The sequence below is a fragment of the Aquarana catesbeiana genome, linkage group LG03 (assembly GCF_042186555.1).
Source record: "Aquarana catesbeiana isolate 2022-GZ linkage group LG03, ASM4218655v1, whole genome shotgun sequence".
Classification (NCBI taxonomy): domain Eukaryota; kingdom Metazoa; phylum Chordata; class Amphibia; order Anura; family Ranidae; genus Aquarana; species Aquarana catesbeiana.
This window is the reverse complement of record NC_133326.1, coordinates 718808637-719081026: the sequence shown is the minus strand read 5'-3', so window position 1 is coordinate 719081026 and position 272390 is coordinate 718808637. Positions and strand designations below refer to the sequence as shown.

The 272390-nt window shown below is 46.1% G+C and overlaps 1 protein-coding gene across 4 annotated transcripts; it reads right to left on the bottom strand.

Annotated features, from left to right (window-relative positions):
• Positions 1–135031: 135031 nt before the first annotated feature.
• On the bottom strand, positions 135032–259019 carry LOC141133712 (CD209 antigen-like protein C). Of its 4 annotated transcripts, none has more exons than XM_073623228.1 (14): positions 258831–259019; positions 207905–207985; positions 176308–176418; positions 174000–174041; positions 172318–172359; positions 168692–168733; positions 165914–165955; positions 162565–162606; positions 158264–158305; positions 157638–157679; positions 156889–156930; positions 150481–150641; positions 138657–138766; positions 135032–135990 (listed from the first exon to the last, which is right to left on the bottom strand). In XM_073623228.1, the coding sequence occupies exons 1-14, from the start codon at positions 258862–258864 to the stop codon at positions 135852–135854; spliced, it is 972 nt and encodes a 323-aa protein (XP_073479329.1). In that variant the 5' UTR covers positions 258865–259019; the 3' UTR covers positions 135032–135851. The 4 variants fall into 4 exon arrangements, with proteins under 4 accessions (XP_073479329.1, XP_073479333.1, XP_073479330.1 ...); XM_073623232.1 differs by having other exon boundaries at positions 258835–259017; XM_073623229.1 differs by lacking the exon at positions 165914–165955 and having other exon boundaries at positions 258831–259018.
• Positions 259020–272390: the final 13371 nt, after the last annotated feature.

The following is a 272390-nucleotide window of genomic DNA, read 5'->3' as shown; positions in this document are numbered from 1 at the left end:
TACAAAAAAAGTAAAAAGAATCAGAGAATAGAAGTAGAAATGCAGAGAATGCAATATACATCACATTGATAAGACACTTCCAGGTCACCAAAGATCGATCGTCCCATACTGACCACGGAAGCCTATACAGAGGCATATGGGGAATGCAGATGGAGCTAAGAGGAAAAACAGAAGGAAATATTCTGATGTGCTCAACCAATCATCCGCCCGTAGTCCAGACCATGGGAGACAATCCCAGCATTGGACCACAGATCTCCCAAAGGGGGCACGAGGCTGGGCCAGCCGACCTCTAGTTGGGAGTGTTGGAAAAGATGGCGGTAATAGGGGGAGCTGGAAGTGTATAAAGATATATATTTGTTTACTAGAAATCCTTCATAGAGATGCAGAATGTAGAATTCCACTAGCTACATTTCTTCTAATAGGAACAAAAGTCATCAAAAACATCTTTTTTACAGGGAAAGTGTAAAAATATATATTTTTTAAAATAAAATAAACAATAAAAAATAAGTAAACAAAGAGCCCCGCCCCCGCGAGCTCACATCGCAGAAGCAAACGCATACGTAGGTCACGCCCGCATATGTAAACAACGATCAAACCACACAGGGGCAGTTTTGATGGGGGCAGTTTGATGGGGCAATTTTGATGATGGCATTATTATGGGGCAATTTTGATTGGTGTAATTTTTATGGGGCAATTTTGATGGTGGCAGTATGATAGGGAAAATTGATGGGGCAATTTTGATGGGGCAGTATGATAGGGCAATTTGATGGGGCAGTATGATGGGGCAATTTTGATGGGGCAATTTTAATGGGGGCAGTATGATGGGGCAATTTGATGGGGCAGTTTTGATTGGGGCAAGTTGATGGGGGCAGTATGATTGTGCAGTTTTGATGGGGCAATTTTGATGGGGGCAATTTGGGACAGCTCCTGCAAAAAGTAATTACTTTTTTAAAAAGATGCTAATTGTAAATGATATCCCTTGTTTCTGTGCAGATTATATATATATATATATATATATATATATATATATATATATATATATATATATAATCTGCACAGAAACAAGGGATATCATTTAAAATTAGCATCTTTAAAAAAAAGTAATTACCTTTTGCAGGAACTTTTTGTATTTCTAGATTTATAATCTTTGTAAATGTAGATAAACTTCCTGCTTCCTGGAGGGGGAGGGGAGCGGCGGCAACTTCCTCTGACACTGCTGTTGCTATGGAAACCTGACCTACACTCTATTACACGGCTCGTGCTGCTCTGAGCATGTGCGGGATCTGGAGGTGCATGCTGGGTAACCATGGAATACAGGAAGAGATACAGTCTGGCTTCAGATGCCCACACATGAGATGCTGCTGGGACTTACAAAAGTAAAAAAAAAATGCTGCAAAAATACAAAACGGACCTTCGATTACAGCATACCTTTACTAGAATACATTAATCATGAGAATTATAGGGGGAGTAACATTTCTCCCGGAGCACCGCTTTAAAGTGTGACCTCATATTATATGGTTTTGGTAAATCTGAAGACCGAAATCTGCAGAAAATCTAATAGTGTGTATGGGGGCTTTATATATCGATCAGAGCTAAGAATAGGCCACTGATTAGTGTATAAATGTCACTGGTAGGGAAGGGGTTTGGGGTGATCCAGGGGTTAAGTGTTCCCTGGGAGGTGTTTCTAACTGTGGGGGGAGGGGATTGACTGGAGGAGGACAGAGATCACTGTTCCTGATCACTAGGAACAGACAATCGCTCTGAACTCCCCTGTGAGAACATCGATCTGTTTGTTTACATTGACAGATCCCCACTCTGACTCTCTGTAGATCAATCGCGGGGGGGCCTGCTGAGCCTGCTGTAGCTGGTAAAGGGACTGCTGTACAGCTATGGCGATTGGTGGGAAACGATCCGTATGATGGTGGCTGGTCGGAAAGTGGTTAAGCTGGCCTATGGATGGCCAGGTTACTCTTTATTGGCTGTGAACCAAGCCGTCATCAAAGCAATCTAATTGGCTGTGTGCTTTGTGAGGACCAATCACATTCAGTAATACTGGAGCACTCTGCAATCACCACATATGTTTTTGTGTGCTGCAAATGCTTCTACTAGCTCCGCTCCCTGCTCTGCGGGGGAGGGGCATTTATGAATCTTCACCTTGAGCACTGAATTACCTTGTCCTGCCACTGGGGGTGGGAGTGGGGGTGGGGAGCAGGCAGAGCAGCTCTCCCGGAAAAGCTGCAGGAGCACCCGCCACTGGCAGCACTGCTGAGTGGGCGTTCCCATCCGGATCACAGTAGGGATTACATGATGTGTACTTCTTGTCTCCACTAAATAAAGCCCACTATCAGCAGTATAATGGGCGGGACTAGATTTACTCCGGACAAGTCTCTCTTATCAAGTGATGATCATTGGCTGAAGTGAACGGCCCCTCCAGACCACCCAAAAGTAATGGAGCTGATGTGCAAAAACTGAGATTTACCTGAAGCTGCTTCCCATGGAAACACACGAGGTCTGCTTTACATCTAAGCAGTTCTGTGGGCGTCATTTCTTTGCCTGGACAGAGCAGTCCATATATTAGAACAGACTACTGCGCCTATGTTTCCTGATCCCTTTCTTAAATGTGTCTGCCCAGAAATGGCACGGTTCTTTTGTGTTTATGTGTGCGGGAAATGACACTGTATTGTTCAGTGCATGGGGGTGTCACTAAGAGTCAATGACACACCCACGTGTTTTCTATACGGGTGTGGAAACATGTACAATTCAAACGCACCAACTCCTGCACGGACTCCCTCCCCCGACTCCCACTCCCGCCCTCAACTCCCTCCCCTGACTCCCTCCCCCGACTCCCACCCCCGACTCCCTCCCCCGACTCCCACCCCCGACTCCTTCCCCCGACTCCCTCACCGACTCCCTCCCCTGACTCCCACCCCCGACTCCCTCACTGACTCCCCCCCCAGACTCCCTCACCGACTCCCACACCCGACTCCCTCCCCCGACTCCTTCACTGACTCCCACACCCGACTCCCTCACCAACTCCCTCCCCCGACTAATGCAGAATCAATGGGAGCCCTGAGTGTGTCACTTGTCACTGTCGCCTGCCACCAGATGCCACTTGGTGCCCCCCAGCAGAGTCCCTGCTTACATCAGGCGCCCCCAGCGGAGTCCCTCCTTACATCAGGCACCCCCAGCAGAGTCCCTCCTTACATCAGGTGCCCCCAGCGGAGTCCCTCCTTTCATCATGCACCCCCAGCAGAGTCCCTCCTTACATCAGGCGCCCCAGCGGAGTCCCTCCTTACATCAGGTGCCCCCAGCAAAGTCCCTCCTTACATCCGGCACCCCCAGCGAAGTCCCTTCTTACATCAGGCGCCCCCAGCGGAGTCCCTCCTTACATCAGGTGCCTCAGCGGAGTCCCTCCTTACATCAGGTGCCCCCAGCGGAGTCCCTCCTTACATCAGGCGCCCCCAGCGAAGTCCCTCCTTACATCAGGAGCCCCCAGCAAAGTCCCTCCTTACATCAGGCGCCCCTAGCAGAGTCCCTCCTTACATCAGGTGCCCCCAGCGAAGTCCCTCCTTACATCAGGCGCCCCCAGCGAAGTCCCTTCTTACATCAGGCGCCCCAGCGGAGTCCCTCCTTACATCAGGTGTCCCCAGTGCAGTAGAATCCCTTGGCTCCGCCTCTCATAGACCGGTTTTGTACCAAAATCCGTTTCCCCAAAAATCTGCCTTCCCTGGCTCTCGGCTGAGATCAGAACTCCACCCCTCCAGCCTCCAGTCCAGCTCCTCCTAATATCCGCCCCTCCAGCCCTCTGCACTGCAGCTCCTCCCACTCTCCTTCGCAATGTTATTCATCCATCTACCACCCCCGCCCCCAGTTTTCAGGGGGGGAAACTGTTTCAGGACAACACCATGAAAACTGGGGGCACGCATGGGGCAGGGGCGTCTGAATAACATTGCAAGGGAGAGTGGGAAGAGCTGCAGTGCAGAGGTCTGGAGGGGTGGAGTTTGGATCTGAGCTGAGAGCCAGGGGAAGCAGGAAAGGACAAAATCCCGGGATTTTAATCGGGATGGCCTCCGATTGGGATGAGGGTCCCAGAATCGGGATTGTCCCGGGAAAATCGGGACTGTTGGCAAGTCTGCAATAACCATCCAACAAACATTTGAAGCAACAAAGTAATACTTTGACGAGTGACAGAAACACACATGATGCACCAGATCATCACAAGAAAATAAAAAGAGAGGGGAGTAATGACAAACACGACACAGGGGATGGTGACATCATCACCAGTGGCCCCCAGAGCAAGAAGTCATTATTTCACCTGTGCACCACATATGAAAAACACACCACACATTACTAATCAAGGAATATACAAAGTTCCAGACATGTTAGGAGCATAGAAATACAGTGCACATGAGGGGATAGACAGAAAAAAGAGTGCCATAAAGATTACGAGTGTCTGAGTAGTAATAGAGCCATGGAAAGCTACAGGATAGTAACACAAGTGGGGGGCACTAACATGGATTGGGGTGTCAGTGCAAATAGAGTTCTCTATTACCGGGACAATATGCAGATGGCACAGAGACAATGCACCAAAAACAATTATGCCCTGTACACACGATCGGACATTGATCGGACATTCCAACAACAAAATGCATCAGATTTTTTCCGACGGATTTTGGGCCAAACTTGTATTGCATACACACGGTCGCACAAAGTTGTCGGAAAATCCGATCTTTCTGAACGCCGTGACGTAAAACACGTACGTCGGGACTATAAATGGGGCAGTAGCCAATAGCTTTCCTCTCTTAATTTATTCTGAGCATGCGTGGCACTTTGTGCGTCGGATTTGTGTACACACGATCGGAATTTAAACGATCGTATTTTGTTGTCGGAAAATTTTATATCCTGCTCTCAAACTTTGTGTGTCGGAAATTCCGACAGAAAAAGTCCGACACGATCAGAATTTCCGACAACACAATCCAATCGCACTTTTTCCATCGGAAAATCCGACCGTGTGTACAGGGCATAAGTTCCAATGTCACCAGTGGTGATTTCACGCATTTCAGTGCACGGCGTAGAATTACCAGCAGTAAAGAGTCCATAAGAAGCCACAAATCCAGAGGTGACAATATCCCGGGTGATAGCGCAACATCAAGAGGGACCTTACTGGTAACAAGTGTAAGGAATACGTCTAATATCACCAGTGGGCTAAAACTGCCACCAATAACTGACTACAACTATTCACTGGTGGGAAGATGTTGGGACAGGTTATGGGGAAACTATCACTGGTGGGAAGATGTTAGGACAGGTTATGGGGAACTATCACTGGTGGGAAGATGTTAGGACAGGTTATGGGGAAACTATCACCGGTGGGAAGATGTTAGGACAGGTTATGGGGAAACTGATGATGTATGCAGTGTATGTGATTATGGAATGATTGGATGATATATATGTTATTTCTCACACTTCTTCCATGAGATAAAAAAAGAAACGTCTTAGAATTTTTTGGGATATGACTACCAAATGTTAAGATGATAAAATAGAGAAAAAAACTTGGAGGGAAAATTTTAATCCAATCCGGGCAGGGGGGCTCCAGACAATTTTTTGGGGGGTGCTATGGTGGTGATTGAGGAAAAAGTGAGGGTGCTAATGCGGTATGCTACCTGTGGGCGTGGCCAAAAGTGGGTGTGGTCAGCAAGTTGGCGTGGTCAGAAAGTGGAGGTTTCTTCTTGGCGTACAAGGGTGATCAGTATGTCCTGGCCTCTATATACCAATAAAAAGACAAAAAAATGTTGCACAACTCTACACTTCCTTTATACAATTCTATAAATGGACTTATAAGAGCAATTGTAACACCTAGAAAATAATATCTAGTGCAGATCAACCAATGTATTGCAATATAGTAGTGATTGTGTCACCCCCTCTGTAAATATATTTGGAGAAATTGCAGAGCTTCAATGTGGAAAGAGTGGTGAAACATACTGTAGTGATGGGTTGCTATGGGTTACAACATCCACACATATCACCCTGTTGCCAGACCTCCATTAGACACTCCTTTAGTCAATGAACTGTCTCTGGCTTGTTGTTTTTATTAGGGGATTGAACTTGGTTGGGGAAAAGGGACATGGGATGCCCAAAGGATAAATTAGTTCTTTGTAGAATATACAACCCCTGGCCAAATTAAAAAAAAAACTTTTGTCATTGGGACAAAAAGTGAGGTGAAATCTTTTGAAGAGGAGCACAGACAGCAAAACAAATGTCACAGGGGTGATAACCCTTCCCTATGTTTTCCAAAAAGCTTAAAAACAGATTTTTTGGCTGGAGCTACACTTAAAAAATGTACCAGTTCAAAATTACAAACAGATTCTACTTAACAACAAACCTACAGTCCCTGTCTTGTTTGCACCGCCTGTATACTGCTGTTCAGAGTATATAGGGCCTGGTGGCCCCACACCTTTCCTTACTTTAATTTGGGTGCGGGGTTCCCCTTAATATCCATACAGGACCCAAAGGGCCTGGTAATGGACTGGGGGGTACCCATGCCATTTGTCTCACTGATTTTCATCCATATTGCCAGGACCCGACATTACATTAAACCCGCAAGCAGTTTTTAAATTACTTTTTTTCCTTTAAAAATGTCATTTTGTGCAGGGACCGTTCTAAGCACGGGAAACACGCGCCACTTTACAGGCATACTATAGACACCCCCCAGGTACAATATTTAAAGGAATATTTCACTTTTTTTTTTTACTTTAAGCATCATTAAAATCACTGCTCCTGAAAAACCGGCCCTTTTTAAAAGTTTTTTTTGCATTGATACATGTCCCCTGGGGCAGGACCCGGGTCCCCAAACCCTTTTTAGGACAATATCATGCAAATTAGTCTTTAAAATGAGCACTTTTGATTTCGAACGTTTGAGTTCCATAAACGTCAATGGGGTTCTAACGTTTGTGTGTGAATTTTCGGTCTGTTCGCAGGTTCTGGTGCGAACCGAACCGGGGGGTGTTCGGCTCATCCCTAATTGTGTCTGCTCAGTCTTTTGTTAGACAGGGAGATTTAAAAGCACAGTTTGTACAACCTATACTTTCAGCATGGTCTGACATGGTGCAATCAGCCCCAGCCAAACAAACCACCTCTGCCGCCAAACACCAGCCTACCCAAATGTATTTTTCCCCATCACCCATGTCAACCTCAGTTGCAGCTCAGTATACGCTGCTTCCAACCCAATACCCATATCTGGTCTCTGCTCCCTGTACCTATCCTGCATTCAACCCACCTGCCTCTTCTCAGCTGCCTACAAACCCACAGGAACTTTCCCCAGCTACTGTTACCTCTTCTCTGCCATATCCCAATCCTCCTTTCCAGTCTGCTGCACCCCCCACCTACAGAGCTTCAGAGGCTAAACCAAAAAACAAAACAAAAGTTTTTTCCAACCAAGATGATCCTGCCAGTAACCCAACCTGCCTCTGCACCAGTCTGACGTCCCAGTGCTTGCTACCCAGTCTGACGTCCCAGTGCTTGCTACCCAATCTGACGTCCCAGTGCTTGCTACCCAGTCTGACATCCCAGTGCTTGCTACCCAGTCTGACATCCCAGTGCCTGTTATCCAGTCTGACATCCCGGTGCCTGTTACACGGTCTGACATCCCAGTGCCTGTTATCCAGTCCAATGTCCTGATGTCCTCTTTCTAGCCTGAGGGGCCAGTGTTCCAGCCTGAGGGGCCAGTGTTCCAGCCTGAGGGGCCAGTGTTCCAGCCGGAGGTGCCAGTGTTCAAGCCGGAGGTGCCAGTGCTCCAGCCTGAGGGGCCAGTGTTCCAGCCAGAGGTGTTCCAGCCTGAGGGGCCAGTGTTCCAGCCTGAGGTGCCAGTGTTCCAGCCTGAGGTGCCAGTGTTCCAGCCGGTGGTGCCAGTGCCTACTTTCTAGCCTGATGTGCCCGCTCTCCAGCTTGAAGTGCCCGTGCCTGCTGCCCAGCTTGAAGTGCCTGCTGCCCAGCTTAATGTGCCTGTTGCCCAGCTTGAAGTGCCTGCTGCCCAGCTTGAAGTGCTTGCTGCCCAGCTTGAAGTGCCCGTGCCTGCTGCCCAGCTTGAAGTGCCCGTGTCCGCTGCCCAGCCTGGTGTGTTCCTGTCCGTTGCCCAGCCTGGTGTGTTCCTGTCCGCTGCCCAGACTGGTGTGTCCCTGTCTGCTGCCCAGCCTGATGTGTTCTGTCCGCTACCTAGCCTGATGTGCCACTGCTTGCTGCCCGGCTGGATACCATGGACTTTCCCCAGCAATGGCTAGTTGGAGCGTCCGGAGGTCGCTCCTTCGAGGCAGGGTACTGTCAGGAAAGGTCTCCTCCACTGGTAATATCGATCATTTGGCGTGCAGTACTGAGGTCCACCAGCAGGTGTCTCCTGGCAGTTTGGAGCTGTCAGAAGAGCTTTTTCCTGCTGATATTGTGTCACCTTTGGGCCGCAGTACTGGCGTCCACCAGTGGAGGAATCCTGGCAGTGTGGAGCAGGTATTCCCCTCTGCAGACAGGTGTCACCTGACCTTAATTAGCAGCTGCAGTATAAATACCCGGCAAGTGCATACTCATGTTGCCCTGGTATTGTCCTTGAGCCCTGACCTGAAACCTGAAACCTGCAACCTGAAACTGATTACTGATTACTGATTACTGATTCCTGAACCTGAAACCTGATTCCTGGAACCTGTTGATCCTGTTTCCTGTCTGTTACCTGAACCCTGGACCCTGAGCCTTGTACCTGACCCGTCCCTCCTGTGATCCATCCATCCTCTCTTGTCCTGTTTGTTTCCTTTCCCACCTACTGATCTCCTGTTTATGACCCTGGCCTGGCTTGACTACGATTCTGGTACTCCCTTTTGCTACATATACTGGTTGGTTTTTTATCACTGTTTGGTTGTTTGGTTTGTTCACTCTGTATTGGTGGTGTGTTCACGTGTATATGCATTTACCTTAATAAACTTACTTTCACCTATTTATGTCTGGTTCACTCTGTCGCAGTCACACAGTTCTGGTCACATCTGGTTTATGACACACCTGCCCACAATTGATGGGTTGCCAAATCCAGGATTAAGGTGTGCCCAGGCACACCTGTCACACCCCTTGAGCATGCCTATGCCCCTGCCCCAACCTCTCACAAATAAAGAAATAAAATTGGCACTGTTTAGCGCTCCTCTTACCTTAACTATGGGTACTGTAGCTGGCTCCCGCGTCCTCTGTGGGTGGCTGGCTGGCTGCTGCGTCCTCTGTGGCTGGCTCCTGTGGGTGGCTGGCTGGCACCTGTTGGTGGCTGGCTGGCACCCTGCTGTGGCTGGCTGGCTCCCTGGTGTGGGTGGGTCACCATGGGTGGCTGGCTGGCATCCTGCAGTGGATGGTCACCATGGCCGGTTGGCTCCTGTGGGTGTCTGGCTGGCTCCCTGATGTGGGTGAGTCACCCTGACTGGCTGGCTCCTGTGGGTGGCTGGCTGACACCCTGTTGTGGCTGCCTGGTTTCCTGGTGTGGGTGGGTCACCGTGGGTGACTGACTGGCACCCTGGCCCTGCTGTGGGTGGGTCACCGTGGGTAGCTGGCTTCTGTGGGTGGCTGCCTGGCTCCCTGCTGTGGGCCAGTGGGTGAGTGGCTGGCTGGCATGGTGCACTCTGCTGTGGGTAGCTGGCCTGGCTCCCTGCTGTGGCTGGGTGGCTGGCAGGCACTGTGCATCCTGCTGCAGATGGCTTGTCTGGCTCCCTGCAGTGGGTCAGTGGGTGGCTGACACCCTGTTGTGGCTGGCTGGTTTCCTGGTGTGGGTGGGTCAATGTGGGTGGCTGGCTGGCACCCTGGCCCTGCTGTGGGTAGGTCACCATGGGTGGCTGGCACCCTGGCCCTGCTGTGGGTGGGTCACCGTGGGTAGCTGACTTCTGTGGGTGGCTGCCTGGCTCCCCACTGTGGGCCAGTGGGTGGGTGGGTGGCTGGCATGGTGCACCCTGCTGTGAGTAACTGGCCTGGCTCCCTGCTGTGGGTGGGTGGGTAGCTGGCTGGCAGGCACTGTGCATCCTGTTGCAGGTGGCTGGCCTGGCTCCCTGCAGTGGGTGGGTGGCTGGCTGACATCTTGTTGTGGCTGGCTGGTTTCCTGGTCTGGGTGGGTCAACGTGGGTGGCTGGCTGGAACCCTTGCCCTGCTGTGGGTGGGTCACCATGGGTGGCTGGCACTCTGGCCCTGCTGTGGGTGGGTCACCATGTGTAGCTGGCTTCTGTGGGTGGCTGGCTGGCATGGTGCACCCTGCTGTGGGTAGTTGGCCTGGCTCCCTGCTGTGGTCGAGTGGCTGGCTGGCTGGCAGGCACAGTGCATCCTGCTGCAGGTGGCTGTCCTGGCTCCCTGCAGTGGGCCAGTGGGTGGGTGGCTGGCATGGTGCACTCTGCTGCAGGTGGTTGGCCTGGCTCCCTGCTGTGGGTGGGTGGGTGGCTAGCATAGTGCATCCTGCTGTTACTGACAGATAGGGGGACTGACAGAGAGGGGTGGGTTGACAGAGGGATGGGCTGACAGAGAGGGGGGCTGACAGAGAGAGGGGCCAGAGAGGGGGGCTGACAGAGAGGTGTGGACTGACAGAGAGGGGGGCTGACAGAGGGGGAGGGGGGCTAACAGAGAGGGGTGGGCTGACAGAGAGGGGGTCTGAAAGAGGGGAAGGGATTTTAACAGAGAGGGGTGGACCGACAGAGGAGGAGAGTCTGACAGAGAGGGGTGGACTGACAGAGGAGGGGAGGTGGACAGAGAGAGTAGGGGGGCTGACAGAGAGAGGTAGGTTGACAGATGGGGGGGCTGACAGAGGAGGGGGGCTGACAGAGGGGGTGGACTGACAGAGGGGGATGGGTTGACAGAGAGGAGGTGGGCTGACAGAGGGGAGGTGGCCTGACAGAGAGGAGGTGGGCTGACAGAGGGGGGTGGGCTGACAGAGGAGGGGGGCTGACAGAGAAGGAGTGGGATGACAGAGGAGGGTGGGCTGACAGAGAGGGGGTGGGCTGACAGAAATGGGGGTGGGCTGACAGAGGGGGGTGGGTTGACATAGGGGGATGGGCTGACAGAGGGGGATGGGCTGACAGAGGGGGGGGTGGGCTGACAGAGGGGGTAGATGAGAGATATCGCAGAAAACACACAGCGCGCCAGAAAGAGAGGCGGGACTCTGGCAGCAAGTGGTCATAGACCAGCCCCGCCTGGCCGCATCCACACGTGATCAGCTCAGAAGAGCCAATTGTAGGGCGCTCGTGTGGACTACAAGTCCCAGAATGCCACAGTGTGCGGCCACACATGACCCTGTCCGGCCAATCACATGATGTTTGCGTGGACTACAAGTCCCAGAATGCCACCACATGCACCCAGTCGCCGCGGCCATGCCCCTGGCCAACTTCCTTAAAGAAGAAAAAATCAGCAGCGGGCTGACTGAGCTGCTCATGGGGCCCCTGACTACGGGACCTCGGTCGTTGCCTAAGTGACCAAATGGTCAGTCCACCCCTGGGTCTGACCACCTTTTCCTTAGTTGGTCCTTGGAACGTTGTACACCATGCTTGCTGTACAGGGACTCCACCACCTTCTGCATAATTCTGTCTTTCCTGGTATTTGGCTTTGGATAATTCCCCAAACTGCCATCATAATCCCTTCTTTCCAATATCTTCACCATGGTGACCATCTCTTCAAAAGCCATTGCTGTAACCCTTTCTTTTATTGTGCGCTGGTGAAGATTGCACCAGAAGTAGAAGGGTGGAGTCATCTCTGAAACCACGTGAGTTCACGTGGCTACGTCATAACGATCCTACGACAAACAATTTATCGGGTTGAGGATTGTTTCCAGGTAAGTTTTCCTCTATGTTTTTAATATACATTTTCCTGTATGTTTTTTTTTTAAAAGTCTGTTGCAGCTCTGCATAGCCATTGCTGTATGTTGTACTTGTGTGTACATGAAGCAATCTGAAATATGTGAAGCAAGCTGCAGTAGTTTATGCACAGTTGTGACAGACTTTATGTTATAACTTTGTTGTATTTGAAGAGTTCATGATTTGTTTTCTTTTTTTTAGGCAGAATGGTAGAAAAGTTTACCTCTCCTGAATTTTTACCTCAGTTTATAGACATGTATAGGGATATGCCCTGCTTATGGAAAGTTTGGTCAAAGGAATATAGTGACTGGATGAAGCAGAATGAGGCCTATACTAAATTGCAAGAGCTATGCACTATTGTATATGCAAAAGCAGATATGTTAAAGGCAAAATAGCAAGTTTGAGCAACACATTTTAAAAGGAAATGAATACAATCCTAGAATCCAGAAAATCTGGAGCAGGTGCAGATGAAATCTATGTTCCACTCTTGTGGTATTTTGAAAGCTTGCATTTCCTCTCTGATCAAGATGATGCAAGACCCTCAGTGTCCAGTTTGATGCCAACTGAATCCATGTCACCTGAGCTTGAGGATGTGAGCACAGAGTAAAACACAGACAGTCAGGTAAACTAATTTATTTTATTATAATGTTTTTTTCCCCTCATGTTTTTAGGAATATGCAGTACTTTAAATTCACATGAAACAATGAATGTCAAACAGAAATAATATATGTATAATTAATGGTTACATCATGTAAAAATTAATTTTATTTCTTTTGCAACTACATAACCTTTATATATGCTCAGCGGTTTTATAACGACAGCAGTACACATTTACATAAAACAATTAAATATTGTTCTGCCATTCAACAGCACCACGTCCCATAAAGTAGTCCATGTAGTCTAGACGGATTTGGCATGCAAGTTGAGTAGGAAGCTGGGGTTGTACACAAGCTATATTCATGAGTCCCTCCGTGTCATTTCTCCACTCTCCAAGTATGACATTTCCTGCAACAGTATCTTCCCTGTCAAGATGAGACTGTGGCATGTAATGCCGCGTACACACGGGCGGACTTTTCGACCGGGCTGGTCCGACAAACTTTCCAGCGGACTTTTGACTGACTTTTGATGGACTTCTGATGGACTTTCTAACAAACGGACTTGCCTACACATGATCACACCAAAATCAGACGGATTCGTACGTGATGACGTACACCGGACTAAAATAAGAAAAGTTGATAGCCAGTAGCCAATAGCTGCTCTAGCGTCGGACTAGCATACAGACGAGCGGATTTCTGGGTCCGGCGGAGTTACGACGTAAAGATTTGAAGCCTGTTCCAAATCTAAAGTCCGTCAGATTTGCGACTGTAAAGGTCCGCTGAAGGTCAGGTGAAGCCCACACACGATCGGATTGTTCGCCGGATTTTGTCCGTCAGACCAGTCCGGTCAAAAAGTCCGACCGTGTGTACGCCCCATAAGAGGCACTAGTATGGCACAAATAGTTATGTAATACACAACAACAATGTACAATCATCTCAATTTTGTGAATGCTAAGGTTGATTGCCATGTGAAAAATTCTAAATCGATTAGACATGATTCCAAAAGCATTCTCAACCACACTCCTTGCCCTGGATAGTCTGTAATTATAGATTGTTTGCTCCCTTGAGAGGTTCTTCAGGGGAAAAGGTTTCAAAATATGCTCCCCCAGAGCAAATGCATCATCTACCACGAAAACAAAGCTCAAACCTTTGACTATCTCCTCTGTTGTGGGTAGATGTAATGTTCCATTTCTCAAACCGGTGTGGAATTTTGCTTTTTCAATTACTCCTCCATCAGAATTTCTTCCATTTTTGCCAATATCAATGAATAGGAATTCATATTTGGCATTGACTAGAGCCATTAGAATTATGCGGAAGAATCCTTTATAGTTGTAGTCATAAGCATCGTTAAGGTGGGGCTATTGAGGCTGGACCCCCGAATGTGGGGCCAATAGCCCCGAGTGTCTAAGTGCCGGGTCCTGCAGTGAAGAGAAAGGGAGATAAAATAAGTCAGACAGCAGTGGCTGTGTGATTCGGCCGTTGCAGCGCCACCCACTGCACTGCCTGACAGGAGGAGTGATATGCCACCCAGGTTGAGGAAAGCAGCAGGAGATCAGAAGAACGCCAGCACGGCAACGCCCCCTTCTCCCTCAACCTCCAGAGTCACGCTGAATAACAGCCATGGTGGCTGTGACTGGGACAGAACGAAGATTAAAAAAAAGGTCTCTCTCCTCTCTCTCTTTTGACAGGAACAGTGGCTGCATTTGATGGCAGAGTGGCTGCATTTGATGGCAGAGTGGCTAAATTTGATGGGCACAGTGGCTGCATTTGACGGGCACATTGGCTTCATTTGATGGGCACAGTGGCGGCATTTGACGTGGCACAGTGGCAGCATTTGATGGGCACAGTGGCTGAATTTGACTGGCACAGTGGCTGCAATTGATTTCACAGTTGGCTGCATTTGACGGGGCACAGTAGCTTCATTTGATGGGGCTCAGTGGTTGCATTTGACGGGGCGCAGGGGCTACATTTGATGGGGCACAGTGGCTGCATTTGACGGGGCGCAGTGGCTGCATTTGACGGGGTGCAGTGGCTGCATTTAATGGGGCACAGTGGCTGCATTTGATGGGCACAGTGGCTGCATTTAATGGGCACAGTGGCTGCATTTGATGGGAAAGTGGCTTCATTTATTTGCCCCTTGGCTAATTTTAAATAAACTTAGGCTTTAAGGAGGCAAGGGCAGGTAGGTCAGTGCATGTCAAGTGGATCAGTGCATGTCAGGTAGGTCAGTGTGTGTCAGTGTATGTCAGATAGGTAGGTCAGTGTGTGTCAGGTAGGTCAGTGTGTGTCAGGTAGGTCAGTGTGTGTCAAGTAGGTCAGTGTATGTCAGGTAGGTCAGTGTATGTCAGGTAGGTCAGTGTTTGTCAGCCAGGTAGGTCAGTGTGGGTCAGGTAGGTCAGTGTGTGTCAGGTAGGTCAGTATGTGTCAGCCAGATAGGTCAGTGTATGTCAGGTAAGTCAGTGTGTGTCAGGTAGGTCAGTGTATGTCAGGTAGGTCAGTGCGTGCCAGGTAGGTTAGTACGTGTTTAGGTGTGTCATGTAGGTCAGTGTATGTCAGCCAGGTAGGTCAGTGCATGTCAGGTCAGTACATGTCAGGTAGGTCAGTGTATGTCAGCCAGGTAGGTCAGTGGGTGTCAGGTAGGTCAGTGGGTGTCAGGTAGGTCAGCAGCTGTCAGGTAGGTCAGTGTATGTCAGGTAGGTCAGTGCATGTCAGGTAGGTTAGTATGCATTTGGTATGTCATGTAGGTCAGTGTATGTCAGCCAGGTAGGTCAGTGCATGTCAGGTCAGTATGTGTCAGGTAGGTCAGTGTATGTCAGCCAGGTAGGTCAGTGCATGTCAGGTGAGTATGTGTCAGGTAGGTTAGTGTATGTCAGCCAGGTAGGTCAGTGTGTGTCAGGTAGGTCAGTGTATGCCCCTGGTCTTTTTGCCACTTAGCAATGCCCCTGGTTGTAGTAATAAGATCCCGAATTTGAAGGAGACAGGATGCTTACATGTTTGCCATCTAGGGCTCCTCCACAGTTTGGGATATTCCAGTAATCCTGGAATTGCTTGGCTATAATTTTCCATTCACTGGATGATGATGGGAACTGTAAAAGTAAAAGAAATATTATGTAAAAGATGTTATGTAAAGAAAATTAAGCAATGAATGAAGGGCAGGCATTACGGAGTTAATATGGTGGCAACTGCAGGCAAAGTTAATGATAAAATGACAGTAATTGGATGGGGGAGAAAAGGGGGGTGGAGCGGAGTTAACTGAGCAGAAGGAGGTTTCCTCCCCAGCTCAGTTTTTGCAGGAGGAGCGAGCTTGTGAGAATGGCCACGGTGGAGGAGCTATTTGCTAGGCTGAAGGCGGAGGCGGCATCCAAGGGGCCTGGATGGCTAGAGGAGAGGCTGACGGCGGCGCTGGGTGAGGGGTCCACAGCGGCCAATCCTGCAGGATGGGAGTCTGCACGAGCCCGGCGGTCTCCTCCCTCCCGGAGTGCAGTGGCAGCACAGCAGACTAGACTGAACACTTTTAGGCCCCCCAGTGAAGTGTGCGGCGGAGCCCATGGCTCCGGGCAGATGCTGGACCGAGCACGAGGCGGGAGAGAGAGAGAGAGTGGGCCTGGCCTCTGGCTTGGATGCAGCGAGGCTTCGTCGGGGGAAGACCATGGCATCGGCCACCAGGAATTCCAGATCCACAGCCAGCACCCCCCCCACGGATGGAGGGACAGAGGACAGCAGAGGGCAGTGGCCTGGGGCGGCACTGTGGAAGGGAGGACAGAGGCTCAAGAAAAGTGACCCACAAATCAGTGGGTGGATCTGGCATGCAGAGGAGGGGCTTGGAGCACCACAGATCCTTGGCATCCGTTAACGCATCCACTGGAGGGCTGTCGGCGAGTGAGGAAGAGATGGCGGTCGACCATTCGGAGGGTTAGTTGTCGCAGTGTGAGGACGAGGGGCAGCAAGGATGGCCAGCGGTGATGAAGGCGGGACCTTCGGCTGGTGGGACCCCTTCCAGGCATCCCGGTAAGTCAGTATTTTCTTCTTCACATGTTTTGGGTACTGATGTGGGGATGGGGGGTTAGTGTAGCGAGTCTGGTCTCAGGAGGGCAGTCGGCTATGACTGTGCCCCCCTCTCTGGCTGTGATGGTTTCAGACTGCGCCACAGCGGACTCAGGGTTACAGGGTTTTTTAGCAGGCTTGAAAGCATTGGTACACAAGTTTGAGCCAGGGCCTGGCAGCATACCATCACTGGCGGTGGCGTGGGTGGCTCCCGGAGGTGTGGGGGTGATTAGTGGGGGGACCCCCGGGGCCGGGGACCCCCCGGACCTTCTACGGTGTGGGCGGCACCTTGAGGTGGGAACACAAGGATATCAGTTTATGGATGCGCCTGATGACTTTGGCAAGGACGGCGAGTCAGTTTTATCGGGGGGGGGGGGGGGGGCGGTGGCTCATCCAACCCCAGACAATCGTCCACAAGAAAGAGAGGGGTGTGTTGGCAATTCAATGAGGGTTCCTGCAGATTCGGGGGGTCGTGCAGGTACAAGCACAAATGCTCCGGTTGTGGAGGTGCGCACCCCGCGTCCCGTTGTTTTAAGCAGGGAAAAGGCCACGCAGGCGAATCTGTCAGTAAAGGGGACAACGCCGGTGAAAGTGGAAAGGATGCAGCCTTTCTTCGATAGGTACCCAGATAGGGGGCAGCGCAGTTGTTGGGCCTGGGGTTTTTAGAGGGATTTCGGATTCCGTCACGGCTGGTTGATACTCCCCCATTGTCATGCAACTTGCGGTCAGCCTTACAACATGCAGACGTGGTTTCAGAGAAACTGCGGAAGGAAGTTGCGTTGGGCTGCATGGGTGGCCCTTTTCCTTCTTTACCGATACCAGATTTGGTGGTGTCACTGTTAGGGGTCGTGCCAAAGAAGGTGAATGATACCATCGACCCAGAGATATGAGCTGTATCATATACGTCCTTTGATGCAGCGGTGTTTTGGGTTCGGAAGTACAGGTGGGGGGTGCAGATGGCTAAAGCCTACATGGAGACATAGCTTTCGTTTGTTAGGTTGTCACTGGCAAGAGGAGTTCTACGTGGATTGCTGCCTGCCCATGGGGTGTTCTATATCCTGTGCATTGTTTGAACAGTTTAGTTAATTTGTGGAATGGGTGGTGCGTGACGTCGCAGGAGTGAATTTGATCATACATTATGTGGACGATTTCCTTTGCGCGGGCCCAGCCTCGTCAGAAGTTTGCGTAGTCCTGTTGGCTATGCTGGAACATGTTGCTGACAAGCTCGGCATCCCTTTGGCCCCGGAGAAGACGGAGGGTCCCACAACGGTACTGAGTTTTCTGGGTATTGTCCTGGACTCGGATGCAATGAGTGTCGACTTCCGGAGGATAAGTTGACGGCACTGAAAGCGGAAATTCGGGGGGTCATGGGATTACGCAAGGTGCAACTTTGAACCTTACAATCAATGCTGGGTAAGTTGAATTTTGCTTGTTGCATATTGCCTATGGGGAGGGTATTTTGCAGACGGCTGCCGGCAAGTACCGTGGGGGTTAAGTCCCCCAAGCACTATGTGCGCTTGGTGAGGGCGCAAAGGGAGGACCTGATGATATGGCACGCGTTCCTGGCTAATTTCAATGACAGGGCGCTGTGGATGTCAGGACCAGTTAGCAAATTCGATCTGGAACTGTACATGGATGCAACGGCTTAGGCAGGTTTTGGAGCCTTTTTTCAAGGTAAGTGGAGTGCGGGGCCTTGGCCGGAGTCGTGGAGGGAGGCAGGGCTCGTGAGGAATATGTTGCTGCTGGAATTGTTTCCCGTGGTTCTGGCTGTGGAGTTATGGGGGGAATCCTTCAGATACTTGAAAGTACGATTCCATGGGGACAACCTGGGGGTGGTACAGGTAATCAACAAGGTGTCAGCAGCATCCCCGCCGGTGGTCAGGTTGCTCAGACACCTCGTATTGCGCTGTCTGCAGCTGAACAAGTTCATTTATGCTGTTCACCTCCCGGGAGTGGAAAACGTCATTGCTGACGCTTTGTCTCGCTTTCAGTGGGACATATTCCGGGAGTTGGCATGGGGGGAAGAGCAGTGCGGGGTCCCTTGTCCCGAGTGGCTGTTGAGGATTGCCTTGGATGAGCATCTAGATGGATCAGGCAGTTGGTAAGCACTGCGACATGGCCAGCATATAACAGGGTATGGCGTGAATGGGGATCCTTGGTGCAGCAGGTCACTGAGGGGCAGGAAGAACAGGATCTCCAGTTGCTAGTTCTGTATTTTGTTTCGTGGAATTTGGAAGCTGGGGTGTCAGTGTCTGGGTTGGAGAAGAAGTGGGGCAGGGTTGGCGTTTTGGTTGAAATTTCAGGGGTTACCTGACTTCACCAAGGATTTTTGGGTGTGACAAGCATTGAAGGGTTATCAGCGTTCTAAGCCGGGCAGGGACTCCAGGTGCCCGGTTTCGTTTGAGCTTTTGGGTAGGATAGTGGCCCAGTTAGGTAGTACATGTTCATCAGAGTACGAGGTGGTGTTGTTCAAAGCGGCGTTCGCTTTGGCATTCTTTGGGGCTTTTCGGATTAGCGAGTTAGTTAGTCCTTCTAAGAAGTTGAAAGGGGGCATAGGTGTGACGGAGATTAACTGTGGTGTGGATAGGTTGTCCATACTGGTGCGCAGATCTAAAACAGACCAGCGGGGCAGGGGAAGGACAGTGCAGGTTTTTTCACTGCCCGGTTCGCCCTTGTGCCCAGTTGAATTGGTGCGGGGGTTCCTCGCAATACGCCCGGAAGGGGCGGGGTCCTTCCTGGTGCACCGGGATGGGCATTCTTGTTTCAATTTATTGCAGTATTTCTTAAAAATGTTTGGAGGCTTTGGGTTTGGGGTATCAAAATTTTTCTTCCCATTCATTTCGCATAGGGGTGGCTACGGAAGCAGTTAGATGGGGGTTGGATGAGGCCGCGGTAAAACGGATTGGGAGATGGGAATCGCAGAGGTTTAAATCGCATGTTTGAACCCATTTGTTGACTGTTTAACAGGGTACGGGCTAGGTAAGATTGGTGGTACATTGATCTATCATGTTCTGGGTGAATATTTACAGTTTTGGGGGTTGTTTCTTTCTTTTCGTTCAGAAAGAACACAGCGCCTGGTCTGGATAGTAGGCCATTCATTTGTTTGCTGGGGGGCACAGAGAGGAGATACACGGCATGATGGGAGACAATTGGGATTTTCCAGACAGGAAGCCTGTATCAGGTGGTTGGGGGTGCCTGGGATGCTTTGGGGTTGGACAGTTCCGGAAGTGCACATATTTGCACATTTGGATAGGCCGCCTGATCTTTTAGTGTTACACGTGGGCGGCAACGATTTGGGGATCAGGTCAATGTTGGACTTGGTGCGAGATATCAAGTTTGATTTCTGGCGACACCGCATGGCCTTTCCAAACATACTAATAGTATGGTCGGACATTGTAGCACGGACCACTTGGCGGTTGGTTAGATCAGTGGAGAAGATTAATAGGGTCAGGATGAAGGTGAATAGGGAGGTTAGTAGATTTGTGGTCAGGAATGGGAGGTTGGCGATTAGACACCTGGAACTGGAAGTGGATACCTGGCGTTATCTGTGAAGGGACGGAGTACACCTTAATGATGTGGGGATAGACCTGTGGGATTTGCAGGATGGGATCCAGAGAGCGTTGAGGGTGTGGCAGGGCACACAAGGGTAAGGTTTTCCCCTGGTGTGTGCTGTGGCGTGGTGTTGGTCTTTGCGGGTGAAGGACGAAACCCCAGATATGGAAGAGTTCGGGACCCATCGGTGGTATGGGGCCCATTGGTGGTATTCCAGCTAACAGTGTTTTAGCTGGAATTTGGTTATTGGGTGTACTGCAGTCAGTGGTGGTTTGATGTCTCTGAGCTAGTATGTCAGCTGGAGGCCTAGTTCAGTTTAAGGTACTGCAGTGCCGGAATGGATCGAGTGGTAAGATTGGGTTTTTTTTCCTGCAAAGACCCAGATATGGAAGAGTTCGGGACCCATCGGTGGTATGGGGCCCGTTGGTGATTCTAGCTAACGGTGTTTTAGCTGGAATTTGGTTATCATCACCTCCATCAGTATTTAACTGATGGGGTGGTTCTTACAGATGTTATACAGTTTATGTTAATTTTATTTGAGTGTTAATAAAGAAAATGGCTGCTACGGCCAATATTTACTCCAGCTTGGTGTGGTCTCAGTTTCTGGGGAAAAAGTTGGGGGGGGGGGGGGCATAGCAGCTGGAGGGTTGGTATGGCAGTAGAGAGTGAGCAGAATACATCTGTTATACAATAGTCATGGAAAATACTACTTCACAAAGCTTCCTTCCTGCATCAGCAACAATACCAAATAATAGGAAAAAGAGGTCATACCAAGACTCAACAAACAATTTTTCCTGTCGCATCATGGCAGCATACACCTATGGGTTGTGGCTCCGCCCCCGCAACCTGATAGGACCGCGTAGCTATTAAAGTCTGAGAGAGCCCCTGCCCCAGCATTCTCCTTTTTTTCCTCACCTGTCAAGGACCGAAAACATGCATCCCTTACCTAAAACATTCGCCCCAGCCAGGTTCTAGCCTCTCCTGGGTGGAAGTCCTATCCTGTACAGCCTCTAAATGAGCTCAATGGAAGGAACCCCACTCTGATGGTCTCAGGGGTATGTTACAATACATTACAAACCTTAAACAGGTTTATGGATCGCAGCGGTCTCCAGCTCCTTTCTGTGCACCTGTGGGTAACTTCCCCTCCTGTCTGTCTCCATAGCTCCAGCTTGTCAGGACATCCCACTTTCCAGCTTCCAAAATGGCGTCGGAGGCCTCAGAGCGCATCTGAGCATGCTCGAGCGTGACGTCATCACCCCGGGACGGCGGCAAGTTTAAAAATGCTGTAATGTCAGCATTTTCTTGTCTTTTCTCTCCTGAGCCTGTAAGGGGGAATTTTGACCGGATTTCTTTTGCTAAATCTACCCTGTCTCTTTCTTGCTATCTCCACGCCCAGGTAAGATCTATGATGGCTTTTTTCTTTGCTTGTTTACTATCTGCTATCCTATGCATGCTAAGCCACCTATATAATTATAGGTTGATTCATCACCTTTCATGGAGACCGTTGCCCAGGTAGACCATCGCCAGCCTACTAGGTAAGAGGGGATGATGGGTAAGTATGAAGAGAAGGAAAAAGAGAGCCCTCACTAATGCTGTTTAAATTGAACAGCCCCACCAGGTCTTCCAGATCGTCACATTCAAGAAGAGGGGAGCCTTCAAGAAGGAGCCGCTCAAGCCACAGGCAGAGTCGCTCAGAGCGCGGCAGAAGTCGCTCAAATCGCAGAAGCCGCTCAAGTCGCAGGAGGAGCAGATCAAGTCGCAGGAGAAGCCGATCAAGATCAAGGCATAGTCGCTCCCACCACAAAAAATCCCCTGCGCGCAGGAAATCTCCTGTCACCCAGCCTTCCCGTCCACCCGGGAACTCCTGCTGGATTTGCGGTGCTACAGCACTTCCAGACAAACTGGCCTGTCGCACATGCTTCATTGAGGCAACTAAAGACAGAGAAACAGAGGCAAGAGAACCAATTGATCCATCACCACAAGTCGCAGAGCCAGAAGCCAGCAGACCTATACAAAGTACCTCATCCACTGCCCCATCATCATCAAAGACGTCAGACCCTCTCTCTGACACTGATGATCGAGAGGCATCCACCGGCTTCGACTTCTCATTGATCGACCCATTCGTGAAGTCAGTAAAAGAGGCGATCGACTGGGTGGAAGAAAAAGAAACTCCTCAAAAAGTGAGGAAATACTTTCCAAATCTTAAAAAAGACCCAGAGAACTTCCCGTTCATTGAGGAACTTGAGGATCTAATTAAGGATGAGTGGCAAAAGCCAGAGAAAAAAACTGGCCTCAGCAACAGATTATCAAAACTCTATCCACTTAAAGAGCCTAACGTCAACCCACTAATATCTCCTCCAGTGGTCGACTCCTCCCTAATGCGCCTCGCCAGGCACGTAACACTTCCGATAGAGGATGCAGTCACATTCAAAGACGTCCTGGATAGAAAGATCGATCTGGATCTTAAGAGAACCTACCTCTCGGCAGGTGGCGCTTGCAGGCCAGCAATAGCATTGGCTGCCGTCGGTAAGGCTATCTCAAGCTGGTCCACGATGGCCGAGAAGCTGGTATCGGAAGGAATAGAGCAGGAGAAAGTTATCTCAGCACTCCAAGAACTTAGTCTTGCAGGCGACTTTGTCGCAGAAGCCTCTGTGGATATAATTAAAACCACTTCAAGAGCAATGTTAAGCTCAGTAATGGCCAGAATGGCGCTTTGGTTAAAACCCTGGTCGGCAGATCCCTCCTCAAAATCCAATTGGTGCAAAATACCCTTTGATGGCGTAAACCTTTTTGGAGAAAAACTGGACGTGGCTATTTCTAAAGTCACGGGGGGAAAATCGGGACTCATCCCTTCAGATAGGAGGCCCAGGCAGCAGAGACCACCGGTTTCTAGAAGAAATCTGCCAGATAAATACAGAGAGGCAAGATCCTACAGGCCCGGAAAAGAGTATAGGAGGAACTGGAAGAATCCCCAGTCATCATTCCTCAAGCTCCAAAAGTCTAAGACCCCTGCGTCAGGGGAACAAAAGTCTTTTTGAAGGTGCGTCCGCCCAACCAGCTTTAGTGGGGGCCAGACTCATGAGTTTCAAGCAGGTCTGGGCGGATACAATAAAGGACCCATGGACGATAGACACTGTCCAGTTCGGCCACAAATGGAAATTCAAGACACGGGCTCCAAGAGACCAATTCTCTGTAACCAGATTACCTGCATCTCGGGAAAAAAGGATGCTACTGACAAAGTACGTCCAAGACCTGTTACAAAAGGAAGCCATAGTGGAAGTTCCAATATCCCAAAGGTCAACGGGATTCTACTCCCCGTTGTTTCTGGTGAAGAAGAAATCGGGGGATCTACGCCCTGTCTTAGATCTAAAGAATCTCAATCGCTCAATCTTAGTCGAGACATTCAAAATGGAGAGCCTCCAGTCAATTCTTCGGGCCATGAATATCGGGGATTGGATGCTTTCCGTCGATTTACAAGACGCCTATCTGCACGTCCTCATTCACATCTCATTCCAAAAATTTCTCCGCTTTGCGGTAGGTCTACATCATTTTCAATTCCGAAGCCTCCCGTTCGGGATCTCCACCGCTCCAAGGACATTCACAAAAATCTTACTGCCAGTAATAGCCTTACTAAGAGAACAAGGATTGAGGGTCCATCATTACCTGGACGACATCCTTTTGCTAGCAGACAATCAGGATTCCCTTCTACTGCATCGATCCAGTCTGATTACCACCCTACAAAACTTCGGCTGGATCATAAACTGGGGGAAAAGCAATCTGCAGCCCACTCAGAGAATGATATTCCTGGGGGCGGAACTAGACACCCGTCTCAATACGGTGGAACTTCCGCAGGAAAAAATTCCCAGCCTCATTCAGAAGGCAAGAAAGTTATTAGCCTCTACCACACTACCAGCCCGGGAGTACCTCAGCATACTGGGGTCATTCTCAGCAACCATCCCAATGGTACAATGGGCCCAATGGAACACCAGACCTCTGCAAGCATCATTGTTAAAACAATGGAACGGGGTATCATTGTCTCAGCCGATCGTAGTCCAGAAAGAAATAAAACAATCACTCTGGTGGTGGACCAGATTGAACAATCTGAAGAGATGCAGGCATATAGTCCCTCTTCCTCAGGAAATAATCACTTCAGACGCCAGCCTGAAGGGCTGGGGGGCACACTACCGCCATCACGCAGTCCAGGGCCTTTGGACATTCAGAACACAGAACGTGGTTTCAAATATATTGGAGATGAAAGCAGCTTTCCAAGCTCTGTTAGCCTTCAGCCCCCTCCTCAGGGGGAAAGAGGTCCTGCTAAAATTGGACAACAGAGTGGCAGTTGCCTATATCAACAGGCAGGGGGGCACCAGGAGTCGCTCCATGATGCGGGAAGTCCGTCCAGTCTTCGAGTGGGCACAGCTGAACCTGTCGGGATTAACGGCAGCGTATGTCCCAGGAGTCCAAAATCAACTAGCCGACTCCCTAAGTCGGACCTTTGTATCAAACAACGAGTGGGCCTTAAGTCACCAAGCCTTTACCCTCATAACCCAGACCTGGGGGATACCAGATATAGACCTGGCGGCAACACCGGTCAACACGAAATGCCAGAGATATCTAGCCAGAATTCCTTTCCCATCGGCAGAAGGCACGGATTGCCTACAACACGACTGGAACTTCCGTTTGGGGTACATATTTCCGCCAACACCACTCATTCCGAGATTCTTACTCAGACTCAAGAGGTCGAAAGCCACAGTGCTAGCAGTCCTCCCATTTTGGCCGAGACGACCATGGTTTACGACGCTCCTCCAATTGAGCACAGCAGAACCACTGACACTCCCAATGACAGCGGATATACTGTCGCAGGGGCAACTCCTTCACCCATTTCCGGAGAGGCTGCATCTAACAGCATGGAGATTGAAAGGACTAGGTTCTTAGTCCAAGGTTGCTCCCAGAAAGTGATAGACACTCTCCTCCAGGCCAGAAAATCCACGACCAATAAAACCTATAAAAGGGTCTGGGAGAGTTTTCTCTTAGTCGCACAACAGCAATCCTGGAACCCGGCATCTCCATCAGTTCCTCAGATCCTCGAGTTTCTCCAGTTAGGTCTAGATAAAGGTCTTAGGTCTAGTACCCTGAAGGTACATGTATCAGCCCTATCCGCTATGACAGGAGTGAAATGGGCTCAAGAACCTCTCATCATCCAATTTCAGAAGGCTTGCCTAAAGCTGAGACCACCTAGGAAACCTTCCTTCCCGACATGGGATCTTTCAGTAGTGTTGGAAGCCTTATCCCATGAGCCATTTTTCCGTTAGAGAATGTTTCCCTGTGGGACCTAACTCTCAAAGTCAACCAAGGAACCATACTTGATGTTCTATCCAGACAAAGTAGTCTTAAAACCATCGGATCGCTTCATCCCGAAAGTGTCATCATCTTTCCACTTTAACCAAGAACTATGTCTCCCCACCCTATCCACAGAACAGGGTGATCCACATCCGCTTGACATAAAGTCGAATATCCAGGCCTACCTCCTGGCAACCAGCAATTTAAGGAAGACAGAGGACCTACTGGTCATTCCTCATGGGTTTAGAAGAGGACAAGCAGCAATCTCTCGCACCATCGCAGCATGGTTGGTGAAGATCATTAAGAGAGCTTACGCATCTAACAATGCACGAGTACCTGAGGGCTTAAGGGCACACTCCACAAGGGCAATGGCGACCTCCTGGGCGGCCTACTGCAGGGTATCAGCCGAAACCATCTGCAAAGCAGCCACTTGGTCTTCGAAAACCACTTTTATCTCTCATTATAAAGTGGACTCCGCTAGATTGTCCACGGTAGAATTTGGGAGAGCAATTATTCAGGCTAACTCCTCAATACCTTCTAAATAAAAAACTTATCTTTTGCTCATACCCACCCAGTTTGCGAGTTATTCCCCATAGGTGTATGCTGCCATGATGCGACAGGAAAACGGAAAATTGTATACTCACCTTTCCGTAATTTTCCTTTCCTGTCGCATCTCATGGCAGCATACAAATGCCCACCCATCTGAGGTGAGGTATATATACACGGAGAATGCTGGGGCAGGGGCTCTCTCAGACTTTAATAGCTACGCGGTCCTATCAGGTTGCGGGGGCGGAGCCACAACCCATAGGTGTATGCTGCCATGAGATGCGACAGGAAAGGAAAATTACGGAAAGGTGAGTATACAATTTTCCGTTATTTTTACAAGCAACTGCTGCTCTTAATCAGAAGAGAGATGAATGCAATAATTTGGGTGGCCTAACCACTAAAATAAAGTGCAGGATGTCAGATGACCAGAAACAACTTCTTGAGACAATATTAATTTAGCTCCTTAATAAGGGACTGAGAGGTGAGTTAACCAAGAATACACATTTGTCTGAATACAACCCCTCATATGGCAATCCTCCAGTACAAAATCAATGGCATGCTCCATTATTACAACAAGAACGGTGGATGCCAGAATATCATTACACATCCTTGTAATATATGTTTGGGTATTGAGGTTTGTTTTTACAATAAAATTTGTCACGTTTCTTTTTCTTGCTCACATTTTCACTATGTCATGTTAGACATATTTTATTATTGAGATTAGTCTGTCCATGATGACATATGACAAACTGTTCTGGTTTTATTAAACCGATTGCCGACCGCCGCACATAAATGTACATTGGCAGAATGGCACAGGCAGGCAAATGGGCTTACCTGTATGTCCCTTTAAATTTCCCCACGGGTTCCGGGAACTCGATGTTTGCCGGTGGCCCACAATTGCGGTATGGAGAGGAAGAACAGGGAGATGCAAGATAAACAAGACATTTCCCCGTTCTGCCTTGTGACATGACAGGGATCTACTGTTTCCTGTCATCGGGAGCAGTGATCGCTGTCATGTCAGTGGTAGCCCATCCCCCCCACAGTTATGCCCCGTACACACGGTCGGATTTTCCGATGGAAAATGTCCGATCGGAGCGTGTTGTCGGAAATTCCGACCGTGTGTGGGCTCCATCGGACATTTTCCATTGGATATTCCGACACACAAAGTTGGACAGCAGGAGATAAAATTTTCCGACAACAAAATCCATTGTCGAAAATTCTGATCGTGTGTACACAAATCCGACGGACAAAATGCCACGCATGCTCAGAATAAATAAAGAGATGAAAGCTATTGGCCACTGCCCCGTTTATAGTCCCGACGTACGTGTTTTACGTCACCGCGTTCAGAACGATCGGATTTTCCGACAACTTTGTGTGACCGTGTGTATGCAAGACAAGTTTGAGCCAACATCCGTCGGAAAAAATCCTAGGATTTTGTTGTCGGAATGTCCGAACAAAGTCCGACCGTGTGTACGCCCTATTAGAATTACTCCCTAGGACACACTTAACCGCTTCATCGCCCCCCTGGTGTTTAACCCCTTCCCTGCCAGTAATCACTGCATTTTTATAGCACTGATTGATGTATAGATGACAATGGTCCCAAAATGGTGTCAAAAGTATCCAATGTGTCCGCCATAATGTCGCAGTCACAATAAAAATTGCAGATCGCCACCATTACTAATAAAAAAAAAAATAAAATGCCATAAATCTATCCCCTATTTTGTAGACGCTATAACCTTTGCGCAAACCTATCAATATACGCTTATTGCGATTTTTTTACCAAAAATATGTCGAAGAATACATATTGGCCTAAACTAAGAAAAAAATTTGTTTTTTTATATATTTTTGGGGATATTTATTATAGCAAAAAGTAAAAAATATTGCTTTTTTTTTAAATTGTCATTATTTTTGTTTATAGCGCAATAATTAAAAACAGCAGAGATTATCAAATACCACCAAAAGAAAGCTTTATTTGTGGGAATAAATGGACGTCAATTTTGTTTGGGTTAAATGTCGCACGACCACGCAATTGTCAGTTAAAGAGAGGCAGTGCCGAATCGCAAAAAGTGCTCTGGTCAGGAAAGGGGTAAATCCTTCTGGGGCTGAAGTGATTAACATCTTATTGAATTTATGTGCACAGTTGAACTATTGCATTACGTGGTTCAAAATATAACTATCTATATACTGTTGTCAGGCTGTGGTGGGACCTAAACCACATTTGTTGTGTCTTGTTTTATTTACAATAAACAAATAACAAAAAAAAAAAAAAATTGCTTCAAATATTCATTGTGTCCCAATGACTGTGCAGAGATCCCTGTGTTGAACTTTAGGTCCTTCAAACTCCTACCAGTGACTTATGCCACGTACACACGGTCAGACTTTTCAGCTACAAAAGTCAGACAGCCCGTCCGACAGACTTTTGACAGACTTTCAACGGACTTGCGGCGGACTTTCAACAGACTTTCTAACGACCGGACTTGCCTACACACGATCACACAAAAGTCGGATGGATTTTTGCGTGATGACGTACGACCGGACTAAAATAAGGAAGTTGATAGCCAGTAGCCAATAGCTGCCCTAGCGTCGGTTTTTGTCTGTCGGACTAGCATACAGACGAGCAGATTTCTGGGTCCGGCGGAGTTACGACATAAAGATTTGAAGCATGTTTCAAATCTAAAGTCCGTCAGAGTTGCGGCTGGAAAAGTCCGCTGAAAGTCCGGGGAAGCCCACACACGATCGGATTGTCTGCCGGACTTGGTCCGTTGGCGTCCGTCGGACTTTTGTAGCTGAAAAGTCCGACCGTGTGTATGCGGCATAAGAAACAGGTGATGAGTCTCTGGTCTGGAGTTATGGAGCGTCTCCAAACTGTGTCTTGTTTGGTTATTAGTGGTGACACCAATCCCAATAGATGTTGAAAGCAGTCATCTGGCAATCATAGATAGTTCCTAAAGTCATCAGGATTATTCTCCTTCAATTCCTTTAGTAATTTCATGTGGAAAAAACACTCTCTGTTCCTCAGCCAATCCTTGCTCATATTCTTCTCCTTTTATTTTGCTCTTTCTCCATTTCTTGTATGGCCAGCACTCCCAGCATTGCTATAGCAATGTTTTTTTGTGTTTCATCTACACATTCCATAGTGAATAACACTGAACCACCTCTCAGCCAATCAGGTGCTCGGGTCTGTTACCTGTCACCTGATTGGCTGAAACGTCAGGCGCTGTAATTGGATGCCTGATAGAGAGGACAGAAGAAGACATTGAGGAGCGCGCATGACACCGCCGCTAACCCGCTGCGAGACAGGTAAGTGTCGGGCGATGCACACTGGCAGCATTTGATGGGGCACAGTAGTGGCAATTGATGGGCACTCTAGAAGCATTTGATGGGGCACAGTAGTGGCAAATGCTGGGCACACTAGCAGCAATTGATGGGTACAGTGGCTGCACTTGATGGGCACAGTGGCTGCGTTTGATGGGCACATTGGCTGCACTTGATGGGCAGGGTGGCAGCTCTTGATGGGCACAGTGGCTGCGCTTGATGGCACAGTGGCTGCGTTTGATAGTACAGTGGCGGCAATTGATGGGTACAGTAGCTGCGTTTGATGGCAGAGTGGCTGCAATTAATGTCTTTTTTTTCAGTTGGTTTGCGCCCCCCCAAACATTTTGAGCACCAGCCACCAAAAAAGGTCAAAGATTGCGTCACTTCCCCAAACAGATTTCTTGAATGTTAAATCGTGACATAGAATGGGAAGGTTTATCGGTTCAAATTTTGAAAATGCATGATGGTAAAGTTGTTAGCTCTAAACAACCGATTTGTCATTTACAATGAACTTAACAATTTTTTGTTTAGTCTATGGCCAGCATAAGGAAAGGAAGGAGGGAGAAGCTCTCAGCCGAGCCATGGAGGAAGGAATTTGTCTCTCTCTCTGCATGAAAGCCACACCCACCCCTCCTCCTCGTCACCACCAGGCAGACGGGAGCTGCGTGTTCTTCTATGGAGTTTCTATGGAGCTGTGTGTTCTTCTATGGAGCTTCTATGGAGCTGTGTGTGCTTCTATGGAGCTTCTATGAAGCTGCTGTTGGCTGAGCCAGGATCAGGACAAGAGGGGAGTTTTCTATCCCAGCCCCCAAGGAAGAAGGATTTCATCTGGAAAAGTAAGTAGGCTGCACCCGCCACCTCACCATCACATTATTACCTGCCCCTCAACATCACATTCTCACCCGCCCCTCATCATCACATTATCACCCGCCCCTCATCATCACATTATCACCCGCCCCCTCATCATCACATTATCACCCGCCCCCTCACCATCACATCATCACCCGCCCCCTCACCGTCACATTATCACCCATCCCTCACCATCACATCATCACCCGCCCCCTCACCATCACATCATCACCCTCACCATTACATTATCACCCGCCCCCTCACCATCACATTATCACGCATCCCTAAACATCACATCATCACCCGCCCCCTCGCCATCACATCATCACCCGCCCCCTCACCATCACATTATCACCCTCACCATTACATTATCACCCGCCCCCTCACCATCACATTATCACGCATCCCTAAACATCACATCATCACCCGCCCCCTCGCCATCACATTATCACTCGCCCCCTCGCCATCACATTATCACCCATCCCTCACCATCACATCATCACCCGCCCCCTCACCATCACATCATCACCCGCCCCCTCACCATCACATTATCACCCATCCCTCACCATCACATCATCACCCGCCCCCTCACCATCACATTATCACCCGCCCCCTCACCATCACATTATCACCCGCCCCCTCTACATCACATTATCACTCGCCCCCTCACCATCACATTATCACTCGCCCCCTCACCATCACATTATCACCCATCCCTAACCATCACATTATCAACTGCCCCCTCACTATCACAACATCACCCGCCCCTTCACCATCACTTTATCACCCGCCCCCTCACCATCACAACATCACCAGCCCCCTCACCATCACATCATCACCCTCCCCTCACCATCACATTATCACCCGCCCCCTCACCATCACATTATCACCTGCCCCGCACCATCACATTATCACCCATCCCCTCACTGTCACATAATCACCCGCCCCCTCACCATCACCCGCCCCCTCACCATCACATCATCACCCGCCCCCTCACCATCACATTATCACCCGCCCCCTCTACATCACATTATCACCCGCCCCCTCACCATCACATTATCACCCGCCCCCTCACCATCACATTATCACCTGCCCCCTCACCATTACATTATCACCCACCCCCTCACCATTACATTATCACCTGCCCACTCACATCACATTATCACCCTCCATCTCACCATTACATCATCACCCACCCCCTCACCATCACATCATCACCCGCCCCCTCACCATCACATCATCACCCGCCCCCTCACCATCACCCGCCCCCTCACCATTACATTATCACCTGCCCCCTCACCATCACATCATCACCCGCCCCCTCACTATCACATCATCACATTATCACCTGCCCCCTCAGTATCAAAATTATCACCCGCCCCCTCACTATCACATCACGCGCCCCCTCACCACCACATTATCACCTGCCCCCTCACCATCACATTATCACCCGCCCCCTCACCATCACATTATCACCCGCTCCCTCACCATCACATTATCACCCGCCCCCTCACCATCACATTATCACCCGCCCCCTCACCATCACATTATCACCCGCCCCCTCACCATCACATTATCACCCGCCCCCTCACCATCACATTATCACCCGCCCCCTCACCATCACATTATCACCCGCCCCCTCACCATCACATTATCACCCGCCCCCTCACCATCACATTATCACCCACCCCCTCACCATCACATCATCACCCGCCCCCTCTACATCACATCATAACCCGCCCCATCACCCACCCCCTCACATCACATTATCACCCTCACCATCACATTATCACCTGCCCTCTCACCAGGGCCGTCTTTAGTGCAGGGCAAACGGGGCACTTGCCCTGGGCCCAATCTTTGTTGGGGGGCCCGCACTAGCCGTGAATTGGGGCCCCGATGACAGCTTTGCAGAATGCACAGAAGACACTGGAGGATGTATTCCACGCTAGCCAGCTGAGAGGGGCAGGGCGGGGAGCTCCACTGATGCTCTGACCCCGCCCACGTGCAGCCTGTATACTGGGAAAAGAGCATCTGTAGTGAGAGCCAGTGATCGGAGTGGGAGTGTCATTGGAGCTCCTGGCCCCGCCCCCTCTATACTGGCTGGTGAATACAGAGGTCCGGGGGTGGGGGCATAGTACATAGGCTGCACATGGGCGGGATCAGAGCGTCAGTGGAGCTCCCGGCCCCCCTCAGCTGGCTAGCACGGGAATACATCCTCCCGTGTCTTCTGTGCACTCTGAAAAGCTGTCATCCGGGCCCCAATTCACGAGTGACGTGGGCCCCCCAACAAAGCATCAGTGGAGCTACCGGCTGTTGTAGTGAGAGCAGAGAGTGGAAGCCCCGCCCACACACCTGAATGTATGTAGTTAGTTTGGCTGGCCAGGTATGTCCTTACACCCATAAAATGCCTGAATGTTTAAACCCTGAGCTGTGTTATTTAACTGTAAAGCTGTGCGTTGCTGAAAGTTCTCTGACCATCTCCTGTATAATGTCTGCAGTCTCTGATTGTCTCCCGCAGTATGTCCGTAGTCTCTGGTAATCTCCCGCAGTATGTCCGCAGTCTCTGGTAATCTCCCTCAGTATGTTCGCAGTCTCTGATTGTCTCCTGCAGTATGTCTGCAGCCTCTGATTGTCTCCTGCAGTATGTCCGCAGTCTCTGATTGTCTCCTGCAGTATGTCCGCAGCCTCTGATTGTCTCCTGCAGTATGTCCGCAGTCTCTGATTGTCTCCTGCAGTATGTCTGCAGTCTCTTATTGTCTCCTGCAGTATGTCCGCAGTCTCTGAACCTCTCTTGTAGTATGTCTGCACTCTCTGACACTTTCCTATAGTATGTGTATTAATGTGCCCCTTTACTTGCTCAATTATTTGGGATTGCTCCACTGCTCAGTGGAGGTAATGATGTGCATTAACTTCTAGCAACCAATCAGCGAACAGTAGTGATCCGCTTTAATCTCTAGCAACCAATCAGTAAGTGGTAATGATGTGCTGTAACCCCTAGCAACCAATTAGTGAGCGCTAATAATGTACATTAACCTCTAGCAACCAATCGGTAAGCAGAAATTATGTGTTGTAACCTGTAGAAACCAGCCAGTGAGCAGTAAGGATTGGCTGTACCATCTGGCAAACAATTGCAATTGTTGTGTGATCTGCTGCAGTAAACTGATTTTGAGTCTACCTGCTATTTTTTGTATGTCTCTGAATGGAGGGGGGGGGGGCCCAAGAAAATGTTTGCCCAGGGCCCAATCAAAATTAAAGACGGCCCTGATCAGCATAGGCAGTCTTTGAAGGGATCTGAGATTTCAAAAAAAATTATTCGGTTACATCAGCATCAGGTGCTTGGTAGCTGGTGGTTATCCAAGACTGATTCATTTTTATGAAGGTCAGCTGATCGACCGAGTCGGTGGACAGACGCACCCTGTGATTGGTTACAAAGCCTCCAGCAGCACTGAATGTGCGTTCCGAAAGAACGCTGGATGCAGGACAGGCCAGTAGCTCAATTGCATACTGTGCAAGCTCTGGCCAGTGATCCATACTCAAGACCCAGTAACCCAGAGGATTTTCGGTGGGAAAGGTGTCCAAGTCAGATCTTGCCCCTAGGTATTCCTGCACCATGTAAAACAGACGCTGGCGATGGTTGCTGGAACCGATCATACCTTGGGGCTGCGGACTAAAAAATTGTCTGAATGCATCGGTCAGACGACCACCTTCTCCACCGCTCCTTCTTTGACTGACCGAAGCCTCAGCAACACGTTGTCCAGAAACAGGAGTTTGTAACCTCCCAGTCTCTGGGAACGCATTGCACAGACCTTTCTGCAAGGCCTCCAGAAGATGTTTCATCCTCTGCTCCCTCTGCGACGGCAAGATAAGGTCCGCAACCTTACCCTTGTAACATGGATCAAGGAGTGTTGCCAACCAGTATTGGTCCTTCTCCTTGATTCCACGAATATGAGGATCCTTACACAGGCTTTGCAGGATCAGGGAGGCCATGCAGAGTAGGTTTGCTGAGGCATTCGGTCCAGGGTCCTATGGGTCACTAAGGACGACATAGTCCACAACCACCTCCTCCCAGCCACGTACAAGTCCATGTGTTTCTTGGGACTGATCCCTTAAAGACTGCTGCTGATGCTGAGTGCCAGGCTCCACCTCCATACTGACACAATCCTCCTCCTCCTCCTCTTCCTATGTGATCGGCGAGCACGCAGGAACACTGTCTGGATAAAGGGGGCCTTGAGAGCTAAGGAAGTCCTCCTCTTCCTGCCTCTGTTCTGCCTCAAGTGCCCTATCCATTATTCCATGCAGCGTGTGCTCCAACAGGTGGACAAGGGAGACAGTGTCACTGATGCATGCACTGTCACTGCTCACCATCCTCATGGCCTCCTCAAATGGTGACAGGACAGTGCATGCATCCCTGATCATGGCCCACTGGCGTGGGGAAAAATGCCAGCTCCCCTGACCCTGTCCTGGTGTCATAGTCGCACAGGTACTCATTGATGACCTTCTGCTGCGTGTGCAGCTGCTGAAGCATGGCCAACGTTAAGTTCCACCTGGTGGGCATGTCACAGATTAGGCGGTTCTTGGGCAGGTTAAGCTCTGTTTGGAGGTCTGCCAGCCGAGCACTGGCATTATATGACCGGCGGAAATGCACACAGACTTTCCTGGCCTGCCTCAGGATATCCTGTAAGCCCGGGTACCTGCCCAAGAACCACTGCATCACCAAGTTAAGGACGTGAGCCAAACAGGGCACATGGGCCATTTGTCCCTGTCGGAGGGCAGAGAGGAGGTTGGTGCCATTGTCGCAAACCACCATTCCTGCCTTAAGTTGGCGTGGCGTCAACCACCTCTGAACCTGCCCCTGCAGAGCTGACAGAACCTTTGCCCTAGTGTGGCTCCTGTCCCCCAAGCACACCAGCTCAAGCACTGCATGGCATATTTTGGCCTGTGTACTTGCGTAGCACCTTGAACGCCTACGGAGTACCGCTGGTTCCGAGGACAAAGCACAGGAAGAGGCCATGGAGGATGAAGAAGAGGGGTGGAGGAGAGAGGTGTGTCACAATCATTAATAGTGGCATTTTGGATGTGTGGTGGTAGAACAACCTCCAACACTACTGCACCTTGTCCTGCATCCTTCCCAGCTGCCAGAAGAGTCACCCAATGCGCGTTGAAACTTAGGTAATGTCCCTGTCCATGCCTGCTGGACCATGAGTCAGCGGTAATATGCACCTTACCGCTGACCACCCTGTCTAGCGAGGCCAAGACGTTGCCTTCCACATGCCGGTAGAGAGCCGGAATTGCCTTCCATGAGAAAAAGTGGCATTTGGGTAGCTGCCACTGAGGAACCGCACATTCCACAAACTCACGGAAGGGGACAGAGTCTACCAACTGAAAAGGCAGCAGTTGAAGTGCTAGCAATTTTGCCAAGCTAGCATTCAACCGCTGGGCATGTGGATGGCTGGGAGTGAACTTCTTTCGGCGGTGCAGCAGCTGGGGCAGGAAAATTTGTCTAGTACAATCTGACGTCGGTGTACCGAAAGCAGATTGCCCACAAGTACTTGGCTGTGACACACCTAATTCTACACCTTCATTCCTCTCAGTGCAGGTCTCAGAGAGGACTGAAGGTATAGTGGGGTTGGAGATCTCAGCTGATGAGGAGGAAGGAGAGGTCCTCTTTGTTCTTTGGTGTGGGTCTTTTAGATACGCTTGCCAACGAACTGCATGGCAGGTCAACATATGTCTGGTCAAGCATGTGGTGCCCAAGCGGGAGATGTTTTGGCCACACGAGATATGCTTGAGACATATGTTGCAAATAGCAGCGGTGTGATCTGATGCACTCGTCTCAAAAAAGGCTCACACCAAAGAACTTTTGGAATAACACGCAGAGACAGCAGCGCCCTGCACATGCGGATCTTTGGGGTGTGATGCAGTCAGTGTGCTGCCCTTAGGCTGTCCCATGGAGGGCATCCTGCCTCGTTGGTGATGTGCCTCCTCCTCCTCTCTCCTATCAGGCACCCACGTTGAGTCAGTGACCTCATCATCCCCTCCCTCCTCATCACTGGAGCAAACCTGGCAGTATGCTGCAGCAGGGGAAGCATGACTGCCAGATTGCTTTTCTTCTTGGGCACCCCCTCTGTCCGTGCTCATGTTACTGCCTTCATCGAGCTCAGTATCATCATCAGAGCTTTCCAAACGCTGGGCATCCTCCTGGAGCATGTACCCAACACTGTGGTCAAACAGTTCGAGGGACTCCTCAGGAGGGTGGGGCTAGGGAAGGAGTCACTGATGCCAATGAGCCGAGGGAAGAGGCCGCGTTGGCAGCTGCTTTGCCAGACAAAGTACCCTGAGCATGGGTGAGAGAGGATGAGGAGGATGAGGACGGCTTGGTCATCCACTCGACCAAGTCTTCCGCATGTTGCGGGTCAACATGGCCAGCTGCCGAAAAAAAGGCCAAGCGTGTCCCACGGCCACGTGCTGATGAAAATGCACCGTCTCCACAACTAGCACTGTTGCCTCTAGACACAGAGCCTGCTTGCCCTCTTTTATTGGCTTGTGACTGTCTGCCTCTCCTTGTTGGCCTTCCAGACATACTAATGGCCTGTAGCTGCACTAAGCTGGGATATTTATATATATATATATATATATATATATACTGATAATGCAGCTAGCAAAATCAACTGCCTGCCTGTAGTATGAGAACACCACCAACCTTCTACAGGTAGCTTTAGGTGAACACTGTGCAGAGCTCGCAAAAAACTAACTTGTAGCTTATTTAGCTGCCTGCGGTAGTGATAGGATCAGGAAAACACCACCAACCTTCTACAGGTAGCTTTAGCTGAACACTGTGCAGAGCTCGCAAAAAACTAACTTGTAGTTTTAGCTGAACACTGTTAGGAGGACACATTACACTAACTTGTAGCTTTAGCTGAACACTGTGCAAAGGTCGCACTACACTAACTTGTAGTTTTAGCTGAACACTGTTCAGAGGATGCACTACACTAACTTGTAGCTTTAGCTGAAAACTGTGAGGAGGACGCACTACACTAACTTGTAGTTTTAGCTAAACACTGTGCAGAGGTCACACTAAACTAACTTGTAGCTTTAACTGAACACTGTTCAGAGGACGCACTACAGTAACTTGTAGCATTAGCTGAACACTGTGCAGAGGTCGCACTACACTAACTTGTAGTTTTAGCTGATCACTGTGAGGAGGACGCATTACCCTAACTTGTAGCTTTAGCTGAACACTGTGCAGAGGTCACACTAAACTAACTTGTAGCTTTAACTGAACACTGTGAGGAGGACGCACTACACTAACATGTAGCTTTAGCTGAACACTGTGCAGAGGTCGCACTACACTAACTTGTAGTTTTATCTGAACACTGTGAGGAGGACGCACTACACCAACTTGTAGCTTTAGCTGAACACTGTGAGCAGGGCGCACTACCCTAACTTGTAGCTTTAGCTGAACACTGTGCAGAGGTCACATCAAACCAACTTGTAGCTTTAGCTGAACACTGTGAGGAAGACGCACTACCCTAACTTGTAGCTTTAGCTGAACACTGTGCAGAGGTCTCACTAAACTAACTTGTAGCTTTAGCTGAACACTGTGAGGAGGACACACTACACTAACTTGTAGCTTTAACTGAACACTGAGAGGAGAACGCACTACACTAACTGTAAATAGTCTAGCTGCCTGACTGTGGTACTAATAGTATCAAAAGAACACCAGCAATTTTCTTCAGGTAGCTGTAAATACTGTAACAAGACAAGCCTGCCTGTCAGTAGAAAGATAACAGGAACAGATCTAGCTAAACTGAATAGTGTGTGTATGTATATGTGTATACATATATATATATATATATATATATACATACATACACACACTGTAAGTGCAGCTAACTCACTGACTGTCCTGCCTAATCTAGCTAACTCAAATGAAATGACACTGTCTTTCTCTCTCTCTCAGGCGGCCCTATATAGTGTGGGGCGTGTTCTAAACTCCCTGAGCCATAATTGGCCAAAGCCACCCTGGCTTTGGCCAATTACAGCTCTCTCTACTGATGGCGCTGTGATTGGCCAAGCATGCGGGTCATAGTGCATGCTTGGCAATCATCAGCCAGCAATGCACTGCGATGCCGCAGTGAATTATGGGCCGTGACGCGCCACACAAATTTGGCGCAAACAGCCCATATCGTTCATGTGGATGTCATATGACAATAAGGAGGAATCAATAAAGTAGGGATCACTATGCAATTCACTCAGCCCTGACACCGATCCTTATCTAACCACAGACTGTTCACTATTCCAGCGAGTCCATTCACTAAACTCCTGGAGAGCAATATTCCAAGAATGCACAGAATTAGGGGACAGCGATTCAGGTGATCCATTCACTCTACTCCCGGAGAGGAATAGTCCAAGACTGTACAGAATTAGGGGACAGTGATTCAGGTGATCCATTCACTTTACTCCTGGAGAGGAATAGTCCAAGACTGTACAGAATTAGGGGACAGGATTCAGGTGATCCATTCACTTTACTCCTGGAGAGGAATAGTCCAAGACTGTACAGAATTAGGGGACAGCGATTCAGGTGATCCATTCACTTTACTCCTGGAGAGGAATAGTCCAAGACTGCACAGAATTAGGGGACAGTCTTTCAGGCAATCTATCCAGCTGTTACCCCCTATATCCAATCTGTCAATATGCAGTGCGGGTTCCTTCCATATGTATCTCTATGCCTGAGGACACAAAGGTCAGGTCTATGATATGGGGTGAATGACACAAATAACAAATTTTGCTTTGTACCTGATTACCCCACACCTAGACCACCTAGGCTCAGATACCTGGAAGTCTCTACTTGCACATATGAGCGACCTCCTGTGTGTTTGTTGAAGTGACAACATTGTCTATTTCCTTTTAACCAATTTTAACAGTGTTCAGAGGGGCGGGCCATTGTGCCCCTGTTTAAATTATTCATTTTTGTATCAATAAAGTTTACATCATCAATCATAAATACCGTGGCTGGTCCTCCTTTAGTGCCGGTTCACACAGCAGAGATGTCCGAGATCGGATGTGATCGGAGTGCAAGTGACATGCGATGTCTGTGCGATGCGACCTCAGCCATACAGATAGTATACAGATAGTATGGCTGAATTTGCATTGTATTTGGACCAAACTCGCACAGGACCCTTTTTTTGGTCCGCAGCGGAATCGTATCGGTGTTCACACTTATGCAATCCGATTCCTGTCCGAATTTACAGATCGCACCGCTGATCTTGATAACAGGAATCCTGTGATCTAGGCACTCTGAGGGGGTCACGCTACTGCTTTGGTTAAAATAAGGGGGTCACTCTCTTGCTCTGAGTACACTTAGGGGGTCACTCTCCTGCTCTGGGTACACTCAGGGGGTCACTCTCCTGCTCTGGGTACACTCAGGGGGTCACTTTCCTGCTTTGGGTACACTTAGGGGGTCACTCTCCTGCTTCGGGTACACTTAGGGGGTCACTCTCCTGCTCTGGGTACATTTAGGGGGTTACTCTCCTACTCTGGGTACACTCAGGGGTCACTCTCCTGCACTGGGTACACTTAGGGGGTCACTCTCCTGCTCTGGGTACACTCAGGGGGTTAGTTTCCTGCTTTGGGTACACTTAGGGGTTTACTCTCCTGCTCTGGGTACATTTAGGGAGTCACTCTCCTGCTCTGGGTACACTTAGGGGGTCACTCTTCTGCTTTGGGTACACTTAGGGGATCACTCTTCTGCTTTGGGTACACTTAGGGGTCACTCTCCTGCTCTGGGTACACTTAGGGGGTCACTCTCCTGCTCTGGGTACACTTAGGGGGTCACTCTCCTGCTCTGGGTACACTTAGGGGGTCACTCTCCTGCACTGGGTACACTTAGGGGGTCACTCTCCTGCTCTGGGTACACTTAGGGGGTCACTCTTATACTCTGGGTACACTTAGGGGGTCACTCTCATGCTCTGGGTACATTTGGGTGGTCATTCTCCTGCTCTGGGTACACTCAGGGGGTCATTCTCCTGCTCAAGGTACACTCAGGGGGTCACTCTCCTGCTCTGGGCATTCTAATGCGCAAGAATGATCTATATGGGCACTGTGATCTAAGGGATCACTCCTGCTCTGGGCACTCTAATCTGGGCACTTTATGGGGGAATCTCTAAAGGGGCACTCCTAATTGTGGCACTTTTAAGGGGGAAGTCTGGTCTATGGCCACTGATCTAAGGAGTCACTCCTGCTTTAGGAACTCTGATGGGACACTCCTGTTCTGGGCACTTTAAGTGGGCATTCTGATGTGAAAAAGGGGACTCTGATGTGTTTCTCATGTGAACAAGGTATTCTGATATGAAAGGAGTGACTCATGATGATATAAAGGGGGGGGGGTCTTATGATATGAAGGGAGGGACTCGTGATGTGAAGGGAGGGACTCGTGATGTGAAGGGAGGGACTCGTGATGTGAAGGGAGGGACTCGTGATGTGAAGGGAGGGACTCGTGATGTGGAGGGAGGGACTCGTGATGTGGAGGGAGGGACTCGTGGTATGGAGGGAGGGACTCATAAAGTGAAGGAAGGGACTCATGATATGAAGGGGGGACTCATGATATGAAGGGGGGACTCATGATGATATGAAGGGGGGACTCATGATGATATGAAGGGGGGACTCATGATGATATGAAGGGGGGACTCAGGATATGGAGGGGGGGACTCAGGATATGGAGGGGGGGACTCAGGATATGAAGGGAGGGACTCATGATGATATGAAGGGGGGGACTCATGATGATATGAAGGGGGGACTCAGGATATGAAGGGGGGACTCAGGATATGAAGGGGGGATTCAGGATATGAAGGGGGGATTCAGGATATGAAGGGGGACTCATGATATGAATTTTTGGATTTTAGAATTTTAGAATTTTGTATTTTTCAGAATTATCAAAATAACAAATACCACATCTAAATGAATGGAGCATAAAGAATTCAAATTTTTATGAATCTACGATTTGGCACCTTGTCCCCATAACGAATGACCTGAAAAAAAAACCGAATGAAATAAAAACGAACACATTTTTTCGGCACTGCACATTTCTAAAGAATATGCTGCAGCCCTTTCCAACCTTCTGGCAGGTGATTCCCCTTAGGGGCTCATACACACTGCAGCTGAATAATATAAGAGCTGCTTTTTACAGGCATTTAAGCTTTTATTTCTGTCTATAAAAGCTTTAAGAAGCTTGTTCTTTTTTGTGATCTCTCACATTTTTATTTAGCTCTTTCGAGCTTTTTTGAGCATGGCTTAAATGGGGTGTGGTTTAATAGAGTCTGAGATGACTTCCATAGTGTAGAATGCAGTAATGTTAAATAGGGAATATAGAGTGCAGAGTGTATGGAGGGGGTACAATGTCCATGTGAGGAGTGTGGAGTGTACAGCGCTGAGTAGTATGTGCAGGACGGTGTCAGTAGAGCAGTGGACGGTGTCAGTAGAGCAGTGGATGCTGTCAGTAGAGCAGTGGACGGTGTCAGTAGAGCAGTGGACGGTGTCAGTAGAGCAGTGGACGGTGTCAGTAGAGCAGTGGACGCTGTCAGTAGAGCAGTGGACGGTGTCAGTAGAGCAGTGGACGGTGTCAGTAGAGCAGTGGACGGTGTCAGTAGAGCAGTGGACGGTGTCAGTAGAGCAGTGGACGGTGTCAGTAGGGCAGTGGACGGTGTCAGTAAGGCAGTGGTTGGTGTCAGTAGAGCAGTGGACGGTGTCAGTAGAGCAGTGGACGGTGTCAGTAGAGCAGTGGACGGTGTGAGTAGAGCAGAGTGGACCGTGTCAGTAGAGCAGTGGACCGTGTCAGTAGAGCAGTGGACGGTGTCAGTAGGGCAGTGGACGGTGTCAGTAAGGCAGTGGTTGGTGTCAGTAGAGCAGTGAACGGTGTGAGTAGAGCAGTGGACGGTGTCAGTAGAGCAGTGGACGGTGTGAGTAGAGCAGTGGACGGTGTGAGTAGAGCAGTGGACGGTGTGAGTAGAGCAGTGGACGGTGTGAGTAGAGCAGTGGACGGTGTCAGTAGAGCAGTGGACGGTGTCAGTAGAGCAGTGGACGGTGTGAGTAGAGCAGAGTGAACGGTGTCTGTAGAGCAGTGGACCGTGTCAGTAGAGCAGTGGATGGTGTCAATACAGCAGTGGGCGGTGTCTGTACAGCAGTGAACGGTGTCAGTAGGGCAGTGGACGGTGTCAGTAGGGCAGTGGACGGTGTCAGTAGAGCAGGGGACGGTGTCGGTAGGGCAGGGGACGGTGTCGGTAGGGCAGGGGACGGTGTCGGTAGAGCAGCGGACGGTGTCAGTAGAGCAGCGGACGGTGTCAGTAGAGCAGTGGACGGTGTCAGTAGAGCAGTGGACACTGTCAGTAGGGCAGTGGACGGTGTCAATAGAGCAGTGGATGGTGTCAGTAGAGCAGTGGATGGTGTCAGTAGAGCAGCGGGCGGTGTCAGTAGAGCAGTGGACACTGTCAGTAGGGCAGTGGATGGTGTCAATAGGGCAGTGGATGGTGTCAGTAAGGCAGCGGACGGTGTCAGTAGAGCAGCGGACGGTGTCAGTAGAGCAGCGGACGGTGTCAGTAGAGCAGCGGACGGTGTCAGTAGGGCAGTGGACACTGTCAGTAGGGCAGTGGACACTGTCAGTAGGGCAGTGGATGGTGTCAATAGAGCAGTGGATGGTGTCAGTAGAGCAGTGGAGAGTTTCAGTAGGGCAGTGGACGGTGTCAGTAGAGCAGTGGATGGTGTCAGTAGAGCAGTGGACGGTCAGTAGAGCAGTGGACGGTGTCAGTAGAGCATGGAATGGTGTTAGTAGGGCAGTGGATGGTGTCAGTAGGGCAGTGGATGGTGTCGGTAGGGCAGTGGACGGTGTCGGTAGGGCAGTGGACGGTGTCGGTAGGGCAGGGGACGGTGTCGGTAGGGCAGCGGACGGTGTCGGTAGAGCAGCGGACGGTGTCGGTAGAGCAGCGGACGGTGTCGGTAGAGCAGCGGACGGTGTCGGTAGAGCAGCGGACGGTGTCAGTAGAGCAGCGGACGGTGTCAGTAGAGCAGCGGACGGTGTCAGTAGAGCAGCGGACGGTGTCAGTAGAGCAGTGGACACTGTCAGTAGGGCAGTGGACGGTGTCAATAGAGCAGTGGATGGTGTCAGTAGAGCAGTGGATGGTGTCAGTAGAGCAGCGGGCGGTGTCAGTAGAGCAGTGGACACTGTCAATAGGGCAGTGGATGGTGTCAGTAAGGCAGCGGACGGTGTCAGTAGAGCAGCGGACGGTGTCAGTAGAGCAGCGGACGGTGTCAGTAGAGCAGCGGACGGTGTCAGTAGGGCAGTGGACACTGTCAGTAGGGCAGTGGACACTGTCAGTAGGGCAGTGGATGGTGTCAATAGAGCAGTGGATGGTGTCAATAGAGCAGTGGAGAGTTTCAGTAGGGCAGTGGACGGTGTCAGTAGAGCAGTGGATGGTGTCAGTAGAGCAGTGGATGGTGTCAGTAGAGCAGTGGACGGTCAGTAGAGCAGTGGACGGTGTCAGTAGAGCATGGAATGGTGTCGGTAGGGCAGTGGATGGTGTCAGTAGGGCAGTGGATGGTGTCAGTAGGGCAGTGGATGGTGTCAGTAGGGCAGTGGACACTGTCAGTAGGGCAGTGGATGGTGTCAATAGAGCAGTGGATGGTGTCAGTAGAGCAGTGGACCGTGTCAGTAGGGCAGTGGAGAGTTTCAGTAGGGCAGCGGACGGTGTCAGTAGAGCAGTGGATGGTGTCAGTAGAGCAGTGGATGGTGTCAGTAGAGCAGTGGACGGTCAGTAGAGCAGTGGACGGTGTCAGTAGAGCATGGAATGGTGTTAGTAGGGCAGTGGATGGTGTCAGTAGGGCAGTGGATGGTGTCGGTAGGGCAGTGGATGGTGTCAGTAGGGCAGTGGATGGTGTCGGTAGGGCAGTGGATGGTGTCGGTAGGGCAGGGGACGGTGTCGGTAGGGCAGCGGACGGTGTCGGTAGAGCAGCGGACGGTGTCGGTAGAGCAGCGGACGGTGTCAGTAGAGCAGCGGACGGTGTCAGTAGAGCAGCGGACGGTGTCAGTAGAGCAGCGGACACTGTCAGTAGGGCAGTGGACGGTGTCAATAGAGCAGTGGATGGTGTCAGTAGAGCAGTGGATGGTGTCAGTAGAGCAGCGGGCGGTGTCAGTAGGGCAGTGGATGGTGTCAATAGAGCAGCGGACGGTGTCAGTAGAGCATGGAATGGTGTTAGTAGGGCAGTGGATGGTGTCGGTAGGGCAGTGGACGGTGTCAGTAGGGCAGAGGACGCTGTCAGTAGGGCAGTGGACGGTTTCAGTAGGGCAGCGGACGGTTTCAGTAGGGCAGCGGACGGTGTCAGTAGAGCAGCGGACGGTGTCAGTAGAGCAGCGGACGGTGTCAGTAGAGCAGTGGATGGTGTCAGTAGAGCAGTGGATGGTGTCAGTAGAGCAGTGGACACTGTCAGTAGGGCAGTCCATGGTGTCAATAGAGCAGTGGACGGTTTCAGTAGAGCAGTGGACGGTGTCAATAGAGCAGTGGACGGTGTCAGTAGAGCAGTGGACGGTGTCAGTAGGGCAGCGGACGGTTTCAGTAGGGCAGCGGACGGTGTCAGTAGAGCAGCGGACGGTGTCAGTAGAGCAGCGGACGGTGTCAGTAGAGCAGCGGACGGTGTCAGTAGAGCATGGAATGGTGTTAGTAGGGCAGTGGACGGTGTCGGTAGGGCAGGGGATGGTGTCAGTAGGGCAGCGGACGGTGTCGGTAGGGCAGCGGATGGTGTAGGTAGGGCAGTGGACGGTGTCGGTAGGGCAGCGGACGGTGTCGGTAGGGCAGCGGACGTTGTCGGTAGAGCAGCGGACGGTGTCAATAGGGCAGCGGACGGTGTCAGTAGGGCAGCGGACGGTGTCAGTAGGGCAGCGGACGGTGTCAGTAGGGCAGCGGACGGTGGGGGGCGTGTCTAGCCGGTGCTGAAGATGGGCGCTTAGCCCTGTAGCTTCACTGTGAGGGAGAACACCGGAACGTCACAGGCCCGCCAGAAGCCACATAAACCGGCCATATCCTCTCCATCGTATTCCCCAGCACCAGCGGCAATGTCTCGCAAGAGGATAGGAGACTTTAAGCCGCGGAAACTAACGTCTTTCATGTTTCCCCCGGAGGACAAGGTCAGTAATCCACAAGATGGCGGCGCCGCGAGAAGCCTATACAGACCTACCTGACGAATCCCAAGATGAAATAGGCTTCTCACCTTATCCTCCTTCCCCTACACTTGATTCAGGGACAGATCCCCTCACGAGCAGCCCCGCCAAAGCCCGGATGCAGATGGATGCTCCTCACCCGCGGCCGCCATTACCGCTACCAGAGACCCAGGCCATCAACCCATTCAGCTCCAATCAGGCCCTGCACAGCTCAATGGCATCATTCCCCACCTCAGGGCAGCCAGTGATTGACACTACACTTAAAGACATGCTCAGTCATTGTTAATGTCAGACTTGTCCTCTTTATTCCATAAAATCTCCACTGACATGCAGTATATGGAAGGAAGGGTCACTAAAATTGAGTCAGGCATGACTGAGTGCACCACTACAGTAAACAACCTCATCGACACCTATAGGGAAGTCGGAGGTATACAAGAATGGATGTGGGCCAAGCTGGCCGACTTAAAAGACCGCTCGAGAGGCAATAACATCAAGCTGCGAGGGGTCCCAGAGTCAGTCCCCTCAACAGATCTCCCTAAATATGCAAGGGACCTCATACACACTATCCTACCTGACACATCACCCAGAGACATCATCATCGACAGGATTCACAGAATCGCTAAACCTTCTCATCTAGCTGCTTCTGTCCTAAGACATGTACTCATGTGAGTACATTTCTTCCATATCAAGGAAAAAATGATATCAGAAGCTAGGTCCAAGGCACCCCTTCCCCGTCCATAGGAGGGAATCCAGATTTTTCCAGACCTCTCAAAATATACACTGCAGCTCCGGAGAAACCTTAACCCCATCACGTAAGGGCTTCAAAACCACAGGATCCAATATAAATGGAGATATCCTGCTACACTTCTCATTGCCAAGAATGGCACCACGCACACTGTCAGCGTGCTACAAAAAGGCATTCAACTACTGCATGAATGGGGCATCATCCTGGAACCTCCTAAGGCAACAGATCCACTCCTGCAGCAACGCAGATCCTCCAAGTCCCGTCGCTCTCAAGGACCTAAGAATCCATGAGTACACTTGATATATGCGTGGCCGGGCCTAATGTCACTACTCACCTTTCTGCCTCACAGTTTCAGGCTCTATCAATAGCCCTCTTCAGTTATTAACTGTTTCCCCCCCACAGCGGCTTTGCTGATATCAGCTTCTAGTTTTCTAACGCCTCCCGCAACCCAAATTACTTCAGTTCCAATCCATTCCTGCATAATCCCAGCATCAAACAGGACTGTTTTTTTTTTAATTTTATTTCTGTATTCATGTTTTCTGTTTTAGTCTAACCTGACTTATTGTTTACGCAGCTGCTTTAGCAACCCATCATATTACCACGTTCCTCAACTCCACCGGAACCACACCTCTGACGCCAGTACCAGCCCAAGATATTGTGCTGCTGGTACCAAGAATGAAATGCTGCCCCCCCCCCCAAAAAAAAAATCACGCCCACCAAAATGCCCCCACATCCATTATTTTATATCATGGTAACAAAAGTGGACCGGTCATGGCTCTATACATGTATATCGAAGTATAAAGAGGACCTGTCATGGCTCTATACATGTAAAGGATTATAAAGAGGACCTGTAAAAATACAAACCGCGGAGGTGATCAAATACCACCAAAAGAAAGCTCTATTTGTGGGAAAAAAGGACGTAAATTTTGTTTGGGTGTAACGTCGCACGACTGCGCAATTGTCAATTAAAGCGATGCAGTGCCATATCACAAAAAAAATGATTGAAGTTCAGTATTTCTATTATTACATTGTTATATAAAATAAAATAGTTCAACTAACCATAATGCAGAATCAGTGGGAGCCCTGAGCGTGTCACTTGCCAACGTCATCTGCCTTCAGATGCGGATTGTCACTTGCCATGACGCCACCCACCACACATTGCGGCATGCCACAACGCCACCTGCCACACATTGCGGATTGTCACTTGCCACGACTCCACCTGCCACACATTGCAGATTGTCACTTGCCACAACGCCACCCGCTACACATTGCGGATTGCCACAACGCCACCTGCCACACATTGCGGATTGTCACTTGCCACGACTCCACCTGCCACACATTGCGGATTGTCACTTGCTACGACACCACCCACCACACATTGCGGATTGCCACAATGCCACCTGCCACACATTGCGGATTGTCACTTGCCACAACTCCACCTGCCACACATTGCGGATTGTCACTTGCCATGACTCCACCTGCCACATATTGCGGATTGTCATTGCCACGATGCCACCCACCACACATTGCGGATTGCCATGACGCCACCTGCCACACATTGCCGTTTGTCACTTGCCACACATACCGGATTGTCGATTGCCACGTCACCTGCCACACGTACCAGATTGTCGCTTGCCACGTCACCTGCCACACATACTGGATTGTCGCTTGCCACGTCACCAGGCACACATTGTGGATTGTCACTTGCCACTGCTGCTGATCCCACTGTGAGGAGCCCAGTGTTCTGCCGAAAAAGGTCCCCCATCGCATAGTGTCTGCCCTGTGCGCTTGTGCAGTATGGAGGACAAAGGAGACGCCAAAAGTCTCCGAACATCAACAGCGGGAGCGTGTGGCACAATGTACTCTGAAGCGCAGGCGCCGTGTAGAGCTCATGAACAGCTGTTCATGTTCAGAGAATTTCGGTGTCTCCTTTGTCCTCCGTACTGCGCAAGCGCTGCGCCTGCGCAGTACAGGGTGGACAGTATCCGATGGGGGACCTTTCGCGGCGGATCCTCACAGTGGGATCCGCAGCGGAGCGGGCTGGCTGGTGGGCGGCAATTTGCCGCCCCCCCTGAATGTGCCGCCTGGAACCATGGCTCCATCGGGTCCCATGGTAGGGCCAGCCCTGTCTGACGCCACTCATCCGGCCCACCCAGAGACCCTAATCATCTAACCGTAAGTGTTTACCTCTACTTACGCAACCTACTACACACCTGAAAACTGAATATGCCCATCACAGTTCTATCCCTCAACGCTAAGGGCTTAAACCATCCAGCCAAACGCCACTCCCTATGGCAGACGGCTGAGAAACTCCACAGTGACATCCTTTGTGTTCAGGAAACACACCTTCTACCCTCCTCCTCAGCTCTCTGCTCCAACAACAAATATCCCTATATCTTCCATGCCATGTTCCACTCCAAAAAGAGAGGCGTACTAATTGCCATAAAAAAGATGTGGACTTCCACCTGATACAGGTCATAATTGACCCAAATAGGCGCTACATCATCTTGATCTGCACAATTAACAATCTTACATATACATTGTTAAATGTATATGCCCCCAACAGATGAGCTTCTTCAAGAAATTCCTCAGTAAAACTCAAGATGTTCGCAAAGGACACCTACTGATCTGTGGAGATTTTAATTTAGTGGTAGACATACATATGGACACCACTCCGGCAGCCAAGCGCAGAGAATCCCCCTTGAAACACCTCATCACATCACAAGATCTCTATGATGTGTGGAGATGTCATCATGGCTCAGAAAGAGACTTTACTTCTCACCACATCACAAGTCATACTCAAAAATAGATATGTTCCTCTCTGACAAATGGTTATTACAAAAAATTAGCGCATCTGTAATCCACACCATGACGTGGTCCGACCATGCCCCCATCACAATTTCAATTGAAGACACAGGTCACCAGAGGAATACGTTCCTCTGGAAAGCCAATAATTAGGTACTACAACACCCAAATTATTCCCAAGAAATTAAAGACAATCTAACTGAATACTTTACTCTCAACACGGGAACGGTGACTGACCCCACCATGGTGTGGAACGCGCACAAAGCCATTATAAGAGGTACAATAATGAAATTAAGCTCTGTCTGTAAAAAGAAGAGGACGCAGCGGATTAACGATCTCACCTCACAAATAGCTAGTTGTGAAGCCCAACACAAAACTGACCCAACCCCTACACTAGCATCACAATTGTTGACTTTGAGGCAAGAATTGAGATCACATCTCTTACACTCTTTTGAACATATTCAACACAAATTTAAGGCTACCTCATACTCCACCTCCAATAAAGCGGGGAAAAAAACTGGCACAGCGACTTAAAGGACGAAAGGACCAAAGCCAAAATAAACCACCTAACTCATCCACACACCAAAACACGCCTGACTAACCCACAAGATATAGCAAACGCATTTAGCGACTACTATAGCAACTTATATAATATCCGCAATGACCCTTCCACATTTCATCCCACGAACGAAGATATCCACACCTTCTTACAACATCACACTCCTGACCCTGACAGAAACACAACTACAACAACTAAACAAACCTTTCTCAGACCTAGAAATTCTCGCCACAATACAATCCCTGCTCCTAAGGAAAGCACCGGGCCCCGATGGGCTGACGGGAGAATACAACAAAACTTATGCTACTCAGCTGACACCTAACTTAAACCAACTGTTCAACTAAGCTGCCTCCTCTTCTAGTTTCCCTAGAGAATCCTTAACTGCTAGAATTATAACTCTTCCGAAACCAGGCAGAGAACCTTCCTCTCCCCAAAATTTTCGCCCTATATCCTTGCTAAATTTGGATGTTAAACTCTATGCCAAAACCATTGCTAGATGCCTACTAGATATAATGCCAGATCTCATCCATCTAGATCAGTCAGGATTTACCAAAGGGAGACAAGCTCCTGATGCAACTAGACGGATGAAAAACCTAATCCACCATGCAGAATCCAGAGGAACGCCTTCTCTGCTACTCTCTTTAGATGCAGAGAAGGCGTTTGATAGGGTACACTGGAACTACCTACAAATAGTTCTCCAAAAATTTGGCTTCAAAGATCATATATACAGGGCTATTATGGCACTTTACTCCACACCATCGGCTCATGTTTACTCAGCAGACATGCTCTCACACTCATTCAACATCACGAACGGTATCCGCCAAGGGTGCTCTCTGTAACCACTCATCTTCAACTTATTGATGGAACCCTTGGCGGAGCATATACATGCAAAACCTCAAATTTCTGGTCTACATGTAGGCAAATTTACACAAAATCAGTCTCTTTGTGGACGATGTGTTTCTGATTCTCATAAACCCAACCTCCTCTCTAGCAGAAGTCCAAAAAACTTTACACTGGTTTAGCAAAGTGTCGTACTATCGATTAAATACAAATAAGTCACAAATACTAGACCTTAAACTAGACGCCACAACAACAAAACTTACTACAGCCTCAGTTCCCATTCGCATGGGCAGATCAAAGCGTATCCTACCTAGGGGTCCACCTCACCAGATCAACTAAACAGCTTTTCTCTGCCAACTTTAAACCTCTTCTCACCAAATTACAATCCGACACACAAACCTTAACACAACACGAGCTTTCCTGGTCTGGCAGACTAGTAGCATTTAAAATGATTTATCTCCCACAAATTCTCTACCTATTCAGAACTCTGCCCATCCCCATACCAAAATACTTCTTCAAATCTCTGCAATCATTTCTCAACAAATGCATTTGGAAAGGTACCAAGCCTAGATGCGCACATGCGATACTTAGGAAACATAAATTGGCAGGAGGAGCAGGATCCATTGATTTTGAAGATTACTACCTGGCATCTGTACTGGTCCAAGTAGTGGACTGGTTCCAATTTGAACCACGAAAACTGTGGAGCAGACTTAAAGGATCGTGACTAGGGATGAGCTTCGTGTTCGAGTCGAACCCATGTTCCACTTGAACATCGTCTGTGCGATCGTTCGCCGAATTGCGAATGATATGGTCAGTTCGCGCCAAATTCGTGTGGCGCGTCAGGGCCCATAATTCACTGCGGCATCGCAGTGCATTGCTGGCTGATGATTGGCCAAGCATGCACTATGACCCGCATGCTTGGCCAATCACAGTGCCGTCAGTAGAGAGAGCTGTAATTGGCCAAAGCCAGGGTGGCTTTGGCCAATTATGGCTCAGGGGGTTTAGAACACGCCCCACACTATATAAGGCCGCCTGCACGGCGGCCCCGTGTAGTGTATTCCGGCGTGCTTAGAGAGAGAGAGAGACAGTGTAATTTCATTTGCGTTAGCTAGATTAGGCAGGAAAGTCAGTGAGTTAGCTACACTTACAGTGTATTGTGTATATATATGCATCCCAGGTGTTGTGTGTATATATATATATATATATATACACTGTATTCAGTTTAGCTAGATCCGTTCCTGTTATCTTCCTACTGACAGGCAGGCTTGTCTTGTTACAGTATTTACAGCTACCTGAAGAAAATTGCTGGTGTTCTTTTGATCCTATTAGTACCACAGTCAGGCAGCTACACTATTTACAGTTAGTGTAGTGTCCTCCTCACAGTGTTCAGTTAAAACTACAAGTTAGTGGGGTGCGTCCTCCTCACAGTGTTAAGTTAAACCTACAAGTTAGTGCGGTGCGTCCTGCTCACAGTGTTCAGCTAAAACTACAAGTTAGTGCTGTGCGTCCTGCTCACAGTGTTCAGCTAAACCTACAAGTTAGTGTAGTGAGACCTCAGCACAGTGTTCATCTAAAGCTACAAGTTAGTGCAGTGCGTCCTGCTCACAGTGTTCAGCTAGATCCGTTCCTGTTATCTTCTTACTGACAGGCAGGCTTGTCTTGTTACAGTATTTAAAGCTACCTGAAGAAAATTGCTGGTGTTCTTTTGATCCTATTAGTACCACAGTCAGGCAGATAGACTATTTACAGTTAGTGCAGTGTGTCTTGCTCACAGTGTTCAGCTAAACCTACAAGTTAGTGCGGTGCGTCCTGCTCACAGTGTTCAGCTAAAACTACAAGTTAGTGCTGTGCATCCTGCTCACAGTGTTCAGCTAAACCTACAAGTTAGTGTGGTGCGTCCACCTCACAGTGTTCAGCTAAACCTACAAGTTAGTGCGGTGCGTCCTGCTCACAGTGTTCAGCTAAACCTACAAGTTAGTGCTGTGCGTCCTGCTCACAGTGTTCAGCTAAACCTACAAGTTAGTGTAGCGAGACCTCAGCACAGTGTTCATCTAAAGCTACAAGTTAGTGCAGTGCGTCCTGCTCACAGTGTTCAGCTAAAACTACAAGTTAGTGCTGTGCGTCCTGCTCACAGTGTTCAGCTGAAACTACAAGTTAGTGTGGTGCGTCCACCTCACAGTGTTCAGCTAAACCTACAAGTTATTTTTTAGCGAGCTCTGCACAGTGTTCACCTAAAGCTACCTGTAGAAGGTTGGTGGTGTTTTCCTGATCCTATCACTACCGCAGGCAGCTAAAAAAGCTACAAGTTAGTTTTTTGCGAGCTCTGCACAGTGTTCAGCTAAAGCTACCTGTAGAAGGTTGGTGGTGTTCTCATACTACAGGCAGGCAGTTGATTTTGCTAGCTGCATTATCAGTACATATATATATATATATATATATATATATATATATCCCAGCTTAGTGCAGCTACAGGCCATTAGTATGTCTGGAAAGCCAAGAAGGAGAGGCAGACAGTCACAAGCCAATAAGAGAGGGCAAGCAGGCTCTGTGTCTAGTGCTGGTCGTGGAGACGGTGCATCCTCATCAGCACGTGGCCGTGGGACACGCTTGGCCTTTTTTTCGGCAGCTGGCCGTGTTGAGCCGCAGCGGAAGACTTGGTCGAGTGGATGACCAAGCCGTCCTCATCCTCCTCATCCTCTCTCACCCATGCCCAGGGTACTTTATCTGGCAAAGCAGCGGCCTCTTCCCTCGGCTCAATGTCATCAGTGACTCCTTCCCTGGCCCCACCATGTCCTCCTGAGGAGTCCCTTGAACTGTTTGACCACAGTGTTGGGTACATGCTCCAGGAGGATGCCCAGCGTTTGGAAAGCTCTGATGATGATACTGAGCTCGATGAAGGCAGTAACATGAGCACGGACAGAGGGGGTGCCCAAGAAGGAAAGCAATCTGGCAGTCATGCTCCCCCTGCTGCAGCATACTGCCAGGTTTGCTCCAGTGATGAGGAGGGAGGGGATGATGAGGTCACTGACTCAACGTGGGTGCCTGATAGGAGAGAGGAGGAGGAGGCGGCACATCACCAACGAGGCAGGATGCCCTGCAGGGGCCAGCCTAAGGGCAGCACATTGACTGCATCACACCCCAAAGCTCCACATGTGCAGGGCGCTGCAGTCTCTGCGCGTTATTCAAAAAGTTCTTTGGTGTGGGCTTTTTTTGAGACAAGTGCATCAGATCGCACCGCTGCTATTTGCAACATATGTCTCAAGCGTATCTTGCATGGCCAAAACATCTCCCGCTTGGGTACCACATGCTTGACCAGACATATGTTGACCTGCCATGCAGTTCGTTGGCAAGCGTATCTAAAAGACCCACACCAAAGAACAAAGAGGACCTCTCCTTGCTCCTCATCAGCTGAGATCTCCAACCCCACTATACCTTCAGTCCTCTCTGAGACCTGCACTGAGAGGAATGAAGGTGTAGAATTAGGTTTGTCACAGCCAAGTACTTGTGGGCAATCTGCTTTTGGTACACCGACGTCAGATTGTACCAGGCAAATTTCCCTGCCCCAGCTGCTGCACCGCCGAAAGAAGTTTGCTCCCAGCCATCCACATGCCCAGCGGTTGAATGCTAGCTTGGCAAAATTGCTAGCACTTCAACTGCTGCCTTTTCAGTTGGTAGACTCTGCCCCCTTCCGTGAGTTTGTGGAATATGCGGTTCCTCAGTGGCAGGTACCCACTTTTTCTCACGGAAGGCGATTCCGGCTCTCTACCGGCATGTGGAAGACAATGTCCATGCCTCTCTGGACAGGGCGGTCAGCGGTAAGGTGTATATTACCGCTGACTCATGGTCCAGCAGGCATGGACATGGACGTTACCTAAGTTTCACGGCGCATTGGGTGACTCTGCTGGCAGCTGGGAAGGATGCAGGACAAGGTGCAGTAGTGTTGGAGGTTGTTCCGCCACCACGCCTCCAAAATGCTAATGATTGTGACACACCTCTCTCCTCCACCCCCTCCTCTTCTTCTTCCTCCATGGCCTCTTCCTGTGCTTTGTCCTCGGAACCAGCAGTGCTCCGTAGCCGTTCAAGGGGCTACGCAAGTACGCAGGCCAAAAGATGCCATGCGGTGCTTGAGCTGGTGTGCTTGGGGGACAGGAGCCACATTGGGGCAGAGGTTCTGTCAGCTCTGCAGGGCAGGTTCAGAGGTGGTTGACGCCACGCCAACTTAAGGCAGGAATGGTGGTTTGCGACAATGGCACCAACCTCCTCTCTGCCCTCCGACAGGGACAAATGACCCATGTGCCCTGTTTGGCTCAAGTCCCTAACTTGGTGGTGCAGCAGTTCTTGGGCAGGTACCCGGGCTTACAGGATGTCCTGAGGCAGGCCAGGAAAGTCTGTGTGCATTTCCGCCAGTCATATAATGCCAGTGCTCGGCTGACAGACCTCCAAAAGGAGTTTAACCTGCCCAAGAACCGCCTAATCTGTGACATGCCCACCAGGTGGAACTCAACGTTGGCCATGCTGCAGCGGCTGCACACACAGCAGAGGGCCATCAATGAGTACCTGTGCGACTATGGCACCAGGACAGGATCAGGGGAGCTTGTTTTTTTTTCCCCACGCCAGTGGGCCATGATCAGGGATGCATGCACTGTCCTGTCACCATTTGAGGAGGCCACGAGGATGGTGAGCAGTGACAGTGCATGCATCAGTGACACTGTCCCCCTTGTCCACCTGTTGGAGCACACGCTGCGTGGAATAATGGACAGGGCACTTGAGGCAGAACAGAGGCAGGAAGAGGAGGACTTCCTTAGCTCTCAAGGCCCCCTTTATCCAGACAGTGTTCCTGCGTGCCCGCCGATCACACAGGAAGAGGAGGAGGAGGAGAAGGAAGATTGTGTCAGTATGGAGGTGGAGCCTGGCACTCAGCATCAGCAGCAGTCTTTAAGGGATCAGTCCCAAGAAACACATGGACTTGTACATGGCTGGGAGGAGGTGGCTGCGTACCATGTCGTCCTTAGTGACCCAGAGGACTCCGGACCGAATGCCTCAGCAAACCTACGCTGCATGGCCTCCCTGATCCTGCAAAGCCTGCGTAAGGATCCTCGTATTCGTGGTATCAAGGAGAAGGACCAATACTGGCTGGCAACCCTCCTTGATCCACGTTACAAGGGTAAGGTTGCGGACCTTATCTTGCCATCGCAGAGGGAGAAGAGGATGAAACCTCTTCGGGAGGCCTTGCAGAAAGGTCTGTGCAACGCGTTCCCAGAGACTGGGAGGTTACAAACTCCTGTTTCTGGACAACGTGTTGCTGAGGCTTCGGTCAGTCAAAGAAGGAGCGGTGGAGAAGGTGGCCGTCTGACCGATGCGTTCAGACAATTTTTTGGTCCGCAGCCCCAAGGTATGATCGGTTCCAGCAACCATCGCCAGTGTCTGTTTTACATGGTGCAGGAAAACCTAGGGGCAAGATCAGATTTGGACACCTTTCCCACCGAAAATCCTCTGCGTTACTGGGTCTTGAGGATGGATCACTGGCCAGAGCTTGCACAGTATGCAATTGAGCTACTGGCCTGTCCTGCATCCAGCGTTCTTTCGGAACGCACATTCAGTGCTGCTGGAGGCGTGGTAACCGATCACAGGGTGCGTCTGTCCACCGACTCGGTCGATCGACTGACCTTCATAAAAATGAATCAGTCTTGGATCACCACCAGCTACCAAGCACCTGATGCTGATGTAACCGAATAATTTTTTTTGAAATCTCAGATCCCTTCAAAGACTGCCTATGCTGATGCTGAGTGACTATCCCTGAGTAATTATCCTCTTCCTCCTCAATGATCACGCTGATAGCTTGTAAGAACATTTTTGGTTCTGGGCGCCACCACCAGTGCCTAAGGCACAATTTTTCAGCCCCTGTTTAACAGGGGCGTGTAATTACAATTTTTGATGCAATACTTTGCAGCAGGGCTCGTTCCAACTAGAGTGTCTGTGAGGGGTTGCAGTGTTGTGGCACCAGCACCAGTGCCTAAGGCCCAATTTTTCTGCCCCTGTTTAACAGGGGCGTGTAATTACAATTTTTGATGCAATACTTTGCAGCAGGGCTCGTTCCTGCGTTCCAACTAGAGTGTCTGTGAGGGGTTGGTAATGGAAGGGCCTGGTAATGGACTGGGGGGTACCCATGCCGTTTGTCTCACTGATTTTCATCCATATTGCCAGGACCCGACATTACATTAAACCCGCAAGCAGTTTTAAATGAGATTTTTTTCCTTTAAAAATGACATATGGTGCAGGGACTGTTCTAAACACGGGAAACACGCGCCACTTTACAGGCATACTATAGACACACCCCAGGTACGATATTTAAAGGAATATTTCACTTTTTTTTTTTACTTTAAGCATCATTAAAATCACTACTCCTGAAAAAACGGCCGTTTTTAAAAGTTTTTTTGCATTGATACATGTCCCTTGGGGTAGGACCCGGGTCCCCAAACCCTTTTTAGGACAATACCATGCAAATTAGCCTTTAAAATGAGCACTTTTGATTTCGAAGGTTCGAGTCCCATAGACGTCAATGGGGTTCTAACGTTCCTGCGAATTTTCGGTCCGTTCGCAGGTTCTGGTGCGAACCGAACCGGGGGGTGTTCGGCTCATCCCTAGTGGAAGGCAATGTCCATGCCTCGCTGGACAGGGCGGTCAGCGGTAAGGTGCATATTACTGCTGACTCATGGTCCAGCAGGCATGGACATGGACGTTACCTAAGTTTCACTGCGCATTGGATGACTCTGCTGGCAGCTGAGAAGGATGCAGGACAAGGTGCAGTAGTGTTGGAGGTTGTTCCGCCACCACGCCTCCAAAATGCCACTACTAATGATTGTGACACACCTCTCTCCTCCACCCCCTCCTCTTCTTCTTCCTCCATGGCCTCTTCCTGTGCTTTGTCCTCGGAACCAGCCGTGCTCTGTAGGCGTTTAAGGGGCTACGCAAGTACGCAGGCCAAAAGATGCCATGCGGTGCTTGAGCTGGTGTGCTTGGGGAACAGGAGCCACACTGGGGCAGAGGTTCTGTCAGCTCTGCAGGGGCAGGTTCAGAGGTGGTTGATGCCACGCCAACTTAAGGCAGGAATGGTGGTTTGCGACAATAGCACCAACCTCCTCTCTGCCCTCCGACAGGGACAAATGACCCATGTGCCCTGTTTGGCTCATGTCCTTAACTTGGTGGTGCAGCGGTTCTTGGGCAGGTACCCGGGTTTACAGGATGTCCTGAGGCAGGCCAGGAAAGTCTGTGTGCATTTCCGCCAGTCATATAATGCCAGTCCTCGGCTGGCGGACCTCCAAAAGGAGTTTAACCTGCCCAAGAACCGCCTAATCTGTGACATGCCCACCAGGTGGAACTCAATGTTGGCCATGCTGCAGCGGCTGCACACGCAGGAGAGGGCCATCAATGAGTACCTGTGCGACTATGGCACCAGGACAGGGTCAGGGGAGCTTGTTTTTTTTTTCCCACGGCAGTGGGCCATGATCAGGGATGCATGCACTGTCCTGTCACCATTTGAGGAGGCCACGAGGATGGTGAGCAGTGACAGTGCATGCATCAGTGACACTGTCCCCCTTGTCCACCTGTTGGAGCACACGCTGCATGGATTAAATGGACAGGGCACTTGAGGCAGAACAGAGGCAGGAAGAGGAGGACTTCCTTAGCTCTCAAGGCCCCCTTTATCCAGACTGTGTTCCTGCGTGCCCGCCGATCACACAGGAAGAGGACGAGGAGGAGGAGGATTGTGTCAGTATGGAGGTGGAGCCTGGTACTCAGCATCAGCAGCAGTCTTTAAGGGATCAGTCCCAAGAAACACATGGACTTGTACGTGGCTGGGAGGAGGTGGCTGCGGACCATGTCGTCCTTAGTGACCCAGAGGACTCCGGACCGAATGCCTCAGCAAACCTACGCTGCATGGCCTCCCTGATCCTGCAAAGCCTGCGTAAGGATCCTCGTAATTGTGGTATCAAGGAGAAGGACCAATACTGGCTGGCAACCCTCCTTGATCCACGTTACAAGGGTAAGGTTGCGAACCTTATCTTGCCATCGCAGAGGGAGCAGAGGATGAAACATCTTCGGGAGGCCTTGCAGAAAGGTCTGTGCAACGCGTTCCCAGAGACTGGGAGGTTACAAACTCCTGTTTCTGGACAACGTGTTGCTGAGGCTACGGTCAGTCAAAGAAGAAGCGGTGGAGAAGGTGGCCGTCTGACTGATGCGTTAAGACAATTTTTTAGTCCGCAGCCCCAAGGTATGATCGGTTCCAGCAACCATCGCCAGCGTCTGTTTTACATGGTGCAGGAATACCTAGGGGCAAGATCTGACTTGGACACCTTTCCCACCGAAAATCCTCTGGGTTACTGGGTCTCGAGGATGGATCACTGGCCAGAGCTTGCACAGTATGCAATTAAGCTACTGGCCTGTCCTGCATCCAGCGTTCTTTCGGAACGCACATTCAGTGCTGCTGGAGGCTATGTAACCAATCACAGGGTGCGTATGTCCACCGACTCAGTCGATCAACTGACCTTCATAAAAATGAAGCAGTCTTGGATCACCACCAGCTACCAAGCACCTGATGCTGATGTAACCGAATAAATTTTTTTGAAATGTCAGATCGCTTCAAAGACTGCCTATGCTGATGCTGAGTGACTATCCTGAGTAATTATCCTCTTCCTCCTCAATGATCACGCTGATAGCTTGTAAGAACATTTTTGGTTCTGGGCGCTGCCACCAGTGCCTAAGGCCCAATTTTTCAGCCCCTGTTTAACAGGGGCGTGTAATTATAATTTTTGATGCAATACTTTGCAGCAGGGCTCGTTCCTGCATTCCAAATTGAGTATCTGTGAGGGGTTGCAGTGTTGTGGCACCAGCACCAGTGCCTAAGGCCCAATTTTTCAGCCCCTGTTTAACAGGGGCGTGTAATTACAATTTTTGATGCAATACTTTACAGCAGGGCTCGTTCCTGCATTCCAAATAGAGTATCTGTGAGGGGTTGCAGTGTTGTGGCACCAGCACCAGTGCCTAAGGCCCAATTTTTCAGCCTCCATTTAACAGGGGCGTGTAATTAAAATTTTTGATGCAATACTTTGCAGCAGGGCTCGTTCCTGCATTCCAACTAGAGTATCTGTGAGAGGTTGCACTGTTGTGGCACCAGCACCAGTGCCTAAGGCCTAATTTTTCAGCCCCTGTTTAACAGGGGCATGTAATTACAATTTTTGATGCAATACTTTGCAGCAGGGCTCGTTTCTGCATTCCAACTAGAGTATCTGTGAGGGGTTGCAGTGTTGTGGCACCAGTGCCTAAGGCCCAATTTTTCAGCCTCTGTTTAACAGGGGCAATTTTCGATGCAATACTTTGCAGCAGGGCTCGTTCCTGCGTTCCAACTAGAGTATCTGTGAGGGGTTGCAGTGTTGTGGCACCAGCACTAGTGCCTAAGGCCTAATTTTTCAGCCCCTGTTTAACAGGGGCGTGTAATTACAATTTCTGATGCAAAACTTTGCAGCAGGGCTCATTTCTGCATTCCAACTAGAGTATCTGTGAGGGGTTGCAGTGTTGTGGCACCAGCACCAGTGCCTAAGGCCCAATTTTTCAGCCCCTGTTCAACAGGGGCATGTAATTACAATACTTGATCTAATATTTCACAGCAGGGCCCGTCTCTACGCCCACCAAGAGCGGGTGAGGACTTACAGTGTTGTGGCATCAGCACCACCACCACCACCAAAGGCCCAATTTTTCTGCCCCTGTTCAACAGGGGCATGTAATTACAATTCTTGATCTAATATTTCACAGCAGGGCCCTGTGAGGGCTTACAGTGTTGTGGCCACAACAACACCTAAGGCCCAAATTTCTGCTGAGTATATAGGGCAGGCCCCTACTTTCAAACATCCAACTTACAAACGACTCCTATTTGCAAACGGAAGGAGACAACAGGAAGTGAGATGAAATCTACCCCTAGGAAGGGAAATTCTCTCCTGTAAGAGTTAATATGGGAAAAACTTTTCTCCTTTCCACTGATGCTTTATCAACAATCCTTGTTTCACAATAAACCCCAAATCTTCAAAAAACATTTGTCATTGGGGACAAAAAGTGAGGTGAAATCTTCTGAAGAGGAGTACAGACAGCAAAACAAATGTCACAGGGGTGATAACCCTTCCCTATGTTTTCCAAAAAGCTTAAAATAGATTTTTTGGCTGGAGCTACACTTTAAAAATGTACCAGTTCAAAATTACAAACAGATTCTAATTAACAACAAACCTACAGTCCCTGTCTTGTTTGCACCGCCTGTATACTGCTGTTCAGAGTACAGAGCGTGTATACTGCTGTTTCCTTTTTTAATTTGGGTGCGGGGTTCCACTTAATATCCATACAAGACCCAAAGGGCCTGGTAATGGACTGGGGGGTACCCATGCCGTTTGTCTCTTTTCATCCATATTGCCAGGACCCGACATTACATTAAAGCCGCAAGCAGTTTTACATGACTTTTTTTCCTTTAAAAATTAAAAATTAAAAATTTTGTGCAGGGACTATTGTAAGCATGGGAAACACGCGCCACTTTACAGGCATACTATAGACACCCCCCCAGGTACGATCTTTAAAGGAATATTTCACTTTAAACATCAATAAAATCACTGCTCCCAAAAAAACGGCTGTTTTTAAAAGTTTTTTTTGCATTGATACATGTCCCCTGGAGCAGGACCCGGGTCCCCAAACCCTTTTTAGGACAATACCATGAAAATTAGCCTTTAAAATGAGCACTTTTGATTTTGAACGTTCGAGTCCCATAGACGTCAATGGGGTTCTAACGTTCGTGCAAATTTTCGGTCCATTCGCAGGTTCTGGTGCGAACCGAACCGGGGGGTGTTTGGCTCATCCCTAATCGTGACTACTTTGCCCTAATCTGAAGTGGTGGCTAATGAGCACCCCACTAGGTCATCCAATACCGACATCACTACCCCCTGCCATCAAAGCAACAGCCCACACATGGAAATCTCTTACCCATCCCACCCATAACTCACCCACCACCCCCTCGATACTTATACCGATTGAAACACTAAACCACCTTTCACCTGATTTATCCTTATCCACTTGGGCACGCATGGGGATTCAATCCATTCAAGACTTATTTCAGGGCCCCCAGCCGAAACCCTTCCCTCGCCTACAACAGGTATTTAAGCTTCACCCTACGGAACTATTCACTTACATCAGGGTCAAACACTGCCTGGCTTCACTGCGCCTCCCTCTATACTCAATTCCTCCAAAAGCCTGGGAACTATTTTCTGGATCCTCCCCTAAAACTAAAGGAATATCAATTTTCTATAACCTATTACACCACAAACTTACCTTCACAAAAACGTCATCCCACTTACATTGGGAAAAAGATCTATGCCATTCTTATGCCCCGTACACACGGTCGGACATTGATCGGACATTCCGACAACAAAATCCTAGGATTTTTTTCGACGGATGTTGGCTCAAACTTGTCTTGCATACACACGGTCATACAAAGTTGTCGGAAAATCCAATCATTCTGAACGCGGTGACGTAAAACACGTACGTCGGGACTATAAACGGGGCAGTAGCCAATAGCTTTCATCTCTTTATTTATTCTGAGCATGCGTGGCACTTTGTGCGTCGGATTTGTGTACACACGATCGGAAATTCCGACAACGATTTTGTTGTCGGAAAATTTTATAGCAAGCTCTCAAACTTTGTGTGTCGGAAAATCCGATGGAAAATGTGTGATGGAGCCTACACACGGTTGGAATTTCCGACAACAAGGTCCTATCACACATTTTCCGTCAGAAAATCCGACCGTGTGTACGGGGCATTACACTGAAAACCAATGGCTAAGAGCTCTTCAATCTATCTACAAAGCAACTAAATGCTCCACTCTGTGGGAACTCACTCAAAAAGTTTCCCTTAGATGGTATCTAACCCCTGCAAAACTTGCGCATTTTAGTGCAGCAACACCAGACAAATGTTGGAGATGTCGTTCAACCAAAGGTGACATATTCCACATTTTTTGGCAATGCAGAAATCTTAGCAAATATTGGGATATTATTTTCCAAATCATATCAGACATAGTCAATACACAGGTTCCACCTTCACCTGAACCCTAATATAGTGTCTATACCACATCCCACCAGACATGTTATTACTCACATCCTGTTAGCCGCAAGACTGAGAATCGCTAGACTGTGGAAAACTGAAAAAGCCCCGACTATAGAACACACACTTGAACTGATAAATCTACATTACAACTATGAGCTAGCGATGGCCTCCAGTGAAGGCAATCTCAGTAAAATGATGAAGGCATGGTTGCCGTGATCAATATGGTCTAGAGCTGCGAATTTCTTATGATGATTTTTTTTTGTTATCTTTTGGCTTGATACTACAATGAGTTAGGTTTAGATAATTCTATTTTTGAGAGTACGTGGCCCACTAGTAACACCTACTTTAGATTCCCCCCAAGTAAAAGTGGTCCCATTAGGGGTTCTTGGGGGAGGAACAACATCAGAATCTGAAGGACCATGTTTCCCAGTTAACGCCGATCTTTAAGTTATGCGAATACTTCACAAGGAAGTTGCTGTTTGTTTCATATGTAATTATTGAAACCTGTCTGTATATGTAATCAATACTTTATACGATTATATATTGAAGTATAATGCTTAAATTGTGTACTACTGTTTTATCATAAACAATAAAAAATTATTGAAAAGAGGGCAGTGGATGGTGTCAGTAGAGCAGTGGATGGTGTCAGTAGAGCAGTGGACGGTGTCAGTAGAGCAGTGGACGGTGTCAGTAGAGCAGTGGACGGTGTCAGTAGAGCAGTGGACGGTGTCAGTAGAGCAGTGGACGGTGTCAGTAGAGCAGTGGACGGTGTCAGTAGAGCAGTGGATGGTGTCTGTAGGGCAGCGGACGGTGTCAGTAGAGCAGTGGACGGTGTCAGTAGAGCAGTGGATGGTGTCAGTAGAGCAGTGGATGGTGTCTGTAGGGCAGTGGACGGTGTCAGTAGAGCAGTGGATGATGTTAATAGGGCAGTGGTTGATGTCAGAAGAGCAGTGGACGATGTCAGTAGGGCAGTGGACGGTGTCAGTAGGGTAGTGGATGGTGTCAGTAGAGCAGTGGATGGTGTCAATATGGCAGTGGATGATGTCAGTAGAGCAGTGGATGATGTCAGTAGGGCAGTGGACGGTGTCAGTAGAGCAGTGGATGGTGTCAGTAGGGCAGTGGATGATGTCAGTAGGGCAGTGAATGGTGTCAGTAAGGCAGTGGATGGTGTCAGTAGGGCAGTGGATGGTGTCAGTAGAGCAGTAGATGATGTCAGTAGGGCAGTGGACGGTGTCAGTAGGGCAGTGGACGGTGTCAGTAGGGCAGTGGACGATGTCAGTAGGCAGTGGACGGTGTCAGTAGAGCAGTGGACGGTATCAATAGAGCAGTGGATGGTGTCAGTAGAGCAGTGGATGGTGTCAGTAGAGCAGTGGATGGTGTCAGTAGGGCAGAGGACGCTGTCAGTAGGGCAGAGGACGCTGTCAGTAGGGCAGTGGACGGTGTCAGTAGAGCAGTGGACGGTGTCAGTAGAGCAGTGGACGGTGTCAGTAGAGCAGTGGATGGTGACAGTAGGGCAGTAGACGGTGTCAGTAGAGCAGTGGACAGTGTCAGTAGGGCAGTGGACAGTGTCAGTAGGGTAGTGAACGGTGTCAGTAGGACAGTGGACGGTGTCAGTAGAACAGTGGACGGTGTCAGTAGAGCAGTAAACGGTGTTAGTAGAGCAGTGGACGGTGTTAGTAGAGCAGTGGATGCTGTCAGTAGAGCAGTGGACGGTGTCAGTAGAGCAGTGGACGGTGTCAGTAGAGCAGTGGACGGTGTCAGTAGAGCAGCGGACGGTGTCAGTAGAGCAGCGGACGGTGTCAGTAGAGCAGTGGACGGTGTCAGTAGAGCAGCGGACGGTGTCAGTAGAGCAGTGGACAGTGTCAGTGGGGCAGTGGAATGTCAGTAGGGAAGTGGACGGTATTTTTTAAATTATTTTACAATTTACTGTTTTATTTTTTTGTTTTTCACAATGATTGGGGGTGGGGGGTGGGGGGTAGTGGACAGTGTCAGTAGAGCAGTGTGTCAGTAGTTTTTTGTTTTTATTATTTTCTCTATTTTTTACAATTTTGATGTTTATTATGTTCTTTAAGACACCTTTCACACTGAGGCACTTTGCAGGCGCTACAGTGCTAAAAAAAGTCCTGCTAGCAGCATCTTTGGAGCGGTGAAGGAGCCGTGTGTATACATCGCTCCTTCACCGCTCCTGCCAATTGAAATCAATGGGGCAGCACGGCTATACCACCGGCTAAGCGCTGCTGCAGCAGCGCTTTGCGGATGTTTTTAACCCTCTCTTGGATGCTAGCAGGGGGTAAAACCACCCCGCTAGCGGCAGAATACCGCCACTAAAACGACGGTAAAGGATGCCGCCCCCGCCCCATTGTGAAAGGGGCCTGAATCATTTTTTTAAAAATATTTTTTTCACAGTGCTTCTGGGGAAGGGGTGGGGAGAATGTGGTGGTGATGGTGGACAGTAGGGCAGTGGATGGTGTCAGTAGTTTTTATTTTTACATATTGTTTGGGGCTGTGGATAGTGTTGGTAGGGCAGGGGAGTGGTGTCAGTAGTTTTTTATTTTATATATATTTATTTTTAATTTTTGTTTACAATTTCATTTTTTTTTATATTTTTTGCATTATTTTAATCAACCCTGTTGGGGGGTTTGGTGAGATATCAGGGGTCTAAACAGACCCCTGACATCTCCTCTTTGAGACAGGGAAAGGGAATGAGGACATTGATTCCCCAGTCCCTTTCTCAGCATTGAAGATGAATGGACAGAAGACAGTGGCTCCTCTCCATTCATAAACTGAGCAGAATAAACACACACAGAGGTCACTCTGCTCAGTTATCACAGGAGACAGGAGCGATCTCACTTACTGTGTCCAAATCAGAAAAGGCCAGGGCCGGTAAATGACTGGTCCCTTCCCCCGCTCGCCATCCTGACAGATCCCTACAGCTGGCGGGAGAGGAGAGGAGGGAAGCCGGCTACACTTGTGGGTGTCCGGGAGCCACCCCCAAAATGCGGGAGACTCCCGTACCTCACGGGAGACTTGGGAGGTCTGACTAGGCATGATGGGATTTGTAGTTCCTGAAGAACTGGAGGGCCATAGTTTGAAGACCCCTGTGTTAGACACTCCAGAATTGGGAGTGTGGCATCTACCCAAATTCTCTCTGCTGGTGGACACAAGAACCTAAATCTATAGATATATATTTGGGCAGCACAGTGGTGTAGTGGTTAGCATTTTCACCTAGCAGCAAAAAGGCTTGCTGGTTCGAATCCCACCCGTGACACCATCTGCCTGGAGTTTGCATGTTCTCCCTGTGCCTGCGTGGGTTTCCTCCAGGTACTCCGGTTTCAATGTCTGTTAGGGACCCACCCAAATACCCCCCCCAATGTTAAAGAAATAATAATAATTTTCTTAATTTGCAAACAAGGATCATCTATTCCTCAGAGAACAGCGAGTGGGGCATGGTGGTGGGAAGAAATCAGCAACAGTACAAGCAACTTCCTGTAGGGGCGTGATGTCATTCCTGTGTGCTGGCCACCACTTCCGGGAACCAGATATGTGCCACGGGTACATACCTCCGCGCACACAGCACTTACGCATCTCACATACACAGCGGTCACACATTTAGATGCATTTGGCGCATTTATCTGCAGGAACCCAATTTTTAGGGAAATTAATAGTAAAGCAGATGCAGATTTCCAGGACTTGACTAACAAATGTTTCTAGTGAAAGGCAACTGGTGTTTTCTATAAAACAAGGTCTAAATGGGCCGTTGCCATGCATCACAGTTGAACTTAGGAATGTAATGGACAGGAATAGATTCTGGACAGCCTCACTCTTGAAAAAATAGCTTTGTTTATTGGAAATGATTCACATCAAAACCAGAGATAACAGCAGACAAAAAGAGCTGACGTTTTGCACTAACATTAGTGCTTACTCATAGCTTATGTCTGCTGTTATCTCTTTGACGTGAAACATTTCCAATAAACAAAGCTATTTTTTCAAGAGTGCGGATGTTCAGAATCTATTCCTGTCCATTGCTATCAAGCAATTGCCAGCACTTACGGCTTCCGAACCGAGGGGTACTTTACTTCCTGTCTGTCTAAATACTCCTGGAGCGGTGATATCTCTTCTCTGAACTTAGGAATGTGTCTTTACAAAGTTAAACTAAATGAAATCCTTTCTTATTTTTGCTTGGGGATAGAGTGTAGAGGGATCAGAAGTCTTGTCAGTTTTTGGGGATGTCTGCACCCCTGATAAGGTGAAGACACCTCCCAAATGTTGCTAGTTTCTCCTTCAGATTTATTCACTTCCTGACATATAGCCAAACAGGAAGTGAGGGTAAAACCCTGCCAATGTCTTTCCTTGGGAAACACAGATCTAAATAGCTTCCCCATTAGGTAAATTGCACTCTAGCATTTTGCTGTATACACCCCAAATTATTAGGTATCTTGGACATTGAGGTTTATTTCCTAAAGGCAAATCCACTTTGCACTACAAGTGCACTTGGAAGTGCAGTTGCTGATAAACCGAGGGGGACATGCAAGGAAATAAAAAATCTGCATCTTTGCTTCTACATGATTGGATGATAAAATCACCAGTGCTTCCCCTCAGATTTACAGCGAGTACACTTGTATTGCATAGTAAATTTGCCTTTAATAAACCCCAAAATACCTAATAATTAGGGATGAGCTTTCTGTTCGGGTCGAACATGAGTTCAACTCGAACGTTGGCTGTTCACCCATTTGTCGAAAACCAAAAACATTGGGCCGTTCGTGCTAAATTTGAGCGGTGCGTAATGGCCCAAAATGCACTGCAGAGGCGCAGTGCATTGCCGTATGATGATTGGCCAGAGCATGTGTAAGGAAAATGGTTGACCTGCATGCTTTGGCCAATCACAGCACCCTCAGCTAAGAGAGCCATAATTGGCCAAAGGCAGGGTGCCTTTCACCAATCATGGCTCAGGGGGACTAAGTCTACGCCCCACACTATATAAGGCTGACTGCACGTCGGCCTCGTGTAGTGTGTCGTTGCCGGTGTGGACAGAGAGAGAGTGTCATTTAGATTAGGCAGGCTATTCAGTTAGCTGCAGTGTACTACATATATATATATATATATATATGTAGCGCTGGTAGATTTGTGATCTACTCACTGATAGGTAAATTTAGTAACTTGTTCGTTAGGGAAGTTAGGGAAGTTTGCCTCTGTTCCAGCTTGGCTGACATTGCATGTGTTTCCATACTGAGCCGGTGGGTGTCACTGTTACCACTGGTTAGTGTTGGAAAGGCAACGTATCTAAGTGTATGGGTGCTCCTCTGTCCCGGAGACAACTCGGTGGAGGTGGTCCTCTGAGTTGCATTCTGGGAGAGGGTATTTATGGGACAGACGCCATATTTTGGGGTTCGTTTTACAGCCACCTGCTGGCCCTCCTGGCCGACAGGTATGCGTTAGTGCTACCTCGTGGTCCTCCGTTCCGGAGGCCCGCGCTGCTGCGGCGCGTGGTTGGGCCCAGAAGCATGTCCGGGGCCTACCACAGCAGCCGAGGAATGGTCCTGAGCTGTCTATCCAGAGTGAAGAAGCTGGACAACCGAGGAGATCCCAGGGGAGGACCCATCATGGAAGGATCACGCAGAATGCTGGTCTGGAGAGGGGCCTGGTGACTCGGTTGGAGGACGTATCCTAAAACAGTTCCACAGCATAGTACTGCCGGGTTGGCTTAGAGGTCCAAGTACTGTGTCTGACATTTACCGCAAAGTTTAACATATCCTGTGGCAGAGGATTGTACAGATTTATTTCAAGCAAGTCTGTGGCAGAGACTTTTGTTCTTGCTACGTACTGGCTGCTAGGCAAGTGAGAGAGGCCTATCCAGGCAAGCAAAGATTGTGTCCCACAAGGGGATTGCATCGGATTACATTATTCAACTTTAAAGGACGTTCTCAAGAATCTTAAAGAAAGGTATTTGAGCTTTCCTCCTGCCTCTTTCCTGCTACTTCCTTCGTTACTTGGTTTAATAAAGCATTGAAAACGTACTCAAGTGTTGGTGCTTTCATCGTCCAGAGGTAAACTCAACGGAACCCTAGACCCGGTGCCGGTGAAACAGAGGTGTCAAGAGTGAAGGTAACAGTCCCGTTTAAATCAGCAGCTCCACCGAGATTTAGTGCTATATATATATATATATATATATATATATATATATATATCCACTGCCTACAGTTTAGCTAGATCTCACTGCAGTCCGTTCGTGGTGTACTGCTTCTACTATACTTCTGGCAGGCAGGTGATTCCATGAGCTCCAGTGCATAAAATATATACAGTCTCATATAAATATATATATATATATATATATATATATATATATATATATATATATATATATATATATATACACAGTCAGTCTAGTATATATAAATATATATAACCAGTATAGTAGAAACAGTGAGTACACCAAGAATGGACCGCAGTGAGATTTAGCTAAACTGTATGCAGTGAATATATATATATATTCACTGCATACAGTTTAGCTAAATCTCACTGCGGTCCATTCCTGGTGTACTCACTGTTTCTACTATACTTCTGGCAGGCAGGTGATTCCGTTACAGTGTACTTATGTAGCAATAACTCTCGGTGGAGCTGCTGGTTTAAAGCGGGCCTGTCCTTTTTGCTCTTTACCCTTCTTAAATTGTTCAATCCCCTTGACACAACTGTAGTGCAGTGTTGTAATAATATGAATATCAACTTTAATCCACAATACACACTTATAGTTATATTTACCTCTACCTGGGTGCTGGTAGCTCCACCTACAGGAGAAATAACAACACTGCACACAAACTTCAGTAATAACCAGAAATAACTTCTTTCTTTGAGTAAATAATATATTTATGTCAAAAGTTATTACAATGACTATACTATCACACCAACGTAGTGCAACTGTATAGGAAATGGTTATGACAATAGTAACATACACAAATATACCTAATTATATATATTTGTACCAGGGAGCTCCCCCTGCTCTAAACCGTAAAGTCACTATTCTTTGTAACTAAATGCAGGGCCCTGCAATGAAAAAGATAGTCTTGATGTCTTCAGTCTTCGCTAGCTAAGAATTTGCAATTGTAATCCACAAGGGGTTCCTCTTGGGTGTTGCGCAGTGTAAGGTAATACACTAAGGCAGTTATAATCCGGCAGACTGATTAAGTGTTCTTATATGAAGAAGACAAACATCTAGCATCCACTCTTGAATACTGAAGTCTATGCAGATGTAATGTTTTCCAACTTAACTTGTTCCATGGGACTATCAGTCCCAGCAACACTCTGTAACAGTTCTAAGTGTGTGTGTAGTATTAAACAAACTTCCGAGTGTTAACCCTCTCACCACACCACACGGGATCCAGGCAAATGGATGTCTCCGTTTCAGCAGTTCTCAGTCCGTATGGAGCCACCACCACGCCGTCACACTGTTCCGTTCACCAACGACCAGGAGTCCTTGGTTACCTCCTCCACGGGTCTCCGGAACGATCACTTCTGCTGTTCCAGCACACTGTGATACGATGGCAGGGTCCTTGCAGCTGCTCTGCTCCTTCACAAGGTAGGCCACAACCCTGTGGGACACACATACCCACAGAGTTCTGCTGGCAAGCCACATGTGCCCGGGAACAAGAGACCTAAGATGGCCGCTCCAAAACCTTTTATACCCTCCCACAATGCAGTTCAGTTTTCCTCTTGTCCAGGAGCATTGTGGGTAGGTCATAGTTAAAGCTCAGAAGTAAACAATCACTCACTTCCATGTCACTTCTCTTAATCATGAAACGTAAAAGTATTGTACATTTTTAATTGTCCACAAGATGGCACTATAACAACTTATATACTGTATAACACACATATGGCTAGAAACAAAAGTTGTCAGCGCTACATACTTCCCCTGCTTTAAATCTTTGGTCCCCAAAGATATGTAAGACCTTGTTCCTGCTACACATCTTAGCCTCTAAACGAGTGCACAGGACCGACAGAGGAGCCTCCCACCAATTCTCAGGTGTTGGAAAGCTATTCGGTGTACCCACAACTGTCACTTTAGTATCAGATACAGATGTGTCAAGGGGTGAAACAGGGTTCTCATTGTCCAGATTGACTGAGGAGGAACTAGGCTCATCAACATTCCTTTTGCTGGTAACCTTTGTTGTCTGAGAACACTCACCCAATGTATCGTATATTAGTCTCTTGGGTGGGTGAATGTTCCTTTTTCCCCTTTGTTTTTTTGGTGTGTCCTCTATTTCTCAATGGACACTTTTTTCTTCTACTTCAGTGAGAGATAAACACATCTCAGTTTTTCCGGACAATGACACAAACTCTGGAGCTTCTGGCCTGAGGGCCTCACTACCTTCCTCGGCTGTTGGAGATGAAACACTTTTTTCAGCTTCGGGCATATTAGATGACCACAGCCAGCTAATGTCCATCTCTCTCTCCTCACTATCTCCAGTTGTCAAAGTCCCAGACTGAGACCTGGTTACAGGCAGTTGTGCAACCTCTGATGTAGATGATAACTCCTCCTCTGGGATTATCCTGACTGCATCAGTAAGGGGCAAAAGGTGATTCCAATGCCAAGTCTTCATTGGTCCAGCACTCCCTTCTGGCCTAATTTCAAATACTGGAAGTCCTGGGAGCTGTTTACACACAATGTATGGCTGTGACCTTGAGCGATTTGCCAGCTTGTGTTTGCCAAGAATACCCAAATTCCTTAACAGAACTCGGCCACCAGGTTGAAGATCTTGAACCCTCACTTTGAGGTCAAAATTTCTTTTATTTCTACTTCCTCTGCTGTCTGACATAGTCCGGGCCATCTCATAAGCAATCTTCAGACTCTTCCTCAGCCTACTTATATATCCTAGATGAGAAGCCTCTGAGGTGTGGTCCAGAGAAGTTCCGAAAGCCAGGTCCACTGGTAATCTAGCCTCTCGCCCAAACATTAACCGATAAGGTGAATATCCTGTGACGTCACTCTTGGTGCTGTTATATGCATGCACTAAAGCAGTGATATGCTTACTCCAATTGGGCTTCTGCTCAGAGGTCAGTGTCCCTAGCATATTAAGAAGGGTTCTATTAAACCTCTCCGGCTGAGGATCTCCTTGCGGGTGGTAGGGTGTAGTTCTGGACTTTTGAATTACCAATAGATCCAGCAATCTCCTGATGAGTGTACTCTCAAAGTCCCTTCCCTGATCTGAGTGGATCCTCTGTGGTAAGCCATAATGGACAAAAACTTCTCCACCAGCGTCTTTGCCACTGTGATTGCCTTCCGATCTTTGGTGGAGAAAGCTTGAGCGTATCTGGTAAAATGGTCTGTAACTACCAAGATATTTCCTTGCCCACGCAAGTCAAATTCTAGACACAGGAAATCAATGCAAACTAAATCCATGGGACCTTGGCTTGACAAAAGACCCATCGGGGCTGCCCGTTGTGGCAGGGTCTTTCTCTGGATACACCTATAGCAAGAGTGACAATAGTTCTCCACTTCTTTCCTCATGTAAGGAGAGTAAAATCTATCCCTTATCATTTGAAGAGTTCTTTCTGATCCCAGATGCCCATGACAATCATTTATTTATTTATTCATTAACACTGTCTTTATGTGTTTTTCTGGCAGAAACAGTTGTCACTTCTCCTCCTGGTCTTCAGAGGGGCCCCTTCGGTAGACCACCCCTTGTAGCAACTGCAAATGACCCCACTCTTTATGCAACAACAGAGCTTCTTTCCGTCCACTTTTCAAAAGTAAATCCGGGTGCTGATTCTCCAGAGCTTCCAATACAAAGCTGCAGAGCGAATCCTCCTGTTTGTCTTTCCTAAGGTCTTTTCTTGATAACTTAGGTAGACCCTCTGTGGCAACCTGAGAGACATGACAGTAATACCTGGGTACTCCTGCTGTAGTCACTCCAATCTCTTCAGCTCTGGCCCCACCTTTCTCCTGCTTTTCGGCTCCTTCACAAAGGGCTCTTACCCCTTCGGGGGCAAGTTGAGTCCAATCCTCTTGAGAGCTCAGGGGACTGTGGGGTCATCTTGACAGCGCATCGGCATCTCTGTTGCCCACTCCCGGTCTGTATTTCAGGCTGAAGGAGAAGGTTGAGAGAGCAGCCAACCACCTATGGCCTGTGGCATCCAATTTTGCGGTGGTGAGCAAGTATGTGAGGGGGTTGTTATTGGTTTTGACTACAAATTGTAAACAATCACTCACTTCCACATCACTTCTCTTAATCATGAAACGTAAAAGTATTGTACCTTTTCAATTGTCCACAAGATGGCACTATAACAACTTATGTACTGTATAACACACATATGGCTAGAAACAAAAGTTGTCAGAGCTACATTTAATATATATATATATATATATTTATATATATATATATATATATATATATATATATATATATATATATATATATATGCAGTCAGTCTAGTATGTGTGTATATATATATATATATATATATATATATATATATATATATATACACACACATACACACTGCCTCCAGTTTAGCTAGATCTCACTGCAGTCTGTTCCTGGTGTACTGTTTCTACTATACTTCTGGCAGGCAGGTGATTCAGTGAGCTCCAGTGCATAAAATATATATACAGTCTCATATATTATATATATATATATATATATATATATATATATATATATATATATATATACACAGTGGGGACGGAAAGTATTCAGACCCCTTAAACTTTTGTTTCATTGCAGCAATTTGCTAAAATCATTTAAGTTAATTTTTTTCCTCATTAATGTACACACAGCACCCCATATTGACAGAAAAACACAGAATTGTTGACATTTTTGCAGATTTATTAAAAAAGAAAAACTGAAATATCACATGGTCCTAAGTATTCAGACCCTTTGCTGTGACACTCATATATTTAACTCAGGTGCTGTCCATTTCTTCTGATCATCCTTGAGATGGTTCTACACCTTCATTTGAGTCCAGCTGTGTTTGATTATACTGATTGGACTTGATTAGGAAAGCCACACACCTGTCTATATAAGACCTTACAGCTCACAGTGCATGTCAGAGCAAATGAGAATCATGAGGTCAAAGGAACTGCCTGAAGAGCTCAGAGATAGAATTGTGGCAAGGCACAGATATGGCCAAGGTTACAAAAAAATTCTGCGGCACTTAAGGTTAATAAGAGCACAGTGGCCTCCATAATCCTTAAATGGAAGACGTTTGGGACGACCAAAACCCTTCCTAGAGCTGGCCGTCCGGCCAAACTGAGCTATCAGGGGAGAAGAGCCTTGGTGAGAGGTAAAGAAAAACCCAAAGATCACTGTGGCTGAGCTCCAGAGATGCAGTCGGGAGATGGGAGAAAGTTGTAGAAAGTCAACCATCACTGCAGCCCTCCACCAGTCGGGGCAGAGTGGCCTGACGGAAGCCTCTCCTCAGTGCAAAACACATGAAAGCCGAATGGAGTTTGCTAAAAAACACCTGAAGGACTCCAAGATGGTGAGAAATAAGATTCTCTGGTCTGATGAGACCAAGATAGAACTTTTTGGCCTTAATTCTAAGCGGTATGTGTGGAGAAAACCAGGCACTGCTCATCACCTGTCCAATACAGTCCCAACAGTAAAGCATGGTGGTGGCAGCATCATGCTGTGGGGGTGTTTTTCAGCTGCAGGGACAGGACGACTGGTTGCTATCGAGGGAAAGATGAATGCCAAGTACAGGGATATCCTGGACGAAAACCTTCTCCAGAGTGCTCAGGACCTCAGACTGGGCCAAAGGTTTACCTTCCAACAAGACATGACCCTAAGCACACAGCTAAAATAACTAAGGAGTGGCTTCACAACAACTCCGTGACTGTTCTTGAATGGCCCAGCCAGAGCCCTGACTTAAACCCAATTGAGCATCTCCGGAGAGACCTAAAAATGGCTGTCCACCAACGTTTACCATCCAACCTGACCGAACTGGAGAGGATCTGCAAGGAGGAATGGCAGAGGATCCCCAAAACCAGGTGTGAAAAATTAAAGTTACGTACTGGTAACATCTTTTCCAGTAGTCTTTCAGGACAGCCACCATGAGAGATAGTCTCCTCTTCTTCCTGTAGGAAACACTGCTCCAGCCCATAAATTCTTACTTCCCCCTGCCTGACCTCAGTATATTATAAGATCACCTCCGGCCAGCTGGGGAGACACAAGAACACATTAATAACATACTATCCCATATCATTATCATGCTGCGTTCTGGTCTTTTATAAGACACCCCAAACTTTCGGGTGGGTAACTAGGGCTGTGCTGAAAGACTACTGGAAAAGACGTTACCGGTACGTAACTTTAATTTTCCCCTTTAGTTTTTCAGGACAGCCACCATGAGAGGATGAACGAGCACTTACCAGTTAGGGTGGGACTATAGCTTGCAACACCTTTCTCCCAAAGGCTTGCTCACTAGCCGACACCAGGTTCACTCTGTAGTGCTTTACGAAAGTGGAATAGCTGCATATCTGTTCTGGCGTTGCTCCAGCCCTTTCTGCCTGAGAAGCTGCCACAGCTCTGGTAGAGTGTGCCTTTATACCCATTGGGATTTCTTTCCCTGCTAATGCATAGGCCTGACCAATGGTTGCTCTAAGCCATCTGGCAATAGTGAGTCGAGACGCTTTGTATCCCCTTCTGGTCCCAGAAAATAAAACAAATAAAGAGTCTGACCGTCTTAATGTTTTGGTCAGATCTAGGTACTGAAGGATACATCTCCTTACGTCCAAAGAATGAAATTTTAATTCCCTTTCCCCTGAAGGGTTGGGACAAAATGAGGGTAAAACTACCTCCTGACTTCTGTGGAAACCTGAAGCCACCTTAGGCAAAAATGCCGGATCGGTCTTGAAAACGATCCGATCTGAGAAAATAACGCAAAAAGGAGGTCTGACAGATAATGCCTCAATCTCACTGACTCTCCTGCTACTAGAAAAACTGTTTTTAACGTAAGATCCTTTAGTAGACACTCGTCTAAAGGTTCAAAGGGGGTTCCCGTTAGGCTTTGTAAGACTAAAGATAGGTCCCACTTGGGAAAAGGAGGGCCTTGAACCAGTCTCTGTCTAGACAAAGCCTTAAAGAATCTGACCACCCATGGATTGGTGGCCAGATGCTTTTCTAAATAAGCACTGAGTGCTGACACCTGACCTTTAAGGGTACTTATGGATAAACCCCTGTCTGCCCCTCACTGAAGAAATTCCAACACAGCTGTGGGACTGTGTACCGCAAAAGATCATTTTATGCACCATTCATTGAAACGTACCCAGACCTTCTTATAGATCTGGTGTGTTTCCTTCTTCCTGCTGTTGAGGAGGGTGGAGATTAAATTCTCAGAAAAACCTTTGGATCTTAACATACCCTCCTCAGTAGCCAGGCCCCTAACTTCCATTGGTGTACCCATGGACAGAGGACTGGGCCCTGTGAGAGGAGATCCTCTCGAGGTGGTAGGAATAAGGGAGGTTCGACTGCTAGCTGCTTGAGTACTGAGAACCATGCCCTCTTTGGCCAATGTGGTGGCACTAGAATCAGGGATGTGTTTTTCATCTGAAACTTCCTGAGAACTGCCAGAAATAACACCGGAGGTGGGAAGGCATAGCAGGTTTTGAATTGCCAGTTCTGGATCAATGTGTCTACCCCCCGTGCTCCTTCCCCTCTGTTTAGAGAGAAAAAACATGGGGCTTTTGCGTTGTTTTTGATGCAAACAGATCCACTTCCGGAGGACCCCACTTCTCTGAAATGAGATTGAAAACCTCCTGGTTGAGGATTCAATCGCCCTCTCTCAGCCTTGTTCGGCTGAGAAAGTCCGCTATCACATTCTTCTTTCCTCTCAGGAAGACTGCTGAGAGTGAGAGAGTGTTGGTCTCGGCCCAGTTTAGAATGCCTGATGCTAAGGCCAGAAGGACTCCGCTTCTCGTTCCGCCCTGTTTACATAAGCCACGGCAGATGAGTTGTCCGACCACACCTGCACATGGTGGCCCTGTAGCTGCTTTCTGAAACACCTGAGAGCTAGCCCAATTGCCCTTAGCTCTTTCCAATTGGACGACCTTCTTGGTTCGTCGTTCTCCCAGGTACCCTGTGCTAAAAGGGAACCTAGATGAGCCCCCCATCCTTTGCCACTTGTGTCTGTGGTTACCACCCGAGAAACTGGGATGAACCACAGACGACCCTGCGACAGGTTTGCAACCTTCCTCCACCACCAGAGAGATCTCTTTACTTGGTGTGGAACCTGCACTAGGGTGTCTAGATCCTTCTGACTGTGATCCCACACCCTTAGGACGAAGGACTGCAAGGGTCGAAATTGCAGACCTGCCCACTGCACTGCTGGGAGGGTAGAGGTTAACAGACCCAGTGTTGACATCAGAACTCTTATGGAGACCTGACTGCTGCACTGGAGAGAGGCTACCGCTCTGTCCAGCTTTAGTACCTTTTCTGTCGGAAGAAACACTCTCAATAGTGTTGAGTCCAGCAGAAAACCTAGGTACATGATGCGTTGTGAGGGAATCAAGCTGGACTTCTCTAAGTTCAGCAGCCACCCTAGTCCTGTGAGGACCTTCTTTGTTAGCTCGAGATCTTTGGCTAACTGTACTGGGCACGCTGCAAATAGGAGCAGGTCATCCAGGTAGGCTATTATTGATATTCCCTGGAGTCGGAGAAAGGCCATAGCCTCCGCCAAGACCTTGGTAAAAATGCGGGGCGAGGAGGATAGCCCGAATGGCAGTGCTTGAAACTGTAGGTGTACCGTTGTTCCACCTAAGTCTACTGCTATCCGAAGAAACCTCTGCAAGGCCTCTGCTATAGGGACGTGTAGATACGCGTCCCTTAGGTCCAGTGATACCATAAAGTAATTGTGGGGTAGCAGGGCTCTGACTTTGAAAATTGTCTCCATACGGAATCTTTTGTATGTCACTGACCTGTTCAGGGGTTTTAAATTTAGAATCAATCTGAATTTTCCTGTGGGTTTTTTCACTACGAAGATGTGTAAATAGAATCCCTCCTCTGCTTTTGGTACTCTGTGAACCACATTGTGATTTTCTAGATCTCTCAGTGCTCCCAACAGATCCTCGGCCTTTGTCGTGCACCTGGGTAGGTGCGTGACAAGGAATCTCCGCGAGGGAGGACTTGTGAATTCAAGGAGGTACCCCCTCCTTATAACCCCTAGGATAAACTGGTTGGGGGATATTGTCTTCCAATGTGGGAGGAAGGCCCCCAGTCTTCCCCCCACTGTGGTTGGGAAGTCATTGGCTTTTACGGGACTGCTCAGGAGGGCGAAAAATCGCCCCTCCTCTGCCCTTGCCTTTTTGACCCCAAGATCTCTTTTGCCCTTCCGGCTTTGGAGTTTCTTTATGTTTTTGCAGACGAAACCCCTTCTTTGTTTGTGCTGGGGTTTTCCGCTTAAGTGGGAAGGATTTCTTCCTGTCTGCTGTGCGGTCCAAGACGGTCTCTAAACCTGGGCCGAAGAGAAGGTCTCCCGTTAAAGTTATCCCACACAACTTGACCTTAGAAGCGCTATCGCCTGGCCAAGTTTTTAGCCAGAGGGCTCTCCTGGCAGAATTGGCTAGAGCCGCTGATCTGGCTGACATTCGGACTGATTCTGCCGAGGCATCCGCTATGTAGGCGATACCTCGCAGAATCGTAGGGAAAGAAGATAGAATGGTTTCTTTGGGCGTTCCAGCTTCAATATGCTCTTGGATCTGGGAGAGCCAGTGCTCCAGATTGTGAGCCACAACAGTGACAGCCAATTCAGGCTTTAGATTGCCAATTGCTGAGTCCCAAGTTTTTTTAAGGAGAGAGTCTATTCTCTTATCCATGACATCTGCCAAAGCCCCCATGTCCTCAAACGAGGAACTGTCTGGTTGTCTCTGTTCCACTCCGGAAGGGCCTGGAGCTTCCTCTGCCCTAACTGAAGTTGCAGGTTGGGCAGGAGCAGAACCCTGAGCCTGAGGCGGGGTTGTATCCTGGGGAGCTGGATTCATGGGAGGCTGAAACCTTTCAAATAAGGCTTTAAATGAAGAAAAGGTGAACGAGAGCTCTTTTACTGAGGCTGCTAGTCCTGACTCCTGTTCAGAGTCCCTCTGTTTAACAAGGGAGTCTATGCAGTCCCTACACAAGACCTTTGTCCATGACTCCCCTAATGTGTCCCTGCAGGAGGCACACTTCCTTTTAGAGCTATGTGTAGATTTAGACTTCTCTGTAGCTTTCTGAAATACATGAAAAAATACAAAAACATTTTGTCACTATAAAAACTAGGATACAACCCTGGGAGAGCACTAGACCCTCCTTACTATGTGGGGATCTGAGCCTCCCTCCCCCTGACCACCCAGGGTGTCTGCCCCCCCATGACAGGAACTATACATGGAGGGGCAATCCTAGATAGAGAGTACCCTTCCCCAGTGCGCTCTTACCTTAGGAAGGTAGGAGGTAGTGTCTGTTGGCTGGTTGCTACTACCGAGTCCCACCGCTGCCTGTGCGCGTTCCAGACTTGTCTCCAGCTTGTGCCTGGCTTCCCTATCAGCTCCGCGACCCGGAACTGGAAGTCACGGGTCAAAGGTAAGCACTCGCCCTTTCGCCAGAAATGACGTCGCCCATCGTCCGGCCTGCCTAGTTCCAAAAAAGAGCGGCCTGTACAGTGTACAGGGTAAGGCAAACGCCTGCTTGCTGTGGCCCTGTGGACGCGATAGGGGTCCCCCGCAACCTGAAGCCGCGCTCGACTAGGGTGGGGTGGCAACTAAATGAAGGGTAAGTACCCTCCTTGCTCCTAGGAAGCCCCTGCTCCCCTTTACAGGATCAGAAAAAAATCACTAGCCACAGTCGCCCTGACTGACTGGCCTTGCTCCTTGCACAGTGTCTCCCCGCTGGAGGAAACACTAATACTGAGGTCCGGCAGGGGGAAGTAAGAATTTATGGGCTGGCGCAGTGTTTCCTACAGGAAGAGGAGGAGACTATCTCTCATGGTGGCTGTCCTGAAAGATGAAAGGGGAAAACTTGTTGCATCTTTCCCAAAAAGACTCATGGCTGTATTAGATCAAAAGGGTGCTTCTACTAAATACTGAGCAAAGGGTCTAAATACTTAGGACCATGTGATATTTCAGTTTTTCTTTTTTAATAAATCTGCAAAAATGTCAACAATTCTGTGTTTTTCTGTCAATATGGGGTGCTGTGTGTACAATATGGGGTGCTGTGTGTACATTAATGAGGAAAAAAAATTAACTTAAATGATTTTAGCAAATGGCTGCAATATAACAAAGAGTGAAAATTTTAAGGGGGTCTGAATACTTTCCGTCCCCACTGTATATATCTCCATTGCCTACAGTTTAGCTAGATCTCACTGCAGCCAGTCCTGGTGTACTGTTTCTACTGTACTTCCGGCAGGCAGGTTCAGTGAGCTCCAGTGCATAAAATATATATACAGTCTCATATATATATATATATATATATATATATATATATATATATATATATATCCACTGCATTCAGTTTAGCTATATCTCACTGCAGGCTGTTCATGGTGTACTTTTTGTAATATACTTCAGGCAGGTGATTCAGTTAGCTGCAGTGTATTTAATATACATGTAGCGCTGAAGTTTTTGCCACCTAATGCAATGTGATGCTGTAATGTGGTTAGAATAGTGTTGGTTCCCCCTAGTGGTTAATCTAGTTAAATGTGAATAAGACTTTGTGTTGTTTCACATTAAAGCAAAGACTATGCAGGAAGTGACTTCAATGTTTTTATGGAAAAGACTCACTTACCCACAGTGCTTACTTGTCTACCCATGAAGCTAAGTCACAGAACTGCATGCTGGGTAGCAAATAAAAGGCCCAGTGTGGCCATTTTATTTCTCTTCTGCCCGGGACATGAGACCTGCCTGCAGGGACCTGTGTGTGTGTGTGTTCGGAGAAGCCGTGGCCTGCTTGGCGCGGAACAGAACATAAAGCCACCAGAGAAGTTTACACCATAGCGCGCTGGATCAGCAGTGTGATCGGATCGGTCGGAACGGTCTCATTTAAATAGACGGTGTTTAACCAGGCCTCGAAGTCTGTACTCCATTAGACACTGAACTACGGTCCAGTCGCATTCTCACAAGAGGGAGGTTACAAGTGTGTTGCCTAATCAAGTTTATAGTTTATCTACCACTTCATGTTACTTTATCATCTGCTCACTCACTGGAATACAAATACTGCAGTATAATATGGCTAGCTGAAGAAAGAAGACAAGAGACTATACCATTCATTATAAGGCCTTCTGATTCTGTTATTCTAAGATCTACATTGCACATGAGGGGGAGCTCTTGAGCATATGTACTGTATGGTATTGTTCTTTTTAGTGTTTGCTAGTGTATTGCAAGTTCGGTGGGTGTTTGTGCAGCTGTACTGGAAGTGGGAAGGTGCCCAGTGTTAAGGTGTTATCACTCTGAGCATTAGTCCCACTTGGAGACACGCCTGCATTCATCGCTCAGGGAAGTTTTGAGTGACATTTATTTGCATACATTAAAGTTTAACTTTGTTCTAAATCTGTGCATTCTGAATTGTTATTGTGATTATTGTCTTAGACCAGCCTTCAGTAAATTTACGGCCTGTTTTTTTTTTAAATCAAAAAAGGTTTCATTGAACATTCACATATTATCCAACAATCAACATCACTGGTTTTGCAATTACATAAGATTTGTTATAGCAGAGTCTGTTCATGTACATACATACAGTGTTTATTTCAACTTTGCTCTCCATTCCACTGCGCTTCTCCTGCCAACCAAAATTCACCTTTTCTCATCTCTACCCCCTCGCCCGCACAGCTTATAATATATATACTATCCTGCATCCCCTCGTTTTGTTTACAGAGATTGTAGGAGTCTGGACATCACTAGCTCTCTCGGGCTTAGCCCCGGTGTGTCCAGCCATTTGGACCAGATTCGTTCAAACCTGGTAGGGCACCCTCTGTGTTGATATATATACTTTTCCCTTATGAGGGTTTGTCCCATGTGTTCCACCCATGTGCGACTAGTAGGTGGCCCCACAGACTTCCAACCCATGAGTATAAGTTTCCTGGCCTGGAATAAAGCTCTGGAGAACGCGACCCTGACCAATTCTTCAGGGATCTCGTCCTCCAGGACCCCCAGTATACAGCACATGGGGTCCATGGGGACCTTCGTTTGAAATACCTCATTGAGCGTACCCATCACCTCCCTCCAATATCGGTGGAGCTTCGGGCATCTCCACAGGAGGTGGATAAGGTCCCCATCATGCTGACGACAACGGGAACATAGAGGGTCTACCGTCCTGTCCATTTTAAATAGCTTTTTTGGGGTATAGTGCACTCTTAATGCTATGAACAATTGGGAAACCTTTTGTGCAACGTTAAGGGAGCACGTGGATACAGACTGCAAGGCCTCCTCCCATTGCTCCTCTGTAATCTGACCAAGGTCCCTTTCCCAAGCCAACATTGCATTGCACGGGTATGCTCGTAGGTGCCTTACTAATAACATCTGGTAGCATTGAGATATAATTCCCTTGGTCTCACTACTGGACTGTAACACATGAAACACCGGCGTGGGCGACAATGTCCAACCACCCGCGTCCCCCTGCGCACGAATCGCATGTCGCAGCTGAAGGTAGGAATATAACATGCTATCTGGCAGGTTAAATTTATCCTGCAGTTCTGTAAAAGAGAGTAGTTTACCGTTTGCGAATATATGTGGTAGCAGTTTAACCCCATGTTTACGCCATCTTGGCCCTTGTAGTAATTTATCCAGCTCAGTATAAGAGCGGTTGCCCCATAGTGGGCTAAAATCAGTGAAGCCTTGCACCCCTTGAAGCTGTCTGACCTTATTCCAAATTTTTTGTACCAGTGACAGTGTTGGGGTTTGTTTGTTGGATTTTGCAAATAACTGTGCCTCAAGGCCCATGGGAATGGTCTCTGCCCCCGCCGCCATCAACATCAGCTGTGCCGATGAGCTTTTTTGGCTCTGACGCCATAGAGCCGACCAGCTGTTGCAATTGGGACGCTATATAGTACAACCAGGGGTTGGGAACTGCCAACCCCCCGTTGTCCTTTGATTGCTGCAGCTACTCCAGCTTAATTCTGGGGTTTTTGTTATTCCATAGTAACCGACGGAAGAGTGTATTTACTATTCTGAAGATTTTTAGTGGGACCACTACCGGAGTATTATGTAAGAAGTATAGCAACTGTGGCATTAGGATCATTTTAATTAAGTTGGCTTTGCCCGCTAAGGACATCTTCAGGTTGTTCCAGGTATTTATTTTGTCTCGAAAACGAGATAGCAAGGGGTAGATGTTTAGGGCGCAGTAGTCTCCAATCCTGGGCGCCACTTGTATGCCCAGGTATTTGAAAACACTGACCAGGGGGATGGGGCAGCTAACTGGGAGTACAACCCCGTGATCTCCTTCCAACAACATCAGGGCCGACTTGGACCAGTTGATGGTTAGCCCGGAGTAGTGACCGAACGTTTTTATTATAGACATCACCTCCACTAACGAGTGACTAGTGTCCCCTAAAAAGAGTAATATGACGTCAGCATACAACATTATTTTTTCATGTAGATTTCCGTATTGGAACCCCTGTATCTGGGCACTATCTCTTATCAGGGCTGCTAGGGGCTCTATCGCGATCGCAAAGAGCAGGGGGGACAGAGGGCAGCCCTGCCTTGTCCCCCTGCCCAGAGCGAAAGCGTGCGAAACCCTGTCCGTCACTCTAATATTGGCCTGAGGGGACGCATACAGCAACTTGACCCACGCTATAAACCGTGCACCAAAACCAAACTTTTCCAGTACTGCCCATAAATATCTCCAGCTAACGCTGTCAAAGGCCTTGTTGGCGTCTAGAGACAACAGCGCCCTTTGACCCCCGTTATCCGCTTGCATCTGCATATTCAGGAACAGTCTCCTAAGATTTGTAGCCGTTGACTTTTGCGGCATAAAGCCTGCCTGATCCTGGTGTATAATGGAGGAGATGATCCCATTGACCCGGAGCGCCAGGACCTTAGCTAGGATCTTCACCTCACTCTGGAGTAACGATATAGGTCTGTAGGAGCCGGGGTCAACCGGATCCTTCCCCTGTTTGAATAATAGGATTACGTTGGCTCTTGTCATGGATTCAGGAAGTCTACCCGCATCCAGGCAAGCATCAAAAACCTTTAACAGTTCAGGGAGTATCTGTTCGCCATATTGACTGAACACCTCCATAAGGAGGCCATCCTCTCCCGGTGCCTTACATGTGGGAAAAGAGCAGGCCGCTGTCTGTAGCTCCTCCAAAGTTATAGGAGCATCTAACTGATTTCGAGCTGCCACCGACAACGAGGGTAAATCTATTTTTGTCATATACACAGTTAGGTCTGCATCCAAGTAGGCATCCCTCGATCTATACAAGTTGCCATAGAAAGACGCCAGCTCGGAAATAACGACCTCCGGAGAATTAACTATTTTCCCATTGGCTGCCCTAATAGCCCCAATGGCTGGTGACTGCTGTTGGGATCGTGCGATTTTAGCAAGTAAACGACCTGTCTTTTCCCCCTCTTCATAGAACGCCAGTTTCGAGAAAAATCTCTTTCTCTCCGCTGTGGAGGATCTCAGCCGGTCCAGGAAATCCTGGGCCGACATCCATGCCTCCCTGGCGGAGTCGGTGGGGCTGGTGACATAAGTTAGTTCCAGTTGTCGCACCAAGTCCCCCGCCTGTTCTAACAGGACCGAGGAGTTGTGTTTGACCTTCTGTATTTCCTGAATAAAAGTCCCTCTCAAGTGTGCTTTAAAGGTCTCCCATTTCAAATGAGCATTAGTTAAATGTCGATGCATTTTAAAGAAAGCCTGAATCTGGGCGGCTATTCTTTCTTGAGAAGTGAAAAGTTTTAACCAGAAAGCATTTAACTTCCAAGGGGCTCTAGGTAGGTTACTAGGGGGCCGAGTAGTTAGCCATATGGCTAATGGGGAGTGGTCCGAGACACCTCGCGGGAAATATTCTATTTTAGATATACTACCAACCAGGTTTGGGGTGCCTATGCATAAATCAATACGGGATAGTGACCCATGGGTCTTAGAGAAACAAGAGAATTGCTTGTTATTTGGATTTCTGTTACGCCACATATCCATCCATCCTATCTCTGTAAGTAGGCGGCTCAGAGCTGTGCCTCATCCACCCCCAGGAGGCTGTACAGGAGGGTGTCTGTCTAATTTTGGATCCAGGTAACAATTAAAGTCACCCATTATCAGTACCGGTATATCCGGTTTGTTAACTAAGTATGAGATTAATAGCTGCAGAACCTCTCTGGAGAACGGAGGTGGCACAAATACAAAGGCTAATATCAATGTGAATGTGTACAGTTTACAGTGCAAAAACAAACCTTCCAGATATATCTATTAATGAGTCTAGTTCCTGGTACACTAGGGCTTTATGTATCAAAACACTTACTCCACGTGCAAAAGCAGAGTAAGTGGAGTGATAAGCTTTACCTACCCAGGCGTATTGCAAAAAATTGACTGTGTCGCTCTTCAAGTGGGTTTCCTGCAGGCCGATTATGGCCGGGTGAAACTTCCGCAACCCATCAGAAATCATGGATCTTTTTAATGGGTCATTTACGCCTCGCACGTTCCAGGACACTATAGGTGTATCAGACATAGCGAGAGTTTGAACCATTTTTCATGGGCATGTCCCTGTCCTGTATCATTTGATGTTGCACCCGGTGTCTTCCAAGTCGCAGTCCGTGTGCAGGCAAAGTGTCCATCCGACTGTGCAGGTCGTGGGGCAGGTCGATGGGGCATAATATGCAGTGGAGAAGCAACAGATCTTTGCAGAAGATAAACAAACTCAGTTGCGTGGTGACACAGACCACGTGGTGGATCCATGGATAAAGTAGATCCTGCAAAACAACTCTCGCTGGTAATGCCAAGCGGGAAGGCATCAAAAACTGTGAGGCTCTGTGGGCCCAAACCGTGCCAACATGGCACAAAAACTCAAGCCATAGCAACAATGGCAACTTGTATTGTGCGGGAGTGAGGCACATTCACAGCCCACCCAGTTGGTTAGACAACAACTGTACCGAGCTCTGAAAGATTTAGTGTTCAATCGCCGTCACTTGATGATAGGGAAACGTCCTCTGTGTAAGGAGCAATATAGAAAGTGGAATGTAGGCGCCTTTTATGCATGGAGTAAGTGGGTTAGTTGAAATCAGCCTTCCTCATTTTCACGTCTGCGGCGGTGTAGATCTTGTTCATTCTGGTCCAGCCATCCTGCAGCATCCTGTGCGGTTTCAAAAAAGTGATTCTGGTCTCCGGCCGTGGCTCTCAGCTTAGCGGGGAACAGCATCGCATACTTGAGTTGCAGTCGTTGTAGCCTTTTTTTAACGTCAGCAAACTTAGATCTTCTGCACTTCAGCTGAGAAGTCAGGATAGAAGGATATTTTGGTACCGTTAAACTGCACAGTCCCCTTTTCTCTGGCTAACCTTAGCACCACTTCACGGTCCCTATAGTTGAGGAGCCTGGCCAGCATCGCTCTGGGGGGGTTGCCAGGTAGGAGAGGTCTTGGTGGTACTCGATGCACCCGTTCCACCGCATACAGGGGCGAGAAGGCCTCTTTGCCAAATATATTCTGTAACCATTCCTCAACGAACACCGTGGGGTCTCTGCCCTCAACCTTCTCTGGTAACCCCACTATGCGAACGTTGTTACGTCGCAGGCGGTTCTCGATGTCGTCGGTCTTTTCAAAGGCCTGGTGTGCATGCTGTGCGGCTCCCCTCACATCTCTGTTCAAGTGGGGCATCTGGTCTTCTATATCACTGACCCTCCCCTCCACTGCCGTGGTTCTCTCTCTAATTTTTTGGATGTCCTGACGGAGGAGGGAGACAGTCTCCTTCAGCCCCCCAAACTTTTCCTTAAGGTCATCCACTGAGGCAGTACATCTGTGGACTGCATGGAGTATTTCACTCAGCGTGGGCTGGGGAGTGTCCTCCACCTGCATATCAAACAGGCCTGGCATAGGATCTGGTACAGACTCCATGGAGTCAGTGTCTTCTGGCCTGTCTGTCCCCCCCCTGCCTGCCTGTTCCATGGAAGCTGCAGGAAGCTGTGTGCTGCTCTGTGTGGAATCTGCTGAGCCCGCTAACTTCTGGGCATAATAAAGCATGTCCCTGGTCTGGTCTTTAGTCTTAGGGGGCTTCTGTAACTTACCCCCCTGCTCCGTTTTCTTCTCTTGGCCTCGTGGTGTTCTCTGAGCCTGAGATGACCGGGCGCCATCTTGGAAGTCTGCAGCGGCCAAGGCCGCTTGTTCTCCGCGGTTCCCTCGGGTCATCATGCCCCAGTCTGGTGCTGTTACGGCGGCCTGGGATGACAGGGAGGCTGTAGGTGCCGGTACCGTGACTTTTGGGCGTCTGGATAAGCGAGGAAAGGATCGGTCTCAGGATCAACAGCGGGAGCTCCGGTGAACAGGTCTGTTCACGTGCCGTGCTAGGCCACGCCCCCCACGGCCTAGTTAAAGTATATTTGGTGTGAGGTGTTGTTTATTTGCATAGCAGGTGGAGCAACGTATACCCAGGTAATGATAGAGGTACAATATATATTGCTATTGGTGGGTTGTTCCTTGTTATTGGGTTTCACACCAACACTGTTCCACAGCTGTGTCAAGTGGGTAGAGCAAATTCATTGGGGGTGAAAGGCAGAGTACAGGCCCAATTAATTACCAGAAGCTCCTTCGGGGGTAAGTACTACACGTGGGGGCTCGTCCGGGACTCTGCAATCAAACCCACTCCTTGGCAACAGTATGAACCCCATTACTGTAGTCCAGTGGTGTGAAGCAGGAGGTGCCCGCTCAGAAGCGAGCGTGGCAATTGAGCTCCCAGGAGAAGACTTGGAGGCAAAACGGGTCAGCCAAGTTGTGAAGGCATTGTCCCCGGATAGGAAGGCCTGGGTGATCTCTGTCAGACCAGATTATGGGACCTCTCGCACTTATGCACTATTAGAGTGGAGAAAGGGAGTTCCTGAAAACTTCAAAGGCACCAGTGTGAAACTATCTGACAAAACCAAACTTTACCTGACACACCCAGAGGGACCAGGTGGAAGTTTTTCCAGCTCTAGACAAGTAGAGCCAACAATGCGGGAAGTCAGTTTTCAGTCAACACCGACCAATAGTGGCAGAACAGATGCATGGCCTCACATAACAATGTAAAAGATATTGAAATTGATAAAATGTACCATCATCCGAACTTGATTGGAATAGAAGTTTGGGGGTAAGGGCCCCAACCCCAGACTCAGCAGTGAAGATGCAAGCGGATTATCTCGGTACATGTAAGAGGAAATATACAGTGATAGGCAAAATATATATATATATATATATATATATATATATATATATATATATATATATATATATATATATATATATATAAGTAACAAAATTTATTGATACAACAAGCAAAAACAATACAAAATATACTAAAAAATATGCACAGATGACATGGAGTTTTGACTAGTTTTGCGGAATAACCGCTTCATCAGGAACTATATCGGTGAATGAAATATAATACGATAAAATAAACATATATTCATGTGGGAGGTATACAAAAACATATAATAGGGGGAAGATGGAAAAATGTTATAAACAATTCTATAGGGCTGCTTACCCATGTTGCGGTGCATGCAAGGCATAGGATATCCCGGCAAAGCCTCCCGCGGCGATTGGGAAGGACATGTATGAGAAGTCACCAGGAACCTAACGTCTGGATGAAGTAATATAATGTAAAGTGATGCCCATAGGCAAGAAGGTGAGGACAAGTGTGTGGAACACCGGTGGAAGGTGAATAAGGAAAAATAAGTTGTGATGAGGGAACAAGATCAAAAAAGAGAAAGGAAAGTAAGGTGAGTGGACAAGGGTAAATCCTTATACCAGGAGAAAGACCATAAAGGATGGCCATAAAGTAAGAAAATTATTGTGCACAACACAGATTGTGGGAACAAAAATGATATATATAAATATATAATTGTGATAATGAAGAAGGTGTAACCAATCACAGAGAGACCACAGAGTGAACCCAAAAGTGTCCCCCGCCAATTAAAAGATAGGAAAGGAGGACAGAGACCAATGAGTGTAGAGCGGAGATTGTTTGGGGCGCATCTCTTGCGCCCTGAACATTCCCTAAACACGGGCAAATCAGCTTCCCAGCTTTCAATCAGCTGATTGAAAGCTGGAAAGCTTCCCATAGATTGCAGTGTGTCTGGTGCCTGGTCACTCTTAAAGTGACCTTTTTTTTGTAAATAGCTTGGGGGGCAGCGCCCATGCGCCCCCTACGGGCGGGCCGCCACTGATTGTGGCCACGCTTGATCCGCTTCAGACATAGGTTGCAAACATCGATGCAATCTGCTGCACATGTGTCCAAAAAGGCCCACACCAAGGAACTTTTCAAAATCAGCGGGGAGTCAGCAGCACCCTACACCTGCAGAGCTCTGCGGTGTTATGCAGTAGGGTGGCCTTGTTGAAGTTGTGCCTCCTCCTCTATTCTATCAGGCACCCAAGTAGAGTCAGTGACCTCATCATCCCCTCCCTCCTCGTCACTGGAGCAAACTTGGCACTATGCTGCAGCTGGGGGAACATGACTGCTAGTTTCTTGGCCTTCTTGGGCATCCCCTCTCTCTAGGCTCACGTTACTGCCTTCCTCAACCTGGGAACCATCATCGGAGCCTTCAAATGCCTGCGCATCCTCCAGCAGCATGTACCTGGCACTGTGGTCGAATAGTTTGTGGGACTCCTCCATGCATGATGGTGGGGCTACGGAAGGTGTGACTGTAGACAAGGAGCTGGTGGAATAGGTCGCTTTGGCAGCTGCATAGGAAGGAAAACTACTCTGAGCCTGGGTGACAGAGGATGAGGATGAGGAGGATGACGGCTTTGTTATCCACTCCACCAACTCTTCCAACTCAACTCATGTTCTGGCTCAATAATACGGCCAGCAGCAGAAAAAAAGGACAAGTGTGCCCCACGGCCACCGGCAGAAGATGCACCATGTCCATGACCAGCACTGTTGACTGTAGACACAGGGCCTGCTTGCCCTCTTTTAGTTGCATGTGAGCATCTGCCTCTCCTTGGTGGCCTTGTGGACATGATGTATATTTTGTTTTGCAACACCACACTACACTGTATTGTGTACACCACCAGAAAAGTAGTAGCAACTGCACTACGGCTGCACTGTATTGTAATTACAATATTTGATCTAATATTTCACAGCAGGGCCCGTTCCTGTGCCCAACAAGTGTATCTCTGAGGGGTTACAGTGTTGTGCCACCACCACCACTGCTTAAGACCCAATTTTTCTGCCCCTGATTAACGGGGGCGTGTAATTACAATTCTCGATATAATATTTCACAGCAGGGTCCGTTTTAGCGCCCACAAAGTTAACTGTGAAGGCTTACAGTGTTCTGGTACCACCAACACCTAAGGCCCAATTTTACGCAGAGTGTATAGGGCAGGCCGTATAGTATACACAGGCGGTCCTCTATTTTCAAACATCTGACTTACAAATGACTCCTACTTACAAACAGAGGGAGACAACAGGAAGTGAGAGGAAATCTACCCCTAGGAAGGGAAATTCTCTCCTGTAAGAGTTAATATGGAAAAAAAAGGTGTCTCCACTGATGTTTTATCACTAATCCTTGTTTCCCCAATAACCCGAAATTTTCAAAATCCAATTGTCATTGGGACAGGAAGTGAGGTGAAATCTTCTGAACAGGGGCACAGACAGCAAAAAAAAAATGTTACAATATTTTTACAACCCTGCCCTATATTATCCAAAAAGCTTAAACATAGATTTTGGGGCTGGAGCTACACCTAAAAAATGTACCTGTTCCAAATTACAAAAAGATTCAATTTAAGAACAAACCTACAGTCCATATCTTGTTTGTAACCCAGGGACCGCCTGTATACTGCTGTTCAGAGTATATAGAGCCTGGGGGCCCCAAGCCTTTTTTTTTATTTGGGTGCAGGGTTCCCCTTAATATCCATACCAGACCCAAAGGGCCAATTAATGGGCTGGGGGGGCAACATTACATTACAGCCGCAAGCAGTTTTAAATGACTTTTATTCCTTTAGAAATGTCATTTTGTGCAGGGACTGTTCTAAACACGGGAAACACGCGCCACTTTACAGGCATACTATAGACACCCCCCGGGTACAATATTTAAAGGAATATTTCACTTTTATTTTTTTACTTTAAGCATTATAAAAATCACTGCTCTCAAAAAAACATCAGTTTTTAAAACTTTTTTTGCATTGATACATGTCCCCTGGGGCAGGACCCGGGTCCCCAAACACTTTTTAGGACAATAACTTGCATATTAGCTTTTAAAATTCGCACTTTTTAGTTTTCACGAGTCCCAAAGACTTTTTAAACGGGGTTCGTGTATTCGCAAATTTTTGGTCTGTTTGCATGTTCTGCCGCGAACCAAACCAGGGGGTGTTCGGCTCATCCCTACTATTAATGTGCAGTGTACACAACAAAGTGCTAGAGTGCAATTTGCCTAATGGGGACACTAGTTAGATTGACCTGTGTGTCTCCAAGGAAAGACATTGGTAGGGTTTTACCCTCACTTCCTGTTTGGCTATGTGACAGGAAGTGAAGCCAATTTTAAGAAAAGGGACACAAAGCTCAACCTAAAAAAGACAAGCAGGGGTTCTAACACTCACTTGGTTTCCCTCAAATGCCCACAATTAGAATAGGATTGTCTTAAGCTCGATTTTAGCTCAGTGCTCTAAATAGGGTTGCCATGTCATCCCTTTAAACCTGAACACATATTAATTACACGGGTTCTGAGGCTAATTCAATGCAGATAATGTACTAAGTGAGTTTAATTACCATCTTAATCAGCCATAGAACCTGTGTAATTAATATGTGTTTGGGTTTAAAGGGATGAGTGACAACCCTAGCACTAATTCAGTGCTTTTCTGGGGGCGTGGCCTGGCAAGCAATGGAGTGAGACATGGGTAGAGAGAGCTCCCTGCATTAAAACTCCTGATAGAGATCCTGCAGCTGAAATTCAGGAAAGGAAATATTCCAAATAATCTCCTACACCCTGGGATCACAGAGAGAATGTCTCCTCCGAAACGGGCGACCGGGACAGCCGACAAACTGGCACAATATCGCCATCAGGATAAAGACGTGCAGCAGGAAGATGGCGCTGACACGTGTTCGGATCCCGAGCCGCAAGCGTCTGACATGGCTAAGGTGCTGGACGCTATTGCGGCTCTGCAAGGCACCCTGACCGCCAAGATCGATGAAGTGAAAATCGACATCTCTCTCATGCGGCAAGACTTCTCAAAATTAAAAGACAGGGTTACAGAGGCTGAAACCAGAATAGGCAATGCAGAAGATATCCTACACCCTATGAGGAACACTATAGAGGATTTACAGCGGCAGATACAGCAATTACACTCCCATCAAGACGACATGGAGAACTGCTTAAGGCGATGTAACCTCCGGTTTATAGGCCTGCCAGAAAAGGAGGAAGGCACGGATCCAATAGCTTATCTGGAATCTCTCCTGCTTAAAAACTACGGAAGGGAAGCCTTCTCCATGATGTTTGCTGTGGAGAGGGCGCACCGCATCCCTGCGAGGCCCCCACCACCCGGAGCACCCCCTCGCACCTTCATAGCGAAGTTCTTAAATTTCCGGGATAGAGATAAAATACTGAAGCTTACTCGTGAGAAAGGGAACATCCAGCTGGGGAACAGCCAGATCGCGGTATTCCTGGATTTTTCTAACGAAGTGCAGAGGAAAAGATCGCAATTTCAAGAGGTGAAGTGTCGCCTGAGAGCCCAACATCTCAAATATGCAATGCTTTTTCCTGCTAGACTGCGGGTAGAGGAGGATGGCCGAGCTCAGTTTTTTAGGATCCAGCGGCGGTTACAGCATTACTGGATCAGAGAGGCCGTCCTGCCTAATGCCTGCAATGTCTTTCAATCCCAGTGAGTAAGTACTGTGACTAAGTTTGGATACCGATATTCGTTCTACTATGGGGAATTGTGAATTTGTTTCCCTAGCTTTGCCCTATCCATACAGGGGAGAGTGCTTCTGTGCGGGGAGGGGATGGAATGGGGGCTAAAGTGACTATTCGTGTATACCATAATGGGATTTCCAGGGATGGTTCAAGACTACTTATCCCCCAAGTGTTGATCCATAGTCCTCGATACGTCACAAGCTTAACACAGTATGGACTGTGTTTTAAATCACTTGCCGTAAGTTACACTCCTATTCTATGTTATGTAGGAAACCTGCAAATAATATACTCCATACAAACATTGGAATGTTTTTTATAGCACTCTACAGACTTGGACTTTGACTATAATTGTTGCACAGCTATATATAAGAAGTGCAGGGAGCTCTGTGGTGGTCTTGTACCCCCTCTTTTCACCTCGCTCCACAATTGACAGTGGATTTGTCGCTCCCCTAGCAATGGTTATTCAACATATTGTAATGATGTTACTCATGATAAGAAGTGAGCCTCCAGCGGGTCGGAAGCGCTGGATGTTAAATCCCATGTTGATAGTTAGGGAATATATGCTCGCATCAAGTTGGGGGGATGCGCAGCTGGGTGGGACGGGTTATGCTCATTGGGTTTTTTCATTTTGTTCTGGGAAATACAGCACTGATGTAGATGACACAAGTACAGACATGCAAAGTATAAATACTATTGGGATATACAGTTTACAGCAGCACAGGAATGGGGAAGCTAGATGGGTATTAGTTCTCTCTTGCCTTGCTGGTTCGACTGCAGTGTTAAAAATCTGGGGGTAACATGACTGATCTTAAATTTCTAACGTGGAATGTGCGAGGCTTGCATGACACTGCTGCCCTAGCATTTCTTAAGTCACAAAAAGCTGACATTATCGCACTAGTGGAAACCCACATCACAGGTTACTTACAGGTGGCATTAAAAAGACCATGGGTGGGCTAGGTGTATCATAGCACGCACACAAATCAGTCTAGGGGCGTATCGCTACTAATAGCTAAAAAAGTTCCCTTTGAGTTGGTGGCACTGGAGTCGGACCAGCAGGGAAGATATTTGTTTCTAAATGCTCTCATTGGAGGAAACCCATTACTAGTACTGCCAAGTTATGTCCCTCCCCCATTTACGTCGGAAGTAGTCTTGAAAGGGTTGGCATTTATGGCTGAGAACCTGACGATCCAGGCGGTGTGGATGGGAGATTTTAACTTGACCATGAATCTGACACTGGATAGACCAGTGCAATCTGGTTCTTCCAGCGGCTCATCACAACATACCAGACTAAGCAGAATGCTGACAGAGTTTGCTATGACATTCTGCCAGCTACAACACGATGTCAAGAATTGATTTTGTGTTTGTGTCAAACTCCCTGCTACCTAAGATTACAGGATCAGGTATAGCCCCAAGAGCTTTATCGGATCACTCACCGTGCTGAATAACAGTATCTTTATTAAGAGTAGCACCCACCCTTATCTGGAGGCTCAACCCATTCTGGCTCTCAGTTATACCGGACCTTGGAGGGATAACCAAGGAATTACAATATATATATTAAATAATCAAAATACTACAGAATCAGTTCCTTTGGCATGGGATGTATTTAAAAATCAAGCCCGCAGAATACTCTCATCTAGAATAAATAGATTTAAACACTCTTCTAAACTTATTTTACAACTGACGACTGACAAACTGCAGGAACTTGAGACAGCTTATGCTCTAGACCCCAGTCCTGACAATCTTCATAAAGTAAAACTGCAAACCAGAGTAGTATCTCAAATGCATATTGAGAAAGCCAAACAACAAGTATTTTTCAGCAAACAACGGGTATTCGAACATGGGGAGCAAGCAGGAAAACTGCTGGCGTACCTAGTACATTTAAATGATAAACCCCCGGTTGTGGTGTCCCTGGCCACACCTCAAGGGGACCTCATAAAAGACCCACCTCAGGTAGCCACCCAATTTCAATCTTTTTATAGTGAACTATATAAAACTCGGAGTACACATTCCACAAGACATTAAAAATCACTTACATAGTATTCAATTGCCTAGACTTACCCCAGAGCAGGTTAGGATGCTTGAAGCCCCTATAATTCAAGATGATATCTCAGAAGCTTTGTCCCAGTTATCTAAATCCAAAGCTCCCGGCCTAGATGGCCTACCATTAGAATTCTATGCTACATTCTCAGAAATTCTTATCCCTAAATTAAAACAGCTCTATCAAAACATATTTGATAATGGAAGACTCCCCCCTCCATGCAGGAGGCAAAAATAATAGTTTTACCCAAACCAGGGAAGGACCCCCGTTTTCCCGAATCGTACCGTCCCATATCTTTACTTCAAGTAGATATCAAGCTATTGGCTAAGATTCTTGCCTCTCGCCTTAATAAAGTTATACTTTCATTAATACACCCTGATCAAACTGGATTTATGCCCGGGAAAAACACGGCCATGAATATTAGGAGGTTATTTTTAAATCTTCAAGCACACCATGATAACCATGGTACTAGAGTGGTAGTGGCTTTGGATACCGCCAAGGCCTTCGACTCGGTGGAATGGTCATTTTTATGGGAATGTTTACAAGAATTCGGATTTGGGCCAAATTTTATTAAGTGGGTGCAAATACTATATCAATCGCCAAAAGCACGAGTCTTTGTTAATGGTTGGTTATCTGGGCAATTTCCCCTTGAAAGATGCACGCGGCAGGGGTGTCCTCTCTCCCCACTACTATATGCATTGGCGGCTGAACCTTTGGCTATAGCCATCAGGGCAGCAACAGAGATAGTTGGTCTATGGGTAGATAATTTTACAGAAAAAATAGGTTTATACGCGGACGACACTACATTATATCTAGCTGATCAAGGCCCGTCGCTTCAGGCAGCGCTGGGGATTGACAGAATGGGAAGTTTCTCAGGGCTACGCATAAACTGGGATAAATCCCAGATACTCCCCATAGATCATTTCCCCCCCACATACACCCGGACTTACCATTAGCTAGGGTAAACATCATTAAATACCTCGGGGTGCTAGTCTCAAGGGAACTAAAGGATTATGTTATTAACAATGTGGAACCGCTGTTTGCCATGCTAAAAGCTAAAACACAAGCCTGGTTCAAACTGCCCCTAGGGGTAATGGGACGAATAAATATCATTAAAATGATTATTTTACCCAAGCTCCTTTATATGGTGTGGCATGCTCCCCTATACATCCCCCTTAAGTTTGAACTGAATTCATTTGTTTGGGGACATCAACGACACAAATTGGCCTGGCATATTCTTAAAAATCCCTCAAATATGGGAGGAACCTCACTTCCAGACCTACAAGAATACTATATAGCGGCACAGTTATCCCATATGTACTATTACCATAAGAACAAAATGCAATGCTATAGCATGTTAGTGTGTAGCAGTCCTGGGAGCTCATTAACGTCACCTCTCCAGGCTATATTTCGGGGAGGACAAATTAGTAAAAGACCTTCACACTACAATGATGGCGTGCTTTTACACCATCAACAAATATGGGAAATAGCTCTAAAGAAGCTCAAAATGGGGCATATACACTCCCACACTCCCTTGTGGCTTAATAATCATCTGTCAGAACTTAAACAAATACCAGATCCTACTATATGGGCTAAGTATGGGATACTTTACCTCCATCAAGTAATAACTGATTCTCGACCTAAAACATTTCAATCCCTCAAAGAAGAATACTCTATTCCCCACCAATTAGTGTTTAGGTACTTACAGCTCCGCCATGCACTATGCTCTCGATTTAGGGACATCACTATTACTCTGGAACGCCCCCAAATTTTGGTTATAATTATGGGCTCAGAATCTCAAAAACTGATATCAAACCTATACTATACCATTAGACTACCAAGAATAACGTCAGTAGTACAAAAGGCCAAATCAAGATGCGAAAAAGATATGGGAGCTATCAGTGACTCTGACTGGTATGAAATATTAGAAAACGTTAGAACAACATCACCTAAACTATCGGATAGATTGACACAGCTGTATATTGTTCATCAGGCTTACCTGACATCCAAAAAGTTGGCCAAGTTCCAACTTGCATATAGGTCAACATGCCCCATGTGTGATGAAGAGTCAGGCCAATTTTATTACTTAATTTGGGAATGCTCTACCCTTCAGGTATATTGGATCCAAGTGATTAAATTCCTACATGACAACATGGGATCCCCAGTTGTACGTACTGGAACCAAAATTATGTATTCTGGGCCTTCTCCTGGATACAGATATAGATAAATTTCAAGCCACTTTTATCTATGAAGTTCTCTTTATGGCTAGAAAAGTGATAGCTAAAATCTGGTTGCAGAATACAATTCCTACTTTATCAAGTTGGAAAAGGGATGTTTATAATTCTTCTTCCATACAAACAAATGATCTATAAGCATAGAGGATGTACACAAAAGTACTCAAGGATATGGGACAGGTGGTTGGAAGATGGGGAGACAGAGATACAAGGCTATTGTTAACAGTATCTTGATTACCCTATTGTATATATATATGGTATATAAATAAAGAAATTTAAGATGTGCGGGCAGGGAAGAAGAGGAGAGGAAAAGCAGCCTAAGACGCCTGTGACAACCTTACTGAAAGATTCATTTATTAGGGTTAGCAATTCAGAACTGTAGAATGGAACAGTTTACAGGTGTACTGTTTGTGGTTGTGCTTACATCATATGTACATGTCAAAGATTTGATGTTTAATTGTCTGTCTTTAATTGATAAAGTCTGATTTCCCAATTTAAAAAAAATCAGTGCTTCTCAACCCTGTCCTCAAGTACCCCCAACAGGCCAAGTTTGCAGGTTTTCCTTCATCTTGCCCAGGTGCTTTAAATCAGAGTCAATGCCTTGGGATTTTGGACAGCTATTTTAGATAAGATAAATTCCCAAAACATGTCCTGTTGGGGGTACTTGAGGACTAAGGCTGAGAACTACTGCAATAAAATGGAAAATTGAATACTTACCTCTGTAATTTTTCTTTCCTGGCGACTATCCATGGCAGCATAGGCACAATCCATGAATATGCTACCATGAAGGCACTAGGAAAGTAGATTTTAGACAAATCACACCTTTTTTGTTTTGCCATGCCAATCAGCCTAGTTAAGCTGCAGCTGGGAAATCTGTTGCATGAAAATGAACAAAAACATAAAACATTTCTAGAAATGTTATTGGTCAACAAAACAGGACTTGGAAAAGAGCAAGAAAAGCAAAAAACACATGTATGTTAATTTTAGACACTAACAGAATATGATTTTGAGGTCTGATCATTTTGCAGAGGAAATTAACAGCAGTGTGCCCACAAACGGACATCTATTAAGGATTTAAACATTAATTAGTCACAACAACTTGAGTAAGATTTTGCAAAATAATGCAGCACAGACAATTAAATCAAAGTGAAACAACCTCCAAACTACACATATTAACAACATCAAAAAAATTTCAGGGGAAAATACCCCCCCCCCAAAAAATTTACACTCACACACCTACCTTCAAAATGGGTACACCTGTTAAGGATGTCCTTAAATTACTAACCCAAAAAACACACTCTCTAAGTGTTCAAGTGCTGTTCACACACCAAAAGGCACAGGAAGTCCCTGAGCATGCCCAGAACAACCCAAATGCAGCTAGCACAAAATAAGCCACCCCACTGTCCAAAATTAAAGTGGATGTAAACCCAATGTCATCCTTTCTAAACTACTGCCATAGGGGTTATCTATAAGGATATACACGCCTCCTGCATGTATCTTTACCTGTCAAATGTCTCCCCTCTGTCTGTTATGAGAGCTGAAAAACTGCAGATTCTGTGGGCGGGTCTGTTGTCTGGAGCTCGGTGGGTGGAGTCGTGGTGTCAGTAGACTCCCCGCCCACCTCTACACTCCGCTTGTCAATGTGCATTTTCTCCTGTTTATTTCTAACACTGAACTTCTGCTATGATGTCTAACATCCAATGAAAAGACAGGAAAGTAACAACATGACTTCAGCATGCCAAATCATGCTGAGGTGTGGAACAGCCAATCCTTGCAGAGCTGCTGAAGAAAGGAGTGGGGGTGGGAATTAAAAAATAATGCCTGTGTCTTAGGCTAGTGCACGAGATGTAAATCACCTGTCACTCACAGCAAGGGGGAGTATTTGACAAAGTTTTTCTCTGTTTGTCAAGTTTTATCTCACTGAACAATAAAAGAGGATTGCTCAGAGCTGGATTAAATCTTTGTGGCAAGACTGTGCTCAAATGATAGGAAATCTTATACTCTACATTATGACATCAACCAAAAAAAAAATGTGGGCTTACATCCACTTTAAGCACATCATCCAGCATGCTAGAGAATTACAGATGGGACAAACACCCCCCGATCCAGGGGGACAAACAAAGAGCCTAACATGGGCAAAAGTTATGCAACAAATCCGAGCAATGCTTCATGGGTATTGTATGCTTTCACCAGGTTGGGGAGGAGAAAAGCTGGGAGGGAAAGAAAATGCCAGATCAGCAGATCAGAGCATTGGGAAACGTTGCACCGTTGTGCCTAAGTTTAAATGTTGAAAAATAAGACCAAAAATACATGGTTATTATGTGAATTGATGTTCTTGAGATGAATATGCAATATATGTTAGTAGAAGACGCCACCCTGCAGGTATATGTACCCTCAGTAAGCCATGACTAATGGGGCAGACATTAAATTTATGACATTGCATGTGCGAGGTATGCGAGATAAAATTAAACCAACAGCTGTACTAGCATTTCTTAAAAAAACAAAAAAGCAGATATTATTGTACTGGTGGAGACCCATGTTACTGGGCATTTGCAGGCACTGAGGCACCCCTGGATGGGATGGGCATACCACAACACCCATACAAACTATTCCAGAGGGGTCACAGTGCTAGTGGCCAAATCTACCCCATTTGACTTGATAGCAGTGGAAATAGGATAGGTACATCTTTTTTACATGTACTTGTTGGAGGAGCCCCCTTGCTAATTATAACCAGCTACATACCCCCCCATACAAATCTGATCTGGTTACAGAGGGTCTAGCATATATAGCCCAGCACCCAACAATACCAGCAATTTGGATGGGGGATTTTAACAAGACAATGTCTCCATATTTAGATCGACCGACACAAATAGAGGACCAACCGGGCGAACCCGTACAGACCAGACTATCTCATACCATAACAAAGTTTGCCTTAGTGGATGTGTGGAGACACAGCAACCCCGCAACCAGAGCCTACACATACCATTCCACACATCATAATACCATGTCTAGGATAGATTTTATACTAGTATCCCAATCTCTACTACCTAAGGTCACGGGTTCAGGGATCACACCAAGGGCGCTAGCAGACCATTCCCCTTGCTGGGTGAAATATCTCTGAGAATGACCCCCCCTGTACATGCATGGAGCTTGAACCCCCACTGGTTGGCAGCCCTCACAGACCATGATTCCATTGAAAGAAAGATTAAATACTTCTTGAACAGACCTAGAATTCCACCCTCCCTTAACACATTCTGGGATGAATTTAAGGTACATGCCCGCTGGATTCTTTCCACCAGAATAAACAGACTTAAGCAATCATCTAATCTAATACTGCAACTAACAACTGATAAGCTGCAAGAGTTGGAAACATCCTATAACTCCAATCCCACCCCCGAAAACCTAGACAAGGTAAAACTGCAGTCCCGCATGGTAACGCAATTATGCACTGAAAAGGCCAAACAAAGTATATTTTTCTGTAAGCAAAGAGTTTACAAGCAGGGGAAAGAGCAGGCAGGTTACTAGCCTATTTAGCCCACCTAGACGATAGGCCTCCAGTAGTAGTCTCCCTAAAAGACACTGAGGGAAATAACATTACAGACCCTTCTCAAGTAGCATCCCAGTTTCTACAATTTCTATAAAAACCTTTATAAATCCCATACTGCACATACACAAAGGGAACTTCAAGCTTATTTAAACACAATTCAATTCCCCAGATTAAAACCAGAGCAAGTGAAACTACTAGATGCACCCATAACCACACAGGACATTACTGATGCGATTGCCCAATTAGCTAAGTCTAAAGCTCCTGGACTAGATGGTCTACCCCTCGAGTTCTATGCCACATACTCAGAAACACTTATACCTAAACTTAAGGATCTCTACCAATCCATATTTGACACAAACTCGCTCTCTCTATCCATTCAAGAGGCCCAAATAATCGTACTCCCCAAGCCAGGCAAGGACCCTCACTACCCTGAGTCATACAGGCCTATCTCACTTCTACAGGTAGATATTAAGATACTAGCTAAAATACTGGCCAATCGATTGAACTCAGCTATACTCACGCTAATACATTCTGACCAAACAGGCTTCATGCCAGGGAAAAACACTGCCATGAACATTAGGAAATTATATATGAACATACAGGCCCAACATGACAATTCCAGAACCAGGGTGGTGGTAGCACTAGACACTGCCAAAGCCTTTGATTCCGTAGAATGGCCATACTTGTGGGAGTGCTTACACAACTATGGATTTGGATCACAGTTTGTGAAGTGGGTTAGGCTTCTGTATCAGACACCTAAAGCAAGGGTATTTGTAACGGCTGGCTTTCGGAGCAATTCCCACTGGAAAGGGGTACAAGACAGGGATGTCCCCTGTCCCCCTAATGTATGCCCTGGCAGCAGAGACGCTGGCAATTGCCATTAGAGCAGACACTAATATAAAGGGACTGAGGAGAGGGCATACAGTAGATAAAATAGGTTTGTATGCTGATGACACTATTTTGTACTTGGCAGATCAGGGACCTTCGCTACAGGCAGCACTTGAAATTATTGAAAAAATGGGTAGTTATTCAGGATTACGTATCAACTGGGACAAATCCAAAATCCTACCACTAGACATCTTTCCTCCCCAAAACAAACCCAACTTTACCATTATCTAGAGTATCCAAAATTAGGTACCTGGGTGTGGAGGTCACTAGGACTTTGACGGACTACACACATCTAAATATCACACCCCTTTTTGACTTGATAAAGTCCAAAACCCAGACATGGTCCAGGCTGCCACTAGGGGTGATGGGACGTATAAATATAATAAAAATGATCTTATTGCCCAAAACTCTTTATATGGTTTGGCATGCTCCTCTCTACATCCCTTTGAAAGTCTTTAAACAAATGGAAACCATTCTAAACTCATTTGTATGGGGAAATGGCAGACACAAATTAGCCTGGCATGTTCTAAAGAACCCTATGGATGTGGGGGGGAGTGTCCATCCCTGATCTACAAGATTATTACTTGGCAGCTCAGCTCTCCCATATATACCACTTCAACAAAGTGGAAATGCAATGCTATAGATCCTTTTTATGCGATAAACCGGGTCACCCAGCATTCACTCCGCTCCAAGATATCCTCTGAGGGAAACAAATAACTAAAAAACCCCCAAGGTATAACATGGGAATGCTACTCCATCATCAAAGAGTATGGGAAATCACGTTGAAAAAGCAGAACACTGGGAAAATTCACACCCACACCCCACTATGGTTCAACAAACACCTACCCGAGCTAGAATCTTTCTCAGACTCGACAGTATGGGCTCCACACGGCATAATATACCTCCATCAGGTGTTATCTATCTCCAGACTCAAGCAGTTTCAAATACTTAAGGAAGAATATACACTCCCTAATCAGATGGCTTTTAAATATCTACAACTCCGCCATGCGTTGAAAACACAATTATCAAACATGGAGGTAGTGTCTGATTCTAAATATAATAGTTCTAAATATTATAGTTCCAGTTCTAAATATAATAATGGGAGAGGAACCCTCTAAACTCATATAACCCTGTATCTAAAGATCAGAAATCGTAGCACAATTGCCATTGCACAAAAGGCGAAAATGGAATGGGAAAAAGACATAGGTCCCATAGAGGAGGAAGACTGGGAGGAAATAATGGAAGGGACTAGACTGACGTCCCCCAAGTTATCTGACAGACTGACACAGATATACATCATACACAAAGCCTACCTGGCTCCTCTGAAAAAGGCAAAATTCCTTCGTACATATGACCTGACCTGCCATTTGTGCCACACAGCACCAGGTACGTTCTTCTATCTCATATGGAGCTGCCCAAATATCCAGACATATTGGACCCAGATTGTTCAGTTCTTAAATGACAATATGGGATCCCCAGTAGTACTAGACTCCAAACTATGCCTCCTGGGACTTTTACCAGACGTGGAAATTGACAAATACCAAGCTACATTTTTAAATGAAACTCTGTTTATGGCACATAAGGGAATAACCAAGGTATGGATGCAGGCCCCCCCTCCCTCCTTACACCAAAGATGATGCACTACCATTTAAAAAATTAGTCTATGCCCATAGAAGTACTAAAATAGTGCCTAAAATATTCCAAACCCTGCAGACAGGCATACCTAAATGAAAATAGAAAGTGGCTGTCATATGAAGGTGTAAACTATGAAAATCTTAATCAGAACTGTATTGGTAGCAGAAGGACAGGGAGTGTATGTACAAAGAATCTCACACAAAATGATTGTTATTAGGGATGAGCTTCGTGTTCGAGTCGAACCCATGTTCGACTCGAACATCGGCTGTTCGATCGTTCGCCGAATTGCGAACGTTATGGGCCGTTCGCGCTAAATTCGTGTGGCGCGTCACGGCCCATAATTCACTGCGGCATCGCAGTGCATTGCTGGCTGATGATTGGCCAAGCATGCACTATGACCCGCATGCTTGGCCAATCACAGCGCCGTCAGTAGAGAGAGCTGTAATTGGCCAAAGCCAGGGTGGCTTTGGCCAATTATGGCTCAGGGGATTTAGTACACACCCCACACTATATAAGGCCGCCTGCACGGCGGCCCTGTGTAGTGTGTGTTCCGGTGTGCTGAGAGATAGAGAGACAGTGTCATTTGATTTGAGTTAGATAGATTAGGCAGAACAGTCAGTCAGTTAGCTGCACTTACAGTGTATTGTGTATATATATGCATCCCAGGTGTTGCATATATATATATACACTGTATTCAGTTTAGCTAGATCCGTTCCTGTTATCTTCTATCTAGACTATTTACATTTAATGCAGTGCGTCCTGCTCACAGTGTTCAGCTAGATCCGTTCCTGCTATTTACATTTAGTGCACTCAGTGCGTCCTGCTCACAGTGTTCAGCTAGATCCGTTCCTGTTATCTTCTAGACTATTTACATTTAGTGCAGTGCGTCCTGCTCACAGTGTTCAGCTAGATCCGTTCCTGTTAAATTCCTACTGACAGGCAGGCTTGTCTGGTTACAGTATATAAAGCTACCTGAAGAAAATTACAGGTGTTCTATTTGATCCTATTAGTACCACGGTCAGGCAGCTAGACTATTTACATTTAGTACAGTGCGTCCTGCTCACAGTGTTCAGCTAGATCCGTTCCTGTTATCTTCCTACTGACAGGCAGGCTTGTCTGGTTACAGTATATAAAGCTACCTGAAGAAAATTACAGGTGTTCTATTTGATCCTATTAGTACCACGGTCAGGCAGCTAGACTATTTACATTTAGTACAGTGCGTCCTGCTCACAGTGTTCAGCTAGATCCGTTCCTGTTATCTTCCTACTGACAGGCAGGCTTGTCTGGTTACAGTATATAAAGCTACCTGAAGAAAATTACAGGTGTTCTATTTGATCCTATTAGTACCACGGTCAGGCAGCTAGACTATTTACATTTAGTACAGTGCGTCCTGCTCACAGTGTTCAGCTAGATCCGTTCCTGTTATCTTCCTACTGACAGGCAGGCTTGTCTGGTTACTGTATATAAAGCTACCTGAAGAAAATTACAGGTGTTCTATTTGATCCTATTAGTACCACGGTCAGGCAGCTAGACTATTTACATTTAGTACAGTGCGTCCTGCTCACAGTGTACAGCTAGATCCGTTCCTGTTATCTTCCTACTGACAGGCAGGCTTGTCTGGTTACTGTATATAAAGCTACCTGAAGAAAATTACAGGTGTTCTATTTGATCCTATTAGTACCATGGTCAGGCAGCTAGACTATTTACATTTAGTACAGTGCGTCCTGCTCACAGTGTTCAGCTAGATCCGTTCCTGTTATCTTCCTACTGACAGGCAGGCTTGTCTGGTTACAGTATATAAAGCTACCTGAAGAAAATTACAGGTGTTCTATTTGATCCTATTAGTACCACGGTCAGGCAGCTAGACTATTTACATTTAGTACAGTGCGTCCTGCTCACAGTGTTCAGCTAGATCCGTTCCTGTTATCTTCCTACTGACAGGCAGGCTTGTCTGGTTACAGTATATAAAGCTACTTGAAGAAAATTACAGGTGTTCTATCCCAGCTTAGTGCAGCTACAGGCCATTAGTATGTCTGGAAGGCCAAGAAGGAGAGGCAGACAGTCACAAGCCAATAAGAGAGGGCAAGCAGGCTCTGTGTCTAGTGCTGGTCGTGGAGACGGTGCATCCTCATCAGCACGTGGCCATGGGACACGCTTGGCCTTTTTTTCGGCAGTTGGCCGTGTTGAGCCGCAACATGCGGAAGACTTGGTCGAGTGGATGACCAAGCCGTCCTCATCCTCCTCATCCTCTCTCACCCATGCCCAGGGTGCTTTGTCTGGCAAAGCAGCAGCCTCTTCCCTCAGCTCAATGTCATCAGTGACTCCTTCCCTAGCTCCACCATGTCCTCATGAGGATTCCCTCGAACTGTTTGACCACAGTGTTGGGTACATGCTCCAGGAGGATGCCCAGCGTTTGGAAGGCTCTGATGACGATACTGAGCTCGATGAAGGCAGTAACATGAGCACGGACAGAGGGGGTGCCCAAGAAGGACAGCAATCTGGCAGTCATGCTCCCCCTGCTGCAGCATACTGCCAGGTTTGCTCCAGTGATGAGGAGGGAGGGGATGATGAGGTCACTGACTCAACGTGGGTGCCTGATAGGAGAGAGGAGGAGGAGGAGGAGGAGGAGGAGGAGGAGGAGGAGGCGGCGGCACATCACCAACGAGGCAGGATGCCCTCCAGGGGCCAGCCTAAGGGCAGCACATTGACTGCATCACACCCCAAAGCTCCACATGTGCAGGGCGCTGCAGTCTCTGCGCGTTATTCAAAAAGTTCTTTGGTGTGGGCCTTTTTTGAGACGAGTGCATCAGATCGCACCGCTGCTATTTGCAACATATGTCTCAAGCGTATCTCGCGTGGCCAAAACATCTCCCGCTTGGGTACCACATGCTTGACCAGACATATGTTGACCTGCCATGCAGTTCGTTGGCAAGCGTATCTAAAAGACCCACACCAAAGAACAAAGAGGATCTCTCCTTGCTCCTCATCAGCTGAGATTTCCAACCCCACTAGACCTTCAGTCCTCTCTGAGACCTGCAGTGAGAGGAATGAAGGTGTAGAATTAGGTGTGTCACAGCCAAGTACTTGTGGGCAATCTGCTTTTGGTACACCGACGTCAGATTGTACCAGGCAAATTTCCCTGCCCCAGCTGCTGCACCGCCGAAAGAAGTTTGCTCCCAGCCATCCACATGCCCAGCGGTTGAATGCTAGCTTGGCAAAATTGCTAGCACTTCAACTGCTGCCTTTTCAGTTGGTAGACTCTGCCTCCTTCCGTGAGTTTGTGGAATGTGCGGTTCCTCAGTGGCAGGTACCCAAACGCCACTTTTTCTCACGGAAGGCGATTCCGGCTCTCTACCGGCATGTGGAAGGCAATGTCCATGCCTCGCTGGACAGGGCGGTCAGCGGTAAGGTGCATATTACCGCTGACTCATGGTCCAGCAGGCATGGACAGGGACGTTACCTAAGTTTCACGGCGCATTGGGTGACTCTGCTGGCAGCTGGGAAGGATGCAGGACAAGGTGCAGTAGTGTTGGAGGTTGTTCCGCCACCACGCCTCCAAAATGCTGATTGTGACACACCTCTCTCCTCCACCCCCTCCTCTTCTTCTTCCTCCATGGCCTCTTCCTCGGAACCAGCGGTGCTCCGTAGGCGTTCAAGGGGCTACGCAAGTACGCAGGCCAAAAGATGCCATGCGGTGCTTGAGCTGGTGTGCTTGGGGGACAGGAGCCACACTGGGGCAGAGGTTTTGTCAGCTCTGCAGGGGCAGGTTCAGAGGTGGTTGACGCCACGCCAACTTAAGGCAGGAATGGTGGTTTGCGACAATGGCACCAACCTCCTCTCTGCCCTCCGACAGGGACAAATGACCCATGTGCCCTGTTTGGCTCACGTCCTTAACTTGGTGGTGCAGCGGTTCTTGGGCAGGTACCCGGGCTTACAGGATGTCCTGAGGCAGGCCAGGAAAGTCTGTGTGCATTTCCGCCGGTCATATAATGCCAGTGCTCGGCTGACGGACCTCCAAAAGGAGTTTAACCTGCCCAAGAACCGCCTAATCTGTGACATGCCCACCAGGTGGAACTCAACGTTGGCCATGCTGCAGCGGCTGCACACGCAGCAGAGGGCCATCAATGAGTACCTGTGCGACTATGGCACCAGGACAGGGTCAGGGGAGCTTGGTTTTTTTTCCCCACGCCAGTGGGCCATAATCAGGGATGCATGCACTGTCCTGTCACCATTCGAGGAGGCCACGAGGATGGTGAGCACTGACAGTGCATGCATCAGTGACACTGTCCCCCTTGTCCACCTGTTGGAGCACACGCTGCGTGGAATAATGGACAGGGCACTGGAGGCAGAACAGAGGCAGGAAGAGGAGGACTTCCTTAGCTCTCAAGGCCCCCTTTATCCAGACAGTGTTCCTGCGTGCCCGCCGATCACACAGGAAGAGGACGAGGAGGAAGAGGAGGAGGAGGAAGATTGTGTCAGTATGGAGGTGGAGCCTGGCACTCAGCATCAGCAGCAGTCTTTAAGGGATCAGTCCCAAGAAACACATGGACTTGTACGTGGCTGGGAGGAGGTGGCTGCGGACCATGTCGTTCTTAGTGACCCAGAGGACTCCGGACCGAATGCCTCAGCAAACCTACGCTGCATGGCCTCCCTGATCCTGCAAAGCCTGCGTAAGGATCCTCGTATTCGTGATATCAAGGAGAAGGACCAATACTGGCTGGCAACCCTCCTTGATCCACATTACAAGGGTAAGGTTGCGGACCTTATCTTTCCATCGCAGAGGGAGCAGAGGATGAAACATCTTCGGGAGGCCTTGCAGAAAGGTCTGTGCAACGCGTTCCCAGAGACTGGGAGGTTACAAACTCCTGTTTCTGGACAACGTGTTGCTGAGGCTTCGGTCAGTCAAAGAAGGAGCGGTGGAGAAGGTGGCCGTCTGACCGATGCGTTCAGACAATTTTTTGGTCCGCAGCCCCAAGGTATGATCGGTTCCAGCAACCATCGCCAGCGTCTGTTTTACATGGTGCAGGAATACCTAGGGGCAAGATCAGACTTGGACACCTTTCCCACCGAAAATCCTCTGGGTTACTGGGTCTTGAGGATGGATCACTGGCCAGAGCTTGCACAGTATGCAATTGAGCTACTGGCCTGTCCTGCATCCAGCGTTCTTTCGGAACGCACATTCAGTGCTGCTGGAGGCGTGGTAACCGATCACAGGGTGCGTCTGTCCACCGACTCGGTCGATCGGCTGACCTTCATAAAAATGAATGAGTCTTGGATCACCACCAGCTACCAAGCACCTGATGCTGATGTAACCGAATAATTTTTTTTGAAATCTCAGATCCCTTCAAAGACTGCCTATGCTGATGCTGAGTGACTATCCCTAAGTAATTATCCTCTTCCTCCTCAATCATCACGCTGATAGCTTGTAAGAACATTTTTGGTTCTGGGCGCCACCACCAGTGCCTAAGGCACAATTTTTCAGCCCCTGTTTAACAGGGGCGTGTAATTACAATTTTTGATGTAATACTTTGCAGCAGGGCTCGTTCCTGCATTCCAACTAGAGTGTCTGTGAGGGGTTGCAGTGTTGTGGCACCAGCACCAGTGCCTAAGGCCCAATTTTTCTGCCCCTGTCTAACAGGGGCGTGTAATTACAATTTTTGATGCAATACTTTGCAGCAGGGCTCGTTCCTGCGTTCCAACTAGAGTGTCTGTGAGGGGTTGCAGTGTTGTGGCACCAGCACCAGTGCCTAAGGCCCAATTTTTCTGCCCCTGTCTAACAGGGGCATGTAATTACAATTTTTGATGCAATACTTTGCAGCAGGGCTCGTTCCTGCGTTCCAACTAGAGTGTCTGTGAGGGGTTGCAGTGTTGTGGCACCAGCACCAGTGCCTAAGGCCTAATTTTTCAGCTCCTGTTCAACAGGGGCATGTAATTACAATTCTTGATCTAATATTTCACAGCAGGGCCCTGTGAGGGCTTACAGTGTTGTGGCCACAGCAACACCTAAGGCCCAAATTTCTGCTGAGTATATAGGGCAGGACCCTACTTTCAAACATCTAACTTACAAACGACTCCTACTTGCAAACGGAAGGAGACAACAGGAAGTGAGATGAAATCTACCCCTAGGAAGGGAAATTCTTTCCTGTAAGAGTTAATATGGGAAAACAATTTCTCCTTTCCACTGATGCTTTCCAATCCTTGTTCCACAAAAAAATCCAAATTTTCAAAAAACATTTTTCATTGGGACAAAAAAGTGAGGTGAAATCTTCTGAAGAGGAGGAAAGACAGCAAAACAAATGTCACAGGGGTGATAACCCTTCCCTATGTTTTCCAAAAAGCTTAGAAAAGATTTTTTGGCTGGAGCTAAACACGTTAAAAATGTTCAAAATTACAAACAGATTCTACTTAACAACAAACCTGTATACTGCTGTTCAGAGTATATAGGGCCTGGTGGCCCCACACCTTTCCTTATTTTAATTTGGGTGCGGGGTTCCCCTTAATATCCATACAAGACCCAAAGGGCCAGGTAATGGACTGGGGGGTACCCATGCCGTTTGTCTCACTGATTTTCATCCATATTGCCATGACCCGACATGACATTAAACCCGCAAGCAGTTTTAAATGAGATTTTTTCCTTTAAAAATGACATTTGGTGCAGGGACTGTTCTAAACATGGGAAACACGCGTCACTTTACAGGCATACTATAGACACCCCCCAGGTACGATATTTAAAGGAATATTTCACTTTTTTTTTTTTTACTTTAAGCATCATTAAAATCACTGCTCCCGAAAAAACGGCCGTTTTTAAAAGTTTTTTTTGCATTGATACATGTCCCCTGGGGTAGGACCCGGGTCCCCAAACCCTTTTTAGGACAATACCATGCAAATTAGCCTTTAAAATGAGCACTTTTGATTTCGAACGTTCGAGTCCCATAGACGTCAATGGGGTTCTAACGTTCGTGCGAACTTTCGGTCCGTTCGCGGGTTCTGGTGCGAACCGAACCGGGGGGTGTTTGGCTCATCCCTAATTGTTATAATGTATTGCTTATTCATTTTTATAAGCAATTACTCTGTAACATGACTCTTATCTAAATAAAGTTGGCTTTTTCCAATTAAAAAAAAAAACACACAGCAAGCCAGCCCATGAAAGAGGGGTGGATGTATGGGGGCAGGAAGGGCTCGGGCACCCCAAAAGTCAAACACCTTGTTCCCATATTCAGGGGGACAAGGGCCTCTTCCACACAACCCTAGGCTGGGGTTGTGGGGGGCTGCAGATAGGGGGCTTTACTGAATGTGGAAATCCCCTTTAAACTAGTGGGTACAAGGTGCTTTGAGGTTGGTATTGGGCTGAGCCTAACATGACCCAAAGGCAGCCACCTATGTTGAGTGCATGTGGCCTTGTATGGTTCAGGAGGGGGTTGGGCGATCGCTCTTCTCGCCCCTTTCTTAGCTGGCCCTGTTGTACAGTAGGTGACCGCAATATTGTGTCAATCTCACCGCTGTTATCGGCGAGATTTGACACCTGCAAGCCCCGTCGTGGGAGCCAGCACCGAGCTGGCTCGCTCATCGGGAAAGGAAAGGAGTTTTTTCGTTTCGCAATGAGTGACAAGCATTGCTGACAGCTGTCTGGTATGAATCATAAGGGGGAACGCCGCACCAAATTTTTAATAAAAAACCGGCATGGGTTCCCCCCAGGGGCAAACCAGGCCCTCAGATCTGGTATGGATTTTAAGGGGAACCCCCTATGCCGAAAAAACGGTGTAGGAGTCCCCCCAAAAATCCATACCAGACCCTTATCCGAGCAGGAAGGTCAGGAAAAGGGGTTGGGATGAGCGAGCGCCCCCCTGAACCGTACCAGGCCACATGCCCAAAGCACCTTGCCCCATGTTGATGAGGACAAGGGCCATTGGTTGTAGGGGTCTGCAGGTAGGGGGCTTATCGGAATCCAGGAGCCCCCTTTAATAAGGGGGCCCCAGATCCCAGCCCCCCACCCTATGTGAATGAGTATGGGGTACATCGTACCCCTACCCATTCACCTGGGGGAAAAAGTGTAAATATAAAAACATACTACACAGGTTTTTAAAGTAATTTATTGGGTCTTCTTCCCACTTCGGGGGTCTTCGTCCGACTTCTCCGCTCTCTCCGGCCTCTTCTTCGGGTGTCCGGTCCTTCTCCCGCTCTCCGGCCTCTTCTCCCAGTGTCCGGTTCTTCTCCCGCTCTCCGGTTCTTCTGCCGGGCTCCTCTGCTATCTTCTGCTCTTTTGCCACTCTTTTGCTAGTGGTGGCCCAGTCTTCTCTGTCATCTTGTTCCCTCTTCTCTTCTTCCGATGTTGATAGGACGCTCTCTCCCGCTGTAATGCTGTGTGAGCGGTGCGCAATGACCAGAGACCTTAAAAATGTGGCACTAAAAATGTGGCAATATGGCACTTACAGTCAGGTCCATAAATATTGGGACATCGACACAATTCTAATCTTTTTGGCTCTATACACCACCACAATGGATTTGAAATGAAATGAACAAGATGTGCTTTAACTGCAGACTTTCAACTTTAAACTTTAATTTGAGGGTATTTACATCCAAATCAGGTGAACGTTGTAGGAATTACAACAGTTTGTATATGTGCCTCTCACTTTTTCAGGGACCAAAAGTAATGGGATAGATTAACAGTCTTCCATCAAATTTTCACTTTTTAATACTTGGTTGCAAATCCTTTGCAGTCAATTACAGCCTGAAGTCTGGAACACATAGACATCACCAGACGTTGGGTTTCATCCCTGGTGATGCTCTGCCAGGCCTCTACTGCAACTGTCTTCAGTTCCTGTTTGTTCTTGGGGCATTTTCCCTTCAGTTTTGTCTTCAGCAAGTGAAATGCATGCTCAATCGGATTCAGGTCAATTGATTGACTTGTCCATTGCATAACATTCCACTTCTTTCCCTTAAAAAACTCTTTGGTTGCTTTCGCAGTATGCTTCGGGTCATTGTCCATCTGCACTGTGAAGCGCCGTCCAATGAGTTCTGAAGCATTTTGCTGAATATGAGCAGATAATATTACCCGAAACACTTCAGAATTCATCCTGCTGCTTTTGTCAGCAATCACATCATCAATAAATACAAGAGAACCAGTTCCATTGGCAGCCATACATGCCCACGCCATGACACTACCACCACCATGCTTCACTGATGAGGTGGTATGCTTTTGATCATGAGCAATTCCTTTCCTTCTCCATACTCTTCTCTTCCCATCACTCTGGTACAAGTTGATCTTGGTCTCATCTGTCCAAAGGATGTTGTTCCAGAACTGTGAAGGCTTTTTTAGATGTTGTTTGGCAAACTCTAATCTGGCCTTCCTGTTTTTGAGACTCACCAATGGTTTACATCTTGTGGTGAACCCTCTGTATTCACTCTGGTGAAGTCTTCTCTTGATTGTTGACTTTGACACACATACACCTACCTCCTGGAGAGTGTTCTTGATCTGACCAACTGTTGTGAAGGATGTTTTCTTCACCAGGGAAAGAATTCTTCGGTCATCCACCACAGTTGTTTTCCGTGGTCTTCTGGGTCTTTTGGTGTTGCTGAGCTCACCGGTGCGTTCTTTCTTTTTAAGGATGTTCCAAACAGTTGATTTGGCCACACCTAATCTTTTTGCTATCTCTCTGATGGGTTTGTTTTGTTTTTTCAGCCTAATGATGGCTTGCTTCACTGATAGTGACAGCTTTTTGGATCTCATATTGAGAGTTGACAGCAACAGATTCCAAATGCAAATAGCACACTTGAAATGAACTCTGGACCTTTTATCTGCTCCTTGTAAATGGGATAATGAGGGAATAACACACACCTGGCCATGGAACAGCTGAGCAGTCAATTGTCCCATTACTTTTGGCCCCTTAAAAAGTGGGAGGCACATATACAAACTGTTGTAATTCCTACACCGTTCACCTGATTTGGATGTAAATACCCTCAAATTAAAGCTGAAAGTCTGCAGTTAAAGCACATCTTGTTCGTTTCATTTCAGATCCATTATGGTGGTGCATAGAGCCAAAAATATTAGAATTGTGTCGATGTCCTAATATTTATGGACCTGACTGTATTTTGGCCAAATGTGGCATTTATTTTTCAACTTTCCACCCCCCCTTCCCATTGTAAAAGGGATATTAAATCATGCAACTTGAATCATATTAACTACTTTATTACTATTTACAGGTATTTACAACAATTTTAGTTTTAATTATAGTATAATTTTACGTGAGCGACTATGCTCTCCATAGAAAAATTGAGGCGACGGTCGTTGAGGATGTACTTTAATTTTGAAAAAGTCCTTTCTACGTCGGCTGATGTTCCAGGCGCATATTTCATTGCCAGCACGTCTGCAGCATACCAATCTTCTTTCAGTGGGGATTCCTTTTCTTTCGGGGTTCGCAGCCACGCTCCTGACTTCCTCCCAGCCACAATTCCTGGTCAGGATGGCCTGTACTTTGGCCTTAATCCTCTTTCCAATGGCTCCTGGGTAATCTGTGTTGGCAATTTCCTCCATCTTTGCCACAGAGGTCGTCAGGAGAATCTTCTGAGACTGAAGCTGCTCGATGACTTGACTTGAAATTGGCCTCCAAAAAGAGAAGCAGCAGGAAGAGGGCCGGGTCGTCTATGAGGTCTTTTGCCTTTTTCACCGCACCAGAATCATCTTCCAGCTCCTTTACCACTGTTTTAAAAACGTCAAAATGTTTCACATACCACGATACTGCAGACAACCAGGTGCCCCACCTAGTGACAACAGGCTCGGGAGGTAGTGGCACACCAGGCTAATGTTTCCTGAATACCTCGACCCTCTTTGGTGCCTTCAGGAATTTTTTTTTCGCCGAGATGGGTTTATTGACTTTAGAGTGCTCTTCCCGTATGGCCTCCGCAACACGATGCAGTCCATGCGCCAGACACATCTTGTGGACAATTTTTGGGTAGATAGCCTTAAGGGTCCTCCCCTCACTCAGCATGTATGCTACACTATCCGTGACAAGTAGTAGCAAGCGTCCTGCCATGTTGGGGGCTCCTTGCCACAGTAGTCCTGAAACAAATAAATAAATGAAATATTAACATGCTTTATATAAGCACTAAAAATGGCACTGTGACAGACAAAAGCTAAAATTATAGCCTGAAGGGTGCTGGTTTAGTAGTAGTAGTAGTAGTGTAGGAAAAAAAAAGGCACTTACTCAGGGCTTCCTGGACAGTTTGGATGATGGTTGAAGCATTGTTTTTTTCCAACTGAGCCATGTGGATAAGATGATCTTTTTGGGCATTGTCAGGATCCAATTTTCCCACAACGACCTTGGCGATGTATCGTCCGAGTGAGTCCATTGCTTCGTCTATGCTGAGCCAGATCCTTGAGTCACCAATGTCCTTGCGAATTTCCTCCAAGTTCTAAGAAAGAAAAATATATACACGTATACAGTCGGCACCATTTAAAACATGAACATTTGTTTTTTTTCATACCTACACGTAAACATGTGTGTAAATTTTTACTCGTTGATCTTAATTTTTGCAGAAGGTATTGTTGCTCAACCAAAGGTACCTATGCGTGATTTGAACATAAACTATCATTGAACGTTGCTTACCTTTTCACACAATTGAGGTACCATTCGTCTTAGGATGCTCACGCTTGGCAATTTGACGCTACAGTACTTGTCAAAAATTTCATGCAGGGGACCCTTCTCTAGTTTGTGTAACGGAATGCCTTCTTTAAGGAAAGCCATGGTGACGTCTCTGGAAAATTTCTGGACCTCGGGCCGAATTTCCCATGACACCACATCTCTAAGGAGCTGCTGCTGCTTCCGATCAGTACTCGGAGCTTTGTCCCTTGCCAGGTGCTGCTCGCTTTTCTTGTGCACGTCGAATTGCCACTTCTTCTTAAACTCATACTGTAAATTAAATAAAAAGTTTTGTATTCAGTACCGGTAAAAATTCTCCAGTAAAAGTATGTTTCCTACACAGGCCAGAATAGATCAGTTTCAGAACGGGGACCAAGGGGAGGACAGAAAACAGTTTTCAACTATAGAAAATTTTGACACTTGAGGAGCATTTCAAGGCTACTTGGGGTACAAGGCTGTTGGGTACCATAAAACGAACGTTAGTGGCCATAACTTCAAAATATACAGTGCTTGTGGAAGTAATAGAAAAAGATGACATTCTCTCGAAAAATGGAAAAAGTGAGAGAAATGAGAATGATATAGGTATAAGAAGAGTTCTCAAAGAAAACTGAATAAAAACTTACTGATTTCGTGCACAACTTGCAGAATATCTTCCCACCTTCCACGGCGAAATTGCTGTCACCATTAATCCACTTCTTGAAAAGGGTTACGTTTGAACTAGCAACCTTAGGCATATTGAATTAGGAAAACACGAAAATGTAAAACACGAGCGATGACTTCAGTAATACACTTCAGCTTGGTATGAAGGACGTGGGAAAGGGAGCTGATATACTGTATATACGTGTTTCCCTATGGTCCTCCCCCTGCTAATGGATTTTTACATACAGTGTACACAAAGATGTACACTGTGGGACAATCCCCCCTCCCCCTTGGCACCCAATCCACATACACATATACATCCCATAATAAGTTTATCTTAAGGCAGAAAGAACAATGTGAGGTCATTAACATTTAACAATGAGACAGGCTCAATCCACATTCCCTCCCAATACACAAGCAATAGGGAAGTCTGCCAATGACAGTCTGTGTGTCTCTCTCACAGACAAGCACATGGAATACACTGTGTAAGGTGGTATTAAATCTTCATATTTCTATATGAAGACATTGCTGACAAATATTACTGTCCCTCTTGAAGAATATTAGAATATTTTTATTTTTTCTTGGCCCAAATAAGGCAAAATATGGCACAAAATGTGTCATTTTCCCGAAAATCGGCAAAATATGGCATTTCACCGAAAAATGGGCAAAATGTGGCATTTTAGTATGGCGCCTTGGCAATGTGGCATTTGAAGGTCTCTGGCGATGAATTATATAGGCATGGGGCATGGTCACCGGGATTGTGACGTCATAAGGGGTGGGGTCACTGGGTGACATCACCTGGTGACCACGCCCCATGCCTATATATGTCATCTCGCACCGCTCACACAGCATTACAGCGGGAGAGAGCATCGTGTCAATATCGGAAGAAGAGAAGAGGGAACAAGATGACGGAGAAGACTGAGCCACCGCTAGCAAAAGAGCGGCAAAAGAGCAGAAGATAGAGGAGGAGCCCCGCAGAAGAACCGGAGAGCGGGAGAAGAAACGGACACCAGGAGAAGAGGCCGGAGAGCGGGAGAAGAACTGGACACTGGGAGGAGGCCGGAGAGAGCGGAGAAGTCAGAAGAAGACCCCCAAAGTCGGAAGAAGACCCCCGAAGTCGAGAGAAGACCCCCAGAGCTGCCTAATAAATTACTTTAAAAACCTGTGTAGTGTTTTTTTATTGACACTTTTTCCCCCCGGGTGAATGGGTAGGGGTACGATGTACCCCATACTCATCCACATAGGGTGGGGGGCCAGGATCTGGGGGCCACCTTATTAAAGGGGGTTCCCGGATTCCGATAAGCCCTCCGCCCGCAGACCCTGACAACCAACGGCCAGGGTTGTCATGAAGAGGCCCTTGTCCTCATCAACATGAGGACAAGGTGTTTTGGGGTGGGGGGCACAGGGCGCCCCCCTGCCCCAAAGCACCCACCCTCCCATGTTGAGGGCATGCAGCCTGGTACGGTTCAGGGGGGGGGGCGCTCGCTCGTCCCCACCCCCTTTCCTGACCGGCCGGGCTGCATGCTCGGATAAGGGTCTGGTATGGATTTTGGGGGGATCCCCACACTGTTTTTTCGGCGTAGGGGGTTCCCCTTAAAATCCATACCAGACATAAGGGCCTGGTATGTCCCGGGGGGGAACCCATGCTGTTTTTTTATTTAAAATTTGGGCGGCGTTCCCCCTCATGATTCATACCAGACCGCTGTCAGCAATGCCTGTCTCTAATCGCGAAAGGAAAAAACTGTTTTCCTTTCCCGATGAGCGAGCCAGCGCGAGATGCACAGTACCCTGGGATCGCGCTGGAAACACATTCTCGCGGTCAGGTACTGTAGGTTCTGAAAAAGGATGTGGTTTGGATTGGTGATGGCAGCTCACAGCCTTTGGAGAATGGAGTGGAGTGAGAATGTTCCCATTTATAAGCAAAATCTAGCCCATGGAAATCATATGCATTGGAGGGGGAAGGTTAAATGCCCTTTTAGGAGGATCTAGAAAAGCCAGAGTCTTTTTACATAATTTTAACAAGGTACATGTCACATGTTGGCAACGTAACATGCTAACATGACCAGTGTGCAAATCTCCTTAAAAAATACATCAAGGTGAACCAGCGTAAAATTTTTTTAAAGTTTAGAGGTGCGCTCGTTCAACCCACACAGTTGCCTTTTTGTTGCTTGACATTTACTAAGATTTTGGCTGCGCAGTGCACAAATGCATTTGGACGAGCGCAAGAGCCGCTTTCCCATGCGCAGTGCTTACATTGATCTCACGCAGTTCTAAATGTACTTGCAGGCACAGCAGGCTTGCTCTGAAAAAGTTACTTTCTCATTCTATTTTGGGCATATTTGTTACTTGTGCAGTTGTTTCTAAACTTCCTCACATCACCCCATAATATTGGCACCTCCATCTTCTGTTAATATTGAATTGAAGATGCCGTGCACCATGTCCATAGTGGCACACAGATTGCATTCTCCCGTGCGCCAAGATCGCGATAGTAAATGGGGGATTGCCTTCTGTTCCCGGCGCACTGTTTCATAAATAGGAAAATGTGCGTTGCACCTCGCCGTGCGCCTTTACTGATGGCACACGGCTTTGGTAAATCAGCGCCTAAATGTAACTTCTGACTGCTGTTTTGTTCCTCTGCTATCAGTCTTTTCTGACAAGTTTTCCTGACACCAAGAGAAAAAAGTTGATGGGGAGAGATCTCCAGCACACAGCCTGTGATTGAAAGCTTCAGCTCTGTACAAAAACTAAATTGTTATCATTTTTTCCCACAAATAGAGATTTCTTTTGGTGGTATTTTATCACCACTGGGGTTTTTATTTTTTGCTAAACAAACTAAAAAACACCAACATTTTTGAAAAAAAATATGTTTTTCTTAATTTCTGTTATAAAATGTAGTTTTCTGCTTCACTGATGAGCACTGATGAGGCTGCACTAATGGGCACCAATGAGGCAGCACTGATGGGCACTGATGAGAAGGCACTTATATGCAGCACTGATGGGCACTGATAGGAGGCACTGATGGACACTTAAAGGCAGCACTGATGGGCACTGATAGGTGGCACTGATGGGCACTAATAGATGGCACTAATGGGCAGCACTGATGACAAGGCACTGACAGGCGTTACTGATGGGCACTGATGAGGCAGCACTGATGGGCACTGATGAGAAGGCACTTATATGCAGCATTGATAGGCGGCACTGATATACAGCACTGGTGGACACTGATAGGCAGCACTGATATGCAGCACTGGTGGACACTGATAGGCGGCACTGATGGGCACTGACAGGCAGCACTGATGGGCACTGATAGGTGGCACTGATGGGCACTGATAGGCGGCACTGATGGGTGGCACTGATGGGCACTAATAGATGGCACTGATACGCAGCACTGATGAGAAGGCACTGACATGTGTTACTGATGGGCACTGATTGGCATTTTGGTGGGCACTAATTGGCATTTTATTGGGCACCTCTGATGGGGGCTGCCCTGATAATCAATGTGCTGATTATCAGTGCAGACCCTGCCTCTGTCAGGAGAGCAATCGATCAGTTCTCCTTGTCAGTGTGAACCGAGGAAAGCCATTTACCAGCACTTCCTGGTTACCGCTGTGATCAGCTGTGAATGGTCACAGCTGATCACTTGGTTAAGAGCCTATGTCATAGTCTCTTTACTATGATCGGAGATGCGGTGTGTCAGAGTGACACACAGCACCACCAATCGCTGTGCTGCACATCCCCCAGGGGTGTACACAAGCGTCTTATCCTGCTGAACATCATATGACGCCCAATCAGGATAATGGAGCCGCATTGCGGTTGTCAATCCACAATAGGGTGGGAGGGAAGTGGTTAAGCAACATTTAAAGCATGTGAACGATAATTTGTTCAATGTTCACTCTTACATTTTATTGCCATTGCATGGCTTTGTAGTGACTTGGAAAAATTCTTGTCACTGGTGGTGCTCTTTTGTCCTGATGGGCCTCAAACATATGGGAACTGCCTTGTGCAAGTGCAAAGTGACAAAACGCCTTGAGAATGTATCAAAAACACTCATGTAGAAACACATCTGTAACGCAGAAACTGTGGTGATCTGACCATCAGGCTTGCACAGGATCTATGCAGTGACAGGTTTTGCCTGCCAACCAGCAATAGAGTTAACTTTCGTATATAAACTTCAAAAATGGCATTATATTCAACACTGGAAACTGCAAGATTTGGCCCAGTTTCTGGAAAGAGTGGAACCTGGCAACTGACTTTTGGTTGATGCTTTTGATAGACCTAGTACAAGCGCTGGTGCACTCAGTCACTGCTATGAAAGCATTGTGGTTACGCCACTGGAGTGGAGGGCAGGCGGAACTTCAACATGAGCCTTCAACATTTCCTATAATGGGAGCTTATTGTTTGGCCAAACACTGAACAACGCAATTAACCACTTGACGACCGCCTCACGCCGATGTACGTCGGCAAGGCGGCACGGACAGGCAAAATCACGTACAGGGTACGTGATTTGCCTTCCGCGGGTGGGGGGTCCGATCGGACCCCCCCCCGCCGCCCGAGGCGGTCCCGTTCTGTCCCCCGGCGATCAGAGACGAGGGGGAGGCCATCCGTTCATGGTCCCCCCCTCGCGATCGCCGCCGGCCAATGGGAACACTCCTTTGCTGCTGTATGCTAAACAGCAGCAAAGGAAGTGATGTAATCTCCCCTCGGGTCGGTAGTTTCCGTTCCGGCCCGAGGAGAGACGGCATGTGAGTGACTGCACCAACACACACACACACAGTAGAACATGCCAGGCACACATTACACCCCGATCCCCCCCCCGATCGCCCCCCGATCCCCCCCCAATCACCCCCCCCCCCCCTGTCACAAACTGACACCAGCAGTTTTTTTTTTTTTTTTTTTTTTCTGATTACTGCTGTGTCAGTTTGTGACAGTTACTGTGTTAGCACAGTTACTGTTACCCCCCTGTAGGTCTAGGGTACCCCCCTAACCCCCCCTAATAAAGTTTTAACCCCTTGATCACCCCCTGTCACCAGTGTCGCTAAGCGATCATTTTTCTTATCGCTGTATTAGTGTCGCTGGTGACGCTAGTTAGTGAGGTAAATATTTAGGTTCGCCGTCAGCGTTTTATAGCGTCAGGGACCCCCATATACTACCTAATAAATGTTTTAACCCCTTGATTGCCCCCTAGTTAACCCTTTCACCACTGATCACCGTATAACCGTTACGGGTGACGCTGGTTAGTTTGTTTTTTTTTTATAGTGTCAGGGCACCCGCCGTTTATTACCGAATAAAGGTTTAGCCCCCCGATCGCCCGGCGGTGATATGCGTCGCCCCAGGCAGCGTCAGATTAGCGCCAGTACCGCTAACACCCACGCACACAGCATGCGCCTCCCTTAGTGGTATAGTATCTGATCGGATCAATATCTGATCCGATCAGATCTATACTAGCGTCCCCAGCAGTTTAGGGTTCCCAAAAACGCAGTGTTAGCGGGATCAGCCCAGATACCTGCTAGCACCTGCGTTTTGCCCCTCCGCCCAGCCCACCCAAGTGCAGTATCGATCGATCACTGTCACTTACAAGGCACTAAACGCATAACTGCAGCGTTCGCAGAGTCAGGCCTGATCCCTGCGATCGCTAACAGTTTTTTTTGTAGTGTTTTGGTGAACTGGCAAGCACCAGCCCCAGGCAGCGTCAGGTTAGCGCCAGTACCGCTAACACCCACGCACGCACCGTACACCTCCCTTAGTGGTATAGTATCTGAACGAATCAATATCTGATCCGATCAGATCTATACTAGCGTCACCAGCAGTTTAGGGTTCCCAAAAACGCAGTGTTAGCGGGATCAGCCCAGATACCTGCTAGCACCTGCGTTTTGCCCCTCCGCCCGGCCCAGCCCACCCAAGTGCAGTATCGATCGATCACTGTCACTTACAAAACACTAAACGCATAACTGCAGCGTTCGCAGAGTCAGGCCTGATCCCTGCGATCGCTAACAGTTTTTTGGTAGCGTTTTGGGGAACTGGCAAGCGCCAGCGGCCTAGTACACCCCGGTCGTAGTCAAACCAGCACTGCAGTAAGACTTGGTGACGTGGCGAGTCCCATAAGTGCAGTTCAAGCTGGTGAGGTGGCAAGCACAAGTAGTGTCCCGCTGCCAACAAGAAGAAGACAAACACAGGCCCGTCGTGCCCATAATGCCCTTCCTGCTGCATTCGCCAATCCTAATTGGGAACCCACCACTTCTGCAGCGCCCGTACTTCCCCCATTCACATCCCCAACCAAATGCAGTCGGCTGCATGAGAGGCATTTTCTTTATGTCCTCCCGAGTACCCCTACCCAGCGAACCCCCCAAAAAAGATGTTGTGTCTGCAGCAAGCGCGGATATAGGCGTGACACCCGCTATTATTGTCCCTCCTGTCCTGACAATCCTGGTCTTTGCATTGGTGAATGTTTTGAACGCTACCATTCACTAGTTGAGTATTAGCGTAGAGTACAGCATTGCACAGACTAGGCACACTTTCACAGGGTCTCCCAAGATGCCATCGCATTTTGAGAGACCCGAACCTGGAACCGGTTACCGTTATAAAAGTTAGTTACAAAAAAAGTGTAAAAAAAAAAAAAAATATGAAATAAAAAAAAAATAGTTGTCGTTTTATTGTTCTCTCTCTCTCTATTCTCTCTCTCTATTGTTCTGCTCTTTTTTACTGTATTCTATTCTGCAATGTTTTATTGTTATTGTTATTGTTATTATGTTTTATCATGTTTGTTTTTCAGGTGTGTAATTATTTATACTTTACTGTTTACTGTGCTTTATTGTTAACCATTGTTAACCATTTTTTTGTCTTCAGGTACGCCATTCACGACTTTGAGTGGTTATACCAGAATGATGCTTGCAGGTTTAGGTATCATCTTGGTATCATTCTTTTCAGCCAGCGGTCGGCTTTCATGTAAAAGCAATCCTAGTGGCTAATTAGCCTCTAGACTGCCTTTACAAGCCGTGGGAGGGAATGCCCCCCCCACCCCCACCGTCTTCCGTGTTTTTCTCTGGCTCTCCTGTCTCAACAGGGAACCTGAGAATGCAGCCGGTGATTCAGCCAGCTGACCATAGAGCTGATCAGAGACCAGAGTGGCTCCAAACATCTCTATGGCCTAAGAAACCGGAAGCTACGAGTATTTCATGACTTAGATTTCGCCGGATGTTAATAGCGCCATTGGGAAATTGGGGAAGCATTTTATCACACCGATCTTGGTGTGGTCAGATGCTTTGAGGGCAGAGGAGAGATCTAGGGTCTAATAGACCACAATTTTTTCAAAAAAGAGTACCTGTCACTACCTATTGCTATCATAGGGGATATTTACATTCCCCGAGATAACAATAAAAATGATTAAAAAAAAAATATGAAAGGAACAGTTTAAAAGTAAGATTAAAAAAGCAAAAAAATAATAAAGAAAAAAAAAAAAAAAAAAAAAAGCACCCCTGTCGCCCCCTGCTCTCGCGCTAAGGCGAACGCAAGCGGCGGTCTGGCGTCATATGTAAACAGCAATTGCACCATGCATGTGAGGTATCACCGCGAAGGCCAGATCAAGTGCAGTAATTTTTCCAGTAGACCTCCTCTGTAAATCTAAAGTGGTAACCTGTAAAGGCTTTTGAAGGCTTTTAAACATGTATTTATTTTGTTGCCACTGCACGTTTGTGCGCAATTTTAAAGCATGTCATGTTTGGTATCCATGTACTCGGCCTAAGATCATCTTTTTTATTTCATCAAACATTTGGGCAATATAGTGTGTTTTAGTGCATTAAAATTTAAAAAAGTGTGTTTTTTCCCCAAAAAATGCGTTTGAAAAATCGCTGCGCAATTACTGTGTGAAAAAAAAAAATGAAACACCCACCATTTTAATCTGTAGGGCATTTGCTTTAAAAAAATATATAATGTTTGGGGGTTCAAAGTAATTTTTTTGCAAAAAAAAAAAAACTTTTTCATGTAAACAATAAGTGTCAGAAAGGGCTTTGTCTTCAAGTGGTTAGAAGAGTGGGTGATGTGTGACATAAGCTTCTAAATGTTGTGCATAAAATGCCAGGACAGTTCAAAACCCCCCCAAATGACCCCATTTTGGAAAGTAGACACCCCAAGCTATTTGCTGAGAGGCATGTCGAGTCCATGGAATATTTTATATTGCGACACAAGTTGCGGGAAAGAGACAAATTTTTTTTTTTTTTTTTTGCACAAAGTTGTCACTAAATGATATATTGCTTAAACATGCCATGGGAATATGTGAAATTACACCCCAAAATACATTCTGCTGCTTCTCCTGAGTACGGGGATACCACATGTGTGAGACTTTTTGGGAGCCTAGCCACGTACGGGACCCCGAAAACCAAGCACCGCCTTCAGGCTTTCTAAGGGCGTGAATTTTTGATTTCACTCTTCACTGCCTATCACAGTTTCGGAGGCCATGGAATGCCCAGGTGGCACAAAACCCCCCCAAATGACCCCATTTTGGAAAGTAGACACCCCAAGCTATTTGCTGAGAGGTATAGTGAGTATTTTGCAGACCTCACTTTTTGTCACAAAGTTTTGAAAATTGAAAAAAGAAAAAAAAAAATGTTTTTTCTGGTCTTTCTTCATTTTCAAAAACAAATGAGAGCTGCAAAATACTCACCATGCCTCTCAGCAAATAGCTTGGGGTGTCTACTTTCCAAAATGGGGTCATTTGGGGGGGTTTTATGCCACCTGGGCATTCCATGGCCTCCGAAACTGTGATAGGCAGTAAAGAGTGAAATCAAAAATTTTCACCCTTAGAAATCCTGAAGGCAGTGATTGGTTTTCAGGGTCCCGTACGCGGCTAGGCTCCCAAAGAGTCCCACACATGTGGTATCCCCGTACTCAGGAGAAGCAGCTAAATGTATTTTGGGGTGCAATTCCACATATGCCCATGGCCTGTGTGAGCAATATATCATTTAGTGACAACTTTATGAAAAAAAAAAAAGTGTCACTTTCCCGCAACTTGTGTCAAAATATAAAATATTCCATGGACTCAATATGCCTCTCAGCAAATAGCTTGGGGTGTCTACTTTCTAAAATGGGGTCATTTTGGGGGGTTTTGTGCCACCTGGGCATTCCATGGCCTCCGAAACTGTGATAGGCAGTGAAGAGTGAAAGCAAAAATTTACACCCTTAGAAATCCTGAAGGCGGTGATTGGTTTTCGGGGCCCCGTACGCGGCTAGGCTCCCAAAAAGTCCCACACATGTGGTATCCCCATACTCAGGAGAAGCAGCTGAATGTATTTTGGGGTGCAATTCCACATAGGCCCATGGCCTGTGTGAGCAATATATCATTTAGTGACAACTTTTTGTAAATATTTTTTTTTTTTTTTGTCATTTTTCAATCACTTGGGACAAAAAAAATAAATATTCAATGGGTTCAACATGCCTCTCAGCAATTTCCTTGGGGTGTCTACTTTCCAAAATGGGGTCATTTGTGGGGGTTTTGTACTGCCCTGCCATTTTAGCACCTCAAGAAATGACATAGGCAGTCATAAACTAAAAGCTGTGTAAATTCCAGAAAATGTACCCTAGTTTGTAGACGCTATAACTTTTGCGCAAACCAATAAATATACGCTTATTGACATTTTTTTTACCAAAGACATGTGGCCGAATACATTTTGGCCTAAATGTATGACTAAAATTTAGTTTATTGGATTTTTTTTATAACAAAAAGTAGAAAATATCATTTTTTTTCAAAATTTTCTGTCTTTTTCCGTTTATAGCGCAAAAAATAAAAACCGCAGAGGTGATCAAATACCATCAAAAGAAAGCTCTATTTGTGGGAAGAAAAGGACGCAAATTTCGTTTGGGTACAGCATTGCATGACCGCGCAATTAGCAGTTAAAGCGACGCAGTGCCAAATTGGAAAAAGACCTCTGGTCCTTAGGCAGCATAATGGTCCGGGGCTCAAGTGGTTAAGTAAATGACAAAAGGAAAAGACCAGACTGCGGCCACAGAATAGTAGGACTACAGAAGGTGCAGGAGGCCAAATCTTATAAGACAGGCTGCAGATTTAACAGATCACAGTGGAGGTGTCTCAAAGTTTTGACATATAATCAAGTCCAGAGCAAGCTGCTAAGAGGGCTGCAAAGTCTTTTTGAAGGTGCGTCCAACCAGTCTCTTCCAGTTGGGGCCAGGGGGCCTGAGTGAAGTTGATGATTGTAGCCACCTTCTGGAGGGTTTGGACAACAATCATCAAAGACCAGTGGGTCCAAAAGACAGGGGGGAGTACAAGGGAGAATTCCAAAGTTGACCACTGAATTCATTTATTTATGTTAAACGGATCTCAGATTAGAAACAGTTTGCAAAATTCTGATACTGCTACAAGGCCATCATGCCAGTGATGCCGGAAACATATAATTATCTGGGGACCCTTCTCCCCAATTTTCCTAGTACTTAAGGCAGTAGCCTTCTGGCCTGTTACAGTTTGAAGTTATCAAATGTGTTCATACACACCAAGAGGTTCAAGATGGAGTCCATGCAGACAGCCACAGGTACAGTTCAGCAGGAGGACCAGTTGGTATCCATCGACTGGCCGACTCATACTTCCATGTATTGATCATTGCCGAGCACCAGAGGCGTGTGAGATTTGCGGTGGCCAGATGCCACTTCCAGTTCAGGTGTCTGCCTTTTACAGAATTGGCACAACCCCATGAATCTTTTTGAAGATCTTGTTGGCAGTGGTATTACCTTGACCCAGGTGCTACAAGAGGGCATTTCAATTTGCCTTCTTTAGCCTATGAGCAGGGCCATCTATGGATCAGAAAATATTTGTGCCTAAACAAATTCAACAAGAACTGGAATTTTGGACATCGCCACTGTGCTTCTTTCGGAAGCATGCCTCTCAGCCCAGGAGATGGGATGATTCTGATGCCAGTCTTTGGGGCTGGGAGTCCACAATCTGAAGAAACAAGTGCAAGGCCATTGTAGCACGGTGAAGCACAGACTCTCCAAGTATTTTGAATGGAAGGAAGCCTTTTTCCAGCATTGCAAGCCTTTCAGGATTTTCAAGAAGGCCTGAGTAAGGTTGACAACAAGACAGTAGTAGCCTACACTGCCTGACAAGGGGACACCAAAAGTAATTTCTTGTTACTTCTTGCAAAGAAATGTTTTGTGTGGTGAAGTGAATATACAGGTACTTCAGGTAACACATGGACTAGCCATGGGTTAATACTGCAAGACACTCTTCTCGAGACCCCCAGTACTGGGAGACAATTTTCAATAAACAGATACTACAACAGAGTTAGTTCAAAGAAAATGTCTGACCTTAGTGGGAGGACATATGAATATCATTAATAATTAAACAGGTCATCATCATAATATTATACATGCCTATAGCTGTCATGAGGTTACCAGAAAGGAAATGCCATCTGGAGATGACTACTACTTGGTTTCCTGTCCTGAGGTTGTGTACCCTTAAAAGAGGAAGGTGGGAGATACCACAACTTATTTATATATTATAGAATGCTCATGCAAGCAGGTTTATGCATGCTCTTGCAACATATAGATAAATACTGTGATTAAAAAACAAAATTCCAGAATAAGTTCTTAAGACTGAATTAAAAGCACATTGCCTTATAGCCAAAACAAGATGGAGTCACTATTGTTCAGTCATATTACTACATGTGGTAGAGAACCACTTACAGTCAGTTGGTCTTCTTGCCAAGGAAGCAAATCCAATTATTGGTTCGGTTAGGCAGAATATTTATTCAACAAGTGCCTCATACATATATTGGCCCTATGGGGCGTCCCAGCAATAGTTCTCAGGTAGTAGGGATGAGCTTTGTGTTCGAGTTGAACCCATGTTTGACTCGAACTCATGTTCGACTCGAACATCGTCTGTTCGCCCGTTCGCCGAATTGCGAACGATATGGGCCGTTCGCCCCAAATTCGTGTGGCGCATCACGGCCCATAATTCACTGCGGCATCGCAGTGCATTGCTGGCTGATAATTGGTCAAGCATGCACTATGACCTGCATGCTTGGCCAATCACAGCGCCGTCTGTAGAGAGAGCTGTAATTGGCCAAAGCCAGGGTGGCTTTGGCCAATTATGGCTCAGGGGGTTTAGTACACGCCCCACACTATATAAGGCAGCCTGCATGGCGACCCTGTGTAGTGTGTTCCGGTGTTGAGAGACAGAGACAGAGAGACAGTGTCATTTGATTTAAGTTATACAGAAACAAACATTCGCCCATGGGACTTTGAGTGAGGTGTCCATGGTGATCACAAGGTCAACAATATGTATGAAGAGATAACAAATTTTATTTGTATAAACATCATCCATTATGAAACATGATTATAAAAAAAAACAGTTACATAAGAGCAGCAACATAGCATAAAATCCCTCTAACCATAGCCATAATGATAAAATATCACAAAGTATGAATAGTACAGATGTACATATTACATCTCTAACCCGACGCGTTTCACGAGCTCTACTCGCATCATCAGGGGCTGATGTGTACATCTGGTGTCTGAAAAGGACAAGCAAAATATATTCAAGTATAGGTTGTGATTGGGACAAAAGCATGAGGCCAAAACTGGTGGTTCCATACTTACTGATTAGACAGCTGGCTTCAGAGTCTGATCCCAAGCAAGGGTCAGCAAGGTACATCTCCCCCGGGAGCTGAAGGGACGGAGACCACGGCAAAGAGAACCAAGGCCAGACGCGGTGGCGGGCATGGCAAGAGGATGAGAGAGATGTGAGCCAAAGTGTCACCCATGAGTCTTGCAAGGCATACTCACTGTATTAGAATATATGGAATGAAATATGAGAGGATGTGAGTGTAAATATGAATATATGTCAGAGACGATAACATATAAAAAGTCCTGCAAGTATAAAATTGTGTGCTTGAGTACAAAGAACACAAGTAAGAGCATGCTGAAGATCGGCAAATCCTCAAAAAACATGCTCATTCTAATGGAGTAATTATATATGTTGGATACTAGTTAGTCTCTGGTTAACATGAAAGTCTAAGATAATGTACATAAGTATAAAAAATACAGGAGGTACTGCAGAGCATGGGGAAAAGAAGAAAGGAGGGGGTGGGGGAATTGAAAGGAAAAAAGAAACAAGAAAGATATAGGGAAAAGTGAAAGAGAAGAGATGAAAAACAGGGGAGAAAGGAGACGAATGTGGCAGAGTGTGAGGGTAGTGAGGAAATGGTGAAGAAAAGTGTGCTAGGAAGAAAAAAGAGAAAACATATATTGATTGAAAATGATCTGTGAGAGAATGTGTAAGAGTGGCGGTGCCACAGTGTGCATAGGAAAGTGAGTAGGATGTACTAGAGGATCGCCTGTAAAAATATGAAAATCTGTGGTTGTACCTACCAGTGTGGTGGGATCTTCTCGCCTATGTGTGGGGAACCCCAAGAAGAAAAGATCTGCCATGCCGAAGCCCCCGCCTAAATACCTAGATATCCGCCGCGGGCTCCGCCCCTAACGTCATGCAGACTGGCAGTAAAGGGGAGGAACCGCAATGTGCCCACCGGCATACGGCAGGACGCAATCGCGATCCCCGCCCACCGCCCCTCAGATGATACACATTGCCATGGAGATGGGGACACCGCTGGGAAGCGGAGGTCTCCCATTAGGCAAAGAGGCATGGCACAGATGCACAGTGTGGCTCTGCCCCCCCCGTGGGAGGGAGGGGTGGAGACAGCAGGGGAGATGCCTCCCCATTTGTGCATCACAGCTCCCGGAGATAAACGAGCCGCCATTCCCATAACAAAGGAAGCAGTACAGGGGAGCCAGGTCTGCCAGCAAGCAAGTGAGAAAAGAGAGTAGATGAACAACATGTCTGTTATAGATTGGTGGTGGAAAGATATTGGCCAAAGGATCTGGGGGCAGCAATAGACCAGGGCATTTTAGGTGTCTTCCACCTGGGTACAGTCAGAAAAGGAATACTATACAGGCATACTATAGACACCCCCCAGGTATGAAATTTAAAGGGATATTACACTTTTATTGTTTCACTTTAAGCATTATTAAAATCACTTCTCCCGAAAAAACGCCAGTTTTTAACTTTTTTTTGCATTGATCCATGTCCCCTGGGGCAGGTCCCGGGTCCCCAAACACTTTTTATGACAATAATTTGCATATAAGCCTTTAAAATTAGCACTTTTGATTTCTCCCATAGACTTTTAAAGGGTGTTCCGCGGCATTCGAATTTGCCGCGAACACCCCAAATTGTTCACTGTTCGGCGAACTGGCGAACAGCCGATGCTCGAGTCGAACATGAGTTTGACTCAAACTCGAAGCTCATCCCTAGTGCTGACATGAGGATGGGCCAGGAAAGGAAAATTGTTATTAACCACTTGCCGACCGCCTCACACCGATATACGTCGGCAGAATGGCACGGGCAGGCAGAATTACGTACCCATACGTGATCTGCCTCCCGCGGGCGGGGGGTCCGATCGGACCCCCCCCGATGCCAGCGGCGGTCGGCTTTGGTCTGGGAGCGTTTAGAGATGAGGGGGAGGCCATCCGACCCCTCGCGATCGCTCCCAGCCAATGACAATCATCCCCTGCCTCTGTGTAGTACACAGAGGCAGAGGATGTGATGTCATCTCTCCTCGGCTCGGCAGTTTCCGTTCCAGCGCCGAGGAGAGAAGACATGTGAGTGCACAACACACACACAGAGTAGAACATGCCAGGCACACTTTACACCCCCGATCCCCCCCGATCGCCCCCCAATCACCACTCCCCCCCCCCGTCACACTGACACCAAGCAGTATTTTTTTTTTTTTTCTGATTACTGCATGGTGTCAGTTTGTGACAGTTAGAAGTGGTAGGGCAGTGAGTATTAGCCCCCTGTAGGTCTAGGGTACCCCCCTAACCCCCCCCTAATAAAGTTTTAACCCCTTGATCACCCCCCGTCACCAGTGTCACTAAGCGATCATTTTTATGATCGCTGTATTAGTGTCGCAGGTGACGATAGTTAGGGGCATAAATATTTAGGCTCGCCGTCAGCGTTTTATAGCGTCAGGGACCCCCATATACTACCTAATAAATGTTTTAACCCCTTGATTGCCCCCTAGTTAACCCTTTCACCACTGATCACTGTATAACTGTTACGGGTGACGCTGGTTAGTTCGTTTATTTTTGATAGTGTCAGGGCACCCGCCGTTTATTACCGAATAAAGGTTTAGCCCCCTGATCGCCCGGCGGTGATATGCGTCGCCCCAGGCAGCGTCAGATTAGCGCCAGTACCGCTAACACCCACGCACGCAGCATACGCCTCCCTTAGTGGTATAGTATCTGAACGCATCAATATCGGATCGGATCAGATCTATACTAGCGTCCCCAGCAGTTTAGGGTTCCCAAACACGCAGTGTTAGCGGGATCAGCCCAGATACCTGCTAGCACCTGCATTTTTCCCCTCCGCCCGGCCCAGCCCAGCCCACCCAAGTGCAGTATCGATCGATCACTGTCACTTACAAAACACTAAACACATAACTGCAGCGTTCGCAGAGTCAGGCCTGATCCCTGCGATCGCTAACAGTTTTCTTGGTAGCGTTTTGGTGAACTGGCAAGCACCAGCCCCAGGCAGAGTCAGATTAGCACCAGTACCGCTAACACCCACGCACGCGCCGTACACCTCCCTTAGTGGTATAGTATCTGAGCGGATCAATATCTGATCCGATCAGATCTATACTGGCGTCCCCAGCAGTTTAGGGTTCCCAAAAACGCAGTGTTAGCGGGATCAGCCCAGATACCTGCTAGCACCTGCGTTTTGCCCCTCCGCCTGGCCCGGCCCAGCCCACCCAAGTGCAGTATCGATCGATCACTGTCACTTACAGAACACTAAACACATAACTGCAGCATTCGCAAAGTCAGGCCTGATCCCTGAGTATCCTTGAGTATTAGCGTAGGGTACAGCATTGCACAGACTAGGCACACTTTCACAGGGTCTCCCAAGATGCCATCGCATTTTGAGAGACCCGAACCTGGAACCAGTTACAGTTATAAAAGTTACAGTTACAAAAAAAAGTGTGAAAAAAATAAAATAAAAACACAAACAAAAATATAAAAAAAATAAAAAATAGTTGTCGTTTTATTGTTCTCTCTCTCTCTCTCTATTGTTCTGCTCTTTTTTACTGTATTCTATTCTGCAATGTTTTATTGTTATTATGTTTTATCATGTTTGCTTTTCAGGTATGCAATTTTTTATACTTTACCGTTTACTGTGCTTTATTGTTAACCATTTTTTTTGTCTTCAGGTACAGCATTCACGACTTTGAGTGGTTATACCAGAATGATGCTTGCAGGTTTAGGTATCATTCTTTTCAGCCAGCGGTCGGCTTTCATGTAAAAGCAATCCTAGTGGCTAATTAGCCTCTAGACTGCTTTTACAAGCAGTAGGAGAGAATGCCCCCCCCCCACCGTCTTCCGTGTTTTTCTCTGGCTCTCCTGTCTCAACAGGGAACCTGAGAATGCAGCCGGTGATTCAGCCAGCTGACCATAGAGCTGATCAGAGACCAGAGTGGCTCCAAACATCTCTATGGCCTAAGAAACTGGAAGCTACGAGCATTTTATGACTTAGATTTCGCCGGATGTAAACAGCGCCATTGGGAAATTGGGAAAGCATTTTATCACACCGATCTTGGTGTGGTCAGATGCTTTGAGGGCAGAGGAGAAATAGACCCCAATTTTTTCAAAAAAGAGTACCTGTCACTACCTATTGCTATCATAGGGGATATTTACATTCCCTGAGATAACAATAAAAATGATTTAAAAAAAAAAAAAAATGAAAGGAACAGTTTAAAAATAAGATAAAAAAGCAAAAAAATAAGAAAAAAAAAAAAAAAGCACCCCTGTCCCCCATGCTCTCGCGCTAAGGCGAACGCAAGCGTCGGTCTGGCGTCAAATGTAAACAGCAATTGCACCATGCATGTGAGGTATCACCGTGAAGGTCAGATCGAGGGCAGTATTTTTAGCAGTAGACCTCCTCTGTAAATCTAAAGTGGTAACCTGTAAAGGCTTTTAAAGGCTTTTAAAAATGTATTAATTTTGTTGCCACTGCACGTTTGTGCGCAATTTTAAAGCATGTCATGTTTGGTATCCATGTACTCGGCTTAAGATCATCTTTTTTATTCCATCAAACATTTGGGCAATATAGTGTTTTTTAGTGCATTAAAATTTAAAAAAGTGTGTTTTTTCCACAAAAAATGCGTTTGAAAAATCGCTGCGCAAATACCGTGTGAAAAAAAAAAATGAAACACCCACCATTTTAATCTGTAGGGCATTTGCTTTAAAAAAATATATGTTTGGGGGTTCAAAGTAATTTTCTTGCAAAAAAAATAATTTTTTCATGTAATCAAAAAGTGTCAGAAAGGGTTTTGTCTTCAAGTGGTTAGAAGAGTGGGTGATGTGTGACATAAGCTTCTAAATGTTGTGCATAAAATGCCAGGACAGTTCAAACCCCCCCAAATGACCCCATTTTGAAAAGTAGACACCCTAAGCTATTTGCTGAGAGGCATGTCGAGTCCATGGAATATTTTATATTGTGACACAAGTTGCGGGAAAGAGACAATTTTTTTTTTTTTTTTGCACAAAGTTGTCACTGAATGATATATTGCTCAAACATGCCATGGGGATATGTGAAATTACACCCCAAAATACATTCTGCTGCTTCTCCTGAGTACGGGGATACCACATGTGTGAGACTTTTTGAGAGCCTAGCCGCGCACGGGACCCCGAAAACCAATCACCGCCTTCAGGCTTTCTAAGGGCGTAAATTTTTGATTTCACTCTTCACTGCCTATCACAGTTTCAGAGGCCATGGAATGCCCAGGTGGCACAAACCCCCCCCAAATGACCCCATTTTGGAAAATAGACACCCCAAGCTATTTGCTGAGAGGTATAGTGAGTATTTTGCAGACCTCACTTTTTGTCACAAAGTTTTGAAAATTGAAAAAAGAAAAAAAATAATTTTTTCTGGTCTTTCTTCATTTTCAAAAACAAATGAGAGCTGCAAAATACTCACCATGCCTCTCAGCAAATAGCTTGGGGTGTCTACTTTCCAAAATGGGGTAATTTTGGGGGGTTTTGTGCTATCTTGGCATTTTATGGCCTTCAAAACTGTGATAGGTAGTGAGGAGTGAAATCAAAAATTTATGCCCTTAGAAATCCTGAAGGCAGTGATTGGTTTTCGGGGCCCCGTACGCAGCTAGGCTCCCAAAAAGTCTCACACATGTGGTATCCCCGTACTCAGGAGAAGCAGCAGAATGTATTTTGGGGTGCAATTCCACATATGCCCATGGCCTGTGTGAGCAATATATCATTTAGTGACAACTTTTTGTAAATTTTTTTTTTTGTCATTATTCAATCACTTGGGACAAAAAAAATAAATATTTAATGGGTTCAACATGCCTCTCAGCAATTTCCTTGGGGTGTCTACTTTCCAAAATGGGGTCATTTGGGGGGGGGGGGGTTATACTGCCCTGCCATTTTAGCACCTCAAGAAATGACATAGGCAGTCATAAACTAAAAGCTGTGTAAATTCCAGAAAATGTACCCTAGTTTGTAGACGCTATAACTTTTGCGCAAACCAATAAATATACGCTTATTGACATTTTTTTTTACCAAAGACATGTGGCCGAATACATTTTGGCCTAAATGTATGACTAAAATTTAGTTTATTGGATTTTTTTTATAACAAAAAGTAGAAAATATCATTTTTTTTCAAAATTTTCGGTCTTTTTCCGTTTATAGCGCAAAAAATAAAAATGGCAGAGGTGATCAAATACCATCAAAAGAAAGCTCTATTTGTGGGAAGAAAAGGACGCAAATTTAGTTTGGGTACAGCATTGCATGACCGCGCAATTAGCAGTTAAAGCGACACAGTGCCGAATTGTAAAACGTGCTCTGGTCAGGAAGGGGGTAAAACCTTCCGGGGCTGAAGTGGTTAAGGGAAAGAAGTGGAATGTTATGCAATGACCAAGTCAATCACCTGACCTAAATCCGACTGAGCATGCATTTCACTTGCTGAAGACAAAACTGAAGGGAAAATGCCCCAAGAACAAGCAGGAACTGAAGACAGTTGCAGTAGAGGCCTGGCAGAGCATCACCAGCGATGAAACCCAGCATCTGGTGATGTCTATGCCTTACAGACTGCAGGCTGTAATTGACTGCAAAGGATTTGCAACCAAGTATTAAAAAGTGAAAGTTTGATGGATGATTGTTAATCTGTCCCATTACTTTTGGTCCTTTAAAAAGAGGGAGGCACATATACAAACTGTTGTAATTCCTACATCGTTCACCTGATTTGGATGTAAATACCCTCTAATTAAAGCTGAAAGTCTGCAGGTAAAGCACATCTTGTTCGTTTCATTTCAAATCCATTGTGGTGGTGTATAGAGCCAAAAAGATTAGAATTGTGTCGATGTCCAATATTTATGGAAGTGTGTGTGTGTGTGTGTGTGTGTGTGTGTGTGTGTGTATAGTGACAGCAGGCAGGTAAAATCACCTGGTTGCATCCAGGATGGAAAATATGTATGCCCTAGGTTCAGGCTTTATGCTGACTTATACCACTAGGGGGAGTGCTTGGAGTCCTACAGGAGAAGAGTTAATGAGCCCAGCTGAAGTAAGTGGGCTCATTAAGACCTATACAAAAAACCCCAGAATGCTTAGGGAGATGCTCCATTCTGGAACCAGTTCTGTGAGTGTAGACTGGGGAGTGTGGGATCAGTCCTGTGCAGTGAGTTAACGCCTGTGTGGCAAACCTCTAAAAGAGAGATAGGGACTGGGGCAGCACAAGGCTGCACCCAGTTGTTAGATAGGGAATCTACGTGTGTAGTAAGCGGTCAAACTGACCTGGATTTCTTTTCATGTTTCTTTTTGTTTTGCTGTTATATTTTTCACTGCATATAGCATAAATAAACCGCACCTTAGTTTGTTTTTTTTCACCTGCAACGCTGTCTGCTGTGTTTGATTTTGTGTGGTGAACCCATCCAGGGGGTCACACACACCTACTGCCGAGCTAACCCCCTCACGATAGATAGATAGATAGAACGGGTAAAATAAGTATTGAACACGTCATCATTTTTGTAGGTAAATATATTGGTAAAGGTGCTATTGACATGAAATGTTCACCGCATGCCGGTAACAACCCATACAATCCATACATACAAAGACACCAAAACAAATGAGTTCAGAAATTAAGTTATGTGTAATAAAATGGAAAAAGTATTGAACACATGAAGAAAGGGAGGTGCAAAAAGGCATTGAAAGTCAAGATACCAGATAAAATCTATCAGTCATTAGAAAGCAATCCTGCCCCTTGTCAGTGTAAATTAATATCAGGTGGTTTAGTCTTAACTGATGGCCTAATAAAAAGGTGTCTCATTACCAAGGTGTCACACAAGAAACATCTCATGATGGGTAAAAGCAAAGAGCTCTTTTAAGACCTTTGCAACCTTAATGTTGCAAAACATACGGATGGCATTGGGTGCAGAAGGATTTCTAAATGTTCCAGTGAGCACTGTTGGGGCCATAATCCGAAAGTGGAAAGAACATAATTAAACCATCAACCGGCCACGACCAGGTGCTCCTCGCAAGAGGAGTGAACAGAATTATCAGAAGAGTTGCCCAAGAGCCAAAGACCACTTATGGAGAGCTTCAGAAAGACCTGGAATTAGCAGGTACAATTGTTTTAAAAAAAAAACAATAAGTAATGCACTCAACCTCCATGGCCTGTATGCACGCTCACCATGCAAGACTCCATTGCTGAACCTTACCAGAACCTAACCTCCTATTACTATTATGGCAAGCTACAGACAGGAATGGACAGACAATAAACATGTGGGATATGCTTTTCATTGGATATTTTTCACAGGTATGGCATAGTCGGCTGTATATCTCAGCATGTCCAAGCTTTTTCACATATGTAGCCACGCTTGTCCTCACAGTTCCGGTCATTCATTGATTGTACTTTTCCCACAATCTCTGCACAATGTTCATTGCCTTTGTGATTATTGGGTTCTCCCGCATACCAGGGACTGTAAAAACAAGAACAATACCCCTTAAGAACGTGTTTTTTTTTAATTGCTACTAAAATTAACAAACCTTCCTCCAAATCACTCAATCACTTGATTTAAAAAAAAATTATTCAGATCCAGATATGATTCAGAACCAATGTTTATTCAAAATCGAAAAAAGTCTTGCTAGACTTCCACTTTAACCACCTAATACCCGCCATCATTGTACTGCGGGCGAGGGGCCGCTGTAGGCAAAGCAACGTACTGGTTAGGGATGACCCTGATGTTTGACTTGAACATCGGGTGTTTGCCTGTTCGCCGAACAGTGAACATTATGCAGTGTTTGTGGCAAATTTGAAAGCTGTGGAAAACACCGTTAAAAGTCTATGGGACACTAAAATGAAAAAAAAACAAAAGTGCTCATTTTAAAGGCTTATATGCAAGTTATTGTCATAAAAAGTGTTTGGGGACCTGGGTCCTGCTCCAGGGGACATAAAAAAAAAAAAAGTTTTAAAAACGGCCGTTTATTCAGGAGCAGTGATTTTATAATGCTTGAAGTGAAACAATAAAAATGAAATATTCCTTTAAATATCGTGTTTGGGGGGTGTCTATAGTATGCCTGTAAAGTGGCACATTTTTCCCATGTTTAGAACAATACCACAGCAAAGTGACATTTCTAAAGGAAAAAAGTAATTTAAAACTGATCGCGGCTGTAATGTATTGTCAGGTCTCTGCAATATAGATAAAAATCATTAAAAAAAAAAAACAGCATAGGTTCCCCCTCAGTCCATGACCAGCCCCTTCAGGTCTGGTATGGATATTAAGGGGAACCCTGCTGCAAATGAAAAAAAAATGGCGTAGGGGTCCCCCCAAAATCCATACCAGGCCCTTCAGGTCTGGTATGGATTTTAAGGGGTACCCTGTGCCAAAATTAAAAAAAAAAATGACATAGGGCCACCCCCCCAAAAACCATACCAGACCCTTTTCCCAGCATGCAACCTGGCAGGCTTATCCGAGCATGCAACCAAAAAAAGTGTCAAAATGGTAAAAATAACAGTAGAAAATTTGGGACAAGTCCTTTTATTAAAAAAAAAAAACTGTCCCGCGATGTCCATTCATCTTCGATCACAGTCCGATGACCCGAGAAAAAAAAAATGGAAAAAACTCCACTTCCATGGGAGGCTCCCGCTGACTGAATCCTCTTTGCGATAACAGCTGTGCTGAGGGCGGGGCCACCCAGTGACGTAAACGTGTGACTCTGCCCCCTCTGATGCCACGTGAAGTCAGAGAAAGGCGGGGTCATCCGTTTACATGACTGTGTGGCCCTGCCCTTTGCGCCACTTTACAGGCGTACTATAGATACCCCCCAGGTACGAAATTTAAAGGAATATTTCAATATTATTGTTTCACTTTGAGCATTATTAAAATCACTGCTCCTGAAAAAAACGGCTGTTTTTTTAAAACTTTTTTTGTTGCATTGATACATGTCCCCTGGGGCAGTCCCAAAACTTTTTTTGACAATACCATGCATATAAGCCTTTAAAATTAGCACTTTTGGTTTTTCATGTTCCTGTCCCATAGACTTTAACGGTGTTCGTTTGTTCGTAATAATTATTTGCCTGTTCACATGTTCTGGTGCGAACCGAACCGGGGGTATTCAGCTTATCCCTACTACTGGTCTGTCACTGTCTACTTCTAGGCTTACAGAGCGCGCATGTGCACCCTCCACCCGGCATCCACTGTGATTGTACACAGCGGAAGCCTGTCAGCAAGTCCCAACCAGGACCTGCTTATCAACTGTGTCCAGTCACAGCCCAGAGCTCTGTGTTGACAATCAACACAGAGCTCTGTACGGAGAGAACAATCTCTCTCTTTTTTTTTTTTTTTCATCCCTACAAAGAAAGAAGTGTGTATAAGGAGAAGTAGCCTGCTGACAGAGGAGGAATTGACAGTGGCTGATGATGGGGCCTCTGGTAGTCAGAGGACAGTTTAGTACTTCATGTTCCCCACTTAGTTGTAGGGTTTCCATGTTGGAACTTACTGCATTACAGAGCACCAATAGGGATCAAGCCTGAAAGTCACAATGTGCAAGGTTTTGGAATTTAAAGTATGGGAGCTTTACTCTGTGTCTTTGGGCAGAATACAACCTGGTTCAGTGAGTTGAGACAAGTACAAGATGGTGGAACAAGTCTGTGATATGCGCAACTTTCTCAAAATGACTCCATAGTCATATGTTGGGGCAAGTAGGAACAAGCTGCACCACCGGCTAAAGAGGAGATGCTACTTTCTGCAAGTGTGTGGGGCCCAGAAATACAGTATGCCCTGAGGCATGCAGGCAGCATCAGCCCCCACTGGTCATTGGTTAATGTCATGGCTGGTAACTCTCTCGAGGTTCTCCTAGAGGGTGACTTCCCAACATGTTTGGGGCCTGGCATGTGCTTACTAATAAAGGCCTGGTGTTGGAACATAAGCTGTCCTTTCTGGAAGTAGGTGGAAGCTGCCCAGGAATGAGAGCCAGGAATGGAAACTCTGATGGAGGAATGAGCTGGATTCCAGGAGGGGCCTGGTGGCTTTCTTGGAACAAAGCATGGAGAAATCTTTAATCCAGCAGAAGGTGTTATTTACGATGTTGATGGTGTCAGAGTTTAAGCTTATGTAGTGTTTCTATCACACCTGGAAGACCTCACCTGAATGAAAGGCTGCTCCCATCTGCCCACAGCCAATGATTGATGTTTCCACTGTCCCTCCTCAGTCCTATCCAGTAAGTCCCACTTTCTATGGTTGGCAGCAGAGAATCCTGGATCAATAAATAAACGGTCATCAGAAATATATAGGACACATACACCAGAATGAAGTAGAGGGATAACTATAACATATAATTAGGGATGAGCATGAAAAATCAAAAGTGCTCATTTTAAAGGCTTATATGCAAGTTATTGCCATAAAAAGTGTTTGGGGACCCGGGACCTGCCCCAATGCAAAAAAAATCAGGAGCAGTGATTTTATTCATGCTTAAATTGAAACAATAAAAATGAAATATTCCTTTAAATATCGTGCCTGGGGGGTGTCCTTAGTCTGCCTGTAAATGAACGCATCTTTCCCGTGTTTATAACAGTAGCACAGCAAAATGACATTTTTAAAGGAAAAAAAGTAATTTAAAACTGCGCACGGCTGTAATGTATTGTCGGATCCAGGCAATATAGATAAAAATCATTGAAAAAAACGGCATGGGTTCCCCATCCCCAGTCCATTACATGGGGGTCCCCCCAAAATCCATACCAGGCCCTTCAGATCTGGTATGGATATTAAGGGGAAACCTGCACCAAAATTCAAAAAAATATAGCGTAGGGGTCCCCCCCAAAATCCATACCAGACCCTTATCTGAGCACGCAACCTGGCAAGTTGATGGGGACAATGGCCTCTTCCCCACAACCCTTGCCCGGTGGTTGTGGGGGTCTGTGAGCTTATCAGAATCTGGAAGACACCTTTAACAAGGAGACCCCCAGATCCTGCCCCCCTATGTGAATGGGTATCGGGTACACTGTACCCGATACCCATTCACCAAAAAAAGTGTAAAAATGGTAAAAATTAAAGTAAAAATATGGGTCCTTTATTAGAAAAAAAACTGTCCCGCAATGTCCATTCATCTTCGATCACAGCGTCCGACGACCCGAGAAAAAAAATTTAAAAAACGCAACAACTCCGCCTCCATGGGAGGCTTACGCTGACTGAAGCCTCGATGATAGCTGTTATATAGCTGAGGGCAGGCCATGTAAATGGATGACCCCGCCTTCCTCTGAAATCAGGTGGCGTTTGAGGGGGCAGGGTCACACGTTTACGCCACCGGGTGGCCCCACCCTTAGCATATATAACAGCTGTTATCACAAAGAGGCTTCAGTCAGCGGGAGCCTCCCACGGAGGCTGAGTTTTTTCTGTTTTTTTTCTCGGGTCGTCGGACTGTGATCGAAGATGAATGGACATTGCGGGATTGCATATCCATCGCATATCCTGCCTCCCCTCTATGTGAATGGGTATCGGGTACATTGTACCCCTACACATTCACCAAAAAAAGTGTCAAAATTGTAAAAATGACAGTAAATAATTTGGGACAAAGCCTTTATTAAAAAAAAAAAAAGTGTCCCGCGATGTCTATTCATGTTTGATTACATCGTCCGATGGACCGAGGAAAATAAACAAAAAACAATGCAACAAGGCGGAATTTTTCCTTTTTTTTTTGCTCGGCCCGTCGGACGATGTGATCAAAGATGAATGGACATCGCGGGACACTTTTTTTTTAAATAAAGAACTTGTCCCAAATTGTCTACTGTCATTTTTACTATTTTGACACTTTTTTTGGTGAATGGGTAGGGGTACAATGTACCCGATACCCATTCACATAGGGGGGGCGGGATCTGGGGGTCCCCTTGTTAAAGGGGGCTTCCAGATTCCTATAACCCCACCGCCCGCAGACCCCCACAACCACCAGGCAAGGGTTGTGGGGAAGAGGCCCTTGTCCTCATCAACAGGGTGACAAGGTGTTTTGGGGGGACCCCAAAACACCCTTCCCATGTTGGGGGCATGTGGCCTGGTACGGTCCAGGAGGGGAGGGGCGCTCCCCTTATCCTGCGGCCTGCCAGGTTGCATGCTCGGATAAGGGTCTGGTATGGATTTTTGGGGAGGCCTACCTTATTTTTTTTTACATTTTGGCTCGGGGTTCCCCTTAAGAAGTCCATATTTCTCATTTACCACCTGATTATTTGATTACATGTTGGATGCATGCATTTGGATGTAATAATCTTTTTCGCTCATTGTATTTTTTGTCATAAACCTCAATAATGATGATTCCCATACCCTGTATTTCTCTGGATTTATGATATAATGATTTGTACCGCTATTTTGTATCTAATAAAAAGTTAAAAAAAAATCCATACCAGACCTGAAGGGCCTGGCATGGATTTTGGGGGGACCCAATGCCATTTTTTTTTTTAATTAGCGCAGGTTTCCCCTTAATATCCATACCTGACCCGAAGGGCCTGGTATGGATTTTGGGGGGACCCCTACGCAATTTTTTTTTAAATTTTGGTGCGGGGGTTCCCCTTAATATTCATACCAGACCCAAATGGCCTGGTAATGGACTGGGGGGGGACCCATCCTGTTTTTTTTAATGATGCAGTCACGATCAGTTTTAAATGACATTTTTTCCTTTTAGAAATGTAATTTTGCTGCTCTCATTCATAAAACTATGTACGGCTGCTATGTAAGCAGCCTTATATAGTGTGGGGCGTGGCCAATCATGGCTCTCACAGCAGAGCGAGCTGTGATTGGCCAAAGCATGCACCTGACCTGCATGCTTTGGCCAATCAGCAACTGTCAATGCACTGCGAGATAGGTCTCGCCGTTCGTTATGGCGCATCCTGCGGGCGCTCAAATTTCCTGCGAACGCCCCATAATGTTCGGTATTCGGCGAACGGGAGAATACTTGATGTTTGAGTCGAACTTACGTTCGAACATCGGGCTCATTCCTACATATAATACTTCTTTTTCTCCTGTTGTGCCCTCCTACTCTTTTGGATAAAGAGTCATTTTAAGCAGAACACTCATATTGCACCTTTTTTATTTATTTACATGTTTCAGTATGTAACTGTAATGATTCTTGCCATACAAAAAGAAAAAAAAACAGGCAGCTGAACTCCAATGACATCAATTAATTAATTAATGTGTGTCACCCAACAGGGCTTACTCATAGAGTAACTCATGATTGAGCTTTAAATCTGATCCCCTGCTTCACCAAATCCCCAGTAGATAAAAATATAAAAACAAAATGCCCCAAACATTTTTCCTGATTCCTAGGTCACATGATAAGCCGAGTCTCAAGTCTTCTTTCTTTTGGAATTCAAAGTAGGAGGGTCCTTTGGGCATCTCCCTTGCAGCCTGATGACGTGGTCACTTGCCACTGGCTGCCAATCAATGGGTCCCGAAGACTCCAGCAATGAGGTGATTTCACCACAGTGAAGACAAGAAGACAGGTTGGCAGTGGGTACCAGAAGAGGCGCCACAAAGGGTCATGTGACAGCAGACTCAGGTGATCAAAAAGGGCTTTACATTTTTATTTTTTTAACGTTTGTGAGTTGGCGCTTTAAAGGGGAGGGGCACATTTCTTGGGGTATTTCGCTTATAAATGAACATTGATTTTTGTTCCCTACAACTTTGTTAGTGATGTTAGTGATGGCAGGGTGGAAATATGATTACATTGGCGGCAAGTGCCAGTCAGCCGAAATCCAGGCAGACAGTTAAATATACAAATAAAATACATACATGGCCTAAAGGATTTGTATATCTGTCCATCCATTCCTAAGATTTATATATCTATGCCACATAGCAAAGCCAACCCTGACCTGACTTTTCTCTACTGCAATTAACAACAATCAAACAGCTTGGTCACTGCCCCATCCCCAGCCTGTGAGTGGACAGTGAAAGAGCAGCAGAAGAGTAATGAGGACTTCTCTGCCAGCAAATTTGTTGTCAGAACCTCAACATTGCAGCACACTTTACTCCAACCCCTGCACAAGTTCAATGCACATACTTACATGGATATATATATATATACTGTATAGACACTATATTACCAAAAGTATTGGGAAACCTGCCTTTACACACACACATGAACTTTAATAACACCCCAGTCTTAGTCCGTAGGGTTTAATATTGAGTTGGCCCACCCTTTGCAGCTATAACAGCTTCAACTCTTCTGGGAAGGCCGTCCACAAGGTTTAGGAGTGTGTCTATGGGAATGTTTGACCATTCTTCCAGAAGAGCATTTTGTGAGGTCAGGCACTGATGTTGGATGAGAAGGCCTGACTCGCAGTCTCCACTCTAATTCATCCCAAAGGTGTTCTATCGGGTTGAGGTCAGGGCTCTGTGCAGGCCAGTCAAGTTCCTCCACCCCAAACTCATCCATCCATGTCTTTATTGACCTTGCTTTGTGCACTGGTCAAAATAATTTGGTGGAGGGGGGATTATGGTGTGGGGGGGATTATAGTGTGGGGTTGTTTTTCAGGGCTTGGCCCCTTAGTTCCAGTGAAGGGAACTAAGTCAGCATACCAAGACATTTTGGACAATTTCCTACTCCCAACTTTGTGGGAACAGTTTGGGGATGGCCCTTTCCTGTTCCAACATGACTGCACACCAGTGCACAAAGCAAGGTCCATAAAGACATGGATGAGTGAGTTTGGGGTGGATGAACTTAACTAGCCTGCACAGGGTCCTGACTCGGGATGGCCCCGATGTTCGAATCAAACTTAAGTTCAACTGGAACATCGGGTGTTTGTTTGTTGACGAACCAAACATATGGGGCGTTTGTGGCAAATTCGAGTACCGTGGAACACCCCATAATACACTGCAAGATCGCAGTGCATTGACGACTGCTAATTGACCAAAGCATGCACCTGACTTGCACTCTGTAAGAGCCATGATTGGCCAAAGGCAGGGTGCCTTTGGCCAATCATGGCTCAGGGGGCTAAGTCCACGCCCCACACTATATAAGGCTCCCTACACGCCGGCCGTATTTAGTGTGATAACGTGGAGATTGAGAGAACTTGACATAGATTAGGCAGGTTAGTGAGTGGTGTGCAGGCAGTTTAGTATATACACAGTATCTCACAAAAGTGAGTACACTCTTTACATTTTTGTAAATATTTTATTCTATCTTTTCATGTGACAAGTCAACACTGAAGAAATGACACTTTGCTACAATGTAAAGTAGTGAGTGTACAGCTTGTATAACAGTGTAAATTTGCTGTCCCCTCAAAATAACTCAACACACAGCCATTAATGTCTAAACTGCTGGCAACAAAAGTGAGTACACCCCTAAGTGAAAATGTCCAAATTGGGCCCAAAGTGTCAATATTTTGTGTGGTCACATTATTTTCCAGCACTGCCTTAACCCTCCACCAGAGCTTCACAGGTTGTCACTGGAGTCCTCTTCCTCTCCTTCATGATGACTTTACGGAGCTGGTGGATGTTAGAGACCTTGCGCTCATCCACTTTCCGTTTGAGGATGCCCCACAGATGCTCAATAGGGTTTAGGTCTGGAGACTAGGGATGAGCCGAAAACCCCCCTGTTTGGTTCGCACCATAACTTGCAAACAGGCAAAAAATTTGTTCAAACACGTGAACACCGATAAAGTCTATGGGACATGAACATGAATAATCAAAAGTGCTAATTTTAAAGGCTTATATGCAAGTTATTGTCATAAAAAGTGTTTGGGGACCTGTGTCCTGCCCCAGGGGACATGGATCAATGCAAAAAAAAAAGTTTAAAAAAACGGCCGTTTTTTTGGGAGCAGTGATTTTAATAATGCTCAAAGGGAAACAATAAAAGTGTAATATTCCTTAAAATTTTGTACCTACGGGGTGTCTATAGTATGCCTGTAGAGGGGCGCATGTTTCCCGTGTTTAGAACAGTCTGACAGCAAAATGACATTTCAAAGGAAAAAAAGTCATTTAAAACTATTCGCGGCTATTAATGAATTGCCGGGCCAACAATACACATAAAAGTTCATTGATAAAAACGGCATGGGAATTACCCACAGGGGAACCCCGAACCAAAATAAAAAAAAAAAAAAATGACGTGGGGTCCCTCTCAAAATCTATACCAGACCTGAAAGTATGGATTTTAAGGGGAACCCTGCACCAAATTTTTTTTAAAAAATGGCGTGGGGTCCCCCTAAAAATCCATACCAGACCCTTATCCGAGCATGCAACCTGGCAGGCCGCAGGAAAAGAGGGGGGGATGAGAGAGCACCCCCCTGAACCGTACCAGGCCACATGCCCTCAACATTGGGAGGGTGCTTTGGGGTAGCCCCCCAAAACACCTTGTCCCCATGTTGATGGGGACAAGGGCCTCATCCCCACAACCCTTGCCCGGTGGTTGTGGGGGTCTGCGGGCGGGGGGCTTATCGGAATCTAGAATCCCCCTTTAACAAGGGGACCCCCAGATCCCGGCCCTCCCCACTGTGTGAAATGGTAAGGGGGTACAAATGTACCCCTACCATTTCACATAAAAACTGTCAAAAATGTTAAAAATGACAAGAGACAGTTTTTGACAATTCCTTTATTTAAATGCTTCTTCTATCTTCTAATCTTCTAATCTTCTAATCTAATCTTCTATCTTCTTATTCTTCTTCTGGTTCTTCCTCCATCTTATTCTTCTTCTTGCTCTTCCTCCATCTTATTCTTCTTCTGGTTCTTCCTCCAGTGTTCTTGTCCGGCATCTCCTCCCCTTTTTCTCCTCGGGGCGCTCCTCATCCACCATGATGGGAGGCTCCCGCTGTGTGACGCTTCTCCTCTTCTGACGGTTCTTAAAAAACAGAGGGCGGGGCCACCCGGTGATCCCGCCCCTCTCTGATGCACGGGGACTTCCCTGTGGCATTCCCCGTGATGTCAGAGGGGGGCAGGGTCACCCGTTACATAACGGGTGACCCCGCCCCCTCTGACATCACGGGGAATGCCACAGGGAAGTCCCCGTCAAATGCCTGTGTGTCAGAGGGGGGTGGGGACACCGGGTGGCCCCGCCCTCCCTTATTTCAGAACCATCAGAAGAGGAGAAGCGTCACACAGCGGGAGCCTCCCACCATGCCATCATGGATGCGGAGCGGGCCGAGGAGAAGAAGGGAAGAAGACGCCATGGAAAAGATGCCGGACAAGAACACCGGAGGAAGAACTAGAAGAACCAGAAGAAATAGAAGAAGAAGAAGATGGAGGAAGAAACCAAAGGAAGATAGAAGATAGAAGAAAGAAGAAGCATTTAAATAAAGGAATTGTCAAAAACTGTCTCTTGTCATTTTAACATTTTTGACAGTTTTTGTGTGAAATGGTAGGGGTACTTTTGTACCCCCTTACCATTTCACACAGGGGGGAGGGCCGGGATCTGGGGGTCCCCTCATTAAAGGGGGCTTCTAGATTCCGATAAGCCCCCCCGCCCACAGACCCCCACAACCACCGGGCAAGGGTTGTGGGGATGAGGCCCTTGTCCCCATCAACATGGGGACAAGGTGTTTTGGGGGGCTACCCCAAAGCAACCTCCCAATGTTGAGGGCATGTGGCCTGGTACAGTGCAGGAGGCCTCTTTTCCACTGGCGAGCCTGCCAGGTTGCGTGCTCGGATAAGGGTCTGGTATGGATTTTTGGGGGGACCCCACGCCATTTTTTTTTACATTTAGGGGGACCTCCCACGTCATTAAATTTTGGTTCGGGGTTCCCCTGTGGGGAATTCCCATGCCGTTTTTGTCAATGAACTTTTATGTGTATTGTCGGACCGGCAATTCATTAATAGCCGCGAGTAGTTTTAAATGACTTTTTTTCCTTTGAAATTTAATTTTGCTGTCAGACTGTTCTAAACACGGGAAACATGCACCCCTTTACAAGCATATTATAGACACCCCTCAGGTACGAAATTTAAAGGAATATTACACTTTTATTGTTTCACTTTAAGCATTATTAAAATCACTGCTCCCGAAAAGAGCATTGATACATGTCCCCTGGGGCAGGACCCGGGTCCCCAAACACTTTTTATGACAATACCATGCATAAAAACCTTTAAAATTAGCACTTTTGATTTCTCCTATAGACTTTTAAAGGGTGTTCCGCGGCATTCGAATTTGCCGCAAACACCCCAAATTGTTCGCTGTTCGCTATTTGGGCCCAATTTGGACATTTTCACTTAGGGGTGTACTCACTTTTGTTGCCAGCGGTTTATACAATAATGGCTGTGTGTTGAGTTATTTTGAGGGGACGGCAAATTTACACTGTTGTACAAGCTGTACACTCACTAATTTAGCAAAGTGCATTCAGTGTAGACTATATGTATATATATATATATATATATATATATATATATATATATATATATATACAGTGCAGTCAGTGTAGAATATATATACAGTACAGTGCATTCAGTGTACACTATAAATACAGTGCAGGTAGTCTAGAATATATATATATATATATATATATATATATATATATATATATATATATATATATATATATATATGTACACAGCGCAGTCAGTGTAGAATATAGTTACAGTGCAGGCAGTGTAATATATATATATATATATATATATATATATATATATATATATATATATATACCGTATTTATAGGCGTAAACACGCTCTTTTTTCCCCTTAAAATCAGGGGAAAATCGTGGGTGCGTGTTAAACGCCGATCCCCGCTGATCCCCCCCGCTGATTGTGAGCGGAGCGAGTGCCGTCCGCCGATATACATACATAGCCGAGTGTACTCGGCTAGGCTCGGCTAGTTCCGCTCACAGTCATGCCCAGTCCTGCCCTATGATGGACATAACACAGGGACTGGGCGTGACTGTGAGCGGAGCTAACCGAACCAGCCGAGTACACTCGGCTATGTATGTATATGGACGACGCTCGGCTCCACTCACAGTCACGCCCAGTCCCGCCATTGGACCTGTGTTATGTCCATCATAGGGTGGGACTGGGCGAGAGGAGCCAAGAAGAGCCGAGAGGAGCCGAGGACCGGCTCTGTGTATCTCGGCAGGGCGCCATTTTCAAACTGCAGTGACACTGACATGTCACTGCAGTTTAACTGCAGCCTGGGACAGGCTGCAAATGTCACTGACAAGGCTGCAGATGGACAATGACAAGGCTGCAGATGGACACTGATAAAGTTGCAAGGCTGCAAATGACACTGGCAAGGCTGCAAGGCTGCAAATTACACTGGCAAGGCTGCAAGGCTGCAAATGACACTGGCAAGGCTGCAAATGACACTGGCAAGGCTGCAAATGACACTGGACAAGCATGCAGATGGACGCTGTGCAAGGCTGCAGATGGACACTGATAAGGCTACATTGATGGGCATTAAACAGTTTTTTTCCTTAAACAGTTTTTTTCCTTAAAATTCCCTCCTAAACTTGGGATGCGTGTTATACGTTGGCGCGTGTTATACGCTGATAAATACGGTATATATATATATATATATATATATACACTATATACCCTGCACTATATATATATATATATAGAGTATAGAATACAGTGTATTGCAGTAGTTAAGGGGAACTCTATGACAGAATTAAGAAAAAAACAGCATGGAGTCCCCCCAAAATCCATACCAGGCCCTAATCTGAGCAAGCAGCCTGGCAGGCTAGGAAAGGGGGAGGGAACAAGCGAGTGCCCCCCCTTCCTGAACCATACCAGGCCGCTTGCCCTCAACATGGGGAGGCTGCTTTGGGGTTGTCTTCCCGACAACCCTGGCCATTGCTTGTCGGGGTCTGCGGGCGGGGGGCTTATCGGAATCTGTAAGCCCCTTTAACAAGGGGACCCCCAGATTCCACCCCCCCTATGTGAATGGGTATCGGGTACATTGTACCCCTACCAATTCACCAAAAAAAGTGGCAAAAAGTAAAAACCACAATACACAGTTTTTGACAATTCCTTTATTAAAAAAGAAAAAAAGTGTCCCGCGATGTCCCGGGGTCATTCGGTTACGTCAGCGGGTGCCATCACTCTTGTCTATATAACAGCTGTCAAAGCCAAAAGACGGCAGACGCGGTGAAGCCTCCCATGGAGACAGAGTCTTTTCTTTTTTTTTCTATTTTTCGGGTCCGTCGGGCGGTGTAATTGACAATGGATGGGTGGGACACTTTTTTTAATTTATTTTTTTTTAATAAAGGAATTGTCAAAACTGTCTGTTGTGGTTTTTACATTTTGACACTTTTTTTGGAGAATGGGTAAGGGTACAATGTACCCGATACCCATTCACATGGGGGGCTTGTTAAAGGGGGCTTTCATATTCCAATAAGCCCCCCACCCGCAGACCCCGACAACCAATGGCCAGGGTTGTCGGATGGAGGCTTTTGTCCCCATCAACATGAGGACAAGGTGCTTTGGGGGGACCAGGCATATAGCCTGGTATGGTTCAGGAGGGGGGGGGGGCGCTCGCCACCCCTACCCTGTCCTCCAGGCTGCATGCTCGGATTAGGGTCTGATATGGATTTTGGGGGGGAACCAAAGCCAATTTCTTTTTTAATCTTGGCATGAAGTTCCCCTTAAAATCCATACCATATCCATATTGCCAGGATCCGACAATACATTACAGCCGCAATCAAGTTTAAATGAAATTTTTTCCTTTAGAAAAGTCATTTTGCTGCGGCACTGTTCTACATATCGCACAGATGCTCCACTTTACAGGCAGACTAAGGGGACCCCCCCAGGCACGATATTTCATTTTTATTGTTTTACTTTAAGCATTATTAAAATCGCTGCTCCTGAAAAAACATTAGTTTTAAAAACTTTTTTTTGCATTGATACATGTCCCCTGGGGCAGTACCCGGGTCCCCTTACACTTTTTATGGCAATAATTTGCATATAACCCCTTAAAATGAGGACTTTTGATTTTTCATTTTCATGTCCCATAGACTTTAATAGGGTTTGTATGTTCGCTAGAACTTTTTGCCTGTTTGCATGTTCTGGTGCGAACCAAACTGGGGGTGTTTGGCCCATCCTAAGCCCTAACCTCAACCCAATAGAACACCTTTGGGATGAATTAGAGCAAAGACTGTGAGCCAGGCCTTCTTGTCCACATCAGTGCCTGACCTCACAAATGCGCTTCTGGAAGAACTGTCAAACATTCCCATAGACACACTCCTAATGCCACGTACACACGGCCGGACTTTTCGGCTTCAAAAGTCCGACAGCCTGTCCGACAGACTTTCGACGGACTTTTGGCGGACTTGCGGCGGACTTGCGGCAGACTTTCTTACGAACGGACTTGCCTACATACGATCACACAAAAGTCCAACGGATTCGTACGTGATGACGTACACCGGACTAAAATAAGGAAGTTGATAGCCAGTAGCCAATAGCTGCCCTAGCGTGGGTTTTTGTCCGTCGGACTAGCACACAGACGAGCGGATTTCTGGGTCCGGCGTAGTTACGACGTAAAGATTTGAAGCATGTTTCAATAATAAACCCTACGGCAGTGGTTCTCAACTCCAGTCCTCAGGACCCACCAACAGGCCAGATTTTAATTATTACCTTGGAGAGATGCAGACTACAATACTGCAATCACTGAGCAGCAAATGATAACACCTGTGATGTATTTCAGTTATCTTGCAAACCTGGCCCGTTAGTGGGTCCTGAGGACAGGAGTTGAGAACCACTGCCCTACGGACTAAGACTGGGACTCCAATAAAGTTCATGTGCGTGCAAAGGCAGGTGTCCCAATACTTTTGAAAATGTAGTGTGTATGTTTATATATATATATATATATATATATATATATATATATATATATATATGTATATGTATATATAAAGAGAGAGAGAGAGAGAGAGATACACATACAGATCTGGGCACAGGGGTTCATTCTTTGAGCATTATTTCACTAGCCTGCCTCGGAGAAATGTAGGATCTGATTGGGTATTGGTGATGATTGGTGGCTCTTTTCCATCCAGAGGTAGGTGTGACACTTACCAACTCAGCTTTGTCCTTCAGGATCAGCATGACTCCTTTACGGCTATCACATTCCTCCCGACTCCTAGTCCAGGTTTCTTCTTTGGCCTGGAAATAGTAGCAGTTGGATTTAATTAGTTGCCATCCACTGGGGCAGCTGGTGCAGGAATCCTGGATGTTCTCTGGGAAGAGAGGAGAACACAATGAAATCAGTTCTGAGATCTCAAACCCAAAACATGCTGGGAAAAAATTGAAGCTGAATAACGGTTATACCAAACACAATCAGAATGTAACTTTCTGAATACAATACTTAAGACATTCCATCGATGATTTTTTTTATACATAGACCCCAAAGTGTTATCTTACAGTGTAATGATGTGCAATCATGAGTTATTGCATACTGCATTAATTGGGACTTGATAAAACTTTGAATGGGCATAGTCAATGTGTAAGGTGGCCGCCTCTATCAATGACGCCATGAAATAAAAGGTCCAAGATGTACATTAGGAGAGGGAGGAAATTTACAGTTTAATAATATCTTTGGATTCCAGTGGCAGAACTAACGGGGTCTCAAAGGTCCACTTGTGACCATGTGACCAGGCCCAGGCATTCCACCAACATGGAGGGCCACAGGACCAAATAGTGTTTGGGGGCCAAGGCAGGCATGCAGTGACATTTGTAGAAAGGACGATGGTAGGCCAGCACACAGCCGCACTCTGCACACACCAGCTGCTGAGATGCAAATCTTCCACAATGTCCACGGAGCCACACTCCAGACATCAGCCTGGACGGGACATCTCCCCCTCAGATCTCCGTCACCAGGAGCTCGACCCCCCCAAGCCAATTTCTCTATTACTGGCGCCATTTTGTTGACGCCTGCCCATATACACAGATTGGAGTCTTCAACAATATGGCGCCCAAAGCGGCAAATATGTGGTAAATGTCACTTGTTTTGCATCATCTCACCAAACATGGCGCTAGAGATGATAAACTACACTGAAGGGGCAGGTGATATGAAGAGGGGGAGGGGGAGCGCCAAGAGGAGAAGAGAAGAGGATGATGGATCAAAGCCAAGGTCTATGTGACCGAGCCTTCCCTGCATCTGAGCAATGGAGGAGGTGAAGTCAGTATGACAGCTCCAACCAGGCCACACAGAGTCTATGGGGGGTCACTGGGGTCACCAGAGTCCCCCCTCCATGTCATCCCCTTTACATCGAAATCTATAGTGCAAGGGGGAACTCTGCAGGGCCTGTTGTAAAGGGCAACTCTGTGGACCCTGATGTAACGGGGAAATCTAGTGTAAAGAGGGATGTTACTGACCATGATGTAAGGGGGAATTCTAATGTGTTTGGTATAACTGTGAATAGTTAAGTAACTTTATGTTCTCAGTCTGGGGACCTCCCTTCCCTTAAAGTTGTGAAGACATTGAATGTTTTAGGTAAATTTACAGTTGATTAACGACTAACAGTAAGTAGGGATGGGCTATCTGTACCAGTCAAACATGAGTTCGACTCGAACATTGGCTGTTTGCCCGCTCGTCGAACAGCGAACAATATGGGGTGTTCGCGGCAAATTCGAAAAGCCGTGGAACACCCTTTAAAAGTCTATGGGAGAAATCTAAAGTGCTAATTTTAAAGGTTAATATGCAAGTTATTGTCATAAAAAGTCTTTGGGGACCCGGGTCCTGCCCCAGGGGACATGTATCAATGCAAAAAAAAGTTTTTTCGGGAGCAGTGATTTTAATATTGCTTGAAGTGAAACAATAAAAGTGAAATATTCCTTTAAATTTCGTACCTGGGGGGTGTCTATAGTATGCCTGTAAAGTAGCGCATGTTTCCCGTGTTTATAACAGTCTGAGAGCAAAATGACATTTCTAAAGGAAAAAAAGTAATTTAAAAGTGCTAGCGCTAGTGCCGGCTATTAATAAATTGTCAGTCCCGACACATAAAAGTCATTGAAAGTCATTGAAAAAAAAAAAATGCGTGGGAGTCCCCCAAAATTCCATTACCAGGCCCTTCAAGTCTGGTATGGATATTAAGGGCAACTCCGCGCCCAAATAAAAAAAAAATGGTGTGGGGTTCCCCCCAAAAATTTATACCAGACCCCTCAGGTCTGGTATGGATTTTACGGGGAACTCCGCGCCAACATTTAAAAAAAAATGGAGTGGGGTTCCCCCATAGGTCCACACCAGACCCTTATCCGAGCACGCAACCTGGAAGGCCGCAGGAAAAGAGGGGGGATGAGAGAGTGCCCCCCCCTCCTGAACCGTACCAGGCCACCCTTGCCCGGTGGTTTTGGGGGTGTGCGGGCGGGGGGCTTATCGGAATCTGGAAGCCCCCTTCCCTTCCCTTAACAAAGGGGACACCCAGATCCCAGCCCCCCCTATGTGAATTGGTAAGGGGTACATTGTACCCCTACAATTTCACAAAAAGAAAGTGTCAAAATATTTAAAAAAAACACAAGAGACGACTTGGGACAAGTCCTTTATTAAAAATACAAATAAATAAATAAAAAAGAGATTCCAGCGATGTAATCCAATTCTCGATCTCCAGCGATGGATGATTTCTAGTGACTCCAGCGAGGAACATGCACAGGATCCTGCCTCCACCGGAGATATCCAGCCAATGACGCCGTGCCAGCTTGACAGCTCTTATGTAACTGAGGGTGGGGCCACTCGTCACGTGATCCCGTCCCCCCTCTGACAAGGGGAAATGTATGTATGCAGGATCTCCTTCCACTACCTCCTCCTCCACAGAATTATGTATACAGGATCTCCTTCCACTACCTCCTCCTCCACAGAATTATGTATGCAGGATCTCATTCCACTACCTCCTCCTCTACAGAATTATGTATGCAGGATCTTCTTCCACTACCCTCCTTCTCCACAGAATTATGTATGCAGGATCTCCTTCCACTACCTCCTCCTCCACAGAATTATGTATGCAGGATCTCCTTCCTCTACCTCCTCCTCCACAGAATTACAGAATTATGTATTCAGGATCTCCTTCCACTACTTCCTCCTCCACAGAATTATGTATGTGGGATCTCCTTCAACTACTTCCTCCTCCACAGAATTATGTATGCAGGATCTCCTTCCACTACTTCCTCCTCCACAGAATTATGTACCGTATATACTCGAGTATAAGCTGAGTTTTTCAGCACATTTTTTTGTGCTAAAAGTGCACTCCTCGGCTTATACTTGAGTTACCGCCGTCTGCCTACCTGAGCAGCGTGTCATGCAGTCAGACGGCGGCCATTCAAGTGTACAAAAGCCGTGCCTCCTCCTTGTCTGTGATAGGGGAACACTCAGTTTCCCAGCAGTGAGTCAGTATTCAGTGTTCCGCCTATCATGGACGTCCTCTCATCCTCATCCCACAGACGAGGATAAGAGGATGTCCGTGATAGGCTGAACACTGACTGCTGGGAAACTGAGTGTTCTGCCTATCACAGACGAGGACGAGGAGGAGGCATGGCTTTTGTAGACTGGAATGGCCGCCGTCTGACTGCATGTCACGCTGATCAGGTATGCAGATCGGCACAGGAAGGCTGCAATGTATGGACACAGAGAGGTTGCAGATCGGCACAGGAAGGCTGCAATGGACACAGAGAGGTAGGCAGATCGGCACAAGGAGGCTGCAATGGACACATTGAGGTAGGCAGATCGGCACAGGGACGCATGCAATGGACACAGGGAGGCATGCAGCTGCAGATGGGCATTGTTGACCCTCTTTTCCACTTACAGTAGCTGCTGCATTTCTCACCCTTGGCTTATACTCGAGTCAATACGTTTTCCCAGTTTTTTGTGGTAAATTAGGTGCCTCGGCTTATACTCGGGAGGGCTTATACTCGAGTATATACGGTATGTAGAATCTCCTTCCACTACCGCCTCCTCCACAGAATTATGTATGCAGGCTCTCCTTCCACTACCTCCTCCTCCACAGAATTATGTATGCAGGATCTCCTTCCACTACATTCCTCCTCCACAGAATTATGTATGCAGGATCTCCTTCCACTACATTCCTCCTCCACAGAATTATGTATGCAGGATCTCCTTCCACTACCCTCCTCCACCACAGAATTATGTATGCAGGATCTCCTTCCACTACCCTCCTCCTCCACAGAATTATGTATGCAGGATCTCCTTCCACTACCTCCTCCTCCACAGAATTATGTATGCAGGATCTCCTACAACTACCCTCCTCCACAGAATTATGTATGCAGGATCTCCTTCCACTACCTTTCTCCTCCACAGAATTATGAGTACAGGGTCTCCTTCCACTACTTCCTCCTCCACAGAATTATGTATGCAGAATCTCCTTCCACTACTTCCTCCTCCACAGAATTATGTATGCAAGATCTTCTTCCACTACCTCCTCCTCCACAGAATTATGTATGCAGGATCTCCTTCTACTACCTCCTCCTCCACAAAATTATGTATGCAGGATCTCCTTCTACTACCTCCTCCTCCACAGAATTATGTATGCAGGATCTTCTTCCACTACCTCCTCCACAGAATTATGTATGCAGGATATCCTTTCACTACCTCCTCCTCCACAGAATTATGTATGCAGGATCTCCTTCCACTACCTCCTCCTCCACAGAATTATGTATGCAGGATCTCCTTCAACTACCCTCCTCCTCCACAGAATTATGTATGCAGGATCTCCTTCCACTACATTCCTCCTCCACAGAATTATATATGCAGGATCTCCTTCCACTACCCTCCTCCACCACAGAATGATGTATGCAGAATCTCCTTCTACTACCTCCTCCTCCACAGAATTATGTATGCAGGATCTCCTTCAAATACCCTCCTCCACAGAATTATGTATGCAGGATCTCCTTCCACTACCTTCCTCCTCCACAGAATTATGAGTACAGGGTCTCCTTCTACTACTTCCTCCTCCACAGAATTATGTATGCAGGATCTTCTTCCACTACCTCCTCCTCCACAAAATTATGTATGCAGGATCTCCTTCTACTACCTCCTCCTCCACAGAATTATGTATGCAGGATCTCCTTCCACTACCTCCTCCTCCACAGAATTATGTATGCAGGATCGCCTTCAACTACCCTCTTCCACAGAATTATGTATGCAGGATCTCCTTCCACTACCTTCCTCCTCCACAGAATTATGAGTACAGGGTCTCCTTCCACTACTTCCTCCTCCACAGAATTATGTATGCAGGATCTTCTTCCACTACCTTCTCCTCCACAAAATTATGTATGCAGGATCTCCTTCTACTACCTCCTCCTCCACAGAATTATGTATGCAGGATCTTCTTCCACTATCTCCTCCTCCACAGAATTATGTATGCAGGATATCCTTCCACTACCTCCTCCTCCACAGAATGATGTATGCAAGATCTCCTTCCACTACCTCCTCCTCCACAGAATTATGTATACAGGATATCCTTCCACTACCTCCTCCTCCACAGAATGATGTATGCAAGATCTCCTTCCACTACCTCCTCCTCCACAGAATTATGTATGCAGGATCTCCTTCAACTACCCTCCTCCTCCACAGAATTATGTATGCAGGATCTCCTTCCACTACCCTCCTCCACCACAGAATGATGTATGCAGAATCTCCTTCTACTACCTCCTCCTCCACAGAATTATGTATGCAGGATCTCCTTCCACTACCTCCTCCTCCACAGAATTATGTATGCAGGATCTCCTTCCACTACCTCCTCCCCCACAGAATTATGTATGCAGGATCTCCTTCCACTACCTCCTCCTCCACAGAATTATGCATGCAGGATCTCCTTCAACTACCCTCCTCCCCAGAATTATGTATGCAGGATATCCTTCCACTACCTCCTCCTCTACAGAATTATGTATGCAGGATCTCCTTACACTACCTGATCCTCCACAGAATTATGAGTACAGAGTCTCCTTCCACTACTTCCTCCTCCACAGAATTATGTATGCAGGATCTTCTTCCACTACCTCCTCCTCCACAAAATTATGTATGCAGGATCTCCTTCTACTACCTCCTCCTCCACAGAATTATGTATGCAGGATCTTCTTCCACTACCTCCTCCTCCACAGAATTATGTATGCAGAATATCCTTCCACTACCTCCTCCTCCACAGAATGATGTATGCGAGATCTCCTTCCACTACCTCCTCCTCCACAGAATTATGTATGCAGGATCTCCTTCAACTACCCTCCTCCTCCACAGAATTATGTATGCAGGATCTCCTTTCACTACCTCCTCCTCTATAGAATTATGTATGCAGGATCTCCTTCCACTACCTCCTCCTCCACAGAATTATGTATGCAGGGTCTCCTTCCACTACCTCCTACTCCACAGAATTATGTATGCAGAATCTCCTTCCTCTACCTCCTCCTCCACAGAATTATGTATGCAGGATCTCCTTCCACTACCTCCTCCTCCACAGAATTATGTATGCAGGATCTTACCTTTACTCTTCAGCTGTGAAATTGCATCTTCAATATTTTTATCTGGGAAGGAAAAACAATTCACAACAATTAATTGTCATGATGTTTGGGGACTCACATCAGCAAATGTTTAGAAACCAACCTAAAGATATAGTCAGCAGATTGGACAAAAGTGTTTTGAATATTGGCCATCTTAACTGCAGATATTGTACCATCCTCCTTCATAGAACAATGTATGCAAGGTCTCCTTCCACTACCTCCTCCTCCATGGAATTATGCAGGATCTACTTCCACTACCCTCCTCCTCCACAGAATTATGTGTGCAGGATCTCCTTCCACTACCTCCTCCTCCACAGAATTATGTATGCAGGATCTCCTTCCACTACCTCCTCCTCCACAGAATTATGTATGCAGGATCTCCTTCAACTACCCTCCTCCACAGAATTATGTATGCAGGATCTCCTTCCACTACCTTCCTCCTCCACAGAATTATGAGTACAGAGTCTCCTTCCACTACTTCCTCCACAGAATTATGTATGTAGGATCTCCTTCCAATACCCCCTCCTCCACAGAATTATGTATGCAGGATCTCATTCCATTACCTCCTTCACAGAATTATGTATGCAGGATCTCCTCCCACTACCTCCTCCTCCACAGAATTATGTATGCAGGATCTCCTCCCACTACCTCCTCCTCTACAGAATTATGTATGCAGGATCTCCTTCCACTACCTCTTCCTGCTCCTCAGAATTATGTATGCAGGATCTTACCTTTACTCTTCAGCTGTGAAATTGCATCTTCAATATTTCTATCTGGGAAGGAAAAACAATTCACAACAATTAATTTTCATGATGTTTGGGGACTCACATCAGCAAATGTTTAGAAACCAACCTAAAGCTATAGTCAGCAGATTGGACAAAAATGTTTTGAATATTGGCCATTTTAACCTGCAGATATTGCACCATCATCCTTCATAGAACAATGTATGCAAGGTCTCCTTCCACTACCTCCTCATCCACGAAATTATGTATTCAGGATCTTCTTCCACTACCTCCTCCTCCACAGATTTATGTATGCAGGATCTCCTTCCACTACCTTCTCCTCCACAGAATTATGTATGCAGGATCTCCTTCCACTACCTCCTCTCCCACAGAATTATGCATGCAGGATCTCCTTCCACTACCTCCTCCCCCACAGAATTATGTATGCAGGATCTCCTTCCACTACCTCCTCCTCCACAGAATTATGTATGCAAGATCTCCTTCCAATACCCTCTTCCTCCACAGAATTATATATGCAGGGTGTCCTTTCACTACCTCCTCCTCCACAGAATTATGTATGCAGGATCTCCTTCCACTACCTCCTCCTCCTCAGAATTATGTATGCAGGATCTTACCTTTACTCTTCAGCTGTGAAATTGCATCTTCAATATTTGAATCTAGGAAGGAAAAACAATTCACAACAATTAATTTTCATGATGTTTGGGAACTCGCATCAGCAAACGTTTAGAAACCAACCTAGCTGTAAGAGAAGCCCGGAGCAAAGTAAGAAATACATAGGCGAAGGGCTGACATCACAGGGTTAACAGGGAGATGGTATCAGGAGAAAGGGAGGAATGTTTGGTGCCGAGGGGGAGGGGCCATAGAAGTTGTTAAATTCTGTCCCCGCCCTGATGAGTCATCACAAGCGTGGGGGAAAGTTCCAGTGAGCAGACAGCATGGCTGATGTGGAGAGGATCTTGGCCCAGCTTAGGGAGGAGGCGGCGGTGCGGGGGGCTTCATGGCTACAGGACATGCTGGGGACTGTGTTACAAGGCTCTGAGCCTTTGCCAGATACGCGGGGATGGAGGTCTAGACCACCGGATCGGTTCTCCCCGGACCGCCATGCGGGACCGCAGCGGAGAGTGGGGGGTGGTGAAGCTGCTGGGACTCTGTCGGGTCTGGCGGTGAAGCGTGCAGCGTTAGTGGCCAGGGAGAGCCCGGTTAGTGTTCCAGGACAGCAGGGGGGATCATTCAGCTCACTGAACCTGGACCCTAGGGCGAACGTGCGGCCTTCAAGGCGCAGGGACAGTGTAAGTGCGGGCCCCTCCCCCACCCCCAGGAGACAGTCACAGGAGAACAGACACACTGCGCAGAGGAGGATTGTGTCACAGGAGACAGGACACACAGCGCAGAGGGCTATGGCGGCGGTCCCCGGGCTTTCCAATACTGCAGCAGGGGACCGGAGGAGGAGTGATCGTGGGAGGCTGGCAATATTTGGCACCAGAGAGAGTGGAGGCTGGCGGGACTGAGGTACAATGCACTGGTCCTGGCAAGGCTGTCCAGAAATCATCAGGAGGCTATGCTGAGTGGAGGCAGGGTCGGAGGTCGTCAGCTCCTGGGGCAACCAGGGCTGTATCGCCTGGTGGGCTGTCGTCTGAGGAGGAAGAGGGATTGGAGCTGAGGTCCCCAGGAGAACAGTCCGGATCTGACGAGGAGGCGGGGCTATTAACCGGGAGTGTGCGGTCGGAGGAACACAGATGATCGGCTGATGGGTCCACACCTGTGCAGCCCGGTAAGTTACCTTCATCTATGAATATTGTGGGATTGCCTGATACTGTTGGGGTTGATAGTGGCTTAGGTGGGTCCGCTCCGGGTGCGGGGGTTGTGGGACCTTCCGGGGGGTCTGCTGGGTTACTGGGGTTTTTGGCAGGTATAAAGGAACTGGTACAGAAATTTGAGAATGCGGAAAGAGTCACAGCTGGGCCAGCGTCGGCATGGGTTTTGCAAGTTGGGAGTGCCGGGGATGCCAGTGCGGCTGGAGGGAGCTCAGTGGTGCCAGTCGCTGCACGGGCTTTACAAAAAACCTGGTGCTGCTGGAACTGTTTCCGGTGGTGTTAGCGGTTGAATTGTGGGGTGTGGCGTTTAGGGATCGGAAGGTGCGATTTCATGGGGACAATTTGGGTGTGGTGCAAGTGATTAACAGGATTACTGCATCATCTCCGCCAGTAATTAGGTTGTTACAACACTTGGTTTTGAGATGTTTGCAGTTGAATGCTTTCATTCATGCAGTACACCTCCCGGGTGTTGAGAATGTTATTGCTGATGCGCTATCTCGCTTCCAGTGGGACAGGTTCCACGAGTTGGTGCCGGAGGCGGAGCAGCACGGGGTGCCTTGTCCCGAATGGTTGTGGGGGATAGCATTGGCCTCATCGCAGGATGGATCAGGAAGTCGGTAAGTGAGGTGACATGGTCGGCATACTCGAAAGTATGGCGTGAGTGGCAGGTGTTTGTGCAAGAAGTGGGTGATGAGTCAGTGGATGGTGCAGTGGGGCTCCTGGTGATGTATTATGTTGCAAGAATGATGGAGGAGGGAGTGGCTGCATCGGCACTGCATAAGAAGTATGCGAAAAGGACGTTTTGTTGTTATATTTTCATAGGTCAAAGATGTATCAAATGGGAAAAGGGAGGTTGGTGCATGTTTTCTCAGTGCCGAGTTCGGCATTGTGCCCAGTGGAAGCAGTTAAGAGATTTATGGGTATCCGCCCCGGGGGGGGGCCCTTGTTGGTGCATTTGGATGGGGTTCCGTTATCGCATTATCAATTTGTGGCCGTATTTAGAAAATGTTTAAGGGTTTTGGGTTTGAATGAGAAGGAATTTTCGTCTCATTCTTTTCGGATTGGAGCTGCGACAGAGAAATGGGATGGATGCAGAGGCTGTAAAACGCATAGGGCGGTGGGAAGCACGGAGGTTCAAGATATATGTTCGGCCTCATCTGGTGGTGGGACTGTAAAATGTTAGTTGGGAAGGACTTTGTTTTCTGTTATTGTTTTTGTGTTATTTTCTATTACAGGTTCGGCGGCAGGCCTGGTTTGGATAATGGGCCATTCCTTTGTGAGCTGGGGGGCCAGGAGGGGAGATGTGAGATATGAAGGTAGGCAGCTGGGTTTTGATAGGCAGGAAGCCTGCATCAAGTGGTTTGGGTTCCCGGGTATGTTGTGGGGAAGATTGATTTCCGAGGTGCATCGCTATGCGCTTAGGGACAAGGCACCGGATGTTTTAGTTTTGCACTTAGGGGGAAATGATTTGGGGGTGAGATCTATGGTGGATATATCGCGGGACATCAAATTTGATGTTTGGCGTTTGATGCAGGAGTTTCCAAAGATGGTCATACTTTGGTCCGACATGGTGGCTTGGACAACATGGAGGATGGCCAGGTCGGTTGAGGGTGTGAATAGGGCACGAAGGAAGATTAACCAGGAGGTGAGTAAGTTCATGGTGAAGAATGGGGGTTTGGCTATTAGGCATTTGGAACTAGAGTTCGAAACTTGGAGGTACTTGAGGAGAGATGGCGTTCATTTAAATGATGTGGGTATTGATCTGTGGGCGTTGGAACTGCAGGACGGTATCCAGAGAGCTCTTCGGGTGTGGAGGTGCACCCAAGGGTAAGGTTGTTACCTTTGGGTGCTGTGGCGGGCGTTTTGGTCTTTGCAGGGGAAAGAAGATATGGCACAATGAGAATTTCGGGAACTAGCATTGCTATGGTACTGCTGGTCCTGATGGTGGTTTCCGGCTAACGGAGGTTAGACGGGAAGTGTTAATGGGGGCACTGTGGTCATTGGTTGTCTCTGAGCCAGCTTGTCGGCTTGAGGCCTATTATTACATTAAGAGAAGGGCCGCAGTGCAATATTGTTATGTTACTGATGTTTACGAATCTCCTGCAAAGACCAACGCTAGATAGATTAGGAATCTTTGAATAACAGATGTGTTTTTGTTATGATATTTAATTGTTTAATAAAGTAGGCTGCTACGGCCTTTTATAACTCCAACCCTTTGGTCTGGTCTTAATTGTTTAGAATAAGGTTAAGAGATTGGGTTTCAGGTAATGGGTAATCACATCTGTTATACAACAGTCATGCAGGATCTAATTCCACTACCTCCTCCTCCACAGAATTATATGTGTATGATCTCCTTCCACTACCTTCTCCTCCACAGAATTATGTATGTAGGATCTCTGTCCACTACCTCCTACTCCACAGAATCATGTATGCAGGATCTTCTTCCACTACCTCCTCCTCCTCCACAGAATTATGTATGCAAGGTCTCCTTCCACTACCTCCTCCTCCACACAATTATGTATGCAGGATCTTCTTCCACTATTACCTTCACAGAATTATGTATGCAGGATCTCCTTCCACTATCCTCCTTCACAGAATTATGTATGCAGGATCTCCTTCCACTACATCCTCCTCTACAGAATTATGTATGCAGGATCTCCTTCCACTACCTCCTCCTCCACAGAATTATGTATGCAGGATCTCCTTCCACTACCTCCTCCACAGAGTTATGTATGCAGGATCTCCTTCCACTACCTCCTCCTCCACAGAATTCTGTATGTAGGATCTCCTTCCACAACCTCCTCCTCCACAGAATTATGTATGTAGGATCTCCTTCCTCTACCTCCTCCTCTACAGAATAATGTATGCAGGATCTCCTTCCACTACCCCCTCCTCCTCCACAGAATTATGTATGCAGGTTCTCCTCCCGCTACCTCCTCCTCCACAGAATTATGTATGCAGGATCTCCTTCTACTACCTCTTCCTCCACAGAATTAGGTATGCAGGATCTCCTTCCACTACCTTCTCCTCCATAGAATTATGTGTGCAGGATCTCTTTCCACTGCCTCCTCCTCCTCAGAATTATGTATGCAGGATCTTACCTTTACTCTTCAGCTGTGAAATTGCATCTTCAATATTTGTATCTAGGAAGGAAAAACAATTCACAACAATTAATTTTCATGATGTTTGGGGAGTCACATCAGCAAATGTTTAGAAAACAACCTAAAGATATAGTCAGCAGATTAGACAAAGGTGTTTTGAATATTATATAAGATATATAATATCTTAACTGCAGATATTGCACCATCCTCCTTCACAGAACAATGTATGCAAGGTCTCCTTCCACTACCTCCTCCTCCACAGAATTATTTATTTATTTATTTTTTCTTTTTAAAATATTTTATTGAGTTTTACAACAGAACAAAGGTATGAATAATAAGGTTACAGAATCAAGAATTCAGGGTTTTTTTCAGCATAGCAAAAATACAGAGTAAATGTACAGTGTATACATTGAAATTCCACTTAATGTACTCGGTCGACGATAGTGGATGTATGTGTTTCAAGGGGGGTATCAGCGACTGTGTAGGGAACTAAGTATTCGTGGTCAAGTGTCCCTTTGGTTCGAAGCGTTCATGGTGCATCTGTGGTTTTGTAAACCAGTGGGGCATTGCGTGTGTTGGAGAGGGAATGGGATAGGAGTGACACATTATTTGTATGTCTCGGGTGGAGTCTAACTAGTCTCCCTCCGGTGGAAATTCAAGTACTTAAGTGGGGAATGTCAGTGTCTGTGGAGTTTCTATAATGTAGCCAACAGGCCCAGGTGTTTTGAAATTTAGTGGGAGTTTATTTTGCCTGGTGGATAAGTTTCTCCATGTCGGCCGTTTTCTCTACACGGCGGAGCCATTCAGAGACTGTAGGTGGGTCTGTGCTTTTCCAATGCACCGGTATACATTGGGTGCAGTATTAATCAGGTGTAGGATGAGGGATTTTTTGTACGTCCTTAAGGGAAGAGAGGTGTGGTGAAGCAAGTATTGTGCTGGGGTGAATTCTGGAGTGTATGTTGTGATTTGCGAGATCAAGTGATGAATTTCCTGCCAGAATGGTTGGATCATTGGACAGTCCCACCAAATATGAAGTAGTGATTCTTGAGCGGAGTTGCATCTCCAGCAGAGCGGGGAGACACTGGGTAAAAATCTGTGTATTTTATCGGGTGTCCTATACCATCTGGAGTATATTTTATATCTGTTTTCTTGCGCGGAAATGTTGATGGTCCTTTTGTGTACGTGTTCATGTATGTTGTCCCACTCTTCTTTTGAGAGGTCGGTGGCTAGTTCCGTCTCCCATTGTTGGTTTGTCCTGGTGTTTAGGTTGTTTTCAGAAAACAATGGTACGTACAGTGCTGATATTAGGTGTCTCTGGGGTTCCGTACTGGTGCAAATGTGTTCAAAGGGGGTTAGATCTCTATGCCAATGTGCTATAGATGGGGTGTGCTGGAGAAAGTGGTTGATTTGAAATATTTAAAAAAGGGTATGTTAAGATCTGTGAGGACAGAACATAATGCCGGGTAAGCGAGGAGATCCTCGTTATGAAAGAATTGGTGGGCTCTGATTTATGGATTATTAGTGGAGTCCGGCGTAATGTGTCCTAGGAGGCCCGGTAGGAAGTCAGGATTTTGGGTTAGTGGGGTCAAGGGCCCAGGGTATGGAGTTATATTGAGTGATTTGCATGCTAAGTTAAAGTTAAGCAGTGTGGGACCTATTAGTGGGTGGGTGGAACATTCTTTTGGTACAGTTGGTTATCCAGGGAAGGTGTGATATTGGTATGTGAGCAAAGGTGTTTTCAATCTGGATCCAGGCTTTGTTGTGTGCGTGTACATGCCAATCGACAATTCTCGTGAGTTGGGATGCCCAGTAATACTTGTGAATATCTGGGAGGCCTATTCCACCTTTCCGTTTGGGTATGGTCAATTTGTTCCAGTTCAATCTGGGTGTGTTCGAGGACCATAGGAAGGTTCTACACATTCTTCTGTACGATGCAAAAAATGAGGAGGGGAGCTTGATGGGGATCGCTTGCAGGAGATAGAGGATTCTGGGAAGGACATTCATCTTTAAGATGGCGGCTCTGCCAAACCACGAAAAGTGACCCTTGTGCCAGTTGTGTAGGTCTCCTTGGATTTTCTGCATGGCTGGTAAGAAGTTTGTGGCATATAATTCAGATAGTTTGGTGGGAATCTTAGTGCCCAAGTATGTTATTGCATGCGGTTCCCAACTGAAAGGGAAGCTGTGTTGGCATTGGGCCACAGTCTTGGTCAGGAGCGTAATATTCAGGGCTTTAGATTTGCCAGAGTTGATCTGTAGGTTGGAAAGTTGTTTGAATAGGTCAAAGTCTTTAAGGAGATTGGGAATGGTGGTTATGGGGTCTGAAAGGAATAGTAGGATGTCGTCCGCATAAGCAGCGAGTTTGTATTGTGTATGTTTGATGTCAAACCCTTTAATGTCGGGGTTTAATCTCAATCTGCGGAGGAAGGGTTCCATGGTCAAGACAAAGATGAGGGGAGAAAGAAGACATCCCTGGCGTGTACCATAGGTAAAGGAGAAGGCGTTCGACATCGGCCGTTAACCCTGATTCTTGCGGTAGGGGATGAATATAAGGCAAAGATCATTTGAAACATGCAAGAGGGAAGTCCCAGTGCCGATAATGTTGCTGTCATATAGTCCCAGGCCATTCTGTTGAACGCCTTCTCCGCATCCAGGGATAGAAAAAATCCTGGGGATGAGGTTGTTGTCAGCCAATGATGAATTTTTGTGGTATTATCCCTGGCCTCTCTGCCCCGGATAAAGCCAACTTGGTCAACTGATACCAGTCTGGGGAGCAAGGGAAGAAGTCGGTTTGTCAGAATTTTGGCGTACAGTTTCACGTCTACGTTGAGTAGGGAGATGGGGCGATAATTAGAAACCAGACTGGGGTCTTTTCCTTGTTTTGGGATGAGAGTTATGTGGGCCTCAAGAATATCTTTGTTGGCGAGGGGGGAGGAGGTTAGGTTGTTGAATGCCTTGACAAAGTGGGGAATGAGAGTTGTAGAGAATGACTTGTAGTAGTTTACTATTAGTCCATCTGGGCCCGGGCTCTTGCCCGTATTTAATTTTTTCAACACAGTCAGGCTTTCGTCAGTTGAAATTGGAAGGTCTAAATCCAGAGCTTCTTCCATTGTGCCTCCACAGAATTATGTATGCAAGGTCTCCTTCCACTACCTCCTCCTCCACAGAATTATCTATGCAGGATCTACTTCCACTACCTCCTCCTCCACAGAATTATGTATGTAGGATCTCCTTCCACTACCTCCTCCTCCACAGAATTATATTTCTTGTACTTATCTCAATACTTCTATGTATTCAGGAAATCTTATTACACAATTGAATTGAAGAAAAGACAGATGCATTAAATACTTACCTTTGCTCTTCAGCTGTGAAATTGCATCTTCAATATTTGTATCTGGGAAGTAAAAACAATTCACAACAATTAATTTTCATGATGTTTGGGGACTCACATCAGCAAATGTTTAGAAACCAACCTAAAGATATAGTCAGCAGATTGGACAAAAGTATTTTAAATATTGGCAATTTTAAATGCAGATATTGTACTGTTAGAATATTATTCCAAATTCATAATTCGGCACTTATAGGTGTTATATTATATTCATGGCAAGCTTGCAAAACATATTTGGTTTTATGATTAATCATAATAAATAGAGTATGTGTGAATGACCTTGATCAATTGATTTGACATGATTCTTCTTCTAAAGCTGAGCTTTGCTGGATTTTTCTGGTGTAGCCAATTTGAGTATGACATATAAGGTATCTTGGTATAGAATGTCATGAGAAGACAAAAATAGACACGTGTCCACGTAGCTAAAGGAATATACATTGTGGATTATATCCTGTTAAGTTAAGTTAGTTTGTAGTTCTAGTCATATTAATAAGTACTAGTATATAGTTACTTAATGTAAAGTTGATAATATGTGTTCATATTATATAGATGTTTGGTTATATGACATTACATGATCAGCCCATTATTTCAAGTATGGAGTGTTACATGTGGGCTTGTCAATCCTATGTCATATATGACTCTTAGTTACAATCTTTTCTTGGATAGCATATTGCTGAAGTTAGCAGAAATGAATATGTGCCATACAAGGTTCTAAGTTGGTGTGAGGTTATGACGTTCACACGTTCACATGTAACATATAAAGCCAATGCTTCCATATTGAAGGTCACACAGTCAGACACAGACAGACACACACACACAGACACACAGACACTAGGATAGATGACACTGACATGTTTACAAGACACTTTGATAAGTTGGGACAGCTGTCAATTCTGCCAGAAGACTTAGAACGTCATTTCCTGTTTCTTCTTGAACGACACACAAGACAGCATGGAGACAGACAGCAGCCATGAAGCACACATGCTTTCATAAGCTTATTACAGCTTTATAACTTTTTATTCTATTTCATATATTTTTACCTACACTGAACTGAACTATTATATTTTTTACATTGTATTTATGATGCCAATTGTGTGACAATAAACTCACACTTTGTTTTAAGTCAGTTTGACTATCAATGCTATTCATCTAGAAGCGCCTCTGAGATACAAGAATATTAGATATTAATAATATTCTTCATGTACCATCCTCCTTCATAAAACAATGTATTTAAGGTCTCCTTCCACTACCTCCTCCTCTACAGAATTGCGTATGAAGGATCTCCTTCAACTACCTCCTCCTCCATAGAATTATGTATGCAGGATCTTCTTCCACTACCTCCTCCTCCACAGAATTATGTATGCATGATCTCCATCCACTACCTCCTCCTCCACAGAATTAGGTATGAAGAATCTCCTTCAACTAACTTCTCCTCCACAGAATTATGTATGCAGGATCTCCTTCCACTACCTCCTCCTCTACAAAAGTATGTATGCAGGATCTTCTTCCACTACCTCCTCCTCCACAGAATTATGAATGCAGGATCTCTTTCCATTACCTTCTCCTCCACAGAATTATGTATGCAGGATCTCCTTCCACTACCTCCTCCTCCACAAAATTATATATGCAGGATCTCCTTCCACTACCTCCTCCTCCACAGATTTATGTATGCAGGATCTCCTTCCACTACTTCCTCCTCCACAGAATTTTCTATACATGGTCTCCTTCTACTACCTCCTCCTCCACAGAATTATGTAGGCAGGTTCTCCTTCCACTACCTCCTCCTCAACAGAATTGTGTATGCAGGATCTGCTTATACTACCTCTTACTCCCCAGAGTTATGTATGCAGGATCTGCTTCTACTTCCTTCTCCTCCACAGAATTAGGTATGCAGGATCTCCTTCCCCTACCTCCTCCTTCACAGAATTATGTATACAGGGTCTCCTTCCACTATCTCCTCCTAACCAGATTTATGCATGCAGGATCTCCTTCCACTACCTCCTCCTCCACAGAATTATGTATGCAGGATCTCCTTCTACTACCTCCTCCTCCACAGAATTATGGATGCAGGATCTCCTTCCACTGCCTCCTCCTCCACAGAATTATATATGCAGGATCTCCTTCCACTACCCTCCTCCTCCACAGAATTATGTATGCAGGATCTCCTTCTACTACCTCCTCCTCCACAGAATTATGGATGCAGGATCTCCTTCCACTGCCTCCTCCTCTACAGAATTATGTATTCAGGATCTCCTTCCACTACATCCTCCTCTACAGAATTATGTATGCAGGATCTCCTTCCACTACCTCCTCCTCCACAGAATTATGTATGCAGGATCTCCTTCCACTACCTCCTCCTCCACAGAGTTATGTATGCAGGATCTCCTTCCACTACCTCCTCCTCCAAAGAATTATGTATGTAGGATCTCCTTCCACAACCTCCTCCTCCACAGAATTATGTATGTAGGATCTCCTTCCTCTACCTCCTCCTCTACAGAATAATGTATGCAGGATCTCCTTCCACTACCCCCTCCTCCTCCACAGAATTATGTATGCAGGTTCTCCTCCCGCTACCTCCTCCTCCACAGAATTATGTATGCAGGATCTCCTTCTACTACCTCTTCCTCCACAGAATTAGGTATGCAGGATCTCCTTCCACTACCTTCTCCTCCAAAGAATTATGTATGCAGGATCTCTTTCCACTGCCTCCTCCTCCTCAGAATTATGTATGCAGGATCTTACCTTTACTCTTCAGCTGTGAAATTGCATCTTCAATATTTGTATCTAGGAAGGAAAAACAATTCACAACAATTAATTTTCATGATGTTTGGGGAGTCACATCAGCAAATGTTTAGAAAACAAAGTAAAGATATAGTCAGCAGATTAGACAAAGGTGTTTTGAATATTATATAAGATATATAATATCTTAACTGCAGATATTGCACCATCCTCCTTCACAGAACAATGTATGCAAGGTCTCCTTCCACTACCTCCTCCTAGACAGAATTATTTATTTATTTATTTTTTCTTTTTAAAATATTTTATTGAGTTTTACAACAGAACAAAGGTATGAATAATAAGGTTACAGAATCAAGAATTCAGGGTTTTTTTCAGCATAGCAAAAATATAGAGTAAATGTACAGTGTATACATTGAAATTCCACTTATTGTACTAAGTATTCGTGGTCAAGTGTCCCTTTGGTTCGAAGCGTTCATGGTGCATCTGTGGTTTTGTAAACCAGTGGGGCATTGCGTGTGTTGGAGAGACAAACCTAAACGGATCATCCCAACACCCGTTCACCCCCGTCAGGAACTATCTGTGGGCGGGTGGAGGCCATCAAGATGCAGTTAGTTGGTAGTTTAGATGTGGTTCGTCTGTTGTCAGGCATTAAAACGCCTCTATGTGTTAGATTAATGCCGAGATCTGGCCAGTCGTTGTTAGGACTTAGGCACGTCTTGTCGTGGTATTACCCCATATAGGATAGGTGATGGGGTTTGTAACCCAGGTAGTCCATTGTTATATATCTGGCTACCCACTGTTGGTGGGCGAGAAAAAAGGGAAGGTGAGGGGGAGGGAAAGGGAAGGAAAGGGGAGGGAAGGGGAGGGGGAATGAGATAGGAGTGACACATTATTTGTATGTCTCGGGTGGAGTCTAACTAGTCTCCCTCCGGTGGAAATTCAAGTATTTGAGTGGGGAATGTCAGTGTCTGTGGAGTTTCTATAATGTAGCCAACAGGCCCAGGTGTTTTGAAATTTAGTGGGAGTTTATTTTGCTTGGTGGATAAGTTTCTCCATGTCGGCCGTTTTCTCTACACGGCAGAGCCATTCAGAGACTGTAGGTGGGTCTGTGCTTTTCCAATGCACCGGTATACATTGGGTGGCGGCATTAATCAGGTGTAGGATGAGGGATTTTTTGTACGTCCTCAAGGGAAGAGAGGTGTGGTGAAGCAAGTATTGTGCTGGGGTGAATTCTGGAGTGTATGTTGTGATTTGCAAGATCAAGTGATGAATGTCCTGCCAGAATGGTTGGATCATTGGACAGTCCCACCAAGTAGTGATTCTTGAGCGGAGTTGCATCTCCAGCAGAGCGGGGAGACACTGGGTAAAAATCAGTGTATTTTATCGGGTGTCCTATACCATCTGGAGTATATTTTATATCTGTTTTCTTGCGTGGAAATGTTGATGGTCCCTTTTGTGTACGTGTTCATGTATGTCGTCCCACTCTTCTTTTGAGAGGTCGGTGGCTAGTTCCGTCTCCCATTGTTGGTTTGTCCTGGCGTTTGGGTTGTTTTCAGAAAACAATAGTACGTACAGTGCTGATATTAGGTGTCTCTGGGGTTCCGTACTGGTGCAAATGTGTTCAAAGTGGGTTAGATCTCTATGCCAATGTGCTATAGATGGGGTGTGCTGGAGAAAGTGTCTGATTTGAAGATATTTAAAAAAGGGTATGTTAAGATCTGTGAGGGCAGAACATAATGCCGGGTAAGCGAGGAGTTCCTCGTTATGAAAGAATTGGTGGGCTCTGATTTGTGGACTATTAGTGGAGTCCGGCGTAATGTGTCCTAGGAGGCCCGGTAGGAAGTCAGGATTTTGGGTTAGTGGGGTCAAGGGCCCAGGGGATGGAGTTATATTGAGTGATTTGCATGCTAAGTTAAAGTTAAGCAGTGTGGGACCTATTAGTGGGTGGGTGGAACATTCTTTTGGTACAGTTGGTTATCCAGGGAAGGTGTGATATTGATATGTGAGCAAAGGAGTTTTCAATCTGGATCCAGGCTTTGTTGTGTGCGTGTACATGCCAATCAACAATTCTCGTGAGTTGGGATGCCCAGTAATACTTGTGAATATCTGGGAGGCCTATTCCACCTTTCTGTTTGGGTATGGTCAATTTGTTCCAGTTCAATCTGGGTGTGTTCGAGAATCATAGGAAGGTTCTACACATTCTTCTGTACGATGCAAAAAATGAGGAGGGGAGCTTGATGGGGATCGCTTGCAGGAGATAGAGGATTCTGGGAAGGACATTTATCTTTAAGATGGCGGCTCTGCCAAACCACGAAAAGTGACCCTTGTGCCAGTTGTGTAGGTCTCCTTGGATTTTCTGCATGGCTGGTAAGAAGTTTGTGGCATATAATTCAGATAGTTTGGTGGGAATCTTAGTGCCCAAGTATGTTATTTCATGCAGTTCCCAACTGAAAGGGAAGTTGTGTTGGCATTGGGCCACAGTCTTGGTCAGGAGCATAATATTCAGGGCTTTAGATTTGCCAGAGTTGATCTGTAGGTTGGAAAGTTGTTTGAATAGGTCAAAGTCTTTAAGGAGATTGGGAATGGTGGTTATGGGGTCTGAAAGGAATAGTAGGATGTCGTCCGCATAAGCAGCGAGTTTGTTTTGTGTATGTTTGATGTCAAACCCTTTAATGTCGGGGTTCTCTCTCAATCTGCGGAGGAAGGGTTCCATGGTCAAGACAAAGATGAGGGGAGAAAGAAGACATCCCTGGCGTGTACCATTGGTAATGGAGAAGGCGTTCGACATCGGCCGTTAACCCTGATTCTGGCGGTAGGGGATGAATATAAGACAAAGATCATTTGAAGCATGCAAGAGGGAAGTCCCAGTGCCGATAATGTTGCTGTCATATAGTCCCAGGCCATTCTGTCGAACGCCTTCTCCGCATCCAGGGATAGAAAAAATCCTGGGGATGAGGTTGTTGTCAGCCAATGATGAATTTTTGTGGTATTATCCCTGGCCTCTCTGCCCCGGATAAAGCCAACTTGGTCAACTGATACCAGTCTAGGGAGCAAGGGAAGAAGTCGGTTTGTCAGAATTTTGGCGTACAGATTCACGTCTACGTTGAGTAGGGAGATGAGGCGATAATTAGAAACCAGAGTGGGGTCTTTTCCTTGTTTTGGGATGAGAGTTATGTGGGCCTCAAGAATATCTTTGTTGGCGAGGGGGGAGGAGGTTAGGTTGTTGAATGCCTTGACAAAGTGGGGAATGAGAGTTGTAGAGAATGACTTGTAGTAGTTTACTGTTAGTCCATCTAGGCCCGGGCTCTTGCCCGTATTTAATTGTTTCAACACAGTCAGGCTTTCGTCAGTTGAAATTGGAAGGTCTAAATCCAGAGCTTCTTCCATTGTGCCTCCACAGAATTATGTATGCAAGGTCTCCTTCCACTACCTCCTCCTCCACAGAATTATCTATGCAGGATCTACTTCCACTACCTCCTCCTGCACAGAATTATGTATGTAGGATCTCCTTCCACTACCTCCTCCTCCACAGAATTATATTTCCTGTACTTATCTCAATACTTCTATGTATTCAGGAAATCTTATTACACAATTGAATTGAAGAAAAGACAAATGCATTAAATACTTACCTTTGCTCTTCAGCTGTGAAATTGCATCTTCAATATTTGTATCTGGGAAGTAAAAACAATTCAAAACAAATAATTTTCATGATGTTTGGGGACTCACATCAGCAAATGTTTAGAAACCAACCTAAAGATATAGTCAGCAGATTGCACAAAAGTATTTTAAATATTGGCAATTTTAAATGCAGATATTGTACCATCCTCCTTCATAAAACAATGTATTTAAGGTCTCCTTCCACTACCTCCTCCTCCACAGAACTATGTATGCAGGATCTCCTTCCACTACCTCCTCCTCTACAGAATTACGTATTAAGGATCTCCTTCAACTACCTCCTCCTCCATAGAATTATGTATGCAGGATCTTCTTCCACTACCCCCTCCTCCACAGAATTATGTATGCAGGATCTCCTTCCACTACCTCCTCCTCCACAGAATTAGGTATGAATAATCTCCTTCAACTAACTTCTCCTCCACAGAATTATGTATGCAGGATCTCCTTCCACTACCTCCTCCTCTACAAAATTATGTATGCAGGATCTTCTTCCACTACCTCCTCCTCCACAGAATTATGTATGCAGGATCTCTTTCCATTACCTTCTTCTCCACAGAGTTATGTATGCAGGATATCCTTTTACTACCCCCTCCTCCTCCACAGAATTATGTATGCAGGATCTCCTTCCACTACCTCCTCCTCCACAGAATTAGGTATGAAGAATCTCCTTCAACTAACTTCTCCTCCACAGAATTTTCTATACAGGGTCTCCTTCTACTACCTCCTCCTCCACAGAATTATGTAGGCAGGTTCTCCTTCCACTACCTCCTCCTCAACAGAATTATGTATGCAGGATCTGCTTATACTACCTCCTACTCCCTAGAATTATATATGCAGGATCTGCTTATACTACCTCCTACTCCCCAGAATTATGTATGCAGGATCTGCTTCTACTTCCTTCTCCACAGAATTAGGTATGCAGGATCTCCTTCCCCTACCTCCTCCTCCACAGAATTATGTATGCAGGATCTCCTTCTACTACCTCCTCCTCCACAGAATTATGGATGCAGGATCTCCTTCCACTGCCTCCTCCTCCACAGAATTATGTATGCAGGATCTCCTTCCACTACCCTCCTCTCACACAGAATTTTATCTTTTTTACTTTTAGGCCTTATGCACTGGACTGCATTGGACATTTTGGTCTCCTAGACTCCTTTCCTCCTGGCAGCAGCAGAGTTTTGTAAACTCGCATAACAAGTGTAAGCACAATTAGGCACCTCTAGCTTTGGGTATTCATTCATTTCAGCCAGATAATCATTTTTTCTGGCCATTAAAATAAATTAATGCTCAAGCTCTAAACGCCTAGTGCTTACGCACGTTTTTAAATGTGTTGATATGCATTTACAATCGCTTAGGCAAGGCAAGCATTTTTTCCTTCAAAACTCCGTTGCTCCTGGGCATGCTGGCAGTGGGTTTTTTTCTGCCTTTAAAAGCCCCTGCCTCTAAACTTTTGTAAACTCCTGTGTGTGCTTTAACACATAGGCTAACATGCAGGGGTGTTTAGAGGCTGGAAAAAAAAGCCAAACGCCCCTAGGAGCAGCAGAAAAATGTCCAGTGTGCATGAGGCCTTACTAAACTTCATTGCTGCCTAATCAGAAAAACTAATTACAGAAGCAACTCAGAATTTTATACTCACCACTATTTTTCAGATGTGACATTTCTTCTTTTATACTTTTGTCTGAAAAGGAAAAGGAAAACCGTATCAGTGAGTTTTTCTTGATGTTATAGTACTCACAAATGTGCAAATGTTGTTTAAAAACTTTAAGGTATATTCAGGAGATTGCATGAATGTTGTCTGGGTATTTTTGATGTTCACTGTGGGTATTGTAAGCCCTAGACATGTGCGTTTCATTTCATTACGAATAAAATTTCAGATGAAACGTTCATTCTTTGGAGATTCGGATGAATCCAAATTTCCAAATCACGATATAATAATTTCCAAATCACAAGGAATCCATAATAAATTATAACAAAACAAATTATCCAAATTTGAATTTGAAAATGAATCCAAATTTGAAATGGAGACTAATTGCAATAAATACAGAAAGGTGTAAAAGTTAAGGACAGGACCCATGAGGGGGAGATTGGGATTGATGTTTCCTGTAGAGAGAAATGAAATGGATACATTCGCTCGGGGCAACTGTTGCCCTGGGTTTGAATTAGGCTACTTCATTTAAGCCCTTTTTATCCGTATAATGTACTTTTTCTGATTTTTATTTGTTATACTGTCTGTTAGTATCTATTCCCAGTGTAATATGACTACAAGATGTGACATCTGCACATACAGAGACAATGTTTGTGTGTTTCTTTTTCCTTCCCACCACTGATGTTAGTGTGTTAATTCCCGGGTAGTTGCAAGCCCTCTATTCTATGCAATACTGTTGGGATCGGTTTTGTCATCCACCTTCTCCCCAGGTATTGTGTCCCCAGGTGATTGTGTGGCTTCACGCCCCCTCCTTGCTTCTGCATCCGTGGGCGGGAGGGCTTGACGTCACATCCTGACTTCACCTGACCTCACATTTTTGGGATTTACATTGGCTATCCAGCGTATGTGCTTTCATGATGGTGCGATTGCGTTTGCGCATGCATGGATTTGTTCACGCGTGCGCGATATGCCTTTTCCCCCGTGGGGGGGTGCACAGCATGATGAATCATCTCATGTGTGCCGCCCCATGTGCTTTTGTTCCTTCAGCCATGCCATTATGGGGGTGGTTTGTCCACCGCCATTGTTTCAGCATGAGCCCCTTGGCGGTTCCCCGCCAATGTGCCATTGGAGAGACGGGGACTGACCCTTGCTTGGACTATTTAGCCAGGCGCACCCCACAGCCAACCACCTTCCCTGTGAGGTTGGATCTGGTGGTGTTGTTTTGGATCTCTATTGGTCTGAATGCTTTCAGGGTAACTACCTATGTCCATATCTTTTTGTCTTTTATTCACTTAGGATGCACATTTTTGTAGAATATTGTTTAGCATGTTGTTATACTTTTTTTCTGGAATAGCATTTAATGGGCTTTTCACTTTTTGTGTTTTTTTTTAATTTACTTTTATGGGTCTTGCTGGCCCTGAAGGTCTGATGTTTTGTCTTTTTTCACTTTTTGATTTATGACAACTCATTCTCTGTATAAAAGTGAAATAAGATGATGATTCCTACAGGATGCTAAATAGAACAGAATAGAATAAAATAAAACTGAATAGAATAGATTAGAATAAAAAAGATTAGAATAAAGCAGAATAGAAGACAACATAATAGAATAATAAAATAGACTACAAAATATTAGAATAGACAATAATAGATTAGAATATCATAGAATAGAAAATAATATTTTGACAAATGACTGATGACTGATGCTCAAGGACCTGATAACATCATAACCCCAAAATAGCAATGATGCTGCCCTGTCACTAATCCCATCACAGACGACAGCTTCCAGGTCAGCTTCTGAATGCAAACCAACCGGTCAGAGATGCTCAATGTCATTGACCAAATATAGTCAAGACCATATTTGGTCATCCGGGAACCCCTTTGGCTTGTTTTCAGTGGTAAATGATCCAGTGAGGTTTCTAGCTGTCATTTAGTGGGGGACAGCAATGCCACCAATAAATGAATGACAAGGGTTTTGCCACATTGTTCAGTCATTTGCCAAACTGCAAACAGCCTGGGATTGGGAAGAATGCATGTCAAACCCAAAGAACATCCCTACTCACTTCTGTCCCCTGGTTCCTCTTCTATTACATCCCCTTGGTGCTGCCCTTTCCAGCCTTTCCACCCAAGGTGATGACCCCCAAGAACCATAATGGTAAATACATCTATGCCTGTCTGCTGTGGAACAAAACAATACGTTTAATGCAATCATCTGATAATAATTGTTCCCTCTCTGTTTTTTTCTTTTGTAGATACAATAACAAAGTGAACGAAAATTGATAAATAGTATAGAGATACTCACAATAAATGAACAAGAAACTGGTGAGGATGACCAAAGCAATGAAGGCCAATGTTAGGAGGACCCCCAGGGTCAGTATCGACCAGTACTTTGTACTCCTGGCAGCCGGAATCTCTACAGATAGAGAAGATAGTGAATAACCCTGAGTGTATCAGCTGGTATAATAATCCTCCAGAATTCTTATCTCACATAAAGACATTTTATATTCATCCCGAATCATCTGTGCGATCCACCTTAGCATACAAACCTGTAATAGTAGGTGATAGTAGGTGCGATATTGGGGGTTGTATAGTTCAGTGGTAGATGTGTTACAGTGGGCCAACGTGATTCAGGAAGTCTGTTTTAGGGCTTGGTGGCCCACTTTTATTTATAAAAAATTGAAAAGCTCACAAATCAGTTGCCCGTGCAGGGGATTTTCATCAACACTACAGATAATGAGAATACTAAGCCACCTAGCTCACTCTTTAACATCTCCTCTGCTCTTTTGAAGATCCTTCAGATCCAGCTCTACTCTTTGCTTTCCTGGCCCTCTGGGCTCTTCTAGTCCTCTGGGCTCTCCTGACCCTCCGGGCTCTTCTATTCCTCTGGGCTCTTCTGGCCCTCTGGGCTCTCCTGGCTCAATCTGTCTTTTAGTTGGAGCACCCAGCTAAATGAGCCCACTCCCTGGACTCTCAATAGAGGATCTACAGGCATCCCGGGTTCTCACTCCTCAGAGACTCACAGACTTCCTCAGTCCCCTGGACTTGTCTAGTAGCCTCAGCTCTCCCTAGACTATCATTATAAGAGCTGTGAGCCTCTGGACACATACCCTGCTAGAGATGTGCACTTTGAAAATGTTTTATTTTGCTTAGTTTAGGATTTGTTAGTTAAATTAAAAATTTTGTACACTGATCCGTTTTCCTTTTTTTTTTTGTTTATTTGGATTCAGTTAGTATATTTTTTTTATATTTGAATTTTGGAAGACAGCTGTTTGTGTTCTAGTTTATTCCATTGTAATTTATTCAATTTTTTCTATTCTTTTCTATTCTGTTCTATTTTGCCTGTATTCAGTTTGAATCAATTTGATTTCAGAAGACGTCTGTTTTCATTTTATTTTATTCTATTCTATTTCTTTCAATTAAATTTTTTTTCTATTCTTTTCAATAAAGCAGCCTAATGCCCCATACACAAGGTCAGACAATGATTGGACATTCCGACAACAAAATCCTAGGATTTTTTCCGACGGATGTTGGCTCAAACTTGTCTTGCATACACACGGTCACACAAAGTTGTCGGAAAATCCGATCATTCTGAACGCGGTGATGTAAAAAACACGTACGTCGGGACTATAAACGGGGCAGTAGCCAATAGCTTTCATCTCTTTATTTATTCTGAGCATGCGTGGCACTTTGTGCGTCGGATTTGTGTACACACGATCGGAAATTCAGATAACAGATTTTGTTGTCGGAAAATTTTATAGCCTGCTCTCAAACTTTGTGTGTCAGAAAATCTGATGGAAAATGTGTGATGGAGCCCACACACGGTCGGAATTTCCGACAACAAGGTCCTATCACACACTTTCCGTCGGAAAATTCTATCGTGTGTACGGAGCATAAGTAGGAATCATCATCTTATTTCACTTTTATACTCTACTGTATTTATTGCAATTTTTAAATGAAAATTAATTTACAAATCAAATTCAAATTAATTTTCTAATTTCATTTTAAAATTAGAATTTTAAAATTTGAAGTGGACAGAAATTGGGCAAGTACCAGGGTAAGAAACCCCCCTAAACTCTACAAAAGTGAACTATGATGGCCATAAAATGGAGACATACTAAAAATTATAACAAAGTATTATTATATAGATTATATCAGATGATCTTTTATATAAAACAGAGTCGCGCTGGGACTGAAAAAACATTGAACCTAAAAAACGTTTTTATACAAATTCAACATAGAAGAAGAGTGTCAGTTGAGCTTGCAGAAAGTAGTTCACACGTGGATCTCACGCAAGGTTATACACCGTCAAAAAAACAATCCCCTGTGCGACTGACCACCAAAGACACCGTCACCGCCACCTCAAATATAACCGTTTGTGCTGTTCGTCTGTCTTCTCCTGGTGTGCGCCTATGCTCGCCCTAGGTGTTGTGGTTGGCCTATTTACTATCTGGTCTCACTGTTAGGAGCACGCATTGTTCACATTGATGCAGCAAGTATATGATATTGTGTACCTTATGACATGTGTATAGCGCTACCCTTGTGAGAGCCACTGGTTAAATCAGTACCCCACTGGTTGCCCTGACCCTGCAAGTCCTTCCACGACCTCTGACACCTTGGGTTCAGACATTTTTTCTTATAATGATGACCACAATGAGATAAATACACCACAATTGGATATTTCAATAGGCCTGTTTACTAGGTGGAATTAAAGTAGTTAAAGGTAACAGCGCAGATTTATATTTTTAGAAGGAAAAAACAGGGAGGGGGAGGCGCCAACCTGTAGTATTAAAATTATGACTTTAATAGGATAAGATTAAAAACACTTACAAAATGATAGAAGATGCATGCTCGTCAAAGTACAAAGTGCAGTCCTGGCATTCCACATGGCTCTGAAGGTATCAACGCTGTTCCGGATAGCTGGAAAGGATTGGGTAGCTGGCTGGAATGGATCTCAGTGTTTCTCCAGGAACCAGGAAGCTTCACACTGACCAGCATGGACCGTGGAACAGGAAGTGATGTCACCGGCATCTGATTGGACCAAGGCAGGGCTGGAATCTTGTCAATAAAGGCTGCAGTAGTGAAGCCTACGTGCTTGGAGCTGGCTGCTCCTTCTATTGGCCTGCTGCCCTCTAGAGGACAGCTATATATACACAAAAAAAATAAAATAAACTGAAAACCGGGACTGTTAACCCGTGCTTCACCTGCCCCTTGCTATAATTTATTTTTGCCTAAGTTGTTTACAGATTGGTCTGCTGGTCATTCTAGTTCCATGGCTACACCAACATATTCTCCATTGTATATATATAGCTTTCCTCCTCTAGAGGGCAGCAGGCCAATAGAAGGAGATGTTAGCTCTGAACGCGTAGCCTTCACAACTGCAGCCCTGAATGACAAGATTCCAGCCCTGCCTTTGTCCAATCAGATGCCAGTGACATCACTTCTAGTTCCACGGTCCACACTGGTCAGTGTGAAGCTTCCTGGTTCCTGGAGAAACACTGAGATCCATTTCAGCCATCTACCCAATCCTTTTCAGCTATCCGGAACAGCGGTGAGACCTGCAGAGCCATGTGGAATGCCAGGACTGCACTTTACTTTGAAGAGCATGCATCTTCTATCATCTTGTAAGTGTTTTTAATTTTATCCTATTAAAAAGTCATCATTTTAGTACTACACTCAGGTCGGTGCCTCCCTCTCCCTGTTTTTTCCTTACATGTCTTGCAGAGTTCTGGACACCCTCTGAAGGATGGCTGCCTTCCTTTTTAACCCTTTATACCCGCTTCTTTTCCAACCACCCAACCTATGGATACATCACCATCCAGCTATTACAGCCACAGATTATACCCTTAAGGATTACTCCATTTGGAGCGCCAGATAACACTGATCATATTTTTAGAAGGATATTCTTTAAGAATATAACATAAAGGATCAAACAATAACCACTTGTAAATAGATGTTAAGTAATCAACAGTCATATACAGTAAGGCACATTTACCTCCTATGTGGACAGGTAACAGGAGAGCAGAGGAATGGCCTTTTGTTTGTGCCAGACACCTCTCTCCTATTCCTCAGCACACAGATGCAAAACAACAAATGCAGTACAACAACCCCTTATAGTAATCAACTACAATGAGATTTAACCTGCTCTTTCAGAGAGTTCTAGGTAAATTATAGCTCCATGGGCTTAATAAATTGCAATCCCTGCAGTGAGGAGAGTGGTATGAAGTAGTCCCATATTACTGCAAACAATCCGGTTGATCTTCAGCTGCATGTGAAGGATCCCTGAATAGCAGAGCAAAGCTACTGGAAGAAACTGATTGCAAATAATCAAAGAAACAAATCTTCCTGTGTTGAGCAAAATGTAGATAATATTCCAGTGATTGTTGGTTTAAAAATATTGCCTCCTGTGGAACTACAAATAGCACCGCTGTGACAAAAGGCAATGATGTCTGTATACAGTGTCTGATGAGTTGGGCCTGAGCCCTTAGCAGTTGGAGTGATAGATAAGAAAAAGAGGCAATGATGTCTGTATACAGTGTCTCTTAGGTTAGGTCTAAGCCCGCTCACCAAACCCACTGATGGATTATGAAGATGACTTGTCAAGCTCTCCTTCAGGAATCTGGCTCAAAGGATGACATCCGGCCTCCGCCGCACCATGCTGTGGCTCACCCAAATCCGAAGTATTCACAGGGTAGATGGAGCAAGGGCAACCTCCAAGTTGCCACTAGACAGAGCTGGGATGCTGTCTGTAGATGTTCCTCCTGATCTCCAACAGAATATGCTGGTGTTGTAGGCCGCGATTTGGCCGCAGAACACAGTACCAGAATCCCTTCTCACAGATACGCACTGGGTCCCAAGAGCGCGAGCTAGGCCTTGATCCACGCCTCTTATAGATTCTCCCAGCAGTCTGTTCTCCCCTCTCAGCTATCTGGTAGTTGTACTTCCTGCTGATGCAGTGGGAGGACAAGTTCACTCGATTTGGTCTACATGTCCCAAGATGCTTTGCTTTGCTGTGTTTCTGCAATTCAGGATTAGGGATGAGCTTCGTGTTCGAGTCGAACCCATGTTCGACTCGAACATCGGCTGTTCGCCCGTTCGCCGAATTCCGAACTTTATGGGCCGTTCGCGCTAAATTCGTGTGGCGCGTCACGGCCCATAATTCACTGCGGCATCGCAGTGCATTGCTGGCTGATGATTGGCCAAGCATGCACTATGACCCGCATGCTTGGCCAATCACAGCGCCGTCAGTAGAGAGAGCTGTAATTGGCCAAAGCCAGGGTGGCTTTGGCCAATTATGGCTCAGGGGATTTAGTACACACCCCACACTATATAAGGCCGCCTGCACGGCGGCCCTGTGTAGTGTGTGTTCCGGTGTGCTGAGAGATAGAGAGAGAGAGAGAGAGACAGTGTCATTTGATTTGAGTTAGATAGATTAGGCAGAACAGTCAGTCAGTTAGCTGCACTTACAGTGTATTGTGTATATATATGCATCCCAGGTGTTGCATATATATATATACACTGTATTCAGTTTAGCTAGATCCGTTCCTGTTATCTTCTATCTAGACTATTTACATTTAATGCAGTGCGTCCTGCTCACAGTGTTCAGCTAGATCCGTTCCTGCTATTTACATTTAGTGCAGTGCGTCCTGCTCACAGTGTTCAGCTAGATCCGTTCCTGTTATTTACATTTAGTGCAGTGCGTCCTGCTCACAGTGTTCAGCTAGATCCGTTCCTGCTATTTACATTTATTGCAGTGCGTCCTGCTCACAGTGTTCAGCTAGATCCGTTCCTGCTATTTACATTTAGTGCAGTGCGTCCTGCTCACAGTGTTCAGCTAGATCCGTTCCTGTTATCTTCTAGACTATTTACATTTAGTGCAGTGCGTCCTGCTCACAGTGTTCAGCTAGATCCGTTCCTGTTATCTTCCTACTGACAGGCAGGCTTGTCTGGTTACAGTATATAAAGCTACCTGAAGAAAATTACAGGTGTTCTATTTGATCCTATTAGTACCACGGTCAGGCAGCTAGACTATTTACATTTAGTACAGTGCGTCCTGCTCACAGTGTTCAGCTAGATCCGTTCCTGCAATTTACATTTAGTGCAGTGCGTCCTGCTCACAGTGTTCAGCTAGATCCGTTCCTGCTATTTACATTTAGTGCAGTGCGTCCTGCTCACAGTGTTCAGCTAGATCCGTTCCTGTTATTTACATTTAGTGCAGTGCGTCCTGCTCACAGTGTTCAGCTAGATCCGTTCCTGTTATTTACATTTAGTGCAGTGCGTCCTGCTCACAGTGTTCAGCTAGATCCGTTCCTGCTATTTACATTTAGTGCAGTGCGTCCTGCTCACAGTGTTCAGCTAGATCCGTTCCTGCTATTTACATTTAGTGCAGTGCGTCCTGCTCACAGTGTTCAGCTAGATCCGTTCCTGCTATTTACATTTAGTGCAGTGCGTCCTGCTCACAGTGTTCAGCTAGATCCGTTCCTGCTATTTACATTTAGTGCAGTGCGTCCTGCTCACAGTGTTCAGCTAGAGCCGTTCCTGCTATTTACATTTAGTGCAGTGCGTCCTGCTCACAGTGTTCAGCTAGATCCGTTCCTGCTATTTACATTTAGTGCAGTGTGTCCTGCTCACAGTGTTCAGCTAGATCCGTTCCTGTTATCTTCTAGACTATTTACATTTAGTGCAGTGCGTCCTGCTCACAGTGTTCAGCTAGATCCGTTCCTGTTATCTTCCTACTGACAGGCAGGCTTGTCTGGTTACAGTATATAAAGCTACCTGAAGAAAATTACAGGTGTTCTATTTGATCCTATTAGTACCACGGTCAGGCAGCTAGACTATTTACATTTAGTACAGTGCGTCCTGCTCACAGTGTTCAGCTAGATCCGTTCCTGCTATTTACATTTAGTGCAGTGCGTCCTGCTCACAGTGTTCAGCTAGATCCGTTCCTGCTATTTACATTTAGTGCAGTGCGTCCTGCTCACAGTGTTCAGCTAGATCCGTTCCTGCTATTTACATTTAGTGCAGTGCGTCCTGCTCACTGTGTTCAGCTAGATCCGTTCCTGCTATTTACATTTAGTGCAGTGCGTCCTGCCCACAGTGTTCAGCTAGAGCCGTTCCTGCTATTTACATTTAGTGCAGTGCATCCTGCTCACAGTGTTCAGCTAGATCCGTTCCTGTTATCTTCTAGACTATTTACATTTAGTGCAGTGCGTCCTGCTCACAGTGTTCAGCTAGATCCGTTCCTGTTATCTTCCTACTGACAGGCAGGCTTGTCTGGTTACAGTATATAAAGCTACCTGAAGAAAATTACAGGTGTTCTATTTGATCCTATTAGTACCACGGTCAGGCAGCTAGACTATTTACATTTATTGCAGTGCGTCCTGCTCACAGTGTTCAGCTAGATCCGTTCCTGTTATCTTCCTACTGACAGGCAGGCTTGTCTGGTTACAGTATATAAAGCTACCTGAAGAAAATTACAGGTGTTCTATTTGATCCTATTAGTACCACGGTCAGGCAGCTAGACTATTTACATTTAGTACAGTGCGTCCTGCTCACAGTGTTCAGCTAGATCCGTTCCTGTTATCTTCCTACTGACAGGCAGGCTTGTCTGGTTACAGTATATAAAGCTACCTGAAGAAAATTACAGGTGTTCTATCCCAGCTTAGTGCAGCTACAGGCCATTAGTATGTCTGGAAGGCCAAGAAGGAGAGGCAGACAGTCACAAGCCAATAAGAGAGGGCAAGCAGGCTCTGTGTCTAGTGCTGGTCGTGGAGAAGGTGCATCCTCATCAGCACGTGGCCATGGGACACGCTTGGCCTTTTTTTCGGCAGCTGGCCGTGTTGAGCCGCAACATGCGGAAGACTTGGTCGAGTGGATGACCAAGCCGTCCTCATCCTCCTCATCCTCTCTCACCCATGCCCAGGGTGCTTTGTCTGGCAAAGCAGCGGCCTCTTCCCTCAGCTCAATGTCATCAGTGACTCCTTCCCTAGCTCCACCATGTCCTCATGAGGATTCCCTCGAACTGTTTGACCACAGTGTTGGGTACATGCTCCAGGAGGATGCCCAGCGTTTGGAAGGCTCTGATGACGATACTGAGCTCGATGAAGGCAGTAACATGAGCACGGACAGAGGGGGTGCCCAAGAAGGACAGCAATCTGGCAGTCATGCTCCCCCTGCTGCAGCATACTGCCAGGTTTGCTCCAGTGATGAGGAGGGAGGGGATGATGAGGTCACTGACTCAACGTGGGTGCCTGATAGGAGAGAGGAGGAGGAGGAGGAGGAGGAGGAGGAGGCGGCGGCGGCACATCACCAACGAGGCAGGATGCCCTCCAGGGGCCAGCCTAAGGGCAGCACATTGACTGCATCACACCCCAAAGCTCCACATGTGCAGGGCGCTGCAGTCTCTGCGCGTTATTCAAAAAGTTCTTTGGTGTGGGCCTTTTTTGAGACGAGTGCATCAGATCGCACCGCTGCTATTTGCAACATATGTCTCAAGCGTATCTCGCGTGGCCAAAACATCTCCCGCTTGGGTACCACATGCTTGACCAGACATATGTTGACCTGCCATGCAGTTCGTTGGCAAGCGTATCTAAAAGACCCACACCAAAGAACAAAGAGGATCTCTCCTTGCTCCTCATCAGCTGAGATTTCCAACCCCACTAGACCTTCAGTCCTCTCTGAGACCTGCAGTGAGAGGAATGAAGGTGTAGAATTAGGTGTGTCACAGCCAAGTACTTGTGGGCAATCTGCTTTTGGTACACCGACGTCAGATTGTACCAGGCAAATTTCCCTGCCCCAGCTGCTGCACCGCCGAAAGAAGTTTGCTCCCAGCCATCCACATGCCCAGCGGTTGAATGCTAGCTTGGCAAAATTGCTAGCACTTCAACTGCTGCCTTTTCAGTTGGTAGACTCTGCCCCCTTCCATGAGTTTGTGGAATGTGCGGTTCCTCAGTGGCAGGTACCCAAACGCCACTTTTTCTCACGGAAGGCGATTCCGGCTCTCTACCGGCATGTGGAAGGCAATGTCCATGCCTCGCTGGACAGGGCGGTCAGCGGTAAGGTGCATATTACCGCTGACTCATGGTCCAGCAGGCATGGACAGGGACGTTACCTAAGTTTCACGGCGCATTGGGTGACTCTGCTGGCAGCTGGGAAGGATGCAGGACAAGGTGCAGTAGTGTTGGAGGTTGTTCCGCCACCACGCCTCCAAAATGCTGATTGTGACACACCTCTCTCCTCCACCCCCTCCTCTTCTTCTTCCTCCATGGCCTCTTCCTCGGAACTAGCGGTGCTCCGTAGGCGTTCAAGGGGCTACGCAAGTACGCAGGCCAAAAGATGCCATGCGGTGCTTGAGCTGGTGTGCTTGGGGGACAGGAGCCACACTGGGGCAGAGGTTCTGTCAGCTCTGCAGGGGCAGGTTCAGAGGTGGTTGACGCCACGCCAACTTAAGGCAGGAATGGTGGTTTGCGACAATGGCACCAACCTCCTCTCTGCCCTCCGACAGGGACAAATGACCCATGTGCCCTGTTTGGCTCACGTCCTTAACTTGGTGGTGCAGTGGTTCTTGGGCAGGTACCCGGGCTTACAGGATGTCCTGAGGCAGGCCAGGAAAGTCTGTGTGCATTTCCGCCGGTCATATAATGCCAGTGCTCGGCTGACGGACCTCCAAAAGGAGTTTAACCTGCCCAAGAACCGCCTAATCTGTGACATGCCCACCAGGTGGAACTCAACGTTGGTCATGCTGCAGCGGCTGCACACGCAGCAGAGGGCCATCAATGAGTACCTGTGCGACTATGGCACCAGGACAGGGTCAGGGGAGCTTGGTTTTTTTTCCCCACGCCAGTGGGCCATGATCAGGGATGCATGCACTGTCCTGTCACCATTCGAGGAGGCCACGAGGATGGTGAGCAGTGACAGTGCATGCATCAGTGACACTGTCCCCCTTGTCCACCTGTTGGAGCACACGCTGCGTGGAATAATGGACAGGGCACTTGAGGCAGAACAGAGGCAGGAAGAGGAGGACTTCCTTAGCTCTCAAGGCCCCCTTTATCCAGACAGTGTTCCTGCATGCCCGCCGATCACACAGGAAGAGGACGAGGAGGAAGAGGAGGAGGAGGAGGAGGAAGATTGTGTCAGTATGGAGGTGGAGCCTGGCACTCAGCATCAGCAGCAGTCTTTAAGGGATCAGTCCCAAGAAACACATGGACTTGTACGTGGCTGGGAGGAGGTGGCTGCGGACCATGTCGTTCTTAGTGACCCAGAGGACTCCGGACCGAATGCCTCAGCAAACCTACGCTGCATGGCCTCCCTGATCCTGCAAAGCCTGCGTAAGGATCCTCGTATTCGTGGTATCAAGGAGAAGGACCAATACTGGCTGGCAACCCTCCTTGATCCACGTTACAAGGGTAAGGTTGCGGACCTTATCTTGCCATCGCAGAGGGAGCAGAGGATGAAACATCTTCGGGAGGCCTTGCAGAAAGGTCTGTGCAACGCGTTCCCAGAGACTGGGAGGTTACAAACTCCTGTTTCTGGACAACGTGTTGCTGAGGCTTCGGTCAGTCAAAGAAGGAGCGGTGGAGAAGGTGGCCGTCTGACCGATGCGTTCAGACAATTTTTTGGTCCGCAGCCCCAAGGTATGATCGGTTCCAGCAACCATCGCCAGCGTCTGTTTTACATGGTGCAGGAATACCTAGGGGCAAGATCAGACTTGGACACCTTTCCCACCGAAAATCCTCTGGGTTACTGGGTCTTGAGGATGGATCACTGGCCAGAGCTTGCACAGTATGCAATTGAGCTACTGGCCTGTCCTGCATCCAGCGTTCTTTCGGAACGCACATTCAGTGCTGCTGGAGGCGTGGTAACCGATCACAGGGTGCGTCTGTCCACCGACTCGGTCGATCGGCTGACCTTCATAAAAATGAATGAGTCTTGGATCACCACCAGCTACCAAGCACCTGATGCTGATGTAACCGAATAATTTTTTTTGAAATCTCAGATCCCTTCAAAGACTGCCTATGCTGATGCTGAGTGACTATCCCTGAGTAATTATCCTCTTCCTCCTCAATCATCACACTGATAGCTTGTAAGAACATTTTTGGTTCTGGGCGCCACCACCAGTGCCTAAGGCACAATTTTTCAGCCCCTGTTTAACAGGGGCGTGTAATTACAATTTTTGATGTAATACTTTGCAGCAGGGCTCGTTCCTGCATTCCAACTAGAGTGTCTGTGAGGGGTTGCAGTGTTGTGGCACCAGCACCAGTGCCTAAGGCCCAATTTTTCTGCCCCTGTCTAACAGGGGCGTGTAATTACAATTTTTGATGCAATACTTTGCAGCAGGGCTCGTTCCTGCATTCCAACTAGAGTGTCTGTGAGGGGTTGCAGTGTTGTGGCACCAGTGCCTAAGGCCCAATTTTTCTGCCCCTGTCTAACAGGGGCGTGTAATTACAATTTTTGAAGCAATACTTTGCAGCAGGGCTCGTTCCTGCGTTCCAACTAGAGTGTCTGTGAGGGGTTGCAGTGTTGTTGCACCAGCACCAGTGCCTAAGGCCTAATTTTTCAGCTCCTGTTCAACAGGGGCATGTAATTACAATTCTTGATCTAATATTTCACAGCAGGGCCCTGTGAGGGCTTACAGTGTTGTGGCCACAGCAACACCTAAGGCCCAAATTTCTGCTGAGTATATAGGGCAGGACCCTACTTTCAAACATCTAACTTACAAACGACTCCTACTTGCAAACGGAAGGAGACAACAGGAAGTGAGATGAAATCTACCCCTAGGAAGGGAAATTCTCTCCTGTAAGAGTTAATATGGGAAAACAATTTCTCCTTTCCAATGATGCTTTCCAATCCTTGTTCCACAAAAAAACCCAAATTTTCAAAAAACATTTTTCATTGGGACAAAAAAGTGAGGTGAAATCTTCTGAAGAGGAGGAAAGACAGCAAAACAAATGTCACAGGGGTGATAACCCTTCCCTATGTTTTCCAAAAAGCTTAGAAAAGATTTTTTGGCTGGAGCTAAACACGTTAAAAATGTTCAAAATTACAAAGAGATTCTACTTAACAACAAACCTACAGTCCCTGTCTTGTTTGCACCGCCTGTATACTGCTGTTCAGAGTATATAGGGCCTGGTGGCCCCACACCTTTCCTTATTTTAATTTGGGTGCGGGGTTCCCCTTAATATCCATACAAGACCCAAAGGGCCTGGTAATGGACTGGGGGGTACCCATGCCGTTTGTCTCACTGATTTTCATCCATATTGCCATGACCCGACATGACATTAAACCCGCAAGCAGTTTTAAATGAGATTTTTTCCTTTAAAAATGACATTTGGTGCAGGGACTGTTCTAAACACGGGAAACACGCGTCACTTTACAGGCATACTATAGACACCCCCCAGGTACGATATTTAAAGGAATATTTCACTTTTTTTTTTTACTTTAAGCATCATTAAAATCACTGCTCCCGAAAAAACGGCCGTTTTTAAAAGTTTTTTTTGCATTGATACATGTCCCCTGGGGTAGGACCCGGGTCCCCAAACCCTTTTTAGGACAATACCATGCAAATTAGCCTTTAAAATGAGCACTTTTGATTTCGAACGTTCAAGTCCCATAGACGTCAATGGGGTTCTAACGTTCGTGCGAACTTTCGGTCCGTTCGCGGGTTCTGGTGCGAACCGAACCGGGGGGTGTTCGGCTCATCCCTATTCAGGATATGACCGGTCAGTGTCCAACTCAACCCTAGAGGGAAAACAGCTCTCAAAAGTAAAGTTACACAGTGTCTCCTGATCACAGGAATAGATTTCCAGCTCATGGCTACATGTGTATTAATATTATGTTGTTCTAGGTTAACATTAATCTATTGGGTGTCTGGGTCCTGAAAAAAACAATATTTTTGGCGAATCGTCAACTGTGCAGACAACACCTGATTAACCCGATCATACCCTGTAAACATTACAAACCACACCAAATGTTTTATTATGTGTATTGTTGAGTCCTCCCTTCCTGATTGGGAGAGGACATTAGTCTGTTGATGATTTTAAATTGTATAATAAACTTTGTTATAATTTTAAGTATTATAGTCCGCCTTTGTAGGGTTTAGGGGGTTTGAACAATTTTTGTCTAGATTTTCTGCATGAGGCCTAAGTCCCAATATATTTACTCCAAAATTTAAATTGGGATAATCCATTATTTCATTTTTTTACTTTGTTTTGATATCATTTACCTTGGATTTGTTGAAATTCTTTTACGATCGTGATTCGGAAATTTGTATATACCTGAATTTCGGAATATCAAATTTCAATTTGTAAGGAAATTCCTTCCTTCTGAAAGCACTTTGAAATCCCCAAACTACTGAGCCCAATCCAAATTGCAGTCCTGTGATCCATAGAAGTACAGCCAAATGAGCTTTCCCCGTACTTCTCATTTAAGGTTTCTTGGCTGTTGCTTGACAACTCAAAGTTTCAGCTCGCTCCATAAATTTTCTATGGCATTAAAGTGTGGAGCCTGGCTAGACCACTCTATGACCTTAATGTGTTTCTTTTTGAGCCACTCCTTTGTTGCCTTGGCGGTATGTTTTGGGTCATTGTCATGCTGGAAAATCCATCCACGACCCATCTTCAGTGTTCTGGCTGAGGGAAGAAGGTTCTCCTCCAACATTTTATAATACGTGGCCTGACCATTGGCCCCTCAATGTGGAAAAATCAGCCTGTACCTTCAGCAGAGAAACAGCCGCAAAGAATCATATTTTCACCTCCATGCTTGACTGTAGGGATGATGTTCTTAAGGTCAATTTTGATCTCATCTGACCACAACACTTTCTCCCAATTCTTCTCTTAATTCTTTAGATGTTTCTTGGCAAACTTCAGAGTAGCCCGTACATGTCCCTTCTTGAGGTGGGGGACTCACCATATTTGGAGGAAGAAAAATGCTGACTATGACTTTAAGAACACCAGCCCTAGAGTCAAGCACATAGTTGGAAGCATGATGCTTTGGGGCTGTTTCTCTGCTAAAGGCAGAGGCCAACTTTGCCGCATTGAGGGGCCAATGGACAGGGCCATGTATTGTAAAATTTTGGATGAGAACCTTCTTTCCTTAGCCAGAACACTAAAGATGGGTCTTGGATAGGTCTTCCAGCGTGGCAATGACCCAAAACATACCACCAAGGCAACAAAGGAGTGGTTTAAACAGTAAGTAAACCCTGATGGGTTTTACTTCCTTTGTTCCCCTGCAAAGTAAAAGCATAAAGGGCTAGTTTGCACCGCATACTAGCCCATTATGTGGCACTTACCTGCAAACATACCTGCAAACACATACGTGCAGGAGCCATCAGTTACAGCACTTGCGAGTGAAAAAACGACAGGGCTGTTTCTTCACAGCTTGTGCGCCGATGATGCAGTGTATTATTATTATACAGGATTTATATAGCGCCAACAGTTTGCGTAGCACTTTACAACATGAGGGCAGACAGTACACTTACAATAGAAATCATTACACGAGGGATCAGAGGGCCATGCTCAGTTGAGCTTACAATATAGAGGGCGGGTCAAGTGGAAACAAGAAGTAATAACTGTGGGCGGTGAGCTGATGGAGAAAATGAAAATACAGTTGTTAGGTGTGGATAGAGTAGGCTTCTCTGAAGAGAAGGGTTTTCAGGGATCGTCTAAATGCTAATAAAGTAGGAGATAAGTGGACAGATTGGGGTAAGGCATTCCATAGGATTGGAGAGGATTTGGAAAAGTCCTGGAGGCAAGCGCATGGGAGGAGGTGACGAGGGAGCTAGAGAGCAGGAGGTCTTGAGAAGAACGAAGAGAATGAGTAGGTTGGTATTTAGAGACTAGGCTAGTGATGTAGCTGGGGGCCGAGTTGTGGATGGCTTTGTAAGTAGTTGTTAGTATTTTGAATTTAATTTGCTGGGTGAGTGGAAGCCAGTGCAGGGATTGACAGAGAAGGGTAGCAGACACAGAGCGATTGGTAAGGTGGATGAGTCTGGCAGCAGCATTCATGATGGATTGAAGAGGTGATAGACTATGTAGAGGTAAGCCAATGAGAAGGGAGTTGCAGTAGTTGAAGCGAGAGATGACCAGCAAGTGAATTAAGAGCTTTGTTGTGTCATTGGTTAGAAAGGGGCATATTTTGGAGATGTTGCAGAGGTTGAGGCGGCAAGATTTGGACAGTGATTGGACGTGTTGCTTAAAGGAGAGTTCAGAGTCCAGGATTACACCTAGAACCTTGGCATGTGGGGCTGGGCTTATAGTCGTGCCATCGATTTTGACAGAGAGATCAGGGGAAGGGGAAGTGACAGCCAAGAACCTTAAAATGAATGTAAAGCTTTAATTTTTGTTTTCATTAAAATAAAAAAATAAACATGTAATACTTACCTGCTCTGTGCAGTGGTTTTGCACAGAGCAGCCTGGATCTTTCTCTTCTCAAGTTCCTCGTTGGCTCTCCTGGCTCCTCTCTCCTTTTGAGTGCCCCCACAGCAAGCAGCTTGCTATGGGGGCACTCAAGCTGAGCTTCTGCTCTGTGTGTCCATTCACACACGGAGCCGCGGTTTGGTCCCGCCGTCTACTGATTGGCTCACTGGCTGTGATTGACAGCAGTGGGAGCCAATGGCTCTCGCTGCTGCCAATAGCCAATTGGGATTTTGAGTCCCCAGAGAGGCAAGGCTCTTCTGGACATCGCTGTTTTGAGAGGGGGCTTGGGTAAGTATTAGGGGGGCCTGGGGGGGGCTGCTGCACACAGAAGGTTTTTTGCCTTCATGCATAGAATGTGTAGCGCCCACCTACTTAGGTGTGTGCTAAAGTAGGCAGTTAGGATTAATGCTAGGTAAATTTGCCAGTGTTTTACCCTGTTGGTGTAAGCTGGTGGGTTAATGTGGATGGGAGGTTTGTTAGAGTAGAGGAAGGTGTGGCCACCTACACTCTGTCCTGTAAGATCTCCATCACTTTCCCTGAAATGTTCTGGAAAGTGGGTGGACTAAAGGAGTAGAGTAGCAGGTAGTTTTTGAAGACCCCTCTGAACCAATCATTGTTTTGCTTGGGCAGAGGCGGGACTGCTATAAAAGCAAAGGTCACATGCTTCTAGTTGTTCTAGTTCTGGATTTTGGAGAAGAAGAAGACAGCATGTAGGGGCTGGTGCAGCTTGGGTGCTCTCCACTTCGGGGGAGGGGAACGTGCCATGTGGAGAGGAGAGATGGAGGAGACATCAGGAGGAAGTTGCTACTTCTAACAGAAACAAAGACTGGGAGAGGACCCTCTGTGGCAAGCATGGATGGTTGCTCAGGAGTACAAGTGAGTGTAAACCCAGGGAAACAGTGCTTCTAAGAGACTTAAAGGTGTTAAAGTGCAGGCCTTGGAGGAGGAGGTACAGAAGTTCGGCCTTAAAGAATCAATACTTTGCAAAGAGCATTGGTTTGCAGGTCAATACAGAAGTCTGTAAAAAGGGAGTTCGGCCTTAAAGAATCAATACCTCGCAAAGAGCATTGGTGTGCGTCTGTGTAAGAGGAGTGGGGCCTTAAAAAAATCCAATCAGTCAGGCCAAGGAGCTTTATTCAGAGTATTGTTCTTTGGGTATAACGTGGAAGTGCTGTAAAGTCAGGAAGTAGTAACAAACAGGAGGAAGGAAAGCTGCAAATTGTAACTGTAAGAAAGTGCAGGTGGAGAGTTATTTACCATGGTTCTACATAATCTGGACTATGTATTAACAGGATTTGCTTCACTTAATGCTGAACCCGTAAGAGTTATTCAGAGTGACTCTATGATTCAGTATCGCAATGAGTACCGGAAAGAATAAAGTTAAATGTTCTGGACTGTCTGTTGTGTCAATCTATGAAGGGAAGGGGGGTAACGGAACCACACTACAGAAAAGAATGAACTAACTACGGGGGTAGTGCGCTACATGGAGGTCCCACCGAGATTTTACTTTTCTGCTAGTCCTTTACCCTTAGCAACCTTGCAGACAATACCTGCAAATCAGTGACTGTATTCCGGATAGTCCCAAGGGACCATCACAGGCGGCACCTTGCCATTTGTACAGAGATGCCTGGCGTGGGTACAGCACCAGCATCACCACTGTTTGCCAAAATTATCCTGCTACACAGAGGAGAATGTAATGGGAGTTGTGGATGTCGCTGTTGCCCTTGGAAACATGGACACAGGGGGTGGTGTGGCCGGAGACTATGCAGGGAACATGTCTCTTACAGTTGGGACATCACAACAGACATTTCCACTGTGAAACAGTAGTTGCTGTTTAACCTACAATTCTATTGTGCCTGCTGCCAGGGGTCGCTGGAGTACACCATAGAAATGAAGAGCTACAGTTCCTTGCGTGCTGGACCAGCGAGAGAAGGGGGAAAGGTTACCAGCGTGACACACGTTGTGCTCTCAGCAAGATGGAAGATGGCATGGAGCTTTACCAGCCTGCCGGCCATGCAGCAATTTACTGAACAGCAGGAATGGATCCTTTTAGACACCGGCACCCGTCTGGAAGTCACAGGTGGGCTAGCGTTGGGAGTAGTGGATGGAGTGGAGAGACGTTTGATCTGTCCCGGCTGTCGGAAACCCACCATGGGAGTCACCGCCTGGGTCCGTTGTGGCCATTGCAGCTTGCAGCATACGCGGCTGGGACCTGAACAGCAGGAAGTATGCTACTACCACGTGGACAGCACCACCAGACTCTGCACGCCTCAAGCCTCAAACCCCCAGAGGGCCGGGGAGGGTGAAGTAACCTCAGAGACTGCAGCAGAGAAGCTCCGTCCAGAGTCCTTAAAATTGTAAATGCCTGAGGTCAAGGTAGGATCTGTGGGGAAGGCCTGTGGTCTGGCCGGGGATCCAGGGGTTGTTAGTGTTGTGAAGCAGACCCCGGGAAATCTCCCTGAAACGCCGACCTCTTCAAGTAAGCCCCTCACTGAACCTGTCCAGAGGGAGCCACTAGCAGGAGAGGTGATCTCTCAGGTGAGCTGGGCAGGGGAAGCAAGGGCCGGGCCATAGACTGGGGTTCCCCAGAAGTGCTGGAGAGGTATGGGTCTTTGGAACATTTGTTTGTTTGGTCCTCTCCAGAGGAATGTGGTTCCAGTGAAGAGGAGGAGTGGTATGTGGGGAGCTCCACTTCATTAAGTGTTTCCACTGGGGCTCCGGAGAGCACAACCACATTTCCAGTACCCCCTATTAAATTTGTGCTCAGATACTCCTCATAATCGGACACCCACATACCAGCAAAGGGCTTCTTCTTCTCTTCTTCATCTTCTTCTTCATCTTCTTCTATTCTTCTCTTCTTCTCTTCTTCATTTTCTTCTCCGGGCCGCGCCGCATCCATGCTGGCATGGAGGGAGGCTCCCGCTGTGTGACGGCGTCTCCTCCTCTGACGGTTCTTAAATAATGGGGGGCGGGGCCACCCGGTGACCCCGCCCCCTCTGACGCACGGGACATGACGGGACTTCCCTGTGGCATTCCCCGTGACATCACAGGGAAGTCCCGTCAAGTCACTGTGCATCAGAGGGGGGCGGGGTCACCGGGTGGCCCCACCCCCCGTTATTTAAGAACCGTCAGACGAGGAGACGCCGTCACACAGCGGGAGCCTCCCTCTATGCCAGCATGGATGCAGAGCGGCCCGGAGAAGAAAATGAAGAAGAGAAGAAAAGAAGAAGATGAAGAAGAGAAGAAGAAGAGAAGAGCGGGAGCCTCCCCCCTATGCCATGGGTGCGGAGCGGCCCAAGGAGAAGAAGATAGAAGACGCCACAGAGGAGATGCTGGACGAGAACACCGGAGGAAGAACCAGAAGAGCCAGAAGAACCAAAAGAAGAAGAAGAAGATGAAGGAAGATATAAGAAAAAAGAAGCATTTAAATAAAGGAATTGTCAAAAACTGTCTCTTGTCATTTTTAAAATTTTTGACAATTTTTTAGTGAAATGGTAGGGGTACTTTTGTACCCCCTTACCATTTCACACAGGGGGGGCCGGGATCTGGGGGTCCCCTTGTTAAAGGGGGCTTCCAGATTCCGATAAGCCCCCCGCCCGCAGACCCCCACAACCACCGGCCAGGGTTGTGGGGATGAGGCCCTTGTCCTCATCAACATGGGGACAAGGTTGTTTATGGTTTTGGTTCCGAATATGGGAAAAACACCCTCATAGAAAGGCACCACATCCCTGAGCAAAAATTTGTATATACATAGAGAAGATTAAAGGGATTTTAACGGTGCAAGTAGGCTGTACATGCGGAAAAGCTGTATAATTTTTCTCTTTTAAAAACAGTTTATTGTTTACAATCAATTAAAAGGAAACATATATGTTGTATAAAGTAACAGACATTTTTCTTTTTACAGCAATATAAAAACAAGGTGGTCAAATAGGGTAGAAAAGTGTGTATTATATATTGACAGATGGTAATTATTGCATACTAGCCCGACATGTTTCGCATTGTCGCTTTTTCAAGGGATATGCAACTGGTAAGTGAATCATCCAACACTTTTAGTGATTCCCTAAATTGACCCCACAAGGCCTCGTCAGAACCAGCATGTGCAGACCCAACCAAACGGGGTAGCAGGGAGGCTAAATTGCAACCACAGGGAGCAGAAAGATGAAGGCAGGTAGTTAATTAAGGCTATAACCAAGGATGCAGGTGATCATCGGTATCAGTAAGATAGTGGTTACAAGGGATATTTAGATGGTAATCAAATGAAGCAGTCACTCACACTGCTGGGGTCTTGGCTTACATCTTCCGGCGCCAGAAGATGTAAGCCAAGACCCCAGCAGTGTGAGTGACTGCTTCATTTGATTACCATCTAAATATCCCTTGTAACCACTATCTTACTGATACCGATGATCACCTGCATCCTTGGTTATAGCCTTAATTAACTACCTGCCTTCATCTTTCTGCTCCCTGTGGTTGCAATTTAGCCTCCCTGCTACCCCGTTTGGTTGGGTCTGCACATGCCGGTTCTGACGAGGCCTTGTGGGGTCAATTTAGGGAATCACTAAAAGTGTTGGATGATTCACTTACCAGTTGCATATCCCTTGAAAAAGCGACAATGCGAAACATGTCGGGCTAGTATGCAATAATTACCATCTGTCAATATATAATACACACTTTTCTACCCTATTTGACCACCTTGTTTTTATATTGCTGTAAAAAGAAAAATGTCTGTTACTTTATACAACATATATGTTTCCTTTTAATTGATTGTAAACAACAAACTGTTTTTAAAAGAGAAAAGTTATACAGCTTTTCCGTATGTACAGCCTACTTGCACCGTTAAAATCCCTTTAATCTTCTCTATGTATATACAAATGGGGACAAGGTGTTTTGGGGGGCTACCCCAAAGCACCCTCCCAATGTTGAGGGCATGTGGCCTGGTACGATTCAGGAGGAGGGGGGGCGCTCTCTTGTCCCTGGTATGGAATTTAGGGGGACCCCCACTTCATTTTTTTTTTTACATTTTGGTTCGGGGTTCCCCTGTGGGGAATTCCCATGCCGTTTTTATGAATGAACTTCTATGTGTACCTGTATTGTCGGACCGGCAATGCAATAGCCGCGAGTAGTTTTAAATGGCTTTTTTCCTTCGAAATGTCATTTTGCTGTCAGACTGTTCTAAACACGGGAAACATGCGCCCCTTTACAGGCACACTATAGACACCCCCCAGGTACAAAATTTAAAGGGATATTACACTTTTATTGTTTGACTTTAAGCATTATTAAAATCACTGCTCCTGAAAAAACGGCCTATTTTAAAACTTTTTTTTGCATTGATCCATGTCCCCTGGGGCAGGACACAGGTCCCCAAACACTTTTTATGACAATAACTTGCATATAAGCCTTTAAAATTAGCACTTTTGATTATTCATGTTCGTGTTCCATAGACTTTAATGGCGTTTGCGTGTTCGAACGAACTTTTTTCCTGTTCGCATGTTCTGGTGCGAACCAAACAGGGGGGTGTTCGGCTCATCCCTAGTCACATGCTTCTACTTGTTCTAGTTCTGGATTTTGGAGAAGAAGACAGTATGTAGGGGCTGGTGCAGCTTGGGTGCTCTCCCCTTCGGGGGAGGGGAACGTGCCATGTGGAGAGGAGAGATGGAGGAGACATCAGGAGGAAGTTGCTACTTCTAACAGAAACAAAGACTGGGAGAGCATGTCTGTGGCAAGCATGGATTGTTGCTCAGTAGTACAAGTGAGTGTAAACCCAGGGAAACAGTGCTTCTAGGAGACTTAAAGGTGTTAAAGTGCGGGTCTTGGAGGAGGAGGTACAGAAGTTCGTCCTTAAAGAATCAATACCCCGCAAAGAGCATTGATGTGCGGGTCAATACAGATGTCTGTGTAAGAGGAGTGGGGCCTTAAAGTATTAATACCTGGAGAAATCCAATCAGTCAGCCCAAGGAGCTTTATTCAGAGTATTGTTCTTTGGGTATAACTTGGAAGTGCTGTAGGTCAGGAAGTAGTAACAAACAGGAGGAAGGAAAGCTGCAAATTGTAACTGTAAGAAAGTGAAGGTGGAGAGTTATTTACCGTGGTTCTACATGATCTGGACTATGTATTAACAGGATTTGCTTCACTTAATGCTGAACCTGTAAGAGTTATTTAGAGTGGCTCTATGATGCAGTATCGCAATGAGTACCGGAAAGAATAAAGTTAAATGTTTAAATGTTCTGGACTGTCTGTTGTGTCAATCTATGAAGGGAAGTGGGGTAACTGAACCACACTACAGAAAAGAATGAACTTATGGGGCGTACACACGGTCAGACTTTTCGGCTACAAAAGTCAGACGGACGCCGACGGACCAAATCCGGCGGACAATCCGATCGTGTGTGGGCTTCCCCGAACTTTCACTAGACTTTTTTCAGTAGCAAATCTGATGGACTTTAGATTTGGAACTTGCTTCAAATCTTTACGTCGTAACTCCGCTGGACCCAGAAATCCGCTTGTCTGTATGCTAGTCCGACAGACAAAATCCGACGCTAGGGCAGCTATTGGCTACTGGCTATCAACTTCCTTATTTTAGTCCGGTGTACGTCATCACGTACGAATCCGTCAGACTTTGGTATGATCGTGTCTAGGCAAGTCCGGTCGTTAGAAAGTCCGCCAAAAGTCAGTCAAAAGTCAGTCGAAAGTCTGTCGAAAGTCTGTCGGACAGGCTGTCGGACTTTTGTAGCTGAAAAGTCCGACTGTGTGTACGCCCCTCAACTAGCAGCTCCTACGGGGGTAGTGCGCTACAAATGTATGAAGGTAACAAACCTTCTGCTTTTGCAACCACTTTAAGGATTTAGCGAAGATCGGTAAAGAAGAGTAGACCAAAAACCCTCCTGAGATGTGTGTAAACCTGGTCACCAACTACAAGGGCAGTTGTGCTTGCCAGCAAGGGTTTCTCCACCGACTATCAAGTCATGTTTTGTTTGGGAATCAATAATGTACTTATTTTACTCACTGAACTGCAACTCCATTTATAACATTTGTATCATGTGTTTTTTTTTCTGGATTTTTGGTTGATATTCTGTCTCTATCATTTATAATACACCTATGATAGAAATTATAGACCAGGGGTATTGAATTAAAATTCACTGAGGTCCGGTAAGCAAAATTTTCTTCCAGCAGAGGTCCGAATATCATATCGGTACCCGTGGCACTTTTTCACATGTTGCTGCAGCTCCATGGGGCTTGGTATGGTGCTATATTGGAAAAAAGGTCAAGGACTTTACTCCATGTTTTTTGCGGGTAGTGCAGCCCGGTAGTGCAGCACCTAATGCACATATGTGTACCCCTCTCTTACATCAGCCTCCTCAGTCCCCAGTGCACATCAGAGTCCCCTCTCTCTTGATGAGTGTCCTTTTCACAGTAATGTTTTCACACTTCCATGACATCAACCCCCCAACAGTACTGTCCTCTGCACCTATTTACATTACCCCCCCACATTACTGTCCTCAGCCCCCCGCCCACATTACAGTCCTCAGCCGACCCACAATACTGTCATCAGCCCCCTTCACATTACTGTTAGACATGTGCGCTGTCAATAAATTTGTTTTGTTTCATTTCGTACAAAAATTAATTAGTAATTCATGTCCGAAATTCAATTCGGATTCGTATGAAATACGAATTTTCGTTAGATTCGTAAACTTTTCGCAAAATAACAAAAGTTTGTTATGATGAATTTATCATTATGAGGGGCTCTCATCATCCCTGTACTGTGCTGACTTCCTGGGTTTTTAACCTTTAGGTTTGTTAACTTTTCGTAAAAATAACGAATGTTCGTTATGATGAATTTATCATTATGAGGGGTTCCCACCATCCCTGTGCTGCCTCTGATTAATGAACAAAACACCAGTCACGTTTCTGTTGTTACAGAATTTGGATCCGAAATTCCAAAATTCGTTAACATAATTTCGTATTTTGTATAACATTCGTAAGCATAGAAATTCCCATAGGGTTCCCACCATCCCTGTGCTGAGTTCCCGGGTCTGTACACCTGCTGTGTCCATTATAAGGGGTTCATTTTGTTTATTGAAAATCTTACAAACAACAACTTATATACAATAAAACCATAATAAATAAATAAAACATATTTACAAAATAATTGAATATGATTCTACAAAACAAGAACATTATAAATGGTACAAACCAAATTGAGCACAACACAATCACTACGGGAGAGCCAGACTAAGGAACATCACCGTCACCATGCATGTAGCCTTTTATCAAAAATAGATTTGATCTTGAAAATCTAGGGGGGTGAATCAAGAATACAAAGAAAAGCCGCACACCCCGAGATCAACAGGCAGCAGCTACAGAGTCCTGATATTCCTCCACACCCTTATCCAGGCCTCCTGCTGCCACCTGCCTTTCTCAAGACCCCGAATCTTCACAACCTCACCCAGAATGTCCTGCACCACCACTTTGACAGGGAGGATTTTACTCCGTAAGGATACCTGACACCGTGCACTCCACGTGAAATAACGGACTACTAGACTAACTAAAAAAAGTTTTTCCAAATCATAATCCCGACGAGTCTGGAATGCCCCATACACCCACTCTGCATAACTCATATGAGGGAGGAAGGGTATACTCAGAGCCCTCCCAACCCTCTTGTACACCTCTATATTAAAAGGGCATTGAAGTAGAAAGTGATCCATGGACTCCACAAGCCAGGATCGTCTTAAAACATTTATAGAACTCGGCTGTCAGACCATCTGGCCCTGGCGTTTTCTTGATGGCTAGTTTATCAATAGCCTGGATTACCTCATCTGCAGTGATTTCATCTGTCAAATTCATCAAAGGAACATTACTTTCCAGTCCTGGTGTAGAGTCCAAAAAACCCAACATCCTTGTCCGATCAAGGTTCCTTCCTCCCAGGAGATTGGCATAGTATGACCTGACAACCTCCAGGATCCCTGACCTAGACTTCGTCAGAGAGTCCGTACTGTCCTTCAGGCCATTGACCGTCTTAACTGCTACACTCTGTTTACAGTTCTGGTAAGGGTCAGGCAAATGGTATTTCCCGTAATCCCTCTCCTGAACCAAAGAGGCGTGCCGGTCATATTGATGTCTCCTAAGGAGGAGCTTCACCTCAGAGATCGCCCCAGAATCTCCTCCATTCGAAACAAGGCGGTCAAGTTTCCTCCGCAAACGCTGGTAGGTGATATACTTATCTTGCTGCTTCTTTCTTCCTATGGCCTTGAAAAGCCCAACAGTCCGCTGTTTAACAAGCTCCCACCATTCTGACTTGCTGTTGCAAAAGTCTAGGACTGTACCTGTGCTTGAAAAAAATTATCAAAGGATTGTCTTACTCTCTCGTCTTCCAGGAGGGCCAAATTCAATCTCCAGATACCCCTCCCCCTAGGTGGCATGTCTGGGGCATTCAGAGTCACAGATAGAATACAGTGATCAGAAAACTCCACTGCCCGACACACAGGTGCCGAAAAAGCAGAGTCTCGCTTTAAAAAAAACCTGTCTATCCTACTCTGACTACTACCTCGCTGAAAAGTGAACCCCGTGCTGTCTGGGCAGCGCTTAATGTGCGCATCTACCAGACCTGCTTCCCTAACTATCGCATTAAGAAAAAGGGTGTCATAGCCCAGCTTATCTCTGAAACCTCTCCTGTCTTTAGACCTAGTAATGGTGTTGAAATCACCTCCAAAGATAACCTGCTGGGCCGTAAAAAGAAAAGGCTTAATCTTTGTAAAGAGGCATTTCCTGTCCCACTTCGTCTGGGGACCATAGATGTTAATCAGTCGCAGGTCCTGCCCCTTCACAGAGACGTCTAAGACCATGCATCTCCCTATATCTACCTCAATTACCCGCCGGCACATTACCATACCAGAAAAAAGGACTGCAACTCCACTGTAAGGCTCAGCCGCAAGAGATCAAAATGAGGGACCACGTCTCCACTCCTTCTTTGCCAGATGTATATCGGCCAAACTACTCAGATGGGTTTCTTGCAAAAACAAAATGTCAGCATCAAACTCGCTGAGCAAAAATAAGGCCATATGACGAGCACCTACTGATCTTAAGCTGGCAACATTAATGGTTGCCACTTTTAACGGAGTGGGAACTGCCATTAGGGTAGTTGAGGCAGCCGTTTCTTAGCCTGACTACTCCCTCTTCCTGGAGAACCAGCGCGCTTCGTTGCACCCTGGCACTCATCATCCGTAGAGGATGCAGAACTGAATGAGTCCCATTCATCCTCATCATCTGAAAGGACCTCAAACTTATTTTCTAAAGGCAAAACTTTAGGATTTAAGGTAACTGAACCCCCTTTTTCCTCCTTTTTCCCCTCCTCCTTCTATCCTCCAACCACTCCATATCATCCTTAGACAAACCAGACTCAACAGCCTCCCCACCCCTATCCTCCCCTTCACCCCCCTCCCCCCCACTCCCCCTTCCCTTATCTACCACCAGGCCAGCCTCTCCACCATCCTCCCCACTCCTCTGCACCCTACAATCCTCAATAGAAACCCTGCAGTGTCGGGGGAGGGGGGTTGGCACCACACCTGACGCACCTGCCTCAGCACCTCTTGCTGCCTCTGCAATTTTAGAAGACACAGACACAGAAGGATTGGACACTTTTTTGGCAACTGATACCTTACCTACAGAAGACACAGGCACACTAGGTAAATGCACAGACTGGGGAGACACAGACACATTACGTATTGGCACGGACTGGGGCATCACAGACTGGGGAGACACATTAGGTATTGGCACAGACTCAGATGGACTCACAGGCACCCCAGCTGCTGAGCTCCGAGCATCCTCCATGTCCAGGCGGAAGAACTCTCTCATGAGTTCAGGATTGTTGTGCATTGCCTCAGGACACTGACTGTAAGGATGTCCCACCGCATTGCACAGATTGCACCTGATAATATTACAATCCTTCGCCAAATGTCCTATACCCTGACACAGAGAGCACTTCATCACTCGACAGGAGGATGCAAGATGTCCTTTATCTCCACATTTATTGCAGAGCTTTGGCTGGCCTGGATAAAAGATGGTCAGCCTGTCCCTCCCCAGGAAGGCTGAGGATGGCAGATGCTGGACGACATTATCAACAACTTTTAATTTTAGCTGCACAGACCATCCCCCTGTCCATATTCCCCGATCATCCACAATCTTTTTTAGCGGGCTCAGGACGTCTCCATACCTCCTCAACCATACAGATAAATCTCCTTGTGGTATGGATTCATTGCGGACCAAAATTGTGATCATTTTAATGAGGGACTGGCGTGATACAAGCTTTGGGATGAGCCCTTTCCAGTCCGGCAGGCCCCTACACACGTGTTCATACCTCTCCCAAAATATGTCCAAAGACTCCAGATGGATAAAGGACAAATCATATTCATAGGAACCTGCTGGACTGATCAGGGCGAAGATATCTGTGGGTGTAAACCCCATCTGCAGAATCTTATCCACCACTGTCCTCCTAAGTGGGGGGATTCCACCGCCTTGCCATTTTAACTGCACAACATTCCTCCTTCTAAACAGGGAGGAAGATAAAACATTTCCATGCTCCCTCCCTGCTTGCTGTCCCTTCCCAGATCCTGTAGCAGCAACACCAGCATAAGTTTTTCTTACACCAGCAGCATTTGTAGTCTTGTCCTTAGACACAATCAAACCTGCTGGCAGAGAGTCTGAACCAGCTGGGATAGCAGTCTTCTGATTAGCAGAGGCAGGACCCTCCCCCTCCCCCTCCTCTGAACACACAGTTTTTTTCCTGGGATCAATCACAGTCATGGCTGCTGCAGACTCCTGGAAAGTTGTAGCACTACTGCACCCAGCATCTCCTCCACCATTCACAGGAACAGCCGCTGTGCCTGGTCCAGGCAAAGTCTCTGTATTGTCCATGGACCTCTCTGCATACTGAAGCTGACAGTTATTAGCAGATGTTATTGCATGTTGTGTATTGTCTATGGGTCTGGGCTGACTGCCTGCAGCACTACAACCCTCAGCAAGCACATTGTCCTTAAAGTTCACGCCATCATCCTGCACACACACTGTACCTGCACCTTGTCTCTCCACAGGTCTTTCTTCCACAGGGCTAGGAACGGCGTCCATCTTTTCCTCATCATCCTGGGAAACCACACCTGGAGGGGATTCAAGTTTATTGATGAAATCCAGCATGGCAGAACCTTCAACCTCCTGCTCAGATGTTCCATATTGCTGGGGAGTGAAGGGGACAGAGGCCTCCACCATTGAGGACTCAGCAGATGTCTGAGGTGTTGAAGAGCTGGCCTCATCCTCCGGGCCCACTTTCTCACTCTCTGCTGTCTGTATCTAAATCTCCTCACTGGTCTCCTCACCCTCCATGCAAGAAGCGGCTCCTCTTCTCATTTGGCTGAATCTTTCTTCATTCTTATATTTCTCTTTAAATGCTCCACTATTCTCCTTCAGAGAACTCACCAGTTCTTTCTGCTTCCGCAGAGCTTGTTCCAAGTCTTTCAGCTCAGGCCTCAGAGCCGGTCTTTTCTTGCTGAACACTTTGGCACAAATCTGCTTTTTCTTTTTAAATTCATTTTTCAAAGCTACCAACTTCTCCTCTTCCTTCTCAATCCGCTTCAGTGTTTCAACAACCCTCCGTCTAAAGGCAGACAGGGACTCATCTTTCCTTGGGCCAGGCCCAGTGTCGTCCACAGGCTGAGGCCTATCCAGGGGACCTCCACCAGGGTCCTCCCCAGGATCCTGTATCACTCCTGGGGCAGAGGAGCAACTCTAGCCTCTGGTCTCTGGAAGCACCGGAGCAAAGGAACCAGCAACCTCACACCTCGCTGTCAGGGAGAGGAATGGCAGTTTCCCACCATCCCTGTGCTGTGCTTACTTCCTGGGTGTTTAACTTTTAGGTTCATTAACTTTTCGTAACAATTACGTATGTTCAAAATGAATTTGGATCCGAAATTCGTAAATTAAATTTTGTGTTTCGTACAGAATTCATATGCATAAAAATTTGTATTTTGGATTTGTATGAATGTACGAATTTCCGGAAAGTCGTACGAATTTTCGATTCGTACTAAACTAATCGCACATGTCTAATTACTGTCCTTATTGCCCCCCCACATTACATTTCTCAGCCCCCCCTACACATCACAGTCCACAGCAACTCCACTTCAATGTCCTCAGCACCCCCATATCACTGTCCTCAGTACACAGGGGCGGCCCTACCATGGGTCCCGCTGGGTCCATTGGACCCAGGCGGAATTTTGAGAGGGGGCAGAGCGCCTAACATACTGCCCCTTGTTTTTATGCAAAGTTCAACGGCAGCGGGAGTGTGGCAGCAAACAGCAGCCAGGTCGTGGTGATTAGGGGAAGATGGCCTGTGATGAGGGAAGTTAAATGTGAGAGCCCAGAAGGGAGAAGAGCTCCACCCCCTCCCTGACCACCGAAGAGGTGAGAAGGAGCGGGCCCAGCCTCCCCGGCACTCCCAGAACCTGGATTCTTCCAGCCTCCTCTCTGCTCCAAGATCAACAGTAAGGCCTGGGCTGGAAGACAGGCTGACTGGGGGTCCAGGGGAAGAGGATGGGTGGGAATCGGAGACTGCCAAGGAGCCGCTGGAGAGAGCACCTCCAGATCAAGAAGGAGACTGTGCGCTTCTCTCAGCCCTCTCCTCTCTCTTACACTTTACCCCTATCTCTCTCACACCCCCTCTCTTACACTCCACCCCTCTTTCTCTCACACTCCACCCCTCTCACTCCCCTGTCTCTCGGCCCCCCTCACCCCCCTCTCTCACCCACTCCCTCTCTCTTACACTCACCCCCATCTCTCTCCCACCCCCTCTCCCTCTCACCCCCCCTCTTTCACACTCTGCCCCTCTTTCTCTCACACTCCACCCCTCTCACTCCCCTGTCTCTCAGCCCCCCTCACCCCCCTCTCTCACCCACTCCCTCTCTCTTACACTCACCCTCTCTCTCTCTCTCTCACCCACCCCCTCTCTCTCACCCCCTCTCTCACACTCCACCCCTCCCTCAGCTCCCCTTCTGTCTCTCAGCCTCCCTCTGTCTCTTACCCCCCCCACTAACTCCCTCTCTCTTACACTTATCTCCTCTCTCTCTCACCCACACCCTCTCTCCTCCTTTGCCTCAATCACCTCTCAGCCCCCTCTCTCTCACTCCCACCTCTCTCTCTCTCACTACCACCTCTCTCTCACCCCTCCTCCCTCTCTCACCCCATCTGCCTCAACCCCCCTATCAGCCCCTCTCTCTTACCCCCTCTCTCTCACTCCCACCTCTCTCTCACTCATCCTCTCTCACCTCCTTTGCCTCAACCCCCTCTCAGCCCCCCTCTCTCTCACTCCCACCTCGGTCTCTGACCCCCTCTTACCCTCTCATGATAAACAAATATGGATGGGGGGCCTTTTGGTGTATGTGATTATTTTGGGGGGGCAGAATTTCACTATTGGATAAAGACAGCACAATGTCTTGGCCAGCCCTGTTAGCACACACATTTTCTCACCCACCTCCTCTCTCTCTCACCCCATCTCTCTCACTCCCCCTCTGTCTCTCAGCCCCCCCTATCTCTCACTCCTTTCTCTCTCTCTCTTACATTTACCCCTCTCTCTCTCTCTCTCTCACCCACCCCCCTCTCAGCCCCCCTCTCTCTCACTTCCCCCTCTCTCTCACTTCCACCTCTCTCTCACTTCCACCCCTCTCTCACCCCTCCTCCCTCTTACCCCCCTCTCACCCCCTCTCTTTCTCTTTCACTCCCACCGCTCTCTCTCACCCCCTCATAACATACAAAAATGGATGTAGGGGCCTTTTTAGTGGGCGTGATGGGGTTTTTTTGGGTGTGGGGGGGGGGCAGAATTTAATTCTTGGCATCACAATACAGCAATGTCTTGGGCCAGCCCTGTCAGCACGCACATTCCTGACCTCCTATTCGGCTTTTCATACTAGTGTCCTCACTCCCTGTAACTTTGCCACCTACCTCACTGTTTTACCGTACACAGACCGAAGATCAGAGGGAGACACAGTATATCTGGATGTAGGGCGGGTGTTGCAAGTTGGTGATTGGTTGTTTCATCTTAGCAGCCAAACACCTGCTTGTTAACCAGGGGCAGCTCCACCCTCCATCCAGAACTGTCTCGCCTCCCAATGTCGGCTCTGTGAGGATTACAGAGCGACGGCTGGGGGGGAGAAAAGGCTGTTAAATGGTGGCGATCCGAATGGGAATGTGACACGGTTCGCATTTGGCCCCGGGTCTGCCATTTATTGATGCCCATTAAAGAAACTTAATTTCTTTGTAATTGGGCAAACTTATGAAATCTGCAGGGGATCAAATCATTATTTTCCCCACTGTGTGTATATATATATATATATATATATATATATATATATATATATATATATATATATACACATATATCGTATGTACATACATACATATATACACACAGACACACACACACATACATACACAGTATATATGTTGTAGATATAGATATATATCCTTTTTTCAGATTATATCATATATATATTGTGATATTTGGGGATGTCTAGCTCAGTGCTAGATGTATTTTCAGTGAGTTCACAGCCAACAGGAACTTCAGTTTAAGGGCGTGGTAGCCCACTATTATTGAAAGTAACAAAAATGAAAGTTCATACATGCATGGGTTGCCCACACAGGGGTCCTTCTCCAAAAAATTACAACACAAGGCCAGGAGTCAGCAGTACAAACCTGCGCAGGCCCACTCCTGGCCTCTAGGAAGGGGTTCTCCTGACACTCCAGGCTTTCACACTCCTCCAAGACTCATGGTCCCCTCTGGTCCCCAGGACCCTCTCTTCCAGTTGTCTCAGCTATGGTCTCCCCGACTCTCTCAGTCCACTGACCTGGAACCTCTCCCACATGGAGTGCCATCTCAAGGATATTGCCTGGGTTCTTAAACGGTAGCACACCTCCCTCCTGGCTGTAGCAACTGCTCCAACACCAACTCCCCTGAGCTATGCGCTGATCTGCCTTATCATGAGTGTGTGCACCTGGACACACACACAACCTGCATAACTTCTGGAAAGCCCGGACACAAGACTGAAGACTCCATCCTTCCCAATGCTCTTTGAAGTCTTCAAGTTTTCAGCCCCAATCCAGACTTACAAAATCACGAGAAGACTTAAAGCATAGTTTTCTCTGCTCACCAATCTTCTGCTGGAACTTCTCAAACTGCCTCTTTGAGAGTCCTGTGTCCATTTTACACTCATTTTCACTGAGACAGGGGCTCTCACTCTCACAATATATTGTATTTGGGTGTGAATTTATACTGAAACATAACAACCGATGAGATGCTGGCTCCTATTACCTTTATACAGATATATAGTAAGAGGTGATTTGCTCTGATTTATAGAAGCAGTATAGCAATATTAATATTAGTAGACATTTGTCCTATAAATGGAGACTCTGGTCCTCAGCTGTCTATAATCGATGAAGAGGATACCCCTCGTTATAATAACTTACCTTTGGCTTTTGGTGTATTCCTTATCCTCTGTACTTCAAGATCACACGTGTTGGCATATATATTGTCCTCACAAAATTGCTCTGCAAAGAAGCATAGACCTTCTTATCAATATTGTAGATTTCAGGGAGGATATTCAGATATAATATAGCACTATGAGAGCAATGTATACTCTCCACTCAATATTCTTCCCATCAGAGATCCACACATGTCAGCTATGCTCTAATAATAATCTTGTAGTATGAAGGTTAAAGTGGATTTAGCATTGATATGTCTTCATGATAAGAGCAACATGCCAAGTCATGTGTCAGGATATCACTTATCTCACAGAGATCACAGGGCTCCCTCTCCCCGGCAATGTCTGTATATGATTATTTTCTCCAGAAGAACTGAGATTCCATTCAGAGAGGACACAATCATGTAAATCTCAAATGCTTGTTCACATATCTGACACAGCAGCATATATGCTTGTGCCTAAGGATCTCATTGGTAGAGGTGGCAATCCTAATAGATAAATTACAAAAAATACAACCATGGGGGAGGCTTTGAGGCACCAATAACCATCAACAAATGTATATAAAATTACAAAAATATTATTAAAGCATGAAACATCAAAGGGAATAAGACATAATATGTCCTAAATAGAGGAGAAACAAAACATACAGTGCCTTGGAAAAGTATTCATACCCCTTGACATTTTCCACATTTTGTCATGTTAAAACCAAAAACGTATTTTATTGGGGTTTTTTGTGGTAGACCAACACAAAGTGGCGCATAATTGTGAGGTGGAAGGAAAATGATAAAAGGTTTTTAACATGTTTTACAAATGAATGTGTGAAAAGTGTGGGGTACATTTGTATTCAGCCCCCCTGAGTCAATACTTTGGAGAACCACCTTTCACTGCAATTACAGCTGCAAGTCTTTTTGAGGATATCTCTACCAGCTTTGCACATCTAGAGAGTGACATTTTTGTCCATTCTTCTTTGCAAAATATCTCAAGCTCTGTCAGATTAGATGGAGAGCGTGTGTGAACAGCAATTTTCAAGTCTTGCCACAATTTCTCAAATGGATTTAGGTCTGGACTTTGACTGGGCCATTCTAACACATGTATATACTTTGATCTAATCCATTCCATTGTAGCTCTGGCTGTATGTTTAGGGTTGTTGTCCTGCTGAAAGGTGAACCTCCGTCCCAGTGTCAAGTCTTTTGCAGACTCTAAGATTGTCCTGTATTTGGCTCCATCCATCTTCCCATCAACTCTGACCAGCTTCCCTGTCCCTGCTGAAGAAAAGTATCCCCACAATGATGCTGCCACCACCATGTTTCACGGTGTGGATGGTGTGTTCAGGGTGATGTGTAACATTAGTTTTCCACCACACATAGTGTTTTGCTTTTAGGCCAAAAAGTTCAATTTTGGTCATATCTGACGAGAGCATCTTCTTCCACATGTTTGCTGTGTCCCACCACGTGGCTTCTCACAAACTGCAAATTGTTCAATTGTTTTTATTGAATAGTGGCAGATTATACAGATATATTCATTACAGAACCTTGAGCAATTCAAATACAGTCAGGAGGATTGTGAATTATAACTCTGTTCCCCAAATAAAGGGGGTGATTCATATTCTAATCTGAGAATTACAGAAAGCAGAATAGCTATCAATATTATAACATCAGAACAAAACATAACATAACGTTAACACCATATAATGCCATGTTGTAAAAAGGTAAACAAAAAATGAAAGAGGTTCCAAGAGACCAGATCTTGTGTTAGATGTATGGTTATATATTCCTTATCGGGTATCTACTGAGCCAACAGTTCCAATTGTTATGAAATTTTTGTGTAGAATCTATGCTATAAGCTAGTGTTCGTTCATATTGGGCAGATTTCTGCACCTTTTTGATAGTATCTGACTTAGGGGTTTTCTTAGTTTTCCAGAGAAAGGCTACAGTCATATGAGCTGCTGTGAGAATTTGTACAATCAGAAAACAATATTATTTAGGAACTCTATCTAATTTCAAATGTAGGAGAGCCATTTCAGGTGTAGGGGAGATGAAAAAGCCTGTGACCTTGGATATCAGGGAAAATATGCCATTCCAGAAGCTGCATAGGCATCTACATCTCCAAAACACATGGAACATAGATCCCTTATCTCCACACTCCTTCCAACATTCAGCTGTAGAGTCAGGGAATATTTTAGATAATCTGAAGGGGACAAGATAACTTATATTTATAATTTTAAGGAAGTTGTCCAAATGGTTAACGCATCTGGATGCCTTAAAGGTGAGCTCTCTAGCTTGATTCCAATCTAAGTGCCTAAAAGTGGTGCTTAAATCTCTTTCCCATGTCAGCATAGAGGTCGTTTTAAGACAGTTATCATCTGGTTGTAAATGTGCATAGAATCTTGAGATGCCTCCTTTTTTAAAAGGTCTAGCTTGGAGTTCTTGCCATATTTCTCTATTAACTTCAAAGTATCTTATGTCACTTTTTTTAAGTAAGCGCCGGTTCACACAGGGGCAACAAGACTTGCAGGTCGACTCACCAAGGCGACCTGCACACGACTTCAGCGGCAACTTGCAAAACGAATTCTGTATAGAAGTCAATGCAAGTCGCCTGAAGTCGCCCCAAAAATACTACAGGAAGCTTTTTCTAAGTCGAAGCGATTTGCGTCACTCCTATTAGAACGGTTCCGTAGTAGAGAATGGGACGCGACTTGTCAGGCGGCTAAGTCGCCTGACAAGTCGCCCCTGTGTGAACCGGAGCTAAGTGTTTCACTTGCAGTGTTTCATAGTGTCTGTCTTTCGGGTTTTCTGTGTCAATGTCTTTAATATTTTGTACCTTGCAAGAGGTCCAGTGACATGTTTTTATAGAGAGAATTATGTACTCTAAAACTGGAGTAGGAGCAGTGATTTAGATGATTGTAGTTTTTTCCTATAGTTGCTATGACTCACATTCCAAGCATTCACTGAAGCTTGAATGGCAGGGAGGTTAGGTATATGGACTGGTAAATGTGTTCTGGCTGATAAAAGTAGGGAAATGAGACCTGAGGATTCCGTGGAAGCCTTCTCCAAAGAGACCCATTGTTTATCAGAGGTGGGTTCAAACCATGCATGCATTTTCTCTAGTAATACTGCTGTATGATAAAATTCCAAGGCTGGAATGCCTACTCCCCCTAGCTGTCTTGGCCTTAGTAGCATAGAAAATACCATTTTTTAATATCTTCCCTTGCCATATAAGATTTTTAATGAGGGCGTTTTTGAAAGAAACTAGCCGGGATACCGATAGTGATAGTTCTAAAAAGATAAAGAATCTTAGGCAGGATCATCATTTTAAAGGTTGCAATGCGTTCTAACCAGTTCAATTCTAATTTAGCAATTTGAAGAATATCTTGGGAGACTTTTTGTATAAGAGTTAGAAAATTATCCTTGTATGTATTAACAGAAGGGGATGTGAGAATCATTCCCAAGTAGGGTAATTTGCCTTTTGGCCAGGAGTATGAAAATTGTTTTTTTAAGACTTCTAATGATGTCTTGGGAATGTTAATTGATAAAACAGTGGATTTGTTCATCTTATAGTATGAGATATTGATAAAGTTGTTAATTATGGTTTGTACCGCTGCTAACGAGGATTTTGGGTTGGTGAGAGTGAGGACCACATCATCTGCAAATAAACTGATTTTATGATGTTGACCTGCTACGGTATTGACTTTGACTTCTGTGTTGGTTCCAATTGATTCAGCAACAGGTTCCATTATTAAAGTGGAAATTAGAGGGGATAAAGGGCACCTCTGCCTTATACCATTAGAGATTTGGAAGGTTTGGAAAATATTGGCGGAAGGTTTAGAATATAGTGCAGAAATAGCTGACAATGAAAATCCTTCCAGTCTGAATTTGTTCAGGGCAGCTTGTAAATACCCCCAATGGACCCGATCAAATGCTTTTTCAGCATCAAGAGCCAAGAAAACTGTAGGAGATTTCCTTAGCTCAGCTATACGTATGAGATTTAGCATGCATCAGGTTCCATCGGGAGCCTGTCTGCCCTGAGCAAATCCCACCTGGTCTGTTTTGATTAACTTTGGGGTAATTGCCACTAGTCTGATAGCCAAAATTTTCACATATATCTTGAGATCTGAGTTTAACAGCGATATAGGGTGAAAATTTTGCGGGCAATCAGGGGTCTTCCCTGGCTTAGGCAATGTCACTATCGTGGCTCGTAACATTTCAGAAGGAAAGGAAATGTTAGAAGCTGCATCATTAAATAATCTCTTTAGGTGTGGGGTCAAAGTATCAGGAAAAGCTTTATAATATTCAGCTTTAAACCCATCAGCTCCTGGTGATTTATTATTTGGCAATGATTTAATGACAGCTAGAATCTCATCATCTCCAATAGGGGAATTTAACTGCTCAAGTTCTTCTTTAGATATCTTTGGAAGATCTACTGACTGTAATGCCGCGTACACACGAGCAGACTTTACGGCAGACTTTGCTCGGCGGACTTTTCGACAGACTTTACGACTGACTTTCTGAATGAGCGGACTTGCCTACACACAATCCACCAAAGTCCGTTGAATTCCTACGTGATGACGTATGACCGGACTAAAACAAGGAAGTTCGTAGCCAATAGCTGCCCTAGCGTGGCTTTTTGTCCGTCGAACTAGCATACAGACGAGCGGACTTTTCGACCGGACTCGATTTCGACGGATTGGTTTAAAACATGTTTCACATCTAAGTCCGTCCAACTTTTGAGAAAACAAAGTCCGCTGGAGCCCACATACGATCGAATTGTCTGGCGAAATCCAGTCCGCCGGGCAAAGTCTGCCGTAAAGTCCGCTCGTGTGTACGCGGCATAAAAAGTCAGCTATTAGCGTTTCAGATGGTTGAGGAGATAATGGGTCATTTGCTAAGTTGCAGAGGTCTGTATAGCATTTGCGAAAGGCGTTTGCAATTTGTTCAGGGTGGAATCTTTTTGTTTGCGTTTTAGGGTCGGTAATTGAGGCTAATTTAGACTTTAGCTGTCTATGTCTGAAGTAGGGATGAGCTTCGTGTTCGAGTCGAACCCATGTTCGTCTCGAACATCGGCTGTTCGATTGTTCGCCGAATTGCGAACGTTATGGGTCGTTTGCGCCAAATTCGTGTGGCGCGTCACGGCCCATAATTCACTGCGGCATCGCAGTGCGTTGCTGGCTGATGATTGGCCAAGCATGCACTATGACCCGCATGCTTGGCCAATCACATCGCCGTCAGTAGAGAGAGCTGTAATTTGCCAAAGCCAGGGTGGCTTTGGCCAATTATGGTTTAGGGGGTTTAGAACACGCCCCGCACTATATAAGGCCGCCTGCACGGCGGCCCTGTGTAGTGTGTTCCAGTGTGCTTAGATAGACAGAGAGACAGTGTCATTTCATTTGAGTTAGCTAGATTAGGCAGGACAGTCAGTGAGTTAGCTGCACTTACAGTGTATTGTGTATATATATGCATCCCAGGTGTTGTATATATATATATATATATATATATATATATATATATATATATATATATATATATATACACACTGTATTCAGTTTAGCTAGATCCATTCCTGTTATCTTCCTACTGACAGGCAGGCTTGTCTTGTTACAGTATTTACAGCTACCTGAATAAAATTGCTGGTGTTCTTTTGATCCTATTAGTACCACAGTCAGGCAGCTAGACTATTTACAGTTAGTTTAGTGTGACCTCTGCACAGTGTTCTGCTGAAGCTATAAGTTAGGGTAGTGCGTCCTCCTCTCAGTGTTCAGCTAAAGCTACAAGTTAGTGTAGTGTGACCTCTGCACAGTGTTCAGCTAAAGCTACAAGTTAGGGTAGTGCGTCCTCCTCACAGTGTTTAGCTAAAGCTACAAGTTGGTGTAGTGCATCCTCCTCACAGTGTTCAGATAAAACTGCAAGTTAGTGTAGTGCAACCTCTGCACAGTGTTCTGCAAAAGCTATAAGTTAGGGTAGTGCGTCCTCCTCTCAGTGTTCAGCTAAAGCTACAAGTTAGTGTAGTGTGACCTCTGCACAGTGTTCAGCTAAAGCTACAAGTTAGGGTAGTGCGTCCTCCTCACAGTGTTTAGCTAAAGCTACAAGTTGGTGTAGTGCATCCTCCTCACAGTGTTCAGATAAAACTGCAAGTTAGTGTAGTGCGACCTCTGCACAGTGTTCAGCTAAAGCTACAAGTTAGTGTAGTGCGTCCTCCTCACAGTGTTCAGCTAAAACTACAAGTTAGTGTAGTGCGACGTCTGCACAGTGTTCAGCTAAAGCTACAAGTTAGTGTAGTGCGTCCTGTTCACAGTGTTCAGCTAAAACTACAAGTTAGTGTAGTGCGACCTCTGCACAGTGTTCAGCTAAAGCTACAAGTTAGTGTAGTGCGTCCTCCTCACAGTGTTCAGCTAAAACTACAAGTTAGTGTAGTGCGACCTCTGCACAGTGTTCAGCTAAAGCTACAAGTTAGTGTAGTGCGTCCTCTTCACAGTGTTCAGCTAAAACTACAAGTTAGTGTAGTGCGACCTCTGCACAGTGTTCAGCTAAAGCTACAAGTTAGTGTAGTGCGTCCTCCTCACAGTGTTCAGCTAAAACTACAAGTTAGTGTAGTGCGACCTCTGCACAGTGTTCAGCTAAAGCTACAAGTTAGTGTAGTGTGTCCTCCTCACAGTGTTCAGCTAAAACTACAAGTTAGTGTACTGCGTCCTCTGAATAGTGTTCAGCTAAAACTACAAGTTAGTGTAGTGCGTCCTCCTTACAGTGTTCAGCTAAAGCTACAAGTTAGTTTAGTGTGACCTCTGCACAGTGTTCAGCTAAAGCTACAAGTTAGGGTAGTGCGTCCTCCTCACAGTGTTCAGCTAAAGCTACAAGTTAGTTTAGTGTGACCTCTGCACAGTGTTCAGCTAAAGCTACAAGTTAGGGTAGTGCGTCCTCCTCACAGTGTTCAGCTAAAGCTACAAGTTAGTTTAGTGTGACCTCTGCACAGTGTTTAGCTAAAGCTACAAGTTAGGGTAGTGCGTCCTCCTCACAGTGTTCAGCTAAAGCTACAAGTTGTTGTAGTGCGTCCTCCTCACAGTGTTCAGCTAAAACTACAAGTTAGTGTAGTGTGACCTCTGCACAGTGTTCAGCTAAAGCTACAAGTCAGTGTAGTGCGTCCTCTGAACAGTGTTCAGCTAAAACTACAAGTTAGTGTAGTGCGACCTCTGCACAGTGTTCAGCTAAAGCTACAAGTTAGTGTAGTGCGTCCTGCTCACAGTGTTCAGCTAAAACTACAAGTTAGTGTAGTGCGTCCTCTGAACAGTGTTCAGCTAAAACTACAAGTTAGTGTAGTGCATCCTCCTCACAGTGTTCAGCTAAAACTACAAGTTAGTGTAGTGCGACCTCTGCACACTGTTCAGCTAAAGCTACAAGTTAGTGTAATGCGTCCTCCTCACAGTGTTCAACTAAAACTACAAGTTATTGTAGTGCGACCTCTGCACCGTGTTCAGCTAAAGCTACAAGTTAGTGTAGTGCGTCCTCCTCACAGTGTTCAGCTAAAGCTACAAGTTAGTTTTGTGTGACCTCTGCACAGTGTTCAGCTAAAGCTACAAGTTAGGGTAGTGCGTCCTCCTCACAGTGTTCAGCTAAAGCTACAAGTTGGTGTAGTGCGTCCTCCTCACAGTGTTCAGCTAAAGCTACAAGTTAGTTTAGTGTGACCTCTGCACAGTGTTCAGCTAAAGCTACAAGTTAGGGTAGTGCGTCCTCCTCACAGTGTTCAGCTAAAGCTACAAGTTGGTGTAGTGCGTCCTCCTCACAGTGTTCAGCTAAAGCTACAAGTTAGTGTAGTGCGACCTCTGCACAGTGTTCAGCTAAAGCTACAAGTTAGGGTAGTGCGTCCTCCTCACAGTGTTCAGCTAAAGCTCCAAGTTAGTGTAGTGCGTCCTCCTCACAGTGTTCAGCTAAAACTACAAGTTAGTGTAGTGCGACCTCTGCACAGTGTTCAGCTAAAGCTACAAGTTAGTGTAGTGCATCCTGCTCACAGTGTTCAGCTAAAACTACAAGTTAGTGTAGTGCGTCCTCTGAACAGTGTTTAGCTAAAACTACAAGTTAGTGTAGTGCGACCTCTGCACAGTGTTCAGCTAAAGCTACAAGTTAGTGTAGTGCGTCCTCTGAACAGTGTTCAGCTAAAACTACAAGTTAGTGTAGTGCGACCTCTGCACAGTGTTCAGCTAAAGCTACAAGTTAGTGTAGTGCCTCCTCTGAACAGTGTTCAGCTAAAGCTATAAGTTAGTGTAGTGCGTCCTCCTCACAGTATTCAGCTAAAACTACAAGTTAGTGTAGTGCATCCTCCTCACAGTGTTCAGCTAAAACTACAAGTTAGTGTAGTGCGACCTCTGCACACTGTTCAGCTAAAGCTACAAGTTAGTGTAATGCGTCCTCCTCACAGTGTTCAACTAAAACTACAAGTTATTGTAGTGCGACCTCTGCACAGTGTTCAGCTAAAGCTACAAGTTAGTGTAGTGCGTCCTCCTCACAGTGTTCAGCTAAAGCTACAAGTTAGTTTTGTGTGACCTCTGAACAGTGTTCAGCTAAAGCTACAAGTTAGGGTAGTGCGTCCTCCTCACAGTGTTCAGCTAAAGCTACAAGTTAGTTTAGTGTGACCTCTGCACAGTGTTCAGCTAAAGCTTCAAGTTAGGGTAGTGCGTCCTCCTCACAGTGTTCAGCTAAAGCCACAAGTTGGTGTAGTGCGTCCTCCTCACAGTGTTCAGCTAAAGCTACAAGTTAGTGTAGTGCAACCTCTGCACAGTGTTCAGCTAAAGCTACAAGTTAGGGTAGTGCGTCCTCCTCACAGTGTTCAGCTAAAGCTACAAGTTAGTGTAGTGCGTCCTCCTCACAGTGTTCAGCTAAAACTACAAGTTAGTGTAGTGCGACCTCTGCACAGTGTTCAGCTAAAGCTACAAGTTAGTGTAGTGCATCCTGCTCACAGTGTTCAGCTAAAACTACAAGTTAGTGTAGTGCGTCCTCTGAACAGTGTTTAGCTAAAACTACAAGTTAGTGTAGTGCGACCTCTGCACAGTGTTCAGCTAAAGCTACAAGTTAGTGTCGTGCATCCTCTGAACAGTGTTCAGCTAAAACTACAAGTTAGTGTAGTGCGACCTCTGCACAGTGTTCAGCTAAAGCTACAAGTTAGTGTAGTGCCTCCTCTGAACAGTGTTCAGCTAAAGCTATAAGTTAGTGTAGTGCGTCCTCCTCACAGTATTCAGCTAAAACTACAAGTTAGTGTAGTGCGTCTTGCTCACAGTGTTCAGCTAAAACTACAAGTTAGTGTAGTGCGTCCTCTGAACAGTGTTTAGCTAAAACTACAAGTTAGTGTAGTGCGACCTCTGCACAGTGTTCAGCTAAAGCTACAAGTTAGCGTAGTGCGTCCTCTGAACAGTGTTCAGCTAAAACTACAAGTTAGTGTAGTGCGACCTCTGCACAGTGTTCAGCTAAAGCTACAAGTTAGTGTAGTGCCTCCTCTGAACAGTGTTCAGCTAAAGCTATAAGTTAGTGTAGTGCGTCCTCCTCACAGTATTCAGCTAAAACTACAAGTTAGTGTAGTGCGAGCTCTGCACAGTGTTCAGCTAAAGCTACCTGTAGAAGGTTGGAGGTGTTTTCCTGATCCTATCACTACCGCAGGCAGCTAAATAAGCTACAAGTTAGTTTTTTGTGAGCTCTGCACAGTGTTCACCTAAAGCTACCTATCGAAGGTTGGTGGTGTTTTCCTAATCCTATCACTACCACAGGCAGCTAAATAAGCTACAAGTTAGTTTTTTGCGAGCTCTGCACAGTGTTCACCTAAAGCTACCTGTAGAAGGTTAGTGGTGTTTTAGTGATCCTATCACTATCGCAGGCAGCTAAATAAGCTACAAGTTAGTTTTTTGCGAGCTCTGCACAGTGTTCACCTAAAGCTACCTGTAGAAGGTTGGTGGTGTTTTCCTGATCCTATCACTACCGCAGGCAGCTAAATAAGCTACAAGTTAGTTTTTTGCGAGCTCTGCACAGTGTTCAGCTAAAACTACAAGTTAGTGTAGTGCGAACTCTGCACAGTGTTCAGCTAAAGCTACAAGTTAGTGTAGTGCGTCCTCCTCACAGTGTTCAGCTAAAACTACAAGTTAGTGTAGTGCGACCTCTGCACAGTGTTCAGCTAAAGCTACAAGTTAGTGTAGTGCGTCCTCTGAACAGTGTTCAGCTAAAACTACAAGTTAGTGTAGTGTGACCTCTGCACAGTGTTCAGCTAAAGCTACAAGTTGGTGTAGTGTGTCCTGCTCACAGTGTTTAGCTAAAACTACAAGTTAGTGTAGTGCGTCCTCTGAACAGTGTTCAGCTAAAACTACAAGTTAGTGTAGTGCATCCCCCTCACAGTGTTCAGCTAAAGCTACAAGTTAGTTTAGTGTGACCTCTGCACAGTGTTCAGCTAAAGCTACAAGTTAGGGTAGTGTGTCCTCCTCACAGTGTTCAGCTAAAGCTACAAGTTAGTTTAGTGTGACCTCTGCACAGTGTTCAGCTAAAGCTACAAGTTAGGGTAGTGCGTCCTCCTCACAGTGTTCAGCTAAAGCTACAAGTTAGTGTAGTGCGACCTCTGCACAGTGTTCAGCTAAAGCTACAAGTTAGTGTAGTGCATCCTCCTCACAGTGTTCAGCTAAAACTACAAGTTAGTGTAGTGCGACCTCTGCACAGTGTTCAGCTAAAGCTACAAGTTAGTGTAGTGCATCCTCCTCACAGTGTTCAGCTAAAACTACAAGTTAGTGTAGTGCGTCCTCTGAATAGTGTTGAGCTAAAACTAAAAGTTAGTGTAGTGCGTCCTCCTCACAGTGTTCAGCTAAAGCTACAAGTTAGTTTAGTGTGACCTCTGCACAGTGTTCAGCTAAAGCTACAAGTTAGGGTAGTGCGTCCTCCTCACAGTGTTCAGCTAAAGCTACAAGTTAGTTTTGTGTGACCTCTGTACAATGTTCAGCTAAAGCTACAAGTTAGGGTAGTGCGTCCTCCTCACAGTGTTCAGCTAAAGCTACAAGTTGGTGTAGTGCGTCCTCCTCACAGTGTTCAGCTAAAACTACAAGTTAGTGTAGTGCAACCTCTGCACAGTGTTCAGCTAAAGCTACAAGTTAGTGTAGTGCGTCCTCCTCACAGTGTTCAGCTAAAGCTACAAGTTGGTGTAGTGCGTCCTCCTCACAGTGTTCAGCTAAAACTACAAGTTAGTGTAGTGCGACCTCTGCACAGTGTTCAGCTAAAGCTACAAGTTAGTGTAGTGCATCCTCCTCACAGTGTTCAGCTAAAGCTACAAGTTAGTGTAGTGCGACCTCTGCACAGTGTTCTGCTAAACCTACAAGTTAGTGTAGTGCGTCCTGCTCACAGTGTTCAGCTAAAACTACAAGTTAGTGTAGTGCGTCCTGCTCACAGTGTTCAGCTAAAACTACAAGTTAGTGTAGTGCGACCTCTGCACAGTGTTCAGCTAAAGCTATAAGTTAGTGTAGTGCCTCCTCTGAACAGTGTTCAGCTAAAGCTATAAGTTAGTGTAGTGTGTCCTCCTCACAGTGTTCAGCTAAAACTACAAGTTAGTGTAGTGCGAGCTCTGCACAGTGTTCAGCTAAAGCTACCTGTAGAAGGTTGGTGGTGTTTTCCTGATCCTATTACTACCGCAGGCAGCTAAATAAGCTACAAGTTAGTTTTTTGTGAGCTCTGCACAGTGTTCACCTAAAGCTACCTATCGAAGGTTGGTGGTGTTTTCCTATTCCTATCACTACCACAGGCAGCTAAATAAGCTACAAGTTAGTTTTTTGCGAGCTCTGCACAGTGTTCACCTAAAGCTACCTGTAGAAGGTTAGTGGTGTTTTCCTGATCCTATCACTATCGCAGGCAGCTAAATAAGCTACAAGTTAGTTTTTTGCGAGCTCTGCACAGTGTTCACCTAAAGCTACCTGTCGAAGGTTGGTGGTGTTTTCCTGATCCTATCACTACCGCAGGCAGCTAAATAAGCTACAAGTTAGTTTTTTGTGAGCTCTGCACAGTGTTCAGCTAAAGCTACCTGTAGAAGGTTGGTGGTGTTCTCATACTACAGGCAGGCAGTTGATTTTGCTAGCTGCAGTATCACTATATATATATATATATATATATATATATATATATATATATATATATATATATATATATATATATATATATATATATATATATATATATATCCCAGCTTAGTGCAGCTACAGGCCATTAGTACAGTAGGTGACAGCGATATTGTGTCAATCTCGCCGCATTTCTCGGCAAGATTTGACACCTGCGAGTACCTGAGAGCCAGCGCCGAGATGGCTCCCTTATCAGGAAGGGAAAACTTTTTTTCCTTTCACGATGAGTGACAGGCAGTGCTTACAGCTGTCTGGTATGAATCCTGAGGGGGGAACGCCGCGCCAAATTTTCATTAAAAAACCAGCATGGGTTCCCCCCCCAGGGGCATACCAGGCCCTTAGGTCTGGTATGGATTGTAAGGGGAACCTCCTATGCCAAAAAATCGGCGTGGGGGTCCCCCCCAAAATCCATACCAGACCCTTTTCTGAGCACGCAGCCTGGCCGGCCAGGAAAGGGGGTGGGGACGAGTGAGCGCCCCCCCTCCTGAGCCGTACCAGGCCGCATGCCCTCAACATGGGGGGGTGAGTGCCTTGGGGGAGGGGGGTGCCCTGCAGCCCCCCCACCCCAAAGCACCTTGTCCCCATGTTGATGAGGACAATGGCCTCTTCCCGACAACCCTGGCCGTTGGTTGTCGGGGTCTGCGGGCGGGGGGCTTATCGGAATCCGGTAGCCCCCCTTTAATAAGGGGGCCCCCAGATCCCAGCCCCCCACCCTATGTGAATGAGTATGGGGTACATGGTACCCCTACCCATTCACCTAGGGAAAAAGAGTGTTAGTAAAAAAAAAAACAGTACACAGATTTTAAGAGTAATTTATTAAGCAGCTCCGGGGTCTTCTTCTGACTTCTCCCGGTGTTCTGCCTCTTCTCCCGGGCCCCTCCGCTATCTTCTTCCAGCTCTTTTGCCAGCGAGAGGGGCCCGGTTTGCTGCCGCTGTCTCGTTGCTTCTTCTCCCAGGCCCCTCCGCTATCTTCTTCCAGCTCTTTTGCCAGTGAGAGGGGCCCGGTCTGCTGCCGCTGTCTTCTCACCGCTGTCTCGCCGCTGTCTCGCCGCTGTCTCGCCGCTTCTTCTCTTCTTCCAATGTTGACACGACGCTCTCTCCGGCTGGAATGCTGTGTGCGAGCTGCGGAGCCATTTATATAGGCGGTGACTCTGCCCCCTTGTGACGTCACAGTCCCAGCATGTGCAGGGACTCTGGGGTTACGCCCCCTTATGACGCCAGAGTCCCTGCACATGCTGGGACCGTGACCTCACAAGGGGGCGGGGTCACCGCCTATATAAATGGCTCCGCAGCTCGCAAACAGCATTCCAGCTGGAGAGAGCGTCGTGTCAACATCGGAAGAAGAGAAGAAGAGAAGAAAGCGGTGACACAGCGGCGAGACAGCGGCGACAAGACAGCAGCAGCAGACCGGGCCCCTCTCGCTGGCAAAAGAGCTGGAAGAAGATAGCAGAGGGGCCCGGGAGAAGAGGCAAAACACCGGGAGAAGTCGGAAGGAGACCCCCCGAAGTCAGAAGAAGACCCCGAAGCTGCCTAATAAACTACTCTTAAAATCTGTGTACTGTGTTTTTTTTTTTACTGACACTTTTTTCCCTAGGTGAATGGGTAGGGGTACCATGTACCCCATACTCATTCACATAGGGTGGGGGGCCGGGATCTGGGGGCCCCCTTATTAAAGGGGGGCTACCGGATTCCGATAAGCCCCCCGCCCGCAGACCCCGACAACCAACGGCCAGGGTCGTCGGGAAGAGGCCATTGTCCTCATCAACATGGGGACAAGGTGCTTTGGGGTGGGGGGCCGCAGGGTGCCCCCCTCCCCCAAGGCACTCACCCCCCCATGTTGAGGGCATGCAGCCTGGTACGGCTCAGGGGGGGGGGGGCGCTCGCTGGTCCCCACCCACTTTCATGGCCGGCCGGGCTGCGTGCTTGGATAAGGGTCTGGTATGGATTTTGGGGGGACCCCCACGCCGATTGTTCGGCATAGGGGGTTCCCCTTACAATCCATACCAGACCTAAGGGCCTGGTATGCCCCTGGGGGGAACCCATGCCGTTTTTTTATTTAAAATTTGGCGCGGCGTTCCCCCCTCAGGATTCATACCAGACAGCTGTCAGCTCTGCCTGTCACTCATCGCGAAAGGAAAAAAAGTTTTCCTTTCCCGATGAGCGAGCCAGCGCGACATGCACAGTACCCTGTCGCCGAGGACCAGTGCGATGGTATCGCACTGGAAACACAATCTCGCGGTCGGGTACTGTATGTCTGGAAGGCCAACAAGGAGAGGCAGACAGTCACAAGCCAATAAAAGAGGCAACAGTGCTGGTCGTGGAGACGGTGCATCCTCACCAGCACGTGGCCGTGGGACATGCTTGGCCTTTTTTTTGGCAGCTGGCCGTGTTGAGCCACAACATGCGGAAGACTTGGTCGAGTGGATGACCAAGCGTCCTCATCCTCCTCATCCTCTCTCACCCATGCTCAGGGTACTTTGTCTGGCAAAGCAGCTGCCAACGCGGCCTCTTCCCTCGGTTCAATGGCATCAGTGACTCCTTCCCTTGCCCCACCATGTTCTCCTGAGAAGTCCCTCGAACTGTTTGACCACAGTGTGGGGTACATGCTCCAGGAGGATGCCTTTAGAAGGCTCTGATGATGATACTGAGCTGGATGAAGGCAGTAACGTTAGCACGGACAGAGGGGGTGTCCAAGAAGGACAGCAATCTGTCAGTCATGCTCCCCCTTCTGCAGCATACTGCCAGGTTTGCTCCAGTGATGAGGAGGGAGGGGATGATGAGGTCACTGACTCAACGTGGGTGCCTGATAGGAGAGAGGAGGAGGAGGCACATCACCAATGAGGCAGGATGCCCTCCAGGGGCCAGCCTAAGGGCAGCACACTGACTGCATCATACCCCAAAGCTCCGCATGTGCAGTGCGCTGCTGTCTCTGTGCGTTATTCCAAAAGTTCTTTGGTGTGGGCTTTTTTGAGACGAGTGCATCAGATCGCACCGCTGCTTTTTGCAACATATGTCTCAAGTGTACCTCGCGTGGCCAAAACATCTCCCACTCGGGCACAACATGCTTGACCAGACATATGTTGACCTGCCATGCAGTTCATTGGCAAGCCTATCTAAAAGACCCACACCAAAGAACAAAGAGGACCTCTCCTTGCTCCTCATCAGCTGAGATCTCCAACCCCACTATACCTTCAGTCCTTTCTGAGACCTGCACTGAGAGGAATGAAGGTGTAGAATTAGGTGTGTCACAGCCAAGTACTTGTGGGCAATCTGCTTTCGGTACACCAACGTCAGCTTGTACCAGGCAAATTTCCCTGCCCCAGCTGCTGCACCGCCGAAAGAAGTTAGCTCCCAGCCATCCACATGCCCAGCGGTTGAATGCTAGCTTGGCTAAATTGCTAGCACTTCAACTGCTGCCTTTTCAGTTGGTAGACTCTGCCCCCTTCTGTGAGTTTGTGGAATGTGCGGTTCCTCAGTGGCAGGTACCCAAACACCACTTTTTCTCACGGAAGGTGATTCCGGCTCTCTACCGGCATGTGGAAGGCAATGTCTTGGCCTCGCTGGACAGGAAGGTCAGCGGTAAGGTGCATATTACCGCTGACTCATGGTCCAGCAGGCATGGACAGGGACGTTACCTAAGTTTCACCGCGCATTGGGTGACTCTGCTGGCAGCTGGGAAGGATGCAGGACAAGGTGCAGTAGTGTTGGAGGTTGTTCTGCCACCACGCCTCCAAAATGCCACTACTAATGATTGTGACACACCTCTCTCCTCCACCCCCTCCTCTTCTTCTTGCTCCTTGGCCTCGGAACCAGCGGTGCTCCATAGCCATTCAAGGGGCTACGCAAGTATGCAGGAAAAAAGATGCCATGCGGTGCTTGAGCTGGTGTGCTTAGGGGACAGGAGCCACACTGGGGCAGAGGTTCTGTCAGCTTTGCAGGGGCAGGTTCAGAGGTGGTTTGACGCCATGCCAACTTAAGGCAGGAATGGTGGTTTGCGACAATGGCACCAACCTCCTCTCTGCCCTCCGACAGGGACAAATGACCCATGTGCCCTGTTTGGCTCACGTCCTTAACTTGGTGGTGCAGCGGTTCTTGGGCAGGTACCCGGGCCTACAGGATGTCCTGAGGCAAGTCAGGAAAGTCTGTGTGCATTTCCGCCGGTCATATAATGCCAGTGCTCGGCTGGCAGACCTCCAAAAGGAGTTTAACCTGCCCAAGAACCGCCTAATCTGTGACATGCCCACCAGGTGGAACTCAATATTGGCCATGCTGCATCAGCTGCACACGCAGCAGAGGGCCATCAATGAGTACCTGTGCGACTATGGCACCAGGACAGGGTCAGGGGAGTTTGTTTTTTTTTCCCCAAGCCAGTGGGCCATGATCAGGGATGCATGCACTGTCCTGTCACCATTTGAGTAGGCCACGAGGATGGTGAGCAGTGACAGTGCATGCATCAGTGACACTGTCCCCCTTGTCCACCTGTTGGAGCACACGCTGCATGGAATAATGGACAGGGCACTTGAGGCAGAACAGAGGCAGGAAGAGGAGGACTTCCTTAGCTCTCAAGGCCCCCTTTATCCAGACAGTGTTCCTGCATGCCCGCCGATCACATAGGAAGAGGAGGAGGAGGATTGTGTCAGTATGGAGGTGGAACCTGGCACTCAGCATCAGCAGCAGTATTTAAGGGATCAGTCCCAGTAAACACATGGACTTGTACGTGGCTGGGAGGAGGTGGCTGCGGACCATGTCATCCTTAGTGACCCAGAGGACTCCGGACCGAATGCCTCAGCAAACCTACACTGCATGGCCTCCCTGATCCTGCAAAGCCTGCGTAAGGATCCTCGTATTCGTGGTATCAAGGAAAAGGACCAATACTGGCTGGCAACCCTCCAAGATCCACATTACAAGGGTAAGGTTGCGGACCTTATCTTGCTGTTGCAGAGGGAGCAGAGGATGAAACATCTTCGGGAGGCCTTGCAGAAAGGTATGTGCAACGCGTTCCCAGAGACTGGGAGGTTACAAACTCCTGTTTCTGGACAACATGTTGCTGAGGCTTCGGTCAGTCAAAGAAGGAGCGGTGGAGAAGGTGGCCGTCTGACTGATGCGTTCAAACAATTTTTTAGTCCGCAGCCCCAAGGTATGATCGGTTCCAGCAACCATCGCCAGCGTTTGTTTTACATGGTGCAGGAATACCTAGGGGCTAGATCTGATTTGGACACCTTTCCCACCGAAAATCCTCTGGGTTACTGGGTCTTGAGGATGGATCACTGGCCAGAGCTTGCACAGTATGCACTTGAGCTACTGGCCTGTCCTGCGTCCAGCGTTCTTTCGGAATGCACATTCAGTGCTGCTGGAGGCTTTGTAACTGATCACAGGGTGCATCTGTCCACCGACTCGGTCGACCAACTGACCTTCATAAAAATGAATCAGTCTTGGATCACCACCAGCTACCAAGCACCTGATGGTGATGTAACCGAATATTTTCTTTTGAAATCTCAGATCCCTTCAAAGACTGCCTATGCTGATGCTGAGTGACTATCCTGAGTAATTATCCTCTTCCTCCTCAATGATCATGCTGATAGCTTGTAAGAATATTTTTGGTTCTGGGCTCCGCCACCAGTGCCTAAGGCCCAATTTTTCAGCCCCTGTTTAACAGGGGTGTGTAATTACAATTTTTGATGCAATACTTTGCAGCAGGGCTCGTTCCTGCATTCCAACTAGAGTATCTGTGAGGGGTTGCAGTGTTGTGGCACCAGCACCAGTGCCTAAGGCCCAATTTTTCAGCCCCTGTCTAACAGGGGCGTGTAATTACAATTTTTGATGCAATACTTTGCAGCAGGGCTCGTTCCTGCATTCCAACTAGAGTATCTGTGAGGGGTTGCAGTGTTGTGGCACCAGCACCAGTGCCTAAGGCCCAATTTTTCAGTCCCTGTCTAACAGGGGCGTGTAATTACAATTTTTGATGCAATACTTTGCAGCAGGGCTCGTTCCTGCATTCCAACTAGAGTATCTGTGAGGGGTTGCAGTGTTGTGGCACCAGCACCAGTGCCTAAGGCCTAATTTTTCAGCTCCTGTTCAACAGGGGCATGTAATTACAATTCTTGATCTAATATTTCACAGCAGGGCCCGTTTCTGTGCCCACCAAGAGCGAGTGAGGACTTAGTGTTGTGGCACCAGCACCACCACCACCACCAAAGGCCCAATTTTTCTGCCCCTATTCAACACGGGCATGTAATTACAATTCTTGATCTAATATTTCACAGCAGGGCCCTGTGAGGGCTTACAGTGTTGTGGCCACAACAACACCTAAGGCCCACATTTCTGCTGAGTATATAGGGCAGGCCCCTACTTTCAAACATCCAACTTACAAATGACTCCTACGGAAGGAGACAACATGAAGTGAGATGAAATCTACCCCTAGGAAGGGAAATTCTCTCCTGTAAGAGTTAATATGGGAAAAACATTTCTCCTTTCCACTGATGCTTTATCACTAATCCTTGTTTCACAAAAAAACCCAAATTTTCAAAATTTGTCATTAGGACAAAAAGTGAGGTGAAATCTTCTGAAGAGGAGCACAGGCAGCAAAACAAATGTCACAGGGGTGATAACCCTTCCCTATGTTTTCCAAAAAGCTTAAAATTGATTTTTTGGCTTTAGCTAAACATGTTAAAAATGTACCAGTTCAAGATTACAAACAGATTCTACTTAACAACAAACCTACAGTCCCTATCTTGTTTGGACCGCCTGTATACTGCTGTTCAGAGTACAGAGCCTGTATACTGCTGTTTCCTTTTTTAATTTGGGTGCGGGCTTCCCCTTAATATCCATACAAGACCGAAAGGGCCTGGTAATAGACCGGGGGGTACCCATGCCGTTTGTCTCACTGATTTTCATCCATATTGCCAGGACCCGACATTACATTAAAGCCGCAAGCAGTTTTAAATGACTAAATGATTAAAAATGACATTTTGTGCAAGGACTGTTATAAGCACGGGAAACAAGCGCCACTTTACAGGCATACTATAGACACCCCCCAGGTACGATATTTAAAGGAATATTTCACTTTTTTTTATTTTACTTTAAGCATCATTAAAATCACTGCTCCCGAAAAAACGGCCATTTTTAAACGTTTTTTTTTGCATTGATACATGTGCCAAACCCTTTTTAGGACAATATCATGCAAATTAGCCTTTAAAATGAGCACTTTTGATTTTGAACATTCGAGTCCGTTAGACGTCAATGGGGTTCTAACGTTCATGCAAATTTTTGGTCCGTTCGCAGGTTCTGCTGCAAACCGAACCGGGAGGTGTTCGGCTCATCCCCAGTCTGAAGTAGTTAGCTAGGAATTTTCCTGCTCTATTTCCCTCAGAGTAGTGCAATGCTTTAAGTCTCCTTAGAGCATTTGCATGGTTTGATTCTAATGCCCCGTACACACGGTCAGACATTGATTGGACATTCCGACAACAAAATCCATGGATTTTTTCCGACGGATGTTGGCTCAAACTTGTTTTGCATACACACGGTCACACAAAGTTGTCGGAAAATCCGATCGTTCTGAACGCGGTGACGTAAAACACATACGTCGGGACTATAAACGGGGCAGTAGCCAATAGTTTTCGTCTCTTAATTTATTCTGAGCATGCGTGGCACTTTGTGCGTCGGATTTGTGTACACACGATCGGAATTTCCGACAACGGATTTTGTTGTCGGAAAATTTTATAGCAAGCTCTCAAACTTTGTGTGTCGGAAATTCCTATGGAAAATGTGTGATGGAGCCTACACACGGTCGGAATTTCCGACAACAAAGTCTTATCACACATTTTCCATCTGAAAATCCTATCGTGTGTACAGGGCATAAGAGATTTTTGAATTGGTTTCTGTACTGGGTCAGCTCAATTAGTTTGTCCTCTGTTAAGGTGGATTTATGATGAGATTCCAGCTGTTTAATTTTAGCAATTAAGTCAGACATAAGTTGCATTTTGCGCCTTTTTTCCGTGGCCACCATTTGTATCAATATGCCTCTAATAAAGGCCTTATGTGCACACCAGACTGAGGAAGAAGATACCTCGGGTGTATCATTATTAGTAAAAAATGTTTGTAGTTTTTCCTCTATTTCTGCTTTAAATGGCGGTCTGGAAAAAAGGCTTACGTTATTCCGTCACATATAGATAGTCCGTGATGTACTTTGTTCTTTAAGCAATATTGTAATCGGAGCATGGTCCGACCAGAGAATGGAATGTATATCTTCTGCAGTCACTCTTGATAACATTTGTAGATCAGACACAAAGAGATCAATTCGTCTATAAATTGTATGAGGAGCTGAATAGTAGGTATAATTCTTCTCCATGGGATTCATACAGCGCCATATGTCATAGAGATCTATGTAACTATGTAGAAAAGATTGTAAGGAGAGTTGGTTTGGTGGTTGAATCCAGTTTATGATCCACAATGGCATTAAAGTCTCCACATATAAGAAGTGAACCCTTACGCACTTGACGGATTTTCTTTAGTACCTTGCGTAGGAAATGAATTTGGTACGTATTAGGAGCATAAATGTTAGCTATGGTATATGTAATATTGTTGATATCGCACACTAGAATGATGTATCTTCCATTTTGATCCAATATGGTAGAGTGGAGGGTGAAGGAAACAGAATGTTTAATTGCTATTAAAGTTCCCATTTTCTTTTCCTTTGCATTTGCAGTAAAAATGTATGAAAATTGTCTATTTGTGCATTTTGGAGGTTTGTTAGCTAGGAAATGGGTTTCCTGCACACAGATAACATTTCCTTTGAGGTTTTTAGCTTCTTGCCACATAGCCTTTCATTTAAAGGGGGGTGTTTAGCCCATGGGCATTCAGTGAAACTATTTTAAGAGCCATTGTTCATATAGGTGTAGCAATAACTCTTGGCGGAGCTGCTGGTTTAAGCAGGTCTGTCACCTTCACTCTGCTTCCCTCTGTTTCACCGGCACCGGGTCTAGGGTTCCATTGAGTTTACCTCTGGACGACACACGCACCAACACTGGAGTACGTTTTCAATGCTTTATTAAACACTTGACTTAGGAAATAGCAGGAAAGAGGCGGAAAGGAAACTGCAGAAGAAACTCAAACATCTTCTTGTAGGGTTCTTTTGACAAATATCCTGGTGGAATTCAGATATTGTATGGAATGCGCTTCCCTCGTCTGGATAGGCCTCTCTCACTAGCCTAGCAGCCATTACACAGCACGAATCAAAGTCTCTGCCACAGACTTGCTTGGGGAACAAAACCCGCACGATCCTCTGCCACAGGATGTATCAGATTTTTCTGTAATGAATGTCAGTCACAGTGCCTGAACCTTTAAGCCAACCCGCCAACACTATGCTGTATAGTTACTTTCGGATACGTCCTCCAACCGAGTCACGAGGCCCCTCTATAAACCAGCATGCTGCGTGATCCCTACAAGACGGGTCCTCCCCTGGGATCTCCTCGGTTGTCCAGCTTCGTCACACAGGACCGACAGCTCAGGACCATTCCTCGGCCGCGTTGGTAGGCCCCAGACAAGCCTCTGGACCCACCCCTGCGCCGTAGTATCGTGGGCTTCCGGGACGGAGGACCACGAGGTAGCTCCTTAATGCATACCTGTTGGCCAGGAGGGCCAGCAGGTGGCTGTAAAACGAACCCCAAAATATGGCGTCTGTCCCATAAATACCCTCGCCCAGAATGCAACTCGTAGGACCACCTCCACCGAGTTGTCTCCGGGACAGAAGAGCATCCATACACTTCAACACGTTGCCCTTCCAACACTAACCAGTGATAACAGTGACACCCACTGGTCAGCACAGAAACACACACAACGTCAGCCAAGCTGGAACAGAGGCAAACTTAACCTTCCTAACAAAAATTTACTAAATTTACCTAACATGCGGTAGATTGCAAATCTACCAGCGCTACATAGGTAAAGCAAAAAAGTGAAGAGTACCTGGTAGTGGGTGATATCTTCAACTTGTCCAGCATATGATCGTGGGAGGTCAGTCAGTATGGATGAGCCGAACACCCCCATGTTCGGTTCGCACCAGAACATGCGAACAGGCAAAAAATTAGTTTGAACACGCGAACACCGTTAAAGTCTATGGGACACGAACATGAATAATCAAAAGTGCTAATTTTAAAGGCTTATATGCAAGTTATTGTCATAAAAAGTGTTTGGGGACCTGGGTCCTGCCCCAGGGGAAATGAATCAATGCAAAAAAAGTTTTAAAAACGGCTGTTTTTTCGGGAGCAGTGATTTTAATAATGCTTAAAGTGAAACAATAAAAGTGTAATATTCCTTTAAATTTCATACCTGGGGGGTGTCTATAGTATGCCTGTAAAGGGGCGCATGTTTCCCGTGTTTAGAACAGTCTGACATCAAAATGACATTTCAAAGGAAAAAAAGTCATTTAAAACTACTCGCGGCTATTAATGAATTGCCGGTCCGACAATACACATAAAAGTTCATTGATAAAAATGGCATGGGAATTCCCCACAGGGGAACCCCGAACCAAAATTTTTAAAAAATGGCGTAAATTCCATACCTGGCCCTTCAGGTCTGGTATGGATATTAAGGGGAACCCCGGCCAAAATTTTAAAAAATGGTGTGGGGTCCCCCCCACAAATCCATACCAAATCCATACCAGACCCTTATCCGAGCACGCAACCTGACAGGCTGCAGGAAAAGAGGGGGGATGAGAGAGCGCCCCCCCTCCTGAACCGCACCAGGAAGATGCCAGACGAGAACACCAGAGGAAGAACCAGAAGAACCAGAAGAACAAGAAGAAGAAGATGGAGGAAGAAACCGAAGGAAGAAAGAAGATAGAAGAAAGAAGAAGCATTTAAATAAAGGAATTGTCAAAAACTGTCTCTTGTTTTTTTTAACATTTTTGACACTTTTTTTGTGAAATGGTAGGGGTACTTTTGTACCCCCTTACCATTTCACACAGGGGTAGGCCGGAATCTGGGGGTCCCCTTCCAGATTCTGATAAGTCTCCCGCCCGCAGACCCCCACAACCACCGGGCAAGGGTTGTGGGGATGAGGCCCTTGTCCCCATCAACATGGGGACAAGGTGTTTTGGGGGCTAACCCAAAGCACCCTACTAATATTGAGGGCATGTGGCTTGGTACAGTTCAGGAGGGGGGGCGCTCTCTCATCCCCCCTCTTTTCCTGCAGCCTGCCAGGTTGCATGCTCGGATAAGGGTCTGGTATGGATTTTTGGGGGGACCCCACGCCATTTTTTTAATTTTGGCACAGGGTTCCCCTTAAAATCCATACCAGACCTGAAGGGTCTGGTATAGATTTTGAGGGGAACCCCACGCCATTTTTTTTTTTTTTTTGGGCCGGGGTTCCCCTTAATATCCATACCAGACCAGAAGGGCCTAGTATGGAATTTAGGGGGACCCCCACGTCATTTTTTTTTAAATTTTGGTTCGGGGCTCCCCTATGGGGAATTCCCATGCCGCTTTTATTAATGAACTTTTATGTGTATTGTCGGACCGGCAATTCATTAATAGCCGCGAGTAGTTTTAAATGACTTTTTTTCCTTTGAAATGTCATTTTGCTGTCAGACTGTTCTAAACATGGGAAACATGCGCCCCTTTACAGGCATATTATGGACACCCCCAGGTATGAAATTTAAAGGAATATTACACTTTTAATGTTTTACTTTAAGCATTATTTAAATCACTGCTCCCGAAAAAACGGCCGTTTTTAAAACTTTTTCTGCATTGATCCATGTCCCCTGGGGCTGGACACAGGTCCCCAAACACTTTTTATGACAATAACTTGCATATAAGCCTTTAAAATTAGCACTTTTGATTTCTCCCATAGACTTTTAAAGGGTGTTCCGCGGCTTTCAAATTTCCCTTGAACACCCCAAATTGTCCGCTGTTCGGCGAACTGGCGAACAGCTGATGTTCCAGTCGAACATGAGTTTGACTCGAACTCAAAGCTCATCCCTATCGGTCAGGTGAGGATCTGTGCTTCTCTTGGCCGTTAATGCATCATCTGCTTCATTGTGAGCATCAACAACTTCATTGTGTACTACTGCAAAATCTCCCATCTTGTTTTCCACGTGGTGTATTCTGTCTCCTATATCCTCCACCTCCCGTCTAATTAGTGATACCATCGTCATCATGTCCCTGTGGAGTGATCCCTCAGAGACACCAGCATGTCTTTCAGTGTCTTGTCTGAGAGATGCTGCCCCACAGCAGGATAATCATCAATGCATTCTATGAGTTCACATGTTCCTCAGAAATGTCTCCCCTTCCCTTCTCACCTGCATATTGGTGTGCTGGGGACTTCTTTGGGTTGGTTTTACAGGGCTGTTTTCTGGAGAGTCCCTGGGAGAGGAGCAGCTTCCACCGCTGGATTGAGATCCGCACGGAGTGCTGTGGTGTGAGGGAGAGCGTGGATGTTCCAGCCCGGCGCCATCTTTTGCTGACCGAGCTCCGGCAGGCCCGAAGTATGTTGTCAGCTTACCGGGACCTGAAGCCAGTTTTCTTTTCCCTGAGTTGCGCCACTGATTAGAAGCTGGAGCGGCATTGTGTTGCTTCCCTTCATCGCTGAAAAAGGTTGGGAACTGCCGTGTGGACCGGGAGCTCTCTACTTACGCGGTCATGTTCCTTGGCTGCTGGCTACGCCCTCCTATGGATTTCTTTCAACAATGGCTTTCTTCTTGCCACTCTTCTATAAGGGCCAGATTTGTGGAGAGCATGACTAATAGTTGTCCTGTGGACAGATTCTCCCACCTGAGCTCTGGATCTCTGCAGCTCCTCCAGAGTTACCATGGGCCTCTTGGCTGCTTCTCTGATTAATGCTCTCCTTGCCCGGCCTGTCAGTTTAGGTGGACGGCCATGACTTGGTAGGTTTGCAGTTGTGCCATACTCTTTCCATTTGCAGATGATGGATTGAACAGAGCTCCGTGAAATGTTCAAAACTTGAGATATTGTTTTATAACCTAACCATGCTTTAAACTTCTCCACAACTTTATCCCTGACCTGTCTGGTGTGTTTCTTGGCCTTCATGATGCTGTTTATTCACTAAGGTACTCTAACAAAAAAAAAGTAAAAAAAAAAATAAATAAAAAAAAAATAAATAAATAAAATAAAAAGGTTCTCTAACAAACCTCTGAGGGCTTCACAGAACAGCTGTATTTATACTGAGATTAAATTACACACAGGTGGACTCTATTTGCTAATTAGATGACTTCTGAAGGCAATCGGTACCACTAGATTTTAGTTAGGGGTATCAGAGTAAAGGGGTCTGAATACAAATGCCCCCCCCCCCCCACACACACACACACTTTTCACATATTTATTATGTGCCACTTTGTGTTGGTCTATCACATAAAATCCCCCAAAAAATACATTTACATTTTTGGTTGTAACATGACAAAATGTGGAAAATTTTAAGGGGTAGGAATACTTTTTCAAGGCACTGTATGTTACTCTAGGTCTAGGGTGACCCCTACATGTTTCAACTCGCAGAATCTTCTTTGGGGAGTTCTGGTAAACAGAGATAGTTGTAAATTTAAAAATCTGCAAGAGATTGAGCATCCTATTACATCGCCGGTGGACATCCAAATGCTCATATATCAATAGATAGCACAAGGGATCGGAGCTCAATCATAAGTCAAATTGGGACCAAAAATGAAAAGTAGCCAGCAGATATTGTAATAGTATAGATGCACACAGCTCAAAATGCATAAGGGGGGATATGATCACCATGTATAAATATATAAGGGGGGATATGATCACCATGTATAAATATATAAGGGGGGATATGATCACCATGTATAAATATATAAGGGGGATATGATCATTCACCATATATAAATACATAAGGGGGGGATATGATCTCATGTATAAATACATAAGGGGGGATATGATCACCAGGTATAAATACATAAGGGGGATATGATCTCCATGTATAAATATACAAGGGGGATATGATCTCCATGTATAAATATATAAGGGTGGTATGATCTCCATTTATAAATACATAAGGGAGGGATATGATCACCATGTATAAATACATAAGGGGGATATGATCACCATGTATAAATACATAAGGGGGATATGATCACCATGTATAAATACATAAAGGGGGATATGATAATTCACCATATATAAATACATAAGGGGGGATATGATCTCATGTATAAATACATAAGGGGGATATGATCTCCATGTATAAATATATAAGGGGGATATTATCTCCATGTATAAATATATAAGGGTGGTATGATCTCCATGTATAAATACATAAGGGGAGGATATGATCACCATGTATAAATACATAAGGGGGATATGATCACCATGTATAAATACATAAGGGGGGATATGATCACCATGTATAAATACATAAGGGGGGATATGATCTCCATGTATAAATATATAAGGGGGATATGATCTCCATGTATAAATATATAAGGGTGGTATGATCTCCATGTATAAATACATAAGGGGGGATATGATCACCATGTATAAATACATAAGGGGGATATGATCACCATGTATAAATACATAAGGGGGGATATGATCACCATGTATAAATACATAAGGGGGATATGATCATTCACCATGTATAAATACATAAGGGGGGGATATGATCACCATGTATAAATACATAAGGGGGGATATGATCACCATGTATAAATACATAAGAGGGGATATGATCTCAATGTATAAATATATAAGGGGGGGATATGATCACCATGTATAAATACATAAGGGGGATATGATCACTATGTATAAATACATAAGGGGGATATGATCACCATGTATAAATACATAAGGGGGGTATGATCACCATGTATAAATACATAAGGGGGATATGATCACCATGTATAAATACATAAGGGGGATATGATCAACATGTATAAATACATAAGGGGGATATGATCAACATGTATAAATACATAAGGGGGATATGATCACCATGTATAAATAGATAAGAGGGGATATGATCTCCATGTATAAATATATAAGGGGGGATATGATCTCCATGTATAAACATATAAGGGGGATATGATCTCCATTAGGGATGAGCTTCGAGTTTGAGTCGAACTCATGTTCGACTCGAACATCGGCTGTTCGCAAGTTCGCCGAACAGCAAACAATTTGGGGTGTTCGCGGCAAATTCGAATGCCGTGGAACACCCTTTAAAAGTCTATTGGAGAAATCAAAAGTGCTAATTTTAAAGGCTAATATGCAAGTTATTGTCATAAAAAGTGTTTGGGGACCTGGGTCCTGCCCCAGGGGACATGGATCAATGCAAAAAAAAGTTTTAAAAATGGCCGTTTTTTCAGGAGCAGTGATTTTAATAATGCTTAAAGTCAAACAATAAAAGTGTAATATCCCTTTAAATTTCGTAGCTGGGGGGTGTCTATAGTATGCCTGTAAAGGGGCGCATGTTTCCCGTGTTTAGAACAGTCTGACAGCAAAATGACATTTCAAAGGAAAAAAGTCATTTAAAACTACTCACGGCTATTGCATTGCCGGTCCGACAATACACATAGAAGTTCATTGATATAAAATGGCATGGGAATTCCCCACAGGGGAACCCCGAACCAAAAAAAAAAAAAAATGACGTGGGGGTCCCCCTAAATTCCATACCAGGCCCTTCAGGTCTGCTATGGATATTAAGGGGAACCCCGGCCAAAATTAAAAAAAAAAAAAATGACGTGGGGTCCCCCCAAATTCCGTAAGACCCAGTATATATCCATATACCCCAGTCGAAGTCCTAGCGGACGAAACGCGTCGGTTTTGTTATGCCTGTCTTGCCACAACCTAACTAAGCGCTTAATTTTATATTTACCTCGTACCTGGTTCCCATTTCTGTTGTTACTAGCCAGTGTGCATTTTATGGTACTATTTTTTAATAAAGCTTTGAAAAGCTGAATCACACTATGGGGAAGTCTTCTTTTTGATCCCTATCTTTTGAGGGCTAATACCCACCACACGGAAATTGTCCTGGGACGAGCTGTTTGTACCTACACCATGGATGGCGGGAGCCGGTAGGATTTGAGAAGGTTGGTCAGTGTATGTCACGGTGTTCCATCCTTTCCAGCCGATGTGGATAAAGGTGCTACATCCTCCATTTCTCTATCTTAAGCCTGTCTGACTCCCAAGCCGCTGGCTGGTGAGTCCACCATTGCTGGTAAGAGTACTTTCACCTGTCCCTATCTGCATGCAAGTTTGATTACTCCATCTTGTGGTTGCCATCCCCAGATCCAAGGGTCCCACATCACCAATCCTGGTTGCTGCCGGTTCTTCTTTTTTGGTCAAGTTTTTCAAGTGTTTGCCTATGCATCTGTTTTTGGACTTTTTAGTTGCACTATTATATCCCTGTTTGTACTGCAGTCTTCCGGTTGCAATAGCCACACTAGTATTATTTGCTATTTCGGGTTATTATTACCCATTTAATGTATGTTGCACTATTGGGTCTCCTTGTATAGGCTATACTGGTATGGATTCATTAATTTTTCTTACGTATATCATCACCTGTTTGTATTTTTAGAGTGTTAGCTATTTTTTAGTACCCACACTCCATACTCCACTTATCATCACTTGTTTGTATTATGTTAGAGTGTCAGTTATTTTCTAGTACCTACACTCCATATTGTTCACTTTTCTTTTATTAATACATATTCTATTGATGGCAGTTAATAGGATATATTTGAACAGTCCTGGTTTCACTAAACACTTTATTGTGCTTCATTGCTCTCCAGACAGACATTCAGGCGGGCTTTGCTCAATAACGAACAAAATATATTATTTTCTTGCTCCCCCAGCGCCACACTTTATTCTTGTTTTGATTATTCATGTTCGTGTCCCATAGACTTTAATGGTGTTCGCGTGTTCGAACGAACTTTTTTCCTGTTCGCATGTTCTGGTGCGAAACGAACAGGGGGGTGTTCGGCTCATCCCTAATCTGCATGTATTGGGTATTGGGTAAACTTATTGGGTAAACCTGCGTTTATATCTCCACATACCTTAAAACTGAACATTGCATGACTGCAAAAAAGCTTATTGGGTAAACCTGCGTTTATATCTCCACATACCTTAAAACTGAACATTGCATGACTGCAAAAAAGCTTATTGGGTAAATCTGTTTGTCACCACTGTTTCAACTCCATCTGTAGCCATGCTCACATTATTTCAATGTTTATTTAGCCATTAAGTCTTACCTAAATTATGGGTTGCCTTATCTTTACAATTTTGGCCTTTTAGTCCCCTTGCAGTTTGATTGTGGTGTGAAAGTTATGCCCTGCTAGCTGTGTTGCTAATATGCCCTCCTAATTGATTGCCAGATTCAACCCACACCCAACACACAGTATAAAAACAAGGCCTTCCTTACGGGGGAACACATACAGGGGGCTGCACATACAGGGGTTCTTCCAAAGAAGTGGCGTTCTTAAAATAAGTGGCACTTCTGCTCTTGCACTTCAGCGATTTGCACAAAGCAAACTATAAAAGACTGCAGGTGACCCCATTTCCTAATTTTATCATCTTCCTCTCTGAAACATGCACTCTTTACCTCTCCTCCTTTTCACAATTGCTGCCTCTCTCCTCAAACTCTCTTTTCTACATCCCTCTGCTCCACCCCACAACCTGTACATATCACCCTCACTTCTCCCCTCCCCCTATTACTGCACTCATCACCTCTTTCTAACTCTAAGCCCACTTGCTAACATACCCCCCAGGATACTGAAGCATGTCCCCTCATACAAATCATATTCTCATATTACCTCCCTCACTCTTCTGCTTCTCCTAATCGCTGGAGATATTTCCCCAAACCCTGGGCCCACTTTATTTAACTGTGCCCAACACACCCATCACCATCACCCTACACCCTCTGGCAGTAGTCGCAATCTACACAATCTAGTCTCCATTCCTCTTCTTGCCAACACCAGCCTCACTCTCTCCTGCGCCCTCTGGAACGCCCGCTCTGTCTGCAACAAACTCACTGCTGTTCATGACCTCTTTGTCACTAATTCCTTTAATCTACTTGCTCTCACAGAAACCTGGCTCCACGAATATGACACCCCTTCTCCTGCTTCCCTCTCCCAGGGCGGCCTTCACTGGACTCACTCCCCCAGGCCTAATGGACGCAAGGGAGGTGGAGTGGGATTCCTCCTATCCCCCCAGAGCACCTTCCAGGTTATTCACCCTCCTCCCTCTTTTTCACTCTCATCATTCGAAGCCCACTGTATACGTCTATTCTACCCCACTTCCCTAAGAATTGCTGTGATCTACCGGCCCCCTGGACCATTATCGACTTTCCTTGATGAGTTTTCTGCCTGGCTACCCTACTTTCTCTCTTCGGAAATTCCCACAATCCTTCTCGGTGATTTCAACATCCCTGCTAATACAAACACTCCTGCTACTTCTAAACTTCTTAGTCTAACCTCTTCATTTGACCTGAAACAATGGGTACAGGCTTCTACTCACTCTGATGGCAACACCCTTGACCTTGTATTCTCTTACCTATGCACTCCATGCAACTTCTCAAACAATCCTTTTCCTCTCTCCGACCACCACCTTATTAGTTTCTCTCTCCCCCTGTCTTCCACCACCTTTCCCTCCAATCGCCTAACCGTCACCCGTAGAAACTTTCGCAACTTCAACTCCTCTCTCCTCTACTCTGCTACCGACCACCTCTATGACAAAATCTCCCCCCTGTCCTGCCCCAACCAAGCCATATCCATCTACAATAAATCTCTGTCCTCCACCCTGGACAAGCTCGCTCCCCTCACTAAACGCAGAATCAGGCCTCGACCCCTACAACCCTGGCAAACAGATGACACTAAAATTCTCAAAAAACGTAGTCGCGCTCTTGAGCGTCTGTGGCACAAGACTAAGTCTCTCAAAGACTTCAACCAATACAAATCTGCCCTCCAAAAATACTATTCCTTCCTCCACACTGCCAAGCAAACCTATTTTACAACTCTTATTAATACCTTCTCATCCAATCCCTGTAAACTCTTCTCTACCTTCAACTCTCTACTTTGTCCTCCACCGCCTCCCCCCACTGATTTACTCACTGCCCAGGAAATCGCTAATCACTTCAAAAACAAGATTGATACAATCCGTGATGAAATCTCCACTCTACAGGTATCTCCCCCAGCTAAGACCCCATGTCAACAGATACAACTGACACTACCTCTATTCAAATCTACTACTCCAGACGAAGTTGCTAAACTCCTTTCTATCGCCCACCTAACTACCTGTCCCCTGGACCCTGTTCCCTCTCAAATGCTACGGTCACCCACTGACCCCATCCTACACTCTCTAACCCACATCTTCAATCTCTCCCTCACCTCTGGCGTCTTCCCCGATGCTCTAAAACATGCACTGGTCACTCCCATACTCAAAAAACCATCCTTGGACCCTACCAATCTTAATAACCTACGCCCTATCTCCTTGCTCCCCTTTTCCTCTAAACTCCTTGAACGCCTGGTTTACAACCAACTGAGTGACCACCTCATTAAAAACAACCTTCTTGATCCCCTTCAATCTGGATTTCGCCCTCAACACTCCACAGAAACTGCTCTTTTAAAACTCACAAATGACCTACTAACTGCAAAAACAAACGGACACTATTCTGTACTCCTACTTCTGGATCTTTCAGCTGCCTTTGACACGGTTGACCACCCCCTCCTCCTCAAAAAACTTCACTCCATCGGTCTCCGTGACTGTGCTCTTCAGTGGCTCTCCTCCTACCTATCCCAACGCACCTTCAGTGTCACTTACAATTCTACTTCCTCCACTTCTCTTCCCTTCTCTGTCGGGGTCCCCCAAGGTTCTGTTCTTGGACCTCTTTTATTTTCAATCTACACCTCTTCCCTGGGTCAGCTGATAGCCTCTCATGGCTTTCAATATCATTTCTATGCTGATGACACACAAATCTATCTCTCCACCCCTCAACTCACTCCATCAGTCTCCTCACGCATCACTAACTTACTAACCGACATATCTGTATGGATGTCACACCACTTCCTCAAACTCAACTTGTCCAAAACCGAGCTTATAATATTTCCTCCCCCACGTGCCTCTTCCCCTGACTTCTCTGTGAAGAGCAATGGCAAAACCATCCACCCGTCCCCACATGTCAGGGTGTTAGGTGTTATTCTAGATTCTGAACTCTCCTTTCAGCCCCACATCCAATCACTTTCCAAAGCTTGCCGCCTCAACCTCCGCAACATCTCTAAACTACGTCCCTTTCTAACCAGTGAAACTACAAAGCTCCTGATCCACTCCCTGGTTATCTCTCGCCTTGACTACTGCAACTCACTCCTCATTGGCTTACCTTTAAATAGACTATCCCCCCTTCAGTCCATCATGAATGCTGCTGCCAGACTCATCCACCTTACAAACCGATCAGTGTCTGCTACCCCTCTCTGCCAATCCCTCCATTGGCTACCACTCGCCCAACGAATTAAATTCAAAATACTAACAATAAGTTACAAAGCCATCCACAACTGTGCCCCCAGCTACATCACTAACCTAGTCTCAAAATACCAACCTAAACGCCATCTCCGTTCCTCCCAAGATCTCCTGCTCTCTAGCTCCCTCATCACCTCCTCCCATATCCGCCTCCAGGACTTCTCCCGAGCCTCACCCATCCTCTGGAATTCCCTACCCCAATCTGTCAGACTGTCTCCAAATTTATCCACTTTTAGGCGATCCCTGAAGACTTTCCTCTTCAGAGAAGCCTATCCTGCCTCCATCTAACAACTGCATTATTTTCTCCATTAGCTCATCCCCCACAGCTATTACCCTTTTGTATAACTTGACCCTCCCTCCTAGATTGTAAGCTCTAACGAGCAGGGCCCTCTGATTCCTCTTGTATTGAATTGTATTGTACTTGTACTGTCTGCCCTAATGTTGTTGTAAAGCGCTGCGTAAACTGTCGGCGCTATATAAATCCTGTATAATAATAATAATAATAATAATAATGTATAAATATATAAGGGGGATATGATCTCCATGTATAAATATATAAGGGTGGTATGATCTCCATGTATAAATACATAAGGGGGATATGATGTTCATGTATAAATACATAAGGGGGGATATGATCTCCATGTATAAATATATAAGGGTGGTATGATCTCCATGTATAAATACATAAGGGGGATATGATGTTCATGTATAAATTCATAAGGGGGGATATGATCTCCATGTATAAATACATAAGGGGGGATATGATGTTCATGTATAAATACATAAGGGGGGATATGATTTCCATGTATAAATACATAAGGGGGGATATGATCACCATGTATAAATACAAAAGGGGGGATATGATCTCCATGTATAAATATATAAGGGGGATATGATCTCCATGTATAAATACATAAGGGGGATATGATCTCCATGTATAAATATATAAGGGGGGGATATGATCTCCATGTATAAATACATAAGGGGGGATATGATGTTCATGTATAAACAGATAAGGGGGGATATGATCCCCATATAAAAAATACATAAGGGGGGGATATGATTTCCTAAGGGGGATATGATCTCCATGTATAAATACATAAAGGGGGGTATGATCACCATGTATAAATACATACAGGGAGATATGATCCCCATATATAAATACATAAGGGGGGATATGATCACCATGTATAAATATATAAGGTGGATATGATCTCCATGTATGAATACATAAGGGGAGATATGATCTCCATGTATAAAAACATAAGGGGGGATATGATCACCATGTATAAATACCTAAGGGGGGATATGATCCCTATATATATAAATACATAAGGGGGGATATGATCACCATGTATAAATACCTAAGGGGGGATATGATCCCTATATATATAAATACATAAGGGGGGATATGATTTCCATGAATAAATACATAAGGGGGGATATGATCTCCATGTATAAATATATAAGGGGGATATGATCTTCATGTATAAATTCATAAGGGGGGATATGATCTCCATGTATAAATACATAAGGGGAATATGATCTCCATGTATTAATACATAAGGGTGATATGATCTCCATGTATTAATACATAAGGGTGATATGATCTCCATGTATAAATACATACAGGGGGATATTATCACTGTGACAGAACCCACTGTCACTGTGTGTTTTGGAGGGAGCTGTGGGCTAGCCTCCTACTCACAGACTATGGCCCAGCAAAGAACATGAGATTTGGAGGGCTATTTGCCGTCTCCCACCTCCTGGAGAAGATGCCACCTCCAAACTTTTGTGTCCGTGTTCGCTGGTTCATTGGAACTGGGTGAACGCGGCATCTGTGGCTGGGCTCGTGGAGTCATTCCTGGCTAACTAAACCTATTGGCCTGGCTGGGCTAAATATATACTTTTATTCCACAATGTACTTTTAGCTGATAAAGGCATATACAAGATGGCGGTATTCCCAAAGCGTGGGACTATGAGACTTGGGGACAAAATGGCATTGAGATAATGTAATGTAATGCTACATCCCTTCTCCTCCATCCCCCCCCCCCCCACTGTTGTTGCTGTGTTTAAATGTGTTGGGTCATGGCACGTAGACAAATGTCTGGAGACACATCTCAGCAGGGGATGTGTAAAGAGGGGCTGCCTGCTTATCGAAATCCCTTTATGTGTTTCAACTGTAGTTGTTTGAATATACAAGTGTTGAGTTTCCATTGGTTCTTCCTTGTCCCCTACCCCCTCTATGACAAGGTTAAGGGGAGTGTACCTAACTGTGTTTAAAAGTGTATGTTTGGTACTTAATAAAGTGTTGATTAGGGATGAGCCGAACACCCCCCGGTTCGGTTCGCACCAGAACCTGCGAACGGACCAAAAGTTCGCACGAACGTTAGAACCCCATTGACGTCTATGGGACTCGAACGTTCGAAATCAAAAGTGCTCATTTTAAAGGCTAATTTGCATGGTATTGTCCTAAAAAGGGTTTGGGGACCCGGGTCCTACCCCAGGGGACATGTATCAATGCAAAAAAAACTTTTAAAAACAGCCGTTTTTTCGGGAGCAGTGATTTTAATGATGCTTAAAGTAAAAAAAAAAAAAGTGAAATATTCCTTTAAATATCGTACCTGAGGGGTGTCTATAGTATGCCTGTAAAGTGACGCGTGTTTCCCGTGTTTAGAACAGTCCCTGCACCAAATGTCATTTTTAAAGGAAAAAATCTCATTTAAAACTGCTTGCGGGTTTAATGTAATGTCGGGTCCTGGCAATATGGATGAAAATCAGTGAGACAAACGGCATGGGTACCCCCCAGTCCATTACCAGGCCCTTTGGGTCTTGTATGGATATTAAGGGGAACCCTGCACCCAAATTAAAATAAGGAAAGGTATAGGGCCACCAGGCCCTATATACTCTGAACAGCAGTATACAGGCTGTAGGTTTGTTGTTAAGTAGAATCTCTTTGTAATTTTGAACGGGTACATTTTTAACGTGTTTAGCTCCAGCCAAAAAATCTTTTTTAAGCTTTTTGGAAAACATAGGGAAGGGTTATCACCCCTGTGACATTTGTTTTGCTGTCTTTCCTCCTCTTCAGAAGATCACACCTCACTTTTTGTCCCAATGAAAAATGTTTTTTGAAAATTTGGGTTTTTTTGTGGAACAAGGATTGGAAAGCATCAGTGGAAAGGAGAAATGTTTTTCCCATATTAACTCTTACAGGAGAGAATTTCCCTTCCTAGGGGTAGATTTCATCTCACTTCCTGTTGTCTCCTTCCGTTTGCAAGTAGGAGTCGTTTGTAAGTTAGTTGTTTGAAAGTAGGGTCCTGCCCTATATATACTCAGCAGAAATTTGGGCCTTAGGTGTTGCTGTGGCCACAACACTGTAAGCCCTCACAGGGCTCTGCTGTGAAATATTAGATCAAGAATTGTAATTACACGCCCCAGTTAAACAAGGGCTGAAAAATTGGGCCTTAGGCACTGGTGCTGGTGCCACAACACTGCAACCCCTCACAGACACTCTAGTTGGAATGCAGGAACGAGCCCTGCTGCAAAGTATTGCATCAAAAATTGTAATTACACGCCCCTGTTAAACAGGGGCAGAAAAAATGGGCCTTAGGCACTGGTGCTGGTGCCACAACACTGCAACCCCTCACAGACACTCTAGTTGGAATGCAGGAACGAGCCCTGCTGCAAAGTATTACATCAAAAATTGTAATTGCACGCCCCTGTTAAACAGGGGCTGAAAAATTGTGCCTTAGGCACTGGTGGTGGCGCCCAGAACCAAAAATGTTCTTACAAGCTATCAGCGTGATGATTGAGGAGGAAGAGGATAATTACTCAGGGATAGTCACTCAGCATCAGCATAGGCAGTCTTTGAAGGGATCTGAGATTTCAAAAAAAATTATTCGGTTACATCAGCATCAGGTGCTTGGTAGCTGGTGGTGATCCAAGACTCATTCATTTTTATGAAGGTCAGTCGATCGACTGAGTCAGTGGACAGACGCACCCTGTGATCGGTTACCATGCCTCCAGCAGCACTGAATGTGCGTTCCGAAAGAACGCTGGATGCAGGACAGGCCAGTAGCTCAATTGCATACTGTGCAAGCTCTGGCCAGTGATCCATCCTCAAGACCCAGTAACCCAGAGGATTTTCGGTGGGAAAGGTGTCCAAGTCTGATCTTGCCCCTAGGTATTCCTGCACCATGTAAAACAGACGCTGGCGATGGTTGCTGGAACCGATCATACCTTGGGGCTGCGGACCAAAAAATTGTCTGAACGCATCGGTCAGACGGCCACCTTCTCCACCGCTCCTTCTTTGACTGACCGAAGCCTCAGCAACACGTTGTCCAGAAACAGGAGTTTGTAACCTCCCAGTCTCTGGGAACGCGTTGCACAGACCTTTCTGCAAGGCCTCCCGAAGATGTTTCATCCTCTGCTCCCTCTGCGATGGCAAGATAAGGTCCGCAACCTTACCCTTGTAACGTGGATCAAGGAGGGTTGCCAGCCAGTATTGGTCCTTCTCCTTGATACCACGAATACGAGGATCCTTACGCAGGCTTTGCAGGATCAGGGAGGCCATGCAGCGTAGGTTTGCTGAGGCATTCGGTCCGGAGTCCTCTGGGTCACTAAGGACGACATGGTCCGCAGCCACCACCTCCCAGCCACGTACAAGTCCATGTGTTTCTTGGGACTGATCCCTTAAAGACTGCTGCTGATGCTGAGTGCCAGGCTCCACCTCCATACTGACACAATCTTCCTCCTCCTCCTCCTCCTCTTCCTCCTCGTCCTCTTCCTGTGTGATCGGCGGGCACGCAGGAACACTGTCTGGATAAAGGGGGCCTTGAGAGCTAAGGAAGTCCTCCTCTTCCTGCCTCTGTTCTGCCTCAAGTGCCCTGTCCATTATTCCACGCAGCGTGTGCTCCAACAGGTGGACAAGGGGGACAGTGTCACTGATGCATGCACTGTCACTGCTCACCATCCTCGTGGCCTCCTCAAATGGTGACAGGACAGTGCATGCATCCCTGATCATGGCCCACTGGCGTGGGGAAAAAAAACCAAGCTCCCCTGACCCTGTCCTGGTGCCATAGTCGCACAGGTACTCATTGATGGCCCTCTGCTGCGTGTGCAGCCGCTGCAGCATGGCCAACATTGAGTTCCACCTGGTGGGCATGTCACAGATTAGGCGGTTCTTGGGCAGGTTAAACTCCTTTTGGAGGTCCGTCAGCCGAGCACTGGCATTATATGACCGGCGGAAATGCACACAGACTTTCCTGGCCTGCCTCAGGACATCCTGTAAGCCCGGATACCTGCCCAAGAACCGCTGCACCACCAAGTTAAGGACATGAGCCAAACAGGGCACATTTGTCATTTGTCCCTGTCGGAGGGCAGAGAGGAGGTTGGTGCCATTGTCGCAAACCACCATTCCTGCCTTAAGTTGGCGTGGCGTCAACCACCTCTGAACCTGCCCCTGCAGAGCTGACAGAACCTCTGCCCCAGTGTGGCTCCTGTCCCCCAAGCACACCAGCTCAAGCACCGCATGGCATCTTTTGGCCTGCGTACTTGCGTACCCCTTGAACGACTACGGAGCACCGCTGGTTCCGAGGAAGAGGCCATGGAGGAAGAAGAAGAGGAGGGGGTGGAGGAGACAGGTGTATCACAATCATTAGCATTTTGGAGGCGTGGTGGCGGAACAACCTCCAACACTACTGCACCATGTCCTGCATCCTTCCCAGCTGCCAGCAGAGTCACCCAATGCGCCGTGAAACTTAGGTAACGTCCCTGTCCATGCCTGCTGGACCATGAGTCAGCAGTAATATGCACCTTACCGCTGACCGCCCTGTCCAGCGAGGCATGGACATTGCCTTCCACATGCTGGTAGAGAGCCGGAATTGCCTTCCGTGAGAAAAAGTGGTGTTTGGGTACCTGCCACTGAGGAACCGCACATTCCACAAACTCACGGAAGGGGGCAGAGTCTACCAACTGAAAAGGCAGCAGTTGAAGTGCTAGCAATTTTGCCAAGCTAGCATTCAACCGCTGGGCATGTGGATGGCTGGGAGCAAACTTCTTTCGGCGGTGCAGCAGCTGGGGCAGGGAAATTTGCCTGGTACAATCTGACGTCGGTGTACCAAAATCAGATTGCCCACAAGTACGTGGCTGTGACACACCTAATTCTACACCTTCATTCCTCTCAGTGCAGGTCTCAGAGAGGACTGAAGGTCTAGTGGGGTTGGAAATCTCAGCTGATGAGGAGCAAGCAGAGGTCCTCTTTGTTCTTTGGTGTGGGTCTTTTAGATACGCTTGCCAACGAACTGCATGGCAGGTCAACATATGTCTGGTCAAGCATGTGGTACCCAAGCGGGAGATGTTTTGGCCACGCGAGATACGGTTGAGACATATGTTGCAAATAGCAGCGGTGCGATCTGATGCACTCGTCTCAAAAAAGGCCCACACCAAAGAACTTTTTGAATAACGCGCAGAGACTGCAGCGCCCTGCACATGTGGAGCTTTGGGGTGTGATGCAGTCAATGTGCTGCCCTTAGGCTGGCCCCTGGAGGGCATCCTGCCTCGTTGGTGATGTGCCGCCTCCTCCTCCTCCTCCTCTCTCCTATCAGGCACCCACGTTGAGTCAGTGACCTCATCATCCCCTCCCTCCTCATCACTGGAGCAAACCTGGCAGTATGCTGCAGCAGGGGGAGCATGACTGCCAGATTGCTGTCCTTCTTGGGCACCCCCTCTGTCCGTGCTCGTGTTACTGCCTTCATCAAGCTCAGTATCATCATCAAAGCCTTCCAAACGCTGGGCATCCTCCTGGAGCATGTACCCAACACTGTGGTCAAACAGTTCAAGGGACTCCTCAGGAGGACATGGTGGGGCTAGGGAAGGAGTCACTGATGACATTGAGCCGAGGGAAGAGGCCGCTGCTTTGCCAGACAAAGTACCCTGGGCATGGGTGAGAGAGGATGAGGAGGATGAGGACGGCTTGGTCATCCACTCGACCAAGTCTTCCGCATGTTGCGGCTCAACATGGCCAGCTGCCGAAAAAAAGGCCAAGCGTGTCCCATGGCCACGTGCTGATGAGGATGCACCGTCTCCACGACCAGCACTAGACACAGAGCCTGCTTGCCCTCTCTTATTGGCTTGTGACTGTCTGCCTCTCCTGCTTGGCCTTCCAGACATACTAATGGCCTGTAGCTGCACTAAGCTGGGATATATATATATATATATATATATATATATATATGTACTGATACTGCAGCTAGCAAAATCAACTGCCTGCCTGTAGTATGAGAACACCACCAACCTTCTACAGGTAGCTTTAGCTGAACACTGTGAGGTGGATGCACCCCACTAACTTGTAGGTTTAGCAGAACACTGTGAGCAGGACGCACTGCACTAACTGTAAATAGTCTAGCTGCCTGACTGTGGTACTAATAGGATCAAAAGAACACCAGCAATTTTCTTCAGGTAGCTGTATTTACTGTAACAAGACAAGCCTGCCTGTCAGTAAGAAGATAACAGAAACGGATCTAGCTGAACACTGTGAGCAGGACGCACCCCACTAACTTGTAGGTTTAGCTGAACACTGTGAGCAGGACGCACCCCACTAACTTGTAGGTTTAGCAGAACACTGTGAGCAGGACGCACTGCACTAACTGTAAATAGTCTAGCTGCCTGACTGTGGTACTAATAGAATCAAAAGAACACCAGCAATTTTCTTCAGGTAGCTGTATTTACTGTAACCAGACAAGCCTGCCTGTCAGTAAGAAGATAACAGAAACGGATCTAGCTGAACACTGTGAGCAGGACGCACCCCACTAGCTTGTAGGTTTAGCTGAACACTGTGAGGTGGACGCACCCCACTAACTTGTAGGTTTAGCTGAACACTGTGAGCAGGACGCACCCCACTAACTTGTAGGTTTAGCAGAACACTGTGAGCAGGACGCACTGCACTAACTGTAAATAGTCTAGCTGCCTGACTGTGGTACTAATAGGATCAAAAGAACACCAGCAATTTTCTTCAGGTAGCTGTATTTACTGTAACAAGACAAGCCTGCCTGTCAGTAAGAAGATAACAGGAACGGATCTAGCTGAACACTGTGAACAGGACGCACCGCACTAACTTGAAGGTTTAGCTGAACACTGAGCAGGACGCACCCCACTAAATTTTGTAGATCTAGCTGAACACTGTGAGCAGGATGCACTGCACTAACTGTAAATAGTCTAGCTGCCTGACTGTGGTACTAATAGGATCAAAAGAACACCAGTAATTTTCTTCAGGTAGCTGTATATACTGTAACAAGACAAGCCTGCCTGTCAGTAAGAAGATAACAGGAACGGATCTAGCTGAACACTGTGAGCAGGACGCACCGCACTAACTTGAAGGTTTAGCTGAACACTGAGCAGGACGCACCCCACTAACTTTTGTAGGTTTAGCTGAACACTGTGAGCAGGACGCACCCCACTAACTTGTAGGTTTAGCTGAACACTGTGAGCAGGACGCACTACACTAACTGTAAATAGTCTAGCTGCCTGACTGTGGTACTAATAGGATCAAAAGAACACCAGCAATTTTCTTCAGGTAGCTGTATATACTGTAACAAGACAAGCCTGCCTGTCAGTAGGAAGATAACAGGAACGGATCTAGCTGAACACTGTGAGCAGGACGCACTGCACTAACTTGTAGGTTTAGCTGAACACTGTGAGGTGGACACACCACACTAACTTGTAGGTTTAGCTGAACACTGTGACCAAGACGCACCCCACTAACTTGTAGGTTTAGCTGAACACTGTGAGCAGGACGCACTGTACTAACTGTAAATAGTCTAGCTGCCTGACTGTGGTACTAATAGGATCAAAAGAACACCAGTAATTTTCTTCAGGTAGCTGTAAATACTGTAACAAGACAAGCCTGCCTGTCAGTAGGAATATAACAGGAACGGATCTAGCTGAACACTGTGAGCAGGACGCACTGCACTAAATGTAAATAGTCTAGAAGATAACAGGAACGGATCTAGCTAAACTGAATACAGTGTATATATATATGCAACACCTGGGATGCATATATATACACAATACACTGTAAGTGCAGCTAACTGACTGACTGTTCTGCCTAATCTATCTAACTCAAATCAAATGTTACTGTCTGTCTCTCTCTCTCTCTTAATGAACGCCGGAACACACCCTACACAGGGCCGCCGTGTAGGCGGCCTTATATAGTGTGGGGCGTGTACTAAATCCCCTGAGCCATAATTGGCCAAAGCCTCCTTGGCTTTGGCCAATTACGGCTCTCTGTTAAGGCGGCGCTGTGATTGGCCAAGCATGCGGGTCATAGTGCATGCTTGGCCAATCATCAGCCAGCAATGCATCAGCCAGCAATTCGGCGAACGGGCGAACAGCCAATGTTCGAGTCGAACATGGGTTCGACTCGAACACGAAGCTCATCCCTAGTGTTTTTGCTCTGCATGTTTAACCCTCAACACCTGTGTGGCTTATCTTGCGATTGAAGGGTTAAGGGCTGGTTATGGCGAGTCTGCAGGTGCAGGCTGCGGGTGCGTTTGGAGGACAGGAGACACAGGTCTGGCGGAGGGTGCCCAGCAGGGGTATTTGAGATCCATCACAATCACCATGTATAAATACATAAGGGGGATATGATCTCCATGTATAAATACATAAGGGGGATATGATCTCCATGTATAAATACATAAGGGGGATATGATCTCCATGTATAAATACATAAGGGGGGATATGATAAATATTTATAAATACATAAGGGGGGATATGATCACCATGTATAAATACATAAGGGGGATATGATCACCATGTATAAATACATAAGGGGGATATGATCAACATGTATAAATACATAAGGCGGATATGATCAACATGTATAAATACATAAGGGGGGGATATGATCTCCATGTATAATTATATAAGGGGGGGACATGATCACCATGTATAAATACATAAGGGGGATATGATCACCATTAGGGATGGGCTTTATGTTCAGGCTTTATGTTCAGGTCCAACATGAGTTCGACTCGAACATATTCTCATACATATTCTCCTACATATTTTTGGTAAAAAAAATTTGCAATAAGCGTTTATTGTTTGGTTTGCGCAAAAGTTATAGCGTTTACAAAATAGGGGATAGTTTTATGGCATTTTTATTAATATTTTTTTTTTTTTTACTAGTAATGGCAGCGATCAGCGATTTTTATTGTGACTGCAACATTATGGCGGACACATCGGACATTTTTGACACATTTTTGGGACCATTGTCATTTATACAGCAAGTAGTGCTATAAAAATGCTCTGATTCCTGTGTAAATGACACTGGCAGTGAAGGGGTTAACCACTAGGGGCGGGGAGGGGTTAAGTCAGTACTAGGGAGTGTTTTCTAACTGTAGGGGGGATGGGCTAGCTGTGACACATCACTGATCTCTGCTCCCGATGACAGGGAGCAGATATCAGTGACACTGTCACTAGGCAGAACGGGGAGATGCTGTTTTCATCCTCTTCGTGAGGCGATCGCGGGTAAAATTACTTTTTTTCTTTAGAAATGTCATTTTGTGCAGGGACTGTTGTAAACACGGGCAAAATGTGCCACTTTACAGGCATACTATAGACACCCCCCAGGTACGAAATTTAAAGGAATATTTCACTTTTATTGTTTCACTTTAAGCATTATTACAATCACTGCTCCCGAAAAAACGTCTGTTTTTAAAACTTTTTTTGCATTAATACATGTCCCCTGGGGCAGGACCCGGGTCCCCAAACGCTTTTTATGACAATACCAATACCCGTTACGTAACAGGTGACCCTGCCCCCCTCTGACATCACGAGGATGCCACAGGGAAGTCCCCGTCAAGTCCCTGTGCGTCAGAGGAGGCGGGGTCACCGGGTGGCCCCGCCCTCCATTATTTAAGAACCGTCAGAAGACGAGAAGCGTCACACAGCGGAAGCCTCCCATCATGGTGAATGGGGAGCGGCCCGTGGAGGAAAATGCCGGACGAAGAAGAGGAAGAACCAGAAGAAGAAGAAGATGGAGGAAGAAACCGAAGGAAGACAGAAGAAAGAAGAAGCATTTAAATAAAGGAATTGTCAAAAACTGTCTCTTGTCATTTTTAACATTTTTGACAGTTTTTTTGTGAATTGGTAGGGGTATTTTTGTACCCCCTTACCATTTCACACAGGGGGGGGCCGGTATCTGGGGGTCCTCTTGTTAAAGGGGGCTTCCAGATTCCGATAAGCCCCCCGCCCGCAGACCCCCACAACCACCGGGCAAGGGTTGTGGGGATGAGGCCCTTATCCCCATCAACATGGGGACAAGATGTTTTGGGGGGCTACCCCAAAGCACCCTCCCAATGTTGAGGACATATGGCCTGGTACGGTTCAGGAGGGGGGTGCTCTCTCGTCCCCCCCTCTTTTCCTGCGACCTGCCAGGTTGCATGCTCGGATAAGGCGAACTCAAATATTCCGCGCTTAGGACAGTATCTTAAAAGAACTGCAGCCCCCCCAAAAAAAGGAAAACACCAAGATGAAATCCAAAAGACTAGAGAACTATCATGGGGAATAAGGCGCTGTTCAAAAGTGAATGGAAATAAAAATAGTACCCCAAAAAAAATACATCAAAGTGTAATACTACAATATGTGGGAAATACTGTAAATGAATGCGTAAATAGCAAACAAACAGTGTGTCATGTGCAAATGCCACATGCGTAAAACTTCACATAATATTATAAAATCAAGTGCAAATAAATGTAGGTGTAGCTGGAGCATCAATGGTCCTAAAAGAAATGCATACACCTAAAAATAATGATATGGATATAAAGAAAAAAATATATATATGTGTAATGTTAGTGCTGATTTAAAAAATCCCAGAAAAGAAAAAACACATAAAATATACCCCCAAAAAATTGCACAATTAGGATCAATCAGTATAATAAGGTATTAATGTGATAGTGCACCAAGATCATCCAAAATAGGATCCAAATGATTTACAGTAAGTGTCCAAACAAAAATAAAGTTCTATATATGTGAAAAAAGAAAAAATCTGTGAGAAGTGTCTCTGCTTCCAAAGGATCCCGTGTGGATTGTTGTAGTTATTATGTGATCTCCTCCTCTGGAACCCCCACTTGTGTCCCCACTCACGGGAAGGCCCAACCCCTGCAGGGGTAATGAGCATGTAAATGTAGATCCAATGGCAGGAATAGATCGGTGTCCCCCTCAGTGACTCCACCATCTCCTTCCTGGTTGTGCCACCACTGGTCCTTTAATGAAGTTACCGGAGCGTGTCCATATGCATTGAGAAGAGAGGAGCCTCATAGTGTAAATCCAAAAAGTTTATTTAGCCAGTCAGCTTACATTTAAAACAAATAGGTAAAACGAATGGTATCCAACTAGGAAGTGGTACTGTTCCACCGGCTAATGAGGGGCCAATAGCCGAGACAGTAGCGAGGCAGCGGCGTGCGTTCCACAGCCCGACTGCTGAAAACCGGAAGTGTTCGAACAACAGCTAGAGCGACGTATGCGTACCAACGTGACCACGACTTACCCGTTTCATCATCAAGACGTTATCTGAGGCGTGGCCATCTTGGTACTCCATACTTCCTAATATGCTACAGGGAGGCGCCGGGTGTCCAATCCAAATGGGAGAATGGTATGAGAAGAACACGCCCACCCAGCGGGGAATATTGAATAGGCTCCTATGGGAGGACTAAGGGCAAACCCACAGGCATAAAACCCCCTGGGGGAGAAAGGTGAAAGTGTACAATTGTTTAAAAGGTGTGTGATAAGTATCTCTATGGGGCGCCTCCATGCAAAGTTAGAAGCAGCAAATTAGAATTGATAATTAACCTAACAGGCAAACAGATTATAATACAATCAGCTTACATGTGAACGCTGATACAAAGGAGAAGGAAAAAGGCACATGTCAAATCATACCACTCATAAATAAAAAATAAAGGTAAGATGATGGCAACAGTATGAAAAAAATAAATAAAATATACAAAAATGTATAAAAATTAATAAATAATAATCCAAAAAATAAAAAGTAAAAAATGTAGGTAAAAAGGCAAGAAATTAACTTTACGCCATAAAATGTTTACTCACAACGATAATTAATATATAATATCTCAAGCTCATGAAAATGGGGGGAATTTCAAATCATGATAAAACCCCCCTCTGATAAAAGCAGGTATTAAAAATATAAAAATGTAAAAAAAGTGAAAAGAATGGAAAAAATGAAGAAAATGAAGAAAAGGAGGAGGTGTGTAGTATCCACTCAGGTTATTCTATGTGAAGCTAGTATAAGTTGATCAACCTTTAGAGGGCTGGAGAAGGAGGCTATGTTGAACTGAGGGGAATATAAACATATACCATAAGATGATTAGAATTAGCAAAATGATGTATAATTCATTATTAAAATATGTGCGAGTGTATGCTCCCAGATCAAACCCTCAGTAAAAAAGACTCACTGGTATATATTATATATCCTAAAAATATGAGTTTATGCATGGGTTGGAGGGCGGAGCTAGAAATGAGATAAGAAGCAATTTAAATCGATGTCCACGTTAAGTCCTCTAGGCACCAAGCTATCTAGACGGTATATGCATCTGGTTTCGTTCTGGGATATCTGTATCTTCTTACTACCTCCCCTCCAATGGTCCTTAATGGTATCAATACCATGAAAAACTAAACCAGAGGGATCCCTGTGATGAAATTCGTGGAAGTGTCTAGAGAGGTTATGCTTAGGAAACCCCTTTTTTATATTGTTAATGTGCTCTCTGATGCGCACACATAGGGGTCTAGTAGTCCTGCCCACATATTGCATAATGCCCGTGCCGACTGCAATATGTGAGCAGGACTACTAGACCCCTATGTGTGCGCATCAGAGAGCACATTAACAATATAAAAAAGGGGTTTCCTAAGCATAACCTCTCAAGACACTTCGACGAATTTCATCACAGGGATCCCTCTGGTTTAGTTTTTTATGGTATTGATACCATTAAGGACCATTGGAGGGGGGGTAGTAAGAAGATACAGATATCCCAGAACGAAACCAGATGCATATACCGTCTAGATAGCTTGGTGCCTAGAGGACTTAACGTGGACATCGATTTAAATTGCTTCTTATCTCATTTCTAGCTCCGCCCTCCAACCCATGCATAAACTCATATTTTTAGGATATATAATATATACCAGTGAGTCTTTTTTACTGAGGGTTTGATCTGGGAGCATACACTTGCACATATTTTAATAATGAATTATACATCATTTTGCTAATTCTAATCGTCTTATGGTATATGTTTATATTCCCCTCAGTTCAACATAGCCTCCTTCTCCAGCCCTCTAAAGGTTGATCAACTTATACTAGCTTCACATAGAATAACCTGAGTGGATACTGCACACCTCCCCCTTTTCTTCATTTTCTTCATTTTTTCCATTCTTTTCACTTTTTTACATTTTTATATTTTTAATACCTGCTTTTATCAGAGGGGGGTTTTATCATGATTTGAAATTCCCCCCATTTTCATGAGCTTGAGATATTATATATTAATTATCGTTGTGAGTAAACATTTTATGGCGTAAAGTTAATTTCTTGCCTTTTTACCTACATTTTTTACTTTTTATTTTTTGGATTATTATTTATTAATTTTTATACATTTTTGTATATTTTATTTATTTTTTTCATACTGTTGCCATCATCTTACCTTTATTTTTTATTTATGAGTGGTATGATTTGACATGTGCCTTTTTCCTTCTCCTTTGTATCAGCGTTCACATGTAAGCTGATTGTATTATAATCTGTTTGCCTGTTAGGTTAATTATCAATTCTAATTTGCTGCTTCTAACTTTGCATGGAGGCGCCCCATAGAGATACTTATCACACACCTTTTAAACAATTGTACACTTTCACCTTTCTCCCCCAGGGGGTGTTATGCCTGTGGGTTTGCCCTTAGTCCTCCCATAGGAGCCTATTCAATATTCCCCGCTGGGTGGGCGTGTTCTTCTCATACCATTCTCCCATTTGGATTGGACACGCGGCGCCTCCCTGTAGCATATTAGGACGTATGGAGTACCAAGATGGCCGCGCCTCAGATGACGTCTTGATGATGAAACGCGTAAGGCGTGGTCACGTTGGTACGCATACGTCGCTCTAGCTGTTGTTCGAACACTTCCGGTTTTCGGCAGTCAGGCTGTGGAACGCATGCCGCTGCCTCACTACTGTCTCGGCTATTGGCCCCTCATTAGCCGGTGGAACAGTACCACTTCCTACTCGGATACCATTCGTTTTACCTACTTATTTTAAATGTAAGCTGACTGGCTAAATAAACTTTTTGTATTTACACTATGAGGCTCCTCTCTTCTCAATGCATATGGACACGCTCCGGTGGACTTCATTAAAGGACCAGTGGTGACACAACCAGGAAGGAGATCATGGAGTCACTGAGGGGGACACCAATCTATTCCTGCCATTGGATCTACATTTACATGCTCATTACCCCTGCAGGGGTTGGGCCTTCTGGTGAGTGGGGACACAAGTGGGGGTTCCAGAGGAGGAGATCACATAATAACTACAATAATCCACACGGGATCCTTTGGAAGCAGAGACACTTCTCACAGATTTTTTCTTTTTTCACATATATAGAACTTTATTTTTGTTTGGACACTTAAATCATTTGGATCCTATTTTGGATGATCTTGGTGCACTATCACATTAATACCTTATTATACTGATTGATCCTAATTGTGCAATTTTTTTGGGGTATATTTTATGTGTTTTTTCTTTTCTGGGATTTTTTAAACCAGCACTAACATTACACATATATATTTTTTTTTCTTTATATCCATATCATTATTTTTAGGTGTATGCATTTCTTTTAGGACCATTGATGCTCCAGCTATACCTACATTTATTTGCACTTGATTTTATAATATTATGTGAAGTTTTACACATGTGGCATTTGCACATGACACACTGTTTGTTTACTATTTACGCATTCATTTACAGTATTTCCCACATATTGTAGTATTACACTTTGATGTATATTTTTTTGGGGTACTATTTTTATTTCCATTCACTTTTGAACAGCGCCATATTCCCCATGATAGTTCTCTATGCTCGGATAAGGGTCTGGTATGGATTTATTGTTGGGGACCCCACGCCATTTTTTTTTAAATCTTGGCACGTGTTTCCCCTTACAATCCATACCAGACCTGAAGGGTCTGGTATAGATTTTGAGGGGGACCCCACACAATTTTTTTTAAATTTTGGCCGGGGTTCCCCTTAATATCCATACCAGACCTGAAGGGCCTGGTATGGAATTTAGGGGGACCCCCACGTCATTTTTTTTCTTTTCAATCTTATTTTATTTCAAGCGAAAAAAGTTTAACATATATAAAAAAAAAAGTGTTCTACATTAGAACATTACATATAGTATGCACAGAACAATGGATTTAAACTTTATCAGAGATGAACCTATAGAATAACATTTTGGCACATAGTCTCAGGTGTATCAACGAAGTCTCGTATTGATCATAAAAGCCTTTAGACATATGAGAAGAGTAACAAACATGTGGGATCCAACATATGTTTACCCTTATGATTTGCATGCTGGCATTATAAGGATCTACCAAATCAGGTTGATATGCTGTCGTGATCTTTTATTTACTTATATTAGGTATTCAAGTCGTTGAACTATAGAAAGGTATATGACCTTTATTTAACTGTTTACTTGTTTCAGTATATGCATGAGAGTTGGCAAAAAAAAGAGAAGAGAGAGTGTTGATGGGAACAGAAATAGAGAATAATAAAAAAGGTGGGAAAGAAAGACACCCCGGCATGGCTAGCCGGTGGATGGAGGTGGGTCATCCCTGGCCCATACTGAGAAGTCATCGGAGTATCGAAACATTGACCACGAGGTCCAAGTGATGGAGAACTGTTCCACGTCATTTTTTTTAATATTGGTTCGGGGCTCCCCTGTGGGGAAATCCCATGCCGTTTTTATCAATGAACTTTTATGTGTATTGTCGGACCGGCAATTCATTATAGCCGCGAGTAGTTTTAAATTACTTTTTTCCTTTGAAATGTCATTTTGCTGTCAGACTGTTCTAAACACGGGAAACATGCGCACCTTTACAGGCATTCTATAGACACCCCCCAGGTACGAAATTTAAAGGAATATTACACTTTTATTGTTTGACTTTAAGCATTATTAAAATCACTGCTCCCGAAAAAACAGCCGTTTTTAAAACTTTTTTTGCATTGATCCATGTCCCCTGGGGCAGGACCCGGGTCCCCAAACACTTTTTATGACAATAACTTGCATATAAGCCTTTAAAATTAGCACTTTTGATTATTCATGTTCGTGTCCCATAGACTTTAACGGTGTTCGTGTGTTCGAATGATTTTTTTGCCTGTTCGCAAGTTCTGGTGTGAACCGAACAGGGGGGGTGTTCGGCTCATCCCTAATAAGGGGGATATGATCTGTATGTATAAATACATAAGGGGGATATGATCACCATGTATACATACATAAGGGGGATATGATCACCATGTATACATACATAAGTGGTCCATATAGTGTACTTGGTGTTGAGTTATTCACCTTAAGGTCAGAGGACAAAGGGGCTTTCTTTATGTCTGGAGGAAAAGAGACTTAATCTCTAAATACAGAAAGTCTTCTTCACAGTGAAAGCTGTGAAAATGTGGAATAGAATAAATTATTTTTGTCTCTGCTTTTATTGGTTGAAATAAATGTACTTTTTTCAACCAGACTTATTATGTAATTGCTTACTAACATGTATAGGTAATAAATTGTAAATCCAGGGAATTATCTGCCTTCTGTGGGTTCAGGAATATTTTTTTCTTGGTGGGGCACGTTGTACCATGCTTTATATATATATATATATATATATATATATATATATATATATATATATATTTTTTTTTTTTTTTTGCCTTCCTCTGGATCAGTTGTAGTATAGAGCTTTTTATATTTTTATTTATTTATTTTCTCTGATTGTTGAACTTGATCGACTTTGGTCTTTATTCAACCTGACTAATTCTGTAATAATGTCACTGGTAGGATCAAGAAGAGTTTTTTTTTCCCTAACAAACATAACACAACTTTTTTGGTGGAATTTTTACCAGGCAAACAAGGAGATTGATTACACATTGGAGATTGATTAACATTGATTACACACCCTTTAAGGAGATTGATTACACAACAAGGAGATTGATTAACATTAATTACAAACCCTTTAAGGATACTAAACTTTTTTGTCAGGATTCCCACTTCCTTCAGTATTCATCAATAATCACATCTCTGACCTACCTGCCTTCATCTCCAGATTCTCAGGTCTCCTCATTGCACGTTGCGGACAAACCCGATTCCGTGCCCTGCAGAGTCCGTGTCTTCAATATCTGTGCTTGTTATCTTTAGAATTCCAGTAAAAGAAGGAGTTACTACATTTTGATTTTGGGAACTTACAAATACCACGGACACACATAGAGGAAGTGTATGAATTTCTGTATTATCAGTAGAAATATTACTGAATCAGATATTTGAACTCGGGGAGGGGGGGGGGGGGGTTCTGGCCGTGAAGCAATATATAATACACAGTGTACATCACTCCGCGTTAGGGATCAGCTCTGGGTTGGTCTGAACTCACGATAGGATCATTTTAAGGCTGTTTGATGGTTCTTTGACTGGCCAAACTAAATGGGTATAAGCTGAACCTCTGGCTGAAGCGAGCAGTGATACATTTAGCAGCGATATTACTGTTACTAAATGTGACAACTTCCCACCTAGGATGGTTGGTAGGGAGTCAGCAGCTGCCGGTGTCCTAACAACCAGTGACTCTTCCCAGTCTGGTCCATTCAGCTGTCATCTGGGGATTCTTGGCTGATAGGTGAATGTTAATAATGGGGTGATGATTGTTTAACCACCTCAATACTGGGCACTTTTTCCCCTTTCTGCCCAGGCCAATTTTCAGCTTTCAGCGCTCTCACACTTTCAATGACAATTGCGCGGTCATACAACACTGTACCCAGATGAAATTTTTATAATTTTTTTTTCCACACAAATAGAGTTTTCTTTTGGTGGTATTTAATCACAGCTGGGTTTTTATATGTTTTTCATAATTTGTTATTAAATTTTGCAAACAGGTAATTTTTCTCCTTCACTGATGTGCGCTGATGAGGCTGCACTAATAGGCACTTATGGGCACTTATGAGGCGGTACTGATGGGCACTGATAGGCTGCACTGATAGGCACTGATGGGCACTGATAGGATGCACTTATGGGTACTGATAAGGATTCACTGCTGGACACTGATCAGGAGGCACTGATGAAGTTGCACTGATGGGTGTCACTGACGGGCACTGATGGACACTATTAGGCAGCATTGAAGGGCACTGATAGGCTGCACTGATGGGCACTGATAGGTGGCACTGATGGAAACTTATAGGTTTCACTGATGGGCACTGATGAGGCAACACTAATGGGCACTGATCAGGAGGCACTGATGAGGTGGCACTGATGGGTGGCACTGATGGACACTGATAGGTGGCACTGATGGGCACTAATAGGCAGCACAGAGAGGTGACACTGATGGACACTGATAGGATGCACTGATGTGCACTAATGAGGCAGCACTGATGGGCACTGATAGATGGTACTGATGGGCACTGATAGGCTTCACTGATGGGCACTGATGAGGCAACACTGGTGGACTCTGATCAGGAGGCACTGATAGGTTGCATTGATGGGCACTGATGAGGTGGCACTGGTGGGCACTGATCAGGATGCACTAATGAGGTGGCACTTATTGGTGACACTGATGGGCACTGATAGGTGGCACTGATGGACACTGATAGGTGGCAATGATGGGCACAATTAGGTGGCACTGATGGCCACTGATATGCACTGATAGGCAGCATTGATAGGCAGCACTGGTGATGAGGCACTGATTGCAAGCACTGCTGGGCACTGATAGGTGGCACTGCTGGGCACTGATATATGGCACTGGTGGGCATTGATATGTGGAACTGGTGGGCACTGATAGATGGCATTGATTAGCAGCACATGTGGGCGCTATGGGGACTAATGTCCCTTTAATCCCTCTAAAAGAAGCTGTGTTTTTTTCTTTCCTTCACCCTGCCAACGCGAAGAAAAAAAACGTAAGCGGTACCTGTTTATTTCCGTGATCAGCTGTCATTGGCTGATAGCTGATCATGTGGTAAAGGGCCTGCTGTGATTGGCTCTTTACCTGATCTACAATCAGCTGAGTCTCACGGAGAACATCTATGGATGCCCTCCCGGCAATATAAGCTGTTGTGGAAATTTTATTAAGATGTATTTAATATATATTGTCACAGTGTCTTCCAGTGTTAGTTCTCCCGCAGCCTGCTCTAAAGAGCGGACTGGGGCAGACTGACACTGGTTGAGATCCATCTGGTAGTAAAAAGCTTCTTGTGGATACAGATTAGTGTTTGCTGAGTGAGGATATGTCCGCCATTGAAGAGCCCCTGTGCAATGCATAGACGATCGTCTGGGGGGATGTGTTCACTCTGCAAGGACATTATCGGTGTGTTTAATCAGCATATGAATGGTAGTATAATCCGGGTATGCACTGAACAATGCAGAATAAGGATTCACACCAACGGTAAAAACGGGTGCCTTTGAATCGTTATGGTCTGAGACAGCGTCCATGATTTCAAGACCAGCCATGTGGCTACAGGGGGCGGGAAATCATATACACTGCCGCTGCCCAGACACGCCCATAAGACTCCCCTAGTCATTGTTCATTGGTTAAGATTTGTATAACTCCTCCTGTATGCCTGTGCTCGATTGGCTGATTTGTGAAGCAACCAAGCTCTATTGTTATATAAATAAAGATTGCTCTGAGGGTAAGATGGTCGAACTGTGGAGCTAAGGATGTAAAAATGGTGGTCATGTCTGTGTTACTTGGGAAGATACAGGAAACAGGGTCGTACGAAGATGCATTATACCAAATGGCTGAAAATGACATGGATTACGCGAAGCGTATAGAGAAATTTCCCCGTCAGTGATGGCAGGCCAGGATATTATGGAGCGAACAGAATCATCTACACATTGGATCAGGAGGAGGGGAGAGCGGATCCCAATCCAGGACATCAAACCGTTTGAAATACTTTGTTGTCCTGAGACAAAGGGGTTTGTTTTCTCTGTCCGATGTGTTAGGTAGGTTCTGTTTTGCAAAGGAACTAATTTTTCATCTTTTGGTATAATGGCGGGATTTCAATTGTATGTTTGTCAGTATTGTTTGGGATACTTCCCTCATCTATAGGACCCATTTAATACAACCTAAAATATTTGTGTAAGTAATTGTATGTTGTGTATGACTGAGCAGGCTGATAAGAAACTTTATGCTGTGTAATAAGTTTGTGATGTATATGAGAAATATGAATTGTGATTATTACCTATGTAGGGAACCAACAAGCCAGTTGTGTATATTGTTTACCTGATGCAAGACACATGTCCCCATCAATGTAATAATATTTTCACCTACAAATGGTTTAGTGAACTTTGTGTTTGAAGTTGCTTTTGAAAATGGCTGCCGCGTATTCAAGTGGTGATGTGGCTGAGGGGGGAAGGGCAGCCATGCATTGTTGGAACATGTCGTACAGGATTCTAGGCAATAGCATGGGGGGAGTTCTTTTGTTTTGAGATGAAAAGATCAAACATTCAAGCAGCATTGTCTTGGTCCAGTGTATCTGTTGACCTTCCAACTTTCAGAGCCAATTATTGTGTTGTATTTGGGAACAAGAGTGTAAATTTGAGCCGTGTTATTTTGTGTTTTATGTAACTTTGGCATTTTCTGATGTGTTGTTTGGTTGGAGAGCCTGTGTTTTAAGCCTCCTATGGGCCCTAATTGATGTAGCCTAAAGTGTTTGTCTACGGTTAAGTGTTCATTTGGTGTCTCAATTGTACAGTCAGTTTTTGTGGGGAGAAATTTTGGTTTTCTAGTGAAGAAATCTCGGTTTGTGCTGGTTTTGGCGGGATCAGCGACTGCATGTCATGTGTTAATGCCACCATGTGGTCGTGGCCCGGCTTTTGTCTGCCATTTTGCCGTAGTCCAGATCTCTTTTTTTTTTTCGTTTAAATACTGTTTATTGGAAAAGAAATAACAGTACAAAGGTATTAAACTGGCAATCACCAAAACAGATATCACAACAATGTCAATAACATTAGAAGCAAGGTATACATGTACCTGAATCAGAGTCGGGCTCAAAATAAATGTGTAAACACCTATAAACTCTAGGGCATCATCAAACACTCTATCTCCCAGAGAATGGCAGCCGGAGGTCAGGATAGGGAAGCTAAAGCTCGCAGGTACCAGGACTCCTCTAGGGTAGGCCACGCACCCCGAATGGGAACCTGCTGTGCGCGGACCAACCGAGTGGAGCACTGGGGGTTCAAAAAGACCTTCCCTGGTCCCATCCTGAACTCACGGACCACCCATCGTTGAATAAGACAAAAACTCTGTCGTAACGGTTAGAAACTTTATGAGCCCAACAATAATGTAAGAAATAATATCACTTATACTGGGGACTATCCCCAAAAATTGGAGGTGGTACATGCTGAACCAATATGTTGTGGATGTTTTCATTCCGAGAGTGTACAGCATTAACAAGCAATTAAAGGAAGAGAAAGAAGGGAAGGAGAGTTCTGCAAGGTCCGTTACTCTTAACCTGTGCAAATAACACTTAGTGGGGTTAAGAAAGAAGACAGTAGGAGGAAAGGGAGAGAAGGAGGAAGGACAGAGGGACATAAGCGGGGGAAGAGAGGAAGAGATAAGGGAATGTTAGGAGCAAAAATCCTCGCGGAGAAAGAGGAGGGCCCAGAGCCGCCTAGTACCTGGGGGCTACCTAGACATTATTTAGAATCAGGTAAGAAGTGATATACCCAAGAACCGAGCCCAGGGTTCCCAAATGAGTCTGAATTTATCAGAGGTGTCTAAAATTCTGCTCGAGACCTTCTCCTGTGTCATAATCCAGGAAATTTTCTGTTTGGCCTGGCGAAGGGATACCGAAGGTTTTTTCAAGGCGTGAGCTAGCGTTATCTTGGCCCCAAGCAGAATGAAGTGAATCAGAGACCGAGACAATTTAGGTACTTTCCGGATATTGTCATTTAGGAGCGCTATGGTGGGGCTTTGTTTGACTGCAAAGCCTGTGGATTTGCAGATGAGAGAAAAAATTCCATTCCAAAACCCTCTAATTTTGGGACATTCCCAAAAAGTGTGAAGTAGGGAGCCTATATGGCCACAACCTCTGAAACAGAGGGGCGATGAATGTGAATACAATTTAGTAATACGAGTGGGTACCAGATACCACCTGGTCATGACTTTAAGATCCGCTTCCACCAGAGAGGAACTAAGCATGCCCTTAAAGGATCGGGAGAAGCAAGTATGCCAAGTATCCATGTCACAATCCATGAGCAGATCCTGCTCCCACTGCAACATATAATTCGCTTTCTCCCGGGGCACCGCTAGTGCAGAGTAGATTAGGGAAATTCCTCCCCTTACACCCATGGCTGAGGAGCACCAGAATTCTTAGGGAGTAACCGAGAGCGGGGTTGCCGAGCTTTTCCAGACCTCACGCAAAAGTGTGATAATTGGTAGTAGCGGAAAGTCTCTGATGCTGGCATCTCCAGTTTAGAAATGCAGTACTTAAGTGAAATAGGACCAAAGTTAATGAAGAATTGCCCTATTCTGTAAAGGCCCTTGTTGAGCCACCACCTAAAAGCCTCAATATTCATACCCGGCGGGAATTGTGGATTGTGGAAAATGTGTGCCAGGGGTAGCCAAGGGGAGGTCAGGTAATGTCTTTTATATAGTGCATCACACAGGGCCATTGAGTGAGACAAAGAGGGGGAAAGAATCGGAGGTCTGTCCTTTTGTGGTCTCCAAACCAGGAAGTCTAGGGTATGGTTGGGAGTGGCCTAACGTTCTATATCCACCCAATCAGGCCTAGGGCCTTTAGAGTAAATAGCTGAAAATTGGCAAAGTTGTGCGGCTTGATAATACCACCATAAATTAGGGAGTCCTAGGCCCCCTTTTTTCTTTGGCCGGTATAGCACCTTTTTGGAGAAGCAATGTCCCTTCCCCCCTCAGATAAATGTTGTGATTGAAGCCTGTAGTTTGTCCAGTGTGTGTTTTCGGATAGGAATAGGGAGGGAGCGAAAGAGATATAGGATCCTAGGGAGTAATGTCATTTTGACCGAATTTATTCTACCTAACCAGGACATTTTATACCGGGCCCAATGCGAGAGATCATCTGAGAGTTTCTTGAGCATTGGGGGGTAATTGTGGTGGTAGAGACGTTCTATTTTCGCTGACAAGAAGATACCTAAGTAGGGTAAGGAGGAATCGCACCAGGAGAAGGGAAAGTGGGTCTAGAGCCTCTCCACCAGGTCTTGGGGGGGTAGAAATATTCAGAGCCATTGATTTGGCCATGTTGACCTGAAGTCCCGAAATGCAGCCAAACGAGTTAAGTAATTGTAGAATGTTGGGGGTGGAGATGAGGGGGAGGTGACAAACAGGAGGACGTCATCGGCAAAGAGGGCGCATTTATGAGTCTTTTGGCCACATTGCACTCCATGAATGTCAGAGTTTTGTCTTATGGCCAGAGCCAAAGTTTCTATCGCTATTGCGAATAGGATCGGCGAAAGAGGGCAGCCTTGTCTAGTCCCCTGCAAAATAGAAAATTCTTCAGGAAGATGGCCTTGTATTTTAATGCGTGCTTTAGGGGAGTGTCAGGGACATGTCGGTGGCAATCAGGCTAACTTGCGTGCACGTAGGTGCACAAGGAGCGTTTCTAGAATTGCTCGGCTGAATTCCCCACTGGGGGGGCGCTGGCGCGTTCACGCGCGCGCCCGTTCACGCGTTCGCGGGTGCGCGCGCGCGTGCGTGCGCGCGCCCGTTCGCGCTAGCGCTGTTTGGCGCCAAAGCCCCTTTAAAAAGGTGTCAGTTACTCCCATCAGGTGCTGTTCGTCTGCAGCTTTGCACCTGAATTCCTGTATCCTGCTTGTTGTTACCATTACTATTGACCCGGCTCCGTCTGACTACTCTGCTATCTCCAATCCGACCCGGCTTGCCTGACCTTGTTGATATCCTGCCACCTGTTGCCGAATACCTGCCTGCCTGACTATTCTGTGATCATTCCTTCTGCCTTATTCCTGCCTGATCTCCTGCCAACTCGGACTGTCTGACTCTGCTTTGCTTGTGTCCTGTGACGCTCTTCACCACCTGCTCTTCCAAGGTCCAGGTTCTGCTGCTGCAATACCCTCCACCTGCCTGCTAACGGATCCACTTCTGCTTGCCTGCATCCGCTATACAGTCATTCCGGAGGAAGTCTCCTCAGCTCCTGTGTTGGTCGTCGCAAGGAATCGCATCAGACACTCCTACCCACTGTGCTCAGGAGACCACTGTTCCCACTCCAGTGGCTCCTGAACCAGCGCTTAAGAGAGGTCTTTTTCTACCAGTCGGGCTCATCTACCAGGTACCTAACAGGGAGGAATAAAGGGACGATATGGTGGTAATGAAGTCTGGGCCAAAGCCCCATTTCCGTAGAACAGTAAAAAGGTATGGCCAAGTGACCGTGTCAAAGGCCTTTTGGAGGTCTATTGAAAGGACATATCCTTTTTGAGAAGGCCCCCCATCCCATGACGATTGCATGAGGGAGATTAAGTCTACCGCTCTCCTGATCTGGTCTGGCCCCTGTCTTCCGGGGATAAACCCCACCTGGTCCTTGTGGATATAGTTAGTAATGAGGGAGGCCAGTCTGTTTGCTAGAATTTTCGTCATAATCTTTTTTTTTTTTTTTGAAAGTACAGTTTATTAAGTTATTGAAAAATTACATCAATCAAGAGAGGGAAAAAAGAGCACAACGCTCATCGAGTACAAGTTATAAAAGTGGTACAGCGGTTATAAAGGATGTCAACAGTAAATTTTGAGTAGACATAGGCTTGTAACATAAACAAATACATTGCTATGGGCGTTGGGAGTCTCGGCACCAGAGCCCCTTCTGGGAACTAACTGCTCTGATGAACCGGGTCTCCCCGAGCCCACCTCGCCACTAACATGTGGATAAATGTCTAGGATACAGATACGCAACTTCAGGAACCGGAAAAATAATAAAAAGGAGAAAACTGAAGGGAGCTTGTATCTCTATGACAACTGAATACCATGTTAGTAACGTATTTATACAATCATTACTTTAATCAAAAAAAAAAAAGCCAACTGGTCAGTCTATCTCTCAGGGTGGAATAAACTTTGGTTGGTTGATCCAGTCCGAAGCATGTTATGCTTGGGGGTTAGGGGGGTGTTACTTTTGAGAATCTGCCCTGAGAGCCTCCTTGAGGCTAATAACCAAGGTAATAGAAAGTACCGAGAGCCTGAGGAACCAGTATTGAAGTGTAGAGAAAGCAGAAGAGTGAAAGGGGGAAATAAAGAATTTAGGAGAGACAGAAGGGATAGAGGGGGTGAAAGGATTAGCTGATCGTCAGGAATGATGGGAAGGAAGTGCACAGGAGACCCCTAAGAGGGAGAGACTGAGAGCCCTCCAACTAAGAACCAATCTTATGAACTATCGATTACACATACAGAGGGTGCCCTACTAGAGTTGCCCAGGGTTCCCAAATAATTTTGAATTTATCTGGGGTGTCTAGGATAGTGCTGGAAATTTTTTCTTGCAGCATGATCCAAGTAATTTTTTGTTTGGCTAACCGAATGGACACTTTCGGTGATTTCCAGGACCTGGTGATGGTCATTTTGGATAAACTTGTTTCAGAGTACAACCGCATGTTCTGCGGATAAGGGAGAAGATCTTGTTCCAATACATTCTGATTTTAGGGCATTCCCATAGTATGTGTAAAAGAGGCCCCACATGACCGCAGCCTCTAAAGCAAAGAGGCGACGTTTGCGGATAGAATTTGGCAAGACGTGACGGTACCAGATACCAGCGTGTAAGAATTTTCAGCCCTGCTTCGTTAATTGAAGTATTAACCATACCTTTAAAGGAGCGGGCAAAATTAGTATGCCACTTATCCAGGTCCCAGCTGAAGTCAAGATCCCGCTCCCAGCTCGTCATATATGCTGCTTTTTCCGTGGGTTCCACCAGGGATGAATAGATGAGGGAGATACCACCTTTGGTGTCTGAGGCCGAAGCACACCATTGTTCATAAGGCGTTACTAAAAGATGGTTCTCATTGTTCTTCCATACCCGATTCAAAAAATGTGAGAGTTGAAAGAACCTAAATTTTTCGGCTGAGGGCATTTCAAGTTTGGAAATACAATATGCTAGAGTGAGGGGACCATTGGAGTTGAAGAATTGACCAATTCTATAAAGGCCCTTGTCCAGCCACCATTTAAAGGCTCGAATATCTAGGCCAGGTGGAAAATTATGATTCCTGAAGATATGTGCCAGGGGGTGCCAAGTGGAGATGAGGGGTTTGAGCTTATGAAGGGCGTCACAAAGTTTCATTGAGTGAGATAATGTGGGTGCTAATATAGGGGGGCGTTTTTTGGGGATATTGCAAAGCAGAAAGTCTAAGGTGAAACCGGGGACCGCCTCTCGCTCCATGCTCACCCAGTCTTGTTTGGGTTCTTTCATATAAATAGTTGAAAATTGGCTCAATTGCGCTGCCTGATAATACCACCAAAGATTAGGGACCCCTAGTCCTCCCTTTTTTCTGGGCCTAAAAAGCACCTCTTTAGAAAACCCGTGGCCTTTTTTATCCCATATAAAGCGGATTATGGCAGATTGTAGGCGTTGAATATGCAATTTGGGGACTGGGATGGGTAAGGAACGAAAGAGATATAATAACCTAGGTAGGAGTGTCATTTTAACTGCGTTCACTTTACCTAACCACGAGAGCTTATATAGCGACCATTGGGTCAGGTCGTCTGTGAGCTTTTTTATCATGGGGGGAAAATTATGTTTATAAAGTGTATCGATACCGGACGTAAGGTTAATGCCAAGATAAGGGATGGATGTGGAATTCCATGAGAATGGAAATTTACTCTTTAGGGTGTTGACAATGTCTGGAGAAATGGAAACATTGAGAGCGACTGATTTGGATACATTAACCTTAAGTCCGGAAGCTAATTCAAAGTCTTGTAAAAGTTGCAGTATGTTGGGGATGGAGATTAGGGGAGATGTGACGAACAGGAGGACGTCATCCGCGAATAGAGCGCATTTGTGATAATTTTGCCCACAACGAACTCCATGGATGTCTGGGTGTTGTCTAATCGCAATGGCTAAAGATTCGATAGCCATCGCGAAAAGAAGGGGGGAGAGGGGGCATCCCTGCCTTGTTCCCTTCTGTATAGAGAATTTATCTGATAGATGTCCTTGTAATCTCACCTGTGCCTTAGGTTGATGGTAGAGGGCTCTCAAGATATTGATAAAGTTTGGGCCAAAACCCCATTTACTTAAAATTGTGAAGAGGTAGGGCCAAGCCACTGTGTCAAACGCTTTTTGGAGATCTATGGAGAGGAGGAGGCCCCCCTGAGGAGATCCCCCATCCCATCCCGATCTCATTAGGGAGACTGCATTTATCGCTCTCCGTATCTGGTCCGGTCCCTGTCTCCCCGGTATGAACCCCACTTGGTCCTTATGTATGTAGGTATCTATAAAAGAGGCGAGTCTATTGGATAGTATTTTTGTCATAAGTTTTAGATCGTTATTAATTAATGAAATAGGTCTGTAGTTACTGACTTCGCTGGGGTCTTTACCTGGCTTAGGTATGACCGAAATAAAAGCCAAATTGGCGTTAGGATCCAGCGAGGATGCTTTGGTTAAGGAGTTGAAGAAGCGGACCAGGTACGGAGAGAGGGCATCTATAAAAGTTTTGTAATAGTGGTTTGAGAAACCATCTGGGCCTGGGGCTGAGTCTTTTCTAAGCCCTTTTATGACTGCTCGGATCTTGGATTCTTGAAATGGGGATTCCAAGATGGAGCGGTGGGATTCAGAAATTTTAGGTAATGGGATTTTCTCTAGAAAAGCATCCAATTTTTGTTGAGAAATTGGGCAATCGTCGGAATACAGGTTGGCATAAAAGGATTGGAATGATTTAAGGATTTTACTTGGGTTTTGGGTGTGCGACCCGGATTGGGTTTTTATTTTGGGTAGGGCAAATGACCTATGTTTCGGAGTAAGTTTGGCCGCTAACTGGGGGCCAAATTTGTTCGCTCGCAGATAGAAACTGCCGCTGAGCCAATGAAGGTGCTTTTCTGCGTTGGAAGTCAGGGCTGAGTTAAGGGATAGTCTAATAGTATCAAGTTTAGATAGAGTAGTAGGATTGGGGTTCAGTTTGTGGAACCTGCTGAGATTTTTGAATTCTTTCTCTAGCTTCATGATATCTATTTGCCGTTCTCTCTTTAATTTGGCTGCAAATTGGATCAATTTCCCTCTGATTACTGCTTTGTGAGCATTCCAAAGAGTATTAGGGGAGATATCCTCAGTGTCATTCATTAGGAAGTACTCTTTAATATCCTTTTCTAGTATAGTACAGTGGACGGAGTTAGATAAGATTTTCTCATTTAGGCGCCATGTGCGTGAGCCAGATGGGGACAATGAATTGGATATTCCTAAGATTACTAGGGAGTGGTCGGACCACGGAACATCGTGGATAGAGGCGTGATTAGCAATTTGTATATCAGAGTTCGATATGAAAATGTGGTCGATTCTAGCATATGTCTTGTGGGGTGCTGAGTAGTGTGTATAGTCCCTTGTTGAGGGGTTTAATTCCCTCCATGAGTCAATGAGGCCCACCGAGTGAAAAAGTCTGGCAATCTGGAGGCTCCGTTTGGGGGGTTGTTTAAGGTGAGGGATCCCCTGAGCTGCTTTATCTAGGATCTGATCAAATGTAATGTTGGAGTCCCCTCCCATAATCACCCTACCCTCAAAGTGGGGTGAGAGATTTGCCAATAAGGAGGAGAAAAATTTGGCTTGGCCTTTGTTAGGGGCATAATATGAAATGATAGTGTAGAGGTTACCTTCAATCAATCCTTTGACTAGTATATATCTCCCATCATTATCTTTAACGGTTAATGTGTGAGAAAAAGGGGTCTGTTTGGAGATTAGGATGGCTACTCCTCTTTTTTTCTTGCTAGCTTTTGCAAGAAAAAAAGTGGGGTATTTGTTGTGTAAAAAAGAAGGCGAATAGTTTGAGGGGAAATGGGTTTCTTGGAGGAGCACGACATCTATTCCTCTTGAGTGATAGCTTTGGAAAGCTTTGCGTCTCTTGACGGGTGAGTTGAGCCCTTGGGTGTTATGAGAGGCAACCTTAAGTGCCCTCTGTAAAGGAGGTGGGTCAGCCATAGTCACAGAGGGAGTAACCCTGGTGTGTTAGGTGCGCACCTACCCGGTTCCCTAATGAAGCAGCGCTGAGTCTGGGAGGGAGATCTTGCTGTCGCTGCGGAGGGTTCTGGATAAAGCCGGTCTCCTGTGCACATTCCTGAAATAGAGAAAAGGGGAAGGAGGAGAAGAGGGGGAAGAGGGGAGTGAGAAGAAAATCAAAGAGGAAGGGAAGAATCATTAAATAAAACAATCTAATAACTTCAAAAAAGACTAGGCGTAAAAGCCCAGAAAAGCAAGGAACTGGACTGAAAAGTTCAGTTCGAGTCTGAGACCCAAAAACAAAAGGGTCTCAGAAAAACAGGAACAACCTCAGCCGAGGTTGTTAGTCTGATGTAACCAGTGGGAGAGTCTCCCCTGATCACAACAGAAGGAGTGGCGATGCTAGCCCAGCCGAGCCGCCGGGACCCCATCTATTGGGGAAATATGGGACCTAAAAAGTGTGAAAGTCAAAAATTTTAAATATATACCCAACTAAAAGAAACGGAACAAAAATGAGGAGTTGAGCCCAACCTCTAAGAGGTACATGGGCAAATCACTGCCTTAAATAAAAATGACAAAACAAAACCTGCCATAGGAGATATTCTACTAGTAATCGGGAAGGGGGAGGGAGGGTAGGAGTAGGGATGTGGAAGGGAGGGGGGGGGAAGTGAAATGGGGCACGACCTTATGCCCTGGTGTTCCCGGAAGTCATTATAACCTCAAGTGCGGTCCATTATGAAAACCGAGGATAATTGTCAAAAAAAAAAAGGGAGGGGGGGGATAAACACAACCCGGGATCATCTTCTTCCATCTTCATTTTAGTGAGGTGAGTGGAGAAAGATCAGGTAAGTGCGACCATTTTCACTGATGGGTATATAGGATCGGATGGGGTGTACACAATATACACAAGTACCCCTCATTCAGAGGGTATAACCTGAAGGAGAAAAGGTAGTCACGCAGTCCTTGTAGAGCTGAGTAAAGATGACTTCATCTTGGAGGAAAGGAGTCGCGGTGACGCTTCGGTTGTTGTTTGTTCCAGAGGGGAGTGATGGGGCTGCCTGGAGGGGGTGTCTTCGAGGAACTTGACTTGGACGGAGGATCCTGGGGGGAAGCTTCTTGAGAGATGAATCCAAGTCGCAGGAGTAAGTGTTCACCTTCTTGGAATGAAGAGAATCCATATGACCTTTCCTTATGTTGAAACTGAAGACGGAAAGGGAAGGTCCAGCGATATTTAATTGATTTCTGAGAGAGGATTTCAAGCAGAGGTTTCAAAGCTGTTCTTTTTAGAATTGTAGTTTTGGAAATGTCTGCGAAGACTTGAATCTTGTTTCCTTGGAAGGATAAGGTGTCCAGGTTCCGAGATCTTTTCATGACTTCCTCTTTGGTTTCGTAATAGTGGGGCTTAACCACTATATCCCTCAGGAGCCCGTCCTGTCTGGGTGGTTGCAGCGCTCTGTGAGCTCTGTCAATCTCTAGTTTGCGGTCAGAGATATCTGGGATAAGTTCTTTC

Coding starts and splice junctions, on each gene's coding strand:
- LOC141133712 (XM_073623228.1), bottom strand. CDS start 258,864: ATGAGGAGACCTGAGAATCTGGAGATGAAGGCAG. Junction 176,419..207,904: donor GAATACACCAAAAGCCAAAG/GTAAGTTATTAT, acceptor CTCTATCTGTAG/AGATTCCGGCTGCCAGGAGT. Junction 162,607..165,913: donor TTCACAGCTGAAGAGCAAAG/GTAAGTATTTAA, acceptor TTTCCTTCCTAG/ATACAAATATTGAAGATGCA.